Source organism: Carcharodon carcharias, chromosome 1 (genome assembly GCF_017639515.1).
Source record: "Carcharodon carcharias isolate sCarCar2 chromosome 1, sCarCar2.pri, whole genome shotgun sequence".
NCBI classification, from domain to species: Eukaryota; Metazoa; Chordata; class Chondrichthyes; order Lamniformes; family Lamnidae; genus Carcharodon; species Carcharodon carcharias.
In genome coordinates this window covers 124,625,838-124,862,587 of record NC_054467.1, presented here as the reverse complement: position 1 = coordinate 124,862,587, position 236,750 = coordinate 124,625,838, and the positions used below count along the sequence as shown (strand labels likewise).

The window sequence follows — 236,750 nt, the reverse complement described above, 5'->3', positions numbered from 1 at the left end:
CCGCAATAAACATTTTGAGGGGTTCGGGTTTTAAACAGCGAACCGTCCATACACTAGTGCCTATTTCTGAAATGGTGAATTAACTAAATAAGTTCATTTTCCCCCTGCTGATAAATTATCTTCCGTTGGCTTGAACTGAAATATCTCTCCATCGGCGACTTCCTTGTGGTGAGTTAATTAACTAGCTCCTCGTCTTCTGCCAGCGACGACAGAAAATCTGCCGCCAAGTTGTATGCCTGGTTTTACTGCTGTCATAGTTTACATGGTCTGTCCTTGACAGAGGCGATATCTTTTACTTCTGTTGAATGAAAGTTGCAAAGTTGGTGAGATCAGCGCACCTGTGTTGCCTAACTGCAGTCTAAGCAGAAGTGACATGCTGTGTTGGTTTATTATGTTATCTTTATAAAATATAAATTCGCTATAAGTTAGGGTTTCTATTTATTCCTTTTCCATTTACTCCCAACTCTCTGACTTTGACACATACAACCAATACCCCTTATAGACTGGCAATTTTTCACATGGGAATCGTAATTGTCAAGCTCCTTAGGCTATACAGGGCATCATAGGGTCCAAATTCTGCCCATACTTTCACATTTAGCAATAAGGAACAAAATCTTCTCCCTAACCCAGAATGGCGAGGGTACCTGTGAACTAGCTGCCTCACTCTAGGAAGGTTCCAGGTTCGATTGTGGGCTAACCGTTGTAGCTCAATTACATTTATTCACAACCATAGCTGTGCTTTAGGAGAGCCCTGTATAGTTTGGCTCTGGTATTAGTTTTTTTAAACTAAAAAACTTATTCTTGTCATTAAAAGTACTTCAGTATAAAGTTAGCTTGCTACAACGAGGGCTAATTGACTAAAACAATTAGGAAAATAAGCATTAATAATTCAGAAATAAGCATGCATTTGCTTCATAATAAGTGAAAAAATTAAACTTGTTAGCTCTATTTAGAATAATAATGTAGTTTGATTGTATTTATCATTGCAATATTGCTCCATTTGTCAACTTTATTAATATAGGTGATTTTCAAGTTCCCCAAAAATGTAAAAGTCTATATACAGCCATTGAAATAAATTCTGATTAACTTGGAAATGAGATAAGTTTGAGTATACACAATCCCATTTTAACAGTACTGCCAAAAAGAGTTTAAACCAATTAAAGACAAACTGAGGGCAGTTTTTTCTGGGGACAGGTGGCAGAATGGATTACTGGTTGGCTTTAAGACAGAAACCAGGGAGTGGGAGCAAAAGGTAGCTGTTCAGAGTAGGTAGGAAATAGTATTCCACAAGGATCAGAGCAGCGACCACTATTCTTCACAATTTACATTTAGATTAAATCTAAAGCACAATTTCCAAATTTGTGGATGATATCAAATTGGGTGATAGTCAATACTGAGGAAGACTGCAATAGATTACAAGAGGACATTAATAAACCTGCAGAATGGGCAAATATCACAAATGAAATACAACAGATAAATGTGAGGTAATGCATTTTGGTAGGAAGAATAGGGAAGTCACTTATTACTCAGAAGGTGCAAATCTCAGTGAGGTGGAGGAACGAAGGGATCTTGGAGTACAAATAAACTATCACAAAGTTACATCACAACTTAGCAACACCATAAAAAAGCAAACCAAGCATTAAGCTTTATTTCCAGGGGGTTAGAATTGAAAAATGAAGAAGTTAAACTAAATCTGTATCAAATCTGGGTTAGACAGCACTTAGAGCACAATGTGCAGTTCCGGTCACCATATTAAAAATAGGACATAGAGGCACTGGAAAAGGTATGGAGAAGATTTATAAAGATGATACCGAAAATGCGTGGGTATACATATCAGGGGAGTGTTGACAAGCTGGATCTCTTCTCTCTTGGAAAAAAAGGGGGCTCAAGAGGTGACCTAATAGAGGTTAAAATTATGAAAGGTTTTGAAACAGTAGGTAGAGAGAGAATGTTTCCTCTTGTGGGAAGAGCGTAACTAGGGATCATCAATATAAGATAGTCACCAAGAAATCCAATAGGAATTCAGAAGAAACTTCTTTACCCAAAGAGTGGTGAGAATGTGGAATTCACTACTACAGAGTGGTTGAAGCAAATAGTATAGATGCATTTAAGGAGAAAGTAGGCAAAAATGTGAGGGAGAAGGAAATAGATAGTTACGATGGTAGATTTAGATGAGGAAAGATGGGAGGAGGCTTGGGTAGACCATAAACACTGGCATGGACTAGTTGGGCCAAATAGCCTGTTTGTGTGCTGTATATCCTATGTAATCCTATCTACTCGAAAAATGCCTACAGCATAAGAGGTGGCTACTCAGCCCACCGTGCCTTTGGAGGCTCACTGCAAAAGCAATTCAGCTGGTTCCACTCCCCCGGCCATTCCCTATTGTCCTGAAAATATTCTCTCTTCAGGTGCTTATCCAATTTCCTTTTGAAAACCACAAGTAAATGTGCCTCCCCCACACATTTAGCAAGTGTAGTTCAGATCTTAACCACTCACTGTGTAAAAAAAAAAGATTTTCCTTATGTCGCCATTGGTTCTTTTGTCAGGCAGCTTAAATAGTGTCCTCTATTGCTGGACCCTACCACCAATGGGAACAGCTTCTCTGCGTCAAATTGGTTTTGACACCTCGTGATTTTTAGCACCACTATTAAATCTCTTAAATTTCTCTTCTCTAAAGAGAAGACCAGTTTCTTTAATCTATCCATGTATTTGAAATCCCTTACCCCTAGAACCATTCTCATAAATCCTTTCTGCACCCTCTCTAAAGCCTTCACATCCTAAGTGCAGTGCCCAGAATTGATCACAATACTGAAGCAGTGTTTGATAAAGGTTCACTGTAACCTTATTACCAGACCATGGTTCACACATCACTTCTCTGTGGCTGTGAGGCATGGACAATCTTCTAGTAGCATTTAATACAACTAGATGCATTCCACCATTGCTGTTTAAGATCTATTTGCAGCAGCAAATGACAGGACAAAATCCCTAACATCGAAGTCCTTGCAAGATGCCACATAATTGGAATCAGGAGCATGCTTATGGGAGCTCAGCTTCACTGGCTCAGCCACCTGATTCACTTAGAGGATTCCCATATACCAAAAGTGGTATTCTACAGCTAATTGAACATGGGAACTTGCATCATAGGACATCCCAAACTTGGATGCAAAAGGCATTTTGAAAACCAATCTTAGAGCTTGGAACTCCATTACATCAGAAAAACAACTCAACAGATCCAACTGGAGAAGTCACTGCCACAAAGCCAATTTTTCACCCACCCCCTCCAACAGTGATTTCATATGTAATATTTGCAAACAGATCTACAAATCAATACTTGGTTTAACATCACATATGAGACAAAACAAACACAGATGGTGAACAATTGGCCTCCCTGCTGAACACTCATCAGTCAAAGTGACAGGAGAATCCATCTGTAACATCCTTGCTTTTGTACTCTTTGCCTCTATTTGTAAAGCCCGGGATCCCAACTGCTTTTATAAACACTTTGTCAGCATCTTTTGGATGTATCCCACCCATTCCTGGTGAATTAGCAACTTCAATTACAACCTGTCTTTCTAATAATTCCTCTATCAATTTTTAGCCTAAGCAGCATCTCAACTATCTCTTATTAAACTATGACTTTACCCAGGAAGATGATGCAACATACTAATTTAGTACATCAGCCATGCTCTCTGCCTCCATGAGTAGATCTTTCTAGTCCCTAATCAGCCACACTCCACCTTGTACCACTCTTTTACTTATATGCCTTTAGGAAACTTTTGGCTTCATTTTTATGTTAGCGACCAGTCTCTTCTCATAATCTCTCTTTGCCTCATTTTCCTTTTTCATGTCCCCTCTGCTTTTTATATTCATTCCGTTTCTCACTAGTATTATCAACCTGATGTATGTCATATGCACCCCATTTCTGATTTATCTTCCTCTATATCTCTTTCATCATTTAGGAAGCTTTGGCTTTCATTGTCCTACTTTTCCCTTTATGGGCTTGGCCTAAATAGCCAAGTGGTTATGGTACTGGGTTTGTAACCCCAAGATCAAGAGTTCAAATCTCACAATGGCAAATTATGAAACAATGTAACTTCATCTGAATAAACAGATGGAAATGTGTTTGTACTCAAGAGAGTTACAACTTGTTAACCTTATTTAAAAGATTATCAAGAGTTCAAATCTCACAATGGCAAACTATGAAACATGTAACTTCATCTGAAACAGATGGAAATGGGTTTGTACTCAAAAGAGTTACTTTTCCCTTTATGGGAATTTAAATTGGCTGTACCCACTTCAACTCCTCTTTAAAAGGTAACCTATTACCCTGTTACAATTTTGCCTGTAGTGCCAATCATTGATTCCAAATCACCTGGGACAGATCCATTTCAACCCACTTAAACTGGCTGTCCTTTAGGTGCTTCAACTCTAGATTGCTTCTCGTCTTTGTCCATGGCTAACTCAGACCTTATGATACTATAATCATTGTTCCCTAAATGTTGCTCAATTAACACTTGATGCACCTCATTCTCCAGAACGAGAACCAGCAATGCTACCTTCCTTGTTGGGCTAGATACATACTGTTTAAAAAAACATTTTTGATCACACTTAATAAACTCATCCCCCTCTCTGCCCTTGGCACTATTGCTAACTTAGTCTATAGTAGTATAATTGGAGTATCCCATTATTACTCTACCATTTGTGCAACTCCAATTTCAATGCAAATTTGCTCCTCTTGAACATTCCCACTATTTGATGACCTATAGAACACATCAGCCATGATCTCATTGAATGGCAGAGCAGGCTCAAGGTCCAAGCAGCCGACTCCTGCTCCTAATTCAAATGTTTGTATATATCTAGTAGTGTAATGGTACCTCTATTGTTTCTTAACTCTAACCAATTAGATTCTCTTCTTGAACCTTACATTACATCTTTGTTATCCAACACTAATACTCTCATTAACAATTTCTGTCACTCTTCCTCTTCTCTTTCCTTCCCTATCTCTCCTGAAACCCCTATATCTGGGAATATTTAGTACACCCAGACCTGACCTGTGTGTGTCAGGTCTCCATTATTGCCACAGCATCATATTCCCATGTGACTATAGCTCACCAACAGTATTTACAGTGACTTGGTATTTAAATAGATGCACTGTAAACCTAACTCAGACCTTACTGCAATCCTTCAGTCTGATGCCATCCAATACCCTCACTATTTCTTACTCTATATTGGCCTGTCCAAAACCAGCGTACATTTTGTTACTCCTTTCTAACGATACATGCTGGGCCCCACTCCCTTTCCAAGTTGTTTTAAATCTTCCCCAACAGCACTAGCGAACTGCATTGCGAGGACATTGGTCCTTCCTCTATAGACAGGTTGCACCGCAGCATAGGTCCCACCTGCTCCAGAACTGCTCCCAATGTTCCAGGAATCTGAAGCCCTCCCTCCTGCAACCTCTCTCCAGCTAGACATTCATGGGTTTTATCCTATTTCTATACTGAATAGTATGTGGCACTGCAAGTAATCTGAAGTGATCACTTTCTGCCTATGTCACTGGTACCAATATGTACCGAAACCTTTGGCTGTTTGCCCTACCCCACAAAGTGCTCTGCAGCCAGTGAAATCCTTGACCCTGGCACCATTTGCAGAAATACCTGTCTGCTTCTTTAACCAAAGAGACCCCTGCTACTATTGTTTTTTTCCAAAACTTCCTCCTGCCACCCTATACACCTGAGCCACCCATGGTGCTGTGGACATAGCTCTGGTTGCATTTCCCCGATGAACTGTCATCCTTGCTAGTATTCAGAACTTAAAATTGGTTGGAGAGTGAGGTGCACTCTGGGGACTCCTGCAGTACCTGCCTGATCCTCCTCAACTATCTTGTGCTCACCCATTCCCTCTAAGTTTTGGGGAGGCCACCTCCAGAAGAACATTATACAAGTACCACGCAGTTGTTTTAGGATACACTGTAATAGTGCCAGCTGCCACTCGAGTTCCAAAATCCAGAGCGTGAGCTCCACCAGCTGACAACATTTCTTGCACATGTTCAGTCCTGAACACAAGCAGCATCCTGGAGTTCCCACATGGAAGAGGAAATGCATTCCATAGGACTGAGGTGCCTTGCTGTACCGTAATTTATTAGACCATTAGCAAAATTGAAAAATAAACTCAAGACTTAAATAGGCAATTAACTCTTTCTCTTATGCTGAAGTCACTTTATAGGTAGTTCAACTTAAATGTTTTACTTAATTCTTATCTGTCTCAGATGTTAAATTCATTAAAAAAAATTAAGGGCCCTTTAATGTTGCTATTTCTATTTAATTTAAACCTTATTGCTTACTCTGATTAGTTAAACACTGGTCATAAAAAGTTAACAATAGTCACTTGGTAGTACAGAACCTGAATACTGCTATAAAAAAGAGACATGTTGTTGAAGCTTTTCATCTTGCACTCATCAGGTCAGACTCGCAAGCATACCAAATCTCAGAATAACAATTTATACTGCACGAGAAGAGGGTGCTGATTGGTCTGAACATGGACTCTGACTGGTAGAGACATTACCATGGAGAATGCATCAGGGAACAGTTAACTGCCAAGCTTTTGTTAACAGAGAAGGTTAAGAGGTGACGTATTAGAGGATTGCAAGATGATGAAAGGCTTTGATAAGTTTAGAAAGAGAAAAAATATTTCCTCTAGGTCAATAACTCGAGGTCATTGTTCCAAACTTATTGGCAAATGATCTCTCACAAGGTAAGATTTATTTTTAAACTCAGTTGCTGGAATCTGGAATGCTGTGCCTGAAACAACAGCAGAAGCTGATTTCATAAATCATTTAAAGAGGGTATGGACAGGTTCATTAGGGTGAGAAGCTTAGAGTTACAGACAAAGCAGGAATGTGGGACGAAGCACAACTGCTCTTTTAAAGAGCCAGTGCTGCCACAACAGGTCAAAAGTCTTTGTTCTACATTGTAAGTTTCTATGGTTCTGAAGACTGGTGGCCAGAAACAAAAGTGGTGACTTAGAAATTTAAGACAACTGTAAATTAAAGTTTTGTAGTATAAAAAGTCAGAAGTAAATTCCAGTCGAACAGCATGCTGTTGCCTGAAAAGAAAGAATGGAATCCCCATTTTGTTTCAGTCATCACCAAATGGCTGTTTAGTGAAACTACCAGAAGAGAACAACTTGACTTCATATAGCACCTTTTAGCATAATAAAATATTCAAAGTCACTTCACAGGAGTGTTATAAAACAATATTTGAAATGGAGCCATATAAAGAGATATTAGGATAGATAACCAAAAACTTGGTCAACCAGATTGCTTTTAAGGAGCATCTTATAGGAGGAAAGAGATGTCGAGGTTTAGGGTGGGAATTAAAGAACTTAGAGCATTGGTAGTCAAAGGCACATCCATCATTCGTAGAGTAAGTAAAATTGTGGATATCTCATGGGGATGGGGGGGAGATTACAAAGATAGGGAGGGGTGATGCTACAGAGGGATTTGAAAACAAGGATGTTTACACAGATAAATTGGGCTCCTGAAAACTCAATGTCAATACCCTCAATGTATTTTTAAGTCTCCCTTCTCTCTACTTTGTGATGTGTAGGATGTGAACAATAATATGCCAGAGATAAAGTGTTTCAAAATTGTAAATATATGACAGTTATACTGAATAAATGAAAATAGCTATGATATTGTGCAAAACTACCTACAATAGGCAAAAGAATGCACGTCCTTGAAACCTAACCCTATGCACCATAAGGTGGTAAATGTTCAATCCGAGTAACTTTTTAATCAACGCCAAAATACCATTCATATTTTTATATCCAGAAGTAGGAATTTGGAGAAAATATGCATAAGGAATATATTGAACCCAATCAAAAATTAAGGGCATAATAAGTGCTTGTACCTTTGAACTTGCTTCTTCAAGGAACATTTAATCTCCTGAGACAGACGGAGCATGACAGGTAGAAGTTCCAAAAGACAAAATGCTCAAAATTTATACCTAACCTGCAAAAGTAGTTTTGAATAAACTTCAAGGACTCAATTTAACATTAAAATTTGCCCTACTATTCAGCATGGAACAGTTGAATTGCAGGTACTGTCATCTTTACCCCAGCATCATGGGAGTTTTAAAAAATTCATTTACAGGATTGAGTTCACTGGCTGGGCCAGCATCTAATGCCCATCCCTAGTTGCCCTTGAGATGGTGGTGTGGCCTTCTTGAACTGCTGCCATCCATGTGGTGTAGGTACACCCACAGGGCTGTTAGGAAGGGAGTTCAAAGATTTTGACCCAGCGACAGCGAAGGAGCGGCGATATATTTCCAAGTCAGGATGGTGAGTGACTTGAGGGTTTGGGGTGGGGGGGGGGGGGCGGATCTTCTAGGTGGTGGTGTTCCCATTTATCTGCTGCCCTTCTTCTTCTAGTGGTAGTGATTGTGGGTTTGGAAGGTGCTGTCGAAGGAGCCTTGGTGAATTCCTGCAGTGCCTCTTGTAGATGGTACACACTGTGGAGGGAGTGAACGTTTGTGGGTGTGGTGCCAATCAATCAGGCTGCTTTGTCCTGGATGGTGTCAAGCCTCTTGAGCATTGTAGGAGCAGCACTCTTCTAGATGAGTGGGTAGTATTCCATCACACTCCTGACTTGTGCCTTGTAGATAGTGGACAGGCTTCGGGGAGTCAGGAGGTGAGTTACTCGTTGCATGATTCCTAGCCTAACTTGCTCTTGTAGCCACACTATTTATATGTCCAGTCCAGTTCAGTTTTTGGTTAATGGTAACCCTCAGGATATTGATAGTAGGGGATTTAGTGATGGTAATGCCATTGAACATCAAGGGGTGATGGTTGGATTCTCTCTTGTTGGAGATGATCATTGCCTGACATTTGTGTGGCATGAATGTTACTTGCCACTTGTCAGCCCAAGCCTAGATATTGACCAGGTCTTGCAGCATTTGGACATGGACTGCTTCAGTATCTGAGGAGTCACAAATAGTGCTGAACATTGTGCAATCATCAGTAAACATCCCCATTTCTGGCTATGATAAAAGAAAGGTCATTAATGAAGCAGTTGAAGATGGTTGGGCCTAGGACACTACCCTGAGGAACCCCTGCAGTGATGTTTTGGAGCGGAGATGGCTGACCTCCAATAGCCACAACCATCTTCCTTTATGCTAGGTATGACTCCAATCAACAGAGTTTTCTCCTGGATTCCCATTGACTCCAGTTTTGCTAGGGCTCCTTGATGCCACACTCTTGTCAAATGCTGCCTTGATGTCAAGGGCAGTCACTCTCACCTCACTGAGAATTCAGCTCTTTTGTCCATGTTTGAACCAAAGCTATAATGAGGTCAGGAGCTGAGTGGCCCTGGTGGAACCCAACCTGGCCGTCAGTGAGCAGGTTATTGCTGAGCAAGTGCGGCTTGATAGCATTGTTGATGACCCCTTCCGTTACTAATGATGGAGAGTTTACTGATGGGGCAGTAATTGGCCAGGTTGGATTTTTCCTGCTTTTTGTGTACAGGACATACCTGGACAATTTTCCACATAGCTGGGTAGATGCCAGTGTTGTAGCTGTACTGGAAGAGTATGGCTAAGGGGGCGGCATGTTTTGGAGCACAAGTCTTCAGTGCTATTGCCGGAATATAGTCAGGGCCCATAGTCTTTGCAGTATCCAGTGCCTTCAGCCATTTCTTGATATCACATGAAGTGAAACGGATGTTAACAAATCAGCAACCCATTGATTTCAATAGAAAACATTGAGCAAATAGGGCCATTGACAGGGAGCTGGGGATCAATCCAGGAGCGTAGAAATTTAATCCAACAGGTAAGTGCCAAGTTCTACCACCAAACCTACACCAGGTGAGGCAAAAGTAATCATCTTGAGGCCGATCCATTATGCAGGGTTGCCTTCCCTAAAGGGGCATTAATGATCTAGGTGGATCTTTTATGACAGTCCACGCTAGTTTCATGGTCACCAACTTTATATCCGTGATTTATTAATTGAATTTAAATTTCACCAGCTGCCATGGTGGGATACGAACCTATATCTCTAGAGCATTAGCCTGGCCTCTGGATTACTAGCCCAATGACATTACCACTATGCCACCATCTCCCCTCATGGCACTTCAATTGCATATTCAAATAGTTTTTAAAATGTGATGAGTACCATCCTTTCAGGCAGTGGGTTCTGGGCCCACCATCCTCGGTGCAATAAAATCTCAACTCCCCTCTAATCCTTACATCAATTATTTTAAAACAAAAGCAAAATACTGCAAATACTGGAAATTTTAAATAAGAACAGAAACATGCTGGAAATACTTAGTGGGTTAGGCAGAATGTGTGGAGGGAAAAACAGAATTCAAATTTCAGTTTGATGACATTTCATTGGAATCCAATACTTGAAGTTTCAGTGTTGAACCTCATTTGTTTCCAAGTATGGAATGGAACAGTACCAAGAGGATACACATGCCCATCAATGTCTGGATTTATCCTGACAACCTCCTGTCCATTTTTTTTCTTCCAGCCAAAACAGCATTGCTCCTGGTTGGTACTTAACCTTTATCTAGTTAACAGTCTTCTTCTAATTGAGCCTCCAAAGAAAAAGTTCAAGTGATACCCTCAACATGATTTTGATTAGATTTATTCATTGGGAATCTGACCCATGATGTATTTGATTAAAACACTTCTGGTGTTTAATGGATTACACAAGCCTATCCTGTTTGGTCATACAAACATTTTCCGCAGGAATTGAAGTCATGATGCAGGGCAAGCCAACTGTGACCATTAGGGAAGGTGGTGACATAAATGGTAATGACACTGGACTAATAATCCAGAGGCCCAGGCTAATGCTCTGGGACCACAGGTTCAAATTCCACCATGGCAACTGGTGGAATTTAAATTCAATTAATAAATCGGGAATTAAAAGCTAGTTTCAGTAATGGTGACCATGAAACGATTGTCATAAAAATGCTCGTTAGGGAAGGAAATCTGCCATCCTTACCCAGTCTGACCTATATGCGACTTCAGACCCCCAGCAATGTGAATGGGTCTTAAATGCCCAGTTATAATCAGTTGTATAAAACTGCTAAAGAAAAGTTGTTAATAAAAAAAAACTAGAGAGGCCACCTGACATCGACATCAGCACTAGAAACAACAACGGCACACCCAGCCCCTGTTGACCTTGTGAAGTCCTCCATTCTAATATCTGGAGCCTTGGAGAGCTAGCCCTTGGACGAATCAACAACAGCCTGATGTACTCATGGAACTCTAACTTACAGACAATGTCCCATCCACCACCATCACCATTCCTGGATATGTTCTGTCCCATTAGCAGGACAGACCAACCAGAGGTGGCAGCACTGTGCGATACAGTGAGGAGGGAGTTGCCCTGGGAGTCATCAACATTGGTTCTGGACCCGATGAAGTCTCACGGCATCAGTTCAAACATGGGCAAGGAAATCTCCTGACTACCATCTATCCCCACCAGCCCCCAAACTGATAAATCAGTAGTCCGCCATGTTGAACACCACGTGGAGGAAGCACTGGGCGTGGCTAGGGCACAGAATGTACTCTGGGTGGGGGAGTTCAATGTTCACCACCAAAAGTGGCCCAGTAGCACCACTACTGACTGAACAGGCCAAGTCCGAAAGGACATAAGCTACTAGCCTGAATCTGCTGCAGGTGGTGAGGGAACTAACAAGGAAAAGCCTACTTGACCTCGTCCTCACCAATCTACCTGTTGCAGGTGCATCTGTCCATGACAATATTGGTGGGAGTGACCATCGCACAGTCCTTTTGGAGATGAAGTCCCATTTTCACATTGAGGATACCCACCATTGCATCGTTTGGCGCTACCATCATGCTAAATGGGATAATTTCAAATAGTTCTAGCAACTCAAGACTGGGCATCCATGAGGTGCAGTGGGCTATCAGCAGCAGCAGAATTGTACTCAACCACAATCTGTAACCTCATGGCCCCACATATCCCAGACTTTACCATTACCATCAAGCCAGGGGATCGACCCTGGTTCAATGAAAGTGCAGGAAGGCATGCCAGGAGCTGCACCAGGCATACCTAAAAATGAGGTGTCACCCTGGTGAAGGTACAACAGAGGACTACTTGCATGCTAAACAGCAAAAGATACAGAGCTAAGTGACCCCACAACCAACAGATCAGATCTAAGCTCTACAGTCCTGCAACATCTAGTCCAGATTGACACCTGCAAACAGAACACCTGCATGATGGGGAATAGGAAGGTTACGTAAAATATGAAAAATTACATTTTGCTTTGAACTAAAAAGTGGTGGTTTTAAGTATTAATTCTTAAATAACTTACAATAATCTGAAATATAATTAAAGATACATAGCGTTAGAATATAAAACATACAAAACTTTAAATAATTAAAAAAAAGATTCTCTCAATTAGCTGCCATTTATAAAAGTGAGATACAGGGGCCTGAAAGTATTTAAATGATATTCTGAACGCAAGGTTCCAGAAAAACTTGGCCATTTTTGGAAAGCCACAGGTTAGTAGCTTGCAGCGCTGAAGCTATTTTTGGTATCTCTCTGCATACCTACTTTCTCCTGATTTTAAGTTTAAAAAATGTGTAATATGTAAATTATGAACGAATGTCGTAGAATGGTCATAACATTTTTTTTTTAAGGTTTGGAACCTAATTGGAGAATGCTGACCATATCCCTCACAAACCGAGTTAGCATGGACCAGTCAGTAACCTTTAGCTTCTTCTGATAATGTCTTTCCAGATTGGTAGGAAAGTAGAATTCATGTACAGTATTTTTCCAAACCAAGTCCTGGAAAATCCTGCAAATAACCTTGTTACCATTCATTAAATAATTTTGCTCTTAGATATGAAAAGAATGCTGGGAACTGCAGCCTGCAATCGAGCAAGCTTTTCAGTTTAGAATGATGAATCTTGGAACATTTTTTTATTCATTCGTGGGATGTGTGCATTGTTAGCTAAGCCAGCATTTATTACCTATTCCTAATTGCCCTCAAGGTGGTGGTGGTGAGCTGCCTTCTTGAACCAATGCAGTCCATATGGTGCAGGTACACCCAACCGTGCCATTAGGGAGGGACTCATCAGGCTTATCCGTAAATCAAAACAGGAAATCCAGTTGCACCAGATTTTGAAGAATAGTATCAGGTAAGAGATTGTGGATAGCACCCTTCATCAGATCACAGGAGGATGTAATTTATCTTTTACACTATTGCACAATAATAGACCACATGGATAAGGATTTTTGTGACATAGATGAGAAACAGAAACCACACACAAGCATCATGTGCTTTTGCCAATTTTGTTTCTTGTTTTATCTCCTATTCTGAAACCATTGTTCAAATTGGGAGAACAATTCCACAGGCACCAGCAGTTCTCCAAACCTATGTCCACCCATGAACTTTCCAGCAGGGGTCACTGCTAGAGCTTTTCCTACCCCAACAGTACTGAGGCTAATTACATAGCAATAATTGAATTCTAGTTGTGAGCAGCCAATTTGGCATACACCAAATTTTCTAACCTCTGGTGTAAGATCTTACTGTGCAAAACTTTCACAACAAAGGCACAAGGGGACCTGCACATTAATTTTGATTTGAATGTGTTCATTTTACTGGGTTTGAATGTTTGCTTTAATAATCTAGTGTGATTGTTAACATGCTTACTCTGCTTTTCTTTTGGGCGTTCTTCCAAAAGTGACAAGTTTATACAACTCTAAATCAAAACAAAATTCTACTCCATATACATTATGGTTATAATAGATCTTAAGTTGGGCAGAAAACTTGAGGGGCCGGGAGAGTGAACAGATGCATGTGAAATTGCATTTGATTTGAATGTAACCGATATCTATGTCCACTTATTACAAGGGGCTTTGGTTTACAAAAATTGTGTAATCATTTTTATTTCAAAGATTACCAGATGAACAATTTTAAGTAGAAGCAAAAATAGCAAACCATATAATACTCCCCAGGTCAAAATTCCACTTCTTTCTCTTCTAGTTTTGTTTTTACTCTACATCACATTAGTAACAATATCCGCCACTTGTGACTCATTTAGTTCCACAGATATTTTCCCCGTTTTGACGTAGTTTTCAAAATGAGCAGTTTTGAGTTGACACACTGCTCAATCTAAGATGCGCCGCTTTGCTTTGTGCATTGAAGTGCGATGAAATTACTTTGCAGTGTCATTTCAACATTAATGAAAAATACCTGTAAATTTTTTTACATGTAAAACTTTCACTTCTATTTGAAATAGAAGAAGCCTTGATAATGACTGGACTCGTGTGTGTTTCCTGGGATAATGTTTATTTTGGTTATTGAATTAGTGAGGAACTTATTTTTAAAAAAACAGCCCTGCAACAGGCCTGCCATTTCTCAAATAACAAGAAATGTGTTCATCCTCTTCCAATCATTAGAATTTTAGAATAAACTTTCAGTTAAGCTTTTGAATGACAATTATTTGAAGAGTTTTCTGCTTCAGAATATGATACTGTAATATTTAGAAACATAAAAAATAGGTGCAGGAATAGGTCATTCAGCCCTTCGAGCTTGCTCTGCCATTCAATCGGATCATGGCCGATCCTCTATCTCAATACTGTGCTCCTACACTCTCCCCATACCAGTTGATGCCTTTATTGTCCAGAAATCTATTTCCTTCTTAAATATATTCAGTGACTTGGCCTCCACAGCCTTCTGTGGTAGAGAATTCCATAGGCTCACCACCCTGAGCGAAGTTTCTCCTCATTTCAGTACTAAATGGTCTACGCAGTATCCTGAGACTATGACCCCTTGTTCAAGGACCATTTATTGCTATTATACTAGCAAACAGCAGCTAACCAAATGCACAGTTCAGCTTCCATTTATAACTATAGAATCAACAAAAAGCACCAACTTCGCAGGGAAGCCACCAGCTTGGCAAAATGCTAGATGCAAGTTAAGTTTTGCAGCTACTGACTTCTATCTGTATCATTACTGCAATACATTTTATCACCACTGACTGAGCCAGTTTGGATTCTTGTAACCACTCATCTTTGGAGAACAGATAAAAATTAAAAATATTGAAAAATTGCCCACATTGCATATGCAGCTTTTTTGTTAAGATAAAGACAAATTAAGTTTGAATAAATTATGGTATAGACAATCAAAACTTCGCAATCCTGATAAGAGTGTGGGGCAATTGGTTGAGCAGGAATTTTTTGGCTGCCATTTTTTTTTTTACTGCTGCTAGAGTAAATCACCTACAATTGGTAGATTTACCATAATTCTCAAAGAACTTAACTGGTTTCACCAAGTGTTTGTTAAACTAGTATAACAAGTACAGGTTGACAGAAGTCTTGGCATCACTCTATTACATAAGTGAAAAGAAGCTGAGTGCTTCTACAGGTAAGGAATATCAAGTGGCTTTCTAGCACAATAATGCCAGAAGCAAAATTGAATGGCAAGCAGAGTGTGAGCAGCCACAAATCAGCCATTTTTGATCATGTACAAGTTGAACTATATAGACAGACAGTGTTTTCTTTAATGTACTAGTGTCAACAGACTTGTTTGGGAGCCAAAAATTAAAAATATGAACTTTTCAACTGCATATCTATAATTGTTCATGTTGCAACAAATATTCTTAAATTTACCCTGCAACACAAATGGGATAATTCTACAGCTTCAAAAAGCAACACAAACAGGACAGCTTTAACCTAAAGTGGATCAATATACTATACAATAGCCACTAAACTGCACAGGCACCAGTTCATTAAGAAACATTATTGGGTTTAATTCTTCATAACTTCATTTGCTTTTTGGGTTTAAAAGGAATATGAAAAATGCATAACCAAATGGCTGGTGAATAAAATCTTAACTTTGCTACAAGTGAAGTTCAAAAAGATATTTGCATTTATGCAGCATCTTTCATGACTTCAGGGTGTCCTAAAACACTTTACTGTCGAAGCACTACTTTAGAAACGTGGTTCGGGGGGTTGGAAATCAAGGTTTCAATAAAACTAAAGTTTTCTGAACAAGGTGCAGCATTCATTAAGACAAGAAATGACCATGCTGATGGATAAATCTACATACAATATGATCAACACATAGAATGGACTCCAAGACAAAGAACTGGAGGCAAAAAATCCAGGAATCAATTAAGAACTAGTTAGCTGTTGCAACTGGGAAAAGTATCTAAGTTCATCCATCCAGGAAGAATCTGAGATGTGCAGAATGGCCGATCCACAACCTTGCCATTCTTATTAGGCCATACTTTGGTGTAGCAGAGCATTTAAAGGTGTATACAGTTTGTGAGACTTGCCTCATCACCCTTCAGTGCAAAACATCTGTGCCCGTTAAGCTGCTTAAAATGCAGTCCACATAGCACTCCCTTAGGCATGTAAATTTAGGAAATAAAAACTGTCAAGTCATTCTCCAGCAGTTAAGTATGACACTTTCCTTTTGTTTGTTTTCAACTTAGTATGCTATCAAATTCTTGCTGACGCTTAGAATGAAAACAAATACTTGGAAGAATTCTGGGCAACTACAACTCGTGTATGCTGCATTTACCTCTACAGCAATGACCTAGACCAGATGTGAAATCAAGTCACTATTCTAAGTCAGCAGTCGCCTTTGACAAACTTGTTTCTCCTCGCACTCCATTTACTACCTGCCAAGTTTAGGGTCTTGACTGAAATTGGAATCAGTACCTTTCTTTTTATCGCCCACTAGCAACAAGCAAAGGAATTCTATTTGAAGGCAGCTATTCCAGCTTCCATATAGAAATGAAAGGATCTAAAAATAGCTCTACTTAATGGAATTATGCCCATGTAGGTTTCTTTTTTCCTCTTTGCATGTCCAAGGCCTCCATTTGGTAGAATGACATAAATAAAAACCAATCACTTTCAGATGCAGCATTCCAAATTGGCCCACAGGAAAGATGTTCTTTGGTATTGTAGATTTTGGTCAAATCAATTATATTGCTGCAGAGCTTGTAAAAAGCCTTTTTTTATTCAAGAAAATAATGCAACTTGAGAATTTCTAATATTTTTGTTCATTCCTGTAGTTTTAAATACTAGCAATGTTCACAAAAGCAATCTAGTAGTACAGGTTATTGGTGATTCAATACAAGTGCAAAAAGTGCTAGTTTGTAACCACAAACTCAGATATAATTAATTTCCTTTATCAGCCAAGACTTTTCTTTTGTGGTGGGGAGAGAAGGGGATGGACCTCCTGCCCACAAGAATTGGAGAAATTCTGTTAAAAGACAGGTTATAGAACACATTCACCTAACAATGTGTGATGAACATGAAAGGGAACTTTTGGAAGAGGGAGAGGTGGTGGTGGTGGTGGTGGGGGGGGGGGGGGGCGGTGGGTAGAAGAAGGAGGAGGAGAGAGAGAGAGAGAGAGAGAGAGAGAGAGAGAGAGAGAGAGAGAGAGAGAGAGATGGAAACAAAATATGTACACCATATTAACTTTGTAAAACTTCCAGTTACTACTTTACAACACTCTAGTGCTCAACGTTTACCTTTGGAAAGCAAAGCAAGATTTATATGCCCAAATGGAGTGGAGACTTGTTAGTGTCTGAATGAAACCAATACGTTATGTAGGTTACTCTTATACTAACCATTGAGAGCTTCTTTCATAAACAATGGATATATATTGGAATTCTGTGGGACCGATGTACACCAGCAGCGCTCTGACAGCTACACTAGGGTATGGTTGTGTCGCAGTTGTGTTATGGACTAGCAATCCGTACATAGGCTTGGATTAATAATCTAGACTCAGATTTGAATCACACCATGGTAGTTTCAAATTCAGTTTATAAAAAAATCTGGAAATAAAAAGTTATTAGCAAACATAAAGATTGCCATAAAAACTCAACTGGTTTGCAAATGTCCTTTAGGGAAGGAAGCCTGCCACCTTTCCTGATCCGGCCTGTGCGTGACTCCAGTACGACTTCAACATGGTTGACTTAACTGCACTCCGAAGTGATCTAGCAAGCCATTCAGATGCATCCACTGCAAAAAATATTTTCTTGCCCTGAGAAAGTGCTATGTTAAATAAATAGCGGCATTGCTAGCCCTATGCACATCACAAGATGAATTAAAAGGTAATTTGGAAGGGGGAATTGGCAGGCTGGTGATGGCCCAAATGACACACTTCACACTACTGTCTTACTCTGAGCAGGCAGGAAACGTAACACTTTGCAACAATCTCATTTCCAACAGCAAAGGTGAATCATACTGTCAAAGTGAAAGGAGACTACTCAGCTAAGCCAAGTTTATCAAATTTCAATTGTCAAAAGTGACTAGAAGCAGAGTGCATCTATGTTGTACATGTTGTACAAGTTGCCATTAATGTTAAAGACACTGCAAAGAGGGCACAAGACTAAAAGTTGAACATTTTAGATTGCAAACTATGAGATACCAGATGTCTCTAGCTGGACTGATCTCAGAATTAGCTCATATTGGTAAAGCAGGTTACAGATGTGCAGCACATGATGCTATATTTCTCATCTGAACACAAATATTAAAAACTTGCTTGCATGAGCACCTCCAAGAATATTCAATGTTCCTGCTCCTTCACACAGGACAAATATAGTTAAAATAATGCAAACCTTTAACATTTTGGGATCAAAATTTCAGCAGAAATAGTAAAAACCCAAGCAATTTTATTTCAAAAATTACGTCTATAAAAACCTAGTCACTTATAGTATCAAAACAGTAGTATAAATATACCAGAATAATGAAATCCTAACTTATGCCTCAAAAAACGCAATTGTTTTATCACAGAATACAAGAGTACTTTCTTCTGCCATTTTCTCAGTACCAATTTTGAACTGCTCTCTTCCGAAAACTGTAACTTAAGCTGGTGCACAGTTCTACAGGCATCGAACACCCTCCTGTATCTCACCCACGTGGCCATTGTTCATGTGAACTTCGACGAATATTAGCACAGCCCAGTACAATAAGAAGCAAATGAAATTTAAAACTAACAAATGCAATGTATTGAATATTAGGAGAAAGGCATACATGGGGGTTTAGGTATGCAATGAAGAATAGGATTAACTGGGGAAGATTTGCATGAGGTCTGGGAGAGACAATAGGCTTATCATTGCAATGTTGAGAAAATGTGGAGCAGTGATTTAAAAAAAAACAAAGACTATCAGAATACATAGCATGAACAATGAAGTGCCAGTCTACAAAGATCACACTGAAGTTCTATACTGCACAGAACAACTCCCTGCACATCATGTAAAATTCTGGTTACATTTTAAAATGGAGAGATACATTGACAAAGATGGAGAGAATAGCAGCAAGAATTTCTGCAAGGTGTAGTGTATGAGTTGCGAGGAAAGTTTAGAAAAGTTTAAGCTGATCAGGGTACATAAAGTTAAATGGTAAAATGAAAGTGAACCCAGTGTACTTGTCGGATTAGCAGAACTGGGCACACATTTAGTGCAAAGTAAATACAAAATATGTTCGGAAAGGGGGAGGAGAGAGGGAAAATCAATGGGTAAGCTATTGGAATGATCCATGAGAAAAGCTAGGAAAAAACACATCAGGGAGTTCAAGGTGTAGGAAAGTGTTAGACTGGGTGAGTTTAAAAAATACTAAAACGGACAAATAATGGGCTGATTGGCCTTTTAGAATACACTAGATGTCCAGCCCTTACAAACATGACTTTCATTCTAGCCCGAGTGGTTTGACCACTCAAATAGATCAAAGTGGCAAATAGCTTAACAAATTTTATTCCCTTTTTTGACACAACCAGTTGCTGCCAGTCATAAATTGTACATCAAGTGCCAAAAGTATACATGGAGATTACGTAGCTGGAACTGAATTCAGTTTTTTTTAAATCTTCTACCTTGCAGGAGAAATTACTTTTGCTGTCAATAGCAAGCCACCTTCAAATATGACATTTCAGGTATGAAACCTGCTATAATCATTTAGCCACCAGTTATGGCTCTGTTGGCAATCAGTAGCTTTTCGGTCTTGAATGTCAATTGACTTTGAAACTGCTCAATGGCAAAGTTCACAAGTTATATCAGGTTAAAAGATCAGAGACTGGAATGAAAAATCAAATCCACTGATAAAAATATTTCACTTTGAAGGTACTTCCCTTATTTCTATGATATTTAATTTAAAGCTGAAGGCAAGTGTAGGTGGAAACATTTTCAGTATAAAGTTGTAATAGTTGTTTACATTTTAATGTGATTATGCCCACCTGAGTTTTATGCCCACTACAGAAATGATTGTCAGTGTGACACAGTGGAGAGCATTCTTGTCCAAATCAGAATCTCGGTTCCAGCTTCTCTAGGGACATAAACACACAAAACCTATGCTGGTAATTCACAGCAACACTGAGGAGAGTGTTGCATTGCTGAAGGCTAGGCTATCTGCTTGTCAGATGTTCTGTAAAATTAAATCCATGGTATTGTCTGAAGAAGAGCAGGAAGTTCTCCTGATTTCTGGACCAACAAAAAGAGATCTCATTTGCAACCAGCTAACACATTTGCATATGTAATAGCAATTATATTTCAAAAGCAATTCATTGGTTGTGAAGCACTTTGGAAAATCCTGAAGACATAAAACACTCTATATAAATATAAGTTGTTCTTTACTATGTCGCTGTAAGTTGCCACTGGATCCGCTCACTGAATGAGCTCAGCCATCTAAAGCTCTAAAGGGTGAAGGTATTAGTCATATTAAAATTTAGCTACTCTCCTTACAAGGTAGGACAAATTTGTTCCCTCAATACGTGCACCCATGGACCATGGAGGGACCGAGCAGTGCTTAACACACACTTCCCATCTTCTGTTCCAACAGTCAATGTTTGCCATTTTAGTACACCCAATAAGAGCTTTCATTGTACTGGTTTTGAAAATATTTTACGTTGAATGCCCTAGTTCATTCATGTCTGTTAATTAACCTATGGACACTAACTTCTCAAACTCGAGTCTTGTTGGAAAACTTAGGACCTTTTGTGAAAAGTCAGCTAGCTACCCTGTACCATAGAAATACTGGACTAAAATCCACATTATTACAGTCCTCGACTATTTTACAAACAGGCTTTTACAGCTTGAATGTAACAGATGTGGCGTCAATCTGTTAGATACAGTTTTCAAAGAACAAATTACACTTTAAACACCATTTATCACTTAAGACATGTAATAAAAAAATAAAAATAAACCACTGTAGCAATCAAATAGCCAAAAAATTCAAATAGCACATGTAGGTGGAAGTACTGTAAATATAAAAAGCTGGGAATACGTTTCAACATACAAAAGCAGTGCTGTGTGAGGGAAAAAAAACACACAAATTGACTCAATACTTAATGGCCACATTCCCAATTCAGTTAATAGCAGAACCTCATTTATCAGGTGTCAGTGTATCCAGAAATCTTCAGTTTTAACTCATAAGTGGCAAAGCAAATCTATCAGATATTACTAAATACTGTTTTATTAAAATAATTGAAAAAATAAAGCTATGTTTAACATATCTGTACTGTTGTATGTATTGCAGACAGGGCAGAAGTCACTTAAAGCTTCTGATATTCTTGCTTCTGAAGTACATCGGGATGTTCCAATATTACAATGCATTAAGAGATGATATGAAAGAATATCACAATTTTGGATTTACATATCATAGTAAATGTGATAGCAGCCATAATTTGATTGCAGTGGTAATCCTGAGAATTCAGAAAGGAAAAATAACCCTTTTGGTATTCTTAAGAAAAGTATGAGGAAGGACTAGTTGAACAGCATAAAAAGCAGCAAAATGTGAATTAAATTGTGGTCAATTGAGTTGTCACATAATGCTAAATTTTATAAAAAGAGATGTTTGTACACTAACTGGTATTGCATTTACCCACAATTGTTACTGTGCATTAAAACTATTTAAAGAAAGCCTGACACTATGTAGAACTCTCCTGACGTGGCATCATGAAATTCTGTTATAAATGCGTTTGTGTATGGGCGCACTGGACAGAATTTCAGGATATCACGTGAGGTGGAGCATGATAAAAATGCCCATCAGCCTGCTTCTAACCAGCGGTTTTTAACACACAGCAGCAAGGCAACTGAGACATCAGTAAGCGTACAGAAACACCTAAAAGTTATTGCTGTGCGCTCTGCATAGTTGAATACACACCCCTTTAAGGTGATAGATTTAAAGAAGTTACTTGCAACCTTAACACAAGGCTTGCAATTCACTAATTTTCAAAAGTATCACTGGAATCAAAGCTCTAATTGAAGAATCAGAACTCTACTTTTCCTTTTCGATTTCCATCTATCTTTTGGTTGTTTGAGTAACCTTTTATAGAATAAAGCAACCAACTTGCATCTGTGTTTAGATTGCCTTTGTGTAACAGATCACATTTAGACAGCATGACTTTAGTGCTTCTTTGTTTCTTAAACTATCATGCTAAAATCAGGATATTAATTAACTGATTTTGTCCCACATTGTGAAGGTGTCATATTGAGACATCCTTTAAGTACAGTATGCAGATTGACAGGTAATCATAAAAATGAGGTTCTCCTCTCAAACACCACTTTCAATTGATAATAAAGTCACACGACTCAAGTTTAAAAAAAAATAAAAATTAGGACAGTTCCAGCCAGTGACCAAAATATAGGTCTTTACTGGTATAGTAGGTGATGAGAATATACAGCAAGGTCAGGCCTGGAACCTGGATACTTCAGGGCCCATTGCTCATAGGAAGAAAATATAAACTATTTGGTAACAAAAGTGTACTATATGTATAATACAAAAAAGGTATGGTGAAACTGTACCTCCACTAAAGCTTATACAAGTTCCTTGGTCCATAGAAACTATGTTATTTTTGTATGCATTCTCTAGTCTGTTTTACCATCATCCCACCCAAATTTTTTATATCTTGCCCACACTTTAAACAGCTGAAAAATAGATTTTTCATTTTAGCTCTTTATAAAGTTTTATACATATTCAGGTGTATTTTCTTACTGTGGTAACACCTCCTGCAGATTATCTATGCTTGAATGACATGTCCATCATCTGAACAAGTAGGTGATTTCCAGAATACCACAAGAACCGTTGGTACTAGTAGGTTTTCTCTGCAGCTCTCCAACAGTTTTGCATCTTCTCCCTTCCAAAAAGTTGGCAACAGTCTTTAAACCACTTTGGTAGTTAGGAGACTACTGTTGCTGCTGATGTGACAATAGTTGAGTTTGTGCTGACAGTTGTGTAACTTCCCTCACTGTTTGTGTTTGAGTCATTTGATGCCAGCAAGCTGGAATTAGCTCTAAGGATGGCTCCAGCAGCACTGCAGTGTGGTCTTGGTCCAGGCTCTGGTGTGTATGTGAAAGTAAGGCTGGTAGAGTAGATAATCCCATCGTTTCGAACCAGGGTGACAGGGACCTGGACAGGCTGACGTACCCATCGCCAACCCTCCCGGAATGCAGAAATATCTGGAACAACACACAGCATGCTCTCTGCACACCTTTAAAAAAATGTTAAAGCAAATTAGCAAATAGTTAGAATATTTTAATTTTATTTATGTGGTGATTGTTCACAAATACATGCTAAGTCCATCGATCAGCAGAGTTATGCACCAAGAAGGTAAAACATAAAGCAGTACCTTTGAAATTAGCCTAATTAAAGGAAAAACCACAAAGTGCCACACAAAGGTGCAAATAGCTACCCTCAATTGTGTTGCAGCTTTTGAAATAGATAATTATCAAATTGCTTCAATGCAAACATTAGAATCTTCACATGTAGCCATGATTTGTAGGTATTCATAGAGCACACAATTGAAATATGTACCTCTGATGGATCAAGTACAACTTTACCAGATTTCATTGCAAAACCGAAAATTGTTTAGCCATTCTGGCTACAGGTTACTTATTAAAATTGTACTGTAGTGTAGTACTAGGTAAAATATTTCAACACTCAAGTGTTTTTTTTAATTCATTCACGGGATATAGGCTTCGCTGGCTGGGCCAGCATTTATTGCCCATCCCTAGTTGCACTTGAGAAGGTGGTGGTGAGCTGACTTCTTGGAACTGCTGCAGTCCGTGTGTTGTAGGTACACCCACAGTGCTGTTAGGAAGGGAGTTCCAGGATTTTGACCTGGCGACAGTGAAGGAACGGTGTTATATAGCATAGGCTGACATTTCAATTTTATTCCAACAAAGTGCAGTCTTTCATCTTGCCATAACATTTGCTGCCAATTGATAGCATTTTAAAGATTTTACTGCATCAATAAAATACCACCGTACAGTGCATCTCTTGTTTGCCACAGGGCGGCATTGGTACAACATCTGCACTGGTAGGAAGCCTAGCTTACGCAGCTTGGAAGTCATCTAAAGATATTAAAAATTCACATTAAAAAAATTACATTCTGAAGAAAACATGCTTATTTCTGGCAGTTGGTTGTTGGATAGTGAGTGGGAGTGGAAACTTATCAACTTTCCTCTCCCCTGGGTGTTAAGGTCAATGGTAAGGCCACCACTCTAGCCCAGGACGAGATTAGCTAAATTAACACAGCCCGAAGATCGAACCTGGTCTGAACAAATCTTTGCTTCTTTGATTCAGTTCCTCACAGAGTGGTGAACCTTCATGTTTGCCTGATGTGACTAATAAAATGATTAAATAAAAGATTACACATCTGTGTATTTTAAGACAAAAGTAACCTCTTACAGGGCAATTTATCGTATTAAGTGATTTCACCCAAGGCCTTCACTCAGCATTGAAGAAGTGGAACTAACTACCACATGAAACAGAATTTCCTGTAAAAACTCAGCAGGTCTGGCAGCATCCGCAGAGAAGAAAAGAGTTGACGTTTCGAGTCCTCATGACCCTTCAACAGAACTGGTGAATATTGAATATTCACTCAGTTCTGTTGAAGGGTCATGAGGACTCGAAACGTCAACTCTTTTCTTCTCTGCCGATGCTGCCAGACCTGCTGAGTTTTTACAGGTAATTCTGTTTTTCTTTTGGATTTCCAGCATCCGGAGTTTTTTGTTTTTATCACTACCACATGAAATGGTTGAGGTGAATAGCTTAGATAAGGGGAAGCAAGATAAGTGCTGGATAAGAAAAGAACAGAAAGATATGTTGATGAGACAAGATGAACTAAATGGAGTGAAAGGTGGTGAGTGTGGAACATCAACACCTGCACCGAATGGGCCAAATGGTCTGCTTCTGTGCTGTAAATTATTTTCAAGAATCAGTGCAGTGATACAAGGGTGCTTTAATAGGAATTGATGCCTTTCTATTAGGAAATGCAGATGGAGCCCATGGCAAAATAGGCAAATGTCAAGTAATAATAAGAGTTACAATGAAATGCCCAACAGGTAAAGATGAAGCTACACGTTGGTAACCATGATTCCTACTTTCAGTTTTATCTCTTGCGCTAAAAGTTTTTGGCATAGTTTTCTAGCTTCAGAGACAAAAAGTTGTGAATTTACATGCCACTATGAATTTAACTGCTAGTTCAGAGTGACACTTCAGTGTGGTACTGGCTGAATTATTTGGTCATTTCCTACATATTGGAGCTTGTGCATAAATTGTTCATTGTGTTTGCACACTGTACTGCAAAATGATCCATTGGTGGTAAAGTGCTTTGGAACATTCCAAGGTTGCAATAAGTTGCTATATAAATGCTAGAACTTATATTTAGTCACAGATTGAATCAAAATTACAGGTTATTATTGCACAAAGGGCGGTCATTTGGCCACTCTGCTCTGAAAGAGCTAGGCACTTAGTCCCATCCCAACGATATGAAAAGTTGCTTACACAGTCCTTCATCGCAATTTCTTCAAAATAAGTTTTAACAGTTTTTCCAATGATAGCTGACACAAACTGAAGTGTCACTGTGTCTCCCTTATGGTTCAATTGACACAAGTACCAAGTAGGATTAAGCCATAGAGATGAGCAAAGGCACAGGTTGACCTCCCTGCTCCAGGCTTGGTTAGTAAACTTTAGTTGGCAGTGATTTATAAAACAGAATTGAACTCAGTCTTCTGAGCCAAAGTGAAAAATAAATCAAGTTTTTCTGTTCCTTGAAGCTTTTTACAGACCATTTTCCTTTCCAGGACTACTAAGAATACAAAAAGAACAACTTCTTTATTAGACACACGCACAAACTTTAGCAATCTGACCTAGTGGTGACAGACAATTATGCCTAAGAATGAAGCAAAGACTGTAGGTGTACCTACACCACGGGCTGCAGTGCTTCAAGGCGGCAGCTCACCACTGCCTTCTCAAGAGAAACAAGAAATGGGCAATGAATGCTGGCCCAGCCAGTGAAGCCCACATCCTGTAGATGAATTAAAAAATAGTAGTACAGAGATGGAAGCAAGCTAGGTCTAAGAGAAGCATAGCAGAAAAATGACAAAGAAGTGGCTAGCAGCACTGACCAAGGAAGTGCCAATAAACCATACACAAATAGGAAACAGTAGCCCCTTTAAGATAGAAAAAGTACGAGTGTGTATGAACAATAGGTCAAATATAATCAGCCAGGCAGCTTGCTAATAGTCAGTCATTCTCTATATCTGGCTTAGTTGCTCTTTTGTGCAGACATGAGTAGAAAAAGAGACAAGTAAAACCAGCATTTTTCTTAATGTAATTCAATCAAATTAAGCTCTTAAAATAGCTTTCTAAATAAATTTGCTGTTTAGAACTAAACCTCTTTACCTGTACATGGTCTCAGCTTCCACATCGCCAAACCAAACTCGCAAATTGGGTGTAAAATTCTGTCCCGTGAGCTCAAGCATTGCAACATCCCCCCCTCCATTCAGCTATAAAAACAAAGAAAAGCTTAGTTGTTTATAGCCATCCCTTGTAAATACATCCATGCAGAGCTGCATAAATAATGCAGCCCAGACAACAATTAAACATATTGGCTTAAACCTACCTGTTTGGTGTCCAAAGCAATGAATGTGCAGTTGCACCAACTGGTATACACAAGGCTTATTTAAAAAGTAGACCCGGTATTTACGGACACAGTGTACTTCTTTCATTGCTGAATTAAAATCCTTTAGGTTAGAATTAACTATCATAGAATGCACTCCTTTGTAGCCCAAAAAAAATCTTTTGACAATCTCAACTTTACAGATGCAGTTGCAGCAAATTTCTCAATTTCACTGTAACCTTGTGCACTTAATCTTGCTGAATTTACAGATGGCAAATTTTGCAGAATTTTAGTGTTTTCGATCAAACTTGATCATAAATTATGCATCAAAAATGTCAAAACTTGAGGTTTTAAGATGCTTAAATAACAAATTATATTCCTTTCTTGCACAGTTTCTAGGTTCAGCTGTTATTTGGTTTGGTACAAAACGTGAGCATTTTAGCCAATACACCCTTAGAAAAATCTACCTCCAGCAAATTGGATGTAATAGAGAGAGATCATTTTAATTTGGAATTTTAATTTGAACATATCCACTCAGAAAAAATCTTCTGAAAGTAACTGAAAATATTTTTATTTTGTTGTCCAGGACAGAATATTTAAATATAGATATAATGTGCTTTCTTCCAGGACCATAAATATGTAAATAAGGACTGCTCTATGAAGCATGTAGACAATAGTTGACAGGCCTCAAATAGTACTTACAGCTATTTGTGCCTACAGTCAAAGGCAACAGTACAGAGGTGGGAATATGATAGGTATCAGGGCAGCACAGCACAAAAAAACGCACAAAAAAAAATTGTGTCGCAGAACTGGTCAGCACCAATGCGAATAGGGAGAATGTACAAAAATATTTGCCTCTTTAACCTGGAAAAAGATGTGAATTAAATTATTCATTTCACATTTCCTCAATAGAATTTAACACATAGTTTGGTTGATAAATTTAGCAGTCTTATTTGTATAGTCTTCAGAGAAAAAGTACCAAACTTCATTATTTAATTATGTATCAACCAAACTGATAATTCTCTCATTTCAAAAGCACAAAAGTTAACATTGTGTTGTTCACAATTCAGACATTAAAACCCCTCAGCGTTACAGTCTTTTAATATATTTCTTTTCACCTTTTCTTCCATGCACTATGGCTACAAATATTGCTGAAATATTGCTCTGTTCCAACTAAGGTTCCTAAAATAAGCAAGCCTCTAATGAAAAATCAAGATAAATTCATTTATTTGAATGTGGAACAACTGATTTAAATGAAGGTATAACAATTTTAAAGAGAAAGAAGTTTAGTCTCACGAATAGTGAAGATTCCAGCACGCCCTTTTAAAATAAATCAAGAATCTGCAGAAAGGAAGTGCCTCATTACGTACTCCTTACATTCCTTATACATATTACAAAGATGTCCACAAGTCTAATTAAAAGAAATTTGAAGTTAGAAAAGACTTCATGATATTCCAGGAAAAGGAAATCAGGAACATCAAGTTTTCCATTATGTTACATTTGGACATTAACACCAGCAGATGAACTAATAGATATGTTAGAACAGAAAAAAACCCAATCTAATAAGACATGATATAAAAAAAACCTCACACAGCACACATCCCAGGGAACAGCTGCAGGGAGCAAAGGGTGGCCTGCACAAATCTGTCAATATGTACTCGGGACAGGCATCTGCTCCAAAGCTTCACACAAGGATATGGATTACACTGCTGGTGACGAGTAACTTTTTAACTATTGTTTTTGCTACCTAGAACTTGAAGGTGCCAGCAAGCTATCCTTCCACCATGCTGAAGTTAGGGTATGCATACTTCTGCTTATTTCTCCAGGCACCTATCTTAATTGAAGAGCAAAGCAGCTGCTACTGGCCATGCATCTCCAATTGTGGAAAGAGCATGTCCCTGTGCTATGGTCAACACTGTTAACCTATCAGAAACGTTCGAGGGATATGTCGCTCACCATGCTGTACATGTCTTGAGGGCTAAAATCTGCGCTTATAAGTTGTCTCATTCCTATCCTATGGGGTTGGGGGTGGTGGGGAGAGAGCGGTTGTAATGGTTGGTTCATGATCAGCTTCAGCAAGTGTGAGGAACTCGTATTGCTTTGTCACCAAAATTGAGCACATCTGCTTCATTCAGTCCCTCCATGCCACTCTATTTCCTCTTGCTCACCAACTCACTCTTGCCCCCCTCAGTGTTGCCCATGCCCAAACTCTAAAGAGACACTCTCTAGTTTCGCCCTCATCTTGCATTAAGAGCTCTCCAATCTAATTTTGCTTAGGAGGTAGGTTACCTGGACCCTAGTCCCACTAAACTAATCACCAAACTTCTTTCCTGGGCCCAACCTAGTTAACTTCCAAATGGTTCAGTCTCTTGAGACATTGCCCCTCTCCCTTTCAAACCTGTCACCACAACCCTCCTTCTCAATTCCTCTGCCTTTGCCTACTGCCAAATCTTGAAACTCCATTTCCCTCCAAAGTTTGCAAACACATCATCACGAAAATCCTTGTCCATCCTTCCTGAAACTCCCCTAGAAATTTTCCAATCAGGCTTCTGAGTTACACAGCACTGACCAAAGTAAAAAATGACACAATCTGCGCTTATGACCATGACCTTCCTCATCCTCTCTGCAGCTGTTGATAAGGTCCTGCTTCAATACCTCACACCATCCTCCTCCTAAGCAATGGAGGAGGTGGCATTGATCAGTGGACTGCTTTCAGTTTGCTCCTCTCAATTGTAGTCACAACATCGCCAGCAATAGCATTTCTTCTTACACTTCATACCATTGCCTCCAAAGTCCATCAACAGATACATTCTTGGTCCTTCAACTTCATCATTTACATAATGCTCCGTGGCAACCTCTGCAAATGTGCAGTGAGCTGACAACATCCAACTTTACCTCTCCATGATCTCTCTTGATCCCTCATCTGTGATATCAAACTGGTTGTCCAACACCAAGTCTTCAAATAACTTTCACTTCCTCCAATTAAAACATCAGATCAAAAACAAAAATTGCTGGAAAAACTCATCAGGTCTGACAGCATCTGTGGACAGAAAGACAGAGGTAACATTTCGAATCCGTATGACCCTTCTTCAGAATGTTCTGAAGAGTCATATGGACTCGAAACATTAACTGTCTTTCTCTCCACAGATGCTGTCAGACCTGCTGAGTTTTTCCAGCAATTTTTGTTTTTGTTTCAGATTTCCAACATACACAGTATTTTGCTTTTAAATATCAGATCAAACTCATTTAAACTGATAGAATAGGTTTTTTAAGGCCTTGGCTAAATTCAGCGCACTTGCTACTCATTCTGCAATCTCCGGCCAACAACCAGACTGTTCAGAACTGCAGCATCCTATTTGACACAAATCGAGCTTCCGACCACATAGTCTCTCCATCACAACGATTGCTGACTTCTACTTCTGTAACATTGCCCATCCCTGTTCTGCCTCAGCCCATTTGCTTTTGAAACCCCCAAACTTGTCTTTGTCACCCCCAGATTTTAGACTATTTCAACAGCTCCTCTGGTAAGGTTACCACTCAATACACTCTGCAAACTACAACTAAGCCAAAATTGTGCTGCCTACATACTATCACACACTAAGTCCTGTTCACCTAGCACTTTTGTCTTCAAAGGCCTACACTAAGTCCTACTACCTCATTACCTCCAATCTAAAATTCTCATCTTTGTTTTTCAGGGTGTTTATCCCCTCACTCTTCCCCATATTCATAATTTTCTCCACTCCTCTGAAGTCTCCATTTCTCTAACTTTGGCTTCCTGTTTATGTCCCTCTTTTTTATTCCACCACAGCTGGCTGTGCCATCAGCTACCTGAGCTTTATCCTCTGGAATTCCCTCCCTGAACCTCTTCAACACACTCTGCTCCTTTAAAATATCTTAAAACCAACCTCCAACCACACTTTTGGTAACGCCTCTGAATATTTTCCGTCAGATTGACATCTTTTTCTTCTGATTACCCCTTTGTGGAGTATCTTGGTATATCTTCTGCATTAAAGGGTACTATTTAAATGCAAATTGTGGTTACAAGTACCTGTAGGGTCTTTTTGAGGTCAAATTGACTTTAGGATGACATGCCTGGTATAAACTGAAATAAGGCTGACTGTCTCGCGCCAAACCTGTAATCTGATATGTAAGCCAAACAAGTCTAGAGTATTCCATGGTGCTGTTAACAACCGACCAACCTTCCAGCAAATTGTAACTGTCACTGAGAGCTGGACTCCTTGACACTTTGCCCTACAAGCTAATTTTCCAAGTAGTACAGTGGTGGTCAAGCAACAGGAAGTTTACTACTAGTGAGCTTTAACCACAAGTTTTGGTTGAACTCCAGCAGTACCCAAATATGCATGCTTGGAGTTTCCTAAGCCTGGTCTATTGCCAGCACTGACCTAAGTTGTTTAGCTTTAGAGAAGTGGGTCTTCTTGCTGCTCTTGGATAGAGTGTGCACATGAAAATTATATCTTTCACCAATAGTTGGGTTCAAAGACTTTTAATCAACGTGATGACATATTCTGTTCATTAGACATCTAACAGAACTACAAAAGAAACCTCGCTCTCCTCTCAAACCCCCCACCCCTCCAAAAAAAAATCAAATAGCACCTAGTTTGTTACTATAACTTCATAACCAGTTTCTTCAGATGATGGCTGGTTCTTGGGCACACCTTGAAACTACAGCATTTTCAAAAATCAACTTCACTGATACATCCTCGGCCTTAATGTAAAGAAAATTATCCACTGCAATCTGAACGTAAGCAAACAAAACCTATAAATGTCCAAATCGTGTTACCTGAAGACTTTCTACAACAGGTACAGGTGTCACTGGTGCATGTACGGGCCCCATCCCCTCGTAGAAAGTGTATTCAGCTTTATCTGTGCTTATGATTGTCCAAGAGGCTCCATCGTTTATCATTTCTTTGTTTGGTTCTTTTGGACATGGAGTGGCCTGTTGGGGGAGGTAGGGAGGGGGCAAAAATGAAATTAAAAAAACACAACTGTGACCATGACACACAAACTAGATCCATTGCATTGATTTACTTTATGGAGACATAATTTTTTTTTTAAATAATGAAAGACCACTTCAGTTTTCAAAATTACAGTGGAACGTCTATTATCCGTACTTCAATTATCTGCTAAAATCAGGATTTTCACTGGGCAAAGGATGTTGCATCACCAATACCCTCCTGTGAGACCAAATATCAACTTAATGGTTGAAGATTCAATTACATTTAGTTCCTCTTACTGTAAGCTTTCAATCCTCTGTCTAGTGTCTACTCAAGAGCTTCAAAATGTTTCTACAGGAGGCCCTTATAAACATATGTTCAATTTGTTACATGTGCCAAGACCAGAGTTTTGGGACCCTCAAGCACCTTTTAATTTCCTTTGCTCAACTGACAAAGTCCCCTCATTATGGCAGTTAATAAAGGTTCCACTGCAAACGCATTTCCATTACTTGAAAATTAAATAGAATTTCCATCTGCAGCATAAAACAACATTTAATGATATAATTTTGTTGCAACTGCCTGACTGTAAACTTCTGATACATTCAGCCATGCAAGTTCAGGTTAAAATGAATAGCCTAACAAAATTATATATAACGGCAACGTATTCTTACTAAAATACAGGTTTAGCAACTTGAGAATCTAAATTCATATTGTGTTGGTAATGTCATTCCAGCTTCCAACATACTGTTCCAAAACAATAGGAGATGAATAGATGAATCTACTCAACTTACAGCCAAATGTTTTTCTTTTAAAAAAACTTAATTTTGAGCATTGATTTTCACATGGGATCTACTAACATCCAGAATTGAAAATAAAACAGCTCAAAGATTTACAACCATTTGCCTTAGTGATAGCATTCTAACTTCTGAATCAAGGCTGTGTTCAAGACCTACTGTAGGGACTTGAACCCATGATTTAGGTCAACACTTCCGTGCAGTACTGAAGGAGAGCTGTATTGCTAGGATAGCAGTCTTTGTGATGAAATGTCAAATCTACATTGCCTGCCTGTTACATGGACATGAAGGAGTCCATGGTATTTTTCAAATAACAACAGAGTTCTTATAATGTATTGGGTAACATTTATTCCTTCAATCACCAAAAACAAAACTAACTGGAAATATATGCTATTATTTGTGAAGGTCCTTACTGTTGACAATTGATTGCTATGTTTGTCTCCAAAACAACAGTGGCTCATCATTAAAAAGAATGCTTTTGGACTTCCTACTGTGAGAATGGATATTTTTTAAAACTATTTTGGGGAATATTGTGTCATTCTGTAAAGGCAGCTGGGTGCCTTTGCGTGTTGGATTTAATTAAGCTGGGCAAAGATTAATAGGAGTCAGGTTATCTGGGTGTTTAAAATATGAAAAGGATAGTGGTCTTAAGTTTGAGGCACAAGTAAAAAGGTTAGGTCTAACATTTGCATTTTTAGATAAGTTGAGAGTGTGTTTGAATATCAAAGGAGAGTCAGAGGTAACAAGAAACATACCTGCATCTTGCAGGAGTTCCATCAGTCAATAGTAGTGGGAATATTATATTTTATTGACTCAGAGGCAAGGACAAGATAGAGACGCAAATCCTTCCAAATATAAAATCTTTTAAATTTCAAAGAGGTGTGAGAACAATGGAATCTGAGATGAAGCTGGGGAAAGCTATTTTAGAGTTACTGTGGGGAGCATAGGATGGAGATAGCTGGAGCTGTTTGAGCTGTTGAATTACAGCTGGAGCTCTGGGCTGGGAGAGGATGTCTTTTGATCCAGCCATCCAGTCAAGCCAGAAAAGACTTAGGCTGCAACAAGCAGTTTTGTTCTGAAGTGGATTCTACCATAGCGTGGAAGAGGGTAGAGGGGTCATGTGGTATGCCTTTACTGAAGCTACAGCAGTTTGCCTGGTGTCATATTACTGGATTGTTTTTTTAGTTAACGTCTATAAGGGAGTGCTGCCTGGAGGTGTCTACTTGTGGGTCTGACCAAGTAAAGTGTTCTTTTGGGGAATGTTTTGTAAGGCAACCATAACTATGTAACTGTAATCTTATGTGCTTAAGTTGTCTTTTATTCTTGTTAATAAAACTTGTACTTTTAATTTTTAAAATCCCAAACATTTTAATAGGCCTCTTACTGATGAGATTGGTGTGTCTTCTTCTCGTTTTCAGAATACAAAAAAAACAGGGCCAAGTAAGCCAAGTTTCCCTCTGGGATTTGGTTTGCACAGCAATTAACACTTCCTGTGGTCATAACACTATAGGTGAAAAAAGGCTCACTCATTTATATAATGCCTTCTTTTTAATTTACACTGATTGGATAAATATTTAGCTGAACTGAGTTCAACAGGTTTTTAGGTGGGGGGAAATGACAATTTACATTGGTTAAGTACAGCTCATAGATGTTATAAAATTTTTAAGCTTCTAGTTAATTTCAGAATACTGGTAGTATTTTCAAAACCCATAAGTACTACATCTCAAATTGAAAACACTGCAATTTGTCAAGCTACAATCCTAACATTAGTGTTGAGTGAATATAACAAAAACAGCCTGAATACAGTACATTTCATGCAGATAAACCTTCAACATAAAAAGTACATTTTCACTTCCAGTTTTTGTACTAAATATAATAACTCACTACCAACAACTATATCCAACCCAAGGCTTCTCCCTGATTGATGCCTAAGGTTTGTAAGAAAAAAATTAAACCAAACCTCAGATAGCTTACAGGGTACCTAGATTATGTGGTACAGAGGTACACAGACAAAGGTGATTCTAAGTTGATCCTCAGTCTCTACTGACTATTGATCTCAGCTAGGGTTAACAGGAGGGGCAGCATGTCATTCATTTCAAGTATCTGCAAATATTGGCAAGGGGCAGTGTTAGAAGTGATGAGACATCATCAACCAGGTTCTTGACCCAGGTTCAAATAGGATGCTGAAGTTGCAAACAATCTCGTTCAGCCTGATAATGTACAGGGAGGGGGATGGAATTGCTTAGCATGAAACAGAGAACTTGAATAAAGCATAGTTATTTGGATTAAGTACTGGACAGCTATTGGTGCCGATGGAACTATATATCAAGAGACAGCTCCTTCAGCAATCGAAGGGAGAAGTAGGAAAGACGTCGATGTGGAGTAAATTGAATGTCTGTTGACATGAAACAAGTAGGCCAGCTAAATTCTAATGTAGCTGCTCCTTATAGAACACCTTTAAGAAAAGGAAGATGTGTAACTTGCTCACAGGCCTCTAACATGTTACCTTGAAACCAGCAGCAAGGAGATGGTTGCCAACCCCAAATGCTTGCATCCTATCCCTTTTTGTGGCAGCATATAGTCCTTTTTTACCATTCTCCAAATGACAATGTAGAGGTCAGACACTAATCTTGTTCTAGCTATGGATAAAGCCCACATCCTGTTTTTAAATCTTTCATGGGATGTGAGGTCAGAGTTTATTGCCCATCCCCAATTGCCCTGCACAGTAACGCTCTGTTTCCACACATTGTACTAAATTGTCTCTTAAAAAGACTCTAATGAGTCAGAATTAGAAGGCAAATGTGTTTTGCTCCCTGCTGACCCAATGCTGAGACAAGCCAAGTTTGAAAATCTCTGAAGTTTAGCAATTTAACTCCTCTGAACAGTTTGAAATCAGGGATGCACCATTTGGGGAATCTCAACAAGAGCATGATGTTTTTGTGTTGCAGGAATGTTAACAACTAAGGATACCAGCATCAAAATCCTACTGATGCAATAAGTTTTTAAACCACCCATTTGTGAATGGTATTTAGTACACTGAAACTTTGTTAGGAATGGGGATTAATGCCACAAATATTCAAGATCTGCAACTACATTACTCAACTGCAATGAAATTATGAACTGTCCAGTAAACATGTTCTCAAAACAATTTGGAATCGAAAATAAAAAGGAGCAAAGACACTAACTTTTAATTTTAGTACTGCACCTATGTAGTAGATGCGTGTTTTGGTTTACTACAACATTTATGAATGTCTCAACAGTGCTATATCCGTGCTCTGCAAACTACATGGTCTATAACTATGCCTGAATCCATCCTATACACATCCAAGCTGTCAATTTTCTCAGAATGTCACCAGAACAATGTGAGATGCTGTTGTGTGCTCATGACATATTGTCTTATGGCTTGCTTTTAACTCCCTTTGACATTGTAATCTCTGGAACTATGGGCAGAATTTCAAATGCAAGGCTAACTATCATTTGGAAAACAATGGCTACCACAGCACACTACAGAAACTAAGATGGCCCACTGATTCACGAGTATAATTTCTTCAATTCTCAGTGCTCTTAAGTCAAATTTAAGAAACATCTATGCTAGCTATATCTAACTATATTCAATTTTTTGATATTGGGCAAAATAAAAAAAGATAATTAATTTGTGCAACATTTTCTTACTTGGAATTGGATTATCCTTTCTTGAGAGAGACATAAGTACATCCTTTCTGTATCCTTCAGGTAAAATGCACATTTATGGAGCTGTGATACTGGGTCATCTGCATCTAATAATGCTGTTTGTTTATCCACTTTACGAATTATCTGAAAGAGATCAAGATACTTAAGGTCAGTTTACTGGGTTCCAGAGTGGTCTTGGCTGTGAAAGATGGGATAGAAAAAGCCCCTTTATAATTATCTAAAAAAAAACAAGCTCATGCAATCTCATGTATGGAAGCCAACACAACATGGGCACAACAGCAGAACTGCTAGCTTATTTAACATATTGACATTGGATGAAAAGGAAAACCACTGCAGAAAGAAAAATGTTTACAAATTCCAGATATCTGCTGTGAGGCAATTGGTTTCTAGTGACACAAGATTAAGATCTGACAACTGGTTGCAAATCATGACTTTATTGAGGGGGTTTGTTATTTGTGTTATTAACCTGGCACTAGAGTAGCTCAGTTCTTGAGATATAAGGTCCTGAGGGGACTTGATAGGATGGATGTTTCCTCTTGTGAGAGACTAGAATTTGGGGACCCAGTTTAAGAATAAGAGGTCTCCACTTTAAGATGGAGATGAGGAAAAATTCTCTCTCTCAGAGGCTGTGAAATTATCTTCTCCAGAAAACAGAGGATGTCACTGAATTATTCAAGGCTGAGTTAGATAGATTTTTGATCAACACGGGAGTTAAGGGTTCTGGAAGCAGACAAAGTGGATTTGAGACTACCATCAGCCATGATCTAATTTAATGGTAGTGCAGACTCTAATGGACAAATGGCCTACTCCTGCCCCTAAGTCATGTGTTCTATGACATGCCCTTCATAGACTGAAATAAAGCTGACTATCTCTAGCCAAGCCTGTAATTTGATATATAAGCCAAACAAGTCCAGTGTATCCAAGGTGCTGCTAACAATTGACCACTCTTCCAGGAAGTTCTGTCACTAAGAGCTGGGCTTCTTGACACTTTGGCCTACAAGTTAATTGGCCTACAAGTTAATTGACCTAGTACAGTGATGGGCAAGCTACAGGAAGTTTATCACTCTTGTGCTTTAAGCACAAGTTTTAATTGAACTCCATCAGTACCCAAATATGCATGCTTGGAGTTTCCTAAGCCTGGTCGATTGCCAGCACTGATCCAAGTTGTTTAGCTTTAGAGAAGTGGGTTTTCTTGCTGCTCTTGGTTAGAGGGCGCAAATGAAAATTATATCTTTCACCAACAGCTGGGTTCAAAGGCTTTTAATCAACTTGATGACATATTCCGTTCATTAGATATCTGGATCTTAGCCTGCATTTATCAATACAACCAGAAAAACAAGTCACTGATCTCAACTGGTATTTACTTCACCTCCTTGTGCAAAAACTGACTGCTGCTTTTACAGATAAACATGAACTACATTTGGAAAAGTAATTCCTTAGATGTGAATGGCTTTGAGACATTCTGATGTTGCAATAAGGTGCTATACAAGTGCAAATTCTTGATTTTTTTGCTGAACTTAAGTTTGCTTAACGCTTGAATATTTCCTCTAAATTAATTTGAATCACTGTTTCTAACCTATCTTTCAATATTAACCAAGTCAGTAGCTAGTTAAATCTCAGGTATTAAATGCACCCTATGTTGTAGTGGAAAGCTTGACATCTCAGGTGTGTTGCCTGTTCTGTACTGGAGCTCGCCGATTTCAATATGCCACAATTAAGGAGCAATTAGAAGGCAAAAGTTTTTTTTGGAGGTGCACAACAACAGATCAGTTTTGCAATGATATCACCCCTTTTGTCCCCATGGTCAAACAATACACAGACTAGAATCACATGAAAAACTGAGCTAGAGCAAATTGTCAAAGTGCTGCCAATAGCCATGCAACTGTACTGTGGAGCACAAGTTTCTCTGCCTTTGAGATGCAAAGATGGCAAAATAAACACACACACAAAATGCCAAGCATTTAGGTTTGAACACTAGACTGTTAAAAGAAAGCCACTGTACCAGTCTGGGGAGTGCCATTCCAGTAACAGAACATACTAGTTTCACAGTCTGACCATAATGAATGTATCCATCCCGCACTGTGAATTCTTCTCCTTCCGATTCTTCGTCATCCACTGTAGATAACAAAAACTATATTTACCACATGTACTTAGATTCCAATTTAGTTGCATACATAGTCAAATAACATGTGCATTACTTGCAAATGGCTATTGAAGGATGCCCTCAAATAATTTAAATTATTTTCACCAAGAACCACAAGCACATTGTATTTTCTTGCTCATAATGAATACCTTTCACAGTCATATTCTACCATTGATAATACTGCTTATTGAGCACAGTTGCTGACTAGCGTAAGACAGATGTTTTTAAAGTTAATGTTGTATGGCATCAAAAAGGAGCAGACTAATAGTCAAGCAAGGATGGCTGAATCTACTGGCTTGCAAGTGCTTTCCTTAAGTTTGAAAATGATCACATGAACCAGACTGAAGATATCCTTGGAGGAGGATATCCTCCAAAACAGACAATGGAATCCAAGAGGAAGAACAGCAAGTGAATATTTAATTAGTTTCAAAGCTTGGAAGGTTTAGGCTTCCTAAGCTCCTGGGTAATTCAGAAAAGGTGCAAGGCTTGAACATATTCCTTTTGTTTACAGAGAACGGGTCCCCATGTATGAACCTATGTCGTGCCTATTGTTCCCTGTTGCTTTCTCTGTGGCAACGCTTCAGCCAAGTCAAATTGCCAACCAATCAGCACCCTTTTCTCCGGTGGTATAAATTGTTGTGATCATTTGAAATTTGGCATCCTTGCATTTGTCTCAATGAGTGCAAGATGAAAAGCTTTGGCAACATGTCTCTCTGATCAGCAATTTATATGGAACTGAAAATCTGCCATTCTCAAGCACTTATTGTCAGTTAGTGTTCCCAGGTCAGGTACCACAGAGCCAAATAAAGAGTAAAACCCCCTTCTATTTTATCTTGATCTCTGAACCAGGATCTTTCTACTGTAGCTGACAGGACAGTTGCATCCAATTCATGTTAGATTTGAACCCAGGTCTGAAGTGAAAGGTTGCTGTTTAACTTAATGCATCATGCAATTTTAGTGTTACGTAAATCCTTCCCCCAAATCAAGACAAATCTGCATAATTGCATTCTAGTTGAAACATCAGAGAAAAAGCAGCCATAAAAGTTCCATGTGCACCACACTAAATGCTTCTAAGACATGACTAAGCCTGTGAACATACCTGAACTCCAGTTATACTCTTCCACACCACAAACTAATGGCAACCACCCAGCTAACTGTATCATCTTGTGAGACCCTGTCCACATCAATTTGCTTGCAAAAGACAATCCCCAGGAGCACATCAAACAATGACCACGAGTTTTGTGGGATGGAGAAGGGAAGTGTGAGAGCATAATGGACAGGGATGGGGAAGGGAGGGCAGTGGATGGAGCAGGGTGGGGCAAGCAAGGGCTCCAGCAAAGGGAATGGAAGACAGCAAGGAGGGGAAGAGAGGGGGAAGGGCTGACAGACTGAGGGGGAGATATAAAATTGCGGCGTAGGGGCAGGGTTGGAGTAAAGGTGCTTACAAAGAACAGATTGGAAAATAAACCGAAACCTGCAAAGCTAGTTCTTACTCCCTCCACGGGTACCGGAGTATTTCCAGCATTTTTGGTTTCTATTTTGGGAAACTATTTGGTACAGTAATCATTTTCCCTCAAACAAAAATTATATATAACATATCACTTAAAAGCTAAGGCCATAGAAAGGAGGTTAAGAAACAGGCTATAATTTACAACTGGTATACTTCATTTCAAAAACTTGACAGGATGCAAGGTGTTTCTTTTAATTTAATAACAGCCCACAAATCAGTTTTGCAGCAAAGGGAAGTGAAAAGTATAGTTGCTAAGGGTCAAAGACAAATTGAAGATAACTACACTTCATAAATTACATGTAAATCACAGTAGTTTTGTCATGCTCAAAGAGAATCCTTCTCAGAACTAGAGTTAAATAAAGTTCTTCCAAAATGCACAATCTTCTGACAGAGTTAAATCAAGATTGTGCTTGGAATATGAGTAAATCCACATTTTATGTCTACTTATTAAAATACAATCGCTAATGGTATTTAATTTCCCATTAGACCTCCCAATTTGCTAGTTATAAGCACAAGATAGAAGGCTTCGTAACTTATTAAACAAGAACCCAAAAGATACAGGCCTTCAGATTCGAGACACAAACAGCTAGTGCAATAGGCTGACAGATAGTTCAGAAACTGAAGCCATTAATAACCACATGGCATTTCTTTTCAGATTGGATGTGGAATTAGATAGCTTGGCAATAATTTCTGGAACCAAGTAAAATTTCAGCAATACTTGCAGTAAATAAAGATGTTGATGGTCTAAGTAGGCCTGGGCAGTAGATTTTAAGTTTAACTTGACCCCCTTTAGGAAGCTTTCACATTATATTCACTGAAGTAAGCTAACAAGGTCAAGACACCATTTTTTACTCACACTGGGCTAAAGAAGTCATTTTATATTCTATACTTTAATCATTCACATGTATTAATCAAGAATTACTGTCTAAGTAATAGTCAGCCAGAAAGAGGTGATTAAATAAGTAGTGAGCCTCAATGAATAATTGAAGGATAAATAACTAGTCAAGTAGTTATTAAGGCTAGATAATATTCTAATGTTTGAATAATGTTTGAAAGGTTTAAAATAATAATTTACTGCTGTAAGATTTTGTCTGTGGAGAAAAGGGAGCAGTTAGATGCCGCATGAAACATAGGCCTTATTTGTCCTTGGCAGGTGTCTGGATAATGAATGAAGACTTCAGATTCAGATAAAAGGAAGGTCGTGAACCGTCTCATTGTGTCACTCCATGGAACAATGTACGTAAATAGCTAAATCCAATAACCTTGAAAGCTTCTGTGAGATCGCCTCTCATTCTTCTCCACAGAAAATATACCCAATTTAATCAGGCTTGCACGACTGGACAGCCGTTCATCCCAGGGACCAATCTAGTGAACTTTAGCTCAGTCCCTATTTCCAAGATTGCCGATAAGGCCAAAATTATAGCGCATGGAAATCTAGAAATCCCAATGGGTATATTGACCAGTAAAGGTAAGCTTGAGGTAGACAGGAGGGGGGAACTGATTAGTGGATTTCTCAACTAGCATATCAGAAAAGGGAGCTCATTAGAATGCTCCATTTCAAAGGTGAATTTGAGTGTGGGCTGGTGCGCATTAAGGCGTGGAAAGAAATTCTTACTTGCGGCTGCAGATTCAAATATAGCAAACAAATTATCTATAATAATGGAAATAAGCAAAATACATTTCTCGTGGAAACTGACGAAAATCTGACCAAGAACTGGGCCTAGAGGGGATTCCATGGTAACACCATAAGTTCAATGAACACAGGTTCTGAAAATGGCAGCGCATCTAGATCGCCATGATATGCTGATACGATATAGTCAAGTGCAAGCCTACTTCATTGGTCAGTTTATGCATTGGGATTCCTACAGCTCCACGTGCTATAAAATTGGCTTTATCGGCAATCTTGTAAATAGGGCCCAAGCTATTTGCTTGCCGTGCAAACCTGATGCTGAAATTGGGTGTATTAAAGCTATCCTGCGGGATAATGGCTACCCAGATCAGATGACTGCTCACTGTGTATTGCGCATGCTCACGAATGAACCTAAGGCTGCCACTTTTTGACCTCAAAAGTGACCAGTCCACCTCAAATTATCCTGGGAGAGTAAGGTCTCTCAAACATTTGATCAACAGGTGAAGCTAGCCGTTTCCTGCTGCTACTAAACAGTAGCAACACAAATGGTATTCTCCACTAACAGGGTGCTGCTGTCAAGCCAAAAAGACATTCTGCCTACCACACAAATAAGTAACACAGTATATGAATTTCAGTGGCAGTGCAATGTAGACCGTACCTCCCGACTGATGGATCGCATCAAACAGTATGTCCCTTTGGCTGTTTACGATAAGCAGAATGCTAACTGTACTCAACCAGCCTGTTCTTGTAAAACTCAGAACATAATATCTAACATTAGTTGTGATTCCGTGATGGACAGCACTTGTTGAACAATCCCGAGTATGCTAAGAATTATACTAGCAAGCAATTTAAGCTCATTAGTTAGGCCCGCAATGTGGCTCACTTACGCTTGCTAGAGGCTACATATGTTCATGCGCGGGGACCTGTCCTCTACAGGCAAAAGGAATATGTCCAGGCATTAAGCCTTTTTTTAAATTAAAAACCATGGGGTACAGTAGTTCCCTGGTGCAATCTCCATGGCAATGCTCGACCTGAGCTGACTTGCTAACCAATCAGCACTCTTTTCTCATGCAATATAAATTGTTGCTCCCTTTGAAATTTGGCAACCTTGTGTTTATCCTGATAAGTACCAGATGAAAAGCTTCAATAGCATGTCTCTTCTTTCAGCAATACTCAAGACCTGTACTATCAAGTGACTACTTTTGAAAAAATATTCTGCTTTTCTATTCCTACAACTAAAGTGAATAACCCCATGCCATACTTCATCCACCACCGTTGCCCACCCACCCAAACCGCCCACATCCCCCTGCAGCCTGTGTACTCCCCACAGCCTGCATTCCCACCCAGCCCCTTATGAGCAAACCCAGACACATGACTCCCCGTCATCCCATCTAAGTCATCAATATAGACTAAACAGGTGAGGCCTCAGTATTGATCCTCACGGCACTACACCAGTAAATCAGCCCACCAACCTGAAAATGTCCTATTTATCCCTACTCTCTCCCCCCGCCCACTATACAATCCCCTACTCATGCCAAGATATCACCCCCCAACTCCAAGAGTGCTTAGCTTGTCTATTAAGCTTTCATGTGGCACTCTATTGAATGCCATTAGCCTATTCAAACTGGAACAAAATAATCCTGTTGCAAAATTCAGCTTACAAAGTCACATTCACAGATCAAGCCGAGCAACAAGCTTAAGTGAGCTTCAGCCACAGGTTGGCTCATACCTATTTTTACAAAGTCAAGTTTTATTTGTAAACCATTTTCTAGTACAATGGAAACCTTTAATGCAGCTACAGCTGAATCTGCTTTCTATGCTGCATAAGAGTTTACGGTACCCAAATCCAAATGTAATTTTTAGCATAGAAAATTTAATTTGGATTTAAGGCATCGTTTGGATGCTATACAGCAGGTGCATTCATACCAAATAACTTGAAACAGGATCTTTGATACTTTTTTAGAGAGCATGTGAAGGGATACTATATATTTCAAAAGGCAAATAAGAATACCATTGAGAAACTGGTTATTAAAGTTGAATCAAACCAACTGCTTTAGCAATTTTATCCTTCATCCTTCTACACTATTTCAAGGAAAGAAACTCAGTTTTCACAAAATTTCATCCTTCACTCTCATTTCTGTTTATAAGTTTACATAATTATAAAAGCAGTTATGATGAAACTATAACATTTATTTTAAATTTAAATTAATTCACATGGGGATTTCCTATATCACAGATTTTAAAAAAATAAAAATAAAACTTGTTTGCCCAACTTCAGTGCTGGTGACATTTTACAATAACAGACTGTGCTCCCAGTAGGTAGTACATTTTGGTGATACTACTGTCACTTAGTAATTGGTTCACATCTGAGTATTAGATCTGGTGTCCAACACACTATTATTTTTGATTATTAGGTGCCAAGATTTCCAAATTTGAGTAAGGTGCCTGATACAAAGTAAGGCTATTAGAAATTAACAAAATGCTGTCATTTTAGTAGCTGATAATTCATAAATGAAGTCTTTCATGCAAGATCTTAGTGAACTCTGCTTGAAGCACTCTTTATAATAGTCAAATGTTTGCTCGCCTTGCAAACTCCTAAATGATGTCAACCCCGATTGCTAATCCATTTTCACCCTTCTTAAAGATGCTGATGTTTGCTGGGATGAAGTTCCATTAGCACAGACAGCAATGTGGTACCTCACAAGTTCTTTGTCTGTGAGGAAATACAGCAAATGTCCGCAGGCTGTTCTACTGTGAAAAGCAGCACAGTCAAGTCCTAAACTGTTCTCATCAAATATCCGTACAAGCACTTTCCAGTTAAGTTGGGGGAGGGGTCACTCAACAACACGGAGGAGTGGAAATGACAGCTGGTCTTTCATCCTTGCACTGACGTCAAGCTATGCGCTCAACTGTTGTTATGGGCATCATCTGTTAATGCAGCAGAGATCAGTAAGCAAACCTGAGATCTTTTGGTCTGTAAGGTTCACTGATATTTGAACAGATGTCTTTACCAGCTAGGCCACGAAAGCAGTTCTACATAATTCTTAAAACAAAAGTTTTAGCTGTTCTTTTGTATATATACACATGACATGCCAAAGCTGGATAACACAATTTTCTCACGTACAATGGCACCTCAGTTACAATAGGGAAAGGGCTCCTAGCTTAAAACTCTCCTCTGTTGTTGAGGTTTTTCAATGGGTTCAGCATCAATAAATACATTGGATGACATTCTAACAGCCAGCCAAGTGGCCAAAAGTTGTTTTTTTCTCTTAGAAGCAAATGCTTTTTAAAAAATGCATTGGAGACTTCAATTTGCATGATGATGGCTTTGTCTAAAATTACATTTAATTTAAAATTAATGTACAAGTCAGGTATGCATAGCAAAGTGCACAAGGATAGGTTAATTATAGCTGCTTACATAAATGGATGTAAAATGCTCCCCACTGTTGTGAACTGGCATGGAAGTTTCCTCCTTCTACATGTAGATAACGTGTACTAACAGTCTGTGAACGAAGCCTGTTAAATAATGCCACCTTTGTTCCTGATGCAATACATACTAAAAAGGAAAGAAAAATTTTAAGCAATTATAGGAAATCACAACAAAATAAACAGAGATAATGGATGGGTGGAGCTACCTCGTTGAAGTTTCAATTTTTGAATAAAAATCTCAAACTTTTATTCCATAAGTGTTTTAGGTTGCAGCCATTTGGTAAGATGACTAAGTACAGTGCACAGTAGAAACTGGCAAACTTGGTTTCAGCTATAATAATACCAGGTTTTGTTTCATTATTTTTTTCTTTTACTCGTTACAGTTTCTCTTCTCTTCCCGCCTTGTAAATTTTTTGAAATTCTTTTCACAGTTTCTTTCAATTACCCTATCTTATTTTAGAAAAAAACTAACAAAATTTAGACTTTCATCCAAAATTTTCCAAGTATTCTCACAACTTTAAAAAAAAACATTCACCCCCTCCATGCTTACGCAGTGAATAGCTGAGCTCAAGACCAGGAAGGACCCAGCTTTGATCATTTGTCTACAGTGATTTGCTGATCTCAGACAGGGTGCATATGTTTAATTGGGCTCAGTGCCACTAGTTTAGGAAAAATAACTATTGTTCTCGTACCAATTACCATACAGCTTTTTCTGATGGAAATATTACGTGTATATGCCGGAAGGACAGATTTGGCTCAGCGGTTATGCAGCCCACAGTGGAATCATTCACTGTTAAGGCTTAAAATAAACAACTTGGGTAAGGCAATAGCAAATCAGGTCTATGAAACCATAACCCAGGCAGGAGTCAACTATCTCATCATGTAAAAAATGAAACAAGATCTACAAAAGTAAAATATTATGAATGTTGCAAATCTTAAATAAAAACAAAGAATACTGGAAATGCTCAAGCAGGTCAGGCAGCATCTGTAGACAGAACGAGAGTTAACATTTCAGGGAATGGGGAAAAATGGGAATACATCAATCAAGAACAAAATATGCCTTTGCTTGGAGAGTTTTATAACTGGTCACTGAGGTACTCAACAGCAAGTCTGTTAGACTCCTTGGATATTTCCTTCCTATGGATAAGCACCTCACTCCATTCAAATTCTCTCAGTCATCCAAGCCAAGGTTCATAATGTGGATGTTCAAACAAACTCAAGTACTATATAGCCTGGCATGTAGTGCATTAATGCAGTGCATCTTTAGTTCATAAAGATACTGTGCAACTTTGTGCTGTGCAGATGCAATGAAAATAACTAGATTTATAATTTCCCCTCTGATGGAGGCAGCAAATTCTACAGGAATTTGCCAATATTTTCAAAATTTCACATTTAAAACATTCCAGTTCAGCTTCCTCCTCCCATCTCCCTAGCAAATTGCAGGTCTGATAAACACACAATTTACTTTTGACTAAAATATGTGCATTCATAGCAACCCTCAACCTTGAGGCTATAGAATGACCGAATTGTTTCTAAGTGAGCCATAATTCAGGGCTCCAACAAATGAAGTAATGTTAGTTTTTAAACTATTTTTTTAGGATGACAGGTTATGCACTATATCATACATTTTTAAAAATCTGAAGTATACCATTTCCTCATTGTGCTGTCCATGACATGTAATATTTGGCAGCCAAATGTATAGATACTTACAGTCTGCATTTTTCAAGGATTGTTTCTTTTTAGAAGGTTTGGAGATTACTTTGATCCGCTTGCTGTGAAAGACGCCAATGTCGTCACTATTACCATAAAACATTTTTACTGATAACATGAAGTGCTTTCTCTTGTCAGAGTCTGATATGTACAATGTTTTGGCTGTGCAATAGTTCTGTGAAAATAAAAGGACACAAGGCTGTACAATTAAGCAAATAAAGGTGGAAGCAACATGGCCCATGTGACTAAGACAAGATGAAATTTCATGGAACTGATTTCAGGTTTTCTAAACTTCAACTGAGTTTTAAAGTTTAAAATAAAAGCAGAACTACACATTTTTATCAAAGGCAAAACATGGCCTTAAATACTCTACACAACTTTGTTAGGCTGAGGTACAAGTGCTTTCAAATTAGTGGGTGGAAATGAGCACTTATTCGAGGGGAAGAGAAGAAACATGAATTGGCATCAATACTTGAATAACCGGATGATTATTTATGTTAAAACAAAGAAAGGAGTGAATAAAATTAAGTGCAACTAAGACTTTGACAAGCTACTATCTGCTCCTCCAACTTTGATCGACTTCTTTCATCTTTTTTGGTAGAACACTGCCCTGCAAAGGTATGGCTGTGAAGTTTAACACATTTTCCATTGTCTCTCTCATTACATTTGTCTCATTCCACCATTTAGATTTAAGCTTTGAAAAATATTTGTGTATTAATCTTATATTTAATAAGATCTAAATAACATCTGCTAAGCATAATAAAATTGATTTACTGACCACACAGAACTTCCAGAGGATAACTCAACTGAACCCTTCTTTTATGGATTTGATATACTGAACCAAGGTAACATTATACAAATTAGGAACAGGAGTAGGCCCCTCAAGCCCGCTCTGCAACCCACTAAGAATCCGGCTGATCTGATTATGGCCTCAACTTCTCATTCTGTCTACCCTCAATAACCTTCAGCTCCCTCTTAGTCAAGGATCTATAAATCCCTCATTAAAATTAATTAAATATTGACCATTATTCAGAAAAGAGCTGGAAATCAAACAAAAACAGACCTGCTTTATTGTACCAGCTGGCTCAAGCAGTTTGAAATGTGGATGTTCATGTGTATGGTTCTGACAATGAGCACTAGGGGTTAAGAGAACCCCAAAACATCCAGCTACAGATTCAGGAACACCTGCATCAGAGGCCAGTTCTTCTATGATACATATGGGGATCCTAACCAAACGGCTGTTACATCTGCTGGATTTACCAGCCTTACCAGACTCAATATGATCCAAGGCAGTGACCATCCTAGTAATGAGATTAAATCTTCAAAATCTCAAAAACCATATGTAATCAATAAATTACCCACTTATGGAACTGAAACATGAAGTTAATCTTGTATATCAGCCATCTGTAATATTGCTGAAAAGAGAGAGACTTGTTGCTTAAGCTTTTCATCTTGCACTCATCAAGACTGCCAAATTTCAAACGATCACAACAATTTATAGTACAGGAGAAAAGGGTGCTGACTGATTGGCAAGTCAACTCTGATTGGTTGATGCATTGCCATGGACAAGCAAATGTGGAACTATCAGCTCCCCAAGCTCCTGCGTATTTCAAAAAAAAGATGCGACTGCCCTTGACTGAATGTGGTATCAAGGAGCAAACTTGACAGTGCTATCAAGCAGCACTTACTCAGAAATAACCTGCTCACTGATAGTGAGTTTGGGTTCAGCCAGGGCCACTCAGCTTCTGACCTCATTACTGCCTTGGTCCAAAAATGGACAAAAGAGCTAAACTTGTCCTAGGCCCAACCATCTTCAGCTGCTTCCATCACTGACCTTCCCTCCGTGGGGTCAGAAATGGGATGTCCACTGATGATTGTACAATGTTCAGTACCATTCATCCACTCCTTCGATACTGAAATAGTCAGGTATATATGTGGCAAGTGATGGAAGCAGCTGAAGATGGTTGGGCCTAGGACAAGTTCAGCTCTTTTGTCCATTTTTGGACCAAGGCTGTAATGAGGTCAGGAGCTGAGTGGCCCTGGCTGAACCCAAATTCAACATCAGTGAGCAGGTTACTTCTGAGTAAGTGCTGCTTGATAGCACTGTCAACATCACCTCCATCACATTGCTGATGATCGCAAGTAGATTGATGGGGCAGTAATTAACTGGGTTGGGCTTGTCCTGTTTTTCGTGGACAGGACATAGCTAAGCATTTTTTCACATTGCATGGTAGATGCCAATGTTGTAGCTGTAATGGAACAGTTAGCTATGGACATAGCTTGTTCTGGAGTATAAGTCTTCAGTACTGCTGCTAAAATATTCAGGACCAGTAGCCTTTGCAGTATCCAGTGCCTTCAGCCATTTCTTTATATCACATGTGGTGAATCAAATTGGCTGAAGACTGGCATTTGAGATGTTGAAGACATCAGGAGGAGGTCGAGATGGATCATTGGCCCATCACTTCTGGTTGAAGAAAGTTGCAAATACTTCAGTCTCATCTTTTGCACTGATGTGCTAGGCTTCCCCCATCATCAAGGATGGGTATAGCCTCCTCCACCCCAATACCATTCACAACTGGATGAGGTAGGACTGCAGAGCCTAGATTTGATCCATTGGTTGGGATCACTGAGCTCTGTCTATCGCATGCTACTTATGCTGTCTGACACACAAGCAGTCCTACGCTGTAGCTTCCCCAGGTTGGCACGGCATTTTTAGGTATGCCTGGTGCTGCTTCTGGCATGCCCTCTTGCACTCTTCATTGAACCACAGTTGACCTTGAGCTTGGTGGTAATGCTGAAGCTGGGGAGATGCCACGTCATGAGGTTACAGATTGTGGTTGAGTACAATTCTGCTGTTGAGGGGGGACAGAGAAGGGGTGGTGGGAGATGGAAATCAGCAGGTGGTTTCCTTTCCCATGTTTGACCTGATGCCATGAGATGTCATGGGGTCCAGAATCAATGTTGAGGACTCCCAGGGCAACTCCCTCTTGACTGTACACCACTGTGCCACCACCTCTGGTGGGTTTGTCCTGCCAGTGGGTCAGGACATACCCAGGGATGGTGACGGTGCTGTCTGAGACATTGGTTGTAAGGTGTGGACTGGTAAGTATGATTATGTCAGGCTGTTGCTCAACTAGTCTGTGGGACAGCTTTTCCAATTTTGGGACAAGCCCCCAAATGTTAGTCAAGGTTGACGGGATTGGGCTTGCTGTCATCATTTCTGGTGCACTTCACAGAGTTATATAGAAGTATTTGTTACCATCACAACTTTTAAATTCTGAGAAAATGGAAGACTTGTTCAGTGGCACAAGGCTCGTGTGTGCAAGTACTACACTCACGTCTTCAGAGTACTGAATTCATTAAATTTGAAGGCCGACATTTTAGACATACTTTTCAAAAAATATTCCACTGCAGCAACATCTCTTAAGTAGTTGCAAACCATAACTCATCTTTGCTGTAGGTCATTGATTAACCAGACATGTCGCTATGGCACAACGGTAGTAAATAATTGCAAGCATTTTAAAAGCCGAGAAGATAAACACATACATGATTGCTTCTATTTGGAAATCAAGATTAGATTATTTTCTGTATGATTCTTACTCCTTAATTGAGTTAAATTTCCACAGCGAAAAATCTGGGGTGTATCAAATTCTAAAATATTACAACACATTCAAGTCATCAAATTTATGCTGAAATTTTTCTCTATAGGCCAGTTAGCCTAATCCCATTCTTTTGCTTAATCTTTGTAATTTACAATAATCCTCTTCCTTAGCAACTACTTAATTCACTTTAAGAGAATTAGAGATTCCTGCAGTGGAATTTTTTTGAAAAATAAATTGTTCATGGATCTCAAAGTATTGTCTGAAATGGTCAACCTTCAAATTCAATAAATTTAGACTGCTCTGAAGACAGGGCGTAGTACTTGCAGGCAGGAGCTTTGTGCCAATTAATGAATTTTCTGTATTCTCAAAATTTGAGAGTTGTGGTATTAGCAGGTACATCTTTTTAACTGGTGCATCAAATGCTTCAGGCAGTTGCTCGACGGGCAGGTTTTCCCCCTTCTTGGCTGATGTGCTTCCACAAAAATGTATTGCTTTTTCCCATTTCTGCAGCAACATCAACTGTTTCCATAGGTTTCTGGCAAAGAGTTATACATTCTAACTATCCTCTGTCTTTTTTTGCTAAACTTCCCTTCCATAGTGATTAACTTTGTGCTCTCTTAATAATTCACTAACCCAGGGAAGTCTACCTAATCAAACCCCTTCAGAATATTGAGGATCTCTATCACGCCGCCCAGTAACCTGCTCAGGCACAGTGTAGAAGCAGAAACTTTTCTTCATAACTGTGCTTTTGATTTGTGCTAACATTTGAGCTGAATCTATGCTGCACCTTCTCATGGCTTTTGTTTCCTTTCGATAATGGGGTGCCTAAACCTAGATTGACCACTGTACAAGTTTAACATTAACTCCTTGTTTTTGTATTTAAGGGCATCCAGAGAAGCCAGCAGATTTTGCTGATGCTTCCTCAATAGTTTCTAGCCTCGACATAACCTGATTCTTAGGAAACCATTTGGAGAGATAAACCCCCAGCTTTTTCTGGAAAATAGTAGCAACATCTAAGATTCTGAGATAAGCAAAGCAACACCATATTACCCTGAACAAAAACAGAATTACCTGGAAAAACTCAGCAGCATCGGCAGAGAAGAAAAGAATTGCCGTTTCGAGTCCTCATGACCCTTCAACAGAACTAGGTGAATCCAAGGAAGAGGTGAAATATAAGCTGGTTTAAGGTGTGGTGGTGGGGGGTGGGGGAGAGAAGTGGAGGGGGGTGGTGTGGTTGTAGGGACAACCAAGCAGTGACAGAAACAGATCATCAAAAGATGTCACAGACAACAGAACAAAAGAACACAGAGGTGTTGAAGTTGGTGATATACATCTAAACGAATGTGCTAATTAAGAATGGATGGTAGGGCAATCAAAGTATAGCTCTAGTGGGGGTGGGGAGAGCATAAAAGATTTTAAAATATTTAAAAATAATGGAAATAGGTGGGAAAAGAAAAATCTGTATAATTTATTGGAAAAAACAAAAGGAAGGGGGAAGAAACAGAAAGGGGATGGGGATGAAGGAGGGAGTTCAGGACCTAAAGTTGTTGAATTCAATATTCAGTCCGGAAGGCTGTAAAGTGCCTAGTCGGAAGATGAGGTGCTGTTCCTCCAGTTTGCGTTGGGCTTCACTGGAACAATGCAGCAAGCCAAGGACAGACATGTGGGCAAGAGAGCAGGGTGGAGTGTTAAAATGGCAAGCGACAGGGAGGTTTGGGTCATTCTTGCGGACAGACCGCAGGTGTTCTGCAAAGCGGTCGCCCAGTTTACCTTTGGTCTCTCCAATGTAGAGGAGACCACATTGGGAGCAACGAATACAGTAGACTAAGTTGGGGGAAAAGCAAGTGAAATGCTGCTTCACTTGAAAGGAGTGTTTGGGCCCTTGGATGGTGAGGAGAGAGGAAGTGAAGGGGCAGGTGTTGCATCTTTTGCATGGGCATGGGGTGGTGCCATAGGTGGGGGTTGAGGAGTAGGGGGTGATGGAGGAGTGGACCAGGGTATCCCGGAGGGAACGATCCCTACGGAATGCCGACGGGGGGGGGGGGGTGAAGCTAAGACGTGTTTGGTGGTGGCATCATGCTGGAGTTGGCGGAAATGGCAGAGGATGATCCTTTGAATGCAGAGGCTGGTGGGGTGATAAGTGAGGACAAGGGGGACCATATTACCCTGGACTAGCTGCCTGGTCCATAATGGACATTCAGGACCAGCTGTTAAAGAAGCTTCACTACCTAGCCTCTGTTACCGATTTTGGCTTCATCCCTATCAGCAACTGGTCAACAAATCAATTTCAGACAGCAAACTTGATCTAATGTGCCTGACATGATGCCATAAATATCTGTAGTGCTAACTTCAAATTTATGCTTTAATTAAGTACTTCCTCTAAAGGAATTCCAGCCTTCCTTTGAACAAAGAATCAAACATGTCTCATCTATTTGCAAAGAACAGTGAATTAATTGATGGCTATAAAAACCATACACCACTCATAAGTGTGGGTCTTTTATGAAGCCACATAAATTTAGACTGCTCTGAAGACTGGGTGTTGTACTTGCAGGTAGGAGCTTTGTGCCAATGAATGAATTTTCTGTATTCTCAAAAAATTTGAGAGTTGTGATATTAGCAGGTACATCTTTTTAACTGGTGCATCAAGTGCTTCAGGCAGTCGCTCGACGGGCAGGTTTTCCCCCTTCTTGGCTAATGTGCTTCCATAAAAATGAAGCCTATGATTTGTAGTAAGGCAACGGTAAATACCTAAAAATATCGTGAGTGTAGAAACAACTACAGAAAAAGCTTCTGCCAAAATATAAGCTTTAAAACTATGATTAGGCAAGGACCAACAATTACATGGAAGATGAACAATCAAGTCAGTTCAAAATAGCTAAGCCTCAGTGTTGCTGAAAAAAGTGCTGATGAGTGCAGAAGAGATACCCATACAAGAAAAATTTAACTCCCAAGCTGCAAAAATTTGAGCCATTTTTCAGAAATAAAATGGCACCAAGACACCTCTCAGTGTGGGAGACAATAGATTTTCTGCAAGTGAAGGAGAGAGTCTCCAAATGAAGCCATCTTTTCCCAATAGCTTGACAGTTGGACAACTGGAGCAGAAACGTCTTTAGAAAGAAGTGTCTATTTGTATGTGGAGGTTGAACAAATAATTAAATTCAGATGCATAGGAACAGCCCCTCAAGCCTGTCCCACCACTGAATTAGGTCATGGCTGATCTGTATCTCAACTCCGTATCCCAATAACGAGAAAATATGTCGACTGGACTTTAAAGCTCCAATTGTTCCAGCATTTTGGGAGAACAAATTCCAGATTTCTATTCCTATGGGCAAAGAGTGTGTTTCCTGGTTTCTCTACTAAATGGCCTAATTCTAATTTTAGAATTACATGCCCTCATTCTAGATTCCCAGGCCAGAGGAAAAGGTTTCTCTGAAACTATCCAATTGAATCATTTTAACATTTTAATATCTGGAGCAAATCACCCCTCAATCTTCTATGCTCAAGGGAATTAATAACATGTTTATGCAACTGTCCTCATAATTTTTGCCTCTAAATCCCTATGTCATTCTAGTGAATCTGCACTGCACCTCATTCAATGCCCATACATCTGTCCTGAAGTGTGGTGCCCAAAACTCAATGTAGTACTCTAGGTGAGGTCTGACCAAGGCCCTACAAAACTGCACCATAACTTCCTTTGCTTTGTAATCCAGCCCACCTTGAGATAAAGCTGAACATTTCATTAGTTTTTAATTGTTTTTTGTACCTGTTCTATTACTGAACCACTAACGAGCCATACACAAGGCTTTTCAAATGATGTTCTTAATCTGAGCACCTAAGTTCAAATACTATAGTTGTATGCATCAGGCAACTGCTTCACTTTTCACTTCTATTAGCTTCCTATGGTAATTGGAAAACAATCTTTCTCAAGCAAAACGACAGACAGAAAAAGGCAAGTTTCCAGCCCTGCACAATTTAATTTATAAAAAAGCTTCATTCTATTCAACAATCCCAAACATTCCTAAATCACAAATGGCATAGGTAAGGGCACACACAGACCATCCTATCTTGTGCTGAATGAATGCAGTCCTAACCTCACCAAATTACCCCTTAGTGTACAGACCTTTCACAACAGTGTTATTTTGAACTGCATTGATGTTGCCAGTGAAGCATTTCAAAACAACAAAAAAAAATGCTATGTGCACTTCAAATTCATTCTATTTATCTTTGTACTTGCAACACAAAGGTCATAATTGTTGTTTAGCTGTATCCTAGGTCAAGTGAAAAGCCTAGGTACTTGGCCTACCTTTCCTTCCAGGTTAAGCTGTTGCATTTCTTGGTCACTATTTCCAATCCCAATAAATGCACATGGTTGTGATTCTTGTTCATTGCATCCATCTCGTTCCATTTGATCTTTCTTTTTCTTCCATCCACTGCCCATTAGATATACGCATGGAGGAGGGCAGAAAAACCTGCAACATAAAGCACTCTTAGAATTGGCAAAATGTTAGCCTCAAGATTGAAATACATGAGTAGCATTCACCTTTAATGGCAGTCAATACTACTCCTTCCATTTAACTTGCAGAATTTAATGAACTTCCTGGCATGTTCAGAGTTTGCATGTACAATGACCAATTCAAGTAGGTCAAAATAATACTGAACAGTCACTAAACACACTTCCAACCAAATTATGCTATTGAATCACTACTAGCCTTTTCTCTGATCTTTACTAATGTTCCTAAATCAGTGCCTTTCACACAAATCTACACAGCATTCAAATATTTTCTTCTGAATTTAAATGAAAGCTTCAATAGCATTTTGACAAGCACACATGTATCACTTTAGTCTGTAGCGACAAAGCAAAATTGCTAATGAAGTGCCATTGTTTTGCTGGTTGAACAACCAACACCATTGTACACTCTTTTGTGGCTCTACAATGCATTGTAGTTAAAGTCAGCTAAATGAATGATTCGTCAGAAGCTAAGAGTACAAGAACTGTTAACTATGTATTATTTTTAGATACTGTATTATTGTACTTGATTGTTAAAAATGGTGTATGTTCTGCGCTATTTTTGCTGGTATCACAAGTTTTAACCTTCAGTACTACACATTTGTAAACATAATAGCAAAATGACTTCAAAATGACTAAGTAAACCTATCTTAAAAATCCAGGTCAACTAATCCCAATGGCAGCATTTTTAAACTGACATTTCACAGAAACAGTAAACCAATATGCAACACAACATACATGAAGTGACTTTTTCTTACTCTTCGCATTTAATACCACCTTCATTTAATACTACTTTTTTAAATACCAAACTAAAATGTAGTACTTTGGACATCCATGAAAGAAAATTTATCCTACCAAAGAAACTCAGGGTACAAAAGAATAAAAAATAAATTGAAAAATGGAAACGGTGAGTTGTCTTAACTACCCTGGCCAGATCAAAACCATGCCATATTGCTTGCTCTTGCAGCTGTTTTGTGGCTCCACCCTTCAGGACTTTCCACACACACACACAAATGTGTAGTAGTACATTTTGGTAGGAAGAATAGGAAGGTCACTTGAAAGGAGCAAGTCTAGGTGCAGTTGACGAACAAAGGAATTTCAAAGTGCGAATACATCAATCACTAAAAGTTAAGTCACAGGTTAGCAAGACCACAAAACAAAACAAACCAAACACCTGGCTTTATTTCTACCCGGATAGAATTAAAAAGTAGGGAAGTTAAACTAAACCTGCAGCAAACCTTGCTTACACCACACTCGAATACTGCGAGCAGTTCTGCTTGCCAGATTATAAAAAGGATATACAGACAGTGGTAAGCATGCAAAGAAGATTTGAAAAGGTGATAACAGGAATGCATGGGTATTCAGATCAGCAAAGGACTGACAGACTAGATCTCTTCTCTCTTGAAAAAAGGCTGAAGGGTGACCTCAGAGATATTGAAAATTATGAAAGGTATTGATAGAATGGAAACAGAGAGAATGTGGGGAAGAGCATAACTAGATTACTCACCTTTGGGAAGAGCAGTCGGAGAGGCAGACCTGTCAGCTGCTCAGAACCAGCCAGCGCTGAGATCAAAAGGAGATTGAAAAAACAAATTGTGACATCACAGGAAAGAAGCAATTTGATTGGTTGGAGAAGCAGCTAGCTGTCTGGTGAGTATCTGGTATCTAGTATCTAGTAAGTGTTTAAAGTTTATTCCATTCCTAAGGCTTAGAATAAAGTAGGAACTGCTCTTTTTGGTAAGATTTATTCAGTAGGACTTAAAAATTTTAAGGTTAAGACATGACTGGACAGCTCAGCCAAGAGGAATGCCCATCCTGTGGCATGTGGGGAGTCGTGGATACATCTCGTGACCCAGATGAGCCCACATGCAGGAAGTGTCACCGGCTGTACAAGCTTAAGCTCCGTGTTTCAGAGCTTGGGTAGTGGCTGGAGTCACTGAGGTGCATCCATGAAGCAGAGAACTACATAGACAGCACATTCAGAGCGGTGGTCACACTGCAAGTTTGGGGCAAGCAGGCAGATAGGGAATGGGTGACTGCCAGGCAGTCCAAGAGAAACAGGTACAGAGTGCAGGAGTCCTCAGAGGTCCTGCTCACTAACCGGTTTTCCATTCTGGATATCGGTGAGGGCAATGAATCCTTGGAGGAGTGCAGCAAGAGCCAAACCCACGGCACCAAGGGTTGCCCAGCTGTACAGGAGGGGAGGAAGAAGAGCAGTACTGATAGGGGGTTCTTTAGTTAGGGGAGCAGACAGGCATTTCTGCAGCCGTCAGCGTGACTCCAGGATGGTTTGTTGCCTCCCTGGTGCTAAGGTCAAGGATGTCACAGAACAGCTCCAGGATATTCTTATGGGGAAGGGCAAACAGCTAGAGGTCATAGTCCACATTGTTATTAACGACATAGGTGGGAAGGGGTATGTGGTCCTGCAATCAGAATTTAGGGAGCTAGGTAGAAAATTATCAAGCAGGACCTCTAAAGTAGTCTCTGGATTACTCCCCGTGCCACATGCAAGTGAGTACAGAAATAGGTAGATAATATAGATGAATGCATGGCTGGAAAGATGGTGCAGGAGGGAGGGCTTTAGATTCCTGGGACACCGAAACTGGCTCTGGTGGAGGCGGCACCTGTACAAGCCAGACAGGTTGCAGCTGAACAAAGCCAGGACTGAGTTCCTTGCAGGCTGTTTTGCTAGTGCTGTTGGGGAGGGTTTAAACTAACTCAGCAGGGGTGTGGGAGCCAGGAGGGAATATTAGAACTGTTCAGAGAGGCAGATAGCACTAAAATAGGGAATAGCAAGTTAATAGATGGAGTTGGAGTAAGCGAGCAAGTAACAAAGTCTAAATCAGGGTTACACTGCATGGAGTATAGTTAATTAAATTGGGGCGTTACAGGCACAGATTGCCTTGTGGGATTATGATGTTGTGGCGATAACGGAAACCTGGCTTAAGGAAGGGCAGGTCTGGGTGCTAAATATTCCTAGTTACAAAGTTTCAGAAAAGATGGGAAAAGGAAAAAAGGAAGAGGGATGACATTTTTGGTTAAGAAGAGTACTGCAATATTGGAGAAATAGGATGTGTCAGAGGATTCAAAGACTGAATCGATTTGGCTAGAGATAAGGAATAAGGAGGGTGCAATTACATTGCTCAGTATAACATATAGGCCACCAGGATATAGAGGAACAAATCTGGAAGGAAATTACAAAGAGGTGTAAACATTGTAAAGTACTTATAATGGGGGACTTTAATTACCCGTATATAGACTGGGACAGTGGTAGTGTAAGGGGCAGTGAAGGACAAGCATTCCTGGACTGAATTCAAGAGAGTTTCCCACAGCAGTATGTGTCCAGTCCAACAAGAAATTCTTGGGAATGAGATGGGCCAAGTAGATCAAGTGACAGTAGGGGAACATTTAAGGGTCAGTGATCGTTGTATCATAAGGTTTAGGATTACGGTGGAAATGAATAATCAACTGGCACAGAGTGGATTTCAATGGGTAGACTGGACAGGCTGGAACCAAAGGTTGGCGGGAAAAACAGAAGCTGCATAATGGGCTACCTTCAAGGAGGAGATGGTTTGGGCACAGTCAAGTATGTTCCCTCAACAGGGAAGGGTAGGGCAAACAAATCCAGGGCTCCCTGGACGACAAAGGAGATGGAAATTGAGTTAAAGAAGAAAAATTATGCTTACAACAGGTGTCAGGTAGCAAATACAATTGAGAACCAAACTGAATACAGAAGGTTCAGAAGGGATGTGAAAAAGCATATTTGAAAAGCTAAGGGGGGATTATGCAAAAAGACTGGCAGCTAACATAAAAGGAAGTCCCAAAGTATTCTATAAGCACATCAACAGTAAAAGGGTGGTAAAAGGAGAAGGGCCAATTAGGGACCAAAAAGGGGATTTTTCACAGAGGTAAGAGGCATGGCTGAGGTATTAAATGAATATTTTGCATCTGTCTTTACCTACGAGGTTGATGCTGCCCTGGCCATGGTGACAGAGGAGGAAACTCAGTCACTAGAAGGGTTTAAAATTGATAAGGAGGAGATATTGGATAAGCTGTCGGTACTTAAAGTTGATAAGACACCAGGACTGGATAAGATGCATCCAAAAATATTGAAGGAAGAGAGTGTGGAAATTGCAGAGGCTCTGCTAATAATCTTTCAATGTTCCTGGATTCGAGGGGAGGTGCCGGAGGACTGGAGGATTACAAACATTATGCTCTTGTTCAAAAAAGGTTGCAAAGGTCTGCCCTGCAATTACAGACCAGTCAGTTTAACTTCAGTGGTGGGGAAAACTTGTAGAAACAATTATTCAGGATAGAACTAATCATCAAATGGAAAAATCTGGATTGATTTACAAGAGTCAGCATGGAGTTGTTAAAGGAAAACTGTGCCTAACTAATTTGCTGGAGTTTTTTGAAGAGATGGTTAATGAGGGCAAGGCTGTTGAATTGGTGTCTATAGACTTCCAAATGGTGTTCAATCCAGGGCCACACAACAGACTTGTGAGGCAATTTATAGGTCATGGAATAAAAGGGGCAGTAGCAACATGGATACAAAATTAGCTGAGGGATAGGAAATGGAGACTAATGGTTAATGGGTATTTTTCAGTCTGGAAGAAGGTTTGTAGTGGAGTTCCCCAGGGGTCAGTATTGGGACCCTTGCTCTTCCTGATATATATAAACGATCTAGATCATGGTGTGCAGGGAACAATTTCAAAGTTTGCAGATGACACAAAACTTGGTAGAACTGTAAACTTTGAGGAGGACAGGGCAGAACTTCAGAAGGACATTGACACATTGGTGCAGTGGGCAGATAGATGGCAGATGAAGTTCAATGCAGAGAAGTGTGAGGTGATACACTTTGGTACAAAGAACAAGGAAACACAGTATAAAATAAAGGGTACTATCCAAAAGGATGTGCAGCAGCAGAAAGACCTGGGTGTATACGTACATAAGTAATTAAAGGTGGCAGGACAGGTACAGAGAACAATTTCTAAAACATACATTCTAGTCTTCATTAATAGGGGTATAGAGTACAAGAGCAGGGAGGTTATGATGAACTTATATAGGGCACTGGTTAGACCTCAGCTGGAGTATTGTGTACAGTTCTGGGCACCACACAATAGGAAGGATATGAACACATTGAAGAGGGTGCAGAAGAGGTTTACGAGAATGGTTCCAGGGATGAGACACTTTAGTTATGAGGAAAGATTGGAGAAGTTGGGACTGTTTTCCTTGGAGAGGGGAAGGCTGAGAGGAGACTTGCTAGAAGTTTTCAAAATCATGAGGGGTCTGGGCAGAGTAGATAGGGAAAAACTGTTTTCTTTTGTAAACAGATCGAGAGCCAGAGGGCACAGTTTTATACGTATTTTGCAAAAGAAGCAAATGTGAGGTGAGAAAAAACTTTTTCACACAGCGAATAGTTAGGGTTTGGAATGCACTGCCTGGAAGTGTGGTGGAGGCAGGTTCAATTGAGGCATTCCAGAGGGCATTGGATGATTATCTAAATAGAAACAACATGCAGGGTTACAGGGAAATGGCAGGAGATTAGCACTAAGTTAATATATACTCAGAGCCGGTGCAGACATGATGGGCCGAATGGCGTCCATCTACACCGTAACAGTTCTGTGATAGAGGCCATAAATATAAGATAATCACCAAGAAATCCAATAGGAAATTCAGAAGAAACTTCTTTACCCATAGAGTGCTGAGAATGTGGAACTCGCTACCACGGAGCGGTTGATGCAAATAGTATAAATGTATTTAAGCGTAAGTTAGATAAGCATGAGGGAGAAGGGAATAGATGATTACGACAATAGATTTAGATGAGGAAAAACGGAGGGTGCTCGAGTGGAGCATAAACACCAGCATGGATTAAATGACCTGTTTCTATGCTACATATTCTACATAATCCACACAGTCTGTCTATCTCAGCATTGACCTTCCAATGGTGTTTTTGCAGTTGGCAATGATCTATGAGTTTTGGGGGATTATTGGACTTCAATTGCAGAGCATATATACCTCCTCTTTTTAATTAAGGCATCATTGTGCACGCACCTTCTGTAAAACTTCACGGTCAGGATTTGAGTAACAAACAACTTGGTGTCAATTATACCAAACCGCTAAACATTCACAATGGCAATTCACTGGCACTCTATATTTGCTGGCCTCCTAGCGCTGCTGGCATCTGTAGTGCATATCTATGCCTGGCTCTCAGTTCCCCTGCTCTTTGGCCTCCTCAACTACTGGTCCTGTTCTTTAGCTCATTTTTTTGTCCCCCAACTGATTCTTCCTGTTGCAAGCAACCAATCCCTCTGGCTACCCTATACCGTTGAGTTTTAACTAAAAGTCTGTACTAGCACCATTTCAAGTTCAGGAGCCTCAGGCACAGGGCAACTCAGCTTAAAGTATAGCTCCCTTGTGTTTGGCTTATCCAGTCTTGGATGCCCCCAGTTACCACCACCAATCAACTCTCTCTGAACCTTTGATCCTCTTGTTTATATACACACATTATCAGCTTGAAATAGGTAAAGGAATAGGCTAGTATTTTGTTTTACTGGAAACTGCTTAAGGTTTCATTGCTCTAGAAGCAAAACTAGTGGAATGATTATTCTTGGGTGATGACAGCTGTACCAGTAAGGAGCCATGGTCAGTTGATGCCTCTGCAATCTTGGAAGAGCAACTGAATAAATGCTTAAATAACCATACTGAAAAGTTGTGTTGGGCTTTTCATTTATCCTTGCTTAATTATGATGGTTGCTGAAATACAAAAGTTAGTTTGTGAAAGTAGAAGCTACTTTATTGAATTATTGGGTTGTTTACTAGTCTAACAAGGAATTAGACCACTTAGGCTGGATAGCAATAACAGGCTTTTTAAACAGCTCAGAGTAAATAAATGATAACAGGCCAATTAGGGCTATGAAGCCCCTGAAAATGAAGTCCTGAAATGTGAGAGAAGGGGAAAACACACATTGAGAATCGCCTATGGTGAGCTAAGGAAAGAAGATGCAATGGCCTAATCGGTAAAGGACAGGTACATGCAAAGGCTCTCCAAAGCAAGTGGATAACATTAGGGTGGGCTTTTGCCCCATGCTTTTGACAAAGAACTCAATATACTATTAAGCCTTTTGTAATAAGCTAAATCTTTCTAGGGCAACAAGGTCCCATCAATAATTCATCCAATTTAACCCGAGAAAGGGTATAAAGTCAAGAGACTTTGGAAGGCCTCAGCGCAGTAGGCAGTGGAGAAACTTGATGGGTTTTTCCAGTTGCTCATTACCACTCCCTTTGCCTTTTGTTCCATGGCATCTTTGTTATTTAATTTCTCTGCCCTCCACCTTATTCCAGGTCTCATCAACAACATAAAACCAATCACATTTCTATCTCCCTTCAGTCCTGAAGTCATATTTGACTCGAAATGTGAACTGTGTCTCTCGGTCTCTCTCTACATACGTTGCCTGAGTTTTTTTCCAGTATTTTTTTCATTTCAGATTGCCAGCATCTGCAGTATTTTACTTTTACTTAAACTCAGTTATTTTTAAAATGCCTCTTGGCCCTTGCAGTCCCTGAAGGTTAGGATTGACTTTAAATTTCTTATCTTTGTAGAGAATTTTGTTTTTAAAGGGTAACAGTAACATGAATATTAAAGCTTTGCTACAATAGAGGATATAAAAGTACATTTCAATAATTCTCAATACAAATTACTCACCTGTAGTCTTTAAACAAAGGACGTCAAAGTAAGCTGTTGCTGGTTTCCTGCTGATGTTAAATCACACTATATTAAATTCTTAGAACTTAAAACTAAGTACTGTGGTTAACCGCCAGACACAATTTCTGCCAGAGTGCATGACAAGTTGCTCTACCCAAGCTTCCCATTGCTTGTTTTGATCATTTTCGTCATCCACACTAAGTCACTGAACTTCTTTTGAATGGCTTTGTAGCCATATTTCTGAACCACATGGGAACCCAACCTGCTTATTGCACTTAAAAATCCTCATTTGCTTTTTTTCCTCAAATCTCAATTAATTTCAGATAAACGCAATACTTGATTTTTGATCACAATGCCAAGTAAACAAGAGGCTTACCTCACCCCAATTATATCACGGCAGGGATTTTTTTTGCCTATTCTCACCACACGCACAGGATAATGACTTTGAGGTAACCAATACATAAAGAATCTGCTACAATGATTTGCTATTGGCAATGCCTGAAAATCCACAACAGTCAGCACAACTTTTCTGCAATATCCTTTCACACGAGGCCAGCCTTAGGAAAGGTGGTAGCAAGCCAACTTCTTGAACTGCTGCAGTCCATCTGGCGTAAGTACACTCAGTGCAGTTAGGAACGGAGTTCCAGGATTTTGACCCAGTGACATTGAATATAGTTCCAAGTCAAGATAATGCGTGGCTTGAAGGATAGCTTGCAGATGGTGCTGTTTCCATGCATCTGCTGCCATTGTCCTTCTAAGTAGTAGAGATCCTAGATTTTGAAGGTCCTGTCGAAAAAGCCTTAGCAAATTGTTGTAATGCATCTTGTAGGTAGTGCACAGTGCTGCCACTATGTGTCAGTAGTGGAGGAAGTGAATGTTTAAGGTGGATGGAGAGCTGATCAAGCAAGCTACTTTGTCTTGGATGGTGTCGGGATTCTTATGCTGTTGAAGCTGCACGCATTCAGAAAAGTGGAGGACAGGCTTTGGGGAGCCAGAAAGTGAGTTATGTGCCACAGAATTGCCAGCTTCTAACCTGCTCTTGTAGCCACAGTATTTATATGGCTAGCCCAGTTAAGTTTCTAGTCAATGGTAAATCCCAGGATGTTGATGGTGGGGGATTCAGCAATGGTAATGTCATTGAATGTCAAGCAGAGGGTGGTTAGATTCTCTCGTGTTGGAAATGGTTATTGCCTGGCACTTGTGTGGCACAAATATTACTTGCTACCTATCAGCATAAGCTTGAATGTTGTCCAGGTCTTGCTGCATACAGACACAATTGCTTCAGCATCTCAGTCATCGCCAATGGTACTGAACATCTTGTGATCAATGAGAATCCCTACTTTTGACCTTATGATGGAGGTATCATTGATGAAGCATTTGAAGATGGTTGGGCCTAGGACCCTACCCTGAGGAACTCCTACAGTGATGTCCTGGGAGTGACATGATTGACCTCCAACAACCACAACCATCTTCCTTTATATTAGGTATGATTCCAGCCAGTGGAGACATTTTCCCTCTGATTCCCATTGGCTTCAGTTTTGCTAGGGCTCCTTGTGCTGCCTTAATGTCGAGAATAGTCACCATGACCTCACCTCTGGAATTCAGCTCTTTTGTCCGTGTTTGGACCAAGGTTGCTTTGAGGTCAAGAGCCAAGTGGCCCTGGCGGAAACCAAAGTGAGCATCAATGAGTAGGTGTACAAGTGGACCTTGATCGCATCATAGCTCTTGGTTCCTGCGCCCATTTTTCTCCTCATTCTTTCTACCAAAATGTACCACTTCACAGTTCTCTACCTTAAATTTCATCTGCCACATATCTGCCCATTCCACCAGCCTACCCATGTTCTCAAGTCAATCGCTATCCTCCACACAGTTCAAAATGCTACCAAGTTTTGTATCGTCTACAAATTTTGACATTGTGCCCTGCACACTTAAGTCTAGGTCATTAACAAAGATAACAGTTGCCCTTGTACTGACCTGTGGGGAACCCTACTCCTCTAGTGCCAAAAAAATCATTCACCATTACTGTTTCCTGTCACTCCTACTTCATGATCATGCTGCCACTGTCCTTTTAATTCCATGGGCTTTAACTTTGCAGGCAAGCCTGTTATGCGCCATTTTATCAAATGCCTTTTCAAAGTCCACATACAGCACATCAACCACATTGCCTCATCAACCCTCTCTGTTAACTTCATCAAAATCTCAAGTTAGTTAAACATGAGTTTCCTTTGATAAATCCATGCTGGCTTTCCTTAATTCATTCACACTTGTCCAGCGGCTCTTAATTATGTCCTGGATTATTGTTTCTAAAAGCTTTCTCACCACTGAGGATCAAATAACTGGCGTGTTTGCTAAAACCCTTTTTTAGAACAAGCATGTGACATTTGCAATTCCTTAGTTCTCTGGCACCACCCTCATATCTAAGGAACATAAGAGGATCATGGCCAGTGCCCCAGCAATTTCCATCCTTACTTCCCTCAGAATCCTTGGATGCATCCGATCTAGTTGTGGTGATTTGTCAAAAATATAGTCAGCCTTCCTAAAACCTCCTCTTGATCAATTTTTAGCCTATCCAGTATCCCAACTAGTTCCTCTTTCACTGTGGCTTTCACAGAATCCCTTTCTTCTTAAAGACAGTTACAAAATATTAATTTAGTACCTCAGCAAAGCCCTCTGCATCCATGTGTAATTTGCCTTTTTGGTCACTTTCACCACCTCTCCCCGTCTAACTATCATTTTACTATTTGCATACTGACAGATGACTTTTGGCTTCCCATTTATATTATTAGCTGCCAGTCTCTTCTCATTTTCTCTCGCCTCTCTAATTTCCTGTTTCACTTGCCCTCTGAACTCCTATATTCAGCCTGATTCTCATTTGCATTATCGAAATATTAGTCATATGCATCCTTTTTCTGCTTCATATTACACTATTGCTTTTATCCCCCCCATGCAGGGAGCTCTGGTTTTTATTGTTTTACCTATCCCCCTTGTCAGAATATGCCTTGAACCATCTCCTTTTCAAGACTCCCCATTGTTCCACTACAGTTTTGCCTGCCAATATTTGATTTCAATTTACTTGGGCCTGACCTTTTTATTCCTGACTGAAATTAGCCCTCCTCCAGAATTAATTATTTTTACCCTGGATTACTCCTTGTCCTTTGTGCTAGCTAACCTAAGCCTCATGACACGATGATCAGTGTCTCCTAAATGCTCCCCTATTGACACGTGCTCCACTTGACGCAACTCATTCTCCAGAACCAGATCCAGCAATGCCATTTCTCATTGGGCCGGCAAGATAGGGGTTAAGAAAATTCTCCTTTTCAGAATATTTCAGAAACTTTCTCTTCTCTGCCCTTTATGCTAACTATCCTAATACAGGTCGGCAAAAGTCCCTCATTATCACTACTTTATAGTTAATCTCTGTAATTTCCCTGCAAATTTGTTCCTTTGGCTCGCTTGTCTTGGCCAACAGAATGCACCCAGTCATGCGATAGTACCTCTATTGTTTCATAGCACTAACCAAAGTAGATTGTCATTGAACCTTCTAGGACCTTTCTTTGCAATGCTTTCTTTAATCGATACTGTCATGCCTCCTCCTATCTTTCCTGAACACCGTGTATTCAGGAATATTTAGTACCCAGCCCTACCCTTTTTTGAGTATGGTCTCCGTTATAGTGCATCATATTTCCATGTGGCTATATGGATCTGCAGCTGCAGGCAGGCCTGGGCAGTAGATTTTAGTTTAACTTGACCATTTTTTAGGGAGTTTTTACAATATATTCACCGTCATAAGCTAACAGGTCAAGACGCCATTTTGTACTAACAGTGGGCTAAAGAAGCCATTTTGTATTTTGTACTTTATAATCGCTCATGCATTGATCAAGAATTATTGTATAATTAGTAACTCTTTCGAGTACAAACACGTTTCCATCTGTTTCAGATGAAGTTACATTGTTTCATAGCTTGCCATTGTGAGATTTGAACTCTTGATTCATTGTTTCATAGTTTGTCATTGTGAGATTTGAACTCTTGATAATCTTTTAAATGAAAACCAAATCAACAAAATTGGGATAAATCAGGCACAGCCCCTAATTCAGGTCAGCTGTAAAACCAAGAACAAAGTTTAAAGGAAACTTACAAACTTTAAATCAAAATGTGATTAAAGGGGTCAACAAAACACCCCAGTCCCCGCGGTGCCCACCGAGCACGGAAGGCCTCGAGAGTGCCAGCAGACACCACGTGCTCCTTCTCCAGGGACATCCGGCAGCGAACGTAGCCACGGAAGAGGGACAAACAATCGGGCGGGACTCCCCCGTCGATCGCCCGCTGCCTGAACCTGTTAATGGCCAACTTGGCCAGGCCCAGATGCAGGTTCACGAGGAGGTCCTCCTCCTTCCCGACCCCCTTCCGCACCGGGTGCCCATAGATCAGGAGCGTGGGGCTGAAGTGCAAACAAAACATCAATAAAAGGTTTTTCAAATAACTAAAAAGGGAGTGCAGCCTACAACACCCTATGTATACATGGTCCACGGACTCCACAAGACCGCAAAAAGGGCATGTGAAACATATTTCCATCTGTTTCAGATGAAGTTACATTGTTTCATAGTTTGCCATTGTGAGATTTGAACTCTTGATCTTGGGGTTACAAACCCAGTACCATAACCACTTGGCTATTTAGGCCAAGCTTGCAACTTGTAACTCTTTCGAGTACAAACACGTTTCCATCTGTTCCTATTCAGATGAAGTTACATTGTTTCATAGTTTGCCATTGTGAGATTTGAACTCTTGATAATCTTTTAAATGAAAACCAAATCAACAAAATTGGGATAAATCAGGCACAGCCCCTAATTCAGGTCAGCTGTAAAACCAAGAACAAAGTTTATTGAACTCTTGATGGGTCCGGAGTCACATGGTAAGGACAACAGGTTTCCTTCCCTAGGGGATCAGATGGGTTTTTTTTTTTTTTACAGCAATTGACAATGGTTTCATGATCATCATTAGACTTTTAATTCCAGGTTTTTATTGATTTGAACCCAGGACTGCAGAGAATTACCTTGGGTCTCTAGATTACCAGCCCAGTGATGATACCACTATCCCACCCCCAGGATCAAGGCCAGAGGGGTCCTCTCTGGTCTCCTCTAAACGTTTTGGGTCAGAGGGCAGCAGCAGTTCTGATGCCCGCTCTCCTCCCGGCACCGGGTCGTCCGGGGAGCTCAGGACAAGCTCCTGACCCAAAACTAGGATGCCCGGTGCTAAGGTTTGGGAGGGAGCGGGAAGGCCTCCCTTTTCGCCGCCACCCAATGACCCGTTAACATTTTTTAAATTTTGAAAGCTACAGTCCCCCGACGAGCCAGAAGGTACCTCGGGGGTATCGAGCGTCTGATTCGGGCACCACCTCAAGGGAGGTGCCTTCAGTGACCCCCGAGGGGCCCTGTTCAGGGGACTGCAGCAGGTTGACGGGGGTAACAGTGGTGGGAGTCGGTGCAGGGGTTTTGAGTTCCCCCAGAGGACAGGGCGAGATTTTACTTGGTGGAAACGCCACCACCTCTTCATCGGGGGAAGGGACACACCCAACTTCTTCAGTTTGGGCATCACCCACCTCCTCCTCCGAAGCGTGACATCTCTTCCGGGTCAGGCTGGGGGCTAGGGAGACCTCCATTTCCGAGGCCCCCTCCTCCTTGTCCAGCCCTCCCGGCCACTCCACCCTCTGGGTTTTGGGTGTTAGATTCCCCGGCTCGGGGTCCCGCGTCTTTTCCCCGCCGGCCCCGGGAGCACGCGCAGGGACGACGCCATGCCCAGCACTCGGCGCCTTAGCACCCATGGGCCCGGGAGCACGCGCGGACACGACGCCGGGGCCGGATGATGTCTTTTCCCCCGAGCCGGTGCTTGCAGGTGTTTGGGGGTTTTGGGGCGTTTCAGGGGCCGCCTCCAGGTTGCGGGTCTTCCTCCGCGCCTTCTTACGGCGCAGGGGCTCTCCCCCCGCCTCACCGGCAGCCGAGATGGCAGTGGTCGCCGGCGTCGCTTCCCCTTGCGGGGAGGGAGATGGAGTGGTGGCGGGGGGAGGAGGGGCAGTGCCAGCCGTGGCCGCTTGGGTGGGGCTCGTGGCCTTGGAGGCGGGGCAGTTCTTCCTCACGTGCCCCGCCTCCTTACAAGCATGGCACCGCACGCCCTCCACGGTCCAGAAGACCCGATAGGCGGTCCCCTCAAAATTGATAATGAAGGCCCCCTCCAGGCACTCCTCCCGGGCCAAGCGGACAAATACCTGGCGCCGGAAGGAGTACACATGGCGGAGGGCCGAGTCTTTGAGGCCGAGCGGGATTGGTGCAACCCCCGACCTGACCTCCCCCAATTTATTAAGGTGGGGGAGGAGGAGCTCACTGGATAGAATAGGCGGGACGTTCGAAATAATAATTCTCTGGGCGGTGGCCTCAAGGGGGTCCACCGCCAGAAAAGTCCCGCCCACAGTGAGTCCTTTTTGCAGGGCGAGGTGCACCGCCCGCTCGGACCTCAAGAAGAATATGGCCTTCCCATACATTTTAGAGGCCGCGACAATGGCTGAGGGGCCGACGACCCCAGCCATAGCCTTTACGCAGGCCTCTATTGTCATTTCAGGGTGAGCATAGCTCTTTACCCCAAGGGCCCTGGTGAGGAGGCGGAATGGTGACAGGGCAGGGGGAGCAGCTGGAGCCGCAGAAGCAACCACCCCCGCATAGGTTTTCTTTTTTTGAGGCCCTGCCACCGGTGACAAAACCGCCTCCATATTAGCCCTCGAGGGCCCGGCCACAGGCGATGGTGAATTGGCCTTAGGGCCAGAGCCACGCCCACCCTGGGAAGGATTGGCCATTTTGTTTGAGGAAAGGGGGTGGGGGAGAGAGGTAGAAACAACCTCCCCTCTTTTAGGCAGGAGAGGAGAGGAGGGAGAGGAGTAAAAGACAGGGAGGCACAGGAGGGAAAGAGGTAAATGTCCAGGTGGGTGTCCTCGATGGTGGATGGACGGTGGGTGGGGGCCTGATGTTCTTCAGGCAGGGGGATGCGATGTCTTCACCAGCTATTGCTGGCCTTACTGGGAAAAGGGCTGGGTTGGGGGGAGGGGTGGCAGAAAGATGGTTTCAGCACACACACACACCCTCCCTCTCTTCCTTCCCCAACTCCTCTGGCAGTCTTCTTGCCTCCCCCTACAAAAACACAGTCCTTAATTGCCCCCACCTTAAACAAAAATACACAGTTCAGACACCCACCTAGGATGTTGTTTTTCAACTCAGTCCTGGCCTCCTGGCCTTCCTGTCCTGTAGCAACAGCAGCAACTGTTCTCTTCTCTCCCTCTCTCTCCTTTGGCACCACAGGGGCAAGGCAGCAGCAGCAGCACTGGAGGAGCAGCAGCAGAAGCAGAAGCAGCACACAGCAGAAGCAACAACCCCAAAGGCAGCAGCAGAAACAGTTGAAACACTGAGGAGCAGCAACACCAACACCACACACCTTCTCTCCTCAGTATCAGGGAACCAACTGAATCCACAATTACCTCCACGAGATCGTTAAGAAAATGAACTCTTGATCAGATGTAATGTTACAAAGTCTCCTGTCAGGTACAGCTATGTAACTCTTTCGAGTACAAGCCCGTTTCCATCTGTTTCAGAAGAAGTTATATTGTTTCATAGCTTGCCATTGTGAGATTTGAACTCTTGATAATCTTTTAAATGAAAACCAAATCAACAAAATTGGGATAAATCAGGCACAGCCCCTAATTCAGGTCAGCTGTAAAACCAAGAACAAAGTTTAAAGGAAACTTACAAACTTTAAATCAAAATTATAATGTAACTCTTTTGAGTACAAACCTGTTTCCGTCTGTTTCAGATGAAGTTACATTAATTGCCATTGTGAGATTTGAACTCTTGATACTCTTTTGAGTAAACCTGTTTCCATCTGTTTCAGATGAAGTTACATTGTTTCATAGTTTGCCATTGTGAGATTTGAACTCTTGATAATCTTTTAAATGAAAACCAAATCAACAAAATTGGGATAAATCAGGCACAGCCCCTAATTCAGGTCAGCTGTAAAACCAAGAACAAAGTTTAAAGGAAACTTACAAACTTTAAATCAAAATGTGATTAAAGGGGTCAACAAAACACCCCAGTCCCCGCGGTGCCCACCGAGCACGGAAGGCCTCGAAAGTGCCAGCAGACACCGCGTGCTCCTTCTCCAGGGACATCCGGCAGCGAACGTAGCCACGGAAGAGGGACAAACAATCGGGCGGGACTCCCCCGTCGATCGCCCGCTGCCTGAACCTGTTAATGGCCAACTTGGCCAGGCCCAGATGCAGGTTCACGAGGAGGTCCTCCTCCTTCCCGACCCCCTTCCGCACCGGGTGCCCATAGATCAGGAGCGTGGGGCTGAAGTGCAAACAAAACATCAATAAAAGGTTTTTCAAATAACTAAAAAGGGAGTGCAGCCTACAACACCCTATGTATACATGGTCCACGGACTCCACAAGACCGCAAAAAGGGCACGTGTCCTGAGAGTCCGTGAACCTATGCATCCTCTTATTATAAGGGACTGCTGCATGCAACACCCTCCAACCCAGGTCCCCGATAGAAAGGGGGAGGACACCTCCGTAGAGGGCCTCCCATCGGGGGCCTCCGCCGCCGGACGGCAACAAGGCACGCCAGGGCGTGTCCGGTCGACGGACAAGGGCCAGAAAATGGAAGCTGTGCAGCAGCAGTCCGTACAAAAAGCCCCTCTTTGCCGTGCCAAAAGGCACAGAGGGCATGTCCCCGAGGCGGCTCATATTGCGGGGCACCAGCACCCGAGGGAGGGTTCGGGGCTTGGGGCCAATGTGGAATTCCGTCCGAACAGGGGAACGCTCAGACGGAAGACCACCGCGCACCTGGGCCACCTCAAGACCCAAAATAATGTCGGGTCTGAGCACGACCGTTCTCAGGTCTTGGATGGCATCGGCTGCGACCTGGACACTCACAGACGCGCGTCGCGCCAACTCCTGCGGGAGCATCCAGCCCAGTCCTCCGCCACCCAGCACGTCCCCGATCCTGGTCACCCCTGCGGCCACAGCCCTCCTCTCCGCCAACCACTGAAAAGGACGGAGGGGCGGATTCCTGAGCAGCGGCTCTCTGACGATAGCCGCTACTCCTGACGGGGGAGAGCTGCGTCGCGAGGCGACCACTTTCCAGACTTTGATCAGGTCCTGGTAAAAGACGGGCAACGCCTGCAAGGAGCCACCGAGGCCCAGCTGTTCTATAAACAGGAGCTGCACGTCATAATTCAGGCCGTGCACCTGACGGAAGAAATACGTCATCAGGGCACACCATCTAGGAGGAGGCTCGACGTAGAGGTATCGCTGCAGGGTCTGAAGGCGGAAAGTCACCACCTGTGTGCGTAGGCACACTAGCGCCTGACCACCCTCCCTAAGCGGGAGACTCAGAACCTCGGCAGCGACCCAGTGCAATCTTTTGTCCCAGAAGAAGTCGACTAACAATCTCTGGATTCTTGTGACAAAGTCCGGGGGAGGGGTCAAAGTGACCAGCCGATACCACAACATGGCGGCGATCAGCTGGTTTATGACCAGAACTCGACCTCGGTAAGATAGCACTCGGAGCAGTCCTGTCCAGCGCCGCAGGCGAGCGGTGACTTTCATCTCCAGTTCCTGCCAGTTTGCCGGCCAGGATTCCTCAGCGGGGCAGAAATGGATCCCCAGGTAGAGGAGGCTGGTCCTGCTCCAGGTGAAAGGCCTGAGCTCCTCGGGTAGGGGATCCATCTGCCACTGACCGACCAGGAGTCCAGAACATTTACCCCAGTTGATCCTGGCAGAAGAAGCGGCAGAGTAGACCTCCTGGCACTCGCGCATCCTCCGCAGGTCAGCCGGGTCACTAAACATAAGGAGCACGTCATCGGCGTAAGCCGAAAGGACCACCCCGATGCCCGGCCCGCGCAGAACCAATCCCGACAACCTCCTCCGCAAGAGGCACAGGAAAGGCTCCACGCAAATAGAATACAACTGGCCAGACAGGGGGCAGCCCTGACGTACCCCTCTCCCAAAGCGAAGGGGCGCCGTCAGGGACCCGTTAACCTTCACTAGACACTCCGCGGCGGTGTACAGAAGTCGGATCCGGGCGACAAAATGCGTCCCGAACCCGAAAGCTCGCAGAGTTCCGAGTAAGTATTCGTGATCCACCCTGTCGAACGCCTTCTCCTGATCGAGAGACAGGAAGGCGCTCGACAGACCAGCCCTCTGGGAATGGTGGATGATGTCCTGGACCAGATGGATGTTATCATAAATAGTTCGGTCCGGGACGGTGTAGGACTGGTCAGGGTGGATCATGTGATCCAGCACGGTGCCGAGCCGAGAAGACATGGCTCGGGCGAAGATTTTGTAGTCCGTGCTGAGGAGGGAGACCGGGCGCCAGTTTTTAAGAAGGCGGAGATCCCCCTTCTTCGGCAGCAGGGCAATCACGGCCCTGCGCCACGAAAGGGGCATCTCCCCGGTAGCAATGCTCTCCCCCAGGACCTCCGCGAAGTCGCTCCCCAAGACGTCCCAGAATGCCCTGAAGAACTCCACGGTCAGCCCGTCTAGTCCCGGGGTTTTGCCCCTAGAAAGACCGTCGAGTGCGCCGGTCAGCTCCCCCAGACTTATAGGGGAGTCGAGCTTTCCGGCGCACTCCGGGCCGACCTGCGGCAGGTCCTCCCACAAAACTCTGCAAGCTTCCTCACTGGACGGATCCGGAGAGAACAGGGCAGTGTAGTAATCTCGGGCAATGGCCCTGATGCCCTCCGGATCCGAGACAAGGGATCCGTCGTCGGCCAGCAGCGTAAAGAGCTGCTTACGGACCCCGTGCCTTTTTTCCAGTGAGTAGAAGAAGGGAGAGCCACGGTCCATCTCCTTAAGGAAACAGATCCGCGACCTCACGAACGCGCCCCGAGACCCGACCAGTTGCAGGTCCCGCAGCGCGCCCTTCTTCTCATCGTACACCGACCGCAGGGCCGGGTCCGCGTCGGGCTGACGGAGACGTGCCTCCAGGTCGAGCACCTCCTTCTCCAACTCCTCGACCCTGGATTTGCGTCTCTTTGTCGACCCCTTCGCGTACTCTTGACAGAAAACTCGGACGTGAGTCTTGCCCACGTCCCACCATAGCCTCAAGGAGGGGAAGCCTCCCCGCTTCCTTCTCCAGCCGGCCCAGAAGCGACGGAACGAGTCCAGGAACCGCTGGTCTTCCAACAACAGGTTATTAAAATGCCAGTACGCGGACCCTGTCCGAGCGCAGAACGAATTGAGCTCCGCCCACACCAGACGGTGGTCCGTGCACGGAACCTGCTGTATAGAAGCAGCCGGAACGCAGGACACGTACGCCGTCGAAACGTAAAGGCGGTCGAGTCTGGAGGCTCCGACTCCAGGTGACACAAAGGTGAACACGCTGGAGTCAGGATGGAGATTTCGCCAGACGTCCACTAAGTCGAAGGACCTGACCAGGTCCCGCAACTTACTCACACCTCGCGTGCAGTGTGGGATACCGTGACGGTCCCGGACCCCGAGGGTGCAATTGAAATCCCCCCCGAGGACGATGCACTCGCCAGCGTCGATGGAGCCGAGATGAGTGGACACTTCTTCAAAGAAGCTCGCTTGCTGCTGCGTGCCCAGGGGAGCGTACACATTCACAAAGTGAAGCACCGCCCCCCCCGGACGCACAGTCAGGTGCAGCAACCGGCCTGGCACCGGCTCCTTGACCCCCAAGATCTCCGGCTGAAAATGCGGGGCCAACAAGATAGCCACCCCGCCAGAATTGGAGGCTAGGTGACTCATGTAGACCCCCCCTCGCCACTCCAGGAGCCACGTGGCTTTGTCTCCCGGAACGGTATGGGTTTCTTGCAGGAAGCACAACGCATACTTCCCGTCCCTGAGGACCGAGAAGTTCTGGAACCTGCGCTGTGCGGCCCTGCTGCCGCGGATGTTGAGGCTGGCTATAGTCGTCTTCATTGTCAAAGGTACATCAAACCTTCACCTTAAGTCATTAAAAAGAAGAAGAGGACTTTTTAGTCCTTCCTCTCCTTCAGGAGCCCAGCGAGAAACGTTTGGACCCTCCGCCGCGCGTTCCTATCCAACTCAGGAGACTTGAGAGCCTCGCGAGTGGACCAGAACACCAGCGGAAAAGAATGCCACCGGTCCAAGGCCAACTGAACGCTGTCTCGGTGACCGCGATGACTCGCCAAAAAGTCCCGGAGTTCCCTTGGGGGGATGAGGGGGGAGTCAGTGGAGGGCACCAGGGGATCCACCGCCTCGCTTGAGAGCGACTCAGCGTAATCTCCAGCGCTCACCACGGACACCCCGTCCTCCTCCAGGTCGTCGCCTCCAGCTTCCGACCCCTCCCCCGCATTGAGTACGGGGGCTGATTCGGAGCTGCCAGCTGGCCCCACCTGTACCTCGATCCCACCCCCAGGATCAAGGCCAGAGGGGTCCTCTCTGGTCTCCTCTAAACGTTTTGGGTCAGAGGGCAGCAGCAGTTCTGATGCCCGCTTTCCCCCGGCACCGGGTCGTCCGGGGAGCTCAGGACAAGCTCCTGACCCAAAACTAAGACGCCCGGTGCTAAGGTTTGGGAGGGAGCGGGAAGGCCTCCCTTTTCGCCGCCACCCAATGACCCGTTAACATTTTTTAAATTTTGAAAGCTACAGTCCCCCGACGAGCCAGAAGGTACCTCGGGGGTATCGAGGGTCTCTGTCGGGCACCACCTCAAGGGAGGTGCCTTCAGTGACCCCCGAGGGGCCCTGTTCAGGGGACTGCAGCAGGTTGACAGGGGTAACAGTGGTGGGAGTCGGTGCAGGGGTTTTGAGTTCCCCCAGAGGACAGGGTGAGATTTTACTTGGCGGAGACGCCACCACCTCTTCATCGGGGGAAGGGACACACCCAACTTCTTCAGTTTGGGCATCACCCACCTCCTCCTCCGAAGCGTGACGTCTCTTCCGGGTCAGGCTGGGGGGCTAGGGAGACCTCCATTTCTGAGGCCCCCTCCTCCTTGTCCAGCCCTCCCGGACACTCCACCCTCTGGGTTTTGGGTGTTAGATACCCCGGCTCGGGGTCCCGCGTCTTTTCCCCGCCGGCCCCGGGAGCACGCGCAGAAACGACGCCGGGCTCAGCACTCGGCGCCTTAGCACCCACTGGCCCGGGAGCACACGCGGACACGACGCCGGGGCCGGATGATGTCTTTTCCCCCGAGCCGGTGCTTGCAGGTGTTTGGGGGTTTTGGGGCATTTCAGGGGCCGCCTCCAGGTTGCGGGTTTTGAGTTCCCCCAGAGGACAGGGTGAGATTTTACTTGGCGGAGACGCCACCACCTCTTCATTGGGGGAAGGGACACACCCAACTTCTTCAGTTTGGGCATCACCCACCTCCTCCTCCTCTGCGCCTTCTTACGGCGCAGGGGGCTCTCCCCCCGCCTCACCGGCAGCCGAGATGGCAGTGGCCGCCGGCGTCGCTTCCCCTTGCGGGGAGGGAGATGGAGTGGTGGCGGGGGTAGGAGGGGCAGTGCCAGCCGTGGCCGCTTGGGTGGGGCTCGTGGCCTTGGACGCGGGGCAGTTCTTCCTCACGTGCCCCGCCTCCTTACAAGCATGGCACCGCACGCCCTCCACGGTCCAGAAGACCCGATAGGCGGTCCCCTCAAAATTGATAACGAAGGCCCCCTCCAGGCACTCCTCCTGGGCCAAGCGGACAAATACCTGGCGCCGGAAGGAGTACACATGGCGGAGGGCCGAGTCTTTGAGGCCGAGCGGGATTGGTGCAACCCCCGACCTGACCTCCCCCAATTTATTAAGGTGGGGGAGGAGGAGCTCACTGGATAGAAAAGGCGGGATGTTCGAAATAATAATTCTCTGGGCGGTGGCCTCAAGGGGGTCCACCGCCAGAAAAGTCCCGCCCACAGTGAGTCCTTTTTGCAGGGCGAGGTGCACCGCCCGCTCGGACCTCAAGAAGAATATGGCCTTCCCATACATTTTAGAGGCTGCGACAATGGTTGAGGGGCCGATGACCCCAGCCATAGCCTTCACGCAGGCCTCTATTGTCATTTCAGGGTGAGCATAGCTCTTTACCCCAAGGGCCCTGGTCAGGAGGCGGAATGGTGACAGGGCAGCAGGAGCAGCTGGAGCCGCAGAAGCAACCACCCCCGCATAAATTTTCTTTTTTTGAGGCCCTGCCACCGGTGACAAAACCGCCTCCACATTAGCCCTCGAGGGCCCGGCCACAGGCGATGGTGAATTGGCCTTAGGGCCAGAGCCACGCCCACCCTGGGAAGGATTGGCCATTTTGTTTTTTTCTTTTTATATATTGTTTTTTATATATATATAGGGAGGAAAGGGGGTGGGGGAGAGAGGTAGAAACAACCTCCCCTCTTTTAGGCAGGAGAGGAGAGGAGGGAGAGGAGTAAAAGACAGGGAGGCACAGGAGGGAAAGAGGTAAATGTCCAGGTGGGTGTCCTCGATGGTGGATTGACGGTAGGTGGGGGCCTGATGTTCTTCAGGCAGGGGGAGGCGATGTCTTCACCAGCTATTGCTGGCCTTACTGGGAAAAGGGCTGGGTTGGGGGGAGGGGTGGCAGAAAGATGGTTTCAGCACACACACACACCCTCCCTCTCTTCCTTCCCCAACTCCTCTGGCAGTCTTCTTGCTTCCCCCTACAAAAACACAGTCCTTAATTGCCCCCACCTTAAACAAAAATACACAGTTCAGACACCCACCTAGGATGTTGTTTTTTTAACTCAGTCCTGGCCTCCTGGCCTTCCTGTCCTGTATCAACAGCAGCAACTGTTCTCTTCTCTCCCTCTCTCTCCTTTGGCAGCACTGGAGGAGCAGCAGCAGCAGCACACAGCAGAAGCAACAACCCCAAAGGCAGCAGCAGAAACAGTTGAAACACTGAGGAGCAGCAACACCAACACCACACACCTTCTCTCCTCAGTATCAGGAAACCAACTGAATCCACAATTACCTCCACGAGATCGTTAAGAAAATGAACTCTTGATCTGGGGGTTACAAGCCCAGTACCATAACCACCAGTCAGAAGCTGATGATTAAATAAGTAGTGACTCTCAGTGTATAATTAAGTAATCAATTAATCAAGTAGTTAATTAGGCTAGATAACATGTTTGCAGTTTAAAATACTAATTTGCTGCTGGAAGCATTGTCCATGGGAACAGAGAGCATTCAGATACCGAATGGAACATGGGCCGCATTCATCCTTGGCCATCTGAGGCAGGTGCAGGAGAATGAATGAAGACATTTACAAACTCAGGTAAAGGGAAGATCATGAATCATCTCATTGTGTCACTACATGGAACAATGTATGTAACTGATTAAATCCAATAAAATTAACCTCATAATAACAAATGACCAATTGGCTAATTACAACAGGCCTGATTCAAGGTGAGGTGATGTGACTTCAATGGTTAAAAATAGATTTCAGGAACCATCTTGTTGCTTGCAAGTTGGACTACAATCGTGGAGGTACTAAATGCTCCAAGGCAGGATTTCAGGAAATTGCTATCGGTTCAGGAAGCTGAGAAAGATTCACATTCCTACCTGACTTGATCACCCAATCGAAGTTGTGAAAGTCAGTCGTGTATTTGATAAGTAAACCATTTTTCTTTTAAGAATAAACTTTTTAAAATTTACTATCCTGAGTTCTGCTTTGGCCTTAGTTGATTAAAGTCTTATCAGAACTGAAGTGAATTTATTGAGTTACAGAGGGCAAGATCAGATAACAAATCTCAGTAAAAAATAACAGTTCAAGCCTTTTTAAAATCACACTTTTGTATTTACATGGCAGATGAATATAATGTGAATAAATATGAAGTTATCCACTTTGTTAGGAAAAAAAAGACAGTATTTCTTAAATGGTGAGAGGTTGGGAATTGTTGATGTTCAAAGGGACCTGGGTGTCTTTGCTCATGAATCACTAAAAGATACCATGCAGCTACAGCAAGCATTTAGGAAGGCAAATGATATGTTGACTTTCATTGCAAGGGGATTTGAGTGCAAGATTAAGATGTCTTGCTGCAACTGTATAGAGCCTTGGTGAGACTGCACCTGGGGTATTCTGTATAGTTTTGATCTTCTTATCTGAGGAAGGATATACTTGCCATAGAGGGAGCACAACAGGGGTTCACCAGACTAACCCCTGAGATGGTGGGACTGTCTTATGAGGAGAGATTGAGGAAGCTAGGCCTGTATTCTCTAGAATTTCAAAGAATGAGAGGTGATCTCATTGAAGCTTACAAAATTCTTACAGGGTGGATGCAAATAGGATGTTTTCCCTGGCTGGTGAGTCCAGAACCAGGGGACAGTCTCAGAATAAAGGGCAAGCCATTTAAGACTGAGATGAGGAGGAATTTCTTCACTCAGAGGATGGTGAATCTTTGGAATTCTCTATGCCAGAGGGCTGTGAAAGCTCAATCATTGAGCACGTTCAAGACAGAAATTAACAGATTTCTGGATACTAATGACATCATGGGAAACAGATATAGTGCAGGAAAGTGGTGTTGAGCTGGATGATCAGCCATTATCTAATTGAATAGAGAGCAGGCTTGATGAACAGAATGGCCTACTACTATGTTACGTTCCTACATATATGCGTTGTAAATCAAATTGAGAACTTTTTGCATTCTCCCTTAGTTTGACCCCTTTTGGCACCTTATTATTTATTGTTATTGTGCTAACTGTGCCTCCCAATCCCCTTTGCACTCTGATTCTCCATTCTAATGCTACATCCTGGTTCCCACCCCCCTGCCAAGTTCGTTAAACTTTGTTCAACAGTATTAGCAAACCGCGCCACCAGGACAATAGTCCCAGCTCAGTTATACACAAACATACAAATGAAGAGTAGGCCACTCAGCCCCTTGAGCCTGCTCCATCATTTAATAAGATCATGGCTGATCTGAATGTAACCTCAACTCCACATTCCTGCCTACCCAGGATAACCTGTCACCCCCTTGTTACTCAAGAATCTATTCAGCTCTGTCCTAAAAATACTCAAAGACTCCGCTTCCACCGACTTTTAAGGAAGAGTGTTCCAAAGATTCTTAACCGTCAGAGAAAAAAAAAATCCTCATCTGTCTTAAATGAGCAACCCCTTATTTTTAAACAGTGGCCCCCAGTTCTAGATTCTCGCACAAGAGGAAACACCCTCTCCACATCCACCCTGTCAAGACCCCTCAGGATCTTATAGGTTTCAATCAAGTCATCTCTTTACTCTTCTAAATTCCAGTGGATAGAAGCCTAACCTGTCCAGCCTTTTCTCATAAGACAACCCGCCTATTCCTGGTATTAGTCTAGTAAACCTTCTCTGAACTGCTTCCAACGCATTTACATCTTTCTTTAAATAAGGAGACCAGTACCATACACAATATTCCAGATACGGTCTCACCAATGCCTTGTACAACGGAAGCATAACCACCCTACTTTTGTAATCAATTCCCCTCACAATAAATGATAACATTCTATTAGCTTTCCTAATTACCTGCTGTACCTGCATACTAACCTTTTGTGATTCATGCACTAGGACACTCAGATCCTTCAAGGTGTCTGCAGAGCTCTGAAATTCAATCTCTCACCATTTAGATAATAAGCTTCTTTTTTATTCTTCTTGCCAAAATGAACCATTTCACATTTGCTCACATTATACACCATTTGCCAGATCTTTGCTCATTCACTTAACCTGTCTCACTTTGCAGCCTCCTTACAACCTCTTCACAATTTACTTTCCTACCCATCTTTGTGTCATCAGCAGATTTAGCAACCATGCCTTTGGCCCTTTCATCCAAGTCATTGATATAAATTGCAAACAGTTGAGGCCCCAGCATCCAAGTCATTTCTATAAATTGTAAATAGTTGAGGCCCCAGCACTGATCCATTTGTCACATCCTGCCAACCAGAAAAAGGCCCATTTATGCCAATTCTCTGCTTTCTGTTAGCCAGCCAATCTTCTATCCATGTCAATATGTTACCCCCTACACCATGAGCTTTTATTTTCTGCAATAACCTTTGATATGGTGCTTCTTCAAATGCTTTCTGGAAACCTAAGTACAGTACATCCAATGATTCCCCTTATCAACATCACATAGGACTCCCTCAAAGGGCTCCAATAAATTGGTTAAATGTGATTTCCCTTCTACAAAACAGCGCTGACTCTGCCTGATTGCCTTGAATTTTTCTATGTGCCCTGCTATAACACGTTTAATAATAGCTTCTAACATTTTCCCTATACAGATATTAGGATAACTGGCTTGTAGTTTCCTGCTTTCTGTCTCCCTCCTTTTTTTTGAATGAAGGAGTTACATTTCCTATTTTCCAATCTAATGGAATCTTCCCTGAATCTAGGGAATTTTGGAAAATTAAAACCAATGCATCAATTATCTCGCTAGCAACTTTTTCAAGACCTTACTTAGAGTAAAGTCCAACTGGACCTGGGGATTTGTCATCCCACAGCCTCAACAATTTGCTTAATACCACTGCCCTGGTGATAGTAATTTTCCTAAGTTCCTCCCTCCCTTCCATATCCTGACTTACAGGTGTTGAGGCACAACCCCTCTGGCCTGTATAGATTTCACCTTCCCCAAAGCCAGTCTCAATGTCTCAGGAATCCAAAGCCTTCCCCTTACTTCACTATCTCTCCCAGCCACATATTCATTTGCTCTATGCCCTTGCTTCCATGCTCACTAGTGTATGGTACTGGGAGTAATCCAGAGATTGCTACCATTGAGGTTCTAAACAAAAACAGAATTACCTGGAAAAACTCAGCAGGTCTGGCAATCTATTTCAGCCTTGGAGATACTCAACGAGGCAGCATCTGTAACCCTCTAGGTAGAGTCCCAAAGATTTACAACTAAATGACAATATTTCTCATCTTAATCCTAAATGATTGAACCCTTATCCGAGACTGTGGCCTTGTATTCTAGATTTCCCAGCCAAGGAAGATAACTGCTCACTAAAGAAGTACCTAAGGTTTGGACAATCACAGAAATGATAGTGCAGGAGGCCATTTGGCCCATTTTGTCAGCACTGGCTCTGTGAATGAGAAAATCACTTAATGCCATTCTCCCACCTTCTTCCCGTGACCCCTGTATATTCTTCATCTTTAGATAACTGTTTAATTCCCTTTTGAATGCTTCAATTGAACCTGTTTCCACCACACCCACAGGCAGTGCAATCCGATCTTAACCACTCACTATGTGAAAAAGTCTTTCCTCATGTTTCTTTTACCAATTACTTTAAATTGTCATAGTCAAGATTCTCCAAAATAGGGCACAGAAGCATGATATCACTGTTATCCTGCAGTTTTCACCTTGCTCTTCCAAAAATCTTCTAAAATAACTAACAATTTTACTATGGACCAAAAGTCTAAAATCACATTATTCGTCTCTGGTATAACGTCATCAGTTTTAAATGTACTAACTGGGATTCCCAAAGGAGGATTAGGACATGGCAAGCAAAAAGAAATTAGATATTGGAGCCTTCTTTTGAAAAGGAATTAATTAAATCTGTCTGCATATTTTCAGACTTCCATAAAGTATTTAACTAGAGACGCTTGTGGAATGGGGGTGGGTAGAGATAGGATTCGGGGGAGCAGTAAGGAGTCTTTAAAAGGTAGATGAAATAACTGATAAGGCACTTTATTTTATGCTGGCCTTCATAACAAAAAAAGGTATAGAAATACAAAAAATTACAACTGCACAGAAAGCTTGGCAGATCTCATTTGGTGTACATTCTAAAGACTATAATGGCCTTGGAAATAGCCCAGCAGTGTTTTACCAGAGAAATGCCCATTGATAAAAGGACCAGCTATATTTGGATCAAATCACCTAGATGATACAAGACTAATTTAGCCATGATCTGATTGATGCGTTTCAAACAATAAAAGGAATTGATACCTTACTTGAAAATGTCCTCTCCGTCCCTCAAGCAGGGGATCCAGAATAAGGCGACATCAAAAATTATACTAAAACCCATTATAAGCATATCAAGAACAACCTGTTCACAGAGAAATGGGACAATGTGGATTACCTTGCTACAGTAAATGGCTAAGGGCAGAAAGTAGAGACTAGGGGTGATGAGTTGTTTTTCAGAAAGGATGGTAGTAAATATTGATGCCTCCCCACAGCCCCACCCCCCACCCCAACCACCCCCAAGGCTCAGTATTAGGACCATTGCTCTTTTGATCTATATTAATGACCCTTATTTGGATGGACAAAGCATATTTTAAAACTCTGCGGATGACAAACTCAAATGTAGTAACCTCACCAACACCATCTCAAGGGAAATTAGGGATGGGCAACAAATGCTGGCCTTGACAGCGATTCTCACATCCCACTAATGAATAAAAAAAAGTGATAAGGATAAAAGTAGACTTCAGGGCAGCATAGAAAGGCTTGTGAAAATGGAAAGACACATGCCAAATGAAAGTTAATGCAGAAAAGTGTGAAGTGATACATTTTAGTCAACAAAATGAGGGGCAATTTAAACTAAATTGTACAACTTTAAATGGAGGAACAAGGCCACAGACCTGGAGTTTATGTACACCAATCTTTGAATATGGCAGGATAAGTTGATTAGGCTGGGTTAAAAAAAAAGCATATGGGATCCTTAGCTTTATAAATGGAGGTGTAGAGTATAAAAACAAGAAGTTATGGTAAAATTGTAATCACTGATTAGGCCTCAGCTCAACTATTGTGTCTGACCCTAGGCACTACACTTTAGGGTGTCAAGGACTTGGAGAGGGTGCAGAAGGAATTTACTCGAATGATACCAGGGAATGAAGAAATTAGAGAAGCTGGGATAGTTCTCCTTACAGCAGAGATTGTTATGGGCAGAGTTTACAGTTCAACATTTTGATGTATTTTGATAGTTTCTTCCTATTGACTCTGTTTTTACTTGTAGGAGAGTATGTAACTGGGGGCACAGATTTAAGGTCGATAGCAAAAGAACCAGAGAGGAGATAAAGACTTAAAATTTACACAGTTATGATCTGGATTACATTTCTTGAAAGGGTTTTGGAAGTAGTGACATTTAAAAAGTAATTGGATAAATACTTGAATAGGAAAATTTGTGGGTAATGGGGAAAAAGCAGGGGAGTGGGATATCAGATATCTAATCTGATAACTTCTTCAGAGACCATAATGGGTTGAATGGCTTCCTTTTGTGCTGTATAGTTCAAAACAAAGTTGATTACAATGTATAAAATGGAGTTAAGTGCTTAGTTGGTAAAAATTAGGAGAGATAATACGTAGAAAATGCAGGAGGGTAAGTACAATAAAGGTGCCATGCCAAATAGAATTGGTAGGGCAGGTTCAATGAGCTGCATCATCCCATGCTTGCCACTTATTCAAGCTGCCTCCAATTCTTATTTGAGAGCTGAAGTCCACATGCCTTACAGCCTCCTGTTCTCATGCTAGCAATTCCAGCCTTTCCTATGCTCAAACTGGTTTCTTCTCACCGTAGTCAGAATATATTCAAATACAAGCAACACTCTCTCGGAAAGTGATGGTCAACATTATCCACTGAATGGAGTTCATAAGACCAGAAGATGTAGGAGCAGAAGGCCATTCGGCCCATCAAGTCTGCTCCGACATTCAACGAGATCATGGCTGATCTGATAATCCTCAACTCCACTTTCCTGCCTTTTCCCCGTAAACCTTGATTCCCTTACTGATTAAAAACTGTCTATCTCAGCCTTGAATATACTTAACGGCCCAGCCTCCACAACCCTTTGCGGTAAAGAATTCTACAGATTCACTACCCTCAGAGAAGAAACTCCTCTTCATCTCTGTCTTAAACAGGCAACCCCTTACTCTGAGATTATGTCTTCTGGTCCTAGACTCTCCCAGATGGGGAAACAGCCTCTCAGCACCTACCCTGTCAAGCCCCCTAACAATCTTATATGTTTCAATAAGGTTGCCTCTCATTCTTCCGAACTCCAATGAGTACAGGCCCAACCTACTCAAACACTCCTCACAGAAAATCCCTCCATATCCGGGATCAACCTAGTGAACCTTCTCTGGACTGCCTTCAAAGCCAGTAATCTTGCCTTAGATAATGGGACCAAAACTGTTCACAGTATTCTAAGTATGGTTTAATTAGTGCTTTGTATAGTTTTCGCAAGACTTCCCTATTTTATACTCCATTCCCTTTGAAATAAAGGCCAACATTCTATTTGCCTTCCCTATTACCTGCTGAACTTGTGTTAGCTTTTTGGGATTCATGCACATGGACTCCCAAATCCCTGTGCTGCAGCTTTCTGCAGTCTTTCTCCACGTAAATAATATTCAGCTCCTCTACTCTTCCTGCCAAAATGCATAACCTCACATTTTCCCACATTATATTCCATCTGCCAAGTTTCTGCCCATTCATTTAACCTGTCTATATCCCTCTGTAGACTCTTTGTGTCATCCTCACCACTTCCCTTCCCACCTATTGTGTCATCTGCAAATTTGGCAATAGTACATTCACTTCCCTTATCTAAGTCATTAATATATATTGTAAAGAATTGTGGCCCCAGCACTGATCCCTGTGACACTCCACAGGTTGCCATCCTGAAAATGCCGCATTATCCCAACTCTGTCTTTTATTAGTTAGCCAATCCTCTATCCATTCTAACATACTACCCCCAACACCATGGGCTCTTATCTTATTAAGTAGCTTTACGTGTGGTACCTTATTGAATGCCTTTTGGAAATCCAAATATATTACATCCACTGATTCCCCTTTATCTATCCTGCTTGTCACCTCCTCAAAGAATTCTAATAAATTTGTCAGGCAGGATTCCCCCTTCATGAAGCCATGCTGATGCTGCTTGATTATACTACGTATTTCTAAATGCTCTGCTATTACATTCTTTATAACAGACTCTAACATTTTCCCAATGGCGGATGTTAAGCTAATTGGCCTATAGTTACCTGTTTTTTGTCTCCCTCCCTTTTTGAATAAGGGTGTTACGTTGGCAGTTTTCCAATCTTCTGGGTCTTTTCCAGAATCCAAGGATTCTTGGAAGATTACTACCAGTGCACCCACTATTTGTGTAGCTACATCCTTTAATATCTTAGGATGCAACCCATTAGGTCCAGGGGACTTAACAGCCTTTCGCCCCATTATTTTCCCTAATACTTTTTCTCTAGTGACAGTTATTGTATTTATTTCCTCCCTCCCTTTTGCCCCTTAATTATTTAGTATTTTTGGAATGCGATTAGTGTCTTCTATCATGAAGACTGATGCAAAGTATTTATTCAAGGCCTCTCAAATGCAAATAGCAAAGCAATGCCAAACTCCTGAAGATAAAGCTACAAGTCAGTACTTAAGTGTAGATATTTTAGATACAGGAAGTTGAAGTGCAGTTGGTAAATCTAGCTTAATTGCCAGTAACTCGTGGTGTTACTCCATTCAGGATCTGGCCTTTACTATTAAAATAGTTAATGCAGTGTTAGAATTACAACAGAAGCCAAGAATGGATTCATTTTTCAATAAGAAGAAAAAATTTCACAATCATGTGTCAGAGGGTCATGGGTTCACTTGAGTCTTGAACACAAATTTACATTTATATTTCAGTATATGAATAAGTGTCAAACTGGACATCCATGAAGCGCTGTGGGTATCAAAAGTAGAACTGTATTCAACCACAATCTGTAACCTCATGACCCTGCATATCCCCCACTCCACCATTACCACCAAGCCGGGGGGATCAACCCTGGTTCAATGGAGAGTTCAAGAGGGCAGTCCAGGAGCAGCATCATGCATACCTAAAATTGATGAAGCTACAACACAGGGCTACTTGCATGTTAGACAGCATAAACAACATCCGATAGACAGAACTAAGTGATTCCAAAACAAACAGATCAGATCTAAGCTCTGCAGTCCTTCCACATCCAGTCGTGAATGGTGATGAACAATTAAACAATTCACTGGAGGAGAAGGCTCCACAGGTAACCCCTTCGTCAATGTTGGGGGAATCCAGCAAATCAGTGCAAAAAATAAGGCTGAAGCATTTGCAACAATCTTCAGCGAGAAGTACCATGATCCATCTCGTCCTCCTCCAGAGGACCCCAGCAACACAAATGCCAGTCTTCAGCCAATTCGATTCACTCCACATTTCCTAAGAAATGACTGAAGGCAATGGATACTGCTAAGGCTATGGGCCCTGACAATATTCTGGCAATAGTACTGAAGACGTGCTTCAGAACTTGCCATGCCCCTAACCAAGTTGAACCATGTACAGGTACAACACTGGCATCTACCCAGCAATGTGGAAAATTGGCCACAAAAAGCAGGACAATTCCAACCCAACCAATTTCCGCCCCATCAGTCTACTTTTGATCATCAGTAAAGGATGGTCATCAACAGTGCTATCAAGCAGCACTTGCTTAGAAATAACCTCACTGACGATGAATTTGGGTTCCACCAGGATCACTCAGCTCCTGACCTCATTACAGCCTTAGTTCAAACATGGACAAAAGAGCTGAACTGCAGAGGTGAGGTGAAAGTGATTGCCCTTGATATCATGGCAGCATTTGACCAAGTGTGGCATCAAGGAGCCCTAGCAAAGCTGAAGTCAATGGGAATCAGGGGAAAGCTCTCCACTGGTTAAAGTCATACCTAGCACAAAGGAAGATGGTTGTGGCTGCTGGAGGTCAATCATCTCGGTTCCAGGGCATCAAGGCAGGAGTTCCTCAGGGTAGTGTCCTAGTGCCAACCATCTTCAACTGCTTCATAAGTGACCCTCCTTCCATCCTAAGGTCAGAAGTGGGGATGTTTGCTGATGATTGCACAAAGTTCAGCACGATTTGCAACTCCTCAGATACTGAAGCGGTGCATGTCCAAATGCAGGAAGACCTGGACAACATTAAGGCTTGGGCTGAAAGGTGGCAAGTAACGTTTCGCACCACACAAGTGCAAGGTAATGACCATCTCCAACAACAGAGAATCTGACCATTGCCCCATGGCATTCAATGGCATTACCATTGCTGAATGCCCCAATATTAACATTCTGGGGAGTTACCATTGCCAAGGAACTGGACTACCCATATAAATAGCGTGGCTACAAGAGGTCAGAGGCTAGGTGTCCTGTGATGTGTAACTCAGCTCCCAAAGCCTGTCCACCATTTACAAGGCTCAAGTCAGCTGTGTGATGTAATACTCCCCACTTGCCTGGATGAGTGCAGCTCCAACACCACACAAAAAGCTTGACACCATCCAGGACAAAGCAGTCCGCTTGATTGGCACCCATCCACAAGAAGCATTCCCTTCCTCCACCACCAACGCACAGTGGCAGTAGTGTTTACCATCTACAAGATGCACAGCAGGAATTCACCAAGACTCCTTAGACAGCAACTTCCACGCCCACAACCGCTACCATCTAGAAGGACAAGGGCAGCAGATGCAAGGGAACATCACCACCTGGAAGTTCTCCCTCCAAGCTACACACCACCCTGACTTGGAAATATATTACTATTCCTTCACTGTCGCTGGGTCAAAATCCTGGAACACTCACCCTAACAGCTTTATGGGTGTACCTAAACCACATGGACTGCAGTGGTTCAAGGCAGTAGCTCACCACCACCTTCTCAAGGGTAATTAGGAATGGACAATAACCTGTAGCCTAGCCAGCGATGCCCACATCCCATGAATGAATAAAAAATAACATTAGAGAAGATTACTGTAGTTGATTATCTCATTGTTTTGTGGGACCTTGGTGTGCACAAATGTTTTCTTACATTACAACAGTGATATACTTTAAAAGTACTTAATTAGCTGAAGTGCTTTGAGGACATCAAGGATCTAAAAAATGCTGCGTAAATGCAAATCCATCCAAAAATATAAAACTGAGCCTTTTTGCCCATCTACAATAACAGTAAACATGTTAGGTTTTCTCTGAAAATAACTGGGATTGTTTTCCAAAGACAAAAGGAGAAGTTCTATTTTGGCTTTCAAACGCAGCCATTGCAAATGATAAAAATGTAACAGATCGAGTCTGTGGAGCATGCTAGTTCTTTCATTCTCCACACTAAGGCCATGCTAAGCAGGTTATTGCATCAATTCTTTGCTGACTTTTGAATATGGAGTGCATCGTTCGCAAGCTGAACCCTGAGTCATCTGCCATGTTAAGGCGCCACATCATTTTGCTACCATTTCTTGAGCTTAACTATATGGTTTCAGGAAAAGGATTAAGACAAACAATGCTTGCAGCTGCTTACTCTCATGAACATCATTTTCGGAAGAGTGAAACACAGTTGTCCCGCTTATTAAAAAAACCTATCTATCCACCACATGACTAACTGCACACGAACTGCTAGAAAACTCAAGGCAGACAATGAATACAGAAACAACCTGCAACATTATCAAACAGAAATCAGTTATAAAATCCTGTGTACTAAACTTCCATGTGCATAATCTTTTGTGTAATAAGGTGCTTCAAAGCGCACGTGTATAGGAAATGGATACCAAGTCAGGAAAAAACAGATTAAGAGGGGAAGCCAGATGCTTAGCAGCAAAGATACGGTCGAGGTTCTTGCAAAAAATTCTAGAAAATAGTACCACAGCATCATAAGGCACTGTCATCGATGGTGTGAAGGTGGGGAGGGAGAAGTTCAAGAGCACAAAGTATGTGGGGAGGGAGAGGTTCAAGAGCGAGGAGTGGAGGGAGAATCCATTGTGCACAAGCTACTTTCAAATCTCAAACAATGGGAGCTCTACCAAGGGGGTGACGGGGTGGGAAACCGTTATAGTTGTGCATTAAAGATGATGATAAGTGAACAATTAAGCAAGTTACCAACAGGCATGTCATAACAAGTAGGGTCAGTGGGGAGGCATTCAGAAATTTGACAGCAAAGGTCTAAGAAACTTGGCAGAAAGCTTTTTCCGTGAACAGATGGTAAAAATGCAATTTGAAGAGGATAGGGAATGTTGATGGTTATTGAGATGAGTAAATACTCAGACAATATTGGCGTAGAGAGGCTGCATGAGATGGTGAAATCCAAGGATTATCAGCAACATGGGCAAGCAAACAAATTTGGAGGATGAGACAGCGAGGATAAAATGGAGGTGAAATACCAAATGGTGCAAGACAAAGAAAGGAGAGTTACCATAAGCCACACATTCCAAAGGGGAAAGAGAAACGTGGAGGAAGGGGGTTGTAGTCACTAAAAAGTACTTCAAATGAAACGTAATGAAGTTATTGTGATGTGCATAGAATACAGAGCACATGAACAAGGCTGATATGGACCTCAACTGGTCCAGACCAACGTTCAGGCTCTAATAAAGCCTCATTCCAACCATCTTCACCTAACCATATTAGCATATCATTCTATTCCTCTTGCATTCATGTATTTATTTAGTACTTAAAATGCTGGAAGAAGCACTTGAAGAGCGGGGACACAATTACCACCACATAGAAGAGCGGGCACACAGAGGACCTGGAAGCAGTAACCACCACCTAAAAGATTGGGCAAAAAGAGGGCCCATGGGCAGTAACCACCACCTAGAGGAGTTATCCAATCCAGTCCAGTCTGTGGCACCAGAGTGGAGCAGCCGCATTCTGTGAGAAACCAAAGTGTGACATCACAGGAAAACAGTTAAGTGATTGGTTGGTGAATGTTTTGCTCGTTTATCTTCAAAAATCATGCAATTTATTAGTTAATTGTATGTGTTATCACTTGTAAGGTTTATAAGCAGTAGAAAAGGTTATTGGAAGTGGCAGTGTTTATTAATTATAAATAAATTAACATATAATAAAGATGGCAAGGCAGGTGATATGTTGCAACTGCAGAATGTAGGAGTTCCTGGACACCAGGGTGATCTAGAGCATACACGTCTGCACTATGTCTGTGGCTTGAGGAGCTTTGGCTCAGAGTCATTGAGCTGGAGGCCGAACTGCAGCCACTGATGCATCAGAGAGGGGTACGGTTACGTGGACACTTTGTACCAGGAGGCAGTTACATTCCTTAGGGTCTTCTGATTTTGTCAGTCCTTAGGATAGGGTCTTCTGATTTTGTCAGTGGTCAGGGGCAGGAGACTAAGACTGCAAGTGAGGTAGGTATAGGAACCCATAGGTAGAGGTGAGGAGACTCAGCCTTTGCAATTGTCCAACAGGTTCAAGGTTGTTGCACCCTGTATGGATCAAAATGGTGGCTACAGGGTGGATGAGCAAACTGACCATGGCACCAGGATGACATTCAAGGGCGGGGGAGTTCATAGAAATGTAGTTGAGGACAGTATGGTTGGGGGGGGATAGACAGAGTTCTCTGCAGCCAAGAGCAGGAATCCAGTCAGCTGTGTTGCCTGCCTTACGCCAGAGTTCAGGACATCTGCTCTGGGCTGCAGAAGAACTTGCAATGGGAGGAGGAGGATCCAGGTCATGGTCCACATAGGTACCAACAACATAGGCAGAACAAGGATAGAGGTTCTGCCGAGAGAGTATGAGCAGCTAGGAGCTAAATTAAAAAGTACTGGGGAAAATGGGAGCCATACCGTTGAGATGGTCTTCACCTGATCCGTGCTGGCAAGCTATATAGCTTGCGTGATAGAGAGGGCTTTAAACTAAATAGCGGGGGCAAGGAGTTAAGTTTGGGAAGATGTGATAAATTAAATAGAGAAGACAAGGCGGGAATAAGGGAAATGATGATCAGAGCTTGACAGGAAGGGACAGAGTGTACAAACCTAAGAGCGCACAAACTTAAGAGTGCTCCAGCAGATAAGACTAGAGGTTACAAAAATAGTAAGAAGACAGAACTAAAGGCTCTGTTTCTGAATGCATGTGGCATTCTTATCAACACAGATGAACTAACAATACAAAGAGAAATAACTATGTATGATTTGATAGCCATTGCAAAAACGTGGCGGCAGGATGACAAAGATTGGGACCTGAAAATTCAAGGGTGCATGACATTTAGGAAGGCTAGGGAGCTGGGAAAAGTTGGAGGGGTAGCTCTGTTAATTAAGGATGACACGAGTACAATACAGAGAGATGACCTTGGTTCTAGAGATCAAGATGTAGACCTAGTTTGGGTACAGCTAAGCAATAATAAATAAGTTACCTGTGGGAGTGGATTCCAGGCCCACTCATAGTAACCACACTGTAGAATGGGACACACAGGAAGAAATAATGGGAACTTAAGAGAAAAGTAGGGCGATGCTCATGGGTGATTTCAATCTATGTATCGTTTGGACGAATCAGATTGGCAAAGATAGCCTGGACGATGAGTTCATAGTGTTTGCAGGACAGGTTCTTGAAGCAGCATGTTTCAGCAGTAACCAGAGAGTAGACTATACTAGATTTAATAATGTGCAATGACACACGATTGATTAATGACCTCAGTGAAGACACCCCCTAGGTAGCAGTTATCATAATATGATTGAATTTCACCTTCAGTTTGAGGGAAAGTAGTGGATCTAAGACAAATGTTTTAAACTTAAATAACAGCAATTATAAGAGCACGAAGGCAGAGCTGGCTAAAGTGAACTGGGAAATTAGATTAAGGGATAGGTCAATAGGGATGCAGCGGCAGACATTTAAGGAGATATTTCAGAATGTTCAGAAAAGATACATTCCATTGAGAAAGGAGGACTCAAAGGGAAGGCATGACATCCATAGTTAACAAAAATAGTTAAAGATAGTGTCAAATTGAAAAAATAATTCAGCAAAGGTTTGCGGCAGGTCAGAAAATTGAACAGAATATGAAGGACAGCAAAGAATGACTAAAAGATTAATAAGAGGGAGAAATTAGAGTGCGAGCAATGCTAGCTAGAAATGTAATCAGATAAAGAGTTTCTATAGGTATTTAAGAAGGGAAAAAGTAAAGGAAGCATTGATCCTTTAGAGAATGATAAGGAATTGGCAGATGAATTGATCAGATATTTTGTGCCTGTCTTTACTGTAAAGGATACAAGTGAGATCCCAGAAATAACTGTGAATCAAATGGTGAAAGGGAGAAACTTAAAACAATTACAGACACCAGGGAAAGGGTACTGAGAAAATTATTACAACTAAAAGGTGACAAGTCCCCAGGTCCTGATGGACTTCATCCTAGGGTCTTAAAAGAAGTGATTGCTGAGGTAGTAGATGCATTGGCTTTAATTTTCCAAAATTCCCTAGATTCTGGAAAGATTCCATCAAATTGAAAAATAGCAAATGTGATTCCTCTATTCAAGAAGGAAAGAAACAGAAGGCAGGAAATTACAGGCCAGTTATTTTAACATCTGTAACTGGGAAATCACTGAAATCTATTATTAAGGAGATTATAGAGGGGTACTTAGAAAATCTCAATGTAATCTGGGACAGTCAACATGGTTTTGTGGAAGGAAAATCATGTTTGACTAGTTCATTGGAGTTCTTTGAGGAAGTAACGAGCAATATGGATAAAGGCGAACTTGTGGATGTCTTAGATCTTAAGATTAAATCTTAGATTTCCAAGAGGCATTCGACAAGGTGCCACATTAAAGAAAGAACTAATGGTATAGGGAGTAACATATTAGCATGGATACAGGGTTGGTTAGCCAACAGGAAACAGAGTAGGCATAAATGGGTCATTTTCAAGTTGGTGAGATGTGACAAGTGGAGTGCCACAGAGTGCTGGGATCTCAACTAATTACATTTTATATCAATGACTTGGATGAAGGGTTGCTAAATTTGATGATACAAAGATATGCAGGAAATTTGTGAAGAGGACAACTGGGGTTTGCCAAGGGACATAGTTAGGTTAAGTGAGTGGGCAAACATTTGTCAGGTGAAGTATAACGTGGGAAGATGTGAACTTGCGTACTTTGGCAGGGAGAATAGAAAAACTGCATATTATTTAAATAGAAAGAGACTGTAGAACAATGAGGTACAGAGGGATCTGAGTGTCCTGGTACATGAATCAGGAAAAAGTTAGTATGCAGGTACAGCAAATGATTAAGGTGGTAAATTGAATGTTGTCATTTATTGCAAGGGGAATGAAACAAAAAAGTAGGGGTGTTTTGCTATAGTTGTACAGGGCATTGGTAGGACCAGATCTAGAATATTGTGTACAGTTTTAGTCTCCTTATTTAAGAAAGGATATAAACACATCAGAAGCAGTTCCGAGAAGATTCACTTGATTGGTATCTGGGATGGGGGTGTTACCTTATAAGGAAAGTTTGGACAGGCTGCACCTGTTTTCATTGGAGTTTAGAAGATTGAGAGGTGATCTTATTGAAACATATAAAGATCCTGAGGGGACTTGACAGGATGGATGCTGAAAGAATGTTTTCCATGTGGGAGAGACTAGAAATAGGGAACACAGTTTAAAAATAAGGGGTCTCCCATTTAAGACTGAGACGAAAAGAAAATTTTTTCTGAGAGTCATGAATATTTGGAACTCTCTTCTCCGGAGAATGGTGGAGGCAGGGTCAATAAATACTTTTAAGGCAGAGGTAGATAGATCCTTCACTAACAAGGCAGTCAAAAGGTTTTGGGAGTTGGCGGAATGTGGAATTGAGGCCACAATCAGATCAGTCATGATCTTATTGAATGGCAGAGCAGGCTCGGGGGGTCGAATGGCTACTTCTGCTCCTAATTCATACATTCAAATGAAGGAGAAGAGGTTGCCTGAGGAATGACAACAGAAAAAGCAGCCAAAGTGTGAATTGGAAATAAGGGTCTTGCCACTAAAATTATAGTCTAGATGGGTCAGGTGATGAACAAAGCATAGCCAGGTGGGGTGGTTTTAGTAAGAGGGTACATTTGTCAATGCCCATGAGCCATGTCTGCTCAGTGCTAGGATGTTAATATAGCCATCTACACAAAGGTCATGAATGTCAAGAAACTTGCTAGCAAATGAACAAATATCATAGAGAGAAATATGAGATCGTACATCTGCTCGTGGAAACCAGGAGCAAGGAAGAGTTATGATGGGAGAGGAAGGAATATACGAGATAAAACGGTCAATGAATGTGGAGGATGGTGCAGTTCTTGCTCATAGTTAGTCAGCAATGGGATAGTCTTAGGGCTACAGAAGAGAAAACAATTATAGACCAAAGGCCATGAGGCAGTAGTGGACAGTGAGGTTTTAAAATTATAATATCACTCAAAAACTGAACACTAAATTCTAACTTCACTTCAGAATAAACTGCAAAACTCCAACTTTCAGACAGAAATTCATAACCTTATTTTGTATTTTTTCTAATGCTGCTCAAGTAAATACGCCAAATATCATTTTAAGGTAATACCCAAATTTAATATTTACCTGCAAGCAGCTTAAAAGTGTAACAATACTTACAAATACGGGTCTGCAGAATGGAACCAAACAAGCCAAGCACCATATGAATACATGGGATAATTGCACAAAAGGCTAAATGTTTTCACATTAGATGCATGACAAATCAAGTGCAAATTGTGCTAGTTTTGAGGGGAATTTTCTCCCCCTCAAGTTTTGGTTCAAGCTCATTTGTCTATCACCAAACAAAATCTGTGAACCAGTGCAATTGGGCAGCATTAAAAAAATTCAGTGGTAACGTAATATCTGGACCCTAACTTCAGATCCTCATGGCCCAGCATATTCCTCACCCTACCATTACCATCGAGGTAGGGGAGCCACCCTATTTCAATTAGTGTAGGAAAGCATGCCAGGAGTAGCATCAGGCAAACCTAAATATGAGATGCCAACCTGGTGAAACTACAATACAGGACTCTGTGCATTCTAAACAGCGGCAGCAGTATGCTGAAACATAGCTAAGCTCGGTACTACTTGAAAAAGCAAGGTGCTCTCCAACTGCGATTACTACAAACACAGGTTATCGCACCATTGAATTATTTGCTGTTTGTGGGACCTCAAGTGTGAAATTGGCTGTTTACTGACATAAGTGACTGCATTTGAAAAGCAACCAGATAGTTGTAAAGCATTTAGAACCACCTGATGACATCACAATGCAAAATATAAATGCAAGTTCTCCCTTTTCTTCCTAGATGGATAACTTGTACAATTGCAACATGAGTCAAAATGCTCAGTTGAGATCAAAAGCAACTCACCTTTTTTCATTTCCATAAGATTTCTGTGCAACCTTAGCATGTAGAATTAGTACGGTTTGATCACCACGCTCCTTAAGGTAATTTCGCATTGCTTCCCTAAATAAATACAAAAAGTAAGATACAGCGTTTACCATGAGTTTAAATCTGAAGTGTTAAATCTTCACAATAGGATTTTGTGGGTTGTGAAAATAGGTGGTGTGCTTAAAAATTGCTTTACCACTTATATAAAGGCTATAAATGTGACATCAGTTTTTAAACAACAATGGTTTTATTCTAAAAGACTTCAAATACCTCTGAAATTGCTGTGAAAGAGATTAATTATGGAATATGGCAATTTCAGAGGTCACAAATCAACACAGTGCTGTTAATCAGATAATTTATTACTCAAATCAGTGTACTGGGTAACAAACAGAAATCAATTTTAATAGGCAGCATTTATGAACTCATTCTTCAAATATGTCAAACTATTTTATGAAGTACCATACTGTACACCAAATAACTTCATGCCCATACAATGTAAGTAAAGGCTGCAAGAAAGAATGCGCTAAAATATCAATGGGAAAAGTTAACTTTCATTAGTTAGTATGTCAACTTACTTCTATGGGCTTCATACAATTTTTACCACAGAAAACGTAGATCGAGTATAACTGGTTCCAGTATGAAACACTTATTATTCTTGTAGTTCTTTCCTAGGTGTTTTAAATGGTAAAAAATGTTCCATATTTTGTTGCAACACATTAATTAAATTGCACAGCAGTCTGTGACACTTTTATCTCAACCGAAATTGGAGCCAAGTGCGAAGCACCAGATGTGATGGAATCTTACCTGGTAAGGCGTTTGGGTTGAGGTCGCTCCCCAAACTTCCTGCAAAGCAAACAATAAAAAGTACAGGTGGGCATGAAAGATTGTAAATCCAAATTTCAAAAGTTGTACATTATTTGCCTCCTGGAACCCTTCCCTGCACCAGGTGCACTCCACCAAGTGCAGAACATATAAATCATATCTTCTATCACCAAGAACCAATGTCAAATTTTAACAACCTAATTTTACCAAAATTTCCTCTTAACTTCATGTCCCAACCTTCCATGGTCACATGTCTGGTAGAGCCCATAGCTGCAGAGAATCTGAGCTCAATAAACACCATTCATTGCTCAAGCAACCAGGTGATCCACTTGAATTGCAAACTGAAATACCACTTTGTACAAAATACCACTTTATGCATGTTTCACTACATTACTGTGCTAACAAGATGTATACAGTATACAAACACTAGCAAAATATAATAACATGTCAATACTTGCCAAATCATCAGTAATTTATTGCTATAAGTAGATAGGCAGCCTCGAACTGCAAAGTAATCACAGGTTATGTAGAATAAGAGAGGGGCAGGCTCAAATCTGTAAGAGACAAATTAACAACTGACGCTACGCTACAGTTGTACAGTGGACAGGACCCTATCTGGAGTACTGCGTTTTGGGCATCACATCTCAAAAAGAGTCATAGCTATGGATCAAAAATGGGTGAATGGAGTTCAGGTAACGATCAGCCATGATCTAATTAAATATTGAAACAGCTGGAGGGACTAATTAGCCTACTATTTCTTTTTCTTAGTCCCTTTCCTGTGAAGTCAGGGAAGTCTTCATGCAAGGAGTGATCAAACATGGAATAGGTTCTAAGGTAATGGATGCAAAAATCTTGAATTATTCAACAGTTGGATATTATGACATCAAGATAGATAAAAAGAGAGGTTGGCAACAGCCCATTTTAACTCAGCTTTGGCTCGGTTGTATACACTTGGCTTGAGCTGTGAGATTGGAGGTTCAAATCCTAAAGATTTAAGCAAATAACCTGGTCTGTCATTTCAATGCCCTATCGAGGGAGTGTTGCACTGTTAGATGGGCCAACTTTCAGAAGTGATGTTAAAACTAGGGCCACATCTTCCCTCTGAACTGCTCTTGTAGATGGTCGACAGGCTTTGAGGAGTTATGCGCCACGGAATTCCCAGGCTCTGACCTGCTCTTGTAGCCACACCATTTATATGGCTAGTCCAGTTCAGTTTCTGGTCAATGGTAACCTCCAGAATGTTGATAGTGGGGGATTCAGTGATGACAAGACTCTCTCTTGTTGGAGATTATCATTGCCTGGCACTTGTGTGGCGCAAATGTTACTTGCCACCTGTCAGCCCAAGCCTGGATATTGTCCAGGTCTTGCTGCATTTGACACAGAGTGCTTCGATATCTGAGTTGCTACTGACGTCCCCACTTCTGATCTTATGACGGAGGGAGGGTCACTGATGAAGCAGCTGAAGATGTTTGGGTCAAGGATACTACCCCGAGGAACTCCTGCAGTGCTGTCCTGGGACTGAGATGATTGATCTCCAACAACCACAACCATCTTCCTTTATGCTAGTTATGACTCCAACCAGTGAAGTTTCCCGTGATTCCCATCAACTTCAGTTTTGCTCCTTGATGCCACACTCAGTCAAATGCTGCCTTGATGTCACTTTCACTGCACCTCCCATGCGGAATCTAACCTCTAATGCAGAATCCTAAACCCCACTGTAATTCTCCCACAGGCAAAGTAAGGCCCCTGATGTTCAAGCCAAGGAAAAATTTGGCTCAGCTACCTTGCAACCATGTTTCTGTAATGGCAATTGAATCAAAACCATTTACCTCTTTTTGTGCCATGACTTCATCTGTCTTATTGTAGGTGCTTCATGCATTCAGATAAAGAGTGCTTAATTTCATTTTACTTTTAGTCCCTGTAATGACCTTATTCGCGGATGTACAATTTATGAAAAACTCTATCCCTTCCTATCCCACTCACTTGTCTTCACTGTTGTACTGTACCGGAGATCTTGATTTGGGACAGGTACTCCTGCTTCATGTCCAAGTTTTGTCCTTAACACCTTTGGCTTCCAGCTTAAGTGAGACATTAGACTGAAAGCTTCACCAAAATAACTAAGTGATTTTCCTGTGATCATTACAAAATTCTGCAGTGTAATAAAGCGTAGATCCAGCTTGTACCTGACTGAACGTTTGCAGTTTAATAGTTTATTTACTGATTTGAAAATTTCAATATAAAGCCCTACATCACGCAATCAAAGCAGAAAATGCTAGAAAAACACAGCAGGTCTGGCAATATCTGTGGAGAGAGGAACAGAGTTAACGTTTTGAGTCTAATTGAACTCTTCAGAGCTAAAGAGAAATAGAAATGCGATGGATTTTACACTGTTTAAGAGAGGGTGCAGCAGGTGGAGCAAGATAGATGTTCAGTGGCAGGTGGGAGCAGAGGAAAAATTTGAACAATATTTCATGGACACAGGACAAAGGGAGTGTTAATGGTAGTGCTAAAGACTGAAGAAGGTGCTGATAGTGGCACAAAGCTAAGATAGCAGAATGTGCTCATAGCGGAACAAGGGTCAGCGCTCTGTGAAAGAACTACATAAAAACAAGTGGCAGATGGCCGTTTTTTTGGGGGTGGGGTGGGGAAAAAGATAAAAAGGTAATTAAAAATGAATAAGTAAATTTTTAAAATTTGATTTAAAAAAGGGGTAATGATGGAGGACAGTGTTCATGGTTTGAAATTATTGAACGCTCTGTTAAGTCTGGAAAGTTGTAAAGTGCCTAACTGGGAGTTTGTGTTCGGCTTCTCTGGAACATCGCAGCAAGCCAAGGATGAACATGTGGGCATGAGAGCAGGATGGTGCGTCGAAATGGCAAGCGACAGGAAGCTCTGGGTCATGCTTGCAGATTGAGCGAAGGTGTTCTGCAAAGCAGTCACTCAGTCTACGCTTAGTCTCCCCAATTTAGGATTGGGAGCGGCGAATACAGTGGACCAAACTGAAGGAGGTGCAAATGAAATGCTGCTTCACCTGAAAGGAGTGTTTGGGGCCTTGGACAGTAAGGAAAGAGGAGGTGAAGGGGCACTTGGTGTACTTTCTGCGATTGCATGGGAAGCTGCTGTGGGAGGGGGGATGAGGTGTTGGGGGTGATGGAGGCATGGACCAGGGTGTCAGGGAGGAACAGTCCCTACAGAATGCCGACAATGAAGGGAGGATGTGTTTGGTGGTAGCATCGTGCTGAATTGGTGGAAAATGATCCTTTGAATGCAGAGATTGTGGAATGAAAAGCGAGGTGGTCCCCCTTGACCTTATCATGGTTCTGGGAGGGAGGGGAGGGGTGAGGGCAGAGGTGCGGGAGATGGGTTGGACACGGTTGAGGGTCCTGTCAATCACAGTGGCGGGGTGAACCCTCGGTTAAGGAAAAAGGAAGGCATGTCAGTAGCCCCGTTTTGGAAGGTAGCATCATTGGAACAGATGCAATGGAGGCGGAGGATGGGAGAATGGGATGGAGCCCTTACAGGAAGTAGGGTGTGAGGAGCTGTAGTCGAGGTACCTGTGGGAATTGGTGGGCTTGTAATTAACATGGGTAGACAGTCTATCACCAGAAATGGCGACGGAGAGGTCAAGGAAGGGATGTGTTGGAGATGCATTACATGATGCACGTTCGTTTCATATCACATTTATAGAGATTCATGCCAAAAGACAGAAATGCTCTGCAGGGAGCCGGCTGGACTTAATGGGTCGAATTACCTCCCTCTGTGCTGTAAATCACACTATTTAACAAGGGTAGAAAGCTATAGTTTGGCTTAACTGGTCTTTTTTTTAAACCAGTTAAAAAAGACTGAACATCGCCTCAGATGGCCTGAGCCTGCTAGTGCTTGATTTGTCACACTGCCAGAAACTCACCCGGCATAACATTATTTCCAACTTACACTATACTGAAGTACCTCCCATATTATTACCCATTCCCTAAAGAAAACGAGGAATGAAGACACAGCCGTAGGGCATCACAATAACTGGGATTATATCTCAATTCAGTAAACTAAAATGATCAGAGTACGTATGCAGTTAGAAAATTATTTTGATTTCTTATATACTGTATGAAAAATAGATTCCTCCTAAAATATTAAGCGGTGTTAGCACAAACCTTCCAGGATTGTACTCAACAATTAGATGCTAAGTAAATATGGCATATTTGAGAATAACTACAACATTAACAAAACTTAGTGCAGAGGAATAATGTTGCCCAAATATGCCACATTTTGGCTTTTTCTCGGGTTCGTTATTTTGTTCTCCAACATTAGGCTGATGCATCAGTGTGCTACACCATGAAGTCACAGAAGACAGATTTCTGGAGCTATCCTTCTTTAATGGCGTATAAAGAAAGGTGAAAAGAACAGAACAGAAATAAGTAATCTAAGCTATACATGAACCTCCAAGCGATTGATTATAGAATGATGCTGACAGACTTACTGATGCACAAAACTAATCAAGAAATAAAAGTGCTTCCTCCTTTCCTTATTACAATCCACCTCTCCACCAATACTTAACCAAATGGCAAAATAGTTAGGGGGTGCAACCTATCAAACAAACTCCTTTCAGAAAATTATTAATTCAAACGAGTTTACAAGCGTTTCATGTTTAGCCAATTAAACTGGTCAAACCTCTTGTATTTCCCCTTGGGATGGTAAAAGATTTTATAAATCTATTGTGTTTGTAAGATGAACATTTCCTAATCTGTGTTTGAAGAATCAATACAAAGATTTCAGAGCAGCTCTGAAGTGCAAAATTCTTGTTCAAGGTAGTACCAAGAGTCACAAATTACTGAGCTGAAGTTTGGACAATTCAATTATGCAACCATAAAATCTAGGATAAACCATTTATTTAAGCTTAAATCATAAATTTAAAGCACAAATGGGATCCAGTCTGTCTGTGCTGGCTGAAAAAGAGCCATCCAGCCAAATCCCACTTTCCAGCTTTTGGTCAATAACCTGGTAAGCTATGGCACTATAAGTGTATAGTCAAGTACTTTTCCTTCGAACAGAGCAGCCAAGTACTTTTTAAATGTGGTGAGGATTTCTGCCTTTACCACTTTTTCAGGTAGCAAATTCCAGACCCCCACCACCAGCCTGTGTGTGAAAGAATTTCACATTAATTACCCTCTAATCCTTCTGCCTATTACTTCAAATCTATGCCCCCAGTCTCTCTCACATTCCACCTTCACAATGCCAGCGCTAAGAGGAAACTGAACATCACCCCAGATGGCCAGAGACTGAAGTACGATCCCCTTCCTGTTTATCTCGGCATCACCCTTGACAAAACTCTCACATACCGAGTGCACCTACTTGCTCAAGACTGGAAAAAATAATTAAAACCCACAATAACCTTCTCAGTAAACTGGCTGGTACCGCACACCAATCTGCACACACCAAATTTCGAGGTGCAACTGAACTCAACAATGCTCATCACAGGTACTCTTTGACCAACTCACCTCCCCTGGTTCCCAGCCCTGAGGGACACTGCCCCCCAGTTACCCCTCCACATCAGAAGGCTAACTGTAACAGGCGAGCTGCTGGAGATGGCCTACTCCTACTATGGTGGCATTGTTGTAACATCACTGGACTAGTAATCCAGAGGCTCAGGCAAATTCTCTGGGCACATGGGCTCAAATCCCACCATGTCAGCTGCTGGAATTTAAACTCAATAAATAAAAGTTGGAATTAAAAGCTAATCTTAGTGATGGTGACCATGAAACTACCATTAATTGTTGTAAAAACCCATCTGGTTCACCAATGTCCTTCGGGCAAGAGAATTTGCCATCCTTACCCAGTCTTGCCTACATGTGACTCCAGATCCATAGCAATGCGGTTGACTCTTAACTGCCTTCTGAAATGGCTCAACAAGGCACTTAGTTCAAGGGCAATTAAGGATAGGTAACAAATGCCGGCCTTGCCAGAAACGCCCACACCCCATGAAAGAATTTTAAAAACTCAAGCTTTATTCAAGGACCTCCTTATACACCAGCAGTACTCCTTCCCTCACACCATCCCACATGGTTAAACCCAACACACTGAGGAGTTAACAACTGATGACCTATGACAGGAGAAAACATCCACCAGAAACCACTCTCTCATCATAGATCCTACTGCTGTCCACCCAGCATTGTGGAGTTCAGTTGTACCTCTAAATTTGGTGCATGCAGATTGGTACCATACTGATGTGCAGTATTCTGCAGTTGACTACGCGATGTACCAGGCGCAGAGGTCCTTAGTATCTTGGCCTGTGATCCCCATGTGGTACCAGTCAGTTTAATTCTTTTCTTCAGTCTTGAGCAGGTAGGTGCTCTCTGCATGTGAGGGTTCTGTCAAGGGTGATGCCTAGATAAACAGGGTGGGGATCATGCTTCAGTCTCTGGCCATCTGGGGTAATATTCAGTTCCCTCTTAGCACTGGCATTGTGAAGGTGGAATGCGACAGCGAGCCTTTTTAAACCATTTCGGAACTGGCCAAGGCCTCCGTGCAACCATCCAACATCAGTGGGATCACCAAGACCATCCAGGCTGCAGCTGTGGTGCAGTCCAAGCAATGACTCACATTATTGAGGAGTGTCCACTGACTGGGCTTTTGAAGGCGGGTTTAAAGAACTCCATCTAGCCAGTGACAAGGCTATCCTTCTTATCCAGTCTATCTTATCCCTCAATTTCATACACCTCAACTATGTCACCCTTCAGTCTGTTTCAAAGAAAGTATATCCAGCCCATCGAATATTTTCTCATAGCTAGAACTTTCCAATCCTGATAGTATCCTCATAAATCTCTTCCAAAATCTCTCTAGTGCAATCATATTCTTCTATGCGGTGACCAGAACTGTATGCAGTACTCTAACTGTGGTCTAACTAGTATTTTATATAGATCTTGCCAAATACTCCTGCTCAGATAATTTGTCCCCTGCTAATAAAGGAAAGTATTCCATATTCCTTTTTGTCTACCCATCCTACTACTTTCTGGGATCTGCAAATGTGTACTCCAAGATGCTTCTGTCCCTCTACAGTTCCCAGTATCCTACCACTTAGTGTGCATTCCTTTGCCCTATCCAAATGAATAGTCTCACACTTGAATTCCATTTGCCACTTTTCTGTCCATCTGACCAGTCAATTGATATCTTCCTGTTTTCTTCACTATCAAACAAACAAGCAATTTTTGTATCATCTGCAAACTTCAGAATTAAACGTAAGAGCCATAATCAAAAGTCACTGACATATACCAAGCCCAGTGACACGCCACCAGAATCTGCCTTCAAGTCACAAGAACAGTCACTGACCATTGCCCTTTGCTTTCTGCAACTGAGCCAATTTCAGATCCAACTTGGCACTTGCCCTTGAATCCCATCAACTTTTATTTTTCCGATCAGTCTGCCACGTGGGACCTTGTCAAAACTCTTGTTAAAATCCACGTAGACTAGATCAAACATGCTACCCTTATTGAATTATGGAGATGTAGCAATGTAATCAAGTTAGTCAGCCATAACCTTCCCTGAACAAATCCATGCAGGATGCCCTCAATTAATCCATGCCTTTCTCAATGAGCATTCAACTAATGAGAATATCCCCCTTGAGATTGCTCACAGGTCATTTAGTATATGAAACACATTTTTAATGTTTACTGCGGTCCTCCAGCAATCTCAACACAATAACAGTAATGCAGGAAATTTACTGAAGCTGTATCAGAATGAACACAGTATTGCATATATTACTGAAACTGAAAAAGCAAAATGCTTCACTGACATATTATCCAATTCAAAAATTACTTAATTCAAACTGTTGAATATTTTTCATTTTAGTTCAAAAACATCATCAGGAATAGATAGCGTCATTGTTGTTTTCAATCACCATTTTACAAAGATTGCTTAAGACAATCATTATTCTTCCTCAAATATTTTATTCTTTTAGTTACATTACATAGAATGATAGTGTGGGTTTGCAGTCCTTGCTAGAGCTCTAATTAAATGTGGTAGTGCACAGGGGAGGTTTCCCCATCATTCAGTCTCTACTGATCAAAACCTTAAACATTCTCTGGATGACGAAACAAACTCCAGTCACAATAGTCAATCTCAGTATCAAAGGGTTGCAAACAATCCATTCCAGTCTGGTGCAGTCTTTTGAACTGCAAAAATTCACTCCAAACACTGAGTTTAGAATTTTTGTTTAATGAAAAAATGTAAACTTATATTTTCTTTTTTTCCCTCCTCACTGCAATTATAAAGAAAATTATGACTTCCGTGATGTTCAGAACTTATTGCCAGGAACTAGAAAACCCAGCCCAGCTGAAGAATTCTTTTCTAGCTGGCTGTCAATATATAATGTTGGGGATTATAATTACACCTAAACAGAGCCAAAATTAGTTTCCACGAAGTGCGCGCACACAGAATTTATCTACAGATGCTGGAAATAGCCCCAAGGCTCAGGTAAAATTGCCAACTCTGGGAAAGAAATGGGAAGGAAGCAGAACAGGAACAAAATTGAAAGCTCAGCATGCAGAAAGGGCAAGAATGTGAAAAACCACAAAGGCAACTGTATAGATAACTGAATGATTTTAGGGGAAATAATCATGTTACCTTTGGTTATTTATACAACAGTAAGTTTATTCAGATCAGAAATAAAAATTAGTATTGCTTTAAAAAAAATAATTTAACAATGGCTGATTAGAATTGCACCTTTCCAATGACTGCATTTCTAAGGAATATTTGCCAATCTACATTTCAGTGCATTAGTATAGTAAACTTGTTTATTTGAAACAATGGGGGAAAACAACCTGATATCTTTGTTTCCTAGAAATTTAACTTCCAATGGACAATATCAAATGCTTTCAACTTTTTAGATAGATAAGCCATATTGGGACATCAGACTTGAGATCTCAAGTAACTTTGAAAGATAAACTTTGAACAAGCCATTTGTACATTTCTGAGTTTAAATATCTAAAGTTTCGGAAGTTTGTTGCTATGGGTACTGTGTATCAACTGGATAAGCATATTATAGAAAGTAATACGCTGCTGATGCTGAAAATCTAAAGTAAAAACAATGATGGAAACACTCTGGTCACGCAACATTTATAAAAAGAGGAAGGCCCAGTTAAAGTTTTGAGTCTCTGAACCTGTATCAAGACCCAAAGATGTTTGAGATAAACAGCTTGTAAGTCAGAACAGAGCCATGACAAGACAGAAAAAGGGAATGATCTTTGATTCAGTAATCAAATGACAGAAGTGATAATGGCGCAAGATATAAAGAGGCAATTTAGAGAAATTAATAAAACATACAGCCAAAACGTATGAATGCGCTCACCCACATTCCTTCCAGGGCCATGAGAAGGGCCCTCATTGTCCTCACTGTCCCCACATCAACCTCCATATTCGAAGAGCCAACCTCTAACAATTCTGTCACCTGAAACTTGATCTCATCACGAAACACATCCTCCACTCCTGTCCTCTTTTAGCATTTAGTGGGGACATTTCCCTCCCTGCCACCCAGTTCGAGTTTCCCATTACCCCGAACAGCTACTTTGCTTTCCTTGGCACCTTCCCCTGTAAGCACAAGAGAAATACTTATCCTGTGACCTCCTCCCATTACACTGCCAAGGACCCAAACAGTCGTAGTTTTCTCCAAGACTGCACATTGAGAACCAGGCAGAAAATATATAAATGCTGGGCAACTAAGGAGCAAATAATTGTGAATAAAACATAACTGCTAATCAATCCCACATGACTGCATGAAGAAGGATCGAGTGGTTAGCTGCTAAACAGAAAAAGTAATCAAGATGACAAAGGAGAAACAGCATACTGCATCTGAATTCAGAACATTGCCCATGTCATGATTAGGGAAATCTGAATGTTGCAGGAAGGGCAAAAATCAATTTGAAGCAGAGATGTCCGCTATAACAACTACACATATGAAAGATTTCTGCAAGTGCATTTGCTAATAAATCATTACAACTTTGTTTCTCTGTTTACTGGCCTTACCTGATGTCACAGAAAATATTAAACCATATACCAATAAGCTGCTCTAGGTACATTTACTGCAGCTACTTGTTCAAACACACAGTTGTTTCAAAGTTGCCATTCCAACTTGCCTTTTACAATGGCTAGAGATGGTCTGTACAAAGCAATTAGTTCAAACTCTTTTACTGACCAGTACAGATAGACAGAACTGATTCTGTTTATCTTCCTGTCAGTATGGCACTGCCTCCAGAGGCCAAAATGGAAAGTATTTATTTTGGTTACTGTACTGCCTCTGGAGGGAACAATGTTAGCTTATTTACATTGACATCAATAGCAGAATTGTCACTGGTGGAAAAAAATATCAACCTTGAAGCTGAGAGCACCAGATAAACTCTCCCACTATCCTTCAGCTTTCCTCTGTAAGCCTATGTTTATCTGATCACTTGAAACATACAAAAATGTTTACTCCATAATGTACCTACACACAAACCAAGTTCTCCACATGCATTTAACTAGCATGCTACCTTGTACTGAAAGATAACAAGCACATTCCTTGTTTCAGTCCTCTGCTAATGCTACTCTGTTATTGTCGATGCACTAGACCATAAGACCATAAGACATAGAAGCAAAAATTAGGCCGTTTGGCCCATCGAGTCTGCTCCGCCATTCAATCATGGCTGATAAGTTTCTCAACTCCATTCTCCCGCCTTCTCCCCGTAACCTTTGATCCCCTTACCAATCAAGAACCTATCTATTTCAGTCTTAAATACACTCAATGACCTGGCCTCCACAGCCTTCTGTGGCAATGAATTCCATAGATTCACCATCTGGCTAAAGAAGTTTCTCCTCATCTCTGTTCTAAAAGGTCTTCCCTTTACTCTGAGGCTGTGCCGAGTCCTAGTCTCTCCTACTAATGGAAACATCTTCCCCACGTCCAATCTATCCAGGCCTTTCAGTATTCTGTAAATTTCAATCAGATCCCCCCCTCATCCTTCGCAACTCCATCGAGTATAGACCCATAGTCCTCAAACGTTCTTCATATGTTAAGCCTTTCATTCCTGGGATCATTCTCGTGAACCTCCTCTGGACCCTCTCCAGGGCCAGCACATCCTTCCTGAGATACGGGGCCCAAAATTGCTCACAATATTCTAAATGTGGTCTGACCAGAGCCTTATAAAACCTCAGCAGCACATCCCTACTTGTATACTCTAGTCCTCTCAAAATAAGTGCCAACATTGCATTTGCCTTCCTAACTACTGACTCAACCTGCAAATTAACCTTAAGAGAATCCTGGACTAGGACTTACAAGTCCCTTTGCACTCCAGATTTCTGAATTCTCTCCCCATTTAGAAAATAGTCTATGCCTCTATTCTTCCTACCAAAGTGCATGACCTCACACTTCCCCACGTTGTATTCCATCTGCCAATTCTTTGCCCATTCTCCTAACCTGTCCAAATCCTTCTGCAGCCTCCCCACCTCCTCAATACTACCTGTCCCTCCACCTATCTTTGTATCATCTGCAAACTTAGCCAGGATGCCCTCAGTTCCTTCATCTAAATCATTAATGTATAAAGTGAAAAGTTGTGGTCCCAACACTGACCCCTGTGGAACTCCACTAGTGACCGGCCGCCATCCTGAGAAGGAACCCCTTATCCCCACTCTCTGCCTCCTGCCAGACAGCCAATCTTCTATCCTCTTTGCCTCTTACACCATGGGCTCTTATCTTATTGAGCAGCCTCCTGTGCGGCACCTTGTCAAAGGCCTTCTGGAAGTCCAAGTAGATAACATCCATTGGCTCTCCTTTGTCTAACTTATTCGTTACCACCTCAAAGAATTCTAACAGATTTGTCAGGCATGACATCCCCTTGATGAAACCATGCTGACTTTGCCCTGTTTTACCATGCACTTCCAAGTATTCTAATGGACTGTAAAATCTTACCAACGACCGAGGTCAGGCTAATCGGCCTGTAATTTCCCATCTTTTGCCTCACTCCCTTCTTAAACAGGGGGGTTACATTAGCGGTTTTCCAGTCCTCTGGGACCCTCCCTGACTCCAGTGATTCCTGAAAGATCACCACTAATGCCTCCACCATCTCTGCAGCTATCTCCTTCAGAACTCTGGGATGTAATCCATCTGGTCCAGCCAGTGATTTATCCACCTTCAGACCTTTCAGTTTTCCTAGCACCTTCTCCTTGATAATGGCTACCATACTCACCTCTGCCCCCCGACTCTCTTGAACTTTGGGGATGTTACTCGTGTCTTCCACCGTGAAGACTGACACAAAGTACCTATTCAGTTCCTCCTCCGTTTCTTTGTTCCCCACTACTACTTCTCCAGAGTCATTTTCCAGCGGCCCAACGTTCACTTTTGCCTCTCTCTTACCCTTTATATATCTAAAAAAGCTCTTGCAATCTTCTTTTATATTACTGGCTAGTTTACCCTCATATTTTATCTTCTCCCTCCTTATTTCTTTTTTAGTTGTCCTCTGTTGGTCTTTGTAGGCTTCCCAATCCCCTGGTTTCCCACTGCTCTTCGCCACATTTTATGCTTTCTCTTTAGCTTTTATGCTGTCCCTGACTTCCCTTGTCAGCCATGGTTGCCTCATCCTCCCTTTAGTATGCTTCTTCTTCCTAGGGATGAATTTTTGCTGTGTCTCCCAAATTACTCCCAGAAACTCCTGCCATTGCTGTTCCACTGTCTTTCCTGCTAGGCTCATCTCCCAGTCAATTCTGGCCAGTTCCTCCCTCATGCCTCTGTAGTTGCCTTTATTCAACTGTAATACAGTTACATCTGATTCCAGCTTTTTCCTCTCAAATTGCAGGGTAAATTATATCATATTATGGTCACTTCCTCCTACACCTTAAGCTCCCTTATCAAATCTGCCTCATTACACATCACTAAATCTAGAATTGCCTGTTCCCTAGTGGGCTCCACCACAAGCTGCCCCAAAAAGCCATCTTGTAGACATTCCACAAATTCCTTTTCTTGGGATCCACTACCAACATGATTTTCCCAGTCTACCTGCATATTGAAATCCCCCATGATCACTGTAACCTTGCCTTTCTTACACACCTTTTCTATCTCCTGGTGTACCTTGTGCCCCACATCCTGACTACTGTTCGGAGGCCTGTACATAACTCCCATTATGGTTTTTTTACCTTTACGGTTCCTCAACTCTACCCACACAGATTCTACATCATCTGACCCTACGTTGTTTCTTGTTATCGATTTAATTTCATTTCTTACTAACAAAGCAACCCCACCCCCTCTGCCAACCTGCCTATCTTTTCGATAGGATATATATCCTTGGATATTTAGCTCCCAGTCCTGATCCCCTTGCAGCCATGTCTCCATGATGCCCACCACATCATACCTGCCAATTTCAATCTGCGCCACAAGCTCATTTATCTTATTTCGTATACTGCATGCAGTCGGATACAACACCTCCAGTCCTGTATTTCCCGTCCCCTTTCTCATTGACGTCCCTTTATCTGATGTGCTTGAAGTTAGATTCCTAGCCGTTTCCAAACACTCTGTCCTATTGTGTGTTCTGGAGACTTTAATAGCCTCTCCTGGGCTCTCCTTCCTTTTCAGTTTTTTCATAACACTGCAGCAACAAGTTCAACAACACTTCTAGAAGAGCAATGCAAAGTTACTGCTCCATATAGCCCTCAGCTCCCTGTGAAACCTGCTTACAGATATACACATAATTCTGCTCACCAATGTCCAAATCGCAATTAAGTGTTTGTGTGTTTTTTTTATTCATTCACTTGATGTGGGCAAGCATTTATTTCCCCTCCCTAGTTGCCCTTAACGAAGTGGTGGTGAGCTGCCTTCTTGAACTGCTGCAGTTCTGTGTGCTGTAGGTACACCCACAGTGCTGTTAGGGAGGGAGTTCCAGGATTTTGACTCAACGACAGTGAAGGGACGGCAATATATTTCCAAGTCATGATGGTGAGTGACTTGGGGGGGGAACTTCCAGGTGGTGGTGTTCCCATGCATCTGCTGCCCTTTTCCTTCTGGATGGTAGAGGTCGTGGGCTTGGAAGGTGCTGACTAAGGAGCCTTGGTGAGTTGCTGCAGTGTGTCTTGTAAGTGACACACACTGCTGCTACTGTCCATCGGTGGTGGAGGGAGTGAATGTTTGTGGATGTGGTGCCAATCAAGTGGACTGCTTTGTCCTGGATGGTGTCAAGCTTCTTGAGTGTTGTGGGAGCTGCACTCATCCAGGCAAGTGGAGAGTATTCCATCACATTCCTGATTTGTGCCTTGTAGGTGGTGGACAGACTTTGGAGAGTCAACAGGTGAGTTACTCATCGCCCGATTCCTAGCTTCTGATCTGCTCTTGTAGCCAGTGTTTATATGGCTAGTCCAGTTCAATTTCTGGTCAATGGTAACCACCGGGATGTTGATAGTGCGGGATTCAGTGATGGTAATGCCTTTGAACATCAAGGGGCGATGGTTGGATTCTCTCTTGTTGGAGATGGTCACTTGTGTGGCATGAATGTTACTTGCCACCTGTCAGCCCAAACCTGGATATTGTCCAGGCATTTCTGCATTTGGACATGGACCGCTTCAGTACCTAAGTTGTTGCGAATGGTGCTGAACAGCATGCAATCATCAGCAAAGATCCCCACTTCTGACCTTATGATGGAAGGAAAGTCATTAATGAAGCAGCTGAAGATGGTTGGGCCAAGGATACTGCCCTGAGGAACTCCTGCAATGATGTCCTGGAGCTGAGATGACTGACCTCCAACCATTTTCCTTTGTGCTAGGTATGACTCCAACCAGCGGAGAGTTTTCCCCCTGATTCCCATTGACTCAGGTTTTGCTAGGGCTCCTTGATGCCCCACACGGTCAAATGCTGCATTGATGTCAAGGGCAATCACTCTCACCTCACCTCAGGAGTTCAGCTCTTTTGTCCATGTTTGAAGGAAGGCTGTAATGAAGTCAGAAGCTGAGTGGCCTTGGCAGAACCCAAACTGGGCATCAGCGAGCAGGTTATTGCTAAGCAAGTGCCACTTGATAGCACTATTGATGACCCCTTCCATTACTTTACTGATGATCAAGAGTAGACTGATGTGGTGGTAATTGGCCAAGTTGGATTTGTCCTGCTTTTGGTGTACAGGACATACCTGGGCAATTTTCCACATAGTCCGGTAGATGCTAGTGTTGCTGTACTGGAACAGCTTGGCTATGGGTGCAGCAAGTTGTTCTAGTTCTTGCTGAGCAATGCAAAGTTAGTGCTCCACATAGCCGTCAGCTCCCTGTGAAACCTGCTTACAGATATACACATAATTCTGCTCACCCCAATGTCCAAATCACTATTAAGTGTTTGTGGTGAAGTCAAAGGGATGGACAATTCTCAGAAAGTTCCCCATAGGTCCAACTAAGCATGAGAAGTAGCTTTAAATCAACTGTAGCTTACCAAATATGTGGTAAGTCAATTGAACAACTTTACTTACCAGCTGGACTACAGTTTTTCTGATGAAAAACTACTCTTCATATCTCAAGCACAACCACCCACTAATAAGCGTGTGTGCAGCCAGCGGTGACTCGCTAATTTCCTCCTCAAGCAGAGAAGATCCTTCCCTTTATTCTCTTCCTATCCCTCACTTTCCCACTAAGATCATGATCTAACCACATGAAACTGAAAAGGATGAAACTGCGTCTGACCACATTAGCTCATCAATACACTGAACCACAGTTCAAAACATCAGAGGGAGTCCGTATATACAAGTTTGGTTTTAGGGCTGCACAGAACACCGGCCAGAAGTAGCACGCGGTTGGTCTCAGAAAATCAGACATGGCAATGGAATAAAGAAAAAACGCAAAAGATTCCAAAAATCTGAAATAAAAATAGAAAATGCTGGAAACACTCAACAGGCCAGGCAGCATCTGTGGAAAGAAACAATTAACATTTCAGTTCAATGACCTTTCATTAATGGAAAAAGAGAAACCAGGAACTAAGAGATGCTGAATTTATTTGAACACCAAAGTTCTTTTTAAAATTTACTACTGAAGACCTAAAGGCATATAAGAACAGACAGTAATGACGACAAGCATCAGCCTTAGCTCAACGGTAGCACACTAGCCTCTGTGCCAGGTGGTCAGAAATTAAGTCTCACTCATAAAATATGATCTCAGCTAAACTGCTCCCGTCAGGGGGTGAAAAATTAAACCATGACTCCAGCCATCTCATGTGGGTGTAAAAATCACAGTTGACTTTTCAGCAGACTTCTCCCTGTGTCCCAGCCAACACTAAACCCTCAACCAATATCAATACAAAGTTATCTGGTCATTTAATTCATTGCTGTTGTGGGAGCTTGCTATAAACAAATTGGTTGTTGTGCTGCCTGCATTAATGGCAACATTCAAAAGTACATGGAGACATTGTGATCATGAAAGCACTATATGAATACAAGTCTTTTTCATTCCGTTGAACAATTTTGCTGGACCAAAATTGTACTGCTAATCTATATTCAATGCAGAATAGAATGATTTTTCTAATAAAAAATGTATACTTCATTACAAAGCAAGCTCCTAGTCACCTTCCAGTCAAAAATAAAATGTATGAAACCCATTTATTGCCAATCCGTAAGCAGAAAAGAGCAGCACAAGAGAATCTGGGACCATTCGGGTAGAAATCCAGAATACGTTCCACTTACTATGTATCATTCATTACAATAGCTTCTACTTTCAACCCCATTGCCTTGGCTAGTTTTGTATGCAAGTAGAAATAAGAACAACAGGCCAAATTTAGTCTCATAAGCTAGAATTGTTTTGGGAAGTCAAAGCATTTCTTGAAGAGACTGCTTATATTCTTAGTGAAAATCTTTTCTATAAATTACTGATCATTCTTAGATTGTAAAATAAAAATACAGTACCAGCTTTGCCATCACTAAACAGTGCAATTTAGAACTATGACAACACTTTCTGTATAAATTGTACCACAGCCTTTGCGATCTTTTCCATTTGAGATGTTTGAAAGACAAGCTCATCTTTCTGAAATTACAGCATTACTAAGTACATTGGAAGGCCTGTACACAAAATACACAGCCAACCTTGAAACCCAAATATCAGATGCCAATTCTAGTTTGCACTGTGCCCCTCCCACTTAAAATGCCTAGAAATTATTCTGCATAAATGTTTAGGTGACATTTTAACAACTGTCTACAAAACAGATGTCCAAGTACTACTGTGTGAGCACCATCAGAAAAGGGTGGAACCATGAAGCATCTACAATACACTTAAGAACCGAGCACATCAATGCAGAAAGATGCAAATAGAATGAAATGAGTTCACCAGGTATAATTTAATTATGACAGTTTTCTTCCAAAAGTACCTGTTCAGATACCATAGTTATCAGTTCAAATGTAAACATAGTACAAAGCAGTCAAACTAAAGTTCCACCCCTCACCCACAAATAATGGTCATATTTTTGCCAACAGAAACCATTTAATTTCTAGAAAGGAGTTTTAAAAATTAGCATGTATACTGAAAGTTTACAGAAACAGCACTGGTATTATGGTGTTTTGGTAGAATCCTGATCAAATAAAAAGGTAAACCAAACCAAACAGAAGCACATATTCATCTTATGTTTAAAATGATGAGAAACACATTTAAGCAGATCTAACTATATATCAGCATCACAAAAACAGAATTACCTGGAAAAACTCAGCAGGTCTGGCAGCATCGGCGGAGAAGAAAAGAGTTGACGTTTCGAGTCCTCATGACCCTTCGACAGAACTTGAGTTCGAGTCCAGGAAAGAGCTGAAATATAAGCTGGTTTAAGGTGTGTGTGTGGGGGGCGGAGAGATAGAGAGACAGAGAGGTGGAGGGGGTTGGTGTGGTTGTAGCGACAAACAAGCAGTGATAGAAGCAGAATATCAAAAGATGTCAACAACAATAGTACAATAGAACACATAGGTGTTAAAGATAAAGTTGGTGATATTATCTAAACGAATGTGCTAATTAAGAATGGATGGTAGGGCACTCAAGGTATAGCTCTAGTGGGTTTTTTTTTTTATTTTATATAATGGAAATAGGTGGGAAAAGGAAAATCTTTATAATTTATTGGGAAAAAAAAAGAGAAGGGGGAAACAGAAAGGGGGTGGGGATGGGGGAGGGGACTCACGACCTAAAGTTGTTGAATTCAATATTCAGTCCGGAAGGCTGTAAAGTCCCTAGTCGGAAGATGAGGTGTTGTTCCTCCAGTTTGCGTTGGGCTTCACTGGAACAATGCAGCAAGCCAAGGACAGACATGTGGGCAAGAGAGCAGGGTGGAGTGTTAAAATGGCAAGCGACAGGGAGGTTTGGGTCATTCTTGCGGACAGACCGCAGGTGTTCTGCAAAGCGGTCGCCCAGTTTACGTTTGGTCTCTCCAATGTAGAGGAGACCACATTGGGAGCAACGAATGCAGTAGACTAAGTTGGGGGAAATGCAAGTGAAATGCTGCTTCACTTGAAAGGAGTGTTTGGGTCCTTGGACGGTGAGGAGAGAGGAAGTGAAGGGGCAGGTGTTGCATCTTTTGCGTGGGCAAGGGGTTGTGCCATAGGAGGGGGTTGAGGAGTAGGGGGTGATGGAGGAGTGGACCAGGGTGTCCCGGAGGGAGCGATCCCTACGGAATGCCGATAAGGGGGGTGAAGGGAAGATGTGTTTGGTAGTGGCATCATGCTGGAGTTGGCGGAAATGGCGGAGGATGATCCTTTGAATGCGGAGGCTGGTGGGGTGATATCTCCGCCCCCCACACACACACCTTAAACCAGCTTATATTTCAGCTCTTTCCTGGACTCGAACTCAAGTTCTGTCGAAGGGTCATGAGGACTCGAAACGTCAACTCTTTTCTTCTCCGCTGATGCTGCCAGACCTGCTGAGTTTTTCCAGGTAATTCTGTTTTTGTTTTGGATTTCCAGCATCCGCAGTTTTTTTGTTTTTATATATCAGCATACTAATTAAGCTTGGCAAAGCTGAAGTTTTTTTTTCAAATCAAGTATTTATCTCAAAAGCACATTTCAAATAAGACAAGATGCAAGAAAGTATAATTGATCCAAATAACTGTGAAAAAAATTCAGAAAAAAATCTTAGTTACCTGCTCCTATCTATTTCTTCATTCCTGATCCACTTCAATGAACATCTAGTACAGCTTGAGAAAAGCAAAACGTTTGTTTCTCCGACAAATTTTAGAAATTTCTTATGAAGTGTAATTTTCTAACAGCCTGGGACCATAATGATAGAAAGAATCAATCCCTAGTCTGGACTAACAAAGTGTAAACATGTAAAGTAATTAAAAATATTACATTGCAGTAAATAAGCATTACTCATTTTATCTTAGCAAGTGGTACTCAGCCAATCTGCTACTCTATTTACCTATGGGCTTCAGTACACGGCCTTTTAGCAGATAGCTGTGGACTGAAATGAGGCTTAATGCTGTTCCCTCTCAGTCTCCCAAAATACACGTAGACATACTGTGGAATGCAGAATTATCAGCTTCCAGAAAAGGCCTTAGTGTCTTATGGACATTTCCTCTTTCTCTGAAGAAGTGACTGACTCCAACTTGGCAATGGCTTGATTGGACTGCATGACTGAAGTCAAGAGATCGATGTGATCAAAGTGCAGAGCAACATCCAATTTTAATGTATTGTAGCATTAGAAAATACTCCTAACTTTATAAACTATATAAGAAAGTATGTTGCAAAAATAAACATGATATAACAGGTTATAATAATCTGAATCGTTTACTTTTGGAAGTTTACAAGGACATTAATTCCAACATCTTTCAGGCCAAAACTTTCTAGGAGTTCCTTTTTTCAAAAATACCTTTACTGTACAGACATCACGGCCACAATTTAAGATTCACACATGGAACCAAATTTATTTTTAAAAACAATTTTATGTTCTTGGGATGTGGACAATTCTAAAATTGATCAAGTGGACCGCTTTGTCCTAGGTGGTATTGAGTTTCTAGAGTGTTCTGGCAGCTGTCCCCACCCAGGTGAGTGATTCCATCACAATCCTGACTTTTATCTTGTAGATGGTAAAGCTTCGAGGGGTCAGGAGACAAACCATTTGTCTCAGAATACCCAGCCTCTTCCCTGCAGTTAAAGACTGCCTTAATGTTGCTGGCAGCTGCTAAGCATTTCTACTCTTGTATTCTACGTGCATCTGTCAAGGCACAAGCTAAGTATGGATGACTCTAGAACTCCCATATCCACATATATCCATGAGATATTGTGAGAAACAACATCAAATAACTAGGTTTCTATTTTTATGTACTTTTAAAATGATTGCATAAAACATCAACGAATTAGCATAGCTCCAGGTGTTATGGACAATATTGAAATTGGAACATGGTTGAGATAGTTAGCTACTAATTTGCGCTGTGCCTTCAATACTACTGTTCTGATTTGGCAAAATCTAGATACACAGAACTACTTGTAAACTACTAATGTCAAATAGCAAGTTTCAGTCTCCACTACAATGTCTGTCTTTCTTTCTCACCTTAAAGATATTATTTTTGTATAAACCACAGTGAGATATCTGAAAGGCAGCAGATGCAACTCAAAATGGCACAATAACATTGACTTGCTGTCCCTCTGTCATCTTGATTTACCAAAATCAAAAATCACTCTTCAAAAACCTCATTTTCCTTTCAAATTCAAAAACCTACAATTCAATTTCTCACAAAATAGAATATCATATCAATATACTTAATCTTTTTTCCATTGACTATAATCTTTTGATTGAAATCCTCCTTGCACTGAAAAGCTCAAGTTATTGAATAATTTTAATGCAGCAATCTTAAAAACTACAAAGTGGGAACCAAGTGTATAAAATTCAGATCTTTTAAACTTGCTTAATTTGAAGAGTATGTCATATTGTCATTAAAATTTTTCTTTTCGACATCTCAATCTTTGAAAATTCTGGCAGTTTAATTATTGTGTCCACTGATAGGATACATACTCTCCCAACACACGGTGACTGCACTTTTAATTTTCATTTATTTCTCTATTTTCATTTTTGTAAAATTAAACTAATTCCTTCATAGTTTTCTATCTGACCGCAAATCCCACCGAGTCCCTAGAATGCAAAATCACACCCCAGTCTATACCACTGAGACCAACTTCTACTCTGATGTCACTTCCTTCAGCATACACCACCAGTACTGGAAACCATTCCCACAATTAAAGACCTAAAGAACCTAAAAACTTACCCACAAAACCAAGAAATCCAAACTGAGCTCAATGTCTCAGCTTCTGTTTTACTCAATATAAACTACTTAGCCCATAACCCTCATTCCAGGCAATAGTCTTAAGCTATCAAAGTCAAATAATCTACTGGCAATGAAGAGAGATGGAATCATTTACAAAAGAGAAGAAAGCTATTTGGCCCTGCCAGCTCCCTGCAGAGCAATCCAGTCAGTCCCATTCCCCCACTTGATGCCCACAGCCTGCAAGTTTACTTCTAATGAATGTTTAAGAAAATCTATACATACCTCAATAATGGTTGGTCATTTAATAACTCCATTTACAAGGCTAAATGTTTTTCAACCCCACCTCCCTCTGTTTCCCTCACATTAAAAGACACAGCCGTTCCAGCAATTATCCTGAGTGTCTCCTGTTTATACAATAACACATTTTCTGTTTCATATCATAACATTCCTGCATTTTAAAACAATATATCCACCAACTTAAAAGATGGAAGATTCACTAGCAATATATTAAAAGATGCACATCAACATTCAGATGTCACATGGTTACAAATGCAAATTGTTAAAACGCTGTGTACCTTTCAGTGAAGCCAAAAACTTCCAACAAGAACATTTCAATTTCCAAAGTTCCTTGATTAAACAATAATTAAATTCTAAGCTCGATTTACTTTGCAACCTTAAAGGAACAGTAGCTACTCTCTCAACCCTAGCTCCACTAAGCAGGGGATGCCATTTGTACACCTGACACCAGACTCCCAAAACAACTGTGCTACTTGGAACTCGGTCGTGGCAGGAGACTCCCAGGACAGCGGCAACACTTCAGAGATGTCCTCAAAGCATGCCTGACGATATAAAACATACCTTCTCATTCATGGGAAACCCTGACTCGCTACCCAACAAAATGGAGAAGGCTCATTCAAGAAGGCACTGAACACATTGAGACACTTCGTCGGGAACGTGCAGAGGCAGTCAAGGCATTGGAGGGAGTTCATAAACCTCCAACCAACCCACATTTCCAACACTTTAAGCAACACCTGTCTCACACGTAGCAGAATCTGTAGATCGTGCACTCGACTTATCAGCCATCTCTGAACCCAACAAATCAAAGTGAAAGCAAGTCATCCTCGATCCCAAGGGACTGCCTAAAAAGGATCAGAGCTCTTTCATACCAGAATTCCATATAACACCTCAGTGAATACAATAAAACATTTGACTTACCTCGAGCAATCCCATAGGAGTTCAGCCAAATTATAAACATGCATTTCTTTAAAAGCCTTACATCTATCATTCTTCCATTATCACACGCTAGTTGTCACACTTCAAAATGTCACACTTTGCTATCAATTCAACAAAATCTTTAAGAGTCAATCTTGGCTCAATGATAGCATTCTTGACGGAGTCAGAAGAGTGCGCCTTCAAGTATCACACACAAGACCTAGGCTGTTGGCCTAGTGCAGTAGGACTGTGTCATTGGGCATACTATCATTTTGGTTGAGATATTCAGCCAAGTCTGCCTTCTCATGGCATTATTTGAAGAGCATAGGAGTTCATCCAGTGTTCTGGCCAATATTTATTCCTCAACCATAAGACATAGACATAGGAGCAGAAATTAGGCCATTCGGCCCATCAAGTCTGCTCCGCCATTCAATCATGGCTGATAAGTTTCTCGACTCCATTCTCCCGCCTTCTCTCCGTAATCTTTGATCCCCTGACCAATCAAGAACCTATCTATCTCAGTCTTAAATACACTCAATGACCTGGCCTCCACAGCCTTCTGTGGCAATGAATTCCATAGATTCACCACTCTCTGGCTAAAGAAGTTTCTCCTCATCTCTGTTCTAAAAGGTCTTCCCTCTACTCTGAGGCTGTGCCCTCGAGTCCTAGTCTCTCCTACTAATGGAAACATCTTTCCCACGTCCACTCTATCCAGGCCTTTCAGTATTCTGTAAGTTTCAATCAGATCCCCCCTCATCCTTCTCAACTCCATCGAGTATAGACCCAGAGTCCTCAAACATTCTTCATATGTTAAGCCTTTCATTCCTGGGATCGTTCTCGTGAACCTCCTCTGGACCCACTCCAGGGCCAGAATATCCTTCCTGAGATACGGGGCCCAAAATTGCTCACAATATTCTAAATGTGGTCTGACCAGAGCCTTATAAAGCCTCAGCAGCACATCCCTACTTGTATACTCTAGTCCTCTCGAAATAAGTGCCAACATTGCATTTGCCTTCCTAACTACTGACTCAACCTGCAAGTTAACCTTATGAGAATCCTGGACTAGGACCCAAGTCCCTTTGCGCTTCAGATTTCTGAATTCTCTCCCCATTTAGAAAATAGTCTATGCCTCTATTCTTCCTACCAAAGTGCATGACCTCACACTTCCCCACGTTGTATTCCATCTGCCACTTCTTTGCCCATTCTCCTAATCTGTCCAAATCCTTCTGCAGCCTCCCCGCCTCCTCAATACTACCTGTCCCTCCACCTATCTTTGTATCATCTGCAAACTTAGCCAGGATGCCCTCAGTTCCTTCATCTAGATCATTAATGTATAAAGTGAAAAGTTGTGGTCCCAAAACTGACCCCTGCGGAACTCCACTAGTCACCGGCCGCCATCCTGAGAAGGACCCCCTTATCTCCACTCTCTGCCTCCTGCCAGACAGCCAATCTTCTATCCTTGCTAGTACCCTGCCTCTAACACCATGGGCTCTTATCTTATTGAGCAGCCTCCTGTGCAGCACTTTGTCAACAGCCTTCTGGAAGTCCAAGTACAAAACATCCATTGGCTCTCCTTTGTCTAACCTTCTCGTTACCTCCTCAAAGAATTCTAACAGGTTTGTCAGGCATAACCTCCCCTTGATGAAACCATGCTGACTTTGCCCTGTTTTACCATGCACTTCCAAGTATTCTGAAATCTTATCCTTAATAATGGACTCTAAAACCTTAACAACGACCGAGGTCAGGCTAATCGGCCTGTAATTTCCCATCTTTTGCCTCACTCCCTTCTTAAACAGGGGGGTTACAATAGCGATTTCCAGTCCTCTGGGACCCTCCCTGACTCGAGTGATTCCTGAAAGATCACCACTAATGCCTCCACTATCTCTTCAGCTATCTCCTTCAGAACTCTGGGGTGTATCCATCTGGTCCAGGTGATTTATCCACCTTCACACCTTTCAGTTTTCCTAGCACCTTCTCCTTGGTAATGGCCACCATACTCACCTCTGCTCCCCGACTCTCTTGAACTTTGGGGATGTTACTCGTGTCTTCCACCGTGAAGACTGTCATAAAATACCTATTCAGTTCCTCTGCCATTTCTTTGTTTCCCACTACTACTCTCCAGCATCATTTTCCAGCGGCCCAATGTCCACTTTTGCCTCTCTCTTACCCTTTATATATCTAAAAAAAACTCTTGCAATCTTCTTTTATATTACTGGATAGTTTACCCTCATATTTAATCTTCACCCTCCTTATTTCTTTTTTAGTTGTCTGTTGGTCTTTGTAGGCTTCACAATCCCCTCACTAGATCAGATCTGATCATTTAACTGACAGCTGTTAGTGGGAGTTTTCCATCTGCAAATTGACTGCCAGATTTCCTACATTACAACAGAGACTACACTTCAAAAGTACTAATTGACAGTAAATCACTTTGTAACATCCTGAGGTCATACAACTCAATGTGTAAAAGCAATTCTTTATTTTCTCTAAAATAAAAGCGAAAAAAAATTCACTGACCTGAAGTATGATATTTTTAGGCAATCTGTAGACACTTAACCATCCTCAGCTCAATTTACAAATGGTTACAATTACTTAGGACATTTAAGAAGTGGCCTTAAAAGGGACAGGTTAAGTATGAAGCCACATTCTTTCAGATTTTAGTTTTTGTTGGAGTTTTTTTTAAACTAAAACTTAACAAGTTACTTTTTGCTCTTATCTCTCTCCCAATCACCACTTTCCCTCCGTATTTTGCTTTCTGTACATGATTTTCCATTGAATTAAATATTGTAATTTACCCTTCCTGGTTTATATTCTGCGTGTCTCAGTAAGGATTGTTCAACTTTGAAGAGACACTGTTGCCTGCCCTTTTCTCACAGGTCCAAGATCCCCTGTAGAGGGCACCACACTGCCTTGACTTTCCATTGTAAATCAAACTGTAAAAACGCAAGATATTCCGTGGGTAAATGTAAGGGGAATGGACAGCAAGCACATTATTTCTCCACCGATTGCAAAATGCAGGCAAAGGTAATTCTATTCAGCCTATTTCCAGTCTAACATAGATTTACAATTATAAAGTGAAATAAGGCTTCATAGTTTACAACCATTATAAATTTTAGCTATACTATTGGACCCAATATAATGTACATGGGATTAAGCCTCAGTACATCATTTAGTATATCTTAGCCATTCAACTAAAACCAGAGAAGCCAACACAGCTAATACAGGATAATAAATATTGACTCCCTATGATGTAGGTTAACAGAAGACAATCCGGAGAAGAAAGGTGCCTGCAATATCGCATAGCTCTGGTGTTAAAAACTTTAATAAGAACTTGTATGAGGCAAACAGTTGATGACATCACCTTCTATTTCACTGTATTTACCACTGGACATTGTTTGCATCATACTTTTTCCCCTTTGCCTTCAATATTTTTGGCATAGTTACAATAAACCACTGTTTCACATTGAGGTGGTTTCAGCAACATATGGTTCAATGGGAACATTTCACCAAAACACTCCACACTATCTCACATCCTCACTTTATTACCTTCCATCCATTTTATCATATCTTAATGGGAACAAGAACACAATTTGTATGCTACAAAGCAGTTTTGTCAATAATATAGCAAACAATCATCACAATTTTAATGCCCATGCACTTTAACCTATGGTCCAGGTCAGAAAGATTTTCGGGCAGCTATTAGATATTTACATATAATGTTTGGCTATACATCAGTATTTCATAAAGTCTTTTCTAAATTTCAGTTTCCTGTCCTCTAACTGATCACAGTGCAAATATTTGAAGGTAATTTTGTTCTGGAAGCCTTAAACTGCTGTTTTCCCAGCATTTCATTGTAACAAAAGTGCACTAATGACACTAGGTATAAAAATACGTCTGAAGCAAATTTGTTAGTTGGCACCAAGCACCATATAGTTAGTTCATAAGCATGCCAATCAAAATGTTGAAAGCACACAACCTATATAACTTTCCCACTGGAATATATATGATGACAACCAATAAGTCTGATTCAGGGTTACACATCTGGTTTAGGTTTAAAGATGTTTTTAGGAAGAGATTATTTTTAGTAGCGTGCAGGGTATTTTATCCCCATAGACTAAAGTCATGGAACACAAAGGCTTACATGTTCCAAGTAAGTGATAAAACGTATTTGAATTCAACGAAAGGTTTACGCCACAACTCTGACCACAGCCAGACCTCACCTTGCACGGTGAGCAAAGGTCAGGAAATATCCACAAAGAGAAGACAGAAATGAAAAACAAACATTAACAAATGCAGACTTTGCTTTAATCATGATGCAATTCAAATAGCCTGAATCAGAGAAAAATTTAAATTTGTATATGAAAAATTTGTATTGCATCTCCACACAAGCAACATTTTACATCAAGTTAGGATACTCTAGCTTTCCACTATAAGTCTTCAACATGCCAACAACTGAGATATTTAAACCATGCTAGCGAAAATTTGAAGAAAACAATCCTAGATATGGTTACTAGAATTCAATAAAGTTTTTGTTTCTTTGTAGTTAATTAATAGCAGAAAGGATGTATATCTTCAATAGATTTGCTTAGGTACAAAACATGGAAGCATGTACTTGTTAATAGCAATATGGACAAATAGCAAATATTCTCATCAACCCAGTCTGTGCTTAAATCAGATTACCAAGAGGTCACAAGGGACACTAACAATGAAACTATTCAGCCCATCTATCAAGGTCCCACAGGTCTCCATCATACTGATCTGTTTTTAAATAATCAAAACTTCTGCCTCCGCTACACTACTTAGAATACAGTTCATGTGTTTATCACTGCGCGAAATTTCTAATATCAGCCCTAAATTTGTCTAGTTCTAACTCATCCCCTTGCCTAATCTTATTTTAGTTTGAAGTAGTGAAGCAGACTGATGTGACATGCCGTTTACCGTCTTACCAGTCAATGTCCTGGACTGCGGCGATTAGAGCATCAAAATCAAATATATTTCAGCTGAAATACAGTTAGAAGCTGGAGGATAATTTAAATGAGATGCTGATATAATTCAATGTTGGTTTTATTTCTACTATAAATGTGAATTTATAGAAAAGTGTAACCTTGTCACACAGTAATCACACCTTCTTCCCAATGGTGGCACTGCAGGAACATCAACAACAGGAAGGTGTACTTCCAGACTAAAATCTTCTATTAGCAGTTTAGGAGTTTCTGGTAGAAAATGTTAACAGGCACAGCATGTAGATGCACTATTTTTAATGCCTCTAGTAGGGCACCTCTTAATTAAAACCCTTTAATATTTCTAATTTAAAATTTCTCCCTCCTAGCTCAGTCCTGTCTCAGTTCCTCCAATTGGCTCCACAGCTCACGTACCTCTTCTGCCTCAGGGGATACAGTATTCAAGGTGTGGTCTGACCCATTATACAGAATAGCTAACACAAAAACAAAAATTGCTGGAAAAACTCAACAGGTCTGACAGCATCTGTGGGGAGGAAGACAGAGTTAACGTTTCGAGTCCGGACTCGAAAAACTCAACTCTGTCTTCCTCTCCACAGATTCTGTCAGACCTGAGTTTTTCCAGCAAATTTTGTTTTTGTTTCCGATTTCCAGCATCTGCAGTATTTTGCTTTTATATAGAATAGCTAAGCTTCATCCAACCTTGAGTTTTTTCTATATATTTGTGTTACTGTATGTATTTGCTTTTTGCTCTGCAATAATTGATCATGTTGCGTGTGAAGTCTTTTAAAATCTGTATTTCTCTTTCAATCTCATTATCAACTGTCATGAAGCCCTCTCATCGCACATTTCATCTTGTGTAATGAAATTTCATCTGCCTTTGCTGTCAATTACCATTTTCTCTAGTTTAATTTGTCCTTCCCAAGCTAGCTTCTCAGATTCAACTGCTGCTCATGGTTCGTTACCATCAACTAATTTGGCCAGCATGTACAAATGAGCTTCTGAATTAATCTAAGTTTGAAACAGGAGGGTTGCAACAAGAATGCTTGGGACATAGTGCTCAGTTCCCCACTATATCCCCCAACTTCCCCTAAGCCACACAAACCAACATAACTAACTTCTGCACTGTTTCCTAATCTTCAGCTAATTTCTTTCCATCCCCAAGCTTTACCCCAAATCTTCACTGCTTCAAGTTTGAAAAGTCCTTCCAGCAGAATCCTGAAAACTTTTGTCCATCATGTAATAAGGCTTTCAAGTCTGCCACTCCCTTGTTAAAAAACAACATTTTGCCCTTCTGGCTGCTGTTTACCAGATTATCTTCATTCGGGTGTTCCTCAAGTTTAGTGCTGATATCTGATGCCATTATTTAAGTCCTTACTGACCCTTTGTCACATCTGCAATTTCACTTCTTCCTACATTAACTTTTATCAATTTCACTTGCTACAGCATGTTACTGCAGTACAGACTCCAATTCAGCTTGTTAGCTTGTCCCAGGTCATGAATCCTCTGGAATAAAAGACACTAGGACAAAGTTGCCCCATAGAAGTAGTCACAGACATGGCAACAGCTGTTTCAATTATGTCAAATATGGTAACTTTAAGTAGAAAATATCTTGCACAAGTGAAAATATCTTGCACAGTGTGAAGCTTCGCAATCTCTTTCACCAGTCTGGAATTCAGCCTTGAATTTAACAGACAGCACATGTCAGTGCAGCTTCTAGCAGTTTCAAACAGAATTCTGACTGGAGTGATCGCTGAGAATGTTGACTCATAACGTGATGCACCAGATCCATTCCTTTTCTCCGACTAGGGCACAATTTAGTACTGGGCTTGCCTTTTGCCATGGCATGCCCTGTTGGTGCTGCACATTATTGGTTGGGTCCTTTCTTCCACTGTTCTGAAAACAAGTATTCCAATTGGTCAGACTGACCACAGTGACAGTTCCTCTCAATACAAAAGTTTCTGGTGCTTCCCTGGCATCGAAATCTGGTGTATTCACTCAGTAAACACCATGTTGGCAGATAAATACAAGCACCAACAGTGATCAAATAAACCATGCAAACTGCTTTTCATCTTACCATTTTACCTGCTAGATTTTCTTTCTCCAACCAATTGAGAATGCTAACAACAGTACAGGAAGATCAAGAAGCTGTATAGTATGATGCTGAGAGGGAAGGGATTCACATGTAAAGTTAAATCGCTGCTCAGAATTAGTTATCGCGGTCGATATTAAATTCAGTTCTTTACTGATCAGAATCTGTAAATCTGCAAAGCCAATTCCCAAGTCAAGTCACTGAATTAAGTGAATGTTAATTGTGTCTTTATAATTATTTGAATAAGGGGTGTTAATTAGGTTGATTACAAGATAGACCTCTCTCCACTCCAAAGAACAATGTGACTTAGATAAAAACAAAAACAGAATTACCTGGAAAAACTCAGCAGGTCTGGCAGCATCGGCGGAGAAGAAAAGAGTTGACGTTTCGAGTCCTCATGACCCTTCAACAGAACTCATGTGACTTAGATCTTGCGTCACCTTGCCCACCTTCCAAATTTGCAACAATCTGTCAAATTAAAATTTAAATGGAAGAGTAGCCCCCTAGTCAGGGTTTCTAACTGACAGCTGACAAGCCCTTCCCCTCATGAGCAAACAATTTGCTGAGCTCAAAAGTCTTTGGCATAGATTAAACAGATCTCTAAAAATTTGCACACGTTATGGTTATGCCTTTGGATTAAACTGCAGACCTTTAAAACTTGTCAAAGCTGCTGTTAACATCCCATTGACGAATTAAAGTCCTGAGGTGACAGAACAAAGCCAGCTGGAGTTTTGCACTAAAGCAGCACATTGAGAGAGACAAGCTTTGCTGTTGTGGTTTAGCAGTGTCATTAGCACTGAAGATGTACCACTCCCTATAGAACACTGCAGCTTGTTTATTCTTTATTTATATACACACCAGTGGAATCATGACGTGCAAGAGTTTCATTTATTTTTGGCAAGTAGTTTGATGGTCGAAGAAGCCAGTTCTAGAAATGGATCTCATGGCAGAGTAGTAAGAAACTTCCGGAAACCATGTGCTATTTCACTATAGGTGAATAACACATTTGTTTCCAAAGCCTCTTATCACTCTGCGCTACCGCAGGTTACTGTAGTTACTGTACATTAGAAAGGAACAGCACAACTTGCATCTATTTAACAGGTGCTAAGTGTTGAAATACATAAGGCGGTGGTGGGGGTGGGGGGGGGCGTTCAAATTCAATGTTTGGTCCCTGCTCAGTAACTAAAATTTAACTTCTACCAGAAGCGAAGTTCTATCATGCCAAAGCCATTAAAACAATCATGGGCATTCAAGCACCTGTCTTGCAAAACTGGATATACTTCCTACAAATATTCAATAAATTGTAGCTAAATACAGACAGCCTGTTTTTGAACTAACCATATTTGCATAAGATTCTGAGTTTCAATAGTAGTGGGGTCTCCATACCAATAGAAACAAGAGCCTCATGAGCCTGTTCTACCATTCTATTAGATCATGCCAAACTGTACCTAAACTCCAATTCCAAACCTTAGCTCTGGAACCCATTTGGGCCTAGCCTAACAAAAATCTATTGATTTCAGTCTTGAAGGTTCAATTGACCCAACATCCCCAGCTTTTTGGGGAAGAGTGTTCCAGATTTCCTGTATCCTTTATGTAACAGTCCTTCCTCGATTCAAACCTAAATGGCTTTTAAGATCATGCTCCCTTATCCTGGATTCCTTCAACTAATATCTATTTTATTGAATCCCAAAATTATTTTAAATACCTTGATCAGATCAATCACTCTAGTATAGGAATAGAGAAGTCAATATGCACACAGCAAGGTTCCACAAATAATAATAAGAAAAATAGTCAGGTAATCTTTTTAGTGACATTAGCTGAAGGATAAATATTTTCCATGACATGAACTTGCCTATTACTTTGCTTCATGGGACATTTCACAATTACCCAAGGGGGAAGATGGGTCCTTGTTTTAACATCTCATCCAAAAAGACAGCTTCCCACAATGCAGCCTGCCTCTAATGTTGGACGCTGGTGTCAACTGAGATCATGATTATGAATTACTTACATTACAATTTAAAGCACAAGCAAAAAATCATGTGGCAGCCAAAATTCTTCCACTGTGTCATTTCCAAAGTCCTGTTGACTATTACTTCACATCAGTTAAAAAAGTCTGTCCATGCACTGCATTATAATAACATACTAATACCAAGACATTTAAAATATCCTTTTATCGTGCTTCCTTACCCAACAAGCAGTACACATCCGCAAATTTAAATTCATCCACTGAATAACAAAACTTCCCAATTCACCCACTGTAAAAACCATCTTCTTTGATCTCCCAGCTCTGCCACCTGCAATAATTTTCAGAGGAGTATAACTCTTTGTAACAAACATCACAACAAAGGCTACCACTAGCAGCACAAACTCTGAAGCCTTAAAATATGAACTAGGTTAGGGTATAACCTCTAATCTAGGTGCTAAAAAATAATTTTTAGCTAACATAATCCATCAATGCTAAGTGTACAATGAAACATCATAACATATATGAGTTGATTCTTGAATGGATGTCAAACCAGAGGCACCTGTCGTACCTGTGAATAAGGCCGTTCACCCCAATACTGCAACCAATATTTAAGCAGCACCTTTAACATAATAAAACGTCCCAAGGTGCTTCAAAGTAGCAAATATAAAACAAAATTTGACACCAAGCCACATGATATTAGGGCAGATGGCCAAAAGCTTGGTCAAAGAGGTAAGTTTTGAAGAACATCTTAAAGGAGGGAAGAGTGGTCAAGAGTCAAAGTCGTTTAGGGAGGGAATTCCAGAGTGTAGGGCCCAGGCAGCTGAAGGCAAGGCCACCAATGATGGAGCACTGAAAATCCAGCATGCTAAGGAGGCCAGAAATAGATGAGTGCAGATATCTCAAAAGATTGTGGACCCGAAGAAGATTACAGAATTAGGGGAGTTGAGTCATGGAAGGATTTGAAATCAAGGATGAGAATTTTAAAATTGAAGCATTGCTTGACTGGAAGTCAATGTAATGTAAATCAGTAAGCACATGGGTGTTGGATGAACTGGGCTTGGTGTAAGTAGACATGGGCAGAGTAGAGGGTGACCTCAATTTTATGGAGGAGAGAAAGTGGGAGGCCAGCTGCAGTGCATTGGAATAGTCAAGTCTAGAAGGAAGAAAAGGCATTGATCATGCTTTTGGCAGATGAGCTGAGGCAGAGGGAGAGTCAAGTGATGTTACAGAGATAGCAATAGGAAGACTGAGTGATGGCACAGATGTGTGTTCAGAATTTTGTGGTTCAAAGCAACTGCATCAACACCTGTCACTTAACACAGGCTTATTATTTTTCATTTGTTACTAGCACATGACCTTGATATCAAGGCTGCATTTGACTGAGTGTGGCATCAAGGACCTCTAGCAAAATTGAAGTCACTGAGAATCAAGGGGGAAACTCTCCACCAACTGGAATCAGACCTAGCACAAAAGAAGATGGTTGTGGTTGTTTGAGGCCAATCACCTCAATCCTTAGGCCCAACCACCTTCACATTCACTGATAACTGCACACTGATGAATCTGAGATTCTTCAGGTACTGAAGCACTCCATGTCCTTAAGCAGCAAGATCAGGAAAACATTAAGGCTTGGACTCTTAAGTGGCATGTAACATTATACACACAAGTGCGAGGCAATGACCATCTCCAACAGGAGAGAATCTAACCCTCGTCCCTTGACATTTAATGGCATTACCATCGCTGAATCCCTCAACAACATCAACACACTTTGGGAGTTACCATTGATCTGGAGCCTAACTGGACCAGTCAGATAAATACTGTGGCTACATGAGCAGGTCAAAATCTCGAAATTCTGCAGAGAGGAACTCACCTCCTGACTCACCAAAGCCCACCCACCATCTACAAGGAGCAAGTCATGAGTGTGATGGAATACTTCTCACTTGCCTGGATCTATGCAATTCTAACAACCCAAGAAGCTCAGCAATATCCAAGGAAAAGTAGCCCCTTTGATTTGCAACCCATTCACCACCTTGAACACTCACTCCTTCCGCCATCAGCATACTGTGACAAATGGTGCACAACAACTACTCACCAAGGCTCCTTCAGCTGCATCTTCCAAACCCATGTCCTCTACCACCTAGAAGGACAAGGGCAGCAGATGCATGGGAACACCACAACCAGCAAGTGCCCCTCCAAATAATAGATCATCCTGACTTGGAACTACATTGGTGGTTCTTCACTGTTGCTGCATCAAAATCCTAGAACTCCCTATCAGCACTATGGAGGTACCCACACCACGTGGACTGCAATATTTCAAGGTGGCTCACCACCACAAAGACATTTAGGGATTGGCAACAAATGCTGGCCATGCCAGCAAGATTCTCATCCCATGAAAGAAAAAAAACAATTTAGACATCCATAATATAATTTAACTGTTTTTATTCACTATATTCATTTGTCCTGGCCTAGTCATCAACAAACATATAGAATACCTCAAACAAACAGGATGCAATAGAATAAGATTGCCACTTTAGATGATGGGAATAGTAAAACTAACAACAGTATTGAAAGTTTGTTGTAGACTGAAATCAGGCTTTTTTTATGGATTGGATATCTCAATGGAGATTGAAGTTTGAATCACTAGGGACAGATTGTCTTTAAGACTAGCTTCACTGCTGGATGTCAATGCAAAATACAAGCCAATTTTAATCAAAAGCATAGGAAGAAACGCAGCAAAATTTAATTTGTGCATAATACTCGAATCTGGGCAGCAACAAAATTTAGAGTACCCCCTTTTGAACACCTAACTATTGTTCATCATTCTGAAGTGTGCAAGGCTGATTCATTTAAACAGTAATCTTACACATCTTAGTGGTTGTTACTCGACTAACAATCCAAAGAATAAGAGTTCAAATTCCACCGTGGCAGTTTGATCATTTGAATAGTTTTAAAAATCTGAAAATAAAAAGGTCTTTTTAACAAGAGTTATCATTGTTCTGTCAGATTGTCAGAAAACCCAAACTGATTCATTATGTTCTAAGGGAAAGGAGCCTGCTAACCTTAACCCGTCTAGCCTATGTTTAGAGTCTCACACCATGGTTGGCTCTTTACTGCCCTCTGAAGTGGCCTGACAAGTCACTCGAGTACCACCTCAAGGCAACTGGAGGATCGACAATAAATCCTGGTCTTACCAGTGACACTCACACCAAAAATTCTTAAAATTATACAGAAAGGCTTCAAAACATGCAAAACATGTGTATAGTAAAGTATTTTGCCTTGCACTGTATCTCACATACACAACAGAAAAAAAACAAGTTATAAGGTAAGACACAATCTACATTTACAGCGTTTACCTAAAAAACCGTCCTAACATGATTGGCAGTACGGCATTTAAAAGTGTCAAACTGTCTGTACTATGTCAACTGTTTTTAGGATAATCTGAACCATCTAATATATTAACTGCAGTATATAGAAAAGGCAAAAAGTATCAGCATTACTAGTATTTTAGTTCATGGAGGGAGGACGTTAAGTGGAAATAAAAAGAAAAAATCCCACAGGACGCAACAGTTTCAGGAGCAATTCCCTGTAGACACCCCGATGCGTACAAGCACGCTTGTTTGCGCCACAGGCGAGTAGCTTTGATTCGCTCGGCTGGGGTAATCCGCAACCAGCTGCGTCCTTTCACCAAGGGGACCGTTTACTGGGAGATGTACAGTAAAGTAGTGACAGGACTCAGAATCAACCATTCAGCGGAAGAAAAATTATGAGGAAGCAGCCCAAAAATGTCAATTCTCAAAATCTCTCAACCGCTGCAAGTGGGATATTAGGAACGGGAGGGAGGGAGTGAAAGAGGACAAAAAATTTCCCCCAAATCACTAGAAAGAGGAACCGTTGTAACCAATGGTGAGAAACAAAGTCTTTAAAGGATACAAGAAAAACAGCGAGAGTTTGGAGGTGAAGTGTCGGAAACTGGTAGCTCTAGGTCCCAAAGTTGATCCTCCTCCTCCTGCTTCGTGCGGGGAGACGGTACGGCTTGAGGCCGGGGGTCGGGTGCGGGGCCATGGGGACTATTACATCCAAAAAAGAAACAAACAAACATGCCAAGGGTCCGGAGTGGGGACCTGACCGGGGATGGGCTCAGGGGCCGGGCAAGAGATGGGTTCGGGGTGTGTGCGGGTGGGAGTTGAAGTTGAGCCATGCTCACTGCCCGGACTGAACCAAGACGGAACTCCCGGGGAGCCCAGGCCCGATTCACAGCGGTGACTCGGGGAGCAGGAGCCACAAAAACACAGGCAGCAAACAATAGAACCGCGGGCCAAACCAGCAGCCCCTCCCGGCCCGCCACCCGCACTTACACACCAAGCCCGCCTCTACTCCTCCTCCGGATCACCCCACAGGGGCCTGACGGCCAGGCCGGCGCTCAGCAACGGGCCGCCAGGCAGCGCGACCCATACAATCGGACACTTACCCTGTCACAACAGGCGCCATCTTCCACAAACTCTCACCCAAACTCCAAACCTCGCGATACTCCGCCCGAGGCTTCAACACCACCACCACCACACCCCCCCCCGCCCTAGCACATCTCGCGGGAGTCTGGGGGCGGGGGAGGGGCATTGCGAGATTTCATAGGGGGACAAGGAGAATGAAGGAGAGACCGAGGGGGAGAGAGAAAATTAGAAACAGAGAAATAAAAAATGGAGAGAGAAAGAAATAGGAACAGTGAGAATGAGGGAGAAATAGAAAAATGAAGAGAGAAATAGAAATCGAAACGGGAAGGATGAGGGAGGGTGAGAGAGAAATTGAAACAGTGAGAATGTGGAGCAAAGGAATGGAAATAGAAACATTCGTACACTTGAATTAGGAGCAGGAGTAGGCCTTTCGGCTCCTTGAGTCTGCTCCACCACTTGATAAGATCACGGCTGATCTGATGTGGCCTCTGATGTTTATCCCCCATATCCTTTGACCGTCTTGTCAATTTAGAATCTATCTCAGCCTTAGAAATATTAAATGGCCACCCCCACCCTTACACTGTTCTCTGGGGAAGAGAATTCCATAGATCAACAACCCTCAGAGAAAAATATTCTCATCTCCGTCTTAAATGGGAGACCCCTTATTTTTAAACTGTGTATCCTCGTCCTAGTCACTCCCACAAGGGGAATCATCCTCTCAGCAACCACACTCACAAGTCACCCCAGCATCTTATATGTTTCAATATGAAATGGAGAATGAGGGAAAAGGGGAAATAGAAACTGAGAATGAGGAGCAGGGAGAGAAATAAAAACTGAGAATGAGGGATTGTGAGAGAGAAATAGAAACAATGAGAATGAGGGATAGAGAGAAATAGAAACAATGAGTGGTAGAGAGCGAAACAGTGAGAATAAGGAGCAGAGAAATTAAAACTGACAATGAGGAATAGTGAGAGAGACAGAAACAGTGAGAATGAGGGCAGAGAGAGAATGAAAAACACTGGCAGATAATGGAACTCAGAGTGAGAATGGACAAAGAATGAGAATAAGAAATAGTGAGCATGTGGACACAGTAATAGAGATTGGTAAATATTGTGAATTAAGTGCTCAATAGGAAAATGACAAAGAATGAGGCGAATGGCATGAAAACCTGAGAATGGAGACTGAGCTGTACAGAGAATGAGAATCAACAATAGGAAGACAGATAGTTACAGAGCATCATTATTTCAGATTACTGAAGCAAACTAGATAACTGCAAAAACATATCAAGAAAGATGCGATGCATTGTTTTCTGGAGCTAGCAATCTCGTCAGCTGCCCATGGACAACTGATATCTACATGAAATCACACTGCAAATGCATTGATTTAGCTGTCAGGAATAATGGACATTTGCACTCCAATTAAAAGATTTATGTAATCAAATGTTAAGAATGTAAACAATTGACATTTAGGAACATGCAGATGGAAGTGGGTAATTCAGACCCTCAAACCTGTTAATTTCATTCAGTGAGATCATGGTTAATCAGTATCCTAATCACCCCCCACCCCCCAACTTCCCCTCTTTGGCTCCATATCCTGTAATACCCTTGGCTGGCAAACAGAATGAAAATGATCAACTGGGATAGCATCTACTTTTTATGGGGCAAAAATTCCGGGCTTCCCTCACTCTTCGCATGAAGAAGGGATGCCCAATTTCTGTTCTGGATAGCCTGGCTCTGATTTTAAAGCTATTTATCCTATCCTAGTTTCCCCCACCAGTGGGAAAAGTCTCTCGCTACGCTAAAAATTCCTAAACACCTCAATCAAATCATTCCTTAACTCTATGACCCAGAGAATACAAACCTAGTTTATGCAATCTGCCATCATAATTTAAACCTTAGAGCCATGGTAACATTCAGGTGGATCTGCATGGCGCTCAATATGCTTATCTAAATTTAGTACTCAGAACTGTACACCTACCCCAAATGAGACTTTTTGTAGTTCCAGCAAAACTTCCTCTCTTTTATATTCTGGCCGTTTAGGTACAAAGCTAACATTCTGATAGTCGTTTTGATTCAATTTTTGTACCTAACCAAAACATTTTAGTAATCTGTGATTATGGACCCCGAAATCTCCTTGGAGTTCCACTGTTTCTGGCTTTGCCCTATCCTTTCTTGGCACCAAATGGGAGACTTCGCACTTAATTATGTTGAAATCCATCTGCCACATTCTTATCCACTCATTTAATCTATCAATATCTCTTTGTAATGTTACGGTCCCCCTCATCCCCCCCCCCACACACAACTTAATATGACAACTATCTCTGTGTCACCAGCAAACTTTCTATTGTGCTATTTAAGCTATTAATAAATGTAGGCAATAGTTGTGATGAAAAAAATTAAAGATTAAAAATGGAAGTCATTCCCTAAGTTACTGAACTTCCTTTGAAGAACAAATTACCAATTCAGAAAAATGTTGTGACTGTTTGTGTCTCACCACCCATATAAGCTGTCCATGCCAATTAAGTTACTATTTTTGTCCATAACATCGATTGCCTGGAGGTGGGTAAGTGGGTAAGGGTACAAGAAAGTGATGGAAGGTGGCCTTGTTAGCTATTGAGACCTTGGAAGTAGTGAGGCCATGGGTGATGTTGAGGTTGAGTAGGTGGCCCTGAATATTAGCCAGAGAGCCAGCATGGAGAGAAAGGTTGAGAGATAACAAGAAGCCAGTGAACTCAAAGCTATGAGGAAATGAAAGCAAAGCCTTTACTATTTGACTATTCAGTTAACTCTGCACTCAGTTACTTTAGACTTGTCTTATTATATTTGTTTGTCACCTAGTGAAAGCAACTTGCGATTGAGTGATTTCCTTTGTTACCTGCAAATGCTTCCTTTTGTTTACCTGGTTGACTGATTCTCAAGGGTACATCTCCCAGGTGAAGCAATTTTGATGTTGACATTGCACAGAAAACAAGTTATATTATCTTGGAGATGTGACTTTGTCACCAAGGAATTATCATTCACATAATTTGCACCAAACCAAACAACATGTCTGGCTTTTGACTTTGGAGACTCAAATGTGAAGACTTTGGAATCAATAACATTTCTTCCTCATTATCCACCTTATTATTATTGTGATGCTTTATCTCAGATTTAGTTTCAAGTGAAGAAAATTATCTTGCTTGGTAACTATTCTACCTACCTGACACATGTAGCAACGCAATTCTGAACATATATTGAATATCTGAGACAATGCAGATGAGTCATTTTAAATTATTTGTTGATAAATGCAAGATGGCTAAAGATCCATGTACGTGAGTAGCCACCAGATTTCCCCAAGATTAAAAGAGCAGCTTTTTGTTTATCCGTGCAAAATTATTGATACAAAATATTAGCAGATGGCCTATAAATAAGTGAAAATTGTACAGAAAGATATGCTGACCACATATAGATTAGGAAATCTATAAAGAGTCAAACAAGAGTGTTTAGAATTACATTATACAGGAATACCTAGCAATAAGGAAGAACGGAAACAGAAAGAAGGGCCCGATTTTAATTCACTCAAACCCATTTACTTTCACACAGTTAAAATTGTACCCTTAATGTTGGCATCCAAGGACATAGTGTTCTTAATAAGGGCAAAAAGATATTGTTCATGAATTGTAAAGTTGTGTCTTCTGTGGTGGAATGTGACAATGATAAAAACAACATCAAAGTGATTAAGAAGCAGACTAAAGGAGGACAGAGAATTATTTACAGCACAGAAAGAGGCTATTCAGCCCAGCAAGTCTATGCTAGCTCTCTGTAGAGCAAGCCAGTCAGTTTTACTCCCTGACTTTCTCCCCATAGCCTTGAAGGTTTATTTCCTTCAAGTACCCGTCTGATTTCCTTTTGAAATCATTGATGGTCTCTGCATCCACCATCCTTGTAGGCAGTGAGTTCCAGGTCATTACCACTCGCTACATTCTAAAGTTCTTCCTCACATTCCCCCTGCATCTCATGCCCAAAATCATAAATCTGTATCCCCTAGTCCTTGTATGGAAACAGTTTTTCCTTGGCTACCATATCCAAACCTGTCATAATCTGGTAAATGTTCTCAAATCTCTCCTCAATCTCCTTTGCTCCAAAGAGGACAACACCAGCTTCTCCAACCTAAGCATGTCGCTAAAATCCCCCATCCCTGGAACCATTCTGGTAAATCTCCTCTGTACTCTCTCAAAGAACCTCACATCCTTCCTAAAGTCTGCTGACCAGAAATGGATGCAATATGCTATTTGTGACCTAACTAGAGCTTTATAAAGGTTCAGTATAACCTTACTGCTTTGTACTCAATGCCTCTATTTCTGAAGCCCAAGATGCTACGTTTTGTTAACCATTCCCTCCCTGCCAACTTCAAAGATCTATACATGTGCACAACCCAAGCGTCCCACCACCCAGTCCCTCTGTTCCTGCACGCTCTATAGAATTACTTCATGAGGCTTATATTGTTTCTCCCTATCGTTTCTGTCAAAATGCATCACCTCACATTAAATTAGAACATCAGAAAATAATGAAAAAAACAAACACCTATAAATATATATGCACCAAGCTGGCTAAAATAGTGGCCATTGAAAGATCCCAAAGATTAAGTGACCAAAGGATTGAAAATCTGTTTCACCGTTCTCATGAAACATTCAGTAGACGGTCTCCCATGCATGGAATCTCAATTTCTAGGGTCGCATAGATACCGAGTAATTGCCTAAAGAAATAGGGAGTCACTGAATCAAGGCAGTCACTGAAAGAAGAAGGACAAAGTACCAATCCTGGATGGATTTAGAAAAGCGACTAGCATTGGTCACGATCTTTCTACTGTCTTTATGAAATCATCAGAAATGGACCTGGCCTAGTGTAACCAATCATCCGGGTTTACACGGGACCCTCTGGCTTTCAGCTGATCTGGCCACTGTCCGATACCGCTTTTATGTCTGGTATTTTTATGTAGAAACACGCTATATTGTTTGTCTTCATTGGTTAAAAATACTGTTATGTATTTAAAATCGCAATTATATTGATACTGGACATCACTAAGTCGATACGTCATTAATTGACAATGAATCCTATGTAGTACCGCCTATGTTGTATGGTGCCATCGTATTGCTCTCGTACTTTTTGCGTCCATGCATGAGTCGCAATGCAAATCAAGTTCCTATTCGTCCTCGATCTGGGTATCCCGTCCAGTGGAATGACAAATCTGCTGTAAAACGGAATTTAGGGGATCTTTATATCTGCACATCCTTAAAGATGTTCCCCAGTGGGTCCTCTCGACATAGATGCTTGGGTACGAAGTGTATGAGCAGAGCTCTGTCCTCCCCAAAACTTTGTCAGCTTGGCATTGCTGCCTGGTTGGAACCGGGAATAAGACGTTCAATAATGTAGGTTGGGCGTCCATCTCCAATAATGGCTTTAACCCAGAAAAATTAAAGCCATTAATTATAGTTAGCAAAGGGTGCAGTGTTTCAGTGCATTAGATCTCAAATTGGGATTCACAATGATTCCATCGAGGGTTGGCAGGGAGTGTCCGGTATTCTTGTGCATTGTCAGTGGCCACCCCAGCATGGTGACGAATTGGCCTGGATGACCCTCAGTGGTCTGGTTTGCAGGCTTCCAACCTGTAGCTGTCTAGCAACAGAGTGGTTCAATTCCACCTTTCAGGTGTGCCTACTAAATGGATGGTGACGAATTGGAAATGAGCTAACATTATACCAATCCTTAAAAGGGAGCATTGGAATGCCCCCAAAAAGTACAGGGCAATGAGCCCAACATCTGGTGTAAATAAAATATTAGAAGGTGTTAATATGTGGAATTTAATGCTGGCTGACGGCATTAACTTAGTTGGGCGGGAGATGAAATTTCAGGATTCCGACGTCGGGAAAAAGTCGCTGATTAGGTCGGCAGCAGTTTGAGCGGCGGGTCAGGTCTCCCGAAGGCAAGTGGTGAGAACCTAATTGTAATGCATTAGCATGTCATGAATGCTCATCGAAACAGTTTTCAGATTAAATGGTACCTTTGCGGTTAAATTGGACGCGAATGGGAAACACATGCCTTCGTTTTCACGACACCGTTCTGGCTGGCGTGGAGCAGAGGATGAGTCTTCCAGGTGGATTTGCAGCAGCTGCTTTTCTTTTTTGGGGGAATGTCACTGGAGCAGGGGAGGAGGTTGAGATGCTTTGTGTAGCACAGGTCATGGCCGTCGGACGGATGGTCTTAGCTGTCTATAGCAGGGTGTTGGCTGACCTAAGGGGGGTTGTGGAGGACAGGGGCGGAGCTGGAGGACAGAGGGAAGATCAAGGTGGACCAAGGGCAGCTGACTGATCCAGGGGAGATCAAGAGTAAGACAGAGCAGGTCAAGATTGACCAAGGGAGAGTGGGGGGTCACCAAGGGCAGGTCAAGAGTGATGGAGGATGTTAGCAGACAAGTCGTGGATGATGATAGGAGGGTTGAGGGTGATTGAGGAAGGCAGAGGGTGATTGAGGAAGGCAGAGGGTGATGGATGAAGGGTCAAGGGTGATGGAGGGAAGGTTAAGTGTTACTGAGGGAGAGTGAAGGGTGGCAGCTGGCAGATCCAAGTTGACAATAGGGGTGTTGAGAGACATTAAGATTCTAAGAATAGGAGCAGGGGTAGAACATTTGGCCCCTCAAACCTGCTCTGCCATTCAGTGTCTGATCTGATTGTGGCTTTAACTCCACTTTCCTGTTCCCCCCAGTAACCCTTGACTCCCTTGTTGATCAAAAATCTATCTAACTCAGCCTTGAATATGTTCAATGGCCCAGCCTCCAATGCTCTCTGGGTGTGAGAATTTCAAAAACAAATGACTCTCTACATGTTAAATAGGAGACCCCTTGTTTTGAAACAGTGCCCACTTAGTTCTAGATTCCCCCATGAGGTGAAACATCCTCTCAGGATCTACCCTCTCAAGCCCCCTTAGCATCTTATGTGTTTGGATAAGATCATCACCTCTCATTCTTCTAAACTCCAATGAGCATAGGGCCGCCCTAATCAACCTTCCCTCATAAGACAACCCATTCATCCCAGAAATCAGCCTAGTGAACTATCTCTGAACAGCATCTAAATGCAAATATATTCCTCTTTAAGTAATGAGGGCAAAACTGTTCACAATGCTCTAGGTGTGGTCTCACCAATGCCCTGTACAGTTGTAGCAAAACTACACCTCTGTTATATTCCATTCTCCTTTCAATAAAGGCCAATACTCCAACTGTCTTCCAAATTATTTGCTGTACCTATATGCTAAATTGTTGTGATTCATGTCCAAGGACATCCAGATCACTCTGTACTGCAGCATTCTGCAGTCTCTCTCCATTTAAATAATAAGTCACCTTTCATTCTTCCAACCAAAATGGATAACCTCACACTTATCCACGTTAAACTCCATCTGCCAAACTTTGGCCCATTCACCTAACCTGTCCATGTCCATTTGTAAATTTCTTATTTCTTCATTGCAACTTACTTTCCTGCCTATTTTGGTGTCATCTGCAAATTTAGCTATAGTACCTTCTATTCCTGAATCCAAGTCATTAATATAGATTGTAAATAGTTGGGGCCCAGGGACCAAACCCTGTGGCACCCCAATAGCTACAGCTTGCCATCCAGAAAAAGACCCATTTATCCCGACTCTCTGCTTCTGTTGGTTAGCCAATCCTTTATCCAAGATATTATATTACCCCTAATTCCGTGTGATCTTATCTTGTGTCTTAATCTTTTGTGTGGCAACTTATCAAAGACCTTCTGGAAATCCAGATATACTACATCTACAGGATCCCCATTATCCACTTTGTTTGTCACATCTTCAAAGAACTCTAGCAAATTAGTCAAACACGATTTACTCTTCACAAAACCATGCTGAATCTGATGGATTGCATTTTGATTTTCCAAGCGCCCCATTACGACTTCCTTAATAATGGATTTCAACAATCTCGCATTGACAGACGTTAAACTAACTGGTCTAGTTTTCTACTTTCGGCCTCCCCCCCCCCCCGCCCCTTTTGAATAAGGGCTTTATATTAGCATTTTTCCAATCCACTGGAACCTCTCCAGAATCCAGAGAATTTTGGAATATTATAGCCAAGGCATCCACTATCTCCGCTGCCACTTCCTTTAAGACCCTGGGATGTAAGCCATCAGGTCCTGGAGACTTGTCACCCTTTAATCCCAATAGTTTGCTCAGCACTTTCGCCCTAGTGGATGGTGATTGTTCTAAGTTCCTCCTCTGCACTACCTGTTACTATTGGGGTGGTAATAGTGTCCTCCACCGTGAAAACTGAGGCAAAATATTGATTAAGCGTCTCTGCCATTTCTGCGTTCCCCACTATTAACTCCCTAGTCTCATCCTCCAAGGGACCAACATTCACTTTAGCTACTCTCTTTCCTCTTTTATACTTGTAGAAGCTTTTGCTATCAGTTTTTACATTTTGCGCTAGTTTTCTTTCATAATTTACCTTTGCTCTTTTTATTATATTTTAGTAACCCTTTGTTGATCTTTAAAAGTTTCCCAATCTTCCAGCCTGCCACTGACCTTTGCAATTTGGTATGCTTTAGTTTTTGCCTTTATGTTACCTTTAACTTCCTTGCTCAGCCATGGATGCTTTTCCCCCTTCTTACCATCATTTTCCCTCTTTGGAATATATTTTACTTGGGAGGAATTGAATATCTCCTTAAATATCTGCCATTGTTCATCAACTATCCTACCTTGAAGTCTTCCTGCCCAGTCCACAAGGGCAAAATCTGCCCTCATGCCTATGTAGTTACCTTTGTTTAACTCCAGAACACTAGTATGGGATTCAAGTTTCTCAGTCTCAAACCGAACTTGAAATTCTAAAATGCTATGATCACTCTTCCCGAGAGTATCCTTTACTATGAAATCATTACTTAATCCCATCTCATTACACAAAACCAAATCCAGAATAGCCTGCTCCCTGGTTGGTTCCACAACATATTGCTCCAAAAAACAATCTCTATTACACTCTATGAACTCTCCCTTGAGGCTACCCTTGCCAATTTGATTAGTCCAGTCTATATGCATATTAAAATCATCCATGATTATTATCATGCCTTTCTTACATGCTCCCAGTATTTCCTGGTTTATACTGTACCCTACTGCTGAACTACTGTTTGGGGACTTATAGATTACTCCCACTAGGGACTTCTTTCCCTTGCTATTTCTTATTTCTACCCAGACTGACTCTATGTCTTGCTCTCCAGTGCCGATATCATTCCTCAGTATAGCACTGATCTCTTCCTTTACTAACAAAGCTACACCACCTCCTTTTCCTTCCTGCCTATCCTTTAGAAATACTGAGCACCCTTGGATATTCAACTCCCAAACCTGTTCTTCCTGTAACCACATCTCAATAATCGCCGCCAAATCACACCTATTTATCTCTATTTGCGCTGTTAACTCATTAGTTTTATTCCAAATGCGACGCGCATTCAGATACAAAGCCTTTAAGTTTGCCCTATTGTCAATTTTCCCTACTTTTATATGATCCTTTGGTGCAATATGGAGTTCACACACTCTGTCCCTTCCTTTCAATTTTTGGTAACAATTAGCGTTGTCACTAATCTGCATCTTACCCTCTCCATAAACTTTGATTTTTTATATTTCCATGCAACTGAATGCTCTCCCCTCTATTAAGTTTAAAGCCCTATCTACAACCCTAGTTATGCAATTGGCCAGGACACTGGTCCCAGCATGATTCAAGTGGAACCCATCTGAATGGAATAGCTCCTTCTTTCCCTAGTACTGGTGCCAATGTCCCATGAATTCGAACCCATTTCTCCCACACCAATCTTTGAGCCACACATTTACCTCTTTAATCTTATTGACCCTGTGCCAATTAGCTCATGGCTCAGGTAGTAATCTGGAGATGATTACCTTTTTGGTTCTGCTTTTTAATTTAGCCCCTAGCTGCTCGTACTCCCTCAGCAGAACCTCTTTCCTTGTTCTACCTATATCATTGGTAACTATGTGGACCACAACAACTGGATCTTTCCCCACCCACTCCAAGTTCCTCTGCAGCCCAGATGAGATATCCTTAACCCTGGCACCAGGTAGGCAACATAGTCTTCGGGACTCTCGATCCTGGCTACAGAGAACAGTATCTATTCTCCTAACTATATTATCCCCGATTACAACTACATTTCTCTTTTCTCCCCCCACTTGAATGGCTCCCTCTACCATGGTGCTATGGTCAGTTTGCTCATCCTCCCTACAGTCCCCGCTTTCGTCCACACAGGGAGCAAGAATCTTGAACCTTTTGGTTAAGGGCAAGGGCTGAGGCTCCTGCAATGCTACTTCCTGGATCCCTCACTCATTGTCACACCCTCCTGTCCCTGACCACTGGCTGAATTTAAGGTAATTAATCTAAGGGGTGTGACTGTCTCCTGCAACACAGCGTCCAGGTAACTCTCCCCCTCCCTGATGTGTCACAGTGTCTGAAGCTCAAGTTCCAGCTCATCAACTCTGAGCTGGAGTTCCTCGAGCAACCAACATTTGCTACAGATGTGGTCACTAGGAACCACAATGGGGACCACCAACTCCCACATCATGCAGCTACAACACATCGCCTGGCCCTGCATCTCTATTTTATTCAATTAATTTTTCAATTTGTTTTTAAATTTCCTACTGGTCTTTAGTTTATCAATCTGTAAAATATTTATCCTATTTACTTTTAATCTGAAAACAAGTTGGAATAGAGATTCAAATACACTTTTTAAAATCAACTGGAACTGCTGTCTCTGCTGAGTTGAAGCTGAAGTGTTCCTGGGCCCCAGTAGTCACCTTTAATCTGAAATCAACTTAGAATAGGTAGTTGATTTTTATTTTTAATTTTATTTAATATTATTTAATTTCTATTCTCCCTGCCAAAGCGGACACCATCATATTATCCCACATTATACTTCATCAGTCAAATTTTTGTCCATTCACTTAACTTCTCTATATCCCTTTGAAGGCTCTTTGTATGTTCCTCACAATTTGCTTTCTGACCTATTTTTGTATTGTTAGCAAATTTAGCTACAATACGGTCAGTCCCTTTATGCCACTCATAAATATAGATTGTAAATAGTTGAGGCCCCAACACTGATCCCTGTAGCACTCCACTAGTTACAGTTTGCCAACGTGAAAATTATCCCAACTCTCTCTTTCCTGTTTGTTAGCCAACCCTCTATGCATCACACTCAAATCCATGAGCTCTTATCTTGTGTGGTAACATTTTATGTGGAACCTTGTCAAATGCCTTCTGGAAATCCAAATACACTACATCTACTGGTTAGCCTTATTCAGCCTAATTGTTACATCCTCAAAGAACTCTAATAAGTTTGTCAAACACAATTTCACTTCACAAAACCACGTTGACTCTGACTTATTTTATTATGATTTTCTAAATGACCTGCTACCACATCGTTAATATTGGATTCTAGCATTTCCGAATGACAGATGTTAGACTAACTGGTCTATAGCTTCCTGCTTTCTGTCTCCCTCCTTTCTTGAATAGAGGCATTGTATGTGCAGTTTTCCAATCCACTGGGACCTTTCCAGAATCTAGAAAATGTTGGAAGATTAGAACCAATGAATATGCTATCTCTGCAGCCTCTTCTTTTAAGACCATAGATGCAGGTCATCAGGTCCAGGTGGCAAGTTTTCCTAATTATTTTTCTCTAGTGATTGTGATTGTTTTAAATTCTTCTCTCCCTTTTGCCTCTTGAGTTTCTATTCTTCTTGGAATGCTTTTTACTGTGAAGATAGATATAAAATACTTGTTCATAGTTTCTTTCATTTCCTTGTTTCCCATTATTAATTACCAATCTCATTCTCCAAGGGACAAATGCTTACTTTAGCTACTCTTTTCCTTTTTATATACTTGTAGAAATGTTTAAGGTCTGTCTTTATATTTCTTGCTTGTTTTCTCCTATACTCTATTTTTCCAAATTTTTGGTTTACCACTAATCTTTGCAGAACTGTATACCTTTCTTTCAATTTGATACCACCTTAGCTTTCTTAGTTAGCCACGGATTGTGCATCTGTCTCATACTGTCTTTATTTTGCAATGGAATATATCTTCATCGATTGTTGTGCAGTATCTCCTTAAATGTCTGCCACTGCTTATCTATCATCTTACCTTTTAATCTATTTTCCCAGTCCACTTTTGCCCACTCTGAATTCATAACTTTGTAAATGCCTTTATTTAAGTTGAAGGTACTAGTTTTAGGCCCCCAAACGGAATGTCAAATTCTATTATGTTATGGTAACTTGTGCCTATAGGATCCTTTACTATGAGGTTATTAATTAAACCTGTCTTAGTGCACATTTTTAAGTCTAATATAACCTGCTTCCTGGTTGCTTCCAAAATGCATTGTTCTAAGAAACTGTCCTGAATATACTCCATGAACTTATCTCCAGGATACCTTGAGCAATTTAATTAATCCAATTTGTATGAAGATTAAAATCACCTACAATTATTCCAATATCTTTCTCACAAAGCCTCATTATTTCTTGATTTATACTCTGTATTGCAAAAATGACAGGCTGATGTTACAGAAGACCACATTGAGGTGGGAGGAAGCCTATGTGGGGTGGGAGGGGGCCACGATGTGGTCAAAGGAAAACACAGGGCTTTCAATTGGTGCACATGCCCGAGGCCAGGAATGAGGGCCCTGTAGACAGTGATGCACAGATATTTTCTGTCCACAATTCCATTTCTCAGGCTACCTGGGTCTTGTTCACCTAACATTTTTGAAAGCTAGAGTAGAGGATGCAGGTGAGGATGGCCTTGGGCCATGTGCATCAATGGCCAGAAGACTAACAAGTTGTGTACCAGAGGGTGAAGCTACTCAGGATGCAGGCAACAAGGGGCCAGTTTGATGACAAGCAATGGTACATCATCGAGTGTTCTGCACGTTAAACAATTACCTACAGATGTCCAAGAGGCAATATCAGGAACAACTGAGGCTATCTCAGCAGGCAGTTACTGACCTATGTGCATTCATTCATGAAGACCTATGGCCCCATGGAATGGGAGGCAATGCAATACCAGTTGCCTTGAAAGTCAATATGGCAATGAAGTTTTACGGCATTGGATCATTCCGGGGCTCCATGGGAACATGTGGCATTTCACAAGCAGCCACTCATGGGTGCATTGGGGCAGTCACCAATGCCTTGTTCAAGAGAACCAACAAGTTTGTTAAATTCACCAATGATCCTGACAGCCAGACTACCAGAGCTGTGGGCTTCAAGACCATAGCTGATTTCCCACATGTACAAGGGATTATAGACTGCACTCATGTGGTAATCACCCAGCAGCATTCATTAACCAGAGGTGATGATGTAGTGGTATTGTCACTGGACTAATAATCCAAGGTAACGTTCTGGGGACCTGGCAGATGGTGGAATTTGAATTCAGTTGAAAAGAAAATCTGGAATTAAAAGTTGATCGTTGTAAAAACCCATCTTGTTCACTAATGCCCTTCCCTGTTAGGGAAGGAAGTCTGGCACCCACAGCAATGTGGTTGGCTCCTAATTGCCCTCTGAACAAGGGCATTTAGGGATGGGCCTAGCCAGTGACCCCCCATGAATGAAAAAAAAGAAATGGTTCCACTTCATCAAAGTGCAGCTGGTGTTGAATGCCACAAACAAATCCTCCAATGTGTGCTCAGTTCCCAGGGAGCTCTCAGGATTCTTACATTCTCCATCGCTCACAGGTGCCACAGCAATGCCTGCACAACTGCAGCAATGGATCCTGGGTGAAAGCAGCTATCCAAACATAGTTCCTGACACATTTGCAGAATCCACAAAGCCCCGCAGAGGAGAGGCACAATACTTCATGGCATTCACAAGGGTAATAATAATAAAATGAGATTCTAATGTTTGCACTTCCCAGGTGGAGCACTGCAGGATCATTTTTCAAGAATATGAGGACTTGCAGTGTAGGACACAAAGAATTAGGTTCATGCTGTTCACAATTCTTATTCCACAAGTGTCCCAAGTGTCACCTGTGTGTCCAGTGGTCAACACCAGGTTGGAGGCATCTTTATTCTGTTCTCTTGGCACTCCTGCCTCATTTTCTGCAACTACCCAGCTGCTCTGCTCCCCAGCTAGTTCCACCAGCTCCTCCTCTGAAGGGGTTAGGGTGTGAACATCAGGCACTCCGCCACTTATCTTCACCCATTTCTTGCATTATGCACCAGTTTCTCCTACAAGACAAAGGTGAGATTTAGTGTCATCTTAATGGGCACCTAACTCCCTTATCTGCATGCATCTCTCTGACAGATAATGGGGCCTTCTAGTAAGTGGTCCACACTCACACTCTAAAGCATCTTTGTTTGCATGAGCTGGCTAACACCACAATTTGGCGCTACTACTGGTATTGAGGCTAACAATTCTATCGCCTCGCCTACCTCTCCTCCAACACAGATACATTGCTTGATGCCCTCATAAGAGTCACTTTGCTATATTGCCATCATTGCACTCACCCTTACGATGTAGAGTATGTCTTTTCCTACACTGCACCCAGGACCCCAAGACTGCTCACCTCTGCAGCAATCTCTGTTCGGGTGCCCTTGGTCAGGGGGAGGGTCTTCTGATGCCATCGGTGAGAAGAGCACTTCCCACCATTTCCAGACAGCCAGGAGGAGAACTTGAAGGGAGCCGTCACTGAACCATGGGGCCACACGTTGTCTGCTCTAAGACATGGCCACAGATGAAGGCTGAGGTTGAAGTGATATTGCAAGGGTCTCTTTCAGCCACCACCACACCAATGCTGCAGTGGACGCTGAGTGATTATCCAAGTGCCAGTTAAAAATGGCACCCACCAGCTGATAGTGGGTTCAGTGGCCTCCTGACCTCCCCACCGCACAATTGGCTGGGCCCCATGCCTCTGTATATTTCGTTGGCTGGCTGCTGAAGTCTGCCATGAGTGGAAGTTGCACACACTTCCAGGTCCACTGTGGGGGCCCTTGCCTTTATAGTTAAATTCCACCCAATGAGCCACCTGGATAAGCATGGCATGTGGTCAGAGGTAGTCAGCATGAGTTTGTGGTCTAAGAAATTTAGTTGAATCATAGAACCTTACAACAAACAAGTGCACCATTTGATCCTCCCATTGGATCTGTGATCAGTCTCCTATTGAATATGTAAAAAAGTTTGTCCCGTTCCTTTGTCCTTTCCTCATTCTCTTTTAAATTTTTCTTTTCCAAATACTTATTCACCTCCTTTTAAAAAGCTGTTGAGGATTCTGCCTCAGTCATTTTTTCTGATAAACTATTCCAAGTCATAATAAGACTACTTAAAAAAATCTTCCTAATCTGTTCTTTTCTTCTTTTAGAGATGATCTTAAACTTGAGCTTTCTAGTTACCAAATCACTGAAGACTGGAATTAGCGTTTCTTTATCTTCGTCAAAAATTTCCATCCTTATTATTCAAACTTACACAGGCCAGGATTTTACAGCCCCACCACGGTGTGTCTCCCCCCCCGGTGGATACAGTGAGCCATTTAACTCTCCATTCAGTTTGGTGGGACCATAATATCACGCCAGGTGGGATGGGCTGTAAAATCCTGGCCATAATTTTGAGCACCTCTATTAGGTTATCTGAATAACCTCCTCTGTTTTAACAGAAGTTTCCTTAATCTCTTCGATTAACTGATATCTCTCATGGCAGCTAGCACCTTCAAAGTCCCAAAAATGGAAACAATGAGACAAATTTTAAAGGGTCACCTGGGCTCTAGTCTTTGTCAATCATATTTTGAAGTTCTTTCACCCATTTTCCTCTTGGCCTCCTTCTGTCTCTGATTTCTGCTGCTCACCCCCCAGCTCAGTCTGTCTGTTACCTGTCCCGCTGTCTGAGGGCAACTAGAACTTTTTTCCAAATGCAACATTAATCTGAAGCCCCATCAGCCCTTCCTGATGGATGTAACAGTTCCCACAGCACTATAAGGAAGAGCAGGGGAATTATTCCTGGTGTCCTGTCCAATATTTACTCCACAATCAACGTCACAAAAACAAATTATCCTGTCACTGTCACACTGTTGTTTGTGGGAGTTTGCTGTGGCCAAATTGACGGCTGCACATCCTGCATTACAACAGTGATTATAAATGAAAAGTACGTCATTAATTGTAAAACACAATGGAATTGTCCCAGAAATCAGCAGAGTCTTATATCAGGTGGGGAAATGGGCATGTGACCCATCGACGGCAATGGCGGCTTTTTCCACCGTATCGTGCGGGTTTTACGTCGGATCGGCAGCCTCCAATTCCCATGCCCCACCGTGATCTCAGGACTTCAGCAAACCAGGTGCCATACTTAAAGGCTGCCCCTGCACACAGCTAGCACTGTTCAAGGGATAGGAAGCTGCTAGGAACTGATGGCTGCCAAAGGGAGGAAAACATGCTGCCCCCAGGTTTAGTGACACCTCCCTCAAGCGCCTACTGGATGCAGTCGTGGCCCACCATGATTTCCTCTACCCCCACTCTGGGCAAAGAACCTCATCCAAGGTGATAAATCTAGCACTGGAGATGAAAGCAGTGGTGGTCAGTGCCAAAGCCCTCCAAAAGAAGACAGCCACCCAGTGCCAAAAGAGGATGAATGATCTCCTCCATTCCACCAGGATAAGTCACTCTTCTCATCAATCTCAACTCACGACTCATAAACCCATCACACATCCAGCGGGATCTCACTCATTGCCAGCTCAAGGGACATCACCATTCATTCTTTCACACACACCTTCATCTGCCCTGCAGATCATGTCCTCATCCCATCCATGACACCACTCAGTAACCACACATGCCAGGCATCCTTCTCATCTGGCCAGGCAGGTGTCCCTGCTTACACTCTTTCCATCTGTATTCATGCAGGATGAGCTGGCACACAACAAAAGGGAGGGATCACAGACTGGTGGAGGAATGCCCGACATCACAGACTTTGAAAATAGGGCAATCCAGCTGGCAGGCGATGATCTGGACCATTCCTGTGCTGACAGTGAGGTCGGCGGCGCTCAGCCTTTGGAGGAAAACAGTGCAACATCCATCAATCATGCTGTGAATGAGTTTCCCCAGTGCTGCAAGCTCTGCCATACATTAATTATCTCTCCTTGCTTTCGCAAGCACATATGGGAAGCAGCTGAGGGGGTCCAGGAGCCAGGTCCTCAATGGAGGACACCAGGGAAGAAGATTCTGCAGACACCAAAGCTGAAGGACCATCACGGTGCTCAACCACACCCTCCGCCAGCACAGAGACACACACCTCAGTGGGGCCTAGTTCTAGAGTAGCCTCGGGGTCACAATCTGGTGAGCACAGCAGGAACTTCCCAGGTTGCTGGCACTCGGAGGACTGCTGGAGGCAAGAAACCTGCTGAATCTGAGTCAGATGAGCAGCCTTTTAACTTGGTTGCTGGAGCTGCAAAGGCAAGCTCGGGAACATTAGGAAGGAATGACCGCTGCAATTCTCAGATTGCAAGGTACAATGGAGGAATCCGTAGCAGCAGGGTTAAAAAGGTCAAGAAGATGTCGTTGCACAACATGGGCACGAGTGTTAATCACTTATACATAATGCAGACCATTGTGAATGGACTCCCAAGAATGTCTCCTTGACTATGGCTTCTTATTATGATGAGCAGTGTTGATATCAATCAGATGTGAAACCTTGCTTCCTGCACAAAATGAAATCAAGTGTCGCAGCCCAGGGCCTCTCTTGTCCAGCTTCAAAGCTATTCTCTAGATCAGTGATGCCTGCACCTCCATGCGGCTTTTATTTGCTGCAAAAATCATACACAAGCGTCACTGGGTTCTGTGATGTTCTCTGTGTACTCTCAGCACCTTAGAGGTGGGCTGCCCCCAACCCTCAACCCCACCCCGCAACAGCATTCCTGACAGATGAAGGTGTGTGCTGAAGGGGAGAAGTGAAGAAGCCTGCCAAAAGATCAGGTGCTGCTAAAGTCCATGTGCCCACTGTATCTCAGCAGTCTCTCCATGGTATGAGTCTCTTCACAGAGTGCATGTGCACTGCCTTCAGCCAGAGAGGTGTTCCCAAATGCAATGTGAAGATCTCAGGAGTATCCTCACTGCATCTCATCATCATCCTCCTGGAATCTTGTGGCAATTTAGGTGTCACAAGTACGCCTGCCTCATCTGGCCAGTGCAATGGCCTCATCGCCTGCATCCTTGCCTTCCAGGACCTCATCACTCTTATCCCCTTTGACTTCTTCCTCATTGGTGGAAATGTGCAGCTCTTGCATCTCCTCCTCATCCAGGTCCTCCCTGCTTTGCATCGCCTGGTTGTGCAGCATGTGGCAAGAAACTGTTTAGTGAGTATGATGGTTCACCATGGCCTCACCCAGCAGCTCCCATACCACATGACCAAGTGGCCACAGCTTCAGCCACTTGAATGCATCCCGAACTCTCATCTCAGGCACACTAGGTTACAGTGTTCTAACCTATACTCCAAGGCTTCACGGTTTGCTTGGACCATAAGGGTGAATTTTCAATGTCTGCTTAAACATAATGCAAGGGAATAGGAGAGTGCTCCTCCACCAGTGTTCGATGGCCACCTTTCCCAAGAGGATCCTCAAGCTTGGCCAGTTGCCCGATGGTACTGCAGCACCATAGCGATCATTCGAGTTTGAAGTGTGTACATGAGAGATTAGTATAGGAGCAATCATTGGCACTGTCAGGAATTAGTGTTGCTTGAGTGGGCACAATTGCTTGACAAGCCTGACTCCAAGCATGTCAACTGAGCTCAAGCTAAACGCTCTCAGCTGCAGAAGAGTGCTCATCTTTGACATGTTTTGGCACTTGCCCAGCCCTTTTCCTCCTCCCCATGTCCTGGCATGTGTTTGTGTTCAAATTTCAGTCTGTGCTGCAATGACCCCCCACCTCCACTTGCACTGTAGCCCTTACCCCATGGTTCCCTTCTCTCCCTTCCCCCCTTGCAACTTAGCCCTTGCCCTGAGGTTCCCTTCCCCGGCACTGCTGCCTTTGTCCTGGCACCACAAGCCAGCCACAAAGAATTCACTGTGGAGAGTTACCTGTGACCCTACCCTGAATCCGCAGAGATGCTTCCTTGCTCTGGGGTCATGGTGAATGCAAAGTTATGAGTACTCACCTCCAAGTTCTCCTCAAAGTTCAGGTCACCAAGTGCATGCCTTTTAAAGGCAGCTGTAAATCATGCAGTCATAAAATCATGTCAACGTGGGCTTTAAATTTCACATGGTGTGGGGGTGATTCTGGCATGCGGCCACAATAATGATATACAAATGCATTAAAATTAAGTTTTTTACATTTGACGGCAGGAAACGTGGCCCGCCATTGAGGGGGTGGGGACAATCGCTTCCTGGATTCACATCGCCAGGAAACATGCCTAGGGCCTTCTCACAAAATTCTCCAATCTCACCACAAAACACACCAGGCACAATTTGGCCCAGAAAATCCCGGCCACTAAGGCATCCAGTGGTTGTGAATGGCATTATATAAGTCCAAATCTTTCTTTTTAAAACATTCTCAAAGCCTCCAGCACTAACCCATCTTCTTTTTGAAGTTTCACTGCTTCTCCCCAATCTCTGCTGATTCAAAGAAACCATGTCAGCAGTTCTTTCATCTGCGATGGACTTCCTTGTATGAACATGCTGTGCGTGTCTTTAGTTTAATCAGAGGTCCCAAATTATCATACTGGGCTGCACATTCTCATTTTTTACAGGCTGAATCTCAACAAAACCTTTTCATAGCCACTATGGATAACAATACTAGTATTGTTTAGACATCTAAAGACATCCCTCCAGCTTAAGTTTCCAAGTATATACTGAAGGCAGAGAATGTCACTCGCCAGTTGGGAATATTGGAAAATCATAAATGAGCTTCCCATCTGCTTTTGATCCGATAAAAACAATAGATGGAAAAAAACATCCTGCTGATGGTTGTTGGGAAAATTATCCCATCTCTCTTCAATTCATTTCTATTTTCTCCTTTTTGTTCTTTTATTTTTCTTTCTATTCTTTTAATCTTCTCACTTTCTTTTTTTACCTATATTTTATGCCTGATTAGATGATAGCTTTGGATGAAGAAGGCCTTTTGATCTCATCCTTCCTAATATCAAGCTATCAAGCTTCTTATTTCTCCTTATAACATCTCATCGTTCCTGAAATGAATGGCTTCAAATCACTCTTCCAAACTGCTCCAACTACTGTGCATAAAGAAACAGTTCCTGACATCAGTGTTAAGTTTGCCCTTCACATCCTTGAACCTATGCATTTATCGTCTGCTGTCCTGATGTATCTAAAAGTGTTGGTTGTGTTTATCTAATCACATTAAAACTCTTTATGTTTCTATAAGGCTCCTTCTGAGTGTTTCCTTTCAAGGCCAAGGAGCTCCAATTTATGAAATTGGACCCAATAAAGACAAGTAGAAATATTTTCTTGGGAGCTGTGGAAAAGCAAAGGGATTTGGGTGCCCAGGTACACAAATCACTAAAAGCTACTGCACAGGTATGGAAATTCATCAAAAAGCAGAATGGAAATTTTACCTTTATCTCAAGAAAGCTGAAATACAAAAGGGAGGAAGTTATTCCTTCAGCATAACAGAGTGTTGGTCAGATGCCATTTTGAACACTATATCCAGTACTGTGTTCTGAGCACCACACTCAGTAAAGGTCTTTGAGGAGATACAGTGCAAAGTGTTACAGAGGAGATACAATGCAAAGGGCTTAAAGTGTTAATTTGTGAGGACTGATTGTGTAACCTTAATTTGTATGTCTTGCGTTTTGAAGATTGAGGGATGCACCAACTGAGGTATTTACAATGAGTAGTTTAGAGAGAGAGAAGCTATTTCATCTGGTGGGGGAATCCAGAAAATAAGACACAATCTTAAAATTAGGGCTAGGCCATTTTGGAGTGATGTCAGAAAGCTCTTTTTCACAAAAAGGGTAATGGAAATCTGGAATTCTTCCCAAAGGGCTATGAAGACATGTAAGTCACTGAGAACATTTTAAGGTCTTCTACTTTCCCCTTGGCAAGCTGTATCCTACCCAAATCTCCTATTTTCCAATATACACAGCCTTGAATTTGCTCTTGTTGAATTTTAGAATGCCATTGATTAGTCTAAGCGCAAACTCTGTGGATTTGTCTTTGTAAAATCTTGCTGCGTCCTCTGGCAACATCATCACAAATTATTAAATTTAGATCAAAAAGTAATTGATGTCCTGCAGTGGACAACTGTACTGGAAAGCTTCAAGCAAACCAGTAAACCAGCATGTCCATTCACCATGGTCTTCCAGACCTGTACTAGAAAAAGTGGCAAATAGTCAGGGAGACTCTCTCTGTTGATTCTCTGCATCCTATTCCTAGTGACAGTAAATTTTACTAGGTCCATGAACAGACCTAACAGGAAGCTTATCAATCTACATGCCACGTAGACTAGGTAACTAAAAATGAAAGTGTAGAGGGGAAGTGAATCAAGAATTGAGCAACTGGTCCTTTGGACAGTGAAAAAGGCGCTGCAATTTCTGGCACTGTTTAAATATAAATAAGTACCAATGTATCATATCAATTAAGAAGCATTCGTTAATAATTAGTATTAGTTTGGTAACCGATTAGGTCAAGGTAAGACTGGCATTAAAAGACCTGTTAAATGCTATTGGACAAAATGTTTTCAACTTTAGTTTTTTTCTATTCAATCTTGGTTTACAATTAACAGTAAAACAAGTTCAAAATAAGATACTTACAACTACTTTATGCTTGTTTCAGTACTTTGTGTACATTACATATGATGACAATTGCAAATTTCTAACATTATTTAGTAGCTAGAAATATGATTTTGGAAATATTTTAATTCATATACTGAGAACACATAATAATATCTTTAATATGTATAAAATGAACATTAATGCACATAAAATTTGTCTTAATGCCCTCAGGGTCAATAACTTTATTCTAAGGAGATCCTTACGTATTTATTTATTAATTTTCCTAAATATGCACCAAGCCTTTTATAACCAAAAATTAAAAAGTATTTCAAAACAGTCCTAGAACTGGACATCTGAATTGCATGCCTAAAAATCTGCCAGCCAGTTAACGATTTTCATTGCAAAACTCTATGTACAAAGATAAAAGCTGATTTACTGCAAGAATTTGTTTATTGTCAATTTTCTTGCTACAAAACAGGAAAACCACAAACAGTGAATATTGTTAGAATTGGTTTATTGAAACGCTGCCAAAATGCAAGAGAGGAGTGAGGGTAGAAATCAATAAATGTTGCACCTATTATTTGAGCAAAAAATGTGCAAAAGGTTTATTAATTTAGCAATGGCACAGCTTGCTCCCAATCTGCCCAGGAGTTAGTCCTGTTGCTAAATTCATAGGTACATTTTTTATGGTAGTTAACTAAAACAGGTGCTAGATCTCTAGGATATGTTATTAGAGGCCTGAAATATTGAATAGAGTTTCCATGAATATGATATGTAGTATCCGTAGGATTCATGTACTATTGTTAGTTTGATATGTCTTATGTTCCCATCGGTGTCTGGATGATAGTGGGATTCCAGAAGAAATGTTTCAAGTGTTATATTTAGGTAAACATGCATTACATTCATACTCCCATATAGTTAAGTTCAAAAGTGTTGCAAGTTCATTTCTAGGTTTGATTAAACACGGCTTGTAATGATTTACTGATGATGGAATAAAACAAAAATACCATCAATAAATATCAGAAGTATTTCTTCTCTAATTTCACTGGCAAAGAAATTAGATTTTATATATGCAAACATTTCATACCTAAAATAAACAGTGGGTAAACACTTGTCCTCTCGAAGAGTATCAGTGTACTTGTCTACTTACCAATCCAGTTAACAATTCAAGTGCCAAATTTGATGAGTTTGCAAGTACAGTATACAGCTGTTGTAATAGGAAATTACAGGGACTCTGCAGTCTGTTTTAAACAATGTGACATGGCACATGCTATTAGTTCTGGATCATTGGTGTCCCTGCACCACCATCTGCTGAGGTCAGAGTATGTGTTAGGTTTGGCGTCGGTCTGCAGACACTCAATGTGTGTGCATTGGACCAATTATATTATATATTCATATAAATAAGAGAGCTCTATTTTCAGTACAAAGAGAAAGATCACAAAACCTGCAGCTCATTCAAAACTTCGTGTAATTGCAAGAAGCTAGTAATGAGCATATTTATAGTACACCAACTTATTAAGGAAGATACGGTATTAGAATCTGTGAAAAAAAAAACAAAAATGCAGTTTTATAGGTTTGAAGCTGCTTTGAATTCAGCTGCTTTTCTGAAACCAAACATTACAGGGACTCATGGTTAATTTAACTGTCAGTAATGGAAAGAAACTAAAGAAATACATGTCTGGTTAGAACCTATTTAACAGATATGTTCCATTTTTTGTGAAAGATATGACTTTTCAAATGATCAGGTTTGGATTATTGTAATGGTAAACAGCTTTGGCAACTATAGCCAGGTGTCATTATTGTATGAAAGTGCTCTAATACTGACATGAAAGCAGCAGCAAACATTAGTATAGATACATTTTTGTAGAAAGGATGTATATTTATGAGTAAATTGCTATAATGTCAGATTGAAATCATGAAACTATGAACCTCAGGTAAACAAAATTAAATTAACTTAATAAACAGTTTCATAAAAATTGTATTTAACAAACACAGAAAGTACCATTTTTATCTAACTCAATCAACTCAATCGGATCTGAGATATTGTAAGTGAATCCAAACAGAGTAAAGAATAGATGGTGTAACTCTGCACACGTCACACTTGTATGGCAATCTGTGTGTATCTGAGGTTGACAGATGGATACACAAAAGGAAAAGGGAAGAAAGAGAGTTAAATAACACAGTGAGACAGAGGGTCATAACAAAAAATGAACAAAAGGGAAGGAATGGATAGTGAGAGGTCAAGGTTCAAAAACTAAATTATCATCTGATCAAAATTTCAGTGGTGGAAACCTTTACATATCTGTTATGCATTTAAGAGAAAAAATTGGATTCAGCATTTAGCCATCTTAACAGATCAAGAATCCTTCTGTGGATATTTGTCTCACTAGAAGCTGTCAACCAGGATGGTATGGCATGCAAAGTTTGGTGAAAATAATTGTGGGGGGTGGGGGGGTTGGGGGGAGGGGGGGGTGCGGGCGGCTGAAGTGCCCAAAAGAAATAATCTGAGACACTGCTTCCCCAGACTGCCCACCTCACCCCATCCCTCTTTGATTGTGAACACCCTTTTTGGGACTGAGTTTGCTGCTGACCAGACTGCCTGAATCTGATAAGCTGCATCAGGATGCCTGTTTGAGACAGACGCTCATCAATTCTATTTAAATAAAGCAGGTGTTAGAAATAATCTGGACCTTCTGCTCAGCGAGCCTGCACCTTCCACTGGTTGTCTGCCCAAATGACCAAAAAAAAGCTCTCCACAAGTCTTAGTAGACTTGGTGCTAAACATGTGCAAACATTGCAGAACAAGAATCATCAAAGCCAATGTAATGTTGGCCTACATAGCCATAATTGTAGAATATAAATTAGAAGAGGTGACAATCAAATTTTATGATGCACTTGTCAGACTGCACCTTAAATATTGCAACCAGATCTGATTGGCAAGAAATAAGAGAGAGATTCAAACACTGGAAACAGTGCAAAGAGCCATGAGACTGATCCCTGGTATGAAGGGAAAAATATGAAGAAGGACTGGAGAAACTTGGATCTTCCAGCCTAGAAAGAAGATGTCTGAGAGGTGATCTTATAGTGAAACAAAAAATTGTTAAGGGCATAGAAAAAGCTAATTTGGCCTATCACTTCATATCAGAGTGTTGAACTGAACTATGGGGTATATGTTCAAACTAATACGAAGTAAATTTATAACTGGTGTAGGGAAATTCTTCTTCACATGAAGAGTGATCAACATGTGGAATAAACTTCTAGGTAGAATAGGGGAGATAAAAATTCTGGTATCACTAAAGAAATAGTAGAATATTACAATAGGAAGGTAACATTAAGATCTCTAGATGGATGAACTAAGATGGACTGAGTGGCCTTCCTCAGCTGTAATTATGCTGTGATATTATGGAGAAGTTTTCCCAGGCTGTTGGGGGCGGGCGGGGCAGTTAAGTTCAAAAAAGTTAAGTGATCCTCCCCTTTGTTGACTTTCCCCAGGCAGGAATGAAGGAAAGTGGCAAACACCCATAGATCTGGCAGGGAAGTAATTTCAAAGTTGTTGAGAAGCCACTTAGGATTGAATCCTGGATTCCCCAGCCACGAAGGGTTTTTTCCCAACCAATCAGCAACTCGCCAGGGTCATTGAGGTGAAAGCGCAACAGGAAGAGTTTCTTCAGGGAAACTGACCAGCTGCGAAGACTTCGATCTGTTACACCGAAGAACTACAGCCATGGCCATTGAGATACTGCTGTTTAAAGCACTTCTCTCAAAGTGTGCTTTCACTGCTTGACTGGTCATTGCCAAATACTTGGAAGGCACTTTATCTGTCTAGCAATTCATTCATCTTTGGCTGTTCTTCCACGCTGCCGGCCTTCAGCGAGGCATGGGAACAGTTTATGTAGCTGAGGGTCATGAGCAGAGGCCACACCACTGCCAATTGCTTCAGCAACAGCAGCAGCAGCACCAGCTCCTTTCTCCTCAGCCACAGGTCCTTCCACTGGACAAATAGGATGGACACCAAGATCCAGCTGGAATGGGGTGAGACTCCCGACACAGGGTCTATAGGCAGAGGATCAGCTCTCTTGACATGTCAGCACAAGTGCCTCAGGAGGCTCAGGCTCTCAAGGCAAGTCACTGCTGACATCTGCTTCTCCTGAAACAAGACCGTTCTCACAGTGAACCAGGCAGACATGCAATGTCAGTGGCTGACAAGGTGTCTGTTACTGGAGGCCCACCCCTACTGCTCCCCCACCCTACATCTTTGCCTCTCACCAAGTTGTGTGCTCTCTTCTGCAAGGAGAGAAAGCAGAGAGGCATGAGAACTGGTAATGGTTTGTGTGCAGAGGAAAGAAGGATTTCATGTTTGGAGGGTGTCTGAGAGGGAAATAGGCTGACTGTGAGTGTTGGCTGCTCAGGTGGGTGTGTGAGATGGCTGCAGAGAGAGGCATGAGTGGGGCTGCAAGTTGTGTTGACCTGATAAGGGCTGTGAAGGAGTCAGAATGTGGGATTTAGCACTTGAATGTGTTACACCTGTCACCTTTCCTGCCCTACCATGATCCCAGATCCTCTAGGTACACAGTATCCAGTTTAGAGAGAATGCAGTTCTGCTGCTGTCATCCTCACCCACTTCCATTGACACTTGCTCTGTTGAAGAAACTGTCCTCTTCCTCCCATGCTTGGGAGAGCTTGTCTCATTTTAAGCCTTCAGCTGGTGAGAGTGAGTGACCTGGGGTGGGTGGAGTGGTGGTTATTGGTGGCAGCCTTCCCAGGTCTCCTTTCATTCCTGTGGGTGCTGCAGCTGGAAAGATCCTCGTGCTGGTGAGTTTTGGTCCCTTTAATTATAAATCTTTCTTTGCCAGGATGGCCTTGTCATCCTGTCTGCCCTCCCCAAATAGTTAGGGAGTCCTGAGGTGGGATGTCAATTGGTTTATTCTGGCAAAGGGCAACCGGAAAGCCCACATCTGGTTCATGACTGGAAAATTGTTCCATCATTGTGCCAGAGACTAAGGTGTAATATTCTGCCCCTCTATGAGTTGCATTCCTATGGAGTTTGAAGCAGTTACAAAGATGTAACAAACAAGCGCTAATGCTACTTTGATAAATAGAATATCCAAATTAAAAATATATAAACCTTTGCTTTTATATCACTAAAATAAAATTTCATATGTAACGAACTCTGCAGTTTGCAAGAAGCTTGTATTCCCTTAGTTAAAGTGAAGCTAAGCTAGTTCTGGGAAGGGATGTGGAATTGGAATTTCTGACTATGAGATCATTTCTGAGAAGCAACCAAATGGCCTGAGGCTGGTATAGAAGTGAAAGCCAGATAACCAAAAATGTGAACAGAAGCTAATTGGGAGGATCAAATTTCAACCTGTGCTGCAGAACAAAATAAAATTCTTGGTGTATAGGAGGAGCAAGCAGGGCCCTCGAAGAGAAAGCTCAGCATTCTGTTCAACAGAAAAGGGGTCAGAAAGGAGCTCTTGATGAAGCCATGTGTAAGCAAACTAAAAACTGAAACCTAAAAGCTGTAAGAATAGCTCAGGCATGCTATAGAGTTGGGTGTTTTTACCCAGAGGTGACAACAACCCTAAACCTGGGTATTATTGGTTGCTTGCTTCTTTTATGGGATGTGGGGCATCACTGGCAAGGCCAGCATTTGTTATCCATCTCTAATTGTCCATGAACTGAGGGGCTTGCTAGGCCATTGCAGAGGATGGTTAAAAGTGAACCATAGTGCTGTGTGTCTGGAGTCACATGTCAGCCAGATTTCCTTCCCGAAAGGACATTAGTGAAACAGATGGATTTTTATGACAATTGATAATATGTTCATAGTCACCATTACTGAGATCAGCTTTCAATTCCAGATTTTTTTTTAAATTAGCCAATTGAATTCATTAAGAAATTGAAATCAAAATCTACCAGCTGCTACAATGGGATTTGAAAACATGTCACCAGGATATTAGCTGGGCTGGGAAGTTTATAGTTAAGTGACATTACCACTACACCAAAATCTCCCCTTCAAAAATCAATTCTGGAAAGTTACATCATTAGGACTGTCATGACATGAGGAAGAGGGGATTCATAGAAGTGCACGTTGCTGGTGATAATCATATCCAGAAAACTCAAATGAAATAGAGCTGTTGCTACAATTGACTGGAGGACCAAATCCAGTGAGTATAAAAAATGAGGGATCCTACACATGGAAGGCAGAGTTTTCAAGGATTTTGAGAATGCACATCGTGCCACATATGACCGAAGTACTTCAGAGAAATTTGAGAGTTATCTCTGTTGTGTTGACTATTTAAAGTGAAATTCATTGTTTCTATTGAAATACAATTTATCTATTAATGCATGCTTAATCCGTATTGCTATTGGGTTTGATTATTACAGTAAAAGCTTTAAAAAGTTAAATCTTATCCATCGGTTCCTTCATAGTCATAGAGTTATAGAGGTCTACAGCACAGAAAAAGGCCTTTCGGCCCATTGAGTCTGCACCGGTCAAACAAGTACCTAACTATTCTACGTCTTCCGGCTCCACACACAAATTACCACTATGGTCCTTATTGGGCTCTACTCTTTCCCTAGTTATCCTCTTACTCTTAATGTACTTGTAAAATAACTTTGGATTTTCCTTAATTTTACCTGCTAATGTTTTTTTATGCCCCCTTTTTGCTCTCCTCATTTCCTTTTTAAGCTCCCCCCTACACAATCAATACTCCTCTAGGACCTCCGCTGCTTTGAGCCTTGGTTCCTGCCATAAGGCTCCCTTTTCCTCTTTATCCAATCCTGTATATCCCTCAACATCCAGGGTTCCTTGGATTTGTTGGTCCCACCCTTTATATTTACTGGAATATGTTGGCCCTGTACTCACCCTATTTCCTTCTTGAATGAGTCCCACTGCTCTGACGCAGATTTACCTAAAAGTAGCTGGTCTCAGTCCAATCTGGCCAAATCATATCTGATCTTATTAAAATCGGCCTTCCACCAATTTAGAACTCTGATTTCTGGCCCATCCTTGTCCTTTTCCATAACAACCTTGAATCTAATGGAGTTATGATCAATATCTGCAAAATGTTCCCCCACTGATACCTCTACCACTTGCCCGGCTTCATTCCCTAAAAGTAAGTCCAGGACTGCCCCCTTTCTTGTAAGACTTTCTATGTACTGGCTTAAATAGCCCTCCTGAATGCATTTTAAGAATTCTGCTCCCTCTGAACCTATCACACTATGACTAACCCAGTTAATGTTGGGGATGTTGATATCCCCCACTATTACTACCCTATTATTTTTACACTTCTCTGAAATTTGCCTACATATCTGCTCTTCTATTTCTCTCTGACTGTTTGGTGGCCTATAGTACACTCCCAGCAATGTGGTTGCTCCTTTTTTGTTTTTAAATTCTACCCATATGGCTTCATTTGAGGAGCCTTCTCAGATGTCATCCCTCCTTACTGCTATAATTGGTTCCTTAATCAATGTTGCGATTCCCCCTCCTTCTCTGTCTCGCCTGAAGACTCCATATCCTGGAATATTGAGCTGCCAATCCTGCCCCTCTCTCAAACATGTCTCTGTGACAGCAACAACAACATACTACTATGTGGTAATTTGTGCCCTCAACTCATCTGCCTTATTTGTCAGACTCCTTGCATTAAAATAAATATAATTCAACCTCGCCAAACTCCCTTGTGCTACAACTGGCCTATCAGTTCTATGCCTTCCAGACTCACTTGCTCTCTCTTCTAATTTTGGCTGTGCATCTCCCCCTGCTGAACGTTCTCTCAGGATCCCACCCCCCTGCCAAGTTAGTTTCAACTCTCCCCAACAGCACCAGCAAATTTTCCCGCAAGGATGTTTGTCCCATTCAGGTTCAGGCGCAACCCCTCTGCCTTGTACAGGTCCCACCGCCCCCAGAAACGGTCCCAATGTCCCAGAAATCTGAAGCCCTCCCTCCTGCACCATCTCTTCAGCCATGCATTCATCTGGACTAACCTCCTATTTCTATACTCACTAGCACATGGCACCAGAAGTAATGCAGAGATTATGACCTTTGAGGTCCTGTTTTTTAATCTGCTTCCTAGCTCCCTAAATTCTGCTTGCAGGACCTCATCCCTCTTTCTACTTATCTCATTGGAACCAATATGTACCACAATCTCTGTCTGTTTGCCCTCCCCCTTTAGAATGCCCTGTAGCTGTTCAGTGACATCCTTGACCCTGGCACCAGGGAGGCAACATACTATCCTGGAGTCACGTCTATGACCACAGAAACACCTGTCTGTTCCACTTACTATTGAGTCTCCTACCACTATCACTCTTCCCGTCTTTCCCCCATCCCCCGTGCAGCTGAGCCACTCACAGTGCCATGAGCATAGCTGCGCTCCCCAGAGGAACTGTCACTCTCACCGGTTTCCAACACAGGAAAACAATTCTTGAGCGAGATGCACCCTGAGGATTTCCTGACTACCTGCCTGACATCTTTCTTCTGACTAATGTTCACCCATTCCCTCTCTGTCTGCACCTCCATAAGCTGTGGGGTGGTCACATTTAAAAACATGCTACCCAAGAAACTCTCAACTTCGCAGATGTACCTCAGTGTCTCCAGCTGCCACTCAAGCTCTGAAATTCAGAGCTCAAGTAGCTGCAGCTGGTGGCACTTCCTGCACACGTGGTCAGTCAGAGTGCAAGGAGCGTCTAAGACTTCCCACATGTTGCAGACGGTACATAACACGGGACTGAGCTGCCATGCCTCTGGTTGAAAAAAACCCTTACTTTAAGTTAAACACACTAAAAAAAGTTAAATTATTTATGTACTTTAAATAAAAACTAGAACTCTTACCTTTCCTTAGCTTAATCTATTTTAAACTGGAGAAAAAACTGGAGAAAAACATTCACCCACTACTCCCCAATCAGCTCTCACTTTCATGCTGAAGTCACTTTTTGAAGCTCCCCCGCACTCACGCTGGTTCTGATCTCTCCGCCATTCTCTTGAGCTGTCTTGTGATGTTACTCGATATTTTCAACAAGAACTGACTGCAGGAAATTCTTCCCAGACTGCTTCACTGCAATGCTGACTGCAGGACACTCTTCCCACACTGCTTCACTATGATGCTGACTGCAGAACACTCTTCCCAGACTGCTTCACCACGATGCTGACTGCAGGACATTTCCCAGACTTCATTCAGGGTCGTTTGGTGATTCCTTTTCTTCAGGTCATGAAGGGGATCTTAACACATATATTCCCATTTAAAATAACTCAGTTCAAAACCACAGTGGTGAGATTTGTGTTAACCCTTTTCAGAACTATTTCAGTGAAGATGCTTCATTTTTGAGTTTTACTTATAGAAACTGCAAGTTTCTCCTATGCTTATGTCAAGGGTGCACAGCCTGCCAGATTGATCCAGTCATGATATTTTTTAGTTCACAGGATGTGGATGTTGCTGGCTAGGTCAGCATTTGCTGTCCATCCCTAACTGCCCTTGAGAAGTTGGTGGTGACCCGCCTTCTTGAGCCACTGCAGTCCACGTGTTGTAGAAACACCCATAGTGCTGTTGGGAAGGGAGTTTGAGAATTTTGATCTAGTGACAGTGAAGGAGCAGCAATATAGTTCCAAGTCAAGATGGTGAGTGTCTTGGAGAGGAATTTGCTGGGGGTGGTATTCCCATGCACCATTTGCCCTTCTCCTTCTAGGTGGTAGAGGTTGTGGGTTTGAGAAGTAGTGTTGAAGGAGCCTTGGTGAGTTGCTGCAGTGCATCTTGTAGATTGTACACCCTGCTGCCACTTAGCATTGGTGGTAGAGGGAGTGAATGTTTAATGTGGTGGATGGGTTTGCCAATCAAGCAGGTTGCTTTATCCTGGATGGTGTCAAGCTTCTTGAGTGTTGGAGCTACACTCATCCAGGCAAGTGGACAGTATTCTGTCACACTCCTGAACTGTGCCTTGTAGTTGGTGGACAGACTATGGAGAGTCAGGAGGTGAGTTACTTGTTGCTGATTTCCCAGTCCCTGACCTGCTCTTGTAGCCATAGTATTTATATGGCTAGTCCAGTTCAGTTTATTGTCAATGGTAACCCCCAGAATGTTGATAATGGGGGAATTCAGTGATGGTAATGCCCTTGAATGTCAAGGGGTGATGATTATATTTTCTCTTGTTGGAGATGGTCATTGCCTGCACTTGTGTGGCCCGAATGTTATTTGCCATTTGTCAGCCCAAGCCTGGATATTGGCTAGGTCCTGCAGCATATGGGCATGGACTGCTTCAGTATCTGAGGAGTCATGAATGGTGCTGAACAATGTGCAATCATCAATGAACACGCCCACTTCTGGCCTTATAGTGGTCGTTAATGAGCAGCTGAAGAAGGTTGGGCCTAGGACAATACACTGAGGAACTCCTGAGGTGAAGTCTTGGGACTGAGATGATTGACCTCCAACAAACATGACCATCTTTCTGTATTATGACTCCAGCCAGTGGAGAGTTTTCCCCAATTTCCATTCACTCCAGTTTTGTTGGGGTTTCTTGATGCCAAACGCGGTCAAATGCTGCCTTAATATCAAGGACAGTCACTCTCATCTCGTCTCTTGAGTTTGGCTCTTTTCTCCATGTTTGGATCAAGGTCATAGTGAGATCAGGAGCTGAGTGGACCTGGCAGAACCCAAACTGAGCATCAATGAGAATGTTATTTCTGAGTAGGTGCCATTTGATTGTACTGTTCCCTTTCATCACTTTGCTGACGATCGAGAGTAGACTCATGGGGCGGTAATTGGCTCAGTTGGATTTGTCCTGTTTTTTGGGTAGGACATAACTAGGCAATTTTACACATTGCTGGCTAGTTGCAGCACTGGAACCTAGCTTGGCTAGGGGTTTGGCTTGGCTTGGCTAGTTCTAGAGCACAAGTCTTCAGTACTATTGTCGAAATGTTGTCAGGGCCCAAAGACTTTGCAGTACCCAGTGCCTTCAGCCATTTCTTGATATCATGTGGAGTGAATCGTATTGGCTGAAGACTGACGTCTGTGATACTGGGGGCCTCATGAGGAGGCCGAGATGGATCGTTCACTTGGCACTTCTGTCTGAAGATAGCTGCAAATGTTTCAGACTTGACTCTTGCACTGATGTGCTGGGTTCCCCTATCATTGATAATGGGGTGTTTGTGAAACATTCTCCTCTAGTCAGTTGTTTAACAGTCCACCACCATTCAGGACTGGCTGTGACAGGACCACAGAGCTTTGATCTGATTCATTGGTTGTGGGTATGTTGAGCACTTTCTATTGCATGTTGCTTATGCTGTTTGGCATGCAGTAGTTGTAGCTTCAGCAGGTTGACACTTCATTTTTAGATATGCCTGGTGCTGCTCTTTCAGGTATGGCTTCATGAATAAAACTATGTCATGCTATTGCTTGACTAGTCTGTGAGATAGCTCTCCCAGTTTTGCCACTAGCCCCAGGCATCAGTAAGGGTGACTTTGCAGGGTATGGATGTGCTGTTGTTTTTTCCACATGCCTAGGTCAATGCCAGGTGGTCTCTCTGGTTTCATTCCTTTTGTTCAGACTTTCTAGTAATTTGATATAACTGATTGGCTTGCTAGACCATTTCAGATGGCTTTTAAGAGTCAACCACGTTGCTGTGGGCCTGGAGTCGCATATAGGGCAGATCAGGTAAGGACGTCAGATTTCCTTCTCAAAAGGACATTAGTGAACCAGATGAGTTTTTGCGACAATCAACAGTGGTTTCCTGGTTACCAATAATGAGAGTAGCTTTTAATTTCAGATTTTTTCACTGAATTTAAACTTGTGGTAGGATTTGAATGCATGTCCTCAGAGTATTAACCTTTCTTTAATTCGTTCATAGGATGTGGGCATCACTGGCTAGGCCAGCATTTATTGCCCATCCCTAATTGCTCTTGCTCAGAGGACATTTAAGAGTCAACCACATTGCTGTGGATCTGGAGTCACATGTAAAGAACGGGTAAGGATGGCAGATAGTGCCCCAACAGTTGGCAATGGTTTCGTAGTCATTAGATTTTTAATTCCAGATTTTTATTGAATTTTAGATTTGAACCTGGGTCGCCAAAGCATTACCCTGGGCCTCTGGATTACTAGTCCAATGACCTTACCATTACACAATCGCCTCCTCCAAATGTATATGCATAAGTAAGGCATTCCAATCTTTTTTTTCTTAGATCAGCCATTTTTTAAATGTAGCTGGCAAAAAATCTCATTTAATTATTTATCGAAACATAGGTGACCTTCTTCATTGCTGTTTTATTTTTTACTGGCTGAAGCACTCAACTGATTGAACTGCATCTGTGGGGAGAACAGAAAATTTCAAAGATGAAAAATATTACAGAAGAGAACCATTTAAAAAGGAACAGAACCTAGGGAAAGGTGAGGTGAAAATATACATACATGCAGGAGTACACATAAGAAACAAAATAGAACTTAGAAATAGCTGAGGAGGTGGGAGATGAGGCAGGTAATAATGGAAATACAAAGAATTTGCAAAGCAAAATGGCTGGGCCAAGTATTCTGGGGGAAGAATAAACAAGACCAACGCCGAGGTGTCATGGAGGTGAAAGGGATCTCAGCTGCTGGCTGGAGGGCCTGCGAGAGACTAGCATTACCTCATCCAGGGAAGGCCTGTTGAAATATGATCCAATCAGGACATCAGTGGGTCTTCCCCAGGATCAAGAACCCTGGGGCGGGAAGTCCCACCCATCAAGAGCTGCTGGCCTATCAGAGGCCAGCAGTTCTTTTGCTCAGCAGTGGGGAGGTGATGGCTGCGGCCGGAACAACATCCACCAGAGGCCCACGTGGATCACAATGCAAGCCAGGCCAGAGGTAGGTGATGATGGGAGGGGTTTTGCAGGATGGGAGTCATGGAAGAGAGGAGTGTAGGAGGTTAGCATCAAGAGGGGAAGGTGGCTCTCAATGGACCCCCCACAGCCCCCCTCCCCTTCCCAATGCTGGGTCCCTCAATCAGGCATTGAAGGGGTTCAAATGAAGAACCCGCTCCCAGGAGACCACAAGCAACTCGGTCAGGTTTGTTTGTCATACTCCCCACATGTCAAGACCCCACCTGCTGCTGGGTTAATACCAGCTGAGGTCGGATGAGGCCCTTAAGTGGGCAATAATTGGTCACATAAGGGTCTCAGTTGGCAGCGAGGTGGGAAAGCCATCCACGGGCCTTCCCATAACAAGCTTAATTGGGGTGGAGGTGGGAAAGTCCCCACCCACCATTCTCCCACCTCATTAAGTGTCCCCATGCACCTCCAAAATCCCCACGAGGGAGGGAATAAAATACTACTGGAAGTGTGAAAAACATGCTACCAGCATAGTGTTATGATGGAGTTTCCTCACACGAACCAGCCCTTAAGCACAGGAACACTAATACATCAATCCCGCATTGCCAGCACTTCCTGGAATAAAGCAAGTAGGTCGGGTAGTTAAGGCCTAATGCTATTAAAACCAATATTAAGGACAGAGGTTTGAAAAATTTTTTTTATTTATTCATGTGATGTGGGCATCACTGGCAAAGCCAATATTTACGGTCGATCCCTAATTGCCGTTGAGAAGCTGATGGTGAGCTGCCTTCTTGAATTGCTGCACAACATGTCGCAAGGGAATTCCCACAATGTTGTGGGCAGTTCCAGGATTTTGACGAAGAAAGAATGACATATTTCCAAGTAAGTGTGGTTTAAGACTTGAAGGGGAACTTGTGGTTGTGTTCCCATATGCCTACTTCCCTTGCCCTTCTAGTGCCCTCCTTTACAACCCCCAACTCTGTGTTTGGCCTTCTATACATAATGAGGGCTCAGAAAGCAGAAATTTAACTTTTTATCAGGCATTTCGTACTGTTTCAGCCTCAAAATTAAATTTAATAACTTCAGACTTTATCTATACCTTCCACTTTCTCTTCAGCAACATGTGCTCAAGCAGAGAAGCTCAAGGCCATCCCAGAATCTGCTCCTCAGCCAGTTTGACCCACAAGAAAAGAAATTTTGAATCTTCACTAAATTCTAGGAGAGAGATTGCATCAGCTGGGAAGGGGCGAATGTGACGTCAGGAGGAGCAAGTCGTTCCTGGCCACCGGGGCTGTTAAGAATCTCAGGTGGAGCAAGTAGGATGCCTGCCCAATTTACTGGGAGCAAAGTTGTAGACAGGCTCTTCAACATTTATTAGATCTCACATTAACATATTTAAGTGACCAAAAGGCTATTTCGGGCATCCACCAGGCTACATAAAAATGAACCATATGAATTACTACTGGGACCAATGCATTAGCTTTGCACCCATTTTACACACTAAAATAAATGCAATGCATTTTAATTTCTGCCTCATCAAATTTTCAAGCCAATTTAATTTATCCAATATGCAACAATGTTTTCTGAGTACTTTTAAGAAGCGTGCATTAGTACATTGTCCTTTAACCTCTCAGTCCTGGGTTCAAAGAGATTGAATGAAAGGACTGGATTTTATGGTGCCAGCAGGGGTCCCATCTTAAAGGCTGAGAGTGGGGGTGGGCTAGATGGGGCAGAGTGAGGGGGGAGGGTGAAACTACTTTGATGGTCAGCAAGACCCAGGGCCGTATCTTGTCAGCAGCAACCAATTAAGGATGGCCACCCAAGACCAAGAGTTGCCGACCAATCAGAGGGAGGGCAGTTCAGCAGCCTCAGCAGCGCCACTGAGAGCAGTGGCCACCATTAGTGCTGCACCCACAGGATGAGGGCACATCGATGACCAATACTCTCAAATTCAGGTAAGTGGAGTCTGGGGGATGCCAGGATCAATCAGCCCCGCTGAGCAGTGCTGCTGAGGCCAGGCAGCACCATTGCCACAGGGGCAGCCATTGCGGCCAGGAGGGCCACCCATGTGCCTGATAGGGAGGGATTCTGCCAGTGGTAAAATGTCAATAGAAGTAGGAGAAACCTATGATTGGCCGCCTAAGTGGCTCAATTGAGCTCCAGGTAGGTGGACTGACCGTCACTTTTCCTACTGCTGGCAGGGTGACATGACAGATGAAAGATAATGGGCACACCACCCACCACCTTCCTTTGCCATCTCCCTAGCCTTCCTGCCTTCAGTCTGTCCACAAAGGGCTGGTAAAATCCATCCCAAAGTCTCCACTCTTTGATAGCTGTGAGCCTCCTAAATTAAATGGATTTTTGCAAATCCATTGCAGCTCAAAACTACTTAAAATTTGGACACACTTTTGGCAATTGTACTCAGATGCTGCAATGTTGGCTCATGTGGATAATGGAAAACATCACAATTGGGGTACCCAACTGAGATTAGGGTTGTTACATTATCGGAGCACCTCAGGGAAGTTTTACTTTGTCCTGTGATCTGATACTAGGCACAAAAAGTAGAGATTGTGTTCTATTCCCTGATGATGGTCATCAATTAAAAGGTTAACTTGAGGAAGTTTTGTATTCTGCTTACTTATATTAATTTGATTTTAATAATATGATAACCTGAGATGTTACATTTGACTACTAACTCTGTACTTCATGTACTTAATTTAAATTTATTGCACAATTGTCTGTAACCTCTGTTTCAACTACAAAATGTTTGCATGGCCTTGGTTTCTCTGTTTTCAGGACAGTGTTAGAGCTATAGGAAGTACAAAACCTCTGACTTGTTTCTTACTTATTTGGCATCGAACAGGGAGTGAGAGTCAAATGACATAAACCACAGGAAATTCAGTCATTACTGACTGAATCTCTAGTGGTGAAACAGGACGGTGATGTGAGAAAGTATGGAAAGTACCCGTGAAAATACACAAAAAAGAACAATAAGAAATTGAAGCGCAACTATGGCAATGGAGCATTTAAGAAGATAAAGCTTCAGTGATCACTTAAAATCCTGTTAAGTTATGTTTCATTTTTATTAAACTAAAACTAAGAGTGAAGATAAGGCAGCAATTCTGCTGGAAAGGGAGTTCTGATGAAAGTGAAGCTGGAATGGGATAATAATTGACTGGATTTGACGCTCCCCCATTGGTGACTTTGGAGGCAGGGGGGCATGTAAAATCCTTGGGATGGCCTTCCGGCCACCTATCTGGCCCCCACCTCCCACTCCTGATCTGTTTGAAATTTTACCGGGGTGGGGGAGGTGTGGGCGATCTGCCTTTTCTTGGGCCGCTTAAGGGCCTCATCCACCCATTGCCGGCATCTTACCCAGCAGGTGGAGGCACACGCCATGCGGGAAGCTCGTAAGCTTTAGCTGCACAGATAGGTGATGAGCAGGGGGGGGATCGCCTTCGTGGGGTCCCTGGGCCCATTGAAAAGACCCACCACCGAAGGCCTCCATCCATCACCCCCAACGAATCCTTCCCCCTGGCCTCTTGACTGCAGCCCCACACCCCACTTTGCTAGACCCCAGACTCCGGACTTAACTTGGCTTTTCTTTGTCCTCCCCTGGAATGTTGGCCATTTGAGAATTGAGAAAACAGTGCCTGGCAGTGAAGATGGTTTTTGGCCACCCAGACACAGTGTCCAGTCCATCATTATAGATTTTGAAGGGGTTTTGCCTGAATGCTTGTGGAGCTGGCTTGAAGAAGGACACAAGCATTTGTTTGACAGTCCTCCCATTAATCTAGAGGGGGCAACAGAGGCACTGTTGGTGGAATTTCTCCAGTGCTCTTATATGTCGTTGATACACAGCAGGTCTGCTGCCGTACAGGAGTGTGGTGATGGCAACTGCTCTGTACATTAGGACTTTCGTTGTCTTGTGGATGTCTTTGTTGTTAAACACTCATTGCTGAAGGTTGCAGAAGTTTGAGCTGGTGTAGATGATCTGGTGTTGGACCTCCTCAATGGTAGCCTTTCAAGAGAGGTGACTGCCAAGGTATGTGAAGTGTTCAAAATATCCCAGAGTCTCTTCTTCAACAATGTATGGGAGTTAGAATATTTGGCTGACCAGTTGTGGGTTGATATATAGGGAAAGCCAGTGGTGTAGTGGTATTGTCACTGGACTAGAGACCCAGAGAAATGATCTGGGTTTGAATCCCACCATGGCAAATGGAATTTTAATTTTAAAAAATCTAGAATTAAGAGTCCAGCGATGGCCATGAAACAATTGTCATAAAAACCCACCAGGTTCACTAATGCCCTTAAGGGAAGGAAATCTGTCATCCGCTGGTCTGGCCTACATATTACTCCAGATCTACAGCAATTTAGTTGACTCTGAAATGGCTTAGCAAATCACTCAGTTGTATCAAACCACTACAAAGTCTATAAGGAATTAAACCTGATGGACCGCTTGGCATTAAATTGGGCAACAGAAGCGACAATGGCAAACTCGATCCTGCGAAATCCTCCTTATTAACATTTATGCTAAAATTGGAACAGCTGTCCTACAGACCAGTCAAGTAACAGCCTGACATAGTCATACACATAGAATCATACCTTACAGAAAATGTCCCAGACACCGCCACCACTATCTCTGGGTATGTCCTGTCCCACCGGTAGGACAGACCAAGCAAACTTAGCGGCACAATGGCATACACACGGGAGGGAGTTGCCCTGGGAGTTGTCCTCAATGTCACCTCTCAACCCCATGAAGTCTCATGGCATCAGGTCAAACATGGGCAAGGAAGCCTTCTGCTGATTACCACGTACTGCCCTCCCTCAGCTGGAGAATCAGTGCTCCTCCATGTTGAAGCACTGAGGGTGGTAAGGGAGCAAATGTACTCTGGATGGGGGATTTCAAGGTCCATCATCAAGAGTAGCTCGGTAGCCGTGTTCTAAAGGCCATAGCTGCTAGACTGGGTCTGCGGCAGATGGTGAGGAAACCAACCACAGGGAAAAACTTGACCTCATCCTCACCAATCTGCCTGCCGTAGATGTGTCTGTCCATGACAGTATTGGTAGGGCTGACCACTACACAGTCCTTGAGGAGACGAAGTCCTATCTTCACATTGAGGATACCCACCACCATACTACAATCGTAATAAATGGGATAGATTTCAAACAGATCTAGCAACTCAAGACTGGGAATCTAAGAGGCGCTGTGGGCCATCAGCAGCAGCAGAATTGTACTCAGCCACAATCTGTAATCTCATGAGGCAAATCTCTCACTCTACCATTACCACCAAGCCAGGGGATCAACCCTGGTTCAATGATGAGTGCAGGAGGGAACAGTACCAGGCATACCTAAAAATGAGGTGTCAGCCCGGTGAAGCTACAACTCGGGACTACTTGTATGCCAAACAGTGTAAGCAGCAAGCAATAGACAGTGTCAAACAATTCCACAATCAATGGATCAGGTTTAAACTCTGCAGTCCTGCCACATTCAGTTGTGAATGTTGGTGGATAATTAAATAACTAACTGGAGGATGATGCTCCACAAATATCCCCATCCTCAATGAGGAGGAGCCCAGCACATCAATGCAAAAGATAAGGCTGAAGCATTTGCAACACTCTTCAGCCAGAAATGTCAAATCGATGATCCACCTCGACCTCCTTTGGAGGACCCCAGCATCACACTTGCCAGTCTTCAGCCATTTCGATTTACTCCATGTGATATCAAGAAATGGCTGAAGGCTCTTGATACTGCTAAGACTATAGGTCCAGACAATATTCTGGCAACAGTACTGAAGACATGCTCCAGAACTTGTCGTGCCCCTAGCCAAGCTGTTTCAGTGCAGCTACAGCACTGGCATCTACCCAGCAATGTGGAAAATTGTCCAGAGATGTCCTGTACTCAAAAAGCAGGACAAATACAACCCGGCCAATTACCACCCCATAGTTTACTCTTGATCATCAATAAGGTGATGGAAGGGATCATTAACAGTGCTATCAAGCGGCACTTGCTTAGCAATAATCTGCTCACTTACGCTCAGTTTGGGTTCCGCCAGGGCCACTCAGCTCCTGGCCTCATTACAGCCTTGGTTCAAATATAGACAAAAGAGCTGAGCTCCCATGCTGAGATGACAGCGACTGCCCTTGACATCAAGGCAGCATTTGACCAAGTGTGATATCAAGGAGCCCTAGCAAAACTGGAGTCAATGGGAATCGGGGGAAAACTCCCCACTGTTTGGAGTCATACTTAGCACAAAGGAAGATGGTTATGGTTGTTGGTGGTCAATCATCTCAGTTCCAGGACATAAATGCAGGAGTTCCTCAGGTAATGTCCTTGGCCCAATCATCTTCAGCAGCCTCATTAATGGTGTTCCTTCCATCATAAGGTCAGAAGTGGGGATGTTCGCTGATGATTGCACAATATTCAGCACCATTTGTGATTGTCCACATGTCCAAATGCAGCCACACCTGGACAATCGCCACACTTCGGCTGACAAATGGCAAGTAACATTTGTGCCACACAAGTGCGAGGCAATGACCATAACATAACATAAGATCATAACATAAGAAATAGGAGCAGGAGCAGGCCTTTTGGCCCCTCAAGCCTTCCCTGCCACTCAATACGATCATGGCTGATCTGCCCCAGGCCTCAACTCCTATTTTGTGCCAGCTCATCATAGTCCTCAACTCCCCAATATTTCAAAAATCTAGCTACCTCCTCTTTAAATACTTTCAGTGATCTAGCCTCCACACCTCTGGGGCAGAGAATTCCAGACATTCACTATCCTCTGAGAGAAGAAATTCCTTTGCATCTCAAATGAGTGCCCCCTTATTCCATAATTATGTCCCCTAGATCGAGATTTCCCCCACTCATGGAAACATCTTCTCAACATCTACTCTGTCAAGCTCCCTCAGAATCTTGTATGTTTCAATAAGATCGCCGTCATTCTTCTGGACTCTAATGAAAAAAGGCCTAACCTGTTTAGCCGTTCTTGATAAGTCAACCCCTTCAGCCCAGGAATCAGCCCAGTGAATCTCTTTTGAACTGCTTCCAATACCAGTTTATCCTTTCTTAAGTACAGGGACCAAAACTGTACACAGTACTCCAGGTGCGGCCTCACCAACACCCTATATAGTTGTAACACGACTTCCCGATTTTTAAACTCCAATCCCCAGCGATACAGGCCAAAATTCAATTTGCTTTCTTAACTATTTACTGCATCTGCATGTTAACTCGTGCACAAGAACACCCAGATCTCTCGGTGCTGCACTTTTTTGGAGTTTCTCTCCATTTAAATAATGGTCTGCCTTTTGATTTTTCCTACCAAAGTGCATGACTGCACACTTTCCCATATTAAACTCCATCTGCCAAGCTTTTGCCCACTCAATTAATCTGTCTATATCCCCTTGCAGATTCCTTATGTCCTCATCACAACATGCCCTTCCACCTATTTTTGTATCATCAGCAAATCTGGATACATTCACTCTGCCACCTCCTCCAAGTCATTAATATAGATAGTAAATAATTGAGGCTCTAGGACTGATCCTTGTGGTACTGCACTAGTTACGTCTTTCCAACCTGAAAAAGACCCATTAATCCCATCTGACTCTCTTCTGTATGTTAACCAATCCTCAATTAATTACATTAGCCCCAATACCGTGAGCTCCTATCTTGTGCAATAGTCTTTTATGTGGCACCTTATTGAATGCCTTCTGGAAATCCAAATAAATGTTCCCCTTTATCAACTCTGTTGTTATATCCTCAAAGAACTCTAACAAATTTGTCAAACGTGATTTCTCTTTCACAAAACCATGTTGACTATGTTTGATTCCAAATGTCCTGCTATTTCTTCCTTAATAATGGACTCTAGCATTTTCCCAATGACAGATTTTAGGCTGACTGGCTTCTCATTATCTGTTTTTTGTCTCCCTCCCTTCTTGAACAGGGGTGTCAGATTAGTAGTTTTCCAATCTGCTGGGGCCCTCCGGGAATCCAGTGAGTTCTGGGATATTTCAACCAATGCCTCCACTATCTCTGTAGCCACTTCCTTTAAAACCCTTGGATGCAAGCCATCAGGTCCTGGCAACTTGTCTGCTTTTAGTCCCATTAGTTTGTCAAATACCTTGTCCCTCGTGATAGAGACTGCTACAAGATCTTTCCTCCCATTAGCTCCTTGCTTATTTGATATCTTTGGGATGTTTAGAGTGTCCTCCACCGTGAAGACTGATGTAAAATATTGATTTAAATTGTCTGCAATTTCCCTGTTCGCCATTATCAATTCTCTAGTTGCATCCTCCAAGGGTCCCACGCTCACTTTAGCAACTCTCTTTCTTTTTATATACCTGTAGAAGCACTTGCTATTTGTTTTTTTTATTTCTTGCCAATTTACTTTCATAATCAATTTTCTTCCTCTTTGTTAGCTTTTTAGTAAAACGCTGCTGGTTCCTAAAAGATTCCTAATCCTCTGGCCTACCACTAGTTTTTGCCTCTTTATATGCCTTAGGTTTTGATAGGAAACTCTCCTCGACCACCTTTGTTAACACGGGTGGTTCATCCTTCTCATCAAGTTCTTCTTTTTGACTGGGATAAATTTTTGCTGAGCATTATGAAATATCTGCTTAAATGTCTGCCACTGCTCATCCACGGACCTTCCCCTTGGTCTATTTTCCCAGCTTGCTTCAGGCAACTCTTTCTTCATACCTTTGTAATTGCCCTTATTTAAGTTGAGGACACTGGTTTGAGATCCGAGTTGCTCGCCCTCAAACTGAATTTGAAATTCTACCATGTTGTGATCGCTACCCCCTAGAGGATCCTTAACTACGAGATATCTTATTAATCCACCTCATTACATATTACTAGATCTAAAATAGCCAGTTCCCGGGTAGGTTCTGCAATGTATTGCCTTGAGAAACATTCCCTGATGCACTCTACAATTTCGTTTTCATGTTACCTCTGCCAATCTGATTTGTCCAGTCAATATGCAGATTAAAATCACCCATGACAATTTTAGCACCCTTCTTACACACCTCCATTATTTCCCAATTTATACTTTGTCCTACAGTGAGGCAACTCTCTGGGGGCCTATAGATGACTCCCACCTGTGACTTCTTCCCCTTGCTATTTCTTATTTCTATCCACACTGATTCCATATTACAATCTATGGTACCTATATTACTACTCACCACCAAACTGATATCTTCCTTTACTAACAAAGCTACCTCACCTCCTTTTCCTTTTTGTCTATTTTTCCATAACGTCGAATAGCCTTGAATATTTCCCAGTCTTGGTTACCCTGCAACCACGTCTCTATTAGCTATCAAGTCATATCCATTTATTTCTATTTGTGCCGTCAACTCATCTTGTTACAAATGCTGCGTGCATTCGAATAAGGAGCCTTAAGCTTCAGTTTTTTACCATTATTAGTCATTCTGGTTCTGATGTCTGCTGCACTCCTCTGCTTTTATTTTCTGCACCTTCCTGTCTTACCTTGATTATCTTTCGCCTCTTCATTACCCTGCACCTCTGCTCTCTCGTTTCTTTTTGATTTTTTAAACTTCCCTTCAATTGAACCTTCCCCCCAACTAGTTTATAGTTCTACCTCCAACTCTAGTTATATGATTTGCCAGGACAGTGATCCTAGCATGGTTCAAATGGAGCCTGTCCCAGTTGAACAGCTCTCTCCTTCCCCAGAACTGGTGCCAATACTCCATGAATCAGAACCCATTTCTCCCACACCAATCTTTGAGACACGCATTTACCTCTCTAACCTTATTTACACCACACCAATTTGTAAGTGGCTCAGCTAGTAAACTAGAGATTATTACCTTTGTGGTTCTGCTTTTGAATGTAGCCCCAAGCTGCTTGTAATCCCTCAGCAGAACTTCTTTCCTAGTCCTACCTATGTCATTGGTACCTATGTGGACCACAACAACTGGATCCTTCACCTCCCACTCCAAATTCCTCTCCAGCCCAGAAGAGATATCTTTAATCTTGGCACCGGGTAGGCAACGCAGCCTCTGGGACATTCTGTCTTTGCTGCAGTCTGTTCCCTCATCCATACTGGGAGCAACAGCCTCATACCTTTTGGACAAAGGCACTGGCTGAGGCTCCTCCAAAGCTAAATTCTGGATCCCATACCTGCCTCACTCGCAGTCACACCCTCCTGTTCCTGACCATGAACCAAATTCTATGTAATTAATCAAAGGAGTGTGACTGCCTCCTGATACATTGTATCAGGTAACTCTTCCCCTCCCTGATGTGTCACAGTGTCTGCAGCTCAGACTGCAGCTCATCAAGTCTGAGCTGAAGTTCCTCCAGCAGCTAACATTTGCTGCAGATGTGGTCACTGTGGATTGCACCAGCGTCCACCAGTGCCCACATGCTACAGTTGCAACACATTACCTGCCCAGCCATCTCTATTCTATTTCATTAATTAATTTGGATGTTAAATATTCTAAAAGTGAATTTCTTAACTGTATTCTTCAGCTGTAGTAACAGCTCCTTACTTAAATCACTTGGCCAATCAGAAGAGGCACTGAAGAGATACCCACCAATCACTTACTTGTTTTCCAGTGACGCACACCTTGGCCCTGACAGGTAGAAACAGGTTGAAGGGGCTATCTGCCACCAGTTTTTATCTCCCGCCGCCACTGCCCTTCTCATGCAGATCCGCTCTCTGAGTGCTCCCGGCTCTCCTCTTGCTGTTTTAAACTGTGAAAAACCCAGCTCTCCTCTCACTGTTTTAAATGTTAAAATCCCAACCATCTCCAACAAGAGAGAATCTAACAATCGCCCTTTGACATTCAATGGCATTACCATCACTGAATCCCCCACTATCAACATCCTGGGGGTTACCATTGACCAGAAACAGAACTGGACTAGCCATATAAATACTGTGGCTACAAGAGCAGGTCAGAAGTTAGGAATCCTGTGGGTAACTCAACTCCTTGCTCCCCAAAATCTGTACACCATCTACAAGGCACAAATCAGGATTGTGATGGAATACTTTCCACTTGCCTGGATGAGTGCAGCTCCCATGACACACAAGAAGCTTGACATTGTCCAGGACAAAGCAGCCCACTTGATTGGCATCCCATCCATAGACATTCACTCCCTCCACCACTGATGCACAGTGGCAGCAGTATGTATCATCTACAATATGCACTGCAGGAACTCACCAAGCCTCCTACGACTGCACCTTCCAAACACACGACCACTACCATCTAGAAAGATAAGGGCAGCAAATATATCGGAACACCACCACCTGGAAGTTCCCTTCCAAGCTACTCACCAGCCTGACTTGGAAATATATTGCCATTCCTTCACTGTCGCTGAGTCAAAATGCTGGAACTCCCTCCCTAACAGCACTTTGGATGTACCTACAGCACATGGACTGCAGCAGTTCAAGAGAGAGCTCACCACCCTCTCAAGTGCAATTAGGGATGGGCAATAAATGCTGCCCCAGCCTGCGATGCCCACATCCCATGAATGAATAAAAAAAATATGAATTTTGTTATGGCAACATTCAAGAGCAGGCTGAGTTTCTTGTATGCAGATTGAAGAGAATAAGAGTGGCTTGCAAATTTGGTGCAAAGTGGGCAATGACACTGCGGTCATCTGCAAATTGTAGATCATATATATCCAAAGTGATCAGTTTAGTTTTGGCAAGAAGGCAACCAAGGTTAAAGTGTTTTCCATCTAGGTGCTATCTAGCACTCATACCAGAGGGCAGTTGATCTTTGAGTTGAATAGCCACTGTCAGGTAGATTGTAAATAGTATGGGGGGTATTATTTAGTCTTGCTTGGCACTGGTCTAGATTTTGAAGACATCAGTTTCAGACCTCCAACTCAAGACATTTGCAGTCATATCAGCATGAAGCATTGTAGGATTGTCCTGACTTTTCTTGGACATCTAAATCTTTGAAGCACAATACACAGAGCCTCATGATTTACTGAGTCAAATGCTTTGGTCAGGCTGATGAATGCAATGAAAAGTTCCTGATATTGTTCTTGACATTTTTCTTGGATTCTTAGAATCATGGAATCATAGAAAGTTTGTGCCAGCCAAAATATAAGCCACCCAACCTAGTCCCACTTTTCAGTATTTGGTCCGTAGCCCTGCAGGTTACAGAACTTGAGGTGCATATGCAGACACCTTTTAAATGAGTTGAAGGGTTCTGCCTCCATTATCCTTTCAGGCAGTGAGTTCCAGATCCATACTACGCTTCTGGCAACAAAGATCACGTTAGAGGTTCCTCTGGAAGATCCAAAGCCACACTGTGTCTCTGGAAGGATTTCCTCAGCCACAGGAAATAGGCCATTCAGGAGAATGCTTGTCAGGATTTTCCCTGCTATGGACAAAAGGGAAATACCCCAATAGTTTCCACAGCCTGATTTATCTCCTTTCTTGAAAATCATTACAATGTCACATGAAGTCCAGGTGGGTGGGGGGGGGGGGGGGGGGGGGGGGGGGGGGGGGGGGGGGCAGTGGGAAGAGTTCTTTTTCCTCTCAAATCCAGTTGAGCACATGGAGTCTTGGTGTTAATATACCCCACCCATCTTTGAAGACCTTAGCTAGAGTACCATCAAAGCCACAGACTTTGTTATTTTTCTTCAGTTTGATTGTTCATTGCAGCTCTACCATTGATGGTGGTTCACCTATGGATTCTGCCATAAGGTACTCAGAGATAATCTGGAGAGAATTAGCTACCACCGTGGATTAGTGGCTGAGGAGTTGTCCAGAATGTTCTTTCCAGCATTGCTAGATGCTATTGTCACCTTTAGAAGAGAAACACCATCATGTGAGCAAAGGGGATTTTGTTCATTTGACACTGGTAAATAGATGGTCCTGGTGGCTTCAAAAAGCTTTGCATGTCATGATGAACAGCATATTTTTGGATCTCTTCGACTTTCTCTTCCCACCACCTGCCCTTTATCTTCCAGATTTGTCTTTAGGCATCAGCTTTGAGTTGTTGAAATGCTGCCTTCTTGATTTGCGACCTTGGGTTCTTCCGCCAGGCAATAAAAGCTGCTCATTTTTATCCCAGGAGGTTTATATATCTGAGCATTATTTTTGTCAACTCAATGGTCTTGGCACAGGAGTCTAGTACTTTTATTTGATCTTACTATTCTGAATATGTGAAGATTTTCCAGATTGGCTGTGAGCTGCACGTGGAAGACTTTTCTTTAGATGGGCTGCTTTATGGCTGTGACAATGATCTTCTTTCTCATGGACATTTGGTTCTTGCAATGTCATCACTGATCGAACAAGTCGATGATCCATCCAGCATGCATCAGTCACCCACATGGATCAAGTGATAGAGACATCACTTAAATCTTTGACTCGAACGATGGCATAATCCAGCAGGTGCCCATGCTTTGATCTAGGATGCCTCCATGTGGTTTTGTATTTGTCCTGTTGGTGGAAGAGGGTGTTTGTTATAAGTAGGTCTTGTTGAGCACACTTTGACAGCAGGAGGATTCCATTTGAATTGGCTATTCTCACCACATGTTTCCCAATGGTTCCTCTCCAGACATCGGAGTCCCAGCCAACGCTGGCATTAAAGTCCTTCAGAAGGATGACATTTTCTTCCTTTGGGATGGCAGTGAGGACTTCATTAATGTTAGAATAGAACTCTTCCTTTATATCTTCATCAGTGTCAAGGGTAGGGCATTAGCACTGATGGCAGTGGCATATTGATTACAGCTGAGCTGTAGGTGAAATGCCATAAGCCTTTCATTTATACAATTGGGGAATTTTGGCAGTGCACCTAAGATTCTATTCTGGATGGCAAAATCAACTCCATGGATACAAAGCTTGATTCTTTCTTTTCCAGTAGAAGGTGTTTCCCCCGTTTGTTCTTTCAACTGTCCCTCCTTAGGAAGGTGGGTCTCAATGAGAGGGGCAATGTCAATCTGGGATTTTGATAGCTCATGTTGTACAATTGCAGTTCCTCATTCAAGGTGCTTTTGAGATTATCCATGAATGTTCTAACATTCCGAGTTGCAAATATTAATGTTTTCTTTCTTTGACCACGAAGATGATGCAGGGTGTGGATCCCCAGCTGGGAGAAAGTAGGACAGCCTATTTTTAGGTCACCTTTTCTAGCACCCACCCCCCCACCCCGCCTCACGCAATTTGGGGTGAGCAGAGGATACCCTGAAGAGGACTGCTCAGTCACAGATGATGTTGCCCATAGACATCTCTGTCCCAAACAAGTATATGATGACCTGCATGCATGTTGCCTGTATGCAGCTTCTAGATTAGGGACTCCCAGGTTCACAGCCCTGTCCCTGTTGTCAATTCTCCCTTGCCACAGGACTTGTCAAATAGTCCCTGGTAGAAGCCTGCACATGACTTTGTTTAAGGTGGGGACCTTTGAGTGTCACCATTGTCCATGTGATCTTGACGGGTTGGTGGTCAGATTTCAGTGATGTGCCAAACCATGATGACTGGGACCCACCTTGCTACTGCAGCCTTATTGCACCTTCGCAGCTGGTGAAATATAATCTTTCTCCGCCCACTTTGCCATTGAGGGCTTTTTGGACCTCACTTTGCCTGGCATCCCCCGACCTTGCCGCCATGGGTGGACCTTTCAGGAGCAAGGAGCTCCAAACAACATCGCTCAAGGGATCATCAGAGCGCCCAAGCTTCTCTACCATGTCAAAGTGGCGATCCACGGAGAAGTATAAACTCTATAAATCATAAGCTTCGATGGTTGTAAACACACACAAAAATAAAGCAAGATTGCTTAATGGTCTGGATTTCCACCCAGCAAGAATGTTCCCTTCAGTATGAATCAAGAATACAGGCAGCAGAAAATCTGAATTTCAACAATTCACAAAGCCAATTATGCTGGTAAAGAGGGACTCTCCATGCGCCCCCTTCTCTAACCCAAAGCAGTGAACTGTGGTGATGAACCAACTGTAATATATGAAATTAGTTCTTTTAAATATTGAATGATGAGGCCAGGAGAAAGATTATTCAGAGACACAGAAGGTAAGTAATGTTGTCAGAACATTCAACTGCAGTGATTTTTAACTAAAAGATTCTATTGAGATTTCTCAAGGCTTCACCATGGCTTCAACTTCACCCACATATTGGTGGCTCACAGGGGAGACCAGAAGCAAAGGTTAGTGGAAGTGGCATCCAAGATTTTGAGGTACCAACACACTGATCATCTTTGGTGAGAAGGAGGGAGACCACCTGCTGGACTCACAGGTAAGGAGGCTACTTAAATTCATCACCCCCAAGACAACTGAATGGTGCTGGAAAAACTGGATGCAATTTCAAATCCTGAGAGGGACTGGCCATTTGTTGGTTCTGCTTATCCGTGACTGATTTCTCAAAGTCATCCTGTAACTGTCTTTAGACTCCTAATTTACTTTTTCAATGGGCCTAACATTTGTTTTAGGTTTTCGCTTGGTGTGCCTAAAAAAATGAGCCTCCCCAATTTTGGTAGTGGAACCAATGCCTATACAGATTGGGCACAGGCCATCCCAATGCTAAATTGGTATTTTTTATGCACAAAAAAATGGCATAAAATGAACTAATTTCCAAATCCATGTATTCCCTGTTAGCCCCTATGCACATGCTACAATGTGGTATTGCCTCATCAAATTTTGTGCTTCTTAAAGTTTAATCTTGTCAACCTAAGACCTAAAACTACAGCCATCACCTACAGATAACGAAATGTAATCAACGTGAAAATGGAGGAAACTAATGTATAAAAATAAGAACATACAAAACAAAACAAAAACAAACTAAATAATAGTTATGAAATTACTGTTAGCAATATAAGCAGACGAAGACTTTTGCAACACGATTGGACTTTACTTGGTCCACTATTTTAATGTAGACATTATCTTAACTGGGTAAATATCTCCATTTTTTTCAATCTTTCCTGTATGCAAAGACTCAGTTACCACTCGGTACAAGAGCCAGTGGCCTGGCTGAGGTTGTGAGTTTGCCCTCTTGGAGTAAATTATAGCACAGTGAGTTGTGCTTTTTTTTTTTATTTATCCTAGCATTTTATTTTCACAGACATCCCTGCTTTGTGCAGTTTGTATAATTCATTATTGTGGATGTTTAACTGGAGTTCTACAGAAGGAGGTCAGCATACCCATTATTTCTCTTCCCAGTTTTCTCACTGCATTGAACTGAAGACTCATCACACATCCTAATGTATGCTTTCCCAGGAAATCAAAACTGTGGAATTGGTTACTTTCCTCAGCTTCTCTCTCCTATGAAACCCCAGTTTGGCATCACCCACCACTAATTCCTGATTTATCTCAACTTCTCTGTTACTCTAATACAATTTTGGTTGAATTACTTTATGGCTGTGATCCTTCCACTTTTTCCTAATTTCTTCAATTAAATACAACAATTTGTTTTAGATACAGGTTTATTCTCATTCCTGATTCCCTTCCTTAGGCTATTTTCCCTTATGACGTTTTTTGTCAGCTTCCATCAATATTAACATGGCTATTTGGATGGCTGGTGGACAGGTGGAGAATTTGCTTTGCAATTTGCCTGAATTGGGCAAATATGTAGCATAGCTGATCAAATCAGAGCTGGGTAATGAATGGTTTGACTATTGTTCTGAAATCCAGCTTTCCAGATTAATATTGTCAATCAAAGTGATCACCCTTTGTTGTACATACAGTGGTTTAATTTATAAACACTATTAAGATTGAATGTCTTAGATATCAGTAATGCTTGGGAAGATGATGGCATAGTGATAATGTCACTGAACTAGTAATCTAGAGGCCCAAGTTAATGTCCTGGGCACATGGGTGAAATCCTACCACAGCAGCAGGTGGAATTTGAATACAATTAGTACAATCTGGAATGTAAAGCTAGTCTCGGTAATAGTGATCATGAAACTATCATTGATTGTTGTACAAACCCATCTGGTTCAATAATGTCCTTTGGGGAAGAAAATTTGGTGTGGCCTACATGTGACTCCAGATCCACAACAATGTGGTTGACTTTTAACTGCCTTCTGAAATGGCCTAGGAAGCCACTCAGTTCCAGGGCAATTAGGGATGGGCAACAAATGCTGGTCTTGCCAGTGGTGCCCAAACCCCATAAAAAAATTTTAAAAAAATTTTTGCAGAGTGCCCTAAAGTTTTTATATATTTTTTTTTTCAGGGCCTGTTGGCACTGAAAACTTATTAGGAATCTGAAAAGGACAGTGTGCATTACTGCTTAGAAAAACTTATGACAACTCCTTGGAAAACTTTTCTTTCCATATTTTCAGATTGTGTCAGTTGAGCCTCATCCCACCTGATAGTGCATACTTTGCTTTGCAGAAACTCTGAGCGGTATTTTGAATCCTACACCATCTGCACAAAAGTTTATTTTTGCAACATTGCTACCCAGAGGCTTGATTTGTGTTTGATCTCTAGGCCTGCTTGCAACTGTGGCTCCATAGGGAATATTATTTTTATTATTGAGAATTGTTAGACACAAGTTGATAAATTGGGCTTGTTATCGCCCATTCATTGGGCACTACAAGTAACCTTAGATCTCCAAATGGTGTCTGCGGCTTGCAAGCAGACATTTGAGGTGAATTGTGCCACATGCCATCTTGGTGAGGGCATTATTGAGCATGCAATGAATGGCCACTAGAAGTATGCTGAGCTGGCAGATCATAACAGTAATCAGCTTCTAACACTGATTTGATGCCAGCAATGCCATTTTGAAGCTTTATGTATCAGCTGACACCTTCTCTTAACTTCACTCAGCTGAATTGCATTCAGCAGTAGGAAAAATCCCGCCACCATTGCTATTTAAAGGGATCATCAGCTACTTACAGGTTAGCTGCTGGTTCAGCTCTTCTGGTTGTTGCCACAATTTTACAAGAATTTGGTGTTTTCTCTCGTTGTTTTAAGTTGAAAACATCTCCATTAAGTGGTAGGTGCTGAAGGGCTTTTTGCTGACTTCAAATCTTCTGCAAAATCAAATTAATACCAGATTTGTTTATTTTATACTTGTTTTTGTGACGTGAGTATCTCTGACAAGGCCAGCATTTGTTGCTCATCCTGAATTGCCCTTGAGATGGTGGTGTTGACCCACCTTCTTGATCCACTACAGTCCTCATGGTGTAGGTACACCCTTAGTACAGTTCCAGGGTTTTGACCCAGCAACAGTGAAAGAATGGCGATGTAGTCCCAAGTCAGGATGGTGTGTGACTTAGAGGGGAACTTGTAGATGGTGTTCCCATGCGCCTATTACCCTTGTTATTCCAGTTAGTTGAGGTTACAGGTTTGGAAGGTGTTGTCAAAGGAACTTTAATGAGTTCATCTTGTATATGATACATATTGCTGCCACTGTGTGCTGCTGGTGGAGGGAGTTCAATGTGCTGGATGGGGTACTGATCAAGCAGGCTTCAATGTCTTGGATGGTGTCAAGCTTCGTGTCTGTTGTAGGAGCTACACTCATCCAGGCAAGTGGAGGGTGTTCCATGACACTCGTGACTTGTACCATGTGGATGGTGGACAGATTTTGGGAAGTCAAGAATTGATTTAATTGCTGTAGAATTCTCAGCAGCTCAGTAGCTCTGACCAGCTACTCTTGTAATCACGGTATTCATATGGCTGGTTCAGTTAAGTTTCTGATCAATGGTAACCCACAGGAGTTTATGGTGGGGGATTTAGTTATATTAATGCTATTGAATATAAAGGGAGATGGTTAGAGTTTTTCTAGCTGGAGATGGTCATTGCCTGGCACTTGTATGGCATGAATGTCACCTGCCACTTCATTAATAAAGTAGCTATGAAATATTTTCTGCCACTAGTGCATCCCTCAATGCAACAAACATTTGTACATACCCCACCACCACCCCCAACTCAAAAGCACTGCTTGTCACCCAATCTTTAATGCATTACAAGAGATGCATAAGAATATTGTGGTGTTCTGTTCATTGTATTTTGCTTTTCATATCAGATTCATCTGTTCTGATATACACAACATGCTTTTGGCATTTATGAACAAAATTGCAATGGCCTGAGGAGAGCTGGACATTCTTCTTGCAAAGCTTGTATATGGGGAAAAGTTAGGGTTGCACAGCAATTGCCTGGGAAGTGCAAACCTCCCCTAGAAAATTGCCCTACACTGGGAACCATCTGAGAATGTGATTTAAATTGCAAACGTCAGATGGTTCTGACTGGGTTACATCAGCAGTTACCCCAAAAAAGTTAGAAAGTTAAAGCCACTTCTAGCTTCTGGGTAACTATTGTACAGACACACACCAATCTCATGGGACTCCTCCCAGCCCCCAAATACACAGAAGACTTCCCTCAACACCCTCCCCAAAGCCCCCAATTGAACTCCCTCCACCATGGGACTCCCCCCAACCCTGAACCCCCGCAACTGTCCAACCCCTGCCCAAACTGCCTGACCCTGCCAAACTACCCAAAACCCACCTCCCCACTGCCTGACCCGTCCTACTCAAACTCTAATCACTTACCTGACAAATCTACCTTCTCCTTGTCTTGAAAGTGGCTAGACCTTTAAACCTACCTGATTTACAGCAGCCAGTGCTGTAAAAAAAGGGATGGCGTCCTTCCATCCAATTCTGCAGTGCTCAACTAAAGGCCTCAGGAGCATGTCACACTGCACAGTTCTCATCTGAGTCAGAAGGTCAAGCGAGACAGGATTGAGAAGACTTCCAGGCAGGAAATTAGGAACGGAGTGGTAATCCTCCGCGAAAGTTCAAGCCCTATGATATGTGAAGAATGCTGGTCTCATTGCCTATGAGTTGGAGCTGGAAGCTTAAAGACAAGAGTTTAGAATTGTGAGGAAGAAACAGAATCAGACTTTTATGGAATTTGATAGAGAAAAGGAAATTATATTTGATAGGATTTGTAAAACCTTGGAGAGGCAATGCTAATGGCAGAATTTTGAAATAGTGTGCTTTTAGGAATAAAAATACACATGAAGACCATAAAGTTTCTAAGATAAGGGCCACTGCAATTATGGCTGACGATTACAACTTGTCTCACAAACACTTGAGTAGCAGCAGACTATTGTTTGCAAACCCATACAGAAACTGGAGAGATAAGGGATCTGATAGTGAACAGAACACAGCTTACAGTAAGAAATCTAGCAGAAATTTAAAGACAGCTATTCTTCAGAGTAGTGAAAAAAGACAGTGTGCATGATAAGTATGATTCAAAGGGATCAACATGTTTTTTTTTCATAAGCGAGAAGATCTAAAGCCAGGTTGTTAGAAATTAAAACCCCAAACGGTAGCATTTATGGGTGTGCATAGCGTGACTGCAGAAAATGTTGCACCAGTAAGTGGTGCTTGTGGCAAACCAGCAGCTTCAAATGTATTTACTATTGAAAAAAATCAAGACATTAAGCATTATAAGGATTTTATATTCAAAAGTGAGGTGTCCACATTTTTGTCAGGTAAAGCAGGCAGACAAATAAATATTCTTACCAAACAGGGTCAGCTCAATCACTGATGGTGGTAGGTGATGCAAAACTCCATCTAGAAGATACGCTATTTAAGAGTGCTTTGATTAAGGGCATTAATGGAGTTTGCTTAATTGCTCCATTGAATAGCTAATTTAAAATGTGGTTTAATTTCCGGTATTGTAATTGTGGGAACTATATTGAAGTTGCTTATTAATGGTGTCAGTTTCATACTAGGAAATGACCTTGCTGGAGGTAAAGTCTTGCCATCTCCTGTGATGTCAGACAAATCCAATGCAACTGTAGAACTTGAAGATGTATAAAAGAAATCAAATTACATGCAAAAATCTGGTAGTATCTATACTCCTACTCCTATTTCTCCTTGGAAATTACTGTTCCAACTAAAGATATGTCCAAAGAGTCAAAAGCTCAGGGTTCTGAGATTAAAGAGACTGGAACATCAGATTGACAACAAAGAGTTAATAGTAGCTGGAAATGAATTGAAGCTGTCTCAATTAAAGTTGCAGGCAGGCCCTAAGCCAGAGGTGTCAGAACAGGTAATTGTTAAATAGCAACACGTAATACTGATACTGCGGAGCTATGAGGGAGGATGCACATTCTTAAAAGGAAACGAAAATTTCAAAATGAAGAAGCAGTTGCTCTTGCTAGGAAAGAACTAGACAAGTCCCATATAGAATGGAAAATTGAAAAATATGATGAATTTAAAAGAATTTGTGAGCTGGTTAAAAACGAGCATCAGGGATTTTTGGCTAATTAACGAAATAACTTAAATTTCTTAAAGAAGGTATGGAGGATATTACTTGACAAAAGAATGAAGTGTTTGCACAGATGGAGGCACCCAAAGGAAAGCACTGAATATTTCAATCATGGGAATGAACTTAAAGATAAAAGTATTCCCTGCATTTAAACAGGAGGAGGACAATTCAGCTGTTTGGCTAGCTTAGGCCTTCTTCACAGACTATGAACATTAAAAAACCTACAGCCATGAAAGAGAATAGGGATCTGCAGCTAAAATTTGAAAAGGTAGTTCAGCGACTGTGTTAAAAAGCCAAGATCTGATGACATTTTAGAGCCAGGTTTTAATGAAGAACAAAAGAAAATACCAAATCCAGAGGGTAAGTAGTATCATGACAGCGATTTCCAACTTGGTCCACAATTCACACTTGCTGGTATTCAAAAGACAGAGGGACTATCAGAAGTCAGTAATGTTATTCTTGGCTAAGTTAACCAGACCAGACCAAGTGTACAATTTTCTAACCCAGGACATGAAAAATCTGTAAAACAAATTTAGAATGAAAAAGGAGATTTAGTATGACAGATGATAGAAAGTGAAATCACCAGTAACAAATTGAACTCTCTTCCAGGGGAAAATTGGAATTCCAAGGACTCCAATAAACTGAATGATAAATCCAAATTGTCTTGAGATTGGGTTGAGCTTTATAATGCTGCCAAGATGGATTGTTCCATGGTGATATGTGACAAGGGAGAGAATATTACTTGTCCCATATGTATTAAGTTAGTTAATGTGTTTACAATGTGATATTTTGGTAATGTTGTAGAAAATGATTACCACTGTAATAATTTTCATAGCTTATGGATGAATGCAATGTTTTATAAGATGATTATGTTTTGAGACTGTCTCTGTAATTCAAAGTAAAATGGAATAGTGAAGAAGGCCATGTGACCTGTTATGAGTTCTGCCCAACAGCAAGCCTGAGTTTGTTGGTTACTATGGAACAGGGAGGCCCAGGATGAGATTTACTGGAAACAAAGTGTAAAATATTCACACCTGAAAACAAAGGCAAGAGCAGTTGTGTTGATTGGTGATAGATTTTCTCCATGTTTTTTGTCTCCATGTTTTTAGATAGAAAAGGAGAGAGAGAGAAGTCTCACAGAGATAGAGACAAAGGCTGCAGCTGCTGTGGTCAGCAGAAAGTATAAGGCTGTGAGTTGTCTCTGAGCTACCAAGAAGAAATGCGGGAAGGAAGATGGTCTCTGGTCAAAGAGATGTATCCTGTTGGAATCTAAGGAGCCTGGAAGATTTGTCCTGGTGTGACTAGGGGTGAAAGAATCACTAGAGCGGGCCTTACTGCTGGCATTCAGTTCAGGACCAAAAAGTGAGAGAAGTACCTTTTGATGGTCACTTGAAGTTATGACTTGATGAAAGGAGGAGAAATGAACCCATTGGAAGCTGGGAATGACGTTGGACTAGTTCTTGTGAAAACTGTTATTCTGCAGAGAACATAACGTAAAATATAAGTATAGTGTTGGGTTTTTGGTTGTGTTAAAAAGTTAAAGAGGGGATATCTTTTCTGTAGATAAAAGCAAAATACTGCAGATGCTGGAAATCTGAAATGAAAACAGAAAATGCTGGAAAAGCTCAGCAGGTCTGGCAGCATTTCTGGAGAGAGAAACAGAGTTAATGTTTCAAGTGCATTAACATGATGTTAACTCTATTTTTTTCTCCAGAGGTGCTGCCAGGCCTGCTGAGTTTTTCCAGCATTTTCTGTTTTTATATCTTCTCTGTAGTTTAGAGTACTAGTTATCTACTAAGTAGTGTTTTGTCACTGATGCTTTTGGTTTGTTTGTTACAGTAAATGTCTCAAAACTTGAAATCCTGTCATGAAATTCTTTTAAGTTGGTCACTGGGAATTCTAATATCTCTTTAAATGTTATTGGTCTCTACAGGTCTTGTTGCATAAGATATGACTCCAACCTGTGCCGAATATTCCCCCTGATTCCATTAACTACAATTTTGCTAGGGCTCCTTGATTGGAAAAATGCTGCTTTCTTATCAAGTGCAGTCACTATCACCTCACTTCTGGAATTCAGCTCTTTTGTCCATATTTGAACTAAGCCTATAACGAGGTTTGGAGTTGAATGGGCCTGACCGAACCCAAACTGAGGATAGGTGAGCAGGATGTGGCTGATTAAATGTTGCCTGATTGCACTATTATGACACCTGCTATCATTTTGCTGATGAATGAGGATAGACTGATGGGCTAGTAATTGGCTAGATTGGATTTGCCTTCCATTTTGTGGACAGGACATATCTAGGCAATTTCCACAATGTTGGATAGTTGCCAGTGTTGCAGCTATATTGGAACAGCTTAGCTAAGGGCACAGCTAATTCTTGAGCACAGGTCTACAGCTGGGATATTGTCAGAGCCCATAGACTTTGCTGTGTCCAGTAGTCATTTCTTGACATCACAGGGAGTGAATTGGTTTATCTGAAGACTGGTATGTATAATGGTGGGGACCTCCAGAGAAAGTTGAGTTGGCAGCATATCTGGTTGCAAGCTTTGTCTTTTTGTAATAGTAGGTGTTTTCATAAGTATACAGCACGATTTGGAGAATGAAAAGAGGCCACACAGAGCAGGACCAGATTCTGGAAGAAGAAGGAGGAGGAGGAAGGGGAATGGCCATATCCACCCAGGGTGTTATGGGAGTGAGAAACAATGTACAGAATGTTTGTCCTTTAGTAAAGAAAGCTTCACTGAAACCTGCCACTTTCTGCAGCTATAACTGCAAATTCAGAGTGGGGCAATGACTACATTGCCCGTGTCTGTGAAGGTGACTGTGGCGATGAATTTCTATGTGTCTGGCTCCGTCCATTCTGATGCTCAGCATCTAAATTTGTGGTCCACTGTTGCATTAGGGAGGTCAGTGAGGCTGTTTATACAAACAAAAGTCTGATGATTCTGGCATGCAACCCACGCACACGTGCACAGCATTCATACAACAAAAGCCATGCTGCCACATGAAATGTGATAGAGCAGACCAGTGACATGCTGAAAGAATTATTTCACTGCTGGATTGCTCTAGAGGAGCTCTGCAGTACTTGACAAACTGGATGTCAAGATTTATGGTGATCTGCTGCATGTTGCATAACCTGATCATCAAGGGAAAAGCCTTGCCACCAGTTCTATGGTGAGAAACTGCAGTGTAGGAGCAGGTAGTCATAAATAGGTCTCTTTTCTGGTTGGAGGGATGTGACAAATAGTGCCACAGGGATCAGAGCTGAAGCCTCAACTTTTTACAATTTATATAAATGACTTGGTGAAGGGACAGATGGTGTGGTTGCTTAATTTGCTGATGACACAAAGATAGGTAGGAAAGTAAGTTGTGAAGAGGACATAAGGAGGATTCAAAGTGACATAGATAGGTTAAGGGAGTGGGCAAAGACCTGGTAAATGGAGTATAATGTGGGCAAATGTGAAACTGTCCATTTTGGCAGGAAGAATAAAAAAAAGAGCATATTATCTAAATGGTGAAAGATTGCAGAGCCCTGAGATTCAGAGGGATCCAACTTTCCTGGTGCATGAATCACAAAAGGCTAGTATGCAAGTACAGCAAGTAATTAGGAAAGCTAATAGGATGTTATTGGTTACTGTGAGGGGAACTGAATACAAAAGTAGGGAGGTTATGCTTTTGTTGTCCAGGGCACTGGTGAGACCACATCTGGAGTACTGTATACAGTATTGGTTTCCTTATTTAAGGAAAGATGTATATGCGTTGGAAGCAGTTCAGAGAGGTTTACTAGACTAATACTAGGAATGTGTGGGTTATCTTATGAGGAAAGGTTGGACAGGTTAGGCTGGTATCCACTGGAGTTTAGAAGGGTAAGAGGTGACTTGATTGAAACCTTTAAGATCCTGAGGGGTCTTGACAAGATGGATGTGGAGAGGGTGTTTCCTCTTGGGGGAGAATCTAGAACTAGGGGTCACTATTTAAAAATAAGGGGTCACTCACTTAAGACAGAGATGAGGGGATTTTTTTTTCTCTCAGAGCATTGAGAGGTTTTGGAACTCTCTTCCTCAAAAGGCAGGGGAAGCAGAGTCTTTGAATATTTTTAAGGCAGAGCTAAATATATTCTTGATTCTTGGTTGAATAGTTGGCAGTGTGTGCAAACTGTAAGATGTGGATAGAAGGTTTGCAGCTGTGCCAAATATGTGAGGGTGAGGAGAAGGATATGAAGATTAGATCTGAGGCCTGGATTGATAGAGATTGATGGTAGATGAGTGATAGGGATGTGGTGGATTGAGTAGTGGCTGGGACTACTGTGCTTTTGGGAGGATATGGCATTTGAAGGTGCATACATTGACCTTGACCACTCCTGTGAGGTCACTGAACTTTTGTGACATCTCATCTAGGTTGAAAGAGCTTGACTCCTGATATTGACACCTTCTGCCTACTGAACATGTATTTGGGGGGCCTTCTGCACATTCAGGATATCTCTCCTATTTTCCACCCCCTCCACTACAGTGCAGTGACAGAAAACCTTGGAACTTGCCCTCTCCAGGTTGTGCTATTATTCACTGATTCCAAGGTCAGATACACAACCCACAAGACTGCCAGCACCTGCTTCAGCTACAATGGGAAGAGAGTCATGCAGTCAGCATCACAGTGAAGCAGTTTGGGAAGACTGTCCTGCAGTCAGCATCATGGTGAAGCAGTCTGGGAAGGGTGTCCTACAGTCAACATCATGGTGAAACAGTCTGGGAGGAATCCCTGATGGAAACAGTTAAGGATGCCAACTGCGCAACATCTTCAGCAACCCTGCAGACGGAGCGCAGCGTTGATACACCTGGTCGCGGCCAGACGGGTCCATCCGTTCCAGGATAGACTTCCTGTTTGTGTCCCGAGCATTCACAGTCAGATCCACCGACATCAAGCTGGTGTTCTTCTCTGACCACTGGCTGACTGTCACTTAGAGGGTGGGCAGGGGGGCATGGAAGCTAAACGTGCAACTGCTGACCCCAGAGAACATTGAGGAGCTCAAGTGGGATTACAAAGGTTGGAGAACTGTGAAACCCCTCTTTGAGTCCCTGACACACTGGTGGGAAGCGATCAAGGGAAACATCAAGAGGTTTTTCATCCTCAAAGGCACCCAGAAAGCTAGAAAGGAGCAGAGGGAAATGTCCCAACTCCAGAAAAACATGCAGAATCTGCTCCGGCTGCAGCTGATGGGGGTCGATGTCAAGGAGGAACTCCAAGAAGTGAAGAGCCAGCAAGCCTCGCTCTTTGCCTCGGAAACCTCCAAGATCATATTCCGGTCCAGAGTCCGCTCCATGGAGCAGGATGAGACTTGCTCACATTTCTTCTTCCAAAAGGTACACAGAGAGAGCTCTGTGATCAGCAGCCTGAAGGAAGAAGACGGCTCAGTAGTCATCGCAGTCCGACGTTTTGATGATCAGCAAATCCTTTTATGCCAGATTGTATGACGTGAAGCCCACAGATAGCACAGCCTCCCAGTCCTTCCTGTCCTCTGTCACAGAGGTCTTAGACGACAGTACCGGGGCGAACCTGGACAAACTGCTAACTCCTGACAAACTGACTAAGGCCTTTGAGTCCTTCGAGAAGAGTAAAACTCCCGGAAGCGACAGCTTGTCGGCGGAGTTGTATTCGACTCTGTGGGACTGGATTGGCCCAAACCTGCTAGAAGTGTACTAGAGTATGCTTCTGGCCGGCAGCATGTCAGAATCCTTGAGGAACGGCATCATCACCCTCATTTACAAGCACAAGGAGGAAATTAGAAATTGGCGACCCATTTCACCGTTGAATGTGGACTATAAGATTCTGTCCAAGGTCATCGCCAATCGGGTCAAGTCTGCTCTGGAACTGGTGATCCACCTGACCAGACCTGCACTGTGCCGGGCAGGAAGACCTCTGTCGGCCTCACGCTGCTCAGGGATACGATTGCCTATGTGCAGGACACGGGTGTGGACACCTGCCTCATCAGCCTGGATCAGGAGAAGGCCTTTGACAGAATTTCGCACACCTACATGGTGGATGTGCTCTCCAAAATGGGGTATGGGGAAGGAATTCGCAATTGGATCCAAATGCTCTACACTAACATCAGTAGTGCAGTCTCAATCAATGGGTGGGAATCAGATAGCTTTCCTATTAAATCTGGAGTCAGGCAGGGCTGCCCTCTCTCGCCTGTTCTTTTCGTGTGTTGCATAGAACCCTTTGCTGAGTTCATCAGGAAGGATCCAGATTTTAAGAGGAGTGACAATCCCAGGCAGTGGAGGCACTCAGGTCAAAGCCTCCCTGTACATGGACGATGTCGCTGTTTTCTGCTCGGATCCGTTGTCGGTGCGCAGACTGATCCACATCTGCGACCAGTTCGAACAGGCCTCAGGAGCCAAGGTAAATCGTGGGAAGAGCAAGGCCATGTTCTTTGGGAACTGGGCTGACCAGTACTTTGTCCCCTTCACCGTCAGGGCTGACGGCCTGAAGGTGCTGGGGATATGCTTCGGAGGGACTGGGGCATGTGTTAGAAACTGGAAGGAGCGAATGTCTATGGTGAAAAGAAAACTGGGCATGTGGGGGCGACGCTCCCTCTCCATTGCGGGTAAGAACCTGATCATCAGGTGCGAGGCACTCTCGCTGTTGCTGTACGTGGCGTAGGTCTGGCCCATTCCAGCCTCCTGCGCGATGGCAATCACCTGAGCCATCTTTTGCTTTATCTGGAGGTCAAAAATGGATCGTGTCCGCAGGGACGTGATGTACAAGCCTCTAGATAAAGGGGGATAAAACGTGCCCAACATCGACATCATACTGGTGGCCACCTTTGTGTGCGGCTGTATCAAGCTGTGCGTAGTCGCTTGGTACGCAAACACCAAGTGTCACTATGTGCTGAGGTTCCACCTGTCCCTGGTGTTGCGAAGGATGGGTCTGGCCATGCTGTGGCGGAATGCTCCAAGTAGTTGGACCATGCCATACCACCTGTCCCTTGTGGAAAAATTTATACAGAGAAAAACCTATGACCACAAGTCCATTAGGCAGTGGTCGGCATGTAATGTCTTAGAGGCTCTGCGGGAAAAGGAGAGGGTGGATCCTGTGGGATGGTTCCCTGAGCAGACTGACAAAGTCATTTGGCAGAATGCCTCATCACCAGAACTTTCCAACAAACACCAAGATGTAGCTTGGCTGGTGGTGAGAAAGGCCCTCCCTGTAAGATCCTTCCTACACGCCAGGAGTCTCACCCCCTCTGCACGTTGCCCTCGAGGTGGCTGTGGTGGGGACGAGACCGTTGTTCACCTCCTTGTGGATTGTGCCTTTGATAAGAAGGTCTGGAGAGAGATGCAGTGGTTCCTGTCGCGGTTCATCCCGAGCGGTTCTGTGACACAGGACTCTGTGCTCTATGGGTTGTTCCCAGGGACACACACTGAGACAAACATCAACTGCAGCTGGAGGATTATCAACTCGGTGAAAGACGCTCTTTGGTCTGCCCGAAACTTGTTGGTCTTCCAGTGCAAAGAGTTGTCCCCGACCGAGTGTTGCAGACTGGCACATTCCAAAGTCCAGGACTACGTGCTGAGGGATGCACTAAAGCTTGGGGCAGCCGCCGCAAAGGTGCAATAGGTAAAGGTCGCTGTCTAAGACCTTTCTGCCACAGTGCACCGAGGGACTGGGAACTGTTGAGAGCCCCTCGGACTGTACAGTTCAAAATGAATGTATGCAGTGAATACTAAGTGTATTATAAATGTATTGAAGCACCTCAGAGTGCAACATGATGTATGTTGATAACTCCAATACCTTTGTCTGATTGTCTGCATTGACCATATTGAAATGATTGTAATATTCATTGATTGTATTGATGCACCTTGTGATACATGTGTAAAAGTTGAATCTGACTGTACTTATATGATGGTGATTTTGAAATGCTTTGGAATGTTCTTCCAGATAGTTTATGAATAAAGTATATTTTCAAAAAAAAAAGTCTGGGAAGAGGGTCCTGCAGTCAGCATCACGGTGAAGCAGTCTGGGAAGAGTGTTTTGCAGTCAGCATCACAGTGAAGCAGTCTGGGAAGACTGTCCTGCAGTCAGCATCACGGTGAAGCAGTCTGGGAAGGGTGTCCTGCAGTCAACATCGTGGTGAAGCTGTCTGGGAAGAGTGTCCTGCAGTCAGCATCGTGGTGAAGCAGTCTAGGAAGAGTGCCCTGCAGTCAGTTCTTGTTGAAAATAACAAGCGTGGCATCACAAGACAGCGCGAGAGAGCGGCGGAGAGATCAGAACCAGCACGAGTGCGGGGAAGCTTCAAAAAGTGATGTCAGCACAAAGGTGAGAGCTGATTGGTGAGTAGCGGGTAAATGTTTTTCTCCAGTTTTTTTCCAGTTTAAATTAGATTAAGCTAAGGAAAGGTAAGGGTTCTAGTTTTTATTTAAAGTATTTTAAAATAATTTAACTTTTTTATTGTATTTAACTTAAAGTAGGGTTTTTTTTTCCAACGAGAAGCATGGCAGGGCAGCTTAGTCCTGTGTTATGTACCGCCTGCACCATGTGGGAAGTTCTAAGCTCTCCTTGCACTCTAACTGACCACGTGTGCAGGAAGTGCCACCAGCTGTATCTACTTGAGCTCCATGTTTCGGAGCTGGAGCAGCAGCCGGAGGCACTGAGGTGCATAATCAAAGCTGAGAGTTTCGTGCATAGCATGTTTTTAGGCATGGTCACCCCACAGCTTATGGAAGTGCAGACAGATGGCTGACCATCAGTCAGAAGAAAGGTGTCATGCAGGTAGTCAGGAAATCCCCAGGGTGCATCTCGCTTTATAACCATTTTTCTGTGTTGGAAAACGGTGAGAGTGACAGTTCCCCTGGGGAATGCAGCCACATACATGGCACTGTAAGTAGCTCAGCTACATAGTGGGGGAGGAAAAAGAGGAGAAGAGCAATAGTGGTAGGAGACTCAATAGTAAGGGGAACAGACAGGTGTTTCTGTGGCCATAGACGTGACTCCGGGATAGTATGTTGCCTCCCTGGTGCTAGGGTCAAGGATGTCACTGAACAGATGCAGGACATTCTAAAGGGGGAGGGCAAACAGACAGAGCTTATGGCACATATTGGTAATAATGACATAGGTAGAAAGAGGGATGAGGTCCTGCAAGCAGAATTTAGTGAGCTAGGAAACAGATTAAAAAACAGGTAGCAATCTCTGGATTACTTCCAGTGCCATGTACCATTGAGTATAGAAATAGGAGGTTAGTCCAGATGAATGCGTGACTGGAGAGATGGTGCAATAGGAAGGGCTTTAGAATTATGGGACATTGGGACCGTTGCTGGGGGCGGTGGGACCTGTATAAGGCGGACAGGTTACACCTGAACCAGAATGGGACAAACATCCTTGCGGGGAGTTTTGCTAATGCTGTTGGGGAGGTTTTAAGCTAACTTGGTAGGGGGGTGGGATCCTGAGAGGATGTTCAGCTGGGGGAGATGCACAACCAAAATCAGAAGAGAGAGCAAGTGAGTCTGGAAGGCATAAAAATTATAGGCCAGTTAAAGCACAAGGTAGTTTGGCAGGTTTGGATGGTATTTATTTTAATGCAAGAGTCTGAAAAATGAGGCAGATGAGTTGAGTGCACAAATTAATGAATGGATGTATGATGTCATTGCTGTAATGGAGACATGGTTGAGAGAGGGACAGGATTAGCAGCTCAATATTCCAGGATATAGGGTCTTCAGGCGAGACAGGGAAGGAGATAAAAGAGGAGGGGGTATCGCAATATTGATCAAGGTATCAATTACAGCAGTAAGGAGGGATGATGTCTTAGAAGGCTCCTCAAATGAAGCCATATGGGTAGAAATGAAAAACAAAATAAGGAGCAATCACATTGTTGTGAGTGTAATATAGGCCACCAAACAGTCAGAGAGAAATAGAAGAGCAGATATGTAGGCAAATTTTAGAGAAGTGTAAAAATAATAGGGTAGTAATATTGAAGGATTTCAACTTCCCCAACATTAACTGGGTTAGTCATTGTGTGATAGGTTTAGAGGGAGCGGAATTCTTAAAATGCATCCTGGAGAGCTTTTTAAGCCAATACATAGATGGTCCTATAGGAGAGGGGGTGGTCCTGGACTTAATTTTAGGGAATGAAGCCGGGCAAGTGGTAGATGTATCAGTGGGGTAGCATTTTGCAGATATTGATCAAATCTCTGTTAGATTCAAGGTTGTTATGGAAAAGAACAAGGAGAGGCCAGAAATCAGTGTTCTAAGTTGGGGGAAGGCAGATTTTAATAAGGTAAATCTGCGTCAGAGCAGTGGGACTCATTCAAGAAGGAAATAGGGAGAATATAGGGCCAACATATTCCAATAAAGATCAAGGGTGGGACCAACAAATCCAAGGAACCCTGGATGTCATGGGAGATACAGGATTGGATAAAGAGAAAAAGGGAGGCTTATGGCAGATACCGAGGGCTCAAAACAGCAGAAGCCCTAGAGGAGTATATAATGTGTTGGGGGGAACTTAAGAAGGAAATGAGGAGAGCAAAAAGGGAGCATGAAAAACATTGGCAGGTAAAATAAAGGAAAATCTAAAGTTATTTTACATGTACATTAAGAGTAAGAGGATAACTAGGGAAAGAATAGGGCCCATTAAGGACCAAAGCGGTAATTTGTGTGTGGAGCTGGAAGATATAGATAGGGCTCTAAATGAATACTTTGTGTCATTGTTCACAAATGAGAGGGATAATGTGGGTATGGAAATCAGGCAGAAAGGCTGTGATATAATTAAAGAAATTAGCATAGAAAGGGAGGAGGTTCCAAATGGTCTGGTAGGCTTAAAAGTAGATAAATCTCCAGGCCCGGATGAAATGTATCCTAGGCTGTTGAATGAGGCAAGGGAGGAGATGGCAGGGGGGTTGGCAATAATTTTCAATACCTCTCTGGCCACAGGAGAGGTACCACAGGACTGGAGGACAGCTAACGTGGTACCATTATTCAAGAAGGGAGGAAGGGATAAACCAGGGAGCTACAGGCCAATCAGTCTAACCTCAGTGGTGGGGAAACTATTAGAAGCAATTCTGAGGGACAAAATTAATCTACACTTGGAGAGGCAGGGATTAATCAAGGACAGTCAGCATGGATTTGTTAAGGGAAGGTCATGTCTGACCAATTTGATTGAATTTTTTGAAGAGATGACCAGGTGTGTAGATGAGGGCAATGCATTTGACATTGTCTACTTGGACTTCAGCAAGGCTTTTGATAAGGTCTCGTATGGGAGACTGATAACAAAGATAAGAACCCATGGGATCCAAGGCAATTTGGCAAATTGGATCCAGAATTGGCTGAGTGGCAGCAAGCAGAAGGTTATGGTTGAGGGGTGTTTTTGTAACTGGATGGCTGTACCCAGTAGGGTTCCACAGGGATCAGTGTTGGGTCCCTTGCTGTTTGTGGTATATATAAAAGATTTAGACTTGAATGTAGGAGGATTGATCAATAAGTTCGTGGATGACACGAAAATTGGCGGTGCGGTAAATAGTGAGGAGGATAGCCTTAGATTACAGGAGCATATAGATGGGCTGGTCAGATGGACTGATCAATGGCAAATGGAATTTAATCCGGATAAGTGTGAGATGATGCACTTGGGCAGGACAAACAAGGTGCAGGAATACACGATGAATGGTAGGACCCTGGGAAGTACCGAGGATCAGAGGGATCTTGGTGTGTATGTCTACCGGTCCCTTAAGGTCGCAGGACAGGTAGATAAGGTGGTTAAGAAGGCATATGGGATACTTGCCTGTATTAGCCGAGGCATAGAATATAAGAGCAGGAAGGTTATGCTGGAACTTTATAAAATGCTGGTTAGGCCACAGCTAGAGTATTGTGTGCAGTTCTGGAATCTGCATTATAGGAAAGATGTGATTGTACTAGAGATTGCAGAAGAGATTTACTAGGATGTTGCCTGGGCTGGAGAGTTTTAGTTATGAGGAGAGATTGGATAGACTGGGGTTATTTTCCCTAGAGCAGTGGAGATTGAGGGGGGTCATGATTGAGGTATATAAAATTGTGAGGGGCATTGACAGGATAGACAGGAAAGAACATTTCCCCTTGGTGAAGAGATCAATAGGCAGGGGGCATAGATTTAAGGTAAGGGGCAGAAGATTTAGAAGGGATGTGAGGAAGAATATTTTCACCCAGAGGGTGGTGGGAATCTGGAACCCACTGCCTGAAAGGGTGGTAGAGCTAAGAAGTATTTGGATGTGCACTTGCAATGCCATGGCATACAAGGCTTTGGGCCTAGTGCTGGAAAATGGATTAGAATAGTTAGGCACTTGCTTGACTGGCACAGACTTGATGGGCCGAAGGGCCTTTTTCTGTGCTGTAGACCTCTATGACTCTATGACAATGCATCTCCCCTTTAAAAGGTGCAGGCTAGCTTTAAGTGGTGCTTGAAAGTTGTGATTTTCTGATATGTGCAGCTGATGAACAGTGCAGCCAATGCTGACTGCATACAACAATCATTCAAATAAATAGTACAAAGTTAGCATGTCCCCTGCATTACGTTGAATGGGCATGAGTTAATCTTATTGGGTATATCCAATTTAGCCCCCAAGATGTAATTTGCATACTTTTTGCCTGCAAATTCTTAAAATCCTGACCGTATACCCAATGGTCTTTGTTTTCATGGTGCTTATCAGATGAGATTGCAACAGAAAACACATTAAACAAAATAAGGAAATTATACACATTTCTAAATGTTTAAAGCCTATAAATACTGCATTGGAGAACTCCTGAGAAAAAGGGTAACTGAAAGTTCCAGTGATTTAACCATCCTAATATGCTGTTCTGATGTTACATTTGCAATTGGATAACATTTTTGTGACCTTGTTGCTTAGTGGTTGAAACAAGTATTCACACAATCCTTGGAGAGTTCAGTGGAACTATTAACATATGAACCAACATTTTTGCTTCAAGCCAGATGCAATATTTATGAAAGACTCTGCATGTGTTATGATCTTGTTTGAATTCCAAAACAATTACTTATGGGGTGACTTTAAATTTCCAAGATATTAAAGGGAACAGATAGGTTAGATAGAGAGAAACAATTTATGCTGGTTGTAGAGCCTCAGACTTTCTCTTTCATTCGTTCATGGAATGTGGGCATTGCTGGCTAGGCCAGCATTTATTGCCCATCAATCTCTTCAATGGCGGGGAGGAGATAGCGCAGTGGTATTATTGTTGGACTAGTAATCCAGAGACCCATGGTAATGCTCTGGGCAGGGGTTTGAATCCTGCCATGGCAGAGGGTGGAGAGAGTGGAATTTAAATTCAATTAAAAATCTAGCATTAAAAATCTAATGATGAGCATGAAACCATTGCAGATTGTTGTTTTAAAAAAAATCCCATCTGGTTCACTGATGCCCCTTTAGGGAAAGGAAATCTGCTGTCCTTACCTGGTCTACACATGGCTTCAGACCCACAGAAATGTGGTTGACTCTTAAATGCCCTCTGAAATGGACCAGCAAGCCATTCAGTTGTAATAAACTGCTCCAAAGTCACAAAAAAGGAATGAAACTGGACGGACCACCTGGCAACGACCAAGGCACTAGAAACAACATTGGCAATCTCAGCCTTATTCCTGAAAACATTAGACTCCTCAGACTCCTGAAAAGTCCCCCTTATTAACATCTGAGGGCTAAAACCCTCAAAATTGGGAAAGCCATCTCACGGACCTGACATAGTCATCCTCATGGAATCATACCTCACAGATTACGTCCCAGACTCCACCATCACCAACCATCCGTGGGTATGTTCTGATCCACTGGCAGGACAGGCGCAGCAAAGGCAGTGGCACAGTGGTATACAGTCGTGAGGGAGTTGCCCTGGAAGTCCTCAACATTGACTCTGGACCCCATGAAATCTCATAGCATCAGGTCAAACATGGGCAAGGAAGCTTCCTGTTAATTACCATGTATCGCCCCTTCCTCAGCTGATGAATCAGTGCTCCTCCATGTTGAACACCATTGAGGATGGCAAGGGAGCAGAGTGTACTCTGGGTGGGGGACTTTAATGTCCATCACCAAGAGTGGCTCGATAGCACCACTACTGACCGAGCAAGCTGAGTCCTAAATGACATAGCTGCTAGACTGGGTCTGCAGGTGGTGAGGGAAAAACATACTTGACCTCATCCTCACCAACCTGCCTGCTGCAGATGCATCTGTCTATGATAGTATCGATGGGAGTGACAGCCGCACATTGTGGAGAAGAAGTCCCGCCTTCACATGAGGATATCCTCTATCGTGTTGTGTCACAGTACCATCTTGCTAAATAGGATAGATAGCTAACAGATCTAGCAACTCAAGACTGGGCATCCATGAGGTGCTGTGGGCCATCAGCAGCAGCAGAATTGTACTCATCTACAATCTGTAACCTCATGGTCCCGCATATCCCCCACTCTACGATTACCATCAAGCCAGGGGATCAACCCTGGGTCAACAGAGAGTGCAGTAGGGCATGCCAGGAGCAGCACCAGGCATACCTAAAAACGAGGTGTTAACCTGGTGAAGCTATCACACAGGGCTACTTGCATGACGAACAGCATAAGCAGCAAGTGATAGACAGAGCTAAGCAATCCCACAACCAACGGATCAAATCTAAGTTCTGCAGTCCTGTCACATCCAGTCGTGAATGGTGATGGACAACTAAACAACTCACTGGAGGAGGAGGCTCCACAAATATCCCCATCCTCAATGATGGAGGACCCCAGCACATCAGTGCAAAAGATAAGGCTGAAGCATTTGCTAAAATCTTCAGCCAGAAGTGCCGAGTGGATGATCCATCTCGGCCTCCTCCGGAGGTCCCCAGCATCACAGATGCCAGTCTTCAGCCAATTCGATTCACTCCACATATCAAGAAACGGCTGAAGGCACTGGATACTGCTATGGGCCCTGACAATATTCCGGTAATAGTGCTGAATACTTGTGCTCCAGAACTGCGTCCCTAGCCAAGCTGTTCCAGTACAGCAAAACACTGACATCTACCTGGCTATGTGGAAAATTGCCCAGGTGTGTCCTGTATGCCAAAAGCAGGCCTGGCCAATACTGCCCCCATCATCGGTAAAGTAATGGAAGGGATTATCAACAGAGTTATCAGGCGACATTTGCTTAGCAATAACCTGCTCACTGACGTCCAGTTTGTGTTCTGTCAGGGCCACTTAGCTCCTGACCTCATTATAACCTTGGATTAAACATGGACAAAAGAGCTGAGCTCCCGAGGTGAGATTGACTGCCCTTGACATCAAGGGCGCATTTGACCAAGTGTGGCATCAAGAAGCCCTAGCAGAACTGGAGTCAATGGGGATCATGGGGAAAGCTCTCCGTTGGTTGGAGTCATACCTAGCACAAAGGAAGATGTTTGTGGTCGTTAGAGGTCAGTCATCTCGGCCCCAGATAATCACTGCAGGAGTTCCTTGGCCCAACCATCTTCAGCTGCTTCATCAATGATCTCCCTTCCATCATAAGGTCAGAAGTGGGGACGTTCGCTGATGATTGCATGCTGTTCAGCATCATTTGCGACTCCTCAAATACTGAGGCAGTCCATGTCCAAAAGCAGCAATGCCTGGACAATATCCAGGCTTGAGCTGACAAGTGGCAAGTAACATTCGCGCCACACAAGTGTTACGTAATGACCATCTTGAACAAGAGAGAACCCAAACATCGCCCCCCTGATATTCAATGGCATTACCATCACTGAATCCTCCACTATCAACGTCCTGGGGGTTACCATTGACCAGAAACTGAACTAGACTAGCCATATAAATACTGTGGCTAAAAGAGCAGGGCAGAGGCTAGGAATTGTGTGATGAGTAACCCACCTCCTGACTCCCCAAAGCCTGTCCACCATCTACAAGGCACAAGTCAGGAGTGTGATGAAATGTTCCCACTTGTCTGAATGAATGCAGCACTCAAGAAGCTTGACACTGTCCAGGACAAAGCAGCCCGCTTGACTGGCACACATCCACAAACATTCACTCCCTCTGCCACCGATGAGCAGTATGTATCATCTACAAGATGCACTGCAGGAATTCACCAAGGCTCCTTTGACAGCACCTTCCAAACCCATGACCACTACCATCTAGAAGGACAAGGGCAACAGATAGATGGGAACACTGTCACATGGAAGTTCCCTTCCAAGTCACTCACCATCCTGACTTGGAAATATATTTCCGTTCCCTCACTGTAGCTGGATCAAAATCCTAGATCTCCCTTCCTAACAGCACTGTGGGTGTACCTACACTATATGAATGAATTTTAAAAAAGAATGGCTTGCTAGGCCATTTAAGAGTCAACTGCATTGCTCTGGGTGTTTTTTTTATGCATTCACGGGATGTGGTCTTCGCTGGCTGGGCCAGCATTTATTGTCCATCCCTAGTTGCCCTTGAGAAGGTGGTGGTAAGCTGCCTTCTTGCACCGCTGCAGTCCAGAACTTCCTGGTGGTGGTGTTCCAATCTATCTGCTGCCCTTGTCCTTCTAGGTGGTAGTGGTTGTGGGTTTGGAAGGTGCTGTCAAAAGAGCCTTGGTGAATTACTGCAGTGGTACACACTGTTGCTAATATGTGTCAATGGTGGAGGGAGAGAATGTTTGTGGATGTGGTGCCAATTAAAAGGACTGCTTTGTCTTGGACGGTGTCCGGCTTCTTGAGTGTTGTAGGAGCTGCACTCATCCAGGCAAGTGGGGAGTATTCCATCACATTCCTGACTTGTGCCTTGTAGATGGTGGACAAGACTTGAGGGGTCAGGAGGTGAGTTGCTCATCGCTGGATTCCTAGCCTCTGACCTGGTCTTGTAGCCACAGTATTTATATGGCTAGTCCAGTTCAGTTCTGGTCAATGGTAACCCCCAGGATGTTGATAGTGGGGGATTCAGTGATGGTAATGCCATTGGAGCCATATGTAAGCCAGACCAGGTAAGGACAGCAGATTTCCTTCCCTAATGGGAACTAATGAACCAGGTAGGTTTTTCCTGACAATCGACATGGTTTTTTTTTTAATTGTCATCATTAGACTTTTAATTGCAGATTTTTATTGGAATCAAATTCCACTCTCTGCCATGGTGGGATTCAAACCCCAGTTCCTGGGTCTCTGGATTACGAGTGCCAGTGACAATACCATTACACCACCACCTCCCCTCTAGAGGGACATATTATAAAAGTTAAAGCCAGGAGTGAAATTAGGAAACACTTCTACACACAAAGGGTGGGAGGGGTTTGGAACTCTCTTCCAAAAATGGCAACTGATGTTAGATCAATTGTTAATTTTAAAACTGGGATTAATTGATTTTTGTTATCCAAAGTTATCAAGGAATATGGGGCCAAGGCAGGTATAAGGAGTTCAGTCAGAGTTCAACCTTGATCTCTTTGAATGGTGGGTGGAACAGGCTCAAAGGCTAAATGGCCTATTCCTTTTCGCATTTCCCTCAGTCAGTATACAGCTAGCACCTGCCTTTATCATTCAAGAAAGAAAAAGAAAAATGAAAAATGAAAATACAAAGCAAGTTCATAAACATGCAAGAAAATAGATATCAGAGACAGTGAAAAGGGCTTCAGGGCAAACAGGCCATTTTTGATTGAGCAATTCGGTTTCTGCCGGGATCACTTGACTCCAGATTTCATTAAAGCAAATATGGACAAAGAACTAGATTTCACAGGTGAGGTGAGAGTGACTCTCCTTGATATCAAGGCAGCATCTGACCTAGTAAAACTGAAGTTAATGGGGAACAAAAACAGAAATACTGGAAAAACTCAGCAGGTCTGGCAGCATCAGTGGAGAAGACCTGCTGAGTTTTTCCAGGTATTTCTGCTTTTGTTTTGGATTTCCAGCATCCGCAATTTTTTGTTTTTATCTTATGAAGTTAATGGGGATTGGGGGAACACTCTCCACTGATTGGACTCATAACTAGCACAAAAGGAGATGATTATGGTTGTTGGAAGCCAATCATCAGGGCATTGATATAAGAGTACCTCAGGTTAATGTCCTAGGTTCAACGATCTTCAGCTACTACAACAATGACCTTCCCTCATCATCAGGTCAGAAGTGGGGATGTTTGCGGATGATTGCACAGTGTTCAGCTCCGTCCACAGCTCTTCAGATACTCAAGCAATCTGTGACCATTTGGAGCAAAACCTTGGCAACTTTCAAGCTTGGGCTGATAAATAGCATGTAACAAGTCCCCAAGGAACCAGTTAGGAGCGTGATGAAATATTCTCCCCACTTACCTAGATGAGTGCAGCTCCAACAACACTTATGAGTGTCACCATCCAGGATAAAGCAGCCCACTTGATTTGTTCCCCATTCACCACCTTAAAAAGTCAATTCATCCACCAATGGCATACTGTGGCTGCAATGTGTACCATCCACAAGATGCACAGCAACAATTCACCAAGTCCCCTTTCAAGACCGTTACCACATGGAAGGATGAGAAAGAAGGCACAGAGGACCATCACCTGCAAGTTCCCCTTCAAGCCACACACTGTCCTCACTTGGAAATGCATCACCATAACTTCACTGTCACTGGGACAAAATCCTGGAAGTCCCTCCCTAACAGCATTGAGCGAGTACCTTTACCACATGGACTGCAGTGCTTCAAGAATACGGCTAACCATTGCATTCTTGAAGGCAATTAGGGATGGACAATAAATGTTGGCTTTGCCAGAGACACCTACATCCTTTGAACAAATCAAAAACTTACCTTCTCATCACATTGCTCGATCCTCTTTCTTTTTGGAAACATATCTGGTTGTCTTTTGATCTTGTTTGTTTGGCCATTTCAATGGCTTTCTCTGCTCCTCATAATTTAGGAAAAGGAAGGATTTCTGAAATATAGTTCTGCCATATATTGAGAAAACTGTTTTAACCTTTGTGGCTATTTTTAAGACTACATCACCAATGTTGAAATTGTCAAAAGTTAGATCCTTGCACTTTGTAGATGTAGTTAGAAAATAAAATCTGAATAACTTTTTAAAACGACAATATTACCTCATAACAACATTTTCCACTAAATTACAACCTCTGATATCATAGGCACATTGTTTATAGCTCTTTCATTAATAAAGTAGCTATGAAATATTTTCTGTCACTAGCACGTCTCTCTGCGATAAACATTTGTGCATATCATACCTCCCCACCCCAAACTCAAAAGCACTGCTAGTCACCCAATCTGTTATATTATACAGGTGATGCATAAGAATATTGTAGTGTGCTGTTCATTGTATTTTGCTTTGCTTATCAGATTCATCTGTTCTGTACACAACATGCATTTGGCGTTTCTTAAAGTAAACTTTATAAGATTTTTCAATCTATAAAAGTAAAATGACTCAGTGACTTGGGGAAGCTATGTGCAAGAAATATCAACCACAAAGGAAAGAACCTAAATAAACGTTTGTCAAGTCTCACATCAATTTATAGAATGCAATGCACAGACTTTTCAATAGGCAGTCTCTCCTACATAGCACTTTCTTAAATTAAAACTGAAATCATTCTTGTCCACACAGATTAGCTGCAGTTAATACTCTATCAAATCCTAATTCTGTCACAAATAAGATCCATGATAATCATGCATTTAATCATGGAATTTAATGAAGAAGGATGCAAAAGAAAAGTTACTTTGCAGACATTCAAATCCCACAACATCATCTTAAAAACAATATGGGAGAAATGTAACTCATGGCCACCTGTTTTGTGCCTGAGAAATGAATGGCCAGCCTTTGAAAATCGGTGGGGGATATGGGGGGTGCATGGGGGACGAGGATGGTGATGGTGGCTGGTGGATCTTCATTATCGCATTGATGCCCAAGACCTGTCTGATGCCAAATTTGAGTAGGTTTGTAAATGGGTGAACAGCGCCCACCTGAAACATCACAGTAAAAAGCACATTTAATTAGTTCTGAAATCCTCTGCGGTTGTTTTCTTTGTTAAATACTGCACACCTTACTTGGTGTTTATTTCTTTTATCTGCTTTTCCATCAGCTTGTCAATGCAGGTGTTCAGTGTCAGTTTAGCTTCATCAAAGTCTAACTGTTGACTGACAATTTTTTATGAAAATGGAACAATTCTGTTTTGAAGATACCAATGAAACCTACAATTTCAATAGTTGGGTCAAAAATTTGATTAAAACCATTGAGCTGTCTGTACACCTTGTGAGAACATGCAAATGTAGGCTTCCAGAGGATCACCTAATCTAAGACAGAGTAGATATTGCCACACAACTCTGTGGTAGTAAGGTTAGACTTTGATAGAAGCTAAACTGACACTGAACACCTGCATTGACAAACTGATGGAAAAGCAGATAAAAGAAATAAATACCAAGTAAGGTGTGCAGTATTTATCAAACAAAGAGAAAACAACCACAGGTATGAAGCCAAACAAGCTTTGAAAGTTACTGAAATAGACTGTAAATTCAGCGGGTAACTCCACATCTGAAAGAAAGCAGCATTTTGCCTGGGGTTAGGGAAGTCACCTATACAGAGAACAGAATTTCTCAACAAGTGTCTGAAGTCCAGAAATCAGGGCATCTTATAGCTGAAGTTACTGGTGGCTGGGATTTTCTCATACAGCTGTTGGTTTTTTGGAAGGACAATATTACCAATGAATAATATACCAATGAACAAACAGAGCAGATCTCAGCAGTGATACTTCAATGTTTGTTGTAATCTGTTTTACTGAACATGAACAAGAGACCTGAAACTTTCTGCAATTTGACAATTCAATTAGCAGAAAGATTGAGGGATCTAATTACTCAAGTTGAACAAAAAAAATTTAAAAATCAGTGAAACAACCTGTGTTATGGTTGTGGTCTCTCTACCTAAGGAAGGATATACTTGCCATAGATGGAGTACAATAAAGGTTTACCAGACTGATTGCCCTATGAGGAGAGATTGAGGAAATTGGGCCTGTATTCGCTAGAGTTTAGAAGAATGAGAGGTGATTTCATTGAAACTTACAAAATTCTTAGAGAGCTTGACAAGGTAGCTATAGGAAGGATGGTTCCCCATGCTTGGGGGGTCTAAAACAAGGACTCTAAAATCAGAGTCTCAGAATAAGGGGTAGACCATTTAGGACTGAGATGAGGTTAATTCCTTCACTCAGAGGGTGGTGAATCTTTGGAATTCTCTATCCCAGAGAGCTTTGGAAGCTCAGTTACGGAGTAGGTTCAAGGCAGAGATTGATAGATTTCTAGATAGTAAAGACATCAAGGGATATGGGGATAGTGTGGGAAAATGGCGTTGAAGTAGAAGATCAGCCATGATCTAGCTGAATGGCAAAGCAGGCTTGGGGGTCCAAATGGCCTCATCCTGCTCCTATTTCCTATATTCCTACATTACCAAGTTTCAAAAGGTGATAATTGGATGTACATCGATTTTAAGTGTGAGGGTAAACAGTGAATCGCAAGAACATTATGATAGTGGATGTTTTATTAAACCTCGCGAAACAAAACTTAGTAGCCATATAGCTTCAAACTTAAAAAGATAGGGGGATTTAGAAGGCACTCTGCAACTTCTAGTTGACCCCAATGATCCATCTACATAGTTGATGCCCAGGAAACTGCCTCTAGCTGTTAAAAGAAAACCCAAACCAATTAGTAATAATTGATATTAAAGTAAAAATAGAAAGTCTTGGAAATGCCTTGCAAGCTAGGCAGCATCTGTGAAGGGAAAAACAGAGTTTGCATTTCTGGTCTTTGAACTTTCATCAAAACTGGAGGAAATTGGAGATTTAACAGTTTGAAATCATGTTCAAAGGCAGGATCATTACCAACAACCCTGTCAGATAAATAGAAGAAGTGTTTATAATCTGAAGTTGTTGAAATCAACATTGAGTCTGGAGGGTTGTAAAGTGCGTAATTGAAAGATGGGAAGCTGTTCCTCAAGCTTATATTGAACTTTATTGAAACAGTGTAGGAAGCCATAGGCTGAGAGGTCAAAGTGAGAATGAAATAGAGAATTAAAATGGCAGTTGACCAAAAGCTCAAGGTCACACTGTGGACTGAATGGCAGTTTGCAGGAAAGAGTTCACCTATCTGGATTTGGTCTCTCCAATGTAAGGGAGACCACATTGTGATCAATGAATGCAGTATGATAAATTGAAAGAGAAATACAAGCAAATCGATGTTTCACCTGGAAGGAGTGTTTTGGGCCTAGGACTGTGAGAAAGGAGAAGATAATGGGGCATTTTGAAATACACAATAAACTGAAGCCCCTTATAACAATATCTTTAAACTACTGAGGAAAAATATAGAATCATAGAATAGTTAAAGCAGGAAGGAGGCTATTTGGCCCATCATGTCTGTGCTGGCTTTCTGCAAGAGCAATTCCCTAAGTGCCATTCCCTTGCCTTTTCTCCGTAGCCCTGCAAATTTTTTTTGCTTCAGGTAAATATCAGGTTCGTTTTGAATGACATGATTGAATCTGTTTCCACCACACTCTCAGGCAGTGCATTTCAGATCCTAACCACTCGCTGCATGAAAAAGTTTCCTCATGTTGACATCATTTCTTTTGTCTGTTGTCATAAATCAATGTTCTCTGGTTCTTAATTCTTTCACCAATGGGGACAGTTTCTCCCTATCTACTCTGTCCAGAATACTTCTATCAAATCTCCCCTCAGCCTTCTCTTTGCCAAGGTGAAGAGCCACAACTTCTACAATCTTTCTATCTACCTGAAGTTATTAATCCCTGGAACCATTCTCATGAATCTTCTGTGCACCTTCTCTAATGTCTTCACATGCTTCCTACAGTGTGATCCCAGGACTGGACACCATACTCCAACTGAGAACGAACCAGTGTTTTATACAGGTTTAATAGAACGTCCTTGTTTTTGTACTCTCCACCCCTATTTATAAAGCCCAGGATCCCATATGCTTTATTAACCACTCTCCCAACCTGCTCTGGCACCTTAAATGATTTGAGCACATATACCTCCAGTTGCCTATGCTCCTGCACCCTCTTTAGAATTTTACCCTTTATTTTATATTGCCTCACTGCATTCTTCCAACCAAAATGAATCACTTCACACTTTGCATTAAATCTCATCTGCCACTTGTCTGCCCATTCCACCAACATAAGACCTTTTGAAGTTTAACACTATCCTCATAGTTCACAATACTTCTAAGTTTTGTGTCATTCATTTGACAAAGAAGTCTATGAAATCACAAGAATTATTGATCCTGACATAATCCTTTGAAAACTTCTATAGACTCAGACAGCAATAAACAACTGTCTCAACTGTAATGGAGAAACTGGGATAGGAATGGACCTCAGTTATGAGCTGATTTCAATGTCCAGGCCTCATTTATAGTAATGAACCCAGAGTCTCGCCCAAGCCTGGGTAATGGACGGGAGCAGGAATTTGGTGGCAGGGGTCCACGGCTGGCAAGCCATGAGAATGGTCCCTGATGGTCAGTGGCTAGAGAGGTCTGGAGGCAATAGAGACGTTTTGCAGAGCCAATTAGGAAGGAGGGGAGCTGCACTGCAATTAGGGGAATGCTCATGTGAGCCCTTGGGGAGAGTACTCCTGCTCCTCAGAACAAGGCATTCTAACAAAAGTAACTTTCCAAATCTTACATTATCTTCTGGCCAATCAGCGCCTCCCACCATGGTTCTGTTAATGGGTAGTAGATAGTGGGCAGAATTTAATGCCTCTCCCGAGGTGAGTTTGGAGGCGGGTGGCATTTCTGGCGGGAATCCCACTACCTTCCTGCCTCTGACCCGATTAAGTCCAGGGTGGGAAAGCTCATGGATGGCCTTCCTGCCCTGCCACCAATTGAGGCCCTTAAGTGGACAATGACTGCACACTTAAGGGCCTCAACCACTACTGCTGGTATTCAACCACTCAGGTGTTGCATTGCCTCTGCTTACATGGATAGATGCCATGGGAAGGGCAGGGTGTATTGGAAGCGATTGAAGAGTGGACCAGGATGTCAGGATGTGAAAGGTCCCTTCAGAATGTTGAAAGGGGCAATGAGGGGAAAATGTTTTTGGTGAAGGAGTCATGCTAGAGGTGGCAGAGGATGATCCATTGAACAGTGGGGTGGAAGATGAGGACAAAAGGAACCTATCATGGTTCTGGGAGAGAGGTATGGCTCTCAGAGTTCTGGTTTTATACTGGATAGTCTGGTTTTTAGCTGATCTGGCCACATCCAACACCGGATGGCCTTTTGTCCGGTATTTTGTGTGTTAATACATATACTTCATTGAAGAACCAGCAGGACACTGCTCATTCTTTTCTCCATCTGCAGCAGCCTCAACCTGACTGGGACACAGAAAACAGGTTGGTTTTCATATTTCTCCCCACTTCTACCCCTCATTGTCTCTTGTTCATTAGCACTTCTCTGGATTAAAATCAAATCCTGCTAAAATTAAGGCAATGCATCCTGCCATTAACTAACATGGTATACAGAGAGTTCTTGGAATGACTGCATCAGTTTATCTACCCCACCTCTCTCCACACCCCACCTCCCCCCACCCCAAGGCCAGAGAACCTGCTGTTGTTACCTATCATCTAATTAAAAGCATGACCTTACATATGGGACTATCACTGAAGCACCACTACTAAAATATACTGATAATGATGTAATGTTAGTGCATCTGGAATAGGACTAGGAGAATATGCCTTATGCAAGAACATTATCCTGGGGCTTATGTCTCAATGATCCTTAACAGCAATGGAGATAAACCCAAGTTATTGTATTGGTTTTGGAGAAATTCGAGATTTTGGGAAGTAATTATTGTGGAAAGTGATCACAAATCATTTCTTAGTATTTTGACAATAAGTCTAATTAATGAATGAAACTGATTCTATGGTATGGTATACGTTTGCAAAAATTTTGATTTTTGATTCACTGTTAGCATTCCAAAGGCCCTACGGTAAGTCAGACCAGGAGGTCTGGCCTAGGATTGGGTTTGGGTCCAGTCAAGCTTGTGGTGGGATCCTGGATTTGTGTCTGTGCTGGGAGGTTTGGGGATTGGGGAGGGAGATCAGAGGTCTAGGCTGGGAGTGAGGAAGACTAGAAGCTCAGAGACCGGAGCTCAGAGCGGTGACCCAAGAGCAGCAGTGATGTTGGTGAAATGAGCAGCAGTGTTCAGTTCATTTAACATCAAGTCTGAAGCAGCATGTCTGTCCCTCCCAGATCCATATTCAGACAAGTTAATGAGAGGAATACATTATTATGTACTTTACATGTTGTTAATCTCTCGATCAGTTTATTAACTTTTCTGCACAGTTAATTTTGGCCAGGTCCTCTTTTATCTCCTGAAAATTGCCTTTTTCTAGTACAGCACCTTTCTTTTTGACTCTTTGTTATCTTCTTATTTTCTTTCATTGAACCTAATTATGTTCTGGTCACTATTTCCAAAATGTTCTCTTTTCACATCAGTAATTTGCAATCAAGTATTACTTCTCTACTTGCTTGACAAAAAAACAGTCCTGGATACATTAAAAAAACACCTTGACTGTATGCATTACCTTTACTCCAGTTTATTTTGGGATTAATATCATCTAATATTACTGCCCTTTTGTTCTTATATATCCCTCTGAACTATATTTAGATTTCCATCTCTGTCTCATCTCCATTATTTAATGGCCTCAAAGACACATTAAGAATTCTACCATTTCCCCTCCTGTTCCCTTCTCCCTCCCTCTGATATTCGATGCCATTACCAATCTTACTGTCATCATTGAGGAAAAGTTGATCTGGACCACCCATTATGAACATTATGGCTACAACATCAAGACAATATTTTTCAAAAAATTGGGCTAAGAGCAGAAAAATCACCAGGTCCATATTGTGTGGAATAGCATTTCCTAATAAAAAAGAAGGGTGAAGGGGATAAATGACCACACCCATATTAAACTGTGCAAATGGCAAATTATGTGCCACATTTTAAAAACAAAACAACAAAAATGACAGTAATAGGCTTTATCAGCACCTTTAGATAAATAACTTAATCCCTTTATACTCTAATCAGTCTTCAAGGTAGCCCTAAGTGGCTCCTGATATTATGATTAGTGTAAATGAGATAGAGATGGAAATCTGAATATAGCTCAGAGAGATATGTAAGAACAGTAGGGAAATAATCAATATGTCTGGAAAACGTTCCATTATCTAGTATTGATCTGAATCATTAATAAGTAATAGTCTTTCCTTCATATATATTTAAAAAAATTTTTACCAGATGGGTATCTTTTAACAATTCTTCAACATTGTCTTCACTTCCTTCTCCTTTGAATTCTAAGCCACTTTCACTTCCCATTTTTAATTATACCACAGCTTACTCAGGAGTTTCCACTTTATAATAAATTATTCTCTCTTCCTCAATGCCGCTTTTAGCATTAGTTTTTACAGAATAATTGCCAAAATGCAGTGCTGTGAATACAGAAACTAGAGAACTATAATTTTAAGGGGAAATTTCAGCAATTTAAAGGAGAAGAAAAATGTAGAGGAATGGGTACACTATGGACTGTGTGGGAAAGAGTCGCCCGGGAATGATTTTTCCCAATTAGCAGACAGAAGGCAAGATTAAGGACAGCGGGTGGGCTCTCAAAGCTTGAAGGCCAACAGAAGCTCCTCCAGCACTGAAAGAGCAACAACTTTCAGTTCAGAGGGAACTTCCGGTTTGAGGTGCCCTCTCTCCAAATTTTTGCACTTTTAAATTAAGAAATGTCTTCAGCAGGCAGCCCACTGTTATGGAGGGGCATTTCTTGACAGGAGAGCCTGTGACCACAGGTGAGCATCAGGCAAATAGGGCGGGCCACAAATCTTCCCCTCTGCCCCCACCCCTTCGCGGTCTGTGCTGAGGGGCTGCCTTCAGGCAGCAAGCTGAATCCCCGATGTCCCTGAAGGTCTGGAGACTGTTTGGAAAATTCCAGTCAGCCTCTGACAATAGACCTTAATAGGCCTTTAACTAGCCCAATTGACTACCTGCTGCACACGGACAGATAGCCCTGTCACTCCCATCCCACCTCCTGGAAAATAGTGTGGGGCAGGATGGTGCTTGCAAATTAGCATGCCAGCCAGCGACACAAATTTTCACTCCCGTCCACCACCGCAGTCACCCCTGTCAGAGTCTGAAAATCCTGTCCCATTCACTGGAAGGAAAGTCCACATCCTGAGAATCTGGCATGGTTTTCCGGCATTTTATACTCTCCCACAAGGTGGAGAGTATCGTGGATAGCACGTATAGAGAGGTGGTCACACTGCAGGCTAAGATTCCACAGGCAGGAAGGGAATGGGTGACCACCAGGCAGAGCAAGAGGACTAGGCAGGCAGTGCAGGAATCTCCTGTGGCTATTCCACTGCAAGACAGATATACCACTTTGGATACCATTGGGGGGGAATGGCCTCTGAGGGGAAAGCAGCAACAGCCAAATTCGTTGCACCATGGTTGGCTTTGCTGCACAGAGGTGGAGTAAAAAGTGTGGGAATGCAATAGGTATAGGGGATTCAGTTGTAAGAGGAATAGAATGGCGTTTCTGTGGCTGCAAACGAGACTCCAGGATGGTGTGCTGCCTCCCTGCTGCTAGAGTCAAGGGTGTCTCAGAGCGGCTACAGGACATTCTGAAGGGGGAGGATGAACAGCCAGTGATTGTGGTACACATTGATACAAACAACATAGGTAAAAAAAAAGGGATGAGGTCCTAAAAGCAGAATATAGGGAGTTAGGAAAGTAAGTTGAAAAGTAGGACCTCAGTGGTAGTGATCTCAGGATTACTACCAGTGCCACGTGCTAGTCAGAGTAGAAATAGCAGGATATATTGGATGAATACGTGGCTGAAAAGATGGTGTGAGGAGGAGGACTTCAAATTCCTGGGACATTGGGACTGGTTCAGGGGGAGGTGGGGTCAGTACAAACTGGACAGGTTACACTTGGGCAGGACCGGGACCGATGTCCTAGGGAGAATATTTGCTAGAGTGTTTGGGGAGGGTTTAAACTAAAATGGCAGCGGATGGGAACCTATGCAAGGAGTCAGAGGAGGGGAATCAAGAACAAGAACAAAAGGCAGAAAGCGGAATAAGAAAAGTGATAGGCAGAGAAATCAAGGGCAAGAATCAAACAGGGCGTCAGTGAAAAATAGTGGGAACGGGACAAGTAATGTTAAAAAGACAAGCCTTCAGGTTTTATGCCTTAATACGAGGAGCATTTGCAATAAAATAGATGAATTAACTGTGCAAATAGATATATACAGTATATATAGTCAAGATTACGGAGGTGTAGCTGCAGGGTGACCAGGGATGGGAACTTAACATCAAGTGGTATTCAGTATTTAGGAAGGATGGAGAAAAAGGAAAAGGTGGTGGAGTTGTGGGTAACTTTAATCTGCATATAGATTGGGCTAATCAAATTAGTAACAATACCATAGAGGAGGAATTCCTGGAGTATATACGGGATGGTTTTCTGGACCAATACGTTGAGGAACCAACAAGAGAACAGGCCAAAAACAAAAAAAAAAACAAAAAAAAAACTGCGGATGCTGGAAATCCAAAACAAAAACAGAATTACCTGGAAAAACTCAGCAGGTCTGGCAGCATCGGCGGAGAAGAAAAGAGTGATAGCACTGCTTGTTTGTCCCTACAACCACACCCCCCCTCCACCTCTCTCTCTCTCTATCTCTCCACCCCCCACACACACAACTTAAACCAGCTTATATTTCAACTCTTTCTTGGACTCGAACTCAAGTTCTGTCGAAGGGTCATGAGGACTCGAAACGTCAACTCTTTTCTTCTCCGCCGATGCTGCCAGACCTGCTGAGTTTTTCCAGGTAATTCTGTTTTTGTTTAAGAGAACAGGCCATCCTAGTCTGGGTATTGTGTAATGAGAAAGGAATAATTGGCCATCTAGTTGTGTGAGGCCCCTTGGGGATGAGTGGCCATAATATGATAGAATTTTTCATCAAGATGGAGAGTGACGTAGCTGATTCTGAGACTAGGGTCCAGAATCTTAATAAAGGAAACTACGATGGTATGAGATGCAAGTTAGCTATGATGGATTGGGAAACGTTACTTAAAGGGATGATGGTGGATAGGCAATGGCAAATGTTCAAAGAGCACATGGGTGAATTGCAACAATTGTTTATTCCTCTCTGGTGCAAAAGTAAAATAGGAAAGGTGACCAAACCATGGCTTACAAGTGAAATTAGAGATAGTATTAGATCCAAGGCAGAGGCATACAAATTGGCCAGAAAAAAACAACAGACCTGAGGATTGGGAGCACTTTAGAATTCAGCAAAGGAGGACCAAGGGATTGATTAAGAAGGGGAAAATAGAGTATGAGAGTAAGCTTGCGGGGAACATAAAACTGACTGTAAAAGTTTCTATAGGTATGTGAAGAGAAAAAGATTGGTGAAGACAAATGTAGGTCCCTTACATTCAGAAACAGGGAAAATTATAATGGGGAACAAAGAAATGGCTGACCAACTAAGTACATACTTTGGCTCTGTCTTCACAAAGGAGGACACAAATAACATATCAGAAATGTTGGGGAACACAGGGTTTAGTGAGAGGGAGGAACTGAAAGAAATTGGTATTAGGAGGGAAATGATGTTGAAGAAATTGATGGGATTGAAGGCTGTTAAACCCCAGGGCCTGATAATCCACATCCCAGAGTACTTAAGGAAGTGGGCCTAGAAATAGTGAATGTATTGGTGGTCACCTTCTGAGATTCTATAGACTCTGGAACAGTTCCTACAGATTGGAAGGTAGCTAATGTAACCCCACTATTTAAAAAGGGAGGCAGAGAGAAAACAGAGAATTATAGACCAGTCAACCTGTGTCGGTAGTGGGGAAAATTCTAAAGTCCATTATAAAAGACTTAATAGCTGAGCACTTGGAAAACAGTGGCAGAATTGGACAGAGAATGGATTTACGAAAGGGAAATCAAGCTTGGCAAATCTACTGGAATTTTTCAAGAATGTAACTCGTAGAATTGATGAGGGGGAGCCAGTGGATGTGGTTTATTTGGACTTTCAGAAGGCTTTTGACAAAGTCCCTTATAAGAGATTAGCGTGTAAAATTAAAGTGCACAGAATTGGGGGTAGTCTACTGAGATGGATAAATAACTGGCTGGCAGACAAGAAACAGAGTAGGAATAATGGGTCTTTTTCCAAATGGCAGGCTTACCAGACTGATTCCTGGGATGGCGGGACTGACATATGAGGAGAGATTGTGTCAGTTACGATTATATCCTCTGGAGTTCAGAAGAATGAGGGGGGATTTCATAGAAACCTGTAAAATTTTAATAGAACTAGACAGGGTAGATGCAGGAAGGATGTTCCCGATGGTGGGGGAGTCCAGAACCAGGGGTTACAGTCTGAGGATACATGGTAGACCATTTAGGACTGAGATGAGGAGAAATTTCTTCACCCAGAAAGTAATGAACCTGTGGAATTCACTACCAAAGAAAGTAGTTGAGGCCAAAACATTGTATGTTTTCAAGGAGTTAGATATAGCTCTTGGGGCGAAAGGATCAAAGGATATGGAGAGAAAGCAGGAGCAGCCTATTGAGCTGGATGATCAGCCATGATCATAATGAATGGTGGAGCAGGCTCTTAGTTTCTATGTTATGAATGTTGTACACATACTATATTTAATTTTGTTACTGTGGTCATAAATGTGGTTTGCATCCTACTTTTTCTACCAGTGGACTATGTCCAAAATGAGAACACTATTCGCGAACATCAACCCGAGTACAAAAAAAACTAAGTTTTTATATCTTAATATCAAAGTCTAATTTTGTGTCTGCTGTAGTTTGAATATAGTTTTTGTAGGCACAATGGCCTTTTAAACTCTTGATATTCATAGAAAACAATTACTATGGGTTCTGAGCTGTCAGCGTGTGCACACAAAGTTGGAAGCTCGCCCGCCAACAATTAAAAAGGCAATTAAGCCCATTAACGGTGTAACTGTTTCCGATTATTCGTGGCCCGTTCAACCCTACTGTTGGCAGATGGGCAAATCGGCCAGGCGGCCGTTGCATTTTTCATCAAACCTCATCCAAGGGCGGGGCGGAATTTCCATGATGAAATAAAATAAAAAATATCGTGGACGGCGTTTTTATCAGCTATATTTTCAGGTGTTTGATTATGATGCATGGATACATTTTCCAGCGTTTAAAACCTTAATTTTAACTTTTTGAGGTCTCCAGCTCCCTGAGGAAGCTGTCTGCCTTCAGGGAGCTTTCTTGCAGCGCTAACCTGCGCTCACGGAAATGTCATCACCTGCCCCCTTTCCACCCTCACCCCAGCAGCACTGAGCTTTTCAGCACGAGTTTCACGCTGGCCGTCAATTGGCAACGTGAAATCGCGGTCGGTTGCCGATCGTGGTCGGGCGCCTGTTTCCCGCCCGCATCTGGGCCCGCCGTTCGGGCGCACCCACCAAAGGTAAAATTCAGGCCAAAGTTTCACACATCTCACCTTCCAGCTAGGGAACTCTTCCAGAAAAAGTTCATAGAATCAGAGAAACTTGAAGCACAAAGAAGGCTATTCAGCCACTTGCACCTGTCTTGAGTCTAAGAAAGAGCAATTGTGCTTAGTCCAGCAACTCTGCCTTTTGTCCATAATCTTGTATTTTCCTCATCCCTAAGTACCAACCAACTCCCTTGTAAAATGATTTACGCAATAAGGAGTCGGTCATTTAAGACAGAGATGAGGAGAATTTTTTCTCTGAGAGGGTAGTAAGTCTTGGGAGCTCTTCTTCAAAAGGCAGTGGAAGCAGGATATTTTTAAGGTAGAGCTAGATAGATTCTTGATAAACAAGGGGGTGAAAGGTTATTGGGGATGGGCAAGAATGTGGAGTGGAGGTTACAATCAGATCAGCCATGATCTTACTGAATGGCGGGCAGGCTCGAGGGGCTAATTGGCCTACTTCTACTCCTAATTTGTATGTTTGTATGTAAAGTTAGCAGTTGCAACTAATTTTTCAATGAATGAAACAATTACATCTAATATTTATTAAAATAACAACAAAGAACAGAGAAAAGTACAGCACAGGAACAGGCCCTTCGGCCCTCCAAGCCTGCGCCGATCATATTGCCCATCAACTAAAACATTTTGCACTTACGGGGTCCGTATCCCTCTATTCCCATCCTATTCACGTGTTTGTCAATCTGCCTCTGAAACACCACTATCGTACCTGCTTCCACCATCCCCTCTGGCAGCGAATTCCAGACACTCACTACCCTCTGCGTCAAAAACTTGCCCCGTACATCTCCTCTACAGTTTTCTCCTCTCACCTTAAATCTATGTCCCCTAGTAACTGACTCTTCCACCCTGGGAAAAAGCTTCTGACTATCTACTCTGTCCATGCCACTCATAATTTTGTAAACTTCTAAAATAAGGAAGAAATCTGTATCAAAATTCTAAACTTCTTGTAAAGGAGCATTTATTCTTCCTAATAGTCTATATGCAATGACGAATTAACAGAAATAGGGAAAGTCCATTAAAAACCACAAGAAATTTAACAGCATAAGGAAACCAGGCATTGTTGACTAATACAAGAGAAACTACCGGTTCTCATCTGAAACTTTAATTATTTCACAATTTAGTCACAATGTATCATTCTTCCTTCAGCTACCCTAAACTATCAAAAAGACTCTTCACAAAACTAATTCAGAAAGTGTTTATTTATTGTATAAGGTATGCACATCTAGTACATTCCAACCTCTTATATGTAACTGGAAGAAATCATGTCACCAGCAAAATCTACATCTGAACTTTAATGACACATCTGGGACATTATTTCAAACAGAGATGATAACAGTACATTTATAGTGCCACTTCAGTTATGCGCCTCCAAAATGACCTGAAACTTAAACTTAGCCAGTACAGCAAGATCTGGTGTTTAAGGTTCACGTTTATACTGATCGAAAGCACTTGGAATATGCACATTATATTGACGTTCATTCCTAAAAGAGATTTGGAACAAATAACATTTATAAAATAGTTTACATGCACATAGTCCTTACTGGAAGAAGCCATGAAGGAAAGTTTTCTTTCCTTTCATTCAGTAGAAATTGAATTAACTATTTCCTTGAAAAAATACCTATTTGTTAACTGAGAGTAGCACATAATCCAAAATCCCAGCACTTTGTCTTTTGGATGAAATGTTAAATTGAGGACCATCTGTTTTCTGAGGAGAACCTAAAGAATATAATCTGCCAAGGGTGGGGTGGGCTCAGGTGTTTGCAGGGGTTTAAAGCCCTGAAAAATGATGGTTTGTGGGGACTCCCTTCATCATTAATCAGGGGTGAATTTGGTAATGAGCAGGAAACACCCTTAAAGTTATTCCATCAGCACTGGAGTGCTGCTCTGGGCTGCAGTAGAGTGCTTATTTTGGAGTTGGTGACTGAGAAAATTTAAGGGTTAATTTCTATCTGAAGTCTAGTCTTTCTTTAATTTAGTAATTAACTGAAAGTTGCTGTTGTGATTGGAAGCAGGTGAGTTTTAACTCTTTTAAGAGTCAAACAATTAAACTAAATTAACAAAATAAGGGATAAAACAAACACAGCCCCTAAGTCAGATCAGCTATAAAACCAAGGACAAAGTTTAAAGGAAACTTACAAACATCAAACCAAAATGTGATTAAGGGGGTCAATAAAACACCCCAGTTCCCGCGGTGCCCACCGAGCACGGAAGGCCTCGAGAGTGCCGGCAGACACCGCATGCTCCCTCTCCAGGGACACCCGGCCGCCAACGTAGCCGCGGAAGAGGGCGAAACAGTCAGGCGGGACGTTCCCCTCGATCGCCCGCTGCCTGGACCTATTAATGGCCAACTTGGCCAGGCCCAGGTGCAGGTTCACAAGGAGGTCCTCCTCCTTCCCGGCCCCCCTCTGCACCAGGTGTCCATAGATCAGGAACGTGGGACTAAAGTGCAAACAAATCATTAATAAAAGGTTTTTTAAATAACTGAAAAGGGAGTGCAGCCTATCACACCCTATATAAGCATGGTCCACGGACTCCACAAGACCACAAAAAGGGCAGGTGTCCTGGGAGTCCGCCAATCTACACATTTTTCGATTGTAGGGGACTGCTGCATGCAACACCCTCCAACCCAGGTCCCCGATAGAAAGGGGGAGGACACCTCCGTAGAGGGCTTCCCAACGGGGACTTCTGCCGCCGGGCGGCAACAAGGCACGCCAGGGTGTGTCCGGGCGGCGGACAAAAGGCCAGAAAATGGAAGGTGTGCAGCAGCAGTCCGTACAGAAAGCTCCTCCACGCCGTGCCAAATGACACAGAGGGCATGTCCCCGAGACTGCTCATATTGTGGGGCACCGGCACCCGAGGGAGAGTTCGGGGCTTGGGGCCAATGTGGAATTCCGTCCGAACAGGGGAACATTCAGGCGGAAGACCACCGCGCACCTGGGCCAAATCAAGACCTAAAATTACATTGGGTCTGAGCACGACCATTCTCAGGTCTTGGATGGCATCGGCTGCGACCTGGACACTCACAGACGCGTGACGCGCCAACTCCTGCAGGAGCATCCAGCCCAGTCCTCCGCCACCCAGCACGTCCCTGATCCTGGTCACCCCGGCAGCCACAGCCCTCCTCTCCGCCAACCACTGAAAAGGACGGAGGGGCGGATTCCTGAGCAGTTGCTCTCTGGCAATAGCCACTACTCCTGACAGGGGAGAGATGCGTCGCGTGGCAACCATGTTACAGACTTTGATCAGGTCCTGGTAAAAGACGGCAACACCTGCAAGGAGTCACCGAGGCCCCTCTGCTCTATAAACAGGAGCTGCACGTCATAATTCAGGCCGTGCACCTGGTGGAAGAAATACGTCACCAGGGCACACCATCTAGGAGGAGGCTCAACGTAAAGGTATCGCTGCAGGATCTGAAGGCGGAAAGTCACCACCTGTGTGCGTAGGCACACTAGCGCCTGACTGCCCTCCCTAAGCAGGAGACTCAGAACCTCAGCAGCGACCCAGTGCAATCTTTTGTCCCAGAAGAAGTCGACTAGCATTCTCTGGATTTTCGTGACAAAGTCTGGGTGAGGGGTCAAAGTGACCAGCCAATACCACAACATGGCGGTGATCAGCTGGTTTATGACCAGGACTCAACCCCGGTAAGACAGCACTCGGAGCAGTCCTGTCCAGCGCCACAGGCGAGGGGTGACTTTCGTCTCCAGTTCCTGCCAATTCACCGGCCAGGATTCCTCAGCAGGGCAGAGATGGACCCCCAGGTAGAGGAGGCTGGTCCTGCTCCAGGTGAAAGGCCTGAGCTCCTCGGGTAGGGGATCCATCTGCCACTGACCGACCAGGAGTCCAGAACATTTACCCCAGTTGATCCTGGCAGAGTAGACCTCCTGGCACTCGTGCATCCTCCGCAGGTCAGCTGGGTCACTAAACATAAGGAGCACATCATCGGCGTAAGCCGAAAGGACCACCCCGATGCCCGGCCCGCGCAGAACCAATCCCGACAACCTCCTCCGCAAGAGGTGCAGGAAAGGCTCCACACAAATAGAATACAACTGGCCAGATAGGGGGCAGCCCTGACGTACCCCTCTCCCAAAGCGAAGGGGCGCCATCAGGGACCCGTTAACCTTCACTAGACACTCAGAGGTCAGATCCGGGCAACAAAATGCGTCCTGAACCCGAATGCTCGCAGAGTTCCGAGTAAATATTCATGATCCACCCTGTCGAACGCTTTCTCCTGATCAAGGGACAGGAAGGCGCTCGACAGACCAGCCCTCTGGGAGTAAAGGATAATGTCCTGGACCAGATGCATGTTATCATAAATTGTACGGCCCGGGACGGTGTAAGACTGGTCAGGGTAGATCATGTGATCCAGCATGGTGCCGAGCCGAGGAGACATGGCTCTGGCGAAGATTTTGTAGTCCGTGCTGAGGAGGGAGACCGGGCGCCAGTTTTTAAGAAGGCGGAGATCCCCCTTCTTCGGCAGCAGGGCAATCACGGCCCTGCGCCACGAAAGGGGCATCTCCCCGGTAGCAATACTCTCCCCCAGGACCCCCGTGAAGTCGCTCCCCAGGACATCCCAGAATGCCCTGAAGAACTCCACGGTCAGCCCGTCCAGTGCCGGGGATTTGCCCCTGGAGAGACCGTTGAGGGCGCCGGTCAGCTTCCCCAGACTTACAGGGGAGTCAAGCTTTCCAGTGCCCTCTGGGCCGACCTGCAGCAGGTCCTCCCACAAAACTCTGCAAGCATCCTCGCTGGATGGATCCGGAGAGAACAGGGCAGTGTAATAGTCTCGGGTGATGGCCCTGATGCCCTCCGGATCCGAGACAAGGGATCCGTCGGCGGCCAGCAGCGTAAGAAACTGCTGACGGACCCTGTGCCTTTTTTTCAGCAAGTAGAAGAAGGGGGAGCCACGGTCCAGGTTCTTGAGGAACTGGATCCGTGACCTCACAAATGCACCCCGGGACCCGACAAGTCGCAGGTCCCGCAGCGCGCCCCTCTTCCCATCATACACTGACCGCAGGGCCGGGTCCGCGTCGGGCACCTCCTCTCCAACTCCTCGACCCTGGATTTCTGCCTCATTGTCAACCCCCTCGCGTACGCCTGACAGAAGACGCAGATGTGAGCCTTGCCCACGTCCCACCACAGCCTCAAGGAGGGGAAGCCTCCCCGCTTCCTTCTCCAGCCGGCCCAGGAACGACGAAATGAGTCCAGGAACCGCTCGTCCTCCAGCAGCAGGTTGTTAAAGTGCCAGTACGTGGACCCTGTCCAAGTGCAGAACGAAGTGAGCTCCGCCCACACTAGACAGTGGTCCGTGCACGGAACCTGCTGCACAGAAGCTGATGGAACACAGGACATGTACGCCTTCGAAACGTAAAGGCGATCGAGTCTGGACGCTCCGATTCCAGGTGACAATCAGCTGGAATCGGGATGGAGATGTCGCCAGATGTCCCGAAGGACCTGACCAGGTCCCATAACTTACTCACACCTAGCGTGCATTAAAATCCCCCCTGAGGACGATGCACTTGCCCATGTCGATGGAGCCAAGGTGAGTGGACACTCAAAGAAGCTCGCTTGATGCTGCGCGCCCAGGGGAGCGTACACATTCACAAAGTGAAGCACCGCACCCCCCAGGCGCACAGTAAGGTGCAGCAATCGGCCTGGCACAGGCTCCTTGACCCCCAAGATCTCTGGCTGAAAATGGCACGGCCAACAAGATAGCCACCCCGCCAGAATTGGAGGCTAGGTGACTCATGTAGGAACCTCCTCGCCTCTCCAGGAGCCATGTATCTTTGTCTCCCGGAACGGTATGTGTTTCCTGCAGGAAGCACACCGCATACTTCCTGTCCCGGAGGACCAAGAAGTTCTGGAACCTGTGCTGTGCGTCCCTGCTGCTGTGGATGTTGAGGTTGGCTATAGTTGTCTTCATTGTCAAAAATATGTGCAACCTTCACCTTAAGTAAAAGAAGGAGAGGACTTTGAATCATTCCTCTCCTTCAGGAGCCAAGGGAGAAATGTATAGACCCTACACCGAGCATTCCTGTCCAACTTGGGAGCCTTGAGAGCCTCACGAGTGGACCAGAACACCAGCGGAAAAGAATGCCACCGGTCCAAGGCCAACTGGACCCTGTCTCAGCGACCACGATTGCTCGCTAAAAAGTCCTGGAGTTCCCGTGGGGGGATGAGGGGAGAGTCAGCGGAGGGCACCAGGGGATCCATCACCTCACCGGACAATGACTCAACATCGTCAGGTGAGTTTTAGGCCAGCTTTAAAACAGGGCTTATACAGGCTCTGCTTGCAGCAACAAATTAGATTAATTAATTAGATCTAATTAATTAGATAACTGGCTTAAACAGGTTTTCAGGGGCTAGATTCAGAGAGTATAAAAACAGGCCATCTTACGGTCTACACTGGAGTGCTGCTTGAGGCTGCAGTAGAGTCCTTAAGTTGGAGTTTGGTGACTGAGGGAGTTCACTGAGGAGGGAATAACGTGGTCCTTTGAGTATAGTTGGGTAAGTATTTACTACTTTTATCGCTTATAGTTTTTAAGGTCTTATTTTGAGGTTCATCGTTTGTAAGGGCTATACTCTATAACAATGAGGAGAGGGAAGAAGGGCCCTAGAATATTTGATATTAAGTATCTTCCAAAAGGTTTAATTTAATTTAAAGGGGTAAGTCATGGCAGGACAGCTCAAAGCCATGGTGTGCTCCTCCTGATGACTGTGGGAAGCCAGGAACATTTCCAGTGCCCGGGGCCAGCATGTGTGCAGGAAGTGTCTCCAGCTTCAGCTACTGCAAGCCTGTGTTTCAGAGCTGGAATGGCAGCTGGGGACACTGGAGCCTCCTGTGAGGTGGAGAGTATCGTGGATAGCACATATAGAAAGGTGGTCATGCTGCAGGCTAAGAGTCCTGTTTACATCTATTTGCACAGTTCACAGGCAGGAAGGGAATGGGTGACCAGGCAGAGCAAGAAGACTAGGCAGGCAAGGCACGAATCTCCAGTAGCTATTTCCCTGCAAAACAGACATATTGCTTTGGATAAAAACAAAAAACTGCGGATGCTGGAAATCTAAAACAAAAACAGAATTACCTGGAAAAACTCAGCAGGTCTGCACTGCTTTGGATATTACCAGGGGGAATGGCATCTCGGGGAAAGCAGCAACAGCCAAATTCGTTGCACCACGGTTGGCTCTGCTGCATAGGGGAGGAGTAAAAAGTGCGGGAATGCAACAGTAAAGGTGATTCAGTTGTAAGGGGAATAAATAAGTGTTTCTGTGGCCTAAAACAAGACTCCAGGATGGTATGTTGCCTCCCTGGTGCTCAGGTCAAGGATATCTCAGAGCAGCTACAGGACATTCTGAAGGGGGAGGGTTAACAGCCAGTAGTTGCGGTACACATTGGTACAAATGACATAGGTAAAAAAAGGATGAGGTCCTAAAAGCAGAATATAGGGAGTTAGGAAGTAAGTTGAAAAGTAAGACCTCAAAGGATTACTACCAGTGCCATGTGCTAGTCAGAGTAAAATAACAGGATATATCGGATGAATACGTGGCTGAAGTGATGGTGTGAGGTGGAGGGCTTCAGATTCCTGGGACATCGGGACTGGTTCTAGGGAGGTGGGACCAGTACAAACTGGATGGATTACACCTGGGCAGGCCAGGGACTGATGTCCTAGGGGGATATTTGCTAGAGTGTTTGGGGAGGGTTTATACTAAAATGGCAGGGGGATGGGAACCTATGCAAAGAGTCAGAGGAAGGGAAATCAAAGATAAGAACAAAAGAGAAAAAGGGGAATAAGAAAAGTGATAGGCAGAGAAATGAGGGCAAGAATCAAACAGGGTGTCAGTGAAAAATAGTGCGAACGGGACAAGTAATGTTAAAAATACAAGCCTCAGGCTTTGTGCCTTAATGCAAGGAGCATTTGCAATAAAGTGGATGAATTAACCATGCAAATAGATGTAAACAGGTATGATATAGTCAGGATTACGGAGACATGGCTGCAGGGTTTCCAGGGATGGGAACTGAACATCCAGGGGTATTCAGTATTTTAGAAGGTCAGACAAAAAGGAAAAGGCAGTGGGGAGTTGCATTGCTGGTTAAAGAGGAAATTAACGTAATAGTGAGGAAACATATTAGCTCCTACTATAGGAATCTGTATGAGTAGAGCTGAGAAACACTAAGGGGAAAAAAACGTTAGTGGAGGTTATATATAGACCCCCCAAACTGTAGTGATGAGGTTGGGAATGGCATTAAACAGTAAATGAGAGACGCAGGCAATAAAGGAACATCTGTAATTACGGGTAACTTTAATCTGCATATAGATTGGGCTAATCAAATTAGTAACAATACTGTAGAGGAGGAATTCCTGGAGTGGAAACAGGATGGTTTTCTGGACCAATACGTTGAGGAACCAACTAGAGAACAGGCCATCCTAGTCTGGGTATTGTGTAATGAGAAAGGAATAATTGGCCATCTAGTTGTGTGAGGCCCCTTGGGGATGAGTGGCCATAATATGATAGAATTTTTCATCAAGATGGAGAGTGACGTAGCTGATTCTGAGACTAGGGTCCAGAATCTTAATAAAGGAAACTACGATGGTATGAGACGCGAGTTGGCTATGATGGATTGGGAGACGTTACTTAAAGGGATGATGGTGGATAGGCAATGGCAAATGTTCAAAGAGCGCATGGGTGAATTGCAACAATTGTTTACTCCTCTCTGGTGCAAAAGTAAAATAGGAAAGGTGGCCATAGAGGGAGCGCAGCGAAGGTTCACCAGACTGATTCCTGGGATGGCGGGACTGACATATGAGGAGAGATTGAGTTGGTTAGGATTATATCCTCTGGAGTTCAGAAGAATGAGGGGGGATTTCATAGAAACCTATAAAATTCTAACAGGACTAGACAGTGTAGATGCAGGAACGATATTCCTAATGGTGGGGGAGTCCAGAACCAGGGGTCACAGTCTGAGGATACAGGGTAGACCATTTAGGACTGAGATGAGGAGAAATTTCTCCACCCAGAGAGTGGTGAGTCTGTGGAATTCACTACCACAGAAAATAGTTCAAGCCAAAACATTGTATGTTTTGAAGAAGGAATTAGATATAGCTCTTGGGGTGAAAGGGATCAAAGGATATGGAGAGAAAGCAAGAACAGGCTATTGAGATGGATGATCAGCCATGATCATTAAGAATGACAGAGCAGACTCGAAGGGCCGAATGGCCTACCCCTGCTCCTATTTTCTGTTTCTATGTCAGATGTTTAAATATGTTAAAAACCAATTAAATGGCAATTTAACCTTTGAATCTGGCTTTAACAGCCAGGCCACGGATTTCCCGAGCTGTGTGGACCTTGCCAGTTTGCAAGAAGTCATTGAGAATTGAAACTGATATGCTAGAAAGTGTTTAAATAGAGAAATGGGAACAGTTGCAGCCATACCGGTAGAAAAGGTTTATGTTCTCAGCACATGTCTTGAATGCATGATTTCCCTGATTTACAGGGTAAAAACAAATTATTGGAAGTCACTTATCTTAACTTGCACCTCAGTCATCTTGATATAAATTATCTGCTCTTAGCCCTCTGCAGAATGGGAGCAGCTGATATAGCCATTATATTGACCTCTGAAAAGGAACACAAGGATCAACCATGCTAACATCAACAGCAGCAATAACGGCTACAAGGCCCACAGCAGCTGCCTTCTCCATAGCCATGTGATGCTCCACAGGACAGACGGGAAGGAGACAGCTTCAGCTGAAAGGAAGCGGTATCCCCAAACAGGGTGCACAGACAGAGAGAATCAGCTTTCCCCACATGACTGAGGAACAGTGCTATATGAAACTCAGGCTCTTGTGGCAGCTCGTTGCTGACATGCGACTTCCCTCTGAGTCAGGTGGGCACTTATTGCTAGCGACTGTCAAGTCACCACAGCATTGAATTTTTTCACCTGTGGCTCCTTCCAGGCATCAGCTGGGGATATCTGCAGGATATCACAATCGGCAGCCTACAAGTTCTTCTCCCAATTCACATATGCTATATATGCTGAGACTGCCCAATATGTGCACTTTTGACATTGATGAGGCCAGTCAGACAGAGCTCTTGCCTTTGCTGCAGTGGCTGAACTTCCAGAGGTTCAGGGGATCATTGACACATATGGCAAGGCATCATCAGCTAATCCTGCAGTGTTTGTCAATCAGAAGGGATTGCACTCCCTCACTGTGCAGATGGTTTGTGATCACCATCAGGTCATAATGCATATGTGCGCAAGATTTCCTGGAAGCTGCGATGGCTCCTACATCCTGCACCAGTAAAGTTCAACACAGTTGTTTGTACCTCTGAGCAGAGTGAGCAGGTGGTTTCTTGGTCATAAGGGCTAGCCACAGAGGACTCGGCTGATGACAGCTGTCAGGAGCCCTGGCAATGATGCTGAAGAAAGGCACAATAGGAGCCACATCAACATAAGGGCGATTATTGAGCAAGCCATTTGATTGCTGAAAATGAGATTCAGATACCTAGAAAAATCTGACAATCCCAAAATGCACCAGCAAGGCTCTCCAATATGATTGTGGTCTGCTGTACCTTGGACAACGTGGCACTGCAGAGAATATCGATGCAGGAGGAGGAAGCTGCAGACCACTTGTCATCTTTCTAGGAGGAGGAAAAGGAGAAGAAAGATGACCTGGATGTAGGGTTTCCCGGGTGACTGCAGCTGCACATCTGCCAGAGAATCCTGTATCAGCCCCAAAGAAGAACAGTTTAGATAATGAACAAGCCTAAAGTTACATGGAACTGTAATCCTGAACAATCTAGGCACTCATACCCCTGTACAAATCATTTCCATTGTCATAAATTGTTCCATCACCAGTGCAGAGTTCACAAGTACTCCACCCTGGCTGTGCCATTCTGAATAAGCCTTTTGTCTGTCGGGGAATTGGAATACAGCAATGAAGAGTGAAAAGTACATTAAAAACTTCCCCCCTTTACAATTTCACAAATGAAACAACATTTAGAGTTCGAAAGACACAAGTGAATCCCTGGAGCAATTATGACATCTTTCTTTCACTTCATAAAACTTCTATAAGCGTTAAGCCACGTGGCTTCAGCAGAGCTAAAGACAGGGTGCTTGTTCCCTTGGTCAGAAAAATGAGATATCCGTGGTAGGCATCCTATTGGTTTTGGAGCCTATGAAGGCCCTGCCAAAGGCAGCCCCATCTGCACCTGTGGAGGGGCAAGCAGTCATTAGAGCAGGAAACAGCGTGTGAAGCTCTAGCTGAGGGTGGGACATGGTGCGGGTGGGGGCAAGGAATGAGAAGTAGGAGCACCTTGAGAAGAGCCTCCACTTACATTTATTCTTCCTCCTCCCTCTCATGGCCTACCCATAATTCGCTCCTAGCAGAGAGCTGGAAAGCATTTTACTGTTTGCCAGTGAGGCATTGAGTGCCACAGTAAGGTTTCCCTCCATCCTGTGTAAAGTCAGTGTGCAGGCAGTTGATCTGTACCAGCATGCACTCAAGTGGCCAACTGTATCTGATTCTCCATGCAGCTGCTCACTCTTTCCATGGAGGCGGACATCAGTGCGAATGCTTGAGACATCATGCCGCTGATTGGCATGATGCATCGCTCAGCATGTGTGCAGCTGAGCAAAGCTTGGAGTATCCTGCGCCCTTTGACAGAAACTCTCTATAACTGTTCTTGCTTCTAGCACCTGCTTCTGCTCATGTGATATGCCCCTCAGCATGTGACAATCTAGCTATCTCATCTCCAGGACCCATGATGATGTGTCTGTGCTATGCAAGGGTATATGACAGTGTTTCCTCAGAGCTCACTCTCCCCTGAGGTCCCCTCAGTCTGGTCCCTCAACAGCTCGTGTGTCATCAGTGAAGGAGCTATGGGAGATCATAGTCTTGAGTTAGTGCTGACATTGGCAAAGGGTCCACACTCAGCAGAGTGCAGATCATGTCAACTCAATTAATGGTGACGTCATTCAACATGAGTGACAGTTAAGTGCCAAGTGACAGTGTACTGTGTAACGCTATCACCAGGTGGTCTCTGTGGTTTATTTCAGGGCATTATTTGTCAAGGCCTCAAAAATACACAAATGGTTTAAATACCAATTTAAACAGACTCCAGATAATCATGATGCAGCAATACTGACTATTTGCAAATCAACTAGCTGTTTCAGCTTCCTGAACGCTGAGTCAGGTTCAATGCTCACAATGCAAAATGCTAAAACTGCAGCAGCCCAACTTTATTATACAAATATTGCAGAATCAAGGTGCTCCTTAAAACTTACGTTGGTGACCGAACTTTTGGATACTTGTATTAATGTCTCCTTGTGTGTGTCTTGGTGTCACGTTTTGTTTGAGAACTCTCCTGTGAAGTACCTTGGGACATTTACACTATGTTGAAGGCACTTTAAGAATAGTTTATTCACTATAATCCACTTTTTTGGAATAAAATGTCATATCTAAAGCAATCAAGTAAACTGCTAGCAGTTCTCCCATGGATTTGTGGACCTGAAATGAAATTTTGCTGCTTACCGCAGTCTAATTGCAGCCTAAGTACTACAGGGATTTGTGTGACTGTATAATGCAACAAATTTATGAAGCCATATCAACATAACTGAAGGTAAAAAAAATATTCATTTTACTTATACAGGTTTTGTAGTTGGATTTATAACATTGATAATCTTGCATTTACAGCAAATTTTGTGAAGCGTAAGTTATTTTGTTTTTCTCTTTCAAAACCTCAATTATTTTCCTCTCCCTCCTATGTTTCATTTCATCGTATTCATTCTACAAGCAAATAGTTTTCCTCATTCATACTTGTTTCCCCTTTATTGTCTAAGATTAATTTGAAGTTCTTGTTGGAACTGTCAATGGACTGGATCAGGAACCATCCACATAGTCTCCAACAACCAGGTTAATGAACAGGCAGACTCTTAACACTGTCTGGTCCTGGATGAGTTTAGCAGTAAAGCAGCTCAAACATTAATCCCACCCCACCCCCACCACTACAGAAATGCAGGGACAGATGTAGGCCATTTTGCCCCTCAAGGCAATTTCACCATTCAATTAGATCATGGCTGATCTGTATCTTATCCCCATTGGGTTCCATATCTTGTAATACCGTTACTTAACAAAAATCTATCAATCTCAGTTGTGAAATTTTCAATTGACCTCACGTTGACAGCTTTTTGGAGGAATGAGTTCCAAATTTCCAATGCCCTTTATGAAGAACTGCTTCCTGACTTCATTCAAGTGGCCTGCTTTGAATTTTAAGGTTATGTCCTCTTCTTGTCGACTTTCCCACAAGAGGAAATAGTTTCTCTATCCATCCTATCAAATCTTTTGTTCATATTAAACACCTCAATTATATCATCCCCTAATCTTTGTTCAACCTGTACTCACAATTTAACCCTTTCAGCTCCAGTATTATTTTGGCAAAACTGTGCTGGCCAATATAACCTTCCTGAAGTATCATGCCCAGAGCTGAAATCAGTCAAGATGTGGTGTAACCAGAGGTCTAAAGAACTGGAACATAATTCCCAACACCTTTGAAATAAAAGCCGTCATTCCACTAGCCCTTTTAATTATATTTTTGTACCTGTCCACTAGCTTTTAGTACTATCTGTATTAGTCAAATCTCTGTTCTCATCCAGTTTCTGGCTTCTCATCATTTTGAAAATACTCTGATCTCTGTCTCTTAGGTCCTTGTGCTTCCCAATATTAAACCGCATCTACCAGTTTTACCCACTCACTTAATCTATCAATGACCCTTTGCAATTTTCTGCTCTGATCTACAAAATGTAATTCCCAGAGAAAACCATAACTTTGACGTAGCCCTTCTCTTCTCATGCACACAGACAAAATTTGTCAACAGGGATGCCAGCTCAATATTTTTTTCTAGCTGTTTGGTGGGTGTCATCCTGTATTCTAGATATCGCAGGTCCAATAACTGATAATTACAATTCCCATGATCTATCACTTTCAGAGGCACAATTTATATTTAGCAATTAGAAATCCCTAGGTCCTGGTCAAATTATCAGTTTCAGCATCAAGCATTTCAAAGTCACATAGCATAGCAACTCTGCCCCAACAATAACTGCAGTCTCAGAACAGCACCCCCTTGTGTACCAATATGGTATTTTCTTCCATTTCTTGCAGCTACCATCTTGATGAGGAGTTATCTAATTGTGCAACATGATCGTGATTATTTCAGCCACAAAACATGTTCTCTTACACACACAATATTGAGGTGTTATGAATTTGAGGGGGCATTTTATTATAGGTGCAAGCTCAGTACAAGGCTCAAAGTATTTTGTATAGAAGGATAGTTGTGTGATCATTAATTAAAAACTAGGCCATTGGATTTAGATCTGAAGTACAAGCTCTTTTGCTGAACTTTCCTTTTGGTTAAGTAACTCCAAGTCATTTTTAAGTAATTAATTTACTTTTTACTGCACTAAATGACTAACAACTGGCAGTTCCTGGAACTTGCCATCCTAGTATTCTAAATTGCAAGGTTGTTTTCTTGTACATAATAGTTTTACTTTATATTGTTCCTTGAAACCCAACTGTGCACGTTTGTAAATGAAAATCATAAACAATGTTGTGTACCCCTCTGTAACAAAGCAATTGTCAGGTGATTGTTACCATAATATATTTTTTATTCAATAAAAAGCTTCATAGCACACATCCTTCAGGCAAAACACACATTCAAGTAGTGTATTACAAGTAGAAAGTACAAGAAGGAGATCAGTTAGAAAAGGACAGCACACATCCTTGCTAGTTCAGTAGCTTTTCCTTCAACTTGACTCTTTCTTCCCCTGTGAAACACAGGGAAAACTTACAGGTAGGGAAGTTTTGTCATATTACAGAATGGTGTTTTGCTGTATTGCACAAACTTGACACTGTAACATGTTCTGTTATCCACTTGGAATGTTCACATGATTTATTTCAGACTCTTCTTATTTTAATTACTTGTAAGGTTTTAAAACAGATCTGCATAAATATGAAACTTCGAGGACTGTTAGTTCTCCAAGATATTGGACAAGAAGTTGATGAAATTGACAAGTAATTTGCAATTTTTTCGTGACTATCACTGGAATATCTGTGAACCTATTATTAATCCTTAAGGCCTCATCAATTAAAGTTCTGTTGTTCATCAGGATAAGGGCTAATGACTTTTTAAAGATTTAACATTAAATATAGTGTCCATACATTTGCAGTTTGTTGCAATTATTGCATAAATAAACATCTTGATAAATTTGTGAAATTAGGTGGAGTCACTGCAGTATACAAATGTAAGACAACATAGCCAATGATTGAGAAATAAAAATCAAACAGTACCTTTACATTCACATGATTCCAGAAAAATGTCACATTTAGCTGTGACTACGTCATGTGGGAGAAAGTCACAACAATCCAACACTACAAATGTGGGGAATTTTGCAAAAACACATTTCAAACAGTGTAAATCTTATCTTGAAAAGACTGAAGTAATGAGTTGCAGCCAATGGCAATTTCTTTTCCACATCACTCAAAAAATAATTAGCAAAAAATAGTCAGCCTCTGGGATTCTTCATGATCAATGGTGAGATTACTTCCTATTGAATGGGTCAGACCAGACTTTCATTCCTTTAAATAAAGTAGACAAAAAATTGTCAAGTGGGGATCGTGACAAATTAGGTTATGCTCTCAATGTATTCACATTCAGGAAGATAGGCAAATTTAAAATATGAACTAGAGATTAGAGAATTAAACGTTAGCTGTCAAGTGATATTTTACTTGAATGGAACTGAGTTATCTTATAATGCCAAGAATGAACCACAGATATAGTAGTAATGTGGTAATGTTAATGGACCAGTAACCTAGAGGCCTAACCAATAATTCAAAGCCAAATCCCACCACAGCAGCTGGAGAATTTAAGTTGAGTTAATTAAATAAATCTGGAATAAAAAAACTGAACATTAGGTTCACTGATGCCCTTAAGGGAAGGAAATCTGTCTTCTTTATCTGGTCTGGCCTATGTGACTCCAGAACCACAACAATGTGTTTGATTCCTAACTGCCCTCTGAAATGGCTGAGCAAACCACTCAGTTGTATCAAACCATTATCAAAAACTAGAATAATAAAACTGGATGGATAACCTAGGCTCCAGACACAACAAAGGCACGTCCATCTCCTCACTAAAGGCCTTGCATTAAATTTCAGCCAATGCACAGACTCCTCCATCACAATTTTTTTAAATTCATCCCAGGGATGTGGGCGTCACTGGCTAGGTCAGCATTTATTGCCCATCCCTAATTGCCCTTGAGAAGGTGGTGGTGAGCTACTTTCTTGAACCACTACAGTTCATGTGGTGTAGGTACACCCACAGTGCTGTTGGAAAGGGAGTTCCAGAATTTTGACCCAGCAAAGGTGAAGGAATGGCGATATATTCCCAAGTCAGGATGGTGAGTGGCTTGGAGGGGAACTTTCAGGTGATGGTGTCCCCATCTATCTTCTGCCCTTGTCCTTCCAGATGGGAGTGGTTGGGGGTTTGAAAGGTGCTGTCTAAGGAGCCTTGGTGAGTTACTGCAGTGCATCTTGTAGATAGGACACACTGCTGTTACTGTGCATCAGTGGTGGAGGGAATGAATGTTTGTGGATATGGTGCCAATCAAGTGGGCTGCTTTGTCCTGGATGGTGTCAAGCTTCTCGAGTGTTGTTGGGGCTGCACCCAGCCAGGCAAATGGGAGTATTCCATCACACTCCTGACTTGTGTTAGGCTTTGGGGAGTCAGGAGGTGAGTTACTCATCACATGATTCCTAGACTCTGACCCCTCTTGTAGCCACAGTATTTATATGGCTAGTCCAGTTCAGTTTCTGGTCAATGGTAACCCACAGGATGTTGATAGTGGGGGATTCAGTGATGGTAATGCAATTGAACATCAAGGGTATTGTCTGTCCGAGAGACCTGCCATCTCATGGCATCAGGTCAAACATGCAAAACGAAACCTCTTGCCAATAAATCTACTATCCTCCCTCAGCTAATGAATAAGTACTCCTCCATATTTAACACCACTTGGATGAAACATTGAGGGCAACACCGGCACAGAATGTACTCTGAGTCGGGAACTTGAATTCTATCACCAAGAGTGGTTCGATAACACCAGTACTGATTTAGCTGGCCAAGTCCCAAAGGACACAGCTGTCAGACAGGCTGCTGCAGGTAGTTAGGGAACAAGGGAAGCACAAGGGAAAACCTATTCTACCTCATTCACACCAGTCTATCTGATGTAGATACATCTGCCCATGAAAGCATTAGCAGAAATGACCATCACAGAATCCTTACGGACACCGATATTCATAT

At 42.4% G+C, this 236,750-nt stretch overlaps 2 protein-coding genes across 4 annotated transcripts in view; both read right to left on the bottom strand.

Annotated features, from left to right (window-relative positions):
* Nucleotides 1-19,723: 19,723 nt before the first annotated feature.
* rbpjb (recombination signal binding protein for immunoglobulin kappa J region b) lies at nucleotides 19,724-132,369 on the bottom strand. Of its 3 annotated transcripts, none has more exons than XM_041186003.1 (11): nucleotides 132,294-132,369; nucleotides 96,384-96,422; nucleotides 95,559-95,654; nucleotides 54,648-54,813; nucleotides 46,743-46,917; nucleotides 45,022-45,159; nucleotides 38,323-38,435; nucleotides 36,303-36,443; nucleotides 31,683-31,838; nucleotides 26,665-26,768; nucleotides 19,724-23,467 (listed from the first exon to the last, which is right to left on the bottom strand). In XM_041186003.1, the coding sequence occupies exons 1-11, from the start codon at nucleotides 132,311-132,313 to the stop codon at nucleotides 23,155-23,157; spliced, it is 1,461 nt and encodes a 486-aa protein (XP_041041937.1). In that variant the 5' UTR covers nucleotides 132,314-132,369; the 3' UTR covers nucleotides 19,724-23,154. The 3 variants fall into 3 exon arrangements, with proteins under 3 accessions (XP_041041937.1, XP_041041954.1, XP_041041944.1); XM_041186020.1 differs by lacking the exon at nucleotides 132,294-132,369 and adding an exon at nucleotides 132,185-132,203; XM_041186010.1 differs by lacking the exon at nucleotides 132,294-132,369 and adding an exon at nucleotides 115,483-115,540.
* Nucleotides 132,370-234,045: 101,676 nt separating this feature from the next.
* Nucleotides 234,046-236,750, bottom strand: part of smim20 (small integral membrane protein 20) — a 9,382-nt gene continuing 6,677 nt past the window's right edge. The window contains exon 3 of the mRNA XM_041189247.1: nucleotides 234,046-235,033. Coding sequence (XP_041045181.1) covers nucleotides 234,996-235,033 — 38 coding nt within the window. The 3' untranslated portion in view covers nucleotides 234,046-234,995. The remainder of the gene's footprint in view (nucleotides 235,034-236,750) is intronic.

Bases quoted from the DNA above. Each gene is read 5' to 3' on its own strand.
- rbpjb (XM_041186003.1), bottom strand. From the start codon at position 132,313: ATGGCGCCTGTTGTGACAGG. The intron at 38,436-45,021 runs GTAAGCAGCTAT...TGTTATCTACAG, and splicing joins AGCATTTTACATCCATTTAT to TGGATGACGAAGAATCGGAA. The intron at 26,769-31,682 runs GTAACACGATTT...TTGTTTTTATAG, and splicing joins CTGTTGTAGAAAGTCTTCAG to CTGAATGGAGGGGGGGATGT.